The sequence below is a fragment of the Syngnathus leptorhynchus genome, chromosome 6, assembly GCF_054491065.1.
Source record: "Syngnathus leptorhynchus isolate UIUO chromosome 6, UIUO_Slep, whole genome shotgun sequence".
In the NCBI taxonomy this organism is placed as follows: Eukaryota; Metazoa; Chordata; class Actinopteri; order Syngnathiformes; family Syngnathidae; genus Syngnathus; species Syngnathus leptorhynchus.
The window spans coordinates 14,039,138-14,298,952 of NC_141200.1; the positions used below are offsets into that span (position 1 = coordinate 14,039,138).

The 259,815-nt window shown below is 43.2% G+C and overlaps 8 protein-coding genes and 1 long non-coding RNA gene across 20 annotated transcripts; 3 read left to right on the forward strand and 6 right to left on the reverse strand.

Annotated features, from left to right (window-relative positions):
* Window positions 1-311: 311 nt before the first annotated feature.
* LOC147056111 (BTB/POZ domain-containing protein 10-like) lies at window positions 312-26,200 on the reverse strand. 2 transcript variants are annotated; one of them, XM_085915503.1, is made up of 8 exons: window positions 21,109-21,885; window positions 16,409-16,650; window positions 13,908-14,229; window positions 11,694-11,796; window positions 9,735-9,855; window positions 7,036-7,233; window positions 6,331-6,441; window positions 312-3,437 (listed from the first exon to the last, which is right to left on the reverse strand). In XM_085915503.1, the coding sequence occupies exons 1-8, from the start codon at window positions 21,234-21,236 to the stop codon at window positions 2,998-3,000; spliced, it is 1,665 nt and encodes a 554-aa protein (XP_085771629.1). In that variant the 5' UTR covers window positions 21,237-21,885; the 3' UTR covers window positions 312-2,997. The 2 variants fall into 2 exon arrangements, with proteins under 2 accessions (XP_085771629.1, XP_085771631.1); XM_085915505.1 differs by lacking the exon at window positions 21,109-21,885 and adding an exon at window positions 26,049-26,200 and having other exon boundaries at window positions 313-3,437.
* A 151-nt stretch (window positions 26,201-26,351) lies between these two features.
* On the reverse strand, window positions 26,352-27,665 carry pth1a (parathyroid hormone 1a). Its single transcript, XM_085915506.1, has 3 exons — window positions 27,323-27,665; window positions 27,023-27,126; window positions 26,352-26,939 (listed from the first exon to the last, which is right to left on the reverse strand). Exons 2-3 carry the CDS (start codon window positions 27,103-27,105, stop codon window positions 26,669-26,671), a joined length of 354 nt encoding a protein of 117 aa, XP_085771632.1. The 5' UTR covers window positions 27,106-27,126; window positions 27,323-27,665; the 3' UTR covers window positions 26,352-26,668.
* Window positions 27,666-35,847: 8,182 nt separating this feature from the next.
* On the forward strand, window positions 35,848-39,852 carry LOC147056113 (uncharacterized). The gene is made up of 3 exons (XM_085915116.1): window positions 35,848-36,014; window positions 36,709-38,086; window positions 39,350-39,852. The coding sequence occupies exons 1-3, from the start codon at window positions 35,941-35,943 to the stop codon at window positions 39,494-39,496; spliced, it is 1,599 nt and encodes a 532-aa protein (XP_085771242.1). The 5' UTR covers window positions 35,848-35,940; the 3' UTR covers window positions 39,497-39,852.
* LOC147056114 (phosphatidylinositol N-acetylglucosaminyltransferase subunit Y-like) lies at window positions 39,434-40,094 on the reverse strand. The gene has a single exon (XM_085915118.1). It carries the CDS (start codon window positions 40,092-40,094, stop codon window positions 39,882-39,884), a length of 213 nt encoding a protein of 70 aa, XP_085771244.1. The 3' UTR covers window positions 39,434-39,881.
* Window positions 40,095-40,214: 120 nt separating this feature from the next.
* On the reverse strand, window positions 40,215-40,797 carry pyurf (PIGY upstream open reading frame). The gene is made up of 2 exons (XM_085915117.1): window positions 40,522-40,797; window positions 40,215-40,361 (listed from the first exon to the last, which is right to left on the reverse strand). Exons 1-2 carry the CDS (start codon window positions 40,722-40,724, stop codon window positions 40,226-40,228), a joined length of 339 nt encoding a protein of 112 aa, XP_085771243.1. The 5' UTR covers window positions 40,725-40,797; the 3' UTR covers window positions 40,215-40,225.
* Window positions 40,798-50,072: 9,275 nt separating this feature from the next.
* galnt18a (UDP-N-acetyl-alpha-D-galactosamine:polypeptide N-acetylgalactosaminyltransferase 18a) lies at window positions 50,073-181,883 on the reverse strand. 2 transcript variants are annotated; one of them, XM_085915049.1, is made up of 12 exons: window positions 181,699-181,883; window positions 181,300-181,589; window positions 108,546-108,747; window positions 108,286-108,452; window positions 102,835-103,021; window positions 99,233-99,430; window positions 98,748-98,862; window positions 90,216-90,401; window positions 77,402-77,539; window positions 73,092-73,187; window positions 61,885-62,049; window positions 50,073-51,759 (listed from the first exon to the last, which is right to left on the reverse strand). In XM_085915049.1, the coding sequence occupies exons 2-12, from the start codon at window positions 181,541-181,543 to the stop codon at window positions 51,613-51,615; spliced, it is 1,845 nt and encodes a 614-aa protein (XP_085771175.1). In that variant the 5' UTR covers window positions 181,544-181,589; window positions 181,699-181,883; the 3' UTR covers window positions 50,073-51,612. The 2 variants fall into 2 exon arrangements, with proteins under 2 accessions (XP_085771175.1, XP_085771176.1); XM_085915050.1 differs by lacking the exon at window positions 90,216-90,401.
* A 24,733-nt stretch (window positions 181,884-206,616) lies between these two features.
* Window positions 206,617-229,022, reverse strand: LOC147056117 (uncharacterized). 3 transcript variants are annotated; one of them, XR_015066483.1, is made up of 3 exons: window positions 228,901-229,022; window positions 228,238-228,319; window positions 206,617-206,776 (listed from the first exon to the last, which is right to left on the reverse strand). It is a non-coding gene; the product is annotated as an uncharacterized LOC147056117 (long non-coding RNA). The 3 variants fall into 3 exon arrangements; XR_015066484.1 differs by lacking the exon at window positions 228,901-229,022 and adding an exon at window positions 228,542-228,627; XR_015066482.1 differs by lacking the exon at window positions 228,901-229,022 and adding an exon at window positions 228,542-228,626 and having other exon boundaries at window positions 228,238-228,316.
* Window positions 229,023-230,126: 1,104 nt separating this feature from the next.
* Window positions 230,127-231,914, forward strand: LOC147056118 (uncharacterized). Its single transcript, XM_085914717.1, has 5 exons — window positions 230,127-230,221; window positions 230,278-230,331; window positions 230,433-230,561; window positions 230,652-230,738; window positions 230,984-231,914. The coding sequence occupies exons 1-5, from the start codon at window positions 230,127-230,129 to the stop codon at window positions 231,108-231,110; spliced, it is 492 nt and encodes a 163-aa protein (XP_085770843.1). The 3' UTR covers window positions 231,111-231,914.
* A 5,431-nt stretch (window positions 231,915-237,345) lies between these two features.
* slc12a3 (solute carrier family 12 member 3) lies at window positions 237,346-259,549 on the forward strand. 8 transcript variants are annotated; one of them, XM_085913429.1, is made up of 27 exons: window positions 237,346-237,880; window positions 238,322-238,719; window positions 238,847-238,975; window positions 240,983-241,058; window positions 241,564-241,659; window positions 242,738-242,877; window positions 243,156-243,266; window positions 245,482-245,593; window positions 245,683-245,813; window positions 245,890-245,974; window positions 246,577-246,737; window positions 247,130-247,237; window positions 247,333-247,456; window positions 247,915-248,016; window positions 248,318-248,473; window positions 248,562-248,661; window positions 248,888-248,999; window positions 249,593-249,718; window positions 250,265-250,371; window positions 250,470-250,552; window positions 250,641-250,715; window positions 253,035-253,139; window positions 253,220-253,331; window positions 256,056-256,142; window positions 257,915-258,053; window positions 258,672-258,739; window positions 258,811-259,549. In XM_085913429.1, exons 2-27 carry the CDS (start codon window positions 238,444-238,446, stop codon window positions 258,950-258,952), a joined length of 3,063 nt encoding a protein of 1,020 aa, XP_085769555.1. In that variant the 5' UTR covers window positions 237,346-237,880; window positions 238,322-238,443; the 3' UTR covers window positions 258,953-259,549. The 8 variants fall into 8 exon arrangements, with proteins under 8 accessions (XP_085769555.1, XP_085769563.1, XP_085769556.1 ...); XM_085913437.1 differs by having other exon boundaries at window positions 238,491-238,719; XM_085913430.1 differs by lacking the exon at window positions 237,346-237,880 and having other exon boundaries at window positions 238,188-238,719; window positions 253,038-253,139.
* The last annotated feature ends 266 nt before the right edge of the window (window positions 259,550-259,815 follow it).

Sequence of the window (259,815 nt, forward strand, 5' to 3'; positions counted from 1 at the left end):
TGTCTGTTGTAGTGTTTCTTTTCTGTTTTAAACGCTAGACACTACAATAAAGTATTCCCCATGTCGATTACCCATCCCCCACCGGACAATTATGTATCAAACTATAAATATTATGTTAAGAGTATACTTTATGCAAATATGAGTATGATGAGTGTATTGTATCAGCAGTGAAATATTTTTAAAATAAAACTATTGTTTCTGCCAGTTAGGCATTGTTTTTTTCTTTCTGAAAAGCCTTAAGCGCTGCAGTTGTTTTTATTCAACCCTCAGCCACTCAAACAGTTTCATTGAATTTTTGTCTCTATGAACAGGTCTTTCAAAAATGGAACTCGAGGTGCTGAGAGGTTGTGTGTGGGATGATATATGGTCAAAAAAAAGTTCCAATCACTGAACTTCCAGAGGATTTTTATGAGATGTTCTGCTTTATTTTCATCCGACCAAAGAGCAGAACATTTGATCATGCTAAGACTACATTTGTTGTAGAATCTGCTATCACGACACAGTGCTGTAATATCAGAGAAGTGGAAATAGATTCAATTGACTTCATAGTAATTTTAGTCAAATTCTTGTCCAACCCAATTTATTAGAAGAGCTGGATGACTAATAATTAGCACAGGCTTATCAAAATGTTCCAAACTTTCATTTAAAATGTATGGTTGCTTATGTCATAGTAAATGTACATTTTTTTTTAATTATTGTTATTAAATAAAAAAACATAGTGTTCAGTATATCAACATTGACATCATCGTGTGCTTGCAGCAGTTATCAATATGTGCAATATAGTCATGCCAGCCAGGGGAGACCGGTACGTTTAGCACTAATAGAACCTGCGATGAGAGTATTTGATTGATCACAACGGTAGAAAGACGGGTACCGGTGCAGTGTCATTGTCATTCACAACACATTACATGTAAAACCTGACAGTATGCGCCCAAATTTAAATACGACTTAATGTCAAACAATGCGTTTGAGTGTCTCCAAATTGTCCTAATGACTATAAAGAGGAACTACACTTTCCAGTACTAGCATACCATTAATAGCCACAGCATTACGATGATTGATACAATACGATGCCAAAAAAAAAAACATCCCAAATATTTGGTCTTTACAAAGGTATTATAATGCTTTACTTCAAGCATCTATTTGTGTTCATTATTGTTGTTGTAGTGGGGCTGAAATATTTTGCTTCATAATTGATATCTGTGTTATATATTTTGTCTCGGTATGTATAGATGTATACCACTGCAAACTAATGCAATATCTAGTGATGGAAAAATGAAGCTTAAAATCTGCTTCATGAATCACTTGTATACTTTGATTCTTCTCGATGGCACTCTGTTCAACATTGGGCTGAAAGCACACTGACTCACCATTTCTTAAACTTCTTCCTTTCTCTTTCTTTCTTTCTTTCTTTCTTTCTTTCTTTCTTTCTTTCTGAGTCAAAAAGTACAACAATTGGTTCATAAAGTAAATATAAAGATTAATTTTCCCATCACTAGCAACCTTTCAAGCTGTTAATGAAGAGATCATGATGATATTTAATATATAGCACATACTTTCTGATCCAGCTAAAAGGAGCCACATACTCATAAAGAAGTGTCTTTTCAGTATCTAGTCTTGTATTGACAAATCACTTGACTTTGGTCTTAACGTAACAAAAGGTGGGTGAGCCCAGTTTATGTGCTGTCTGTCTACGGGGGAAAGCCGCAGCCAAGATGCGACAAGGCAATATGATGTTTAGCCACAAGAGGGTAGAAGAGGTGCGCTGCTTCTTAAGGCCAGTGTGTGCTTTACTGTGGCACTGTGCTCCTAACATCTGATCAAAAGCATCAACGAGGTGATGTAACTTGGACTGCATTTCTACTGCAGGCCGGTCAGTGAGGGAATTTCTTATGCTATTGTATCAACTTGTTCGTTGTGTGATCTAGCGCATCTGGATGTCCATGTAGGAGTGTGCTTCTTCCTCACTACCAAGGCAGTTCAGTAAATAAGTCAAATGACTGCCTTCAATAAATAGTTGGCAAACTATAGTAGCTTAGTAGGCCCAAATGTTCACCAAAACTAAGACAGATTTTACTCCAAAAAACGATAGTAAATATTGTATGTTACTATAAAGTTCTCTATTTTGAACTTTGACACTGTGCCTGGAAAGAGGAAAGTTTACAGTAAATGATGAATTGATGGAACTGTGTTGCCTATAGGTTTAAAGAAAATAGGTCCTTAATATTTCAAAACATAGCGGCTCGGTGGAGCACTGGGTAGCACGTCCACCTCACAGTTAGATGGGTGCGGGTTCGACGCCACCTCCGGCCCTCCCTGTGTGGAGTTTGCATGTTCTCCCCGAGTTCACGTGGGTTTTCTCCAGGCACTCCGGTTTCCTCCCACATCCCCAAAACATGCTTGGTAGGCCGATTGGAGACTCTAAATTTTCCCTAGGTATGAGTGCGGGTGCGGATGATTGTTCGTCTCTGGGTGCCCTGCGATTGGCTGGCAACCGGGTGTCTCCCGCCTACTGCCCGATGACGGCTGGGATAGGCTCCAGCACGCCCGCGACCCCCGTGGGGACAAAGCGGTTCAGAAAATGGATGGACGGATGTTCTCGTGATTAATACAAACGTATGGAACTAGGTGGCGATTTCTCTGCATACCGCGAGAGGACATTAGACTAAGAATCACCATGTACTAAGCTGTTGTGTTTGTAAATCTTTTTAGGTGTTATGTCCTAGCTTGTGTCATGCTATATAAATAAAAAGTGGCCTTGCCTTGGCTAGTGAGGACAATGAGCACACTCGCAGTAGTAAGACATTCTAGATCAAACTGTGTGGTCTTACCAGTGAGAGGGCTAAGAGTTTATATGGGCCTTACTCAAGCTAAAAAAACAAAACAATTATACTGTATACTATCAAATAAACGTTGGTCACCTCCAAATTGAGAAGGCTCATGGTGCAAATCCTGCCTAAAAAGCCACCTGTACTAGCTGTGTAGTATGGGCGGGTGTCATGCGGAGGGCGAGGGCGGGTCTGGGTCGGCCTCGTAGCGGTAAGTTGCCTGAGTGTGTTGCAGGTTGCCAGGCGCCACAACGTGAGCAGCTGGGTTTTGGTTGTCCTGAACTCGCTGAAAGGCTGCGCCCTCCACGCCCAGAACCGACGGCAGCAGTTGGGAAGGCTCGTGTGCATTTGGCTGCGGGGGCACGTCCAACTCGTCCACCTGAGGACGCAGGGGGTGCATGACCACTAGCTGATCCTGAGGGATGTCTGCAGCAGCGGCGGCCAGGTTGGTGGTGGACTTGGACTTGACGCACTGGAAGTCCACGTGACGGCTCTTGCCTTCTTCCTTTTCCCATGACATGCGGATGAAAGGGCGCTGGACGTAGTTGTAGATGACCTCTGGACGACCCCCAGGGCGCCGCTTGACCTTTTCCTTGTAGGTCGGGTAGCCTGGAGCAGGAATATAACAGTTTGGATTTTTTCATGATAGTTTTTTATTTCATTTTGTTGTTTGTTTGGTAAGTTTGGTTTTTCAATTCAACTAGTTTTAATTTGTTTTTGGAGCAGATTAAGGTCACTATTGTGTAAATAAGGAAACAATAATTCCCCACACTTTTTTACGGCCATATATTAATTTGAAAATAGATACGTTCAAAACTAACCTTAAAAGCCATTGTATAGAAAAACAAATGATATTTTCATTTTACCCCTCCGTGAGTTGTCACCTTATCGTGGTGGAGGGGTTTGCGTGCCCCTATGATCCTAGGAGCCATGTTGTCTGGGGCTTCATGCCCCTGGTAGGGTCACCCATGGCAAAAGGGTCCTAGGTGAGGGGCCAGACAAAGCACGGCTCACCAAAGCCCCTTATGATGAGAAATAAAAATGGACTCAGTTTTCCCTCGCCCAGACGCGGGTCCCTCTCTGGAGCCAGGCCTGGAGGTGGGGCTCGAAGGCGAGCGCCTGGTGGCCGGGCCTTCGCCCATGGGTTCCGGCCGGGCATAGCCCGTAAAGAAAACGTGGGTCCCCCTTCCCATGGGCTCACAACCTGTAGGAGGGGCCAAAAGGGTCGGGTGCAAAGTGAGCTGGGCGACGGCCAAAGGCGAGGACCTTAGCGGTCCGATCCCCGGCTGCAGAGGCTGGCTCTAGGGACATGGAATGTCACCTCTCTGGCTGGAAAGGAGCCCGAGCTGGTGTGTGAGGCAGAAAAGTTCCGACTAGACATAGTGGGACTTGCCTCCACACATGCCCTCTCGAGAGGGGCTGGACTCTCTTCCACTCTGAAGTTGCCCACGGTGAGAGACGTCGAGCAGGTGTTGGCATACTTATTGCACCCCGGCTGGGCGCCTGCACATTGGCCTGCACTGTTGTTTGTGTCTATGCACCGAACGGCAGCTCAGAGTACCCACCCTTTTTGGAGTCCCTGGAGGAAGTGCGGTAGAGTGCTCCTTCTGGGGACTCCATCGTTCTACTGGGTGACTTCAATGCTCACGTGGGCAATGACAGTGAGACCTGGAAGGGCGTGATTGGGAGGAATGCCCCCCCCGATCTGAACCCGAGCGGTGTTTTACTATTGGACTTCTGTGCTCGACACGGATTTTCTATAATGAACACCATGTTCAAGCATAAGGGTGTCCATGTGTGCATTTGGCACCAGGACACCCTAGGCCGCAGTTCGTTGATCGACTTTGTCGTCGTGTCATCGGATTTGCGGCAGCATGTTTTGGACACTCGGGTGAAGAGAGGGGCGGAGCTGTTAACTGAAAACCACCTGGCGGTAGGTTGGCTCCGATGGTGGGGGAAGATGCCGATCCGACCTGGTAGACCCAAACGCTCTGTGAGGGTCTGCTGGGAACATCTGGCAGAATCCCCTGTCAGGAAGAGCTTCAACTCCCACCTCCGGCAGAGCTTTTCCCACGTCCCGGGGGAGGCGGGGGACATTGAGTCCGAGTGGACCATGTTCTGCGCCTCCATTGTTGAGGCAGCCGACCGGAGCTGTGGCCGTAAGGTTGTTGGTGCCAGTCGTGGCGGCAATCCCCGAACCCGCTGGTGGACACCGGCGGTAAGGGATGCCGTCAAGCTGAAGGAGTCCTATCGGGCCGTTTTGGCCTGCGGGACTCTGGAGGCAGCTGACAGGTACCGGATGGCCAAGCGGAACGTGGCTTTGGCGGTTGCTGAGGCAAAAACCCAGGCGTGGGAGGAGTTTGGTGAAGCCATGGAGAATGACATCCGGACGGCTTCGAGGGAATTCTGGTCCACCATCCGGCGTCTCAGGAGGGGGAAGCAGTGCACGGTCAACACTGTTTACAGTGGAGATGGTGTGCTGCTGACCTGGACTCGGGGCGTCGTGAGTCAGTGGGGGGAATACTTCGAAGACCTCCTCAATTCCACCGACACGCCTTCCATTGTGGAAGCAGGGCCTGAAGACTCTCAGGCGGACTCTCCAATCTCGGAGGTCGAAGTCACTGAGGTAGTTAAAAAACTCCTCGGTGGCAGGGCCCCGGGGGTGGATGAGATCCGCCCGGAGTTCTTAAAGGCTCTGGATGTTGTGGGGCTGTCATGGCTGACACGCCTCTACAGCATTGCGTGGACATCGGGGACGGTGCCTCCGGATTGGCAGACTGGGGTGGTGGTTCCCCTCTTTAAGAAGGGGGACCAGAGGGTGTGTTCCAATTACAGGGGAATCACACTCCTCAGCCTCCCTGGTAAGGTCTATTCAGGGGTACTGGAGAGGAGGATCCGTCGGGAGGTCGAGCCTTGGATTCAGGAGGAGCAGGGTGGCTTTCCTCCTGGCCGTGGAACAGTGGACCAGCTCTACACAGGATCCTCGAGGGTGCATGCGAGTTCGCCCAACCAGTCCACACGTGTTTTGTGGACTTGGAGAAGGCGTTCGACTGTGTCCCTTGGGAGGTTCTGTGGAGGGTGCTTCGGGAGTATGGGGTGCCGAGCCAACTTATAAGGGCAGTTCGGTCCCTGTATCACAGATGCCAGAGTTTGGTCTGGGAAACAATAACTGGATAATCTCAAAAAATGTTTTCAAAAAATCATTCTGACCGAGTATGCTGTGGTTATTAAAATTTGGCACTACACTTTCCAGGACTAGCAATATTTAACATTTTGTCACAAATAAAAAATTTGAAAGCAAAGAATAGGCCTCCTGTATTTCACTTCGCTTCAGATGATTTCTTTTTTCTGTCATGTCAACAAGCAAATCCAACTACAATGTCCTGGATTGTCCTTTTTTATGTTGTTTCTTTTTTTCTTTGCTCTATGACCATGATGTATGTAAATAAATGAGTGCAGTCTCATGCTTTGCATTGTATGTAAAACATCATTAGAAAAATACCTTCTATGCCCAATCGGATCTTCTTCAGTCCTCTGTCCTTCAACACCGACTTGGCCACGTCTCGGTTTTCAATGTATTTGAAGAAACGGTACAGTTTGGTGCTGTAGATAACTGTTAATTTACAAAGAGACATTTACGAGTAATTTTGGTTTAGCCTTCGTTTAATATAAAATCTAAAGACCAATAAGTAAATGTATTTGTTAAACACTAGAACAACAACTTAGTAATATCAATGATATCATAGAAAGTTTTCAAAGCAGGCCTACCATATAACTTGCTCACGTCATTACCATTATAAACCATTGTTTCTTTTTCTTTATTTACATATAGTGATAAATTGTAGCTTACTTTCTTCAGCCTATCACGTTACTTTTACCATTGCAAAATACCATGATAATATTGTTTCACAAAATACTTGCAATTTCCACTCCTTTCCGAACCAGACTGTAAAAATCAACATGTACATGCAAGCACTGAGTGCCACTCAAAAATGTGGACACACCTTTTCAATTCAATAGCATGAAAAAGTCTGTCCAAGCTTTCAAGTGGTTAAAGGTATTCAAAGGATGGTTCTAAAAAAAGACCAGGAAGCACAAGTACAGTACGGGCCTGGCCTGTCTTTATAACAATAACAACATTTTTGTTTGGTTGTTCTAAAATAAACATACCCTTGTTCAGTGAATTATTCAACAAATCAAGTCTTACTCTGAGAGTACTCCTCTCCCATTTGTGGAGGGTACTCTTCATCCCAGTCCACCACATCATCATCGGTCAGCACCACAACGTGGCACTCTCTCTCTCCGCTCTGTGCGCTGGCCACCATCAGCGGTAGCACCATCTCCTCCAGGTAAGACTCAAACTGACGCCTGGCCCCGTCGTTTGACAACTCATGCATCAGGGCACCTAAGGGGACAGGAAGGATCAAACAAATGAAACGTTTGTCAATAACACGTTTCAAAACTCTACACAGAGACAGACAACCAGTCTAGTTGCATTTATTTGGATAGTATCATGTTTTTGAGGCAGTAATGAACAGAAAATGGTTCAAGCATTCGAAAATTACCACCATATCTTTTATTAGTGCAAACACATCAAATTCAATTAAGAAAATGAGTCTATAGTATTCTGCACTCTTTTCTTCGTTTATTATTTATTACGGCTGTTAATTATATATAACCTAAATGTTGTCAGTCGACAGCAAAATTAAAAGCAATTGGCTCAGCTGATCCAACACTTTTGAAAGGGAGTTTACAGAGTCGAAATTAAAGTGTATTTTAAGTGAAATTCTTGTCGCTATTATAATAAATTATACAGTCACAGACATCGATTTGTTGTGAAAGAAATATATGAGAGCATTTTTCCATCAATATTTTAGAAGGAAATTTAGGAGGAAGACAATTGAGAACAGATTCTCACTTGGACTGCCAACCTGGCTACGGACTGTAAAATATAGCAAAATAAAATACATATACAAATAAAGCTTAAATATTTTACTAAATATTTTAAATTATTGATAATAATACATTTATAGTAACTCAAATTGTATGTAAGGCCACACGGTGAGGCACTGGTTAACGTCTCCTTCCACTGCTATGTGGATGACAGATCTATGTCTCGCTGAGCAAAAAGGATGCGTTCTGCTTAAGACCAATTATGTCCTGCCTCGAGGAAATCAAAGCCTGGATGTCACTGAATTATTTAAATTTCAATGAGAAAAAAAAATCGTGGTTTTAGGTCTCATACATCTCACCCTGTTGACCTTATCTGGAGCCATGAGTCTCAAATTGGGTTTTAAATTAGACACTGATCTTCAATAAATGAACATGGATCTTTAAATTTGAAGTAAGGATATATTTCTGTTGAGAATCTAAAATGCTTTTAACTTTCAAGAAAATAGAGTTGTGTTTCAAGGGTAAGTGAAATGTCAAGGTATTTGTATCAAACTGAATAGCAGAACCACTACAAGACCATGTTGCTGAGGTACTCAATATTTAGCTTTCTGTTCATGCTCATTTATTGTCTTCAGTGACAACTGTACACTGGGAAGAACATTTTGAATCCTAGTCTAAGTGTAAACAGGGCAGTGTGCTAGTAGTAGAGTGTCCGCCCTGAGACTGGAAGGTTGTAGGTTCAAACCCTGGCCGGGTCATACCAAAGACTACAAAAATGGGACCCATTGCCTCCCTGCTTAGCACTCAGCATTAAGGGTTGGAATTGGGGGGGTTAGACCACAAAAATGATTCCCGAGCGCGCCACCGCTGCTGCTCACTGCTCCTCTCTCCCCCAGGGGATGGATCAAAATCACACGGGGATGGGTTAAATGCAGAGGACAAATTTCACCACACCCAGATGTGTGTGTGACGATCATTGGGACTTTAACTTTATTTCATTATCATACGGCACATGCAATGTTGACATTTTCATGCAATATTTTTGCCTCCAGATTAAATAATTTCAATTCATTCTCCAGAGTGACAGAGGGGAATAAACAGAAGCATTTAAATTAGTCACTGACATACCTGAACCTATTCGAATAGTCATACAATTTGACAAAGATTAGTACTTCCCTGTTGCTTTCAGCTGTTTATTATTGAGCAGAGAAACAAAAAGAGTAAATGCTACATGATGTTGCACACAGAGGACAGTAAAGATGGATGATGTTGAGTAATCTCCTTTTTGAGAACATGTTGTAACTGTTGCCTGTTTGACTTCTCGCCAGTATAGATAGTACCAAATACTCACTGGGCCATTTCAATGAACTAAAGTCTGACACTTTGGGATCACTATTCAACAGTATTATTTATGACTCATCTCTGTATATAATTTTGTGTTGAATGGATTAACATTTCCATCAGATATCTAACCTGAGTTGATTGATGTTCGATTAACGCCGCTCAATGTAATACTAATGAGCAGAAACTTCATTCAAATAGAATGGTGCTTTGAGAATCGGACCTGCTCATGTGGGTTTCTGCTGTGCCCTATAATAAAACGCTGTAAATCTCCCAGCTAATCATGACCTAGTTAGACCACCAACACACACACACATCGACACACAGGAGAAGCCATGAGTAGAAGCTGTCCCTCCCACACACTGCCAAACAAGGACGCACAAAGTCTAAATGCAAACATGAGTGCATGTAAAACGGCAACAGAAACACCGTACTGTACTACGTATTAACTGGCTGTTAGGACAGCAGATTCAAGTAGTGATGTTCATTACAACATTCATGCAAACACGTTTGTAAAGTCAGGCACTGTAGTGTACTATTAAAGCCAAGATAAGTCAAATGCATTCATCTAAGATGGCAATGGCACTTACCAAAAGCGGCACATCACCAAAAGCAAGTTGTACATTAGCGTGCATGCAGTTCCACACAGTGTGAACAGTGCCTCGTACTCACTGAGGTCTCTGCACTTGATGGTGCTGTAGTCGAAGGAGATACACAGGTAGTCACATGCCTCCCTCAGCTCAGGAATGGAAATGCCGTCAGGGCAGCGGATTATCCCCGATTTGTAGTAATCCTGCCATTTTCAGCGCCATGCACACAAGTGAATAAGTGAGCAGAGAGGCGGGCGTTCACTCACAGACACACATGGAGGATGGGAAACAAGACGCCATTATTGATGCTGCTGCTTCACTCACAGAGGCAGTAGGGGAGGGAGCGAGAGAATGTGTGTGGGAAATAGATGAGGGCAGGGGGTGGAGTGCTGACCAACGTAAAAATCTGACAGCATCATCGGCAGTAAAGAGGGAGACTGAGGGTGGGAGGGGGATATAATGGGTGAAGAGGAGAAAGCTGCTGTTGTCACACTCCCTGCTCCACTTTCCCACCACTTCATGCCTGCCTGCAGCCTGTCTAACAATTCAGAGGAATTCCCATCGGCTGCGACGGAAACCATTTTGATGACATTCCTACTTGTCTCTTCATTATATGCATCAGAAGAACTGTTAGATCACCACTTTAATTAAAATCAGTTGACGTTCAGTCCTGTTGCTACATCAAGTTATGCTAGCCCGTTATTTTACCTCAATTACCCAAATGACCTCAGGCACTAATAGTCATAAACATGTTGACAGAGAATGGTAATTTACATTTTTCTAAAAAAAGAAAATAAAGAAACACACATTTTTTCTCCCTGTCCTCAATTAATACACATCTCTGGGAACTGGACATTTGCTTCTGTCCTTAAAGAGGACGAGTAATCAGTCTCAATCCCAGCAATACAGCAATAATATAGGTGGTTCTTCAAAGAGAATAAACAATATATGAATATATGAGTATACAATAATATACTATACATTAATGTGAGATGTCTAATTGTCTTTGTTTTTAAGCCAGGTCATAAAAATTTGGAGCAGGTTTTTGAGCGAAATGATATCCTTTTCCTTAATAAATAAATTATTAAATAAATAAATAAATAAATAAATAAATGTATATATGTGTAAATACAACACTAAAACGGAATAGCTACAACCTTTGAGAATAAAACAACATAAAACAAAATAGAACTCGGAACGATATGCCTATGGTTACAAAGTTAAGATAAATGCCAGCTTTCTATTTACAGTTACTAATAGTACTGATTGATTGGAAGTTCCACATGCCTTTTACCCCACTGTCCCAATTGTGTCCCAAAGAAGTTGCCATGTAGCTGTAGAAGAGTCCAATATAATCCATGTTTCTTACTATTTTTTTACTACAGCCAGTAAAATTTTGCTTATCAAAAGGGTGAACTGTTGAGAAAAAAACTTGACGTGCTCGAAAAACACCAACAGCTATTTTTGAACCAGTGTGCCAATTTTATTCTATCAGTTTAGAAATCTAATTGAACAGATTTTTTCCCCCAAACTTGTTTCTGGTATTATGCCTATCTGCTTAACAGCACCTCCCGACTCACCACTCAAACTCCAGTTCAGCATTGTACATTTTGACACCAAGGTGTAGCAGGACAACTCTCATTTATGTAAATTAACTGAGAGAGAACGGCACGTACATTCCATCATCTGCAACTAGCGTGTTGTCACACACAGTCTCGCAAATATCAAGCAACAGGCTTCCTTTCATCTGGTAAACCAGGTTGCGGTTCTTGACGCGCACATTGACAATAGTATTGAACAATTTGATACATGATGATATGCGTATAATTGCAACCCTATTGTTTATGTATTTTCATTTAGAATGTCATTAAAGCTCCTGTAGGTGTAACGCAACAGTGGACAGTCATTGAATTAAAGCAGGAGAGGGGAGGAAGACAAGTTTGACCGGGGAGGGATCATGGACATTGGAAAAGGGATGTAGCAAGTGAGAAAAGGACAAAAAGAAAATGCATTAATTGTAAAACTGTCAGGCAGTTCTTACCAAAATTGCTCTAAACACAGTGGAGCTGATACCATCAGCGACCTCAAATTCTCCTTTTTCATTGGGCCTAGTGAAATTGTTTTCTCGCCCTGATCCAAACATCCTGAAAAGAGAAGTGGAAGAAAAAACATAGCTTTTGAAATCAATACACACAGACAAAACTGTTGGTGCTTCTCTGTAAATGAAAGAAAACCCCAAATGAAATGGCCACTCCAATAACGGAATGAACAAATGGAAATCACACATTGTTTTTGTAATGTGTATATGGACCATCATGGACGCACTTTTTGATGGGTTGGTGCTTACATTACTATTAACAATTGCAGCACTGTCACTATTGAATATTTTTATCGATTAGTATATCGATCATTTCATCAATTAATCCAATAATCAGACATCATTTCATTAGTGTATAAAAAACATTTTCCCCTGATTAGTGATATTTGGTCGATTAGTGCTTATCGACCAAATATTCTTATTTATTTGGTATTGTTTAACAGTTAAGAATCAACTAAATAACAGTGAAGAAATATCACACAAAGATTGATGGTTATTTATTTTTTACAAAGCAAAAGCAGGTGTCTTATTTTGATTAAACACAAAAGATAAATCAGTCTACTCTCATGAAGGACTAGACTAGAGAAATCAGAAAATCACTACTTGTCAAAGCCTGAAATCGGAAGATTTAGACAATCATTAGTTAAAAAATGTATTTACTAAACGATTACTTGATTATTAAAATACAAGGCAATTAATGTGATAATCGGTTTGCTGTCAATTAATCGATTACGTTGTTAAACTCATGCAGTTTAACACCTCTAAACTACCCCGGTATTAACTGCACTATTCCACAAGGCTCACTCTCATTCACACACATGTACTCAGTCATGCTTCTACTGAATTCCATTTCCCTGCTCTACAGAGTATACCGCCATCTCTCAAGGCTTGACTCAACCTGCTCTCTACTCTCACTACAGATCACGATGTCATCTGCAAACATCATAGTCCATGGAGATTCCTGTCTGATCTCATCTGTCAACCTGTCCATCACCACTGCGAACAAGAAAGGATTCAGAGTTTCCCCTTGGTGTAATCCCTCCTCCACTTTGAATGGATCATTCATTTCTATCGCACATCTCAACGCTGTCACACTATCCTTGTACATGTCCTCCACTACCATCACATAATTCTCTGCAAGTCCAGAGTTCCTCATACAGTACCACAACTTCCTCTGGTACCCGGTCATAATAATAATAATAATACATTTTATTTGCAAGGCGCCTTTCAAGGTTTCTCTAACTCTACAAACACACAATGTTACTCCTTCTGCACTCTCTAAACCTCTCCATCAGTATTCTCAGAGCAAACAATGCCTCAGTAGTTCTCGGCATGAAACTATATTGGTGCTCACAGATCTTCACTTGTTTTCTAAGCCTCACTTTTATTACTCTTTCCCATAACTTCACGCTGTGGCTGATCAACTTTATGCTATTGTAGATACTGCAGTTCTTTCACATTCTTAAAAATAGGAATCCTGCACACTTCTTCTTCACTCTCAGGCATCCTGTCACTTTAGATTTTATTAAAGAATCTGGTAAGAAACTCCATTGCCATCTCTCCTAGACATTACTTCCCTTCCACTTGGTTCGTTGCACACACGATATGTCTGTCTTTCTCCTCTCCATCATGTCAGCCAGCTCTCTCCCTTTACCAATCTTGCTACCGACATTAAAAGTCCTAACTCTCACTTCCACCCTTCTGGTTTTAATCTTCTCCCTCTGTCTGTGAACACATTCTCCTCCTCTTCTTGGTATTCACCCAGCAGAATCCCAATTTCACCGACAGCCTGTTGGGCAATCGCATTGGTGGCGGACGTTGTTGACCCGGGCCACGACCGATCCGGTATGGAAAATTGATTTATTGTCTGCATGTTTTGCTTGGCTTGTTTTACGTTGGATGCCCTTCTTGACACAACCTTTCTCATTTATCCAGGCTTGGAACCAGCAATGGGCCAGAATGTACTTGCTGCACACCCTATGTGGTTGCATGAATAACACCTAAAACAAATCAATATTTGTCCATTTAACACATGCAATGTAGGTCTAGTCCAAGATCCTGAGAAAAAAAATTACCTACCGCAGATAGTTACTATTACATCATACTGTTGAATTCAAGTTTCTGATGTGAGAGAAACAGTAACATTTTAGTTTTTACCTGCCAAGCATAGTGTTGGGTTGAGCTGTGAAGATGGCCGGATCCACCACAAATCTCGTATTATCCACAATAAGAGTCACTCGCTCTCCGACTCGCAGACCGCCACGATGAACCTCTTTACTGCTGAGGTCATACACATAGATCATATCACATGATCCTTGGCTGAGGGTCTTGGGGTGGTGGTCACCGACAGCAGTACCAAAGGACCGAGGCATGTGCCCCGCAAACAGAGCGCCTGCAATGTTTGAACAGGGAAGAGAAACCCGTGGGGGACGTGGACTGGAGGATCTGGAGGATGAGCCGCCATCACCACGTTCTCGGTCTGAAGAAAAAAATAGCTCAACTTGTTTGGTTCATGAATAAATGTTGGACCTAGAAGTGAATTCGGACTGCTTATAATGAGCAATGTTTGCATTTAGAGAGGTTCACGGTCACTCACCGCCTTGGCCAGGTGAGACTCAAAACTATCAATTGTTTTGCAGCTGTCACTTTTGAAAGAGAGTTGGAATAACACTTTTCCCCATTAACCAAGATCACTTCCAATTTTTGACAAATCACGCAAAAGTTCTTGACAGAGCATGACACAAAAAAGTTGAGATGCACTGAGAAAAAAATGTGAGAACTCCCAAATCAAGACTGCAACAAAAATATCTAATTTTATGTGCTCACAGACATTTACATTTCATTTTTTCTTGCAATCACATGTAATGGTCTTCATTTTGAAGTTAATATTTGATGCAACAAGAGTGCTTTACTAGCATTTCCTTTGATATTATTATATGGGCTCACAGTCATAACTGGCCATCTGAGGGCAACCATAATTACAATATGACCCATGATGAAACATTTCTTGATCTTTCATTCTTGATCTAGAAGATTAACATAAGTGTTTTGTTTTTGAGTGTTTTGTGTATTTTCTTGTGAGTGTGCATGTGCGTGTGTGTGCCTGTGTGTATGTGTGATACAAAAGGATGGTACCAGCAAACACAACAATGTGATGCATACTGTAGTTATGTCAATGGGAAACCAGTACACATATTTCTGTCCTGGCTAATCAATTAAATTTGGTTAGCTGACGAGTACTGGAAAGTGGGCTACGTTTAGTCTTCAGCCATTTTATACTGCAAGATTTCTTTTTTGGGTCACTATATTATTTGAAGTAGCATGACGCGTAATGGTATAGATTAGAGTCATCCTACTATTGTGTGGGTGTGTAAAAGTGCACGTAGTTAGAATATTATCCCGCCTTTACTGAGTTTTGTGTAAATAGCATGTTCTGTTACAGCTACCTTGCTAGTAAGCGGTTCATTTATGTGGCACGACTCACCTCTGAATTTTCCTCTGCAGTACCCTCCTCATTATTCAAGTCATCAAAGTTAAGGGTATGAATACGCTTTAGTGTTATTTTCACTAACATCCTGCCTTAACACCTGACACTGTGGGGCAATATTTATTCATTGGTAGACTGTCTAGATAAATTCAGTGCTTAAAGTGCAATACATGCATTGCACACCAGTCCTGTGTAGAATATTGTGAAGTTGACATAGTGGGTGCTTAAAGAACACAAGTCAAAGTGTTTACTAAATAACGACTCTAATTGAAGTAGATAAATAAACTATCTTTTGTACTAATTCATGGTTCTTTTGCCTTTATTTGAACGTAAACCCAATCTATAAAACCAAAACATCAGTGTAATGAATCTAGGATTGTTGATTGTAATACAGATGAATTCACTTCTTGTGCTTGTTTAAAAATGCATGGTAAGAAGACCTTGGAAAAATAATTGCATGTTAATTCTCAATTGCAATATTGGGGGGAAAATAGCAATCATAATCAGATTATTTTTCTAAATCATCCAGCCATAAAGGGGAAGTCGACCGCCAGATTTTCTTTGTAGTAATTTTTCCTGTGCAGCCCAACTAGTCAAAACACAGTGTTCTGATTGATGTTGCATTTGCGGAATATGAATTAAATAGGGAAAATCCATGTTTTTATCCATCTCAGGGGGCGGCCATTTTGCCACGTGCTGTCAACTGAAAATGACATTACAGTTGTGATCACTAATTTCACAAAATTTCTGAAGCTGAGCCGTGAATGGTTGTGACTTGAGACCCAGCAACTGTGATGTCATTTTTAGTCAATAGCACGTGGCAAAATGGCCGCTCCTTGAGATGGCTACAAACATGTGAATTTTGTTGGGTAACTTGTATTACACAATGCTGTGTTTAGACTAGTGCGGGGAACATACAACATATTATTGTAAAGAAAATCTTTGGGTTGACTTCCATCCATCCATCTATTTTCAACACCACTTATCCTGTACAGGGCCACGGGTGTTACTGGAGCCTATTCCAGTTTACATCGAGTGAAAGACAGACTATTCCCTGAACTGGTCACCAGCCAGTCGCAGGGCACATACCCCTTTACAAATAGACAAGCAGAATAATTAGGGTGAACCATGATGAATTAAAATGGACTCCTTAATGAAAATGTGTCTTCACCATGCTGCCGAGTGGGCGATGTTACATTTCGGATACAGGGGGTGAGCTGATTCTCTCCTCTCTCGTGGGACGAATCACGTGAACGGTCACTGGAGCGCCGACGCTGCTCCCGGTAACATTCACTTGCTGCTCTCACCCCTCCGCACGCATCGCTGGTGGCACCAGCACCATTCAGACTCATGGTTCCGGCCCACCTCTGCTGTTGCGGCTGCTCGCAGTCCAGCACTGACACACCACACTGCCTGTTATTCGGAAAGCAACACATACAGAAACCAATAGAGTTGAATGAAAATGCATTGAAAGCATATTATGTTCTTCAATCAGACAATCTCACACTCAAAGTTTTGGGTGATGTTGTTTCATGAGTTCAAAGCGGGACAGAATTAAAAATAATTAAAAATGTATGCCCCAACAGAGAGTGGTATCGGAAAACAGGTCACAGAGTCTCTAAAGCACGGAACTGCGGCAAATCAAGAATATTAATAATATTTGGAATGCAGTAGAACACGGCAAGAACCCATAGATGTTTCATGTGAACTTTGCAGGAGCAGAACACAAACAAAAGCGACACCACTAACCTTAAGATGCAGTGATGAATATTGTCATGATACCAATATTGGTATTTCATTTCACTTGGATTGAGTACTTCAAAACCGGTAATGAAACAATAGTATGGCAAAATAATGTGCTTGATGCGACCACTCACCAAACTCGATTTGCTGGTAAAGCGATGAGTCAAGAATTCTAGGCTAGCAAAGCCAACTCGGTGCTGTTCGCTACAGGTCTGAATACAAACCACTGCTGAGCTGTACCAATTCCAGGATACATGTCACTTTTTCGGCTTAACAAGCTGCAGTATTCACCAAAACTGTTCCAAAATGTTGAAACATATCTTCGCAAACCTGCATTGACACTCAAAATTAGTATTTTGCAGCCAGAATAACGGCATAAATATGCCAAGCAAGACTGCAGCACGTAGAAAATTGATCTTTTTCTCCATTTCCAGGTTTCTTTTTCTGCGTAATGGGAGCAAACAGGCCAAATGACTTTTCTGGTGTGAATACACCCTGATGTAACTTGACCTTGGTGTTCACCTTTAATTTCTTTAGTGGTTGTTCTGGGCTCTTTTGTTACCATTCATCTTACCTGTCTCTTCCATTTGTCTCATCAATTTTCCTACCACAGCCACATACAGCGAGGTTAGCTACAGTCCCGTTGATCTCAAATTTCTGAATAATACATGCAACTGTAGTCACAGAAACATCAAGCTGCTGGGAGATCGTCTTGTAGTCTTTACCTTTTATGAGCATTTCTATTTTTTATTTTTTTTTCTAACCTTCTGAGACAATTCACTCCTTTGCATTTTGCGGTCCATTGTCAGTGTGGTACAAACCATGTCACTAAAACCCGACTACTTGTCAAGATTGTATTGAAGCCATGGTGACTCATAATACTGAAAAATAATAATCATTTAATAATCATTATCTGTACTTTAATTCAGATCAATGGAAAAATACTGTATAAATATAAAAAAAAACTATGTGCCTTGTTTCTGCTTGAGTTCTGTGTCAACACGTGTGAATGTTTGCAGCCATATTTCTGTTCCAGAAAAGGTTCTGTTGTGCACATATAAAAAAAAAAAAAAAATCAAGGCTGACATCAGGACTGTTAAGAATAAAAAATCTACCTATTCACAAACAAAATATTGTATAAGTGTCCACCATGCTTTTGTTAGGATTGCCTGATACACTTTGAGCAGCCAATGGTCTGGGGGTGATAATTCTGACTTCCATGCGTACACCTCAACTGGGGCATTCATTGAACTCTCCCTTATACCCATCAGCATTAACTACAATTAATTATATGATGTAAAATAAGAATGCGATGCGTGGATCATTCTATTTGTAAATGTGTGATCAATATCTTCAACATTAGGAATGCTGCTAATATTTGATTAACTTGTGAAATGCTGTTGATTGTGGGGAGCTGAGGCAAAATGTGCAATGGTACTTGACTACAAGCAACACATTTGCTGTTGATTCAATCTCTAGTGCAGTCTAAAGAAGTTCAACATGACATCAGATTTGGAACATTGAGGTACATCCACTCAGACATCCATCACGGTACAATTGCACAGTAATCCCTCGTTTATTGCGGATAATTGGTTCCAAGACCACCCGCGATAGGTGAAAATGCGTGTAGTAGTGTCACCCTCCCATTTTTAACATACATACATTTATTGTGTATCAATGAATGTATATCAAACCATATAAGTTCATATGTTATCATTAGAACATTAATTAATAGTTTCAAACATGTAAATACTATAATAGTATAAATAACATACAGAAAATAATGTATAAATAATATAAATAGGATACGTGTTAGGGTTGACAAATTAACTTGATTGTATGATTATGTTGGAATGTAGACTAGAATTATTAATTTTGTTGAAACCTTTCACCTTTCCTTGACTCTGGAAAGTTTAACCATTCAGTTGTTGAAACTTTCCAAATCGTGTGGAAACATTCTTGCTTAGTTAGTCATCTAAAATGCTCCACGAGTTTCTGTTTCCACGACCTTATAAAACAATGAGCTGGGACCCTCCGCACTGGTTAACCAGTTGCTGAGGTGACCACCAAACATGTCCACTGTCACCCCCACCCTGCTTGTTCTCAATAAATATGCTCTTGCAAGAGACCAAAGGCAGACTTCGTTCGAACATCGCTGTATGTACAGTGACGAACGATTTCTCCCCTTGCAAGTGCTCATAGGGCATACTGTCTCCCGTATGGTTCTTGCAAATAAGTTAGAGTGAGCATCACTCTAACAATACGTGTGTGTGTGTGTGTGTGTGTGTGTGTGTGTGTGTGTGTGTGTGTGTGTGTGTGTGTGTGTGTGTGTGTGTGTGTATGCGTGTGCATGCGTGTGCATGCGTGTGCATGCGTGTAACATATGTAGATGTAGCTAAAAGTATACATGTTTTTAGAACTCATTATTATAACAACTTTTTTACAACAAGGTACAAGTGTACATACTGTAAATATGTTTTTAGAACTCTTTTATTATTATAAGAATTTTTTAAAACAAGGTACAATACTGCAAATGTCTTTAGAACTCTTATTATAACAACAAAGTATAAGTGGTACTGCAATTGTGTGGGCACTCCCTGCCTTCTGCTGGCACGTGGGCAACCTTTGTGCCATAATTCCTCAATTTAGAATTTTTATTTCGAATTTGATTCTTTTTGAGGAGGGGGGAATCCGCAATGTACTGAAGCCGCGATAAATGAACCGCGATATATACCGAGGGATTACTGTATTATCAAATGAGCAACCTATAATAGTATATTGGCAAAAATCTAAATCTGGTTGAGTGTGCATTTAATGCTTTTCTTTGCAAGTTGTCAAGTATGTCTTTCCAGTATCTGGGAGATTAGAAATAAGTGCAGTACATGTGTCAAATTCTATGAGTCAGGGAGCAGGTGACTCATTAGCGCATCATATCACAAAAGGAGACCCAGACATTACATGGCATTCTATCTTGAGTTCAACTTGTGTCTTTTCTGCTACACAATATCCCGACAAGGTTGACTGGCTACTTATTAGTAATACACACACACACACACACACACACACACACACACACACACACACACACACACACACACACACACACACAGTGTATATAATGTATGACTATTAGTTTTGTGAAGTCATACACAATACAATAGGAGCGGGGAAATAACATTAAAATAAATACAATATTATACCATGATTAGCATTTTCTTAGGTCTTTGAATCACAGAAACGTCCTTGAAGAAAAGGGTCACAACAGCAGATTACGGCTCTGCAGGTAACATTTTGCAGATGAGACAACCTACTCAACCTACCCAACAACAGAAAATGCACTCGCTCTCTTGCTACCCTGCATATTGAAGGAAAATCTCAGAGGAGATTGAAATTGCTGGCCAAAATTGGATAATAAAAACAAAATCAACCAAGCTGGCAGACAGCCGAGCAGCCAGACCAATATGGTGATATGAACAAAGGAACTGAGGATGTGATATAAATACATCATATGTGAAAGCTACTTCTGTCATCTTTTGACTAAAAATGTGCATGTACAGCAGGAAAGGTTTCTCTTGGTGTTCAGTTGCTTTCAAAAAGCTTTCTGTTAGAAAGCAGAAGATACCTTTCTGTTTTTACAGTTATACCTCATCTTGCTGACTAGGTCAATGGCCTTGAGCCACGTGGGTGGGGGGATGTAAAGGGTTAGATTCTTCATATCAAAGACGACTTAACTATGACAATGATACAGGCTGCCGTGGCTATCTATTAAAAGCAAGAGGTAAAAGACTCGGGGGGGTGAGGGTCCCATCAATTATTTAGTGGCTGCTGACACAGACTGAGTAGCATCAGCAATAAAACTGTAAGGACATGTATAAAAAAAAAAAAAAAAAAAAAAACATCGCTGACCACAAAGAACAAACATGTGGAATCTTTCAAAAGATGATTTTGATGGATAACATTTGTATTCATTAAGATCCATAAACGGGTATATAAAAAAAAAGTCAAATGTGGCAATCAGTGCGAGTCTTGTCCCGCTGATTAACGATACAATACCCAAAAGCAAGGCAAAAGGAGACTGAGCAAAGTACCGGTGAAGTCAATGACAAAGCTAAAAGCAAGCAGACCTACCGGTCCCGATCAGCGGGCCAAGAGTAGACAAAGCAGCAAGGGATGAGACACGGGATGACAGCGGCACAAAAGCCTTGCGCTCCTCCGAACAAAACGGGCTTGCCGTCAGTTTCAGCATCCTTGCTCATTACTTTCCAACTTCATCGACATCATTTCACAAACTTGACTTGAAGCGCTCACGCAAAACGCACCCCCTCGTCACACACCTTCGAACCTCTCCTACATCAAGAAAAGAGATAGCGTGCATCGACGAGTGATTCGGAGCCTCAGAAGAGAGCTTAAACTGTGAATGGCCGCGTGCTTGACTGAATCACAGCAATGCTGCCTTCAGGTGCCGCTCGTAAACGCCCACTTCTCCCTGCCTCGTGCAAGCAACGGTGTTGTAAATGTTAATCAAATCTCAACACCGACGGAAATAGGTAAAATGACGACTTAAATAAATAAACAAATAAATGAAAGAACGTGAACGAACAAACGAACGAACAAACGAACAAACGAACAAATGAATGAACGAATGGATGAATGAATGAATGAATGAATGAATGAATGAATGAATGAATGAATGAATGAATGAATGAATGAATGAATGAATGAATGAATGAATGAATGAATGAATGAATGGTTGGGGTGAGGTGACAATTTAGCATGTGTGAAAACTTAACTCTGGTCCATTTCGAATTGACAAACATTGCTTTTGGCTTCCTTTCATTCGGAAGCTGGAGGCCTTTGTTAAAGAACAAGGCTTTTTTTTTAGGACAGTAATTCAAAGATGAGGGCATCTGTATTTTTCTACTGTTACCAAATTGAAACCCACTTGTTAAATTTAAGAACAACAAAGAAAAACATTATTCACAAATAGCCTACTTGTATTGGGTGGAATCGTCGCAGCCCCCAAACCTCAATTTTTCAGAAACTGCCTCCCACCCCCAAGAACCGCCCCCCCCCCCCCCCCCCCCAAAAAAAAAACATGTTGAACCAGTGATTTGTACAGCAAACCCCCTCAACATTGGGGAAAAAGGCATATAATTGACATTCCCCTCAAAAGTGTTTATAAATGCCTATAATTAATGGTTTAGACAAGAACTATAATACTAACTCTGATCTCATACAAATTTTAATATTGATTCGAGCAAAGTACGGCGCAGGGACCACTCCCAAGCCTCCAACAGTCTCTGACCAGCTCTGACAGTTACCATGAAGTCAAAGTAAAATCCATCCATCCATCCATTTTCTGAACCGCGGGCATGCTGGAGCCTATCCCAGCCGTCATCGGGCAGTAGGCAAGGGACACCCTGAACTGGTTGGCAGCCAATCGCAGGGCACACAGAGACCAACCATTTGCACTCGCACTCACACCTAGGGACAATTTGGAATGCTCAATCGGCCTACCAAGCATGTTTTTGGGATATGGGAGGAAACCGGAGGGCCCGGCCGGAGAAAACCCATGCGGATACGGGGAGAACATGCAAACTCCACACAGGGAGGGCCGGAGGTGGAATCGAATCCGCACCCTCTTAACTGTGAGGCGGACGTGCTACCCAGTGCACCACCGAGCCTCAAAGTAAAATGAAAAGTAAAATATATTGTGCTTTTTGTCACGGAAGGAATGGATCAGGGTGACCAAGTGCAGCTTGGACCAGGGTTTATTGGAGGAACTCAAAAGACAGATTCGGCAAACTGACATGACTTAACAAAACCATAACATGACTGACTAACGAAACAGACTTGAAAACAACGGGAACCAAAAACATGAAGCGTGACGACAACAACATTACGACATCAGGAACCAAAAAGACATCAAGACAACAATGATCCAACGGGGTATACAGGACTTACATACACGACGAGGCAGCTGAGAATAATCAAACCGTAATTTTCGGACTATAAGTCGCTCCGGAGTATAAGTCGCACCAGCCATAAAATGCACAATAAAGTGAAAAAAACCCATATATAAGTCGCACCGGAGTATAAGTCGCACTTTTGGAGCAAATTTATTTGTCCAAATCCAACACTAAGAACAGACATGAATCAGCAACAACAGGCTAAACGATATGGTATGCTAACCTGACATATACACAAACGAGGAGCTGAGAACGGGCCTGACGTAACATTCAGAGTTATTCAAATAAGTATTACATAAATAACACGTTTATCAAACCATCTGTGTCACTCCACTTCATTAAATCCATCGATCGTCCTTTATGTAAACAATGCTGCGTATATGCGCCTCGCCGCTGACGTCGGACTCGTAAGTTGCATTTCTAATTATTCCACAGACCCATATAACGAGATATAAAGTAGATTTCAAATAACTATCATATAACAACAAGATTATCAAACCATCTGTGTCACTCCTAATCATTAAATCCATCGATCAAATTCCTCGTCCTTTATGTCAACAACGCTGCGCGCGCGCCGCACAGATCTAGTATATAACTATATTGTAGCGTTAACAAAGTACAAGGAAAGACGTGGGTATGGTAAACGGCTCTTTATTTAACAAAACAAGAGTTCAACGAGCCAACAACTTCTGAACTTCCAGCCACGGAGGTGGAAGAGAGCTCCATAAAATAGGACCGGGCGTGCGTAAAAGCCATGTCCGAGCCCCATCCACCGTCCCCAGACAGCCACCCGGCCGAGCGCCGGCCCCCGACTTCCATCCACGTAGATGAAAGAAAGCTCCGTAGAGTATGACCGGGCGTGCGTAAAAGCCATGTCCGAGCCCCATCCACCGTCCCCAGACATCCACCCGACCGAGCGCCGGTCCCCGACTTCCATCCACGGAGGTGAAAGAGAACTCCCTTCAAGAAGGACCGGGCGCGCGTAAAAGCCATAATAGTTTTTCAAACCTTCTGTGTCACTCCAAATCATTAAATCCTTCAAACTCTTCGTCCTCCGTGTCACTTACAAACAAAGCCGCTAATGATGCCGGTAGTACGTGGGGCCCTTCGTCATCTTCGTCATCCCGTGATCGAATCCTTGGCCCTTTATGTAAACAACCACCGCACGGCACGAGTGACGTCACTTGCAATTCAAATGACAGTAATTCCTTGCTACATCGCGGTTCGTTTATCGCGGTTTCACTACATCGCAGATTTTTGAATTTTGAAAATATGTGAAAAAAATCACATATACGTCAAGTGCTTTATAAATAAAGTTGGGTTGCCTAAACGGTCCAGGGTATCTTTTTAAAATTATGTCAATAAAAGTGATAACTGCACATGGAGACAGACATGAATTTTGCAAAATTAATGCAAGTTCACTTTCGTAAAGGTTGGCATAGATGGCAAATTAGCTCACTGCATTTTAGCCGTAACTTTGAAGTGTCATGAACTGCTGTAAACTGAGCATCGCCTTTCATTTTACGACGTGTTTGGGCCCCCACCTTGTCCAGTTGACAATCGCTGCTCAAGACTCTAAAATTCTCAAAATCGGATAGGGGACCATAAAATCTGAGTACAGTAAATCAAGTAGGGCATTACGACGTAACGTGGTTAGTACGTTTGCCACACACTCAAAAGATTCTGGATAAGAATCACAACTCGTGCTTTTTTTGTGTGCTATTTGCATGGTGTCTCTGTTCCTGCTTTGGTTTTATACAGCCACATTCCAAAAGCATGTTTGCCCATGTGTCCTGCAAATGAGTGATGGCCAGTCTGGCTTCTTGCCAGACATCAAACAAAACCCCCATTGGGGTGGTTTTACGTGCAGCAAACTTGAATAGATGTACAGTAAATTTTTCAATCAACTTGTCTGCTTTGGTCATATGCACCGTTGAGTGTGGTGGTTTATAACACTGGATGTGTGGAAATTCAAGCAAGAAACCATTAGGACTACCTTTGAAATGCATTGCATTATTCATTGGAATAATCAAATTTTGTAATTTTAGTAGTTTAAATGACTAGTTTGACGTTTCACATTGAAACAAGAAAAAAAAAATAATAATTTGGAATTCTCAATCAACCAGAAATGACCGTGTAACCCTTACCCTAACCCTTACACAAGCAACAAGGCCTCCTTAAATAATGCCCTTGACAGTATTTATTGCAGTAAATTTGCCTTCCTCGTATGTGCAGGAAAGATAACCTGCAGGTTTAAAGAATTGTGCATTCACGTTTTATTTTATTTTACTTTTTTTCCTGTAAGGGCTTGCACATCTACTGGCAAAAGCAAGTTGTTGTGGGACTTCTGTTGTCAGCAAGAGATGCTGGATCATCTACTAACTTAAATGGTATTCATTTTGGTATTGGTTTATATTAAGACTAGATTGATTGTGTGTATAGTCACTTTGTACTTGAAGCATTAAGGATCGAGTTCACTTGCAAATGACAAAAAAGTCAGTCTGTTCATTCCCGATACGTAAGATCTGAGATGATTGCTTTATTTTGAGTGGAGAGAAACTGTTCCAATGACCATGAACGAAAATAATTATTAAAATAATAATCATCATCATGAATTTCTATGTTTACATGTGTCTTGTACACGAACTCATCTTGTAGATGCCATTGATTGAAGGAATGGATTAAATTTGCACGTACTGCCGAGACACCGCTTCCGGCAACACTCGTTGCACCACAAGTGACGTGTAACCCATCACTGTCACAAAATGTGCCCAAAAGGAGACCTCTTAAACGTATTCTTATTACTTTGAGCCACATAACTGAACATAGCTGTAACTTTAAACTCTTCAGTTGGACTAATGTTGATTATTTTCTCAGGATCGTGGCATCAGTAGGTTAGCTGCGGCTTTATTTTGCAGCTGAAAAAAAAAATGCCCACAAGCAGTCTAATAGCGGGAACAGCTGGTCTGACTGTTGAAACCTCTGAAGGCAAAACCGTTTCTACATATTTCCGCTTCATGATTTTCATATAAGCCTTACCTGCTCAGACATTTTAAATTGTTAACGTTAGGTTGGGTAAAAAGTTAATATTTTCTTTACCTTAACGTGTAAATTCCAGAAGCGAACTTTCATTCCGGGTAAGAAAACACCAATTTACCCTCTGGTCGATTTCGTTAGATTCATTTTTAAGCTTGGGTTATGGACTACATTTGCCTGTGGCTTCTTTGTTGTGGTTGCCGAGCTAAACTCTCGCGTGACATCACGGACGACTCATGACTTCTCGCGTTGGACATTCTGAAGCAGCCCCCCTCCACCGCCTTGACGCAGTAAAACACGACCAACTGCATTTTTAAAACAACAAATACATACACAACCACACATTTTGCTGAAACGCACATTTTGATTTATGTTGACAACAATCTCCAAGTGCCAGTAAGTGCAACGACAATACAGTACATGCATGTCACTGATAATATTACAACATTGTTGGTCCAACTCTTCGTTTTTCATTTTGCAAATAAATAGGTGGAAAAAAAATAATAAAGTGCCTACTCAAGTCTTTGCTCCTCAGTGAACAAATTAGTCAGTTCTTAAATACCAATTTAATAAATATAACTACGGAATAGCACGAAAACATACATTTAGAAAAATAACTTTTATCGAAAAGTATCCAATAGGGGGGGGAAAAAAGTGGAATTGTTGCAGTAAAGGTCCGACTGTCAAGTGAAATCCTCAGACTCAGGTTGTGTGGCGTTAAGGAGATTCTCAAATATTTTTATGGCTTCCTGGAGTTCCTCCGTTGTCAGGTCGGTCAATTCGGGCAGCTCGTCGGGAAGCAACCTCCTCCTCGGCCGGCCCGCCTCCAATCGGCTGAGGCGCGGGGCGGTATGGATGCCCCGGAGCCTCAACTGCAGCCAGTCGCGGCGCTCTTGCACCTCCCTGTGCTCCCCGAGGTTGTGCATGAGCTGAACCTCACTTACTGTCCTTTTCCTGGACAACATGTATGTTGTATTTTGAGTACGAATACATTTAGAAACGGGGCGGTTAAAGCTACTAACACGAGGGGGTCTTACCTGAGGGGGCGCCCTTCGGTGACAATGAAGAGGTGCATAACGCACAGTGAGATGAAGAGGGCTTGGCACTGAAAACCTCTCATGATAAACTATAACTTGGTGACCTGTTAGAAAGGAAGATGATGTTAAAAATCAACACACACCAACTCAAATGTACGTCACTGTAGTATGTATTATATATATATTATAAACAGTACATGTCAATGAAAATGACTGAATGATCGGGTCTAAAGTTTAAAAAAATGCTGACATTGGCCTACTGCAAATTCCCATTTATTAGATAGAATGAGTTCAACATACCTGATGTGGCCTATCCTGAGTCTTCAATGTATTAGGCGAGTACAATCATAGTTCAATTCTAGTTGGGTTGATGGTGGCTATCAGTTGATGAAATAAGCTCTGGACTGGAGTTGCTTTTATAGCCAGTTGGGCCAGCCATTGATGACTTGTCGTCATTAGCACTGATGATGTCACACCATTGGTTGTGGCTGGAGAGGAATGACAACACCTCCTTTTTGCTTTGGGCTTCTTTCACCTTCCTCATACCAAACCAAAATACCACTCCAGACACCAAAGACACAAACTCTTGAGGACCAAAATTCCAATCTTTTTGCAATGCATGCATTTATTTGAGAGGCAAACATCCAACGTAACTCAATGATACTTGTAAAGATACTTTGTGATGTTTTTTCATGTATTAATCATGCATTATATTTCGTCACACAAATTCTTAAACTTCTGCAATAATGTTAAAATGGTTTCTTTTTCTCCCACGTGGTCTTGCCATTTCAATTTGTTCACATCTGACCTTTTTATCTGACTCTTAACCTTCCGCACAACAGTAGTTGCCACAATTGGATAGATTTATGACTGCCGTTGACCATTAGCAAGTCTCCTTGGTTACATTGAGTCTTTACTCAAGAATTAGCATTGTTTAAAGAGTGTGCTTCCCAAAAAAGGAGCTTTTACACTGATCTGACGTCAGAGAATATGTTCTGAATGAAAGAGTATAGAGAGGTTTGCTAGTGGCGTCAGTCGGTAATCCTGTAGATCTTTATAAACGGTGATAAGTGTGTTCGTGTGTGTGTGTGCGTATATGCGTGTGTGTGTGCGTGTGTGTTTGTGTGCACGCGCGTGTGTTTGTGTGTATCGTGTAACGGATTCAGATAGTTTCATCTCTTGTTGAAAAGAGCTAACAGTTAAGTTATTTTCACATTTGAAATCCCACATCACATATTTTATTGGCAACACAAAACATATTCCACTATTATAATTTTCTTGCCAAACTAAAATCAAGTTTACTTTTTATAATCAATAACTAAAGTCAAACATGATACATCTCAACATAACCGTTATGATATTAATGCTAAATAGTTTTATGATAATGGTTTTAAATAACCTCACCGCCCAAAAATATTTGCACTCAAAATTTTGCCAGGTAATAAGAAGCTTCAGGCTTAACGTTATATCCTCTGTGTGTACAAATACATGGCAGTAAATTACCAGACCGATCAACGTTACAACGCAGAAACAATTCCACAACTGTTTTTCATAGGGTAGTTTCTGTTTGTTGTATGTTAAAGAAATTTAATGTTGGATGTGAAGATAACAGCACACATTAATGTGTAATACACTTTATTTAGGGTAATGAAAGATATAACAAATCACTGTAAATAGACTATTTTTTTATGCTTTTGGTATTCATAGATCTATTTTCTTTAATACCAGGAATATGTCCATTGGGCTTTTGTGCTCAGGTGTCACTGCCCTCGGTTTTCAGCAAGTATCTCAAGAATGACAGATGTGCATAGAAAGAGTGAGGGAAGCCCCCACAACTTACTTTGGTCATACAACCACCAGGGTATGAGTTTTCTAAAATTAGTTGAAACAGTGAGAGGCAATGTCATGACACAAAGGTTCTGTTAACACGTGGCCTGTATATCTGTTTCTTTTTTTAATGAATTAGAATAAATTGTATCTCACTATAAAATGAACTTCCAAGTGATTGGTGAATTAAAAAAAATCTCACATAGATCATCATTCTGGTAATCTGTTATTTGGAAAACTAGTAATTGAAGATAATTACCTAGGAGAGGATAGCTGGAGCACATAGAAACCTAACAAATATATTCAAGTTTATACTGTTTTCATAGATGAGTTAGTTACATTTAAAGTTGTTTTTCTAATGTAATTTGACCTATGTCTTGCTTAGAATAACAAAGATTCTCCTGGTGCTTTATTTGCCCTTCTTGATTTCACTGTAAAGTGAGTGGTCAATGATTAAAGTTGTTTACTTGGCAACCTTACAAGGTTCATGGTGATCCTGGGGCTCTTAAAAGAGTTTGACCTTCATTTGTTTTCCTGTGATATTATTACAGACCATATCCTCAGCCTGTTTAGATGACACTCGCTCAACATTATGACCCCTGGCCTGAGTTTTGGATTCAGAACTTTGTCGCTCTCATTACCTCATGCTGCCTCAATGAGTGGTATGCAGAAGCAACGAGGTGCGTGGGAATATAACATGGGTAGTCACAGTTGGGGGGGATATCCCACAGCGTCACTAAAAATGCAACTCGACAAGGAGGGACACATACAAGAGTGGGGCATGGTAAACATATTTATTTATTTATGTATTTATTTATTTATTTATTTATTTATTTAGCAAAGCCTTACAAACTAATTGCTAATATCTTGTGACATCACCATCAATATTGCATTTATAGCTATGCAAGTCAAGTGCATAATTTAGCCAGTATTGGAGTATAGCCGCTCCTGTGTATCATGCGCAGAGTAATATTTGAGTATGTATCTAAAATATAATAAGAATATTTGTAAGCCAATGTCATAATTTTAATGTGATTTCATTCAGGACTAATCAAAATAGCAGGAAGATATCGGCAATACACAGAAGCAGATGAAAATGTCAATGTATGACTAAAATGTTTAGACATTTGACTTAAAGGTGCTTAGCAACAAGTCTGTAAAGTATACAATAAAGTAGTATAATTTGGGTATGCAGCTACACAGGGAAGATAGTTGTACATAATTAAGGAAATTGCTATTTTAGGTCATGGCTTTGACTTTTTTAGCAGGTGACACAATGTTTGTGGAGGGGTGATGGAAGATAAATGACACGTGACAGATGCTGATCATCTCATGTACTAAGTCAAAAGATAGTGTAAAGAATGTGTAGTTACACTCAAGTTTCATTTTAGTCTGTGTAAAAGAACAATTGCACATGTTAACCAATATATAATATTATATTATGCAGTATACAGTTCTTCTACCAAATGGCAGCTCAGAGTATGCACCCTTCTTGGAGTCCCTGGAGGAAGTGCTGGAGAGCACTCCTTCTGGGGACTCCATCGTTCTACTGGGTGACTTCAATGCTCACGTGGGCAATGACAGCAAGACCTGGAAGGGCGTGATTGGGAGGAACGCACCCCCCGATCTGAACCCGAGTGATGTTCTATTGTTGGACTTCTCTGCTCGACACGGATTTTCTATCATGAACACCATCAAGCATAAGGGTGTCCATGTGTGCACTTGGCACCAGGACACCCTAGGCCGCGGTTCGATGATCGACTTTGTAGTTGTGTCATCGGATTTGCGGCCGCATGTTTTGGACACTCGAGTGAAGAGAGGGGCGGAGCTGTCAACTGATCACCACCTGGTGGTGGGTTGGCTCCGATGGGGGGGGGGTCCGACCTGGCAGACCCAAATGCTCTGTGAGGGTCTGCTGGAAACGTCTGGCAGAATCCCCTGTCAGGAAGAGCTTCAACTCCCACCTCCGGCAGAGCTTTTCCCACGTCCCGGGGGAGGCGGGGCACATTGACTGCCGTCAAGCTGAAGAAGGAGTCCTATCGGGCCGTTTTGGCCTGCGGGACTCCGGAGGCAGCTGACAGGTACCGGATGGCCAAGCGGAACGCGGCTTCAGCGGTTGCTGAGGCAAAAACCCGGGCGTGGGAGGAGTTTGGCGAGGCCATTGAAAATGACTTCCGGACAGCTTTGAGGAAATTCTGGTCCACCATCCGGCGTCTCAGGAGGGGGAAGCAGTGCACGGTCAACACTGTTTACAATGGGGATGGTGTGCTGCTGACCTTGACTTGGGACGTCGTGAGTCGGTGGGGAGAATACTTCGAAGACCTCCTCAATTCCACCGACACGCCTTCCATTGTGGAAGCAGGGCCTGGAGACTCTGAGACGGACTCTCCAATCTCTGGGGTCGAAGTCACTGAGGTAGTTAAAAAACTCCTCGGTGGCAGGGCCCTCGGGGTGGATGAGATCCGCCCAGAGTTCTTAAAGGCTCTGGATGTTCCCCTCTTTGTGAAGGGGGACCGGAGGGTGTGTTCCAATTACAGGGGAATCACACTCCTCAGCCTCCCTGGTAAGGTCTATTCAGGGGTGCTGGAGAGGAGGGTCCGTTGGGAGGTCAAACCTCGGATTCAGGAGGAGCAGTGTGGCTTTCGTCCTGGCCGTGGAACCGTGGACCAGCTCTACACCCTTGACAGAATCCTCGAGGGTGCATGGAAGTTGGCCCAACCAGTCCACATGTGTTTTGTGGACTTGGAGAAGGCGTTCGACCGTGTCCCTCGGGAGATTCTGTCGAGGTTGCTTCGGGAGTACGGGGTGCCGAGCCAACTGATAAGGGCGGTTCGGTCCCTGTATCGCCGATGCCAGAGTTTGGTCCGCATTTCCGGCAATAAGTCGGATTTGTTCCCTGTGAGGGTAGGACTCCGCCAAGACTGTCCTTTGTCACCGATTCTGCTCATAATTTTTATGGACAGAATTTGAGGGGGTCCGGTTTGGGGACCTCAGCATCGCGTCTCTGCTTTTTGCAGATGACGTTGTGCTGTTGGCTTCTTCAGGCCGTGATCTCCAGCGTTCACTGGAGCGGTTCGCAGCCGAGTGTGAAGCGGTCGGGATGAGGGTCAGCACCTCCAAGTCCGAGTCCATGGTGCTCGGTCGGAAAAGGGTGGAATGCCCTCTCCAGATAGGGAATGAGATCCTGCCCCAAGTGGAGGAATTCAAGTATCTTGGGGTCTTGTTCACGAGTGAGGGCAGGATGGAGCGCGAGATCGACAGGCGGATCGGTGCAGCGTCGGCAGTAATGCGGACTCTGTACCGGTCCATCGTGGTGAAGAGAGAGCTGAGCCAAAAGGCAAAGCTCTATTGCTTTGAGCGGCTTGTCTTGGCGCACGTCAGATCTGTTCTTCCCCCCACCGTTGACCCCTTCCAGTTTGCCTTCCGACCCAATTGGTCCTCTGAGGATGCCGTCTGCTCTGCCCTCCACTCTGCCCTCACCCACCTGGAGAACAGGGACTCGTATGTGAGATTGCTGTTTGTGGACTTCAGTTCTGCATTCAACACCATTGTTCCACAGCGTCTCATTTGCAAGCTCGACAAGCTGAGCCTCAGTACCTCCCTTTGCAACTGGCTACTGGACTTCCTCTGTCAGAGGCCTCAAGTAGTCCGTGTGGGCGACAATGTCTCCGGCAGCATCACGCTGAGCACGGGGGTCCCTCAAGGCTTCGTGCTCAGTCCGCTGCGCTTCACCCTGCTGACGCATGACTGCACTGAGACCCACAGCAGCAACCGCGTGCTGAAATATGCCGACGACACGACTGTGGTGGGTCTGATCACCGGTGGCGACGAGACTCACTACAGATCGGAGGTCGACCTTTTGGCCGCATGGTGCAGGGACAACCACCTTCTGCTGAACGTCAACAAGACCGAGGAGATTATCATTGACTTCCGGAAGGGTCACACCCACCACCTGCCGCTGACCGTCGACGGTGCTGTGGTGGAGAGAGTGAGCAGCACCAGATTCCTGGGGGTACACATCAGTGAGGATCTCTCCTGGACCACCAATGCTGCGTTGCTGGCGAAGAAAGCTCAGCGCCGCCTGTACTTTCTGCAGAAACTCAGGCGAGCGAGTGCTCCTCCCGCCATCGTGACCACATTCTACCGTGGCACCATTGAGAGCGTCCTTATCGCTGTGTGGGGTGGAGGCTGCTCTGAGTACAACATGAAGGCCCTGCAGCGCATAGTGAACACTGCAAGTAAAATCATCGGGGCTCCACTCCCTTCCCTGAAGGAAGTTTACGCCTCACCCGCAAAGCGGCCGCGATTGTGTGTGATGTGAGTCACCCTGCTCACTCTTTGTTTGTACTTCTGCGCTCTAGGAAGAGTTACAGATGCCTGCGCTCCCGCACCACCAGACTCAGAAACAGCTTCGTACTCCAAGCTGTCCGGATCCTGAATTCCCTGCCCCCTCCACCCTCGGCTGCATGACGTCCTGTTCTTTTGCGCTATGGTCTGGCTGTCTGCTATTAGCACACTTGCTCCATTTTGCTGCTCTTATTTGTGTATTTATTTATTGTTTATTTATTTGGGTTATTTGCTTATTACTTATTCGTTGCTCGTGTGTTCGTTTTTACTCTTTGTGCTATTTGATTGTGAGTGTTGTGTACTGGGGCGGCTCGGTGGAGCAGTGGGTAGCACGTCCGCCTCACAGTTGGGAGCATGCGGGTTCGATTCCACCTCCGCCCCTCCCTGCGTGGAGTTTGCTTGTTCTCCCCATGTCCGCGTGGGTTTTCTCCGGGCACTCCGGTTTCCTCCCACATCCCAAAAACATGCTTGATAGGCCGATTGAGCACTCCAAATTGTCCCTAAGTGTGAGTGCGAGTGCGAATGGTTGTTCGTCTCTGTGTGCCCTGCGATTGGTTGGCAACCAGTTCAGGGTGTCCCCCACCTACTGCCGGATGACGGCTAGGATAGGCTCCAGCACGCCCGCGACCCCCGTGGGGACTAAGCGGTTCAGAAAATGGATGGATGGATGTTGTGTACTGTGTCTAGTCACCGTGGGACGGTGGGAAACGTAATTTTGATCTCTTTGTGTGCCTTAACGTGAAGAAATTGACAATAAAGAGGACTTTGACTTTTACCGGTCGATCTATGGTCCTACCCTCACCTATGGTCACGAGCTATGGGTCATGACCGAAAGAACGAGATCCAGGATACAAGCGGCCGAAATGAGTTTCCTCCGCAGGGTGTCCGAGGGTGTATATCCCTTAGAGATAGGGTGAGGAGCTCGGTCATCCGGGAGAGACTCGGAGTAGAGCCGCTGCTTCTCCACGTTGAGAGGAGCCAGATGAGGTGGCTCGGGCAGCTGACTGGTAGAAATGTCCAGTTTTTCATTGTCTTTCTTCCTCCCCGTACTTAAGGGTTTACCCTAAGGTTCTCTCCTGGGACCTCTACTTTTCTCCATTTATACAAATGATCTTTGCAATAACCTATCAAGTGCTGCTTACCATTTATATGTATGCTAAATCCTAACTAATTGAAATATATGCTTTCTTCTCAACAGAAAATACTTCCAGCAGATCGAAAGGGTCACCTCATTCAAGTACCTTAGAATCACTGTCCAGGAAGACTTACGCAACATTCAAGTCAAATGTTGACCTGCTTTTTTTTCTTTTTATAACACCTATTCCAATGTAGTTGGGACTATGTATAAAAGAATACAAAACTTTGCAAATATTTATTACAGCGACAAAGTATTTACTTTTCAAACTGATGAAAATTGTTGCTAATATTATCATATTGTGAAGTTCATGTCTGCCCCCCCCCCCTCTTTCCTCAAATAAAATACAAATGGGACAAGGGCAACAAAAGACTGGGAAAGTTGAGGAACGCTAAAAGAACAACAACTATGACATAATTACGATTCTGGCCTGTGATAAAAAAAAAAAAGTTTGACACCCCTGGTCTAAGGTAATATTTCTCTTTCTTACTCCAAAACACTAGTAGAAATGCTTAAATAATACTAAATACATTGGTAAATGGCGTATACTGTAAGTCGATAATATTTTAACACAATCACGATTCATAAAAATGTACTACTATTCATCTCACCCAAGGTATAAAATGTGAGAATAAGTGAGCTGAGTGACTCTTGTCATTTGCAGGATTTACAATTTAAGTTGAAGGGTCATATTTAACGGTGAGTGAGCTCATGAACATTACAGGGGTTTAATTACTGCCGCTTTTCCTGGAACAGCACTGGCTTGCCCTTCTTTTAAAGGCAACCCCCTGTTGTTTCACTTGACACCAGACACCACATAAGAGTAAAATTCTCACCTCATAAGAAATAGACTGGAATTTTAATTTTAATTGTATTCCTTTGTTCTTAATTATTTTTTCTAACATACATTTAAAAACATGCAATCTATAATCCCATTTTAAGGGGAGAACATGTCACTGTTCAAATGCACAATTAATCAATTGAGAGAGAGAGAGAGAGAGAGAGAGAGAGAGAGAGAGAGAGAGAGAGAGAGAGAGAGAGAGAGAGAGAGAGAGAGAGAGAGAGAGAGAGAGAGAGAGAGAGAGAGAGAGAGAAAGATGTTCACTTGAGAGGGGCCTATTGCTATACCACCAGCCTTGGTATGTCATTGCTACATTCTTGGAGTGCACGAAATGTACAACCCAAACCACACCTAAACAAAGCACAACATTTTTCTGAACTCGGTACATACTGCAAAATTTAAACGATGAAAAATGTACAATACCTCTTCTCTCTTTAATCCCAATAGCATTTGATGGGCATTTTTCCTCAGGAATCTCGCAAAACATGGCCCTTATTTGCAAACCTTGACAATTCTTTTCAATTTAAAATTCTGTGGGATAACTTGATGACTTTGATAATGATTTACCTCTGTGAGAGATTTTACCATAAATGCACAGTATACATCACTGCCACTTACCCTGGCTGCTTGAAATTACAACTACTGGTGGAATAATTAATTCATCACACTTGTGTGCAGATTTCCACAAATTGCAAGACAAGACACATATTGTTGAAAATTGGATGAACCAAGCGGATTAAAAAAAAGTAAATTACCTTATGTTCATGAATGCAACACCAGATAGCGGCATCGGCGGTGCCTATTGATGTTGACTTCAAATTTACTTTCTGCGAAATATTCAGGTATAGTAGTCATTTTGACACCCTTAAACATCATAATATGGATAAAGAATGCTTGTAAAACGAATGCGTTACAGAACAGTAAAAGAAACATCTCGAAAACGTTTCACAACAAGGGAAATGTGACCGTCTTTTGCGTTGACTAACCTGCGTCGAGTTCTCGGTTTTTTGTTTTGTTTTAGGTTATACGTTTTCAAGTTAAACAGCACGCAGAATCATTCACGAAAGTTCGCTGCAGTTTACTTGTTTTATGCTTTTGTTTCCTTTTAAGTAGACTCGATATTTCTACCCGTGACGTGTTAACCTCTTCTTAATGCATTGATTGTACTGTTAAGCGATATTAAATGAGTGACTTCATCAGCTTTTACAAAAATAAGTAGGTTACACTACAGTACAGCACATTACAATGAAATGTTCACTAATTATTTTAATGGTTCGCTGAAAGATACCAATTTCCATAAAGCAAATTGGAGAGTAAATAAAGATAACATGATGCAAGATCCATCTTGTGGATGGACTTCTATGGGTTAAAAGCTGCTCCTCATTTTGTTTCAATCAAACAAACATGGTGCAACCTCACTTGTTGCTGTATCTTTCAGTGCTTCAACTAACTGATAGTAATATTCTTTAATGATTATGTTGTGGCCTCTGTCCTTGTTCAAATCAATGAACTTGGGTGTTCCTTTGTGTTTTATAGAGCCATGTCGAAAGAGATTGACTACTTTTGGGAGTGCCTGCTTTTACCTGGGAGAATTAAACGGGAAACAAAGAAGGACAAAACTGGGTCAGAAAGAAAAAACGACATACCCTTAAACTCAAATGGCATCATCGTGAAGAAAAAGCAATCAAAGAAAGAGAAGAAAAAAAGGAAGAAAAAGAAACTGGATTTAAACAGTATACTTGGCAGCAGCGATGCTACAGTGACAACAGAATCGAAATCTGTCATGTCTCACCTGAGAAGTGGCAGCACTATTTGGAAGGAGAAGTCTCATCACACAATTCAGGACACCAAGAAAAAAGGCCAAAGAAAACAGAAAGTGGCGTTCGATTTGTCACATGACTCCGCTTGTGTCAAACGTCCTAATTTTGCCTCTATAGATCCCAAGTTCCCAAAAGAGTGTAGAGAGTTGAAGAAAGCGGCTGAAACAGATTGTGAGCGGGCTACTCTTGTGAGCGAAAAGGCTCAGCATCAGTCTCAACTTCAAGATAACAACATTCAGTGGGACGAAAGCAACAGCCAGGACTTGTTTATCACCCAAAAGACATTCAGATCATCCTCCTCAGATACCATTGGGGAAGACAGCTGCAAAGCTACAACTACAACTTTGCCGCAACAAACCCAGATATTAGACAAATATTTGGACCTTGACAAGGATTCTTGTCAGCTTTCAAGAAAAAAGAAGCGACAAAAGACACCAAAAAAGACAAGGACTGCGGAGAAGGACAGATCGCACAATCGAAAAAAGAACTATTCATTCCAAACAAAATCAGCGAGCCCTATCGGGGCTGAGGAACCCTTATGCTCTCTTTATTCAAAGCCCAATGTAAAAAATCTCCACATGGACAAGATGGCCGTAGCAGATAGGTCACCACCAAAGGTTGCAAAGTCAAAGCGGTATCACCGCAAGGAAATTCAGCAGGCTTTTTCACACGCTCTCCACATACCCCTCAAACCCACGGCCTGCATCGCCACTCAGACAGAAAACTTCTTCACTGCCGAACTCTCCTCCTATTTTGCTTTCTCCACAAAGAGAAGACAGGCGGGCGGCTCTGATGTCGAGAATCCTTTGGATCTGAGCTTGCCTCACAGAGCTAGGAAAGACCTCTGTAGGTGGGCCTCAAGTGAAGTCAAAGAGAATGAGAAATGGGGTGAGAATAAACTGTCCCCCAGAGGGCTCAACGTGCCTTCATCCTGTTGCTCAGCCATGAAAGACCTGGAGGTGAAGGCAGGGGTTGTTGTTAATGAGAAGAGAGAAGAAGAGACCACACAGAGTCCTCTGACGGAGTCGGAGCCCAAGTCCGGCGACACGACGACCTCCAGCGACTGCAATGAGCTGCCAGGCCAAAGCAAAAAGGTTGACCTGAACCAGATGATTACAACCTACATTCTCATCCCTGACATTCAGGCTCATATTCTGTACATAGCATTTCCTCCATTTAAATACAACACCTTAGAATTATCAATCCTTGCAAAAACTACTTTTGTGATAAGTGCTAATAACTAAAACTGAAAAACGTTGAATAAGATAAAATTATAATTAAGTGAAGTTATGTTACAAAAATTAACAAAAAAATATAGTGAAAACGTTTTTGTCTGTAGCAACTTCATACATGAGCTTTTAGACTTTAGTTTATTTTTTTACTTTATCAAACCATCTGTGTCACTCCAATTTATTAAATCTATCGATCGTGCTTTATGTAAACAACGCCGCGTATGCGACGCATTTGCTGACGTCGGACCCGTTGTAACTTGCATTTCTAATTATTCCACAAACCCATATAACGATATATAAAGTATATTTCAAATAACTATCAGATTACAACAATATTATCAAACCATCTGTGTCACTCCAAATCATTACATCCATCGATCAAATTCCTCGTTCTTTATGTCAACAACGCTGCGTGTGCGCTGCAGAGATCTAGTATATAACTATATTGTAGCGGTAACAAAGTACCAGGAAAGACGTGGGTTTGGTAAACGGCTCTTTATTTAACAAAACAAGAGTTCAACAAGCCAACAACTACTGAACTTCCAGCCACGGCGGTGGAAGAGAGCTCCTTAGAATAGGAGCGGGCGTGCGTAAAAGCCATGTCCGAGCCCCATCCAGCGTCCCCAGACAGCCACCCGGCCGAGCGCCAGCCCCCGACTTCCATCCATGGAGGTGAAAGAGAGCTCCCATCGAGAAGGACCGGGCGTGCGTAAAAGCCATAATAGTTTTTCAAACCTTCTGTGTCACTCCAAATCATGAAATTCTTCAAACTCTTCGTCCTCCGTGTCACTTACAAACAAAGCCGCTAATGATGCCGGTAGTACGTGGGGCCCTTCGTCATCTTCGTCATCCCGTGAGCGCGGCACGGGTGACGTCGCTTGCAGTTCAAATGACAGTAATCCCTTGCTACATCGCGGTTCGTTTATCGCGGTTTTTCTACATCGCGGATTTTTGAATTTTGAAAATTTGTGGAAAAAAAAATCACATACAAGTCACTCCTGAGTATGTCGCCCCCCCACCTAAACTATGACAAAAACCGCGACTTATAGTCTGAAAATTACGGTATGCTAATGTATTCATTTCAAACGTACAAAATGTACATTAATGCCTTGTTTGCTTTGCCAGGTAAGGCCAGTGCAGATGAGGCTGAATGAGTCATTCTTCTTCAAGACCAAAGGAGACGGACATTCACCCAGACCCGAGTCACCTCTGATGAAATTTTCTCAGAGCAGACCAAGTGAGAAAGACATGAAAGGCAAGAAGACACGTTGAGGTTTATCAGAAATTCACATAAAATCAACTGCCATAATTTGTCTACTACACTTCACCTTTCAGATAACAGAATTTATTGTTTGAGTTGAATGGAAATTGTTTTTTCACTTCTGGAAATGATTCAATAACAGGGAAGTGTATCGGCTCGTTTGCAAGTCATCTTAAAGGAAAGTTTACTCATTGATTGTTGAAAGTTGAAATGTGATGTTATAGGTACAGTTTATTGCATTAAGAGAATCATCAGAAGTCATCTTTACTGTAAGTGACATTCTGACCTGAGTTTTCTACTAGTGATTTGCATTTCGAAAATACAAATAAAAGCAAGGGCAAACAAGGGGCAGTGTGTCACTAATTTATACAACATTGTTAAACACCACATACAAATTTAATTGTGCCTGAAGAGCTTAATTCCTATCCAGCTCCACAGGTGGAAGAAGACGTAGACAGGGATAGTGATGGGCAGCAGCAGACTGTAGAAGCAAAAATTGTTGCTACTCGTGCAGCCCTGAGGAAAGTTTTCATCCACTGCGGCAGAGTAGAACAAGCCAAAGAGGGACACGATGGGAACCAAGCCCACCATCATAGACAACGAAAACATGATTGCAGGTGTGTGAACCTCGACAAATAAATGATGTTATTCGATTAGCATCACCTCTTACTCCACTTCGATGAATATAGTAGATGAACTAGGGTGCCAAAAGTTTGGTTGAGGATGCAAAGTGAACAATTCTATTCTTGGGCAGATGGGTTTGAGTCTTTTTGTACAAGTCTGGCTTCCTGGGGGATCATGTTGGGGATTCCGTCGACGATAGGATATGCGATGCCGAGGTCGTCGTTGATGAGCTCGTTGGTCGTGACTTCAAACCTGCAGAGCAGACCAAAGTCACGGGACTCACAGTGAAACTGCCTTTGTGATGAGAATGCTTTAGTAACAGTCAATATCGCCCGTACTAAAACAGACATAACTTGCATTACGAGCCATAAACCGAATAACTAAAGTAGCAATTGCAAACTGACAATTTTACCTGAGTGGCTTCTTGGACAGTGGACACACTAAGAACTCTAACAGCGAGGTGTCAAACGCCTGCTTTGTTTCGTCCTTCACATCGGTAAAGCTCCTCACCGACGTAAAACCAGATACAGCTGCCTGAATGGATGCCTTGTATCTTACATTGGTATGAAGAAAGGGCGATTCGGTCAAAAATCTGCCCAAAACATTGCGCAACATGTCCTCGGTAGAGCTAAAGATAGTCCCCTAATGACTTCCGGAAAACCGTTTGAGTGCACCTCAAATAAAAGTCCCCCGCCTGTTGGGACTTAGCCTTTTCAGTTCCGTGCAATTATTTAAAAAAATTGTGTGATTGTAGTTCAAATAATACATTATTTTATATTTATTTGTTACATTTTTTAAAATGGTTTTGGCTTGATCATCATCGCATACATTTGATTCACAACTGATTATACTTAAAGAGCGTCCACATTTGTCCATGTAGTGGCAGCATTGTTCTGCAGTGCAGAGATGTGCTTTCCCCCACATTATAGCATGAGTCAAACTTGGCATCCAGTGTCACTACGGCACCCAAATTGATGACCTCGACTTCCCGATAATGTTTATTTACGATCACACAATCACCACCCTATGCAGCAGAAGATGACTAGACTGGCCAACGCATCATCCAAAACAGTGTTGACAGTAAGCCAACCAAGGTCATGTGCATCAACACTGTAATCAGTGATAAATTTGGGCTAGATGGAGACACTCTTGTTTTCAGTGGAGAATTCCACGCTTTTAAGGATCAAATACTATTGTCGTATGAATGATTTCTTTAGATAAACCACACACACTTCAAACATGTATTGTTTATTTATTGGGTTATTTGCTTATTACTTATTCATCGCTCTTGGCTATTCATTTTTACTCTTTGTGCTATTTGCTTGTATGTGTTGTGTAATGTGTCTAGTCACCGTGGAACGGTGGGAAACGTAATTTTGATCTCTTTGTGTGTCTTAACGTGAAGAAATTGACAATAAAGCAGACTTTGACTTTGAAAATAAACAATTCATTGTCTGAAGTGACACTTTATTTGAACACAAAGACAACAAAGAAATATTGGCTACTGTTAGGATACGGATTTTAGCTATTGCTCTGATTCCAAATTGCGATCAACACTTAACACAAGTTGCTATGTCCCAATCCACACACTGGTGCAACTAACAATTTTACGAGTTCGTTCTGTCAAAGAGAAGACCAGTAAGTAGATCAATCAGACCAAATTTACCAATTGTTTATTCCTAACAAAGCGCACTAATACAGGCCTGGGTCTCGGGTCCCTCACACTAAAACCCGTGTGTTTTTGTGACCACCAAAAGACGACACATTCTTCCGGGTTGCCCAGTTTTAAAGAAACACAATATGAATATTAAAACATGCAAAACATTGTGTGATGATTGGTCGATGGCCATCTCCTCCCCGTCGAGGTGTTACCGCGATGGTCAGGCGTTGGGTTTTTCCTTTCGAAGCCCAACCACCTGGACGTGAAGTTGTTCTTTGTTCTCGTCTCTCACCGACCTTGAGGTGTTATCGTCCGGTTCCACAACACTTCGAAGAAAACAAGTTCATGCAGTTTGCCTGCACATTCTTCATCACCCACCAATCCACACAAGCGCTCCAATACTAGATATTATATTGATATGATTATAAGTTTAACATAACCTTAAAAAATATGTTTGCGAACTGCTGAAAGTACATTTCCCTTTACTACCAATAAATATCTCTTCATTGAATATTGACAACTCTGTGTCAGAGTGAAAATACCCCCCCACCACCACACACACACACACACACACACACACCTACACGCACACACACACACACACACACACACACACACACACACACACACACACACACACACACACACACACACACACACACACACACACACACACACACACCTACATGCACACACAAACCTACACGCATACAAATACACACACCTACACGCACACAAACACATCACACAAATGTCATTTGCTTTGAGACTCGTACACAGTGCTTGCAACTAGTTTTTCTTTTTAGCTGCACAGCACAATAATAAATCTTACTCCCAGCAAAAGGTGATACAAGAAAGGTTATGTAGCATGCTGCAGTCACAGACAGTTCCTTGTGCAGGTTGTTTACTCGTGAGCTGTATCAATCAGCTGTATGGAGCGCTGGGCTGAAATTATTCTGACACAGAAGAAGGATGTGCACAAACACCACAAATGACTGAGTGGTTTAGGGTTGGCCCTTATTGATGTGTCACTGAAAACATGGTGCTTGTGGACCAACACACCAAACTTTTGCAGTATATGGACAGAACATAATGCTGTGATCGTTTGAGTTATATATTCATATCACCCATCAAGACTAAATAGTTAAGTTTATAAGACCAACATGATTTTACTGCAATACAATAAAGTGTTCTGCAGCGTTTACATTGTGGTTGAATGCAATTACTTAGGTTTCAAGTGAGGAATAGTCTACAATTGGACGGCGACACAAACGAGGAACCGTGCTGTAGAAAATAGATGGATAGAAACAAGATTGGAAACAAATTCTGATGAGAGTTCAATCAGAAACCTTCAAGAGCAACCTGGGAAATAAAAGTGGATTGCATTTGCTTCTATCAATAAAAATAGGCACATGAATGAATGACACCACCACACAGCTCACATTCACATGCATCTGACTGTGCAGCAGTGTTGCCAGAACTGCTTTAAACCACTTCTAGGCAGACAGAATCTCTCTGCCAATAGTAGAAATACTGTTGTTTCCTGCACCTCTCAAGAAATGTTGCCCATATTTCAAAGACTGTAGATTTTCATCACAGAAGAGACCCTCAGAGAGGGAAAGCATAGTTCAAACACAGCACCTCTTTTGACATTTGCTACAAGTGGAATCAACAGCAGCAGCAGTGAAGGCATCACCCATATGGCAGCAGCAGAAACGGAGGCAGACAGGAGGGGTCGTACGAGGTTTTGGCCGATGTTATGAGTCCACTCCACAGCAGTAATATTTGACAAAGATTTCATCAGTCCGACACATCTGTGACCTTTTCACGGTCATTCATGTGGACACAAGATATTTGCCGACTGACAGCTAGCCCTTAGGAGCTTTTCACCAGCATGACTTTTCTGACTACTTCAGGCTGTGTTTTTTTCCCCCTGCTTTGTTGACCTAGTTTGTATTGGGAAGATGTCTTCATGGGTCAAGAAGATGTGATTTCAACTTTCACAGCCCAGTGGAGATACAAGACTGCAATGCTCATTTTTTTATTTCACAGTTCCCTCAAAGCAAATGTCAGAGTGAACCAAAACATTCATGTGAATTTGTGACATTAAGTAGAAGTGTCGATCTAGTTACTTGTAATCCATGACATACTGCATTACGAGTTACTGCCATTGTGAAGTGACTAGCTCTGGTCTGTCCTTGGACTGTGATGCATTTTACATTACTTTTGAGCTACTGTCACAAAATGCGAAATCCCAAGCAAGCAAGGGGAGATGCAGATACCACACTGCAAGGCCAAAGCTGAGATCTAACTCCAGAACCTGCATCCTTGAGGCAGAAATGCTTGGGCAGCATTGGCAGTAACAGATAGAAGATTTCCAGAAGATTATTATTACTATAAGTTGAACCACTTCAACAGTGACAGCTAATCACTGTAGCCTAGTTAAACTATATTGGATTTTTTATATTGTAGCGCTAACAACGCTGTCACCGAGTACATATGCTTCATAAAAGCAAGATGTAATCTAGCTCCTTGAAGTGTTACAGCATTCATTAGAATTTCACTATTGTATGATCTATTATAACGTAATTATAATTCCATGTGCATCAGAAATTCCCTTTCTTGTTTTAGAAAAGATTCAAGAAAAATTTATCCGCCATGTTTGAGCGTGCCAAACAAGGAATTTGACTTCGTTACATCACAGTCTCTGTTCAACATTTCGGTGACTAACAACACTCAGGACATGTGAAACTGACAAATGACAATATTCTCAGCCATCCCCTGATCCAGCTGTTGTCCCCTTTACATTGTCACAATACTGAAAACAAAGGAGCTGTCTGAGGCCATCAGAAATGCACAAACACACACAAACAAAATGTCTATCTAAAGAAGTATAAAATTATCTCTAAAGACCTTGGTATCGCTTTTTTCACCAGTACATAATGAGAATAAGAAGTTAGACAAGCATGGAATTGTCAATAATTTCTCTTGACATGGAGGGAATAGAACTTTAATGACTGGAGTCTCCCACGTTTGGTGCGAATGTTTGAAAAAACATCCAAAGACCAACCATATAAAAAGGAATGACTAAACTTTGCCACGGAGTACCTGGACCAACCACAATACTTTGAGGATTTTTTTTTCTGTACTGATATTTGAATGTAAACATTCTGATGACACACTCAGATGTTTGAGGGTAAATAATAGAGGTACAGCTTTTAGTTTATGTAAATATGTTTAGTAAGGTCTCTAACACAGTCATATACTGTATCATAAACCTATTTATTAAAATATATATTTATTTTAATTTAATTTATTTTTTATTATTTATTATATCTTCTTTTATTTTTATTATTTTTATAATTATTTTATTTATTTATTAAAAATACTTTTCCAAATTTTACCATAAAAACTAGTTTTGTGTTTTTGAATAAGTACCTGGTTGCAAGGTGGGTGTTAAAAAACATTCTATTTAAAGACACAAGGACCTCTGATGGATTTTTTTTTTGTTGCATAACTTTGTGGCTCCAACAGGTTCAGTCGTGGGCCGTTTAATTGTTTTGATGAGGCTTTTATGACAATTCCCCAGAATACTACTATGGTATTGTATAAGCCTGGGATTGAATTTCAATACATCATACGTTAAAATAGGTGATTGCTGCTGTGACATTTGGATGGAGAACCTAACATCCTAACATCATTCCTCCTTAGTAAAGAGACATGCACTCATGCATGTGGGGTGTTGGGGTGACAGGAGAGACGTTAATGACAGAGGGAAATGGGTGACGAGTGCTGCTGGGGAAAAAAACGTCCAGCTACAATCTCAGTGGACCAATGAGACACTGTTTCTAGTTGGGAATAATTAGAGCACTCTCAGAGGCTGCAAGATTGTGAAGACATACATTTTCTTCTTTAACTATCCTACAAAGCACAAGCTACTCCACTGTGTATCTTTGCACTAAATGTCTTCTGAATGCATAGTTTTTTTTATAAATGGAAGAATGAAACACAAAGAGGCCTGGTTAGTGGGGGCCCCAGGTAGTTGCCTGGTCAGCCTAATGGTAAAGCACGGCTCTGACTATACTTTCACCCCTTACATTTGCTTTGATAAAATAATTTCTGTGATGCGTGCATAGTGCGTCTGCCTCATAGATCTGAAGTTTGGGGTTCGAATGTAGGTTCTGGCCTTCCTGTGTAGGGTTTGCAAATTCTCCTAAATTGTTCATTGCGGTGAATGTGAATGGTTTTTCCATGGGACCTGGGATTGGCTGGCAACCAGTCTCAATGTACCATGGCTTATATATCCTATCCTAAGTACCGTATTGGCCCGAATATAAGACGATTCCGATTATAAGACGGCCCCCTCTTTTTCAAGACTCAAGTTTGAAAAAATACTTTTAGAACACCAAATTTAATTTTTATACAGAAAATGATTAAATCTGAAACAAATGATTATAACAATATATTCGAGAGAAAAAGCATGTTATTTTGCCTCATTCAAATCATGCAAAAACTGTCTATCAAATCTTAATATCTGAACATTTAAATATGTAAACTAAAGTGCAATCACATTTGTAAATGAATGGCTTCTGTGATTTTGAAATGTAAAGAAACCAATCTACTGTGATAAAAAAACAAAATTGCAATAACTGCATTAACCATCAAAGTGAGGTCGAACTGTAACGTCTTGAAACAAATATGAATAAAGAAAAACATTGCAACAAAATAATGCAAACTGCTACTTCTATTGTTGGGGAGCCTGAGGATTGTATAGGGGGTTGGCTCGGATGGTTATGCTCTTTTCGCCCCCGGGTGTCGGCCAGAATACAGGAGGGAAGACGTGGTTCAGGTTTGATTGCTTTAGTGAATTATTGGCAAAAAAGTAACAGGCACTGTGGCTCATAGGGGCATACAGGCAAATTGGCAAAAGGGTATTGTGTGAAGCATGTGAAGGGTGTGTGTGGTTTGTGTGTGTGTGGTTCTGCAACAGACAGAAATACAACAGGTAACTCAATGCTCAACCTCTGACATCACACAACACTCAAAGACGGCACACATTACATAACTAACTGTGCGTAACAGTTCCGCGATACTAAATAACCATAAATGAAATACTCTTGGCAACACACCAAACAAAATAAATTTGCTGGCGACCGTGAGTCGCCGTGCTGCTGCGTAACGGCTATTCGTACGATGCGAGGCAAACTTAAAGGAGCGCGCTGAAGCTGTCAATCAAACGGCGCGCACACGAAGCAAACTGCGATTGGACAAACGGCACAACAGTGGACAGTAGTAACAATGAAATGTATTTACCCACTTTGTGTCAAAGACGCACACGATCACAGCAACCTACTCAGTCGACACCAGCAACCTTTAACTTACCGCTGCACACAAGTGAAAATGGGTATCATGTCTAGACCCCGAATGTAAGACGACCCCCACTTTTTCAGTCTTATTTCAATGCAAAAAACATCGTTTTATATTCGGGCCAATACGGTATGTTCTGAATAAAGTTAGAATATGATTGTATTTCAAAGGAATGAAGGCAGTAAACACCATCTCCCTGCATGCGTGAAAAAGCGTTTTGGAGACACCCAAATTGTTGAAACTGCTCAAATTGCTGTTACTGTGTTTTTTTTTATCTGTTTAAAAGTCACGTTTAACCAAGATGCAAACACTCAAGGAAAATGGCCCAGCTTATTATCGACCATGCAAGTCAAAATAAATTAAGCAAGAGGAGTACAAGACACGATCCCTCCAGCAGATTTAAAATAGTGGACGCATTGAGTTTTTGGTACAGTCTAGCTTTATTTTCACTTCTCATAAATATTATAATTTTCCTACGCTAATAAAATAGCTTGAACATTTTTATAGCACAACAGCCTCCCCCAAAATTACAAAAAATCAGGTTGTAAAACTAGAGTCACGAGGAGATTTAACACGTTTGATAATGGATGCTACACAGTAGCTGAGAAGTGCACTGCTGAAATTAAATTACTGGACTGAATAGGAATATAATATTTGAGAGTCAGTTTCAAACTGATGGTATATTTGATAATGCCTACTAGTAACCAGTAGTCATTTTGTCAAATCCACAAAAGCCAAAAATATAGATGAATAATGTATTTGTGCCTACCTATGAACATGTTAGATAGTACAAAAAATATGTAACAAAAACTTGTGCATCACATGTTTATTTTATGATTACACCATATAATGTACATGCACGATGACATAAACACATAATAATGGTGATCAAAAATAGCATTGAAAACAATCTGTTGTCCTAAGAAAAGAAAATCCACTGTACATGCTTTTAAATAAGTAAGCAAATAAATAAATAAATAAATAAATAAATAAATAAATAAATAAATAGATAAATAAATAAATAAATACATGAACAAGCGAATAAACAAACAAACAAACAAACAAACAAACAAACAAACAAATAAATAAACAAATAAATATATAATTAAACTGACAGCCGCATACAAAAATGAAGCACAAGTTTGAGTTTATCTTCTCCTTGATTGATACTGTTTGATGCCTTGGTCGTCACTCTCGCATTTGGTAGTCATTTTCATTGGCTAATTTATTTATTTTCATTTTAACGTATTTTTACACGTGTAACTCTTGCGAATATTTAAGAGTGAGTGCATTTGTAACTCTCCACATTCGCATTACAGTATGCCCATGTAATTTGTCTTTAAAATTAAGAATGACTGTTTTATCATTTTCACATTTCCATTACCAATGGTTATCTTGTGATTTTGGCAGTGTGAGGGATATAGCTAGTTTTAATTTTTTCCTAAGGGGAAAAAAGGTACTTTGAGAAAGTCAGGGACAAAATTGCTCACTGGCTTAGGGAGGGGAAAGGAGGCGCAGGTTCAAGCCCTGAGGTGGTGTGGTTTTTGACCTTAATGAAGGAGCCCAGAAGCAGAGCAGTATATTTTTCTACTTTTGTACGGTCACTATGGGCCCTATTTTCATTTCCAGCAAAGATCTTTTGCAAAGTGCAGTCAGTTTTTTTTATTTTGGTATTTTGCGAGACTGCACAGGTAGAACTTGGCATTTGTGCCTTTGTGTGCCTTGTGGAATGGAATTAAAGTAGTCTTTTCCCGGCCAACTCTAGCAGTGTCCCTCACTTGCAAGATCAGGGCGGTCTGAGAGCAGCACATCAGAATATGCAAACCTGACATTGTGCGGGTAAATTGCAAAATTTCCCCTTGCGGGATGACATCGTCGGCCATCCATGTGACATGGGCAATTGGAGACTGTTTTGCACCCCCAATTGTGTGTGCATCCGGGTGACACCCTCCCTCCACCCAATAGTGACATAGTTTTAAGATGATTATAATGGGTTCAGAGCGGCTCGGTGGCGCAGTGGGTAGCACGTCCGCCTCACAGTTAGGAGGGTGTGAGTTCAGTTCCACCTCCGGCCCTATTTTTGTTTGCATGTTCTCCCCGTGTCCGCGTGGGTTTTCTCCGGGCACTCCGGTTTCCTCCCACATCCCAAAAACATGCTTGATAGGCCGATTGAGCACTCCATATTGTCCCTAGGTGTGAGTGCAAGTGCGAATGGTTGTTCGTCTCTGTGTGACCTGCGATTGGTTGGCAACCAGTTCAGGGTGTCCCCCGCCTACTGCCCGATGACGGCTGGGATAGGCTCCAGCACGCCCGCGACCCCCTAAGCGGTTCAGAAAATGGATGGATGGATAATGAGTTCACTGTGTTAATTTCTACAAAGATTCAGAGGGATTTTCTCAGGCTGGTGTCTTAAATATGAATGAAATTTGATGACGTCCACAACACATGTTCAAAGAGCACCAAATTTGTCTGCCTGCGCCTCAATCAAATAAAAAATCACGTTGCATCACCTGTGCAAGAAGTTTTTTACCTGCTTATGCCAAGTCTAAAATCTAGTTTACTTTTTGTAATCTAAGCTTAGCGCGGTGTAGCACGTCTACCAAATTCACAAACACACCGAGTTAGACCATTGTCACGGTACGACAAAGGGCATGTTTTTACGCCGCGCTTTCGGTAACCTAATTGTCGGGGGTGAGCCAACTCCACGCACCAGAACTTCCACAGAGGCAAAAAACGGGTTCATCGGCTTTGCCTGTTACGATGATCTATCAAGAGAAAGTTTTCATATTATGTTGATGTCTAATTTAGCCTGACATGTAGTCGTCGTATGGAGGCTTTTTGGAGTGCTCTTTGTTGTTCCCTACAGTTGCTGTGGTGCTGCACCATCAGTGTATGAATGATTTTTTCGTTTCACTTAACCATAAATCATTGTGTGAGTGAGGTGACAGCGTAAAAGCACATAAGTATCTTGAAGGTACAAGTGCTCTCTCCCCAAGTAAAGCCAAATTATCACTGAGATGGGCACCTCGAATCTGTTCAAGCAGAGACGGTGCATGCTGTGCATTCACATGTAGATCTTTAATTTGTTTCAGCTGAGATTCCAATTGATACTCATTAATTTCTTAAAAAATCAACTTGTAATTCAATGGAATTATTATTATTATTGTTGTTTGACAATGGTCAAACATCTCTGTCATGTCAGTAATATTGATTTTCTTAATTTTAGAATAGTGCATTTGTTGTTATAGCTCTGTCACTGTCAGTTGTGTAACGCAATTCTCAAAAAAAGTACGACTGCACCTTTGCCCATTTTATGTTACTTTATATACATTTTTCTTTTCAAAAGTACTAAAGTAACTCCAATAACTGGAGATAATTTGTGTGTTTTTAATATACAGGACTACTTGGCCAGTGAAGATAATTCTGATTGTAATTCTTAGTCAAGCTGTAGAGAGTCAAAACAATGCTGTCTGTGTAGCTGCCTGTCCGGATTGAATGGAATTAAAATGATAGACAGCTCTGCCTCTGACTGAATTTATTCCACACTAAAGAAAGTGAAAGATAGTAGCCCTACTTAAATCTGTACTCCCTTTATGCCTTTACATTTTGAGATTCGCTTTAAACCATAAGAAAATCCAACATACATATTTGTCCTCTGCACTGAAACACAGACTAATGGTATATAATTCGGTGATCAATAAAACAACCAAGAATGAATAATAACTGATCTGTTAATAACGAGTAATTGCTTCATTTGTACCTTAAAATTGAAAATGTTTGGCAGATTGGTTGCTTAGCAGCAGCAGTTTGTAGTTAATGCAACAAAAAGAAATCTACTTTAATGAACCAACGTGCAACATGTTATGGGTACTTGAGAAGGTATATTATTGTAAAGTGGTCTAAACAGGTCTGCTGGGTCTGCTGTTATAATGGCATCCATCCATTTCATGGTTGCAACTTTGTTATGGAGCATATCGCGATTTGGCTTGGTACAAGGTCATGGAGCTCGTGAATATCATGTGCAAAATAGCAGATAACTCAATTGGATATTACCCATACTGTTCATGAGAATAGGTGGAATAAGATCACAAGAATATTGGAACCATCCAAACTGAATTTGGTTTAGTTACGTGATAGTCAGGGCGCAACTGCCGTCTGATATCCAAAATTTTATTTCGAGCGGAGTATCTGGAATAACCAGCTGGGGATTTTATGAGTCTGTTCCCTGGAATATGAAATTGTGTTTCTCCTTCATTCTACAGAATGGGAAGTTTAGTGAGCATGATTCATCTGTGATTGTCTCCCCTCACGAGACATTGCAGGAAAAAATTATGAGAGGAACTGACGGTAAATTTCAGATTGAATAATTTTCTTGCGCAGACAAAGCAAATTTTTGTTCATTGCAGCTTTTTGTTTTGTAGCAGCTGAAAACACGTCTGTCTTTGTCCATTACAATGAAGATGTCACAAAATGTCTTCATTGAGGTAGGACAGTCAGTATGTTAGTGATGGTCCACTTTTGTCCGCTGCAGTCCTGAATGGCAAGCTGGAAACTAAACTGGGACTGACTGCTTTCCACCATCTCCAGACAATGTTGAGACTCCGTGTTCTGGATGGAACCATCCTAGAGAGACAGACATTTACAGAAAAAGAGCAAATAAAAGATTACATATATGTGAAGGAAATATTACTTAAATTACAGCGATCAAACTCAAGGCCCGGGGGCCAGATACGGCCCGCCACATCATTTTATGTGGCCTGGGAAGACAAATTCTGCATTAAAATGTCTTCACTTTTAATATCTTTTTAAAAAAAATATTTGACCAGTTTTTACTCGTCTGATTTGAAAACGAGTTATTTGTCAGTTTGTTTTGTAGCGTTTAGTGTATATAATATGAGATGCTCATACATTTATTTGGGTTGACAGTCATAATGGTCCTCCGAAAGAAGCTATGACTACAATTCGGCCCGTAAAAAAAATGAGTTTGACACCCCTGACTTAAATTGATTGCCGATATTGGCGCAGACTAATCCGAACGCTCTTCTTTTTTGTCTACTAGAGAATTCTGCTGAAGGTTTTGAAGGTTTAGCTTTCCTTACAAGGAATAAATCAGTAATCACCCATAATGTTGATGATTAATTGTCACAAAGGGTTATCGGGAGTGAGGAACAAAGAAAGGGAAAGAGAACGACACACCGTTGCGTATTCAAAAGTAGAAACTGCCTCTTGTCTTTTTGCGCTACAATTTCATCAATATCGTCCATTTAAAATATGACGAAAGGAATTGTGGTGCATGTCCAAACCACGTTAGACAGAAAGTCGCGTAGAATTGAAGCTGAGATGTATTGTTGTAAAGCATCCCACCTTGAGAAGTTTTCAAATCTAAATCGAAAATCTGAAGGACTTTAAATTAAACTCCCTTGAACTTCTAGTAACTTAGACATATTTAGTATGCATAGAAAGAACACACACTTGGGACAAACATTTTCTTTTTTGTCTTTTTATGACATGCATTTTATGGACTACACGCTTGGCATCTCATGACGTACCATATGCGTATGAGCTTGCGGTTTGCCTTTATTCCAAGCTACCTGGAGGAAAAATAACTTTATTCTTTAAAATTGTGTTAAGGAATGTCTTAATCCAATGGAGCTGGTGCTTTTCAAAGTGGAAATGTCATCCGAAGTAGTGACCTTTTAAAGATGAAGAAATCAATCATCAACTTTGTGAGTGACGAAGCTGCAGTCTCTCACTCCGTCTCACCCCCTCAAGGTCACGGCTATAGCATTACGAAGCTTCATAATGAATTTTGGAAATGCATTTTCAATCATTTAAGGTGTATTTTCTTTCTGAACAAGAAAACAATGATTTTCTTTCATAAAATGACAAACAACAAAAAACACATTTTCTGATTAAACAAAACAAAACAAAACAAAACAACAACAACAAAAAACACCACCGTTTACAGCCTTTCAGTGAGCACATCATTCACCGGATTTTTGAAAACACATTTACATTGGCTTATTATAGCTACCTACCATTTACTGACAGAAAACACAGTTTTCTTTCCACAAAACAAATTTCTGTTTTTATCATTTGAGAAATAATTATTGTAATTGCATTGCTGGTGTTGTTTTCACATCAGACAAAAACCCCCACAATTCTATATTGTGTATTTCTTTAAAAAAAAAAAAAAAAGCAACTAAATTTTATCCCACTCTTTGCAAGAATGATTTGTTACCATGCAAGAAATATTGCTTTTATATTTTTGCTGTCTAACATGCACGAATCTAAAAGTAGACTGAGTCATAGCATGAATGCAAAAATATGTCTGTGTCCTAACATTGTTCTAACCAATGCCACTTTGAATAAGTTTGTTTGTTTGTTTGTTTGTTTGCTATATGACAGAGCCTTGAGCCTAGGTTCCTTTAGTGATATTGCAGGAACAGTAACATATTTTAATGAGTTTACGAGGTCCCAGGAGAGCAGACTCAAGCTATTACCATCAAGCTCACTGCGGTTTTCAGGAAGACAGCCTTGCTTTTAAAACCAAAATGTTCTGTACATTACAGGGCTGTACAATTTTTTTCCATCATGGGCTTCATCCACAAAAAGTGAAGGATAGAGGGCCACTTCAACATTTGTCTTCTTTTGGTTAACATTCCAATCAATCAATGTGGTCAAATAAACACAACTGAGCCATGAAAGTATGAGCTTCTGCACAATCTACTGCTTTATAATACCAGAGCTGCATGAAAAAGTCGGTCTTTAAAAAGTGTAATGACTTTTGCTGTTTTGTGTTATTAATTTAACACAATGTTTATTATTGTGACTGTAGTTTGCAGTGGCGTCAAACTGCGTTGCATCATTAAGAGAGCTGACCATCCTTTGGACTCATGTCATTAAAGGCAGCTGTATTAGGAACAGTTCTTGGAAACAGCATTCAGAATGATGCAAAACAATTATACTAAAATAGACTATAGGCTACACGGCCACAATGCTGTTGTACAACAATGCCTATTGAGTTCATACACGTTTTATCTCTTCTTCCACAGGTCTAGGTCTACAAATTTGGTATAGGCAATGCTCTGGATTAAACGAGAATAGAACTACTCAAGTACTAGTCAAGTCAAGTCAAGTTTATTTGTATAGCCCTGAATCACAAGCAGTCTCAAAGGGCTTGACATAGACAAACATTTGACAATTATTCTCAAAGCATCCACTGATCTTAAGCTCCCAAAAGGCCAAGGAAAAACAAAAAAAAAACCTTACCAGGGGAATAATGAGAAACCTTGAGAAGGGACCACATCACTGAGCAGCATATTCAGAAGCGAAGAAAAAACCAATGCAGAGGATTTAGACAATTTGCGACTGTATCTTTGTTCATCAGAATAATTCGAATCAAGACTTGGTCAGTGTTTTAATAAATATTGTAGTTCTAAAATTAACATAGCTCCATTTTTAATCAACATTGAGTAAAGAACACATACGTACTTCATTAACATGGCTACATTTTTAATCAACACTGAGTCAAGTCAAGTCAAGTCAAGTCAAGTTTATTTGTATAGCCCTAAATCACAAGCAGTCTCAAAGGGCTTCACATAGACAATCAATTGACAATAATTCTCAAAGCATCCCCTGATCTTGGGCTCCCAAAAGGGCAAGGAAAAACTCAAAAACCCCGACCAGGGGAAAAATGAGAAACCTTGAGAAGGGACCACAGATGGATGGATACCCCTTTCAGGATCACCAGGCTGCAATGGATGCAAAGAGGGCACATAAAATACATAATATGGAAAGCAAAAAGTGGATGTCCAGGCCAAAGCAAAGAGCTGTTGGAGGTGCCTTTGATTGTCCTGGCAGTGTCCTCTAGGAGGGTAATCCGCTGCAGTTCCCTCATGCTGAATTGGTCCACGAGAATCTAGATAGCCGCCGTCAGCTTGGGTGTCACCTAACCACCTCCCCAGCCGGGGAGGGGTGGGGGGAGTGGGGTCGGGGAGAGGGAGCAAAAACAAACTCCAGCCGCATCGGCTACTACAGGTTAATTAAAGGGCATATCATAGAAATACGTCTTTAAACGTGTCTTAAATGTTTCTACTGAGGTAGCAGTTCTAATATCCATTGGCAGGGCATTCCAGTGCTCTGGAGCCCGGATAAAAAATGCTCTAGCCCCTGCAGACATTTTCTTGGCCCTCTGTGTCACTAAAAGACAAGTGTTTTGCGAACGAAGGTTATGAGACGGAACATAAGGAACAACTAAGTCGACGAGATATGAAGGCGCTAAGCCATGCAATGATTTATAGGTTAATAGAAGAACCTTGAAGTCACATCTTAAGTAGACTGGGAGCCAGTGTAAATTGGCTAATATTGGGGTAATGTGATCAAATTTTCTTGTCCGTGAGAGCAGCCTTGCAGCAGCATTTTGTACAAACTGTAGACTTTTGATGCTGGACTTGGGAAGACCAGAGAATAATGCATTACAGTAGTCCAGGCGCGACGTGATAAATGCATGTATAATAATTTCCGCATCACCGGTCGAGAGGATTGGGCGAATCTTAGCAATATTATGAAGGTGAAAAAATGCTATTCTGGTTATATTCTTAATGTGCTTTTGAAAGGAGAGCGTTTGGTCAAATATTACCCCGAGATTAGTTACAGTATCACTCTGAGTGATAGTACGGTTATCTATAGTTATGGTGGTTTCCTTAAATAAATGTTGATAACGAGCTGGACCAATTATCAACATCTCAGTTTTATCTGGGTTCAGACGAAGGAAGTTGAGAGACATCCATTGCTTGATCTCCGCAAGGCATGCCTCAAGATTACAACAGTCCCGCGGATCTGTCATTGATAACGGCATATATAATTGGGTGTCATACGCGTAACATTGAAAACTAATATTATATTTACGTATTATGTCCCCAAGCATAGTCATATAAATATTAAATAGAATTGGTCCTAGTACCGATCCCTGTGGGACACCACACGTAACTTTATAGAGCTCAGAGGACGCATTGCCATGGACCACTCGGTGCGTCCTGTCTGATAGATACGAATGAAACCAGCCTAGTGCTGACCCCGAAATACCAACACAACCTTGAAGACGCTCTAATAAAATATCGAAGTCAACAGTGTCGAAGGCAGCACTAAGATCGAGTAGTAACAATACCGATGAAGTGTTTGAATCCATAGCTATGAGATCATTAGTCACTTTAGCAAGTGCTGTCTCAGTGGAATGATCAGCTCTAAAACCAGACTGAAAAGATTCATATCGATTATTAGCGACCATGTAATCAATAAGCTGCTGCGCTACTACTTTTTCAAGCAGTTTTGCTATGAATGGGAGATTTGAAACTGGCCTATAGTTACTGAGACAGTCCGGGTCAAGATTTGGTTGCTTAAGTAGCGGTTTAATGATAGCGGTTTTAAAGGCTGTTGGCACTATCCCAGAGGAGACAGACAGATGAATTATATTTAAAATGGACGGTCCTAAGATTTGAAATAATTCTTTAAATAATTTGGCTGGAAGCGGGTCAAGTAAACATGTTGTTTGTTTAGCCGCACTAACTAATTGTGTAAGCCTTTCGAGGGACACGCTTTTAAAATTTGAAAGGGTTATTGCATGATCGTCAGCACCGGTAATTGGCGGTCCCGACTGAGCGATTGGAATGGTCATCTTGATCTCATCCCTAATGGATTCAATCTTTCGAGCAAAGAATTTCATGAACTCGGCAGCCGAGTGAAAGGAGCTATCGGGGGTCGGCTGGCGTAGTGTTAGCTTTGCCACTGTATCAAATAGGTATTTAGGATTGTTCTTATTGAGATTCATGACCTGAGAAAAATAACGAGTTTTTGCTAAGATAAGCGCATCTTTATATTTCAGGAGGCTGTCGCACCGTTCCTGATGGAAAACCTCAAGTTTGGTTAAACGCCATTTGCGCTCATGCTTTCTACTTAATTGCTTAAGCGAACGTGTTTCATCTGTGAACCACGGAGTAGGCAATCTACGGCGAGTTTTCAGACATGGCATTTAACAATGTAGCATTGAATTCATTTGTAAGATTATCAATAGAGCCGGTATATGAGGGAAATACGGCAGTTGCTGGTGGCAGTAGCCCAGATAGCGCAGTCGCAGTCATGGAGTTAATATTACGGCTGCTATAATTCTGATTGCTCTCTTGTCTTTGACTAAGAACAAAAATTTCAAATTTTATTAAGTAGTGATCAGACAAAACAGTAGTGTATGGCAGTACTGTTATATTAGAGGTTGCCAGTCCTCGGGATAATACCAAATCTAAGGTATTACCATTTTTATGCGTTGCTACCTGTACGGCTTGCGTAAAACCAAACGTATCAATTAGAGTCTGAAACGCCGAAGTAAGTGGCTCTGACGGTAAATTCACGTGGACGTTAAAATCGCCCATGATTATTATGTTATCCGCATTTGTCACTAGATCAGCCACGAATTCTGAAAATTCATCCAGGAAGCCAGAGTAAGCCCCAGGTGGACGGTAAATAACAGCAAGATAAAATGACGGTAAAGAGGTGGATCGGACAGTGAGAACTTCAAATGTTTTAAATATGTTAATCGAACGAGGCGTAAATCTAAGATCGGAATTTGAGATGAGGGCAACACCCCCCACCCTTTTTCCGAAGACGCGGCACATGCGAGCTCACAAAATTTGGAGGCGAGGCCTCATTAAGCGGTAGCAGTTCATTAGGTTTTAACCAGGTCTCGCAAAGACCAAATATATTTAGATTATGTTCCGTGATGAGGTCATTAACGAGAACTGCTTTCGTATGAAGCAATCTAATATTCATAAAACCAAGTTTAAGCGTAATCGGTTGATCAGGGTTTGTATTTATCAAAGGATTTTTAAACGAAATGAAAGTAAGATTGTGTTCTCTAGGCCTGACATCACCTCTCAATTGTTTATTAGCGCGGTGGGAGGATACGACCGTAAGAATTTGATAGTAAATATTTGGTACACACGTAATATTATCTGAAACAGGCACCATATCATCAGCTATACTGGTCGGGGTGGAGCGATTGGATTTGTCTGCCACCTCAGTAGAAAGTGTGTTCATGTGTACTGTAGCACTATTCAAACTGTGACGCTCTAGTCTACACAAGGAGCTATGTGCATGCTGGAAGTCTAGCCTAGCGCTAGTTAACTTTAACTTAACTGACTCCAAACCCATCCTGATAGGTGGTCTAGTCACCTGTGCTCCGGCCTGCTCTAAGGTGACCTGTCATGAGTGGCTCAAACAGTAATCTATATTCCTAGAAAGAGTGAAGGCGCCTTCATGGTAAGGAACACATACCGTGATTTTCGGACTATAAGTCGCTCTGGAGTATAAGTCGCACCAGTCATAAAATGCACAATAAAGTGAAAAAAAACATATATAAGTCGCACCGGAGTATAAGTCGCACTTTTGGGGCAAATTTATTTGTCAAAATCCAACACCAAAAACAGACATGAACCAGAAACTACAGGGTAAACGATACGGTGTGCTAACATGACATATACACAAACGAGGAGATGAGAACGGGCCTGACGTAACATTCAGAGTTATTCAAGTAAGTATTACATAAATAACACGTTTATCAAACCACAGTACACAACACATACAAGCAAACATCACAAAGAGTAAAAGCGAATAGACAAGAGCAATGAATAAGTAATAAGGAAATAACCCAAATAAATAAAGAATAAATAAATAGACAAATAAGAGCAGTAAAATGGAGCAAGTGTGCATACAGCAGACAGCCAGACTATAGCGCAAAAGAACAGAACGTCATGCAGCCGAGGGGGGAGGGGGGAGAGAATTCAGGATCCTGACAGCTTGGAGTATGAAGCTGTTGGTGAGTCTGGTGGTGCGGGAGCGCAGGCATCTGTACCTCTTCCCAGAGGGCAGAAGATCAAACAAAGAGTGGGCGGGGTGACTCACATCACACACAATCGCGGTCCCCTTGCGGGTGAGACGGGAGGTGTAAATGTCCTTCAGGGAGGGGAGTGAAGCCCCAATGATCTTACTAGCAGTGTTCACTATGCGCTGCAGGGCCTTCATGTTGTATTCAGAGCAGCCACCACCCCACACAGCGATACAACTGGAGAGGACGCTCTCAATGGTGCCATGGTAGAATGGCAGAAGGAGCACTTGCTCGCCTGAGTTTCCACAGAAAGTACAGGCGGCGCTGAGCTTTCTTCGCCAGCGACGCAGCGTTGGTGGTCCAGGAGAGGTCCTCACTAATGTGCAGGGACCAGGAATCTGGTGCTGCTCACTCTCTCCACCACAGCACCGTCGATGGTCAGCGGCAGGTGTTGGGTGTGACCCTTCCGGAAGTCAACAACAATCTCCTTGGTCTTGTTGACGTTCAACAGAAGGTCGTTGTCCCTGCACCATGTTGCCAGAAGGTCGACCTCCGACCTGTATTGAGTCTCGTCGCCCCCGGTGATGAGACCCACCAGAGTCGTGTCGTCGGCATATTTCAGCACGCGGTTGCTGCTGTAGGTCGCAGTGCAGTCATGCGTCAGCAGGGTGAAGAGCAGCGGACTGAGCACGCAGCCTTGAGGGACCCCCGTGCTCAGCGTGATGCTGCCGGAGACATTGTCGCCAACACGCACTACCTGAGGCCTCTGACAGAGGAAGTCCAGTAGCCAGTTGCAAAGGCAGGTACTGAGGGCCAGCTTGTCAAGTTTGCAGATGAGACGCTGTGGAACAATAGTGGTGAATGCAGAACTGAAGTCCACAAAGAGCAATCTCACATATGAGTCTCTGTTCTCCAGGTGGGTGAGGGCAGAGTGAAGGGCAGAGCAGACGGCATCCTCAGAGGACCGATTGGCTCGGTACGCAAACTGGAAGGGGTCTATGGTGGGGGGAAGAACAGATCTGACGTGCGCCATGACAAGCCGCTCAAAGCACTTCATGACGATGGGTGTCAGTGCCACAGGGCGGTAGTCATTGAAGCAGGAAGGAGCAGGATTTTTTGGCACAGGTATGATGGTGGCAGCCTTGAAACATGATGGGACGACGGCCTGCTGCAGGGAAATGTTAAAGATGTCCGTGAAGACATCCATCAGCTCCTCAGCGCAGTCCTTCAACGCTCGTCCCGGGATGCTGTCCGGGCCCGCCGCCTTACGGGTGTTGATAGCGGCAAGCGTCCTCCTCACGCTAATGGCAGAGAGGCACAGGGGCTGCTCGTTCGGAGGGGTCTTCAGCGGGCAAGTGCTGTTCTGAGCATCGAAGCGAGCAAAGAAGCGGTTCAGTTCGTTAAGCAGAGGGACGTCGCCCCCACAGCTCTGCGGCGCGGGCTTGTAGTCCGTGATGGTCTGAATGCCTTGCCACAGGCTCCGAGCATCCCTGCTGTCTTTGAAGTGGGTGGTAATCTTGGAAGAGAATGCCTTTTTCGCTTCCTTGATGCCCCGAGACAGGTTCGCCCTAGCCGATCTCACACCCGCTTCATCCCCATCCCTGTAGGCTTTGTCTCTGGCCCTCAGCAGCCCGAGGACAGCCCCTGTCAGCCATGGCTTCCAGTTAGCCCGAGTGACGATGGATTTTGTGAGGGTCACATCATCAATGCACTTCGCGATGTAAGAGGTCACAGAGTCAGTATACTCCTCAAATAAGCTGTCTTATGTTGTTTATAATATCGCATCTGACAATACAAAAGCAAGAAGCTCACCTGAATGCCTACTTTACAGGCCTGAAATTTCTTAGGACAGACATTATTTGATTGTTGCATTTACAAATAAAAAATCCCCTAAACTCTGTTAGAGGCCATTGATGTTCTGATGCTTAACATGGCCCTGATGCATTGAGAGTGAATCGGTTTGGTGCTCTGTATGTTTCTTTCTGATACAACTCCACTTACATCTCATCCACCCCTCGGGGTGTATTGCGTTTTAGTGTTTTGTAGCTACTCGCATCCTCCTGTCGGAAAATGCCAAGCATGAGTTGCAAGAGCCTGCCACCCCAGTTTGAAGGCTCTCTCGGCTGTCTTTCCGGCTTTCTGCACCATAGTCATGGACATCATCCAGTCTATGCCTGGAAGTCAATGACTTGGCCATGGTGAAAGGTTTTCTTGCCACATCTTATCATGCATTCAGACATATCAGTAAAGTAGGCCTAACCTCTAATCATTGACTGTTTCGAATCTTATTCCCAGAACCGGGCAACATTACATGTTGACGTGGATATAATCTCACCTTGTTCTGTTAACTTTTTTTTGACGCACATATAAACATCATCTATACAGCTGGTAAAATTATATGATGGTAATATTTTGATACAAACACAGAACAATAAAAATCTCATTTCCCCTGGTGAAAAATTTAGTTGTCATTGGAAGTCCACAAGCTTTGACGAGCTTTGAAGTTCTACTAGAGTCCTGTTGCATTATAGAGGAACTACATCTGCTTTCATCTATTTGTACTAGAGATAAAGTATGATTGTTGTTTTTCCTTTTTCTGTTTTGTTGTCTTTGCTTTGTTATATTTGTTATATATATATAGTGACTTGTTAGTGAAGGAATCACAGTGTTAAAAATGATAGAAGACAATGTTCAATGCAGGAATAAGAAAGTTTTCTTTTACCATAGTTTGAAATGAATTCTTTCAATTCCAAAAAAATCTAGAAATCTCAAAATTAAATCAAAATTAAATCTTGAGTTTAATTTAATCAAACTGTATTGCTTTGTCAGATTTTTCTGGTTAGAAATGTGATACTGAAATTTAACTTCTTTACCGGAGTGAAAGTCCAGGTAAGCTTCATGTGCTTGATGGCTGCATAGCTGCATTCCAGCAATCTGGGTTTGCTGTTCACATCCACCAGACACTTGTTGTCATCATCATCAATGGTTGGACTCAGCACTCCAAGGTGAAGTTGCTGGGAACTAGTGTAATACACATTCTTCATGGAAACAGGAAACCATTTTATCACACAAGACTCTCCAAAAACAAAACAAAACAAAACAAAACAAAACAGAATAATGGGTTACATTACTGCCTCACTTATTTTCAGATTAGTAATTAGTATTTTCCTCATCAACTTCTATATTTTAGTTCAATATCACCATTTCTTTTTACCATTTTTCTTGAAATTTCCAGTGTTTTCATTCCTTTCCCTTTTTATCAGCAGAAAGATATTCCTTTCCCCCCATTTGGCATAAAAAGTGTGACTTGTATAATCATGTATATAAAGGCCTTAAACAATTCATTTTAATCAAAATAATTTGGTGACCTAATAACCAGGCCTTTTTGCGATTTACAGTGCATCATTGATCTAAATAGACAGAAGAAACAATGTGTAAAGACTTAAAACTGACATTTATTTCACATAAATTGTGCATTTATGCATACTAATTTGGAACAGAGTCACTGACTTAGGGTACTCGTACAATAGCGTATTTTATTCAGCAAAAAACTAAGATTGACCTTTGGCATGAATTTGAGCAGGAAAGGTTGATGTCTGGATCTGTCAGTCTTATTTTTAATGGTGAGCAGTCCAGAGTGCATCCCAACTCTCACCCTAAGGCCCATGCACACACTGAACTGTCACACAGTCTACAGGGGAGTGCATCTATTTTTCATGAGCGGTTCCGGCAACTAGTTTTGCAGTGATTCAAAATTTGACTCACAGGCAAACAATGTTGTAAACGTGCAAATGTAACAGTCAATCTTAAGTGTCATATTGTATCACATGAACCTTCACAACAAAAATTATGCATCCGGATAAAAAGCGTAATCCAACTGGCCTCTGTCAAGCACAATATGTTTATTGTGTTTTACAATTATACCTGACAAAATTAATAATTACCGTATTTTTCATACAATAAGTCGCAGTTTTTTTCATAGTTTGGGTGAGGGGGCGACCTATATGTGTAATTATTTAAAAATTTTTACTTGATCATTAACACATTACATACTTACTAGTATAGTTGATCACTTCACATGTTATTTTCACTTTAAACCACATGAGGGCGCACTGTGGAATAATTGGAGCCTCACTCACAATGAGTTCCATTCACTGACTTCCGTGGTCAGGTGATTGAATGATGTGGAGTGACACGGATGGTTCGATAAAATTGTTGTTTATATTATTGTTATTTGATATATAGTTTAAATCTAGTTATATGGGTCTGTGGAATTATTTGAACTGCACCTGACGACAAATCCGACGTCAGCGTCACAAAGGACAAATAATTCGATGGATTTAATAATTTGGACTGACACAGATGGTTTGATAAATGTATTCTATATGTTATAGTTTATAAACTTGTTATTTATGTAATAGTTATTTGAATCACTGTTAATGTTACGTCAGGCCCGTTCTCAGCTCCTCGTTTGTGTTTCTGTCACGTTAGCTTACCGTATCATTTAGCCTGTTGTTGCTGGTTCATGTCTGTTCTTGGTGTTGGATTTTGTCAAATGAATTTCCCCCAAAATGCGACTTATATATGTTTTTTTCCCCTTTATGGTGCATTTTATGGCTGATGCGACTTGTACTCCGGAGCGACTTCTAGTCCGAAAAATACGGTACCTACTGTAGGTATATAGTATGTAGCTAAAACATGGTAGTCTCTGTGGCCGAAATACACGACTGCATTTGGACTCCTTCCATTGACTGCAAAGTTTGGCTCAGTGGTAGAGTTGGGGGTTCAATCCCCAGCAAACCTCAAAGTGTCCTTGAGCAAGACACTGAGCCCATAGTATATTAATCCGCAAAACATTGTTCCCAATAAAACACCAGGGTAGTTTTTTCCTGTTTCAGTACATGTACATTAAATGTAAATGGTTTGTCATTATTTACTGTAGTTCGGCACTAAATCAGTGAGAATATATGAGAGCTCCCAGGTGATTGAACAGGATAAGCAACACAAGGGAACACGGGGGCTAAATCTGAGCCCAAGTGTGTCACTGACCTCTTTTAACAAGACGAGTCAGCATTCCCCCATTATATGTACAAGAACTTTAGTGATTTGGTTTCTATCAGTGGCTATCCAGCACCATTGCGAGTTGCTTAGTTAAAAATGTTTAGCCCATTTATGGTATAGCATATGCAGTTAGATAGCAGGTTTTGCCCACACCCCAAAAATGCAACTTTTCTTGAGGTTAAAATTTGCAAAACAGCTCAGTGTTTTTATTCAGATTCCCAAGGGTGATACTATATATTTGTGTTATTCGGGCTACTGTAAAAGTTCAAATGCAAAGCTTTGCGACTAAATAACGGTCATGGTGTGTGCCACCATGTTTATTAAAGAGCTGACTTTCTCTAAGTGTCTCCAATATGTGGACCTACCAAGCAAGGAGGTGACGGTGCAGTTGGGTGGCCTCAAGGAGCCTCCGGGAGCTTGTTAGCTCAAGGGTGTGGGAAGCCCCATGCCAACTCAGTGGGATGTATTTCATTCACTGGAAGCTTGAAGCGGATACATTTTCACCATCCACACATGTTGAGATGTGTAGGCATAAGAACAGTGCTAGACTCATCATATTTGATAGACGGTTGACAGTCGAGTGGGGCGTGGTTTTGGCACATTCAGTTCTGAGAACGATGAGAACACTGACTTTTCAGCAATTTGAAGCCTCATTTGACTCAACAAATGATGAATGGACTATGTTGAAATGAACAGAAAGTCAACATCTCAATCTCACTGTGAGAATGTAGCACAGATGGAACTGGGGATTCGGTAGCTTACTTTGCTATACTTCCTCATGGTCATGGGGGGCTGAAAATAACACAGCAACCTTTGGGCGGCCATGTCTCCAGTCGAGAGGTAAGCTGATATGCTTACGTCCTGCCTGACAACTATTAATGCACACTTTTGCCCTGAAAATAATGTTTGAGTTCTAAATTGGTGCTTTACAGTGAATGCTTCATACATTTCTATGGACTTCCTCAAATTCCAGAATCAATGTCCTTGTTTTATATCTTTGTTTTATGAGCATATTCATTGTCTTGCATCTGTATACTTGAGATTAATATGTGCATGCATGCATGAAGTGTATCCCGGAAGACTCCCTCCAGGAATGCATGCATTAGACTAAAAAAAATGACTTTTAAGGGCATATTTGTAGTTTGTAGCTCAAGTAAAGTAAATATTATGTGACACCTGTCAAAAAAAAAAAATATAGTTCCTCTACAAATGTCATGCCAATATTAATAACTGTAGATGTTTTTACTTAAAAAAAACTCACCAAGGTTACAATTGGTAAAATTTCAAAATTCTTAGAAAAACATGATTACAGTTAATTGGTCTAATGATGCAGGAAACCTGAGGAACACAATAAGAGTTTTTTTTTCAGAACCAGGGCATGAGTAAGAGATGAGAGGTCAGGGGGAAAAATGTACATACTGGCTGCAAACATTTGCATACCTGAAAAAAACACAGGGATGCACTAATGAATTCAGTGGTTGGCCTAGTTCTGAAGCCTTCTAGTGATGCAAATCAAATACAGTGCAGGTACTTCAAATCTTAAACCCAGACATAAATTTGCCTGAGCCTGACAGAAGACCAAAAAATCCTCTGGAACCTGACATGAGTATAATAAGAAGGATCAATGTTGACATCCAATGCTCACAGAAATCGAGATTAAATAGAAGCACGAGAGACAGTGAAGGTGCAGGCTTGTTCAGTGGAATAAGCACCGGTTGAGTGCACTGACCCTTTGTGTGTTTTCAGAGGAGAGAGTGTACATGTTTTTGAGGGAGCTGATAAGCTTCTTGCAGGAAAAGGACATGCCTAGAAGAAGCCATATGCATGGCGGAAAGAAGCCACACAACAGGCTTTTAAAACACTGACAAAGCATTTCAGACAGTGCATACCTTTGAATGTGTTGAGTATGTGATTTGTTTCTTTGACCATATTGACAAATAAGTGCAATAAGCACTGCATGTTTCAATGGACAGCTGCTTAAGTGCCCACAAATGGTTTTGTAATGCTATCTCATCTCCTGTCACACTGCCTTAAAAGCACTTCCAGGAGGAACAGGGATATGTTAAGCAGACACATGTATGCATTTACTGGCAAAGGAAGAGAAAAGCCTTCAAGACAGGTTGCGTTGGGTTATTTCGTTGCTATGACATATCCCTGCCTATCCCAGCCATCTTTGGGCGGTTGGCGGGGTCCACCCCAAACTGGTCGCCAGCCAGTCGCAGGGCACACATAGACAATTATTTTTCCTCAAACATCATCCCTATATTAGCGTCATTTATATATATAAAAACAACAACAACAACAACAAAAACAATACCGTTTGCTGTGAAGGTTTCTAGGTAACTAAAACGTCCGGACAAAATTGTTGTCGTGACAGGGCTACAAATAAATCAATTACATAAATACCGTACACTGACAAAAATGAAGGGCGTTTGAAAGTATTTTCCAAGTGTGCATCAAAAAACAGAGTGCCATTCCGTGCAGTAGGTGCTCTCACAGGGGTCACGATGCACTGGCTGTGTTCAGAAATGAATGGAATTGGTGATACTCTCAGAGTAGTGCACGGGTGTCTGAGTACTACATTTGCATACTACATTACACTTGCCCAAAATATCAGGAAGTCGGATCGGCTTGTATACAACCAGATTTTGAAAGTATGTATTCTGGGAAAATTCTGCAATGGCATTTTTCTGGTCCTGGATATTTATTTTACTTTGTTTTATTCAACTTTTATTTATTGTATTGTGTATTCTATCCTACATATGTATTTTATCAATAATTAGAAATCATATAACAGAATATTGCTAGTTATTTCATACAATTTTAAGGAAACATACTATATGAGGTTATATATCTTTAGCAGGATATAATTGCCTTTATCAGGATGTAAAGGTTTGTCCATAACGCACAAGTCTAGATGAATGGTTCGATCAATTATGACATTTTCTTCATAACTAAATATAGAAAAGACCTTTATGGATCATTGAGATCCTGTCACGTTTGTTTGGTGCATTGTGATTCTACTCTTTATTCACACAGACTGCAAAAGGAAAAAAAATGACGGAGGCCAGAGTAAAACATGCCTGTTGGCAGCAGCCATGAATAAAGAAGGTGGCTTAGTGGATTGGCCCTGTTCACAACAGAATGCAGGAAGGCTATGGGCTGCTGAAGTGCTTTGCTTTTTCTTTATTTTTATTTTGTTGAGTATCATATACCGTATTGGCCCGAATATAAGACGATGTTTTTTGCATTGAAACAAGACTGAAAAAGTGGGGGTCATCTTACATTCGGGGTCTAGACAATACAACCATTAACAACACTAGATGGCGCCAGATACGTTTAAAGCAAAGTCACCGCGCTTTATGTCTCGAATGAGTTACCTCAGCTTATCGCGTTTGTTGGAGCTTGTGCGCAGCAGTAAGTTAAAGGTTGCCGGTCTATCGACTGAGTATGTTGCTGTGATCGTGTGCATCTTGTGAGTATATGTGGAAAGTGAGGATATATTACATTTCATTGTTCTTACTGTCCACTGTTGTGCCGTTTGTCCGATCTCGGTTTGCTTCGTGTGCGCGCCGTTTGATTGACAGCGCCGGCATGCTCCTTTAAGTTTGACTCGGATCATACGAGTAGCCGTTACACAACGTCACGGCGACTAACGGTCGCCAGCAAATGTATTTTGTTTGGTGTGTTGCCGAGAGTATTTCATTTATGGTTATCTAGTATAGCGGAACTGTCACGCACAGTTAGGTATGTAATGTGTGCCGTCAACGAGTGTTGTATGACGTCAGAAGTTGAGCGTTGACGTGCTGTATTTCTGTCTGTTGCAGAACCACACACACAGACACCCCCCCCCCCCCCCCCCCCACAAACCACACACACCATTCACACCCTTCACACAATACCATTTTGCCAATTTGCCTGTATGCCCCTATGAGCCACAGTGCCTGTTACTTTTTTGCCAAATTCAGTAAAGCAAGAAAAACTGAAGCACGTCTTCTCTCCTGTGTTCTGACCGACACCCGGGGGCGAAAAGAGCATAACCATCCGAGACAACCCCCTATACAGTCCTCAGGCTCCCCAACAATAGCGGTACCAGTTTGCATCGTTTTATTGCAATGTTTTTCCTTATTGAGATTTGTTTCAAGACTACAGTTACAGTACGACTTCACTTTGATGGTTAATGCAGTTATTGCAATTTAGTTGTTTTATCATAGTAGATTGGTTTATTTACATTTCAAAAACTAGAAGCCATTCATTTACAAATGTGAGTGCACTTTAGTTTACATATTTAAATGTTCAGATATTCAGATTTGATAGACAGTTTTTGCATGATTTGAATAAGGCAAAATAACATGCTTTTTCTCTCAAATATATTGTTAGAATCATTTGTTTCATATGTACGCTAATTATTTTCTGTATAAAGATTTTATTTGGTGTTCAAAAAGTCTTTTTTCAAACTTGAGTCAAAAAGTCTTTTTACAAACTTGAGTCTTGAAAAAGAGGGGGTTGTCTTAAAATCACGGCCGTCTTATATTCGGGCCAATACGGTACAGTAATCCCTCACCGCATCATCTTTTGCGAATGTGTTACTTTGCGAGTTTATAAGTGACGGGAGAACGGCGTTTTAAATACACGCTGATAGCACGAGGCATACCTCTGAGCAATGTGTGTCACTGTGGACGTGACTGAGTTCAAGCGCGACGATAGAAGCACCAACCGGTGCAAAAGGAGTCAGAACGTGACAATATCACATGTTTTTTCTTTTATTTACTGTAAAGGTACAATAAGAACAGTGTGGGAATGGTTATTAAGGGAACGGGAAATGTTTATGTAGCGTAAAAGTATTGGGGAGGATTTACAAATCCTTAATATTGTGTATAGGACCACAATGCAGCAGAGGATTCATGTGCAGCTGCGATTCACTTTGGTTTTGCTATGCATGATGTCCCCCAGGTTAGAGTAGTGTGGTAATTATGAAGATGGACACATTGGACTGCTTGGCAAGGAAAAACCACTCTTCTAATTGACTTGCAATATATCCATGCCTTCTGGCGGCCAACAAGAAACACCACGTGTTGGAAATTTCTAAATAATACATATATCGATTTCCTCTTTTCGTGGGTGGTTCTGGAACGCATCTCCCGCAAAAAATGAGGGATCGCTGTACTGTATTTTTGCAGATTTTTAGAAACAAACATACTTTCTGTAGAAAATTGCATTTGATTCTTCTTTCACCTCATGATAATGATTATAATCTACTAACAATTTAGAGACACCCACTTGTTTGCGACCTAGATTTGAAAATGATTATAGTGAGGGGGCTCCAGTTAGCTTTTTATGAGAATGGGCGATGCCAGTAGAACGACTGATGTGGCATATCCCCAGCCATCTGCCCAGTCGTGAGGAGACAAAACAAGCACATACACACCAACTGTAAAATTTATTCCACATAATGACGAGGTTACTCGAGATGAGTGGATGACCACATGTGCCAGGGAGCGAGCGCGATGGCGTGTGGGACAATGTGAACTGCAGAATTTTTTTTTTATTCAAGATCCTAATCATTGAAATGGCAGTTTCTACTGCAATGCAAGATTGAACACATCATTGGCTTAAAGGCTTTCATTTCAAACTCTTACACTAGCTCAGTTTTACAAGACGCTCTCCTTTCATATGAAATTAACCTCATCCAAAAACAAAATAAAAACATTCTTTTCCAATGAAGGTTATGTAAGAAACGTATTGGGCATGGTGGCCAATTCTGGCTCCGGACGTTTTATGTGGAGTTTGAAATTCATTAATTTGCGACCTGCTCATGACGCGTCCGTCCCCTTCACTGGTTGTTGTGTGTCAACAGCGCTGTCAGGATGCCCCCCCCCCTCCAACTGACGGCTGATTGGTTTATATCAACAAGTCGTTGCAATGACACAAGCTAGTTGAAAAAAAGTCAAAACAAGACTATATGAAGCAAAAAATATCAATTCGGGCATTCAAAAAGAAGATAAAATCTTCAAGGATGAAGTAAAGACCAAAGAGATAGTGGTAATTTGTTTTATATCTGGTAAATGTTTTATATGTCACCATAAGAAAAGTTGTGCTGTCCCAGTATCACTAAAATCCATTACAATGTTGGCTGCACATGACTAGTCTTAAGGATTCCTAACGCTCTTAAAATCACCAATTATGTCAACGCAAAAAATGGTATTTTGCGATGCCATCCAAAATAGTACCACCAACGCACCCACGCACGATTTACCCTGGTGTGCAGAATATCACACGCTCAATGCAGTTTAAGGTCTGATAATGTGATACAAAAACAGGATTCATCATTTCTGGGGTAGGGGTATTTCTAGGAAAATAAACAAAATTTGGACTAAAGAGTGATTGCAGAAAAACAATGTAGCTCTTTATCTGCATCATACATTGCTGAAAACGTTTTAAAAAGTCGGATGTGAAATTATTTGAAAGGGTATTTAGCAGATACATTGCTGCTGTTTTGTCGTAATTACGGATTTATTTATTTTTTAGCTCCAAATATCTTACTTTAAGTAGAATCTCACATTGCATTGGGGCCAACAGTAGAATCTGTGTTGGTTATTATTACACACGTTTGTGTTGCAAAATAGTGATAAATAGTCCTAGCGGCAAACATTGGATGGGTTTGCTTGCATGATTCTTCTTCTTGGCAACTTGTAGCCGAGACCATAGAATCTATGCTGGTGTGCTTATTTTATCTCCAATACACCTAGTCAGCCAGAGGAAAAAAATCTTGCTAATGAGTCCAAATTGTTTTGTGATGAAACGGTTGTGGCCAAAAAGGCAGGTAAATCTGTTTTATGGATACGTTGCTGCATGTTATCAATGAAACAGAGAAGAAATTAAAGGAAATTTAAAATTTACTTTGCAAGTTGATTTAGTGTGGGCCTTTCAATGTTCAATTTTTTTGTTATGGGGCACTGTGCTTAAAGCAAAGAAGTTAGCCTACTATATACTATATACACACACACATACATACACACACACATGCGCACACACACATTAAAGCTCCAGAGTTCTTGTCTGTACACATGACACTGAAGGTGGGGCATGATTTTAACCTTTTACAATAAAAAGTGCGATTTCAATTGCATTGTGGCTATTTGCTGCTTTTTTTCCTCCCAATGAGAAGTACGTTTGATGTGGATGTTGCTTTTCTGTAAATCACTTTAAAAAGATGGTGTGTACACATGACACTGAAGGTGGGGCAGGATTTTAACCTTTTATAATAAAAAGTGTGATCTCAATTGCATTGTGTCTATTTGCTGCTTTTTTCCTCCCCATGAGAAGTAGCTGTTTGATGTGGATGTTGCTTTTCTGTAAATCACTTTAAAAAGATAAAGACAATGATGCTTGAAATTGCATTTTGATGACACAAGCAGCATAATTTATGACATTAAGAGCAAAGTTGGTGGATATATTGATTATATTCCCAAATTCTTTCATCCCTCTATAATAAAGGTTTGAAGATACCAGAAAAGGATAGAAAGATAATATTTTTCTGTGTCAACCTTGAGTCCGTAAACATAAACAATTCGAGTTACGCACAACAACAAACATTCAATATTGTCACCTTCGGCGGCTCGGTGGAGCACTGGGTAGCACGTCCGCCTCACAGTTAGGAGGGTGCGGGTTCAATTCCACCTCCGGCCCTCCCTGTGTGGAGTTTGCATGTTCTCCCCGAGTTCGCGTGGGTTTTCTCCGGGCACTCCGGTTTCTTCCCACATCCCCAAAACATGCTTGGTAGGCCGACTGAAGACTCTAAATTGTCCCTAGGTATGAGTGCGAGTGCGGATGATTGTTCGTCTCTGTGTGCCCTGCGATTATTGGCTGGCACCCGGTTCAGGGTGTCCCCCGCCTACTGCCTGATGATGGCTGGGATAGACTCCAGCACGTCCGTGACCCCCGTGGGGACAAAGCGGTTCAGAAAATGGATGGATGGATGGATGGATGGATGGATGGATATTGTCACGTTCCTGCGTCACCTGCCAGTCGGCCACGCTCCAATTAGATGAATCACCCACACCTGTCAGCTTCTCTATTTAAACCCTGTCATCCAGTCACACCTTTGTAAGTTCGTCTGCTTACCCTGCCTGTGACACCACTGCTCTTTGTGCCCTGATCGATCCCTGTTGCCAACCGTTTCTGTAAACTGACCGACGACGCTTCTGATCGCTGACTACTCGCTCGTCCTTGACCATGCTCCGATCGCTGCCTGCCCCAACTACTTGGTCACCACGACTACGCGCTGCGCTCTGCTGCTCAGCCACGCCAGCCAGATCACAAGTCCAGCGTCCCACTTCCCCTTTTCCCATTATTAAATAAATCTGTGTCACTCTACATTTGGCTGTTCTGCCCAATTCCTGACAAATATATTTTTTGCATTTAACCGTGTGTGTGTGTGTGTGTGAGTGAGAGAGTGTGTGTGTGTGTGTGTGTGTGTGTGTGTGTGTGTGTGTGTGTGTGTGTGTGTGTGTGTGTGTGTGTGTGAGAGTGTGAATGTTGGTTTGCTGTTTAGTGGTTTTTTTTTTTTAGCCAACCTTGAACGGGAATTTTTTTTTGCAAGCCCTTTGCACTGGAAAAAAATATTCAGTAGGAGGTTATTTTGTTGGGTGTGTCAAACCTTTTGTTGTTATAATTAAATATATTATGGACATTCAATATTGAGTTGACCATATTTAAAATAAAATTTCTGTAATTAATTATCATTTAAAGCTACTTTATTATTTAAAGCTGCTTTCTGTAAAATACTGTAGAAGATATTTGTAAATTCAGTAAGTTATGGATGTATACACAATAGGTCAAGTATGGAACAATCGTTACAGTGGGCACACTGGTATTGGCTCACCATGAAGATATGTTAATTACCCCCTCACCCCTCCACAGCCCTTTCAAAACTTTGCCACTGCCAAGGCCACTGGACTGACAGGATGAAGTGAACGGCAGAATGAAGGGAACCAAGATTAAATGACGGCTCACTAACCTGTGCTGTCATACCATGACAGAGATACATGATGGGTATGTTGTCAGTGTCGGGTCCTTGGTCCAAACACAGGTCATTTCTGAGACTATTCTTCAACTGTGTAATTCAAAGGGAGAGAAAAAAGGACAAAGATGTGATTTAAAAAATGTCTCTCGGAATGATTAAAGAAGTAGTTATAACATATCTGAATGAAAAAAGATAAGAATTTATAATTCTTCCAATGAATAGTTTCAGTCATAAATGCTGAATTTGCACACCTGTTCAACTACTTGGGCGAGAGCATCGTGCCAGAAAGTAGCCTAGCCTCACCTCACTTCAGATATTGCAATCCCTCACTAATTTGTTGAGGCGGCATGTGCCTGATTCTGTCTCTCCATATCAACGTAATGGGTTAAGTCACTGTTCATATGTTCTTACTTTCCATAGGCAGTCTAATGTGTTGTATATTTGTGTTAAATAAATACATTAGAACACAAGGCACAGTACTTTGCAACACAATTAGAAGTATGTTAAAGCGATTTGTCAAGGATAGTTTCAGCAGCATTTTCCAAACCTATATTGGGATTTTTTTTTTTTATTTGCAATATCTCATGATAACATAGTCACAAGAATTACAGTAATTGCATAAGGGCTGCAGGTATTGAACATTTTGGTATTCGGATATCCTTTGGAAAATTTTATCAAATAATCAATTATTTGGCAACGTCAGCCAAAGACTTCCGATGTGGATTCGTCCCTATTTACAGAAGATATATGGCATTCTATCTACACTATACATTGCTTAGAACATTTTAAAAAGCCAGATAGTAATTTATTTGAAAACGAGAAATATGTAGCTAGCCCCCTCATTACATGCAAATGCAGTAAAGCAGAACAGTAGAGCAGGAGGGTAATATATACAATATATTATATAAGCAACTCATGTTTGAACTGAAAAAGAAGGTTCGTGAACCAGCAATGATTACAAAAAGAAATGTGCAAACACTATAAGATAGATAGATAAAATTTGATTTTCTGTACTTCTGAGTTTTTTTTTTCTACTTTATTTTACGGAGTTATTCAGTTTAATTTTTACAAACTACACATTTATGGTATACACAAACATTAAAAGGTCTACATTTTAAATAGGGTAAAAAGGTTAATGATGCCGTTCAGAGTTTAGAAGAGGATTTTGAAAACGTTTGAATCATCAGTTTGAATAAAAGACTTAGATTAAAAAAATAAACCGTGAATATAAACCGTACCATCTTAAATTAGAGAAAAATCCAGTTTTGTTTAGATTCATATAAGCCGCAAAATGTTTCCATGTTTAATTACATTCATAATATATGGAAAAGAAGCAAGAAATGGTTCTTTGGGGACGCCTTTCATTCAAGATTTTTACAAACAAGTCAACTGTCCATATTTGCATAATTTATAAGTACCGGTAATTGGAAGTAGGTACAGAATACGTACTGTGTTGTGTAAATTATTACCACGTGTATAATAATAACCTACAGGATCCTAGAAAATATAATCAAACTACCTTTTGAGCAAAGGTGAAGCTTTATCACAATATCGGGAAAATCATGAAAAACATAGATACTCTGCACCGCACTATAAGCTGCAGCAACCAAAACGTGTGCAAAAGTAGCAACTTATAGACCGGAAATTACAGTAATTTTTGTGTTTTAAATAAGATAAACCATCACACCTGACTTCTGTTTGAGAAAAAGTGTATTTATTTTAAAATATACAAATCCTCTTTTTTTCAGGCATATATGCCTTTTCATGTTTTAACACTGCCATAGTCTGAAATTGGACATTGCCATGGTACATACAACAATTTCTAAATTCGTATTGTTCTTTGTAAATATTGTAATGGACCAGACAGGATAACTAAGTGCGGCATGAATCTTATTTAATGAAAGAAGGGAAAATGAGAGGAGGAATGCTGGAGCTTTAACGGGTTTGGTGTAGCAGGGAGGCAATGCCGACAGGGAGATGGCTGGCACTCGAGCGTTGCCGGTGGCTGGGTAGGGAATGAATGCGCTGACAGGCAGGTGTGCGAAGGAACGAGCAAGCGCCGACACGACGGACATGGACGTCAGATCGGGTCAAGGCGAAGACGTGATTAGAAGCAAGCAGGAGTCGAGCTAACAGACAAGCAGGACGTAAGACAGAATCGTTGTCAAAGACAGGCAATAGATCAGAGCAGGCGGCGTTCAGGAGTGGTTAGTCATTCGGGCAGGAAAGCAAGAGCGGCAACAGGAATCAACAAGTAACGAGGGCAAGAACAGGGAGCAACACGGGATGAACTGACGAGGAGTGATGGGAGTCCAGGATTTAAGTAGATCGGTTAACGAGCTGGGAGCAAGTAACGGTGATGAGTGCTGTGTGGGGCGTGGCTGTGGGCAGAGTGCGTGACTGCGGACGTGAGTGACGAAATGGGTGTGCGGGCAAAGAAAGCGCTGACCAGGGTCCTGAAGGAGCGGGCACGTGACAAATATAAGACTTTCACAGAGAAAATACCTAGTTATAACAGTTCCACTTGTTATTGCAGACCTCATTTAAAATTTATCAACATGAGTAGAAATGCAATACAGTATATTTGGTTCTCAGCCATCAGAAAGAAAAACAATATTGAAATCCAACACTTAAGAGCATACTACACGTACAGAATGGTTATGCAAAATAATAGTTGCACGGGAGTGGTCTTGTTTTTGAAGAAGATAAAACAAAATAAAGTAAGTTTTAACTTGAACCAAAATCTGAATTAAAAAAGTAATATATCATTGACAATTGTTGAATTTGAGCATTAACTAACATTGTATGTGTACATCAGTGTGACAGTTTAGAATGTTAGGGTAGGTACACACAAAGACAACTGGGTTGTTTTTGTCCAGAGTTTACCCAAGTCTCAGGTGTGTCAAGAGTGGATTTGGCCCGATAATACGATCCAAAACGAGGCAGACACTATTAAATATTAATCGTGTTCAATATTTAAAACCCAAAAGTCCTCATGTGTGGATAAAGCTGGCTACTCATGAGTCATTTGACTCAGTTGTCTGTGATGTGAACGGAATATAGCGCTCTGACTGAACAAGAAGGAAGCGATGCTATTATACATTTGTTGTTACTAGAACATTAGTTCTCTAGACAGCAGGAAATCAAGAATCAAGAATTAGCTTGACAGTATTAGCCAAGTTTGTACATGCCAAACAAGGAATATGACTCTGGTTGATCTCAGCCTCTGTACAACATTTAAGTGACTAACAACATTCAGGTGACTAACAACATTTAAGTGGCAAGAACAGGATATTATTGCCCAGTGATGTCTCTGAGACATCTGTGAGTTCATCAGAGCCACAGCCTGGGGAAAGAAGCTGTCTGTGTCTGCTGGTTTTAGAATATTTCCAAAGCAAATCCTTTCTTGCTGACATCACCAGCTTATAATGCTCCCGTCTCTGGTCTTCTTTGAAACCAGTTGACAATAATCAGTGCATACCCTGAAGTGACTGTTCATCTTTGCGGTTGTGAGATCAAATGTGATTATACGAGAGGCTATGCCTCAGACGACTGAACTCTAGACTGTTAGTGGAGCAGCAAAATCTTTGTGTGGTGTTCTTTGTTGAGCTTATTGAACAAGCTCATACAATATGACCACAACCTTTAAACCCCTGATTTCCTGTCTTGGACTCCGTCAAAGACTAAAAAAAAAAAAAAATCCAAAAAATCTCATTCATTCATTCATTCATTCATTCGTTCGTTCGTTTGTTTGTTCATGCATCGTCCGCACTGCTGTCCCCATGGGGGTTGCAGGCGTGCTGGAGCCTATCCCCGCAGTCTCTGGGCAGTAGGCGAGGGACACCCAGAACTGGTCGCCAGCCAATCGCAGGGCACACTTGGGCAAACAACCAATCATCCTCACAATTACACCTACAGACAAGTTGGAGTGATCAATTGGCCTACCTTTTAAGATTTGAAAAGTTCTTGTGTGTACTAGGCCTTAAAGGGTTAAGACATCCATCCCATTGGTTGTGCAATAAATGGACACTGACTGATGGGTAGAAAAGGATAAAGTGTTTTACAACTTTATCCTTACAACTAAATTTGATGATAAGACAATTTGTTTGCAAACGCATATCGTATTTAATTGTCCCACAGTAATGTTTCGGACATAATGGAATTAAAAAATTCAGATAAACTGTTCTGGAAGTGTATTTCTATAGACTAGCAGCTCTGTTTATGCTTCATTGTGTACTATTTGAATGAAACATAATGTTCCAGATGAATTAAATGCATGACTGAAGACATAAAATTAATCTTACCACTCCATATGCAACTGTGTTACCGTAGGATCGGAGCTCAGGGTAGATATTCGCAAGGAACCAGCTGAATGGTTGGCACTTGAGTTTGGATCGCAGGGCCCGTCGCTCCGAAATGTCCCCAATATTTATTCCTGAATTCTATTGAAATAAGCAAACAGAACACCTCAAATTACACAGTGCATTCCCATTTACAACAATAAAAATCCAATAAAACAGTTGCCAGTGCCCCAATCCACACATTCACTGTTAGCCTCTAGCCTGGATAAAAACACGAGTCATTCAAGGTAAAAACTGTATCAATCACATTATGCCAGCATGTCACCTCGGGGACCACTGATGTGGCAAGTTGAAAGCTGCAACAATTGTGATTGAAAAAATTTCTGTGATTTCTTTTTTTTGGGGGAAATATGATATGCACAATGAATTGGACTGCCAGTAGTTTACATGTTGTCATGGTCAGACTTTTTGTAATGTGCTTTTGAATTGAATCGAGCTGTGCTTTTGTGCTTTTGAATTGAATCTAATTTCATTTTTGTCAAGGTTTTCCTTTGAAAACCTAAGCCTTGTGGTAGAGAAGCTGATCATATTTAATTTAATTCAATTTAAAATAAAATTAGAATAGGCAACGGGCTGAAGGGTACGGTGTGCTAACGTTACATAAACACATAAACAAGGAACTAAGAACGTGCCTATTATGAATTATTCAAATAACTATAGCATAAATAACATGCTAACAAGTTTATCAAACCATCCGGGTCACGCCAAATCATTAAATCCAACGAAATCTTCATCCTCTGTGTTACTTATAAACAACTACGCTAACCCCGGATGTAGAAGATGTGGCGCTTCCTCTTCTACGTTGCTCATGTCAGATTCATCGTCAGTTGCAGTTCTAATTATTCCACAGGCCTAGAGCGCCCTCTTGCAGTTTAGTGTGAACACAACATGTGAAATGATATAATGATGTGTTAATAATTTCACACATATTTCGCTCCTGAGTATAAGTCACACCCCTGGCCAAACTATGAAAAAAAGTGAGTTATAGTCCATAAAATATGGAACGTCTTCTGTTTTTGAAAGTGATTTTCTTGGATTACAGCAGTGGCCATTAATAAGACTGCAATGGAAACTCAATTTCCAATCAAATGAGCGTGAAATATGTACTGCTCTGTACATTTTATTGATAAATATGTGCTAGAATAACTTCTTTTGGTAATAATCAGCTACTTAACACACAACTTCCTTGTGTCATGTCATTCATCTCCGCAGTGCGATAGTGCGTTTACATCGTTAGATGCTCAGTGTCTGCTTTGTACATTGGGTTATTCCACTGCACAAAACTGCATGGTCATTGGGTAAATGCAGGAATTTATCCCACCCATTGGACCGCAGCATCTCTGGAAGTATGTAGAGCAGTGCGTTGGCCTGGACGCTCAGATTCTGGCTGATGATTGGATGATCTGTCTGAGGCAGAATCCCTGTGATTGACAGTAAAATTAGCGATCTTGAAGTATAACTCTACACCAAGTTTATCATTTTACTATTTTGTACTGATCCAGAGACTTTACCAATCTCCAGTGCCTTTTTGTAAAAGTGCTTTTTCGAGGTGTTGACTTTGGCCACTTATCTTGAAAAAGTATGCACGGTAGAATTAACACCTAAATCAAAACATTTACCATGATGTAGGCTAGAAAAATATGAGCTTCCCCTCCTTGAATGACCAGCAGCCTCCAATGGATTACACAAAACAAGATGTTCCCCATTTGCTCATCCTATCAAGACCACCAGAGAAAGCTTTTTGGCATTCATGAGTGCTATGCTCAGTGTTTCTCAAAAAAATTATATTGCTGTATTGTGTCTATTTGTGCATACAACCAATCTCCTGAATTGAAGGAAATAAATCCCATGGAAGAATGTGGACATGTGAGAAGATACTCAGGCAACAAGGAATACTTGCTATCTCAATACATTTGTAATGACAACAGGAGGGAAGTAGGCTGCCTGGGTGAGGTTTGTGCTCCCCAAGGGTGTAGTGGAATTGATGAAAAAGATCTGAAATGATTAAAAGTCTGGACTCTACTTCTCACTGTAGAGGAAATGTGACAAAGTACATATGTGTTTTTGTCCTTACTGAAAAGAACATCATTATAGCTGAAAGTCAGAGTTACTATTTAACAATTATATCTCATGTGACACTCAGGACCCTATTTTGTGCCCAAAGCATGTCTGGTGCAAAGCGCACGAGTGGAGTTTCTTTCTTTAGACCTCGCAGGTAGAAGGGGGCGTTTGGGATGGAGCACGGCTCCACTCGTTGCCTTTAAATTCAGCGCAGAGAGAGCCATGCGGGCTACACGGCATGGAGGTGCCATGTGAGGTCGGTGGGTGCAAGGTACGCTAGAAGATCTTTTGTGGATTATGAAAAGTTGGCCGCTGTGGATGGGCACTTGTTGATCCTCTTTCACCCCTGATTGTGTGTTGTATCATGTGGTCAGAGGACACTATTAACCTATCTTTAAGATGATAAGACTTCATTCAATGAAATGATTATTGCAATGATTTAAATGAAAACTAAGCTGATGTCATATTTATGACTAAAATAGAATTACATCCACCATATCCATCTGCAGACCAAAGAACCTGTTTGCCTGCGCCTTGATCAAATCCACTAAAATCGCATCATAATACCTGAGCCACACCACCTGCGCTACACCTTAGCCCTGGCTTTAGGTTGTCTAAAATGTTGTGTACTTTTGGTCACCAGTGTCAACAGGTACACCAGTAGTATAATGCCTGTGGAGACCAAGCACGGTCTACGAAATTCACATGCTAAACTAGACTGTCACCAGCACAAAAAGGAACATGTGCCTGTTTTTACACCGATTGCGGTCTACTTTTTGTCACCAAATTGTCAGGCACGCAGAAGGCGCTTCGCTCCAGTCTGCCAAATTCCCAAACACACAGACTTGCCCTGTCATAAATTGGGCTTTTAGTTTGAAAGAAGCAGTCAAACATGAGTGGCTCTATTTTATTAGACAGCGCATGTGCAATTGGGAGTAAAAACTGGCACATCTTGATCGTTTTGCAGATACAAGCCTCCTTTAGTGAGTTGGGGAATTTGGTAGACCATGCTGTGCCATGCTGGGCAGTAAAGGTTGAAGGTAGGCCATAGGTGGTATACAGTAATCCCTCCTACTTCGCGGGGGTTACGTTCCAGACCCACCCGCGAAATGGGAATTTCCGCGAAATAGAAACTAGATTTTTTTGAAGTATGAGCCATAATTTAGCCATAAGATATTCTATTTTTATCGCTGACATCAACCAGCTCGCTGCTAGGGGACTTTCATATCAATGGACTGTGCGCTCCGCATTCATGCCTTAGCGACGAGACTAACAGTGTATTGCTATGTCCAGATGAAGGCCACCGCCGGTGGAGAGAACGCCCTGAAGTCACATGTGACGATAAAGTATACTGAACTGACTCTTAAATTTATTCATTTCAAAACAAGAAAACGACTTTTAAACATAAGCTATCATTATTAAAGGAAAATGAAGAAACTCAAGTGGCCGCGAAACCTCGTGAAATGATGAAATTTCTGCGATAAAATCATTAATTTATTTTTGAAAACCCGCGATACAGCGAAGCCGCGATAGTTGAAGCCGCGAAGTAGGAGGGATTACTGTACAGCAATTTCGGTTAATTGAATTGAATCTAGGTGCAGGCAGACAGATGCCATGCGTGGTGGATGTCAAGGCATAATTACTATAATCATCTTAAAACATTTCTAAAATTACTCCCCCAGCCGCAGCACAACTATTGGGGGTGTCACACAGACACAAACATTCCGGGTGGAAGGCAGTTTCCAAGTGCCCACTTCACACCGGTGATCTGCAATCACCCTGGGCAACTTCACATCTGCAAGTGGAGCTCTTCTTGCAGTTCATTATAAATGTAATTTGCACGTGTCAATCTTCACCAAAGACTCCAGTCATGTAACCGTCCGCCTCTTCTGCACGGAATCTAAAGGCAATGAGTGAAGCTGAGGAAGCAAGTTCATGCCCACAAGGGTACATCCATGAAAAATACCAAAAGAAAGTTTCATCCATGAGCACTACACTAGCATGAGGCACAAAAATAGGGCTTAATGGTTGAACAGTAATTGTACTGTAATGGCAAAAAAGAGGAGTTCAAGTCAACAAATTGGTGACATCATTCATCATATTTTTTTTTGCAACATTGACTGATTTCACATGGACTGACATGGAAACAAATGATCCAAAATTCAGCTAACCAATGTAGTTGTAACTAATGGGAGCCGTTTACATGTAACTTTAATCAACAAGCTGGCTGGTCTTATTTTGTGTTAGCAACGTGTCTTGTAAAAGATTGGGCATCGTAATCAAGCTCCAAGCTACGGGAAGATAACCCATGCTAGCGGTTTCAGTTTTGACAACAAAGAAGGAGCTTCTCTGAGCCTCTGACCATGTTCGTCACAACCAATCACATGGTCGCACTTATGATTATATGATGATGAGCGTCAATCAACACGGCCAAAGCAGGCAAGGCAGATCGCTATGTTCTCCCATAACGATCTTATTTTTTCAGTCTTTGATCCGTGCAGACAAATTAAGACTGTGGCTGTATACTACACTGCTACACAGAGAATTATAATCCAGCAGCATTGACATCTTTCATTCATCGAGGTCTCTGTTAGCGCCGAGGTAGCAACACGCAACGCATAACCTTCACCTCTCAACCTTGGCTTGGCCCGGTTAAAATGAACCGTGCAATATATTGTTTTTTTCTTTGCAGTGACATATTCTTTGTGGGTGATGCATTGTGATGAACAAGTTCAATTGATGGTACTGTACTTCTTTCATGGACCCTTTGACACTTGCTTCAGTCACATCGGCTTTCTCTTGTAGAAAAATTCATTCATTCATTCATTTTCTGAACCGCTTTGTCCCCACGGGGGTCGCGGGCGTGCTGGAGCCTATCCCAGCCGTCATCGGGCAGCAGGCAGGGGACACCCTGAATTGGTTGCCAGCCAATCACAAGGCACACAGAGACGAACAACCATCCGCACTCGCACTCACACCTAGGGGCAATTTGGAGTGCTCAATCGGCCTACCAAGCATGTCTTTGGGATGTGTGAGGAAACCGGAGTGCACGGAGAAAACCCACGCGGGCTCGGGGAGAACATGCAAACTCCACACAGGGAGTGGAATCGAACCCGCACCCTTCTAACTGTGAGGCGGACGTGCTACCCAGTGCTCCACCGAGCCGCCTGTAGAAATATTAAGATCTTTAATTAGCTTTTATTTATCCACTGCCATTTGAGACCTACTATAAAAATAAGCGGAACAGTAAATGCTGTTTTATAAAGAGTGGACAATGATTTGGTTCCCCCCACAAATCAGATACAAATAATACAACAAACAACAGGGGTTCTCATGTTAACAAAAGGGCCAAGAAGATTTGACCTGATTATACATAGTACACAAATCTACAGATTCAAATACTGTACTTATTGGGTTTATAACAAACTAGAAATGTTTTACATCACTATGTTATACTTCCTACTTAATTATATATTTGTGAGTCTCGACTAAAGCTGGCTAATATGAGTTGGTAGTTAATATAATAATTCATTAATATAATATTGTTTAAAATGTGTATTTCCCAGGTCACAATAATACATAGTAGTATATATACTCAGTAAATTTTTTTCTAAATACAAACATGTTGGCTTGGGCTTCGGCAGACATTCCAGCTTCTCATATGGCCCCTTCGCAAAATTAATTGGCCACCACTGGCTTACAGTAACGTTCCTAGGACCTCCTGTACTTTGTCACCAATGAGCTACTATCATCATATTCATACACGAGAATGATGATACAGAATCCACTCGTATTAATTGTCTGTTGCCTGCCCAAAAGAGGAAGGCAACAAAGAGAACGGCAGCAGTGGTACTCCTCTGAAAAAAGCAGAACCGATTGCAAAGAAGAAGCTTGGGTAACGGAAAACGTGTCGAGAAACTGCCGGAAAATGTCTATCAAGTGCACTGCATTGTCTGCTGACACATTTTCTCCACAGGCAAGCGGAGAATTGCTATTATCCATCGATTCCTACCATAATAATAGGGATTGTGAAATTGTCTAATAAGATTGACGAGCCCGCTGCACTGAACAACCTGCGGATTTATAGGGACATGAGCTAGCACATCTTTACGGAGACATGGCTGAACCACGTCGTGGTGGATGCTAACCTGGACCTGGTGGGATTCACTAGAGTGAGCTGACAGATGGAAAAGCTAGACCGTCTTCCAAATTACAATGCAAAATGTGTTTAGGAGTGGCGGCACGGTGGAGCACTGGTTTGCACGTCTGCCTCACATTGCGGAGGGTGTGGGTTCAATTCCACCTCTGGCCCTCCCTGTGTGGAGTTTGCATGTTCTCCCCGTGCCTACGTGGGTTTTCTCTGGGTCCTCCGATTTCCTTCCATATCCCAAAAACATTCTTGGTAGGCTAATTGAGCACTCAAAATTGCCCATAAGTGTGTGTGTGAATGCGGATTGTTTTTTGTCTCTGTGTTCCCTGCGATTGGCTGGCAAAAAGTTCAGGGTGTTCCCTGCCTACTGCCCGATGACAGTTGGGATAGGCCCCAACACGCCTGCTAGCCCCTTGGGGACAAGCGGTACAGATAATCAATGGATGATGTTAAGGAGTGCTAAGGTAATATTTTTGTTTGTCAGTTCAACGCGTAGATGGTGTTGTGTTTTCGGGGCTTTTTATAACACTGAAACCAATTGCAGACACCTAATTAGTTTAGCAGGTTAAGTCCAATGAAAGGGAAAACTACTACAATGAAAGGTTGTCCCACATTATTAAGGGGCCTACCATTGTCAACAAAAATGGGCACGATAAAGGATCTGTCAGCTGCTGAAAAGCAACAAATTGTTGAGTGTTTGGGTCAAGGCATGACAACAATCAACATTTCCAAGAGACTTAATCGCGATCATTGCACAATCAAAAAGTATGTAGCTGATTCAGAGTACACACGTGTGCATGTTGATAAGGGAAAATCAAGGACTCTTTCCAACAGGCAATTACATTGGATTAAAAGAACAGCTGCAAAAATGCTTTGTCGTTGTAGCAGACATGTTTTTGAAGCTGCTGGTGCCTCTAACATGCTTCGAACAAATAGATGCAGTTTTTGAAGAGAGATGTGTTTTTGAAGAGAGATATGTTTTTGAAGAAAGATGCGTTTTTTTAAGCTGCGGGTGCTTCTAACGTGCCCCAAACAAAAAGATGCAGGGTCCTCCAGAGGTTTGCAGCTGTGTGTAAGCCATCCTTTCGACCTCCCCTATCCATTGCACACAAGCAGATACGGCTCAATGACATGAAGACTGACTTCAGTTTTGTTCACTGATGAATGCTGTGCAACCCTCGACGGTCCAGATGGATGGGGTGGTAGATGGTTGGTTTATTGTCCCCTCCATGCAAACAAGGCTATGGCGGCAATAAGGAGGTGATGGAGTGATGTTTTGGGCTTGAATCATGGGGAGAGATTGTCAGCCCCTTTAGAATCCCTGACGGTGTAAAAATGACATCTGTAATGTATGTGTATGTCTATACGTATGTATATGATTTCAGTTGGGCGCCTCGGTGGCACACTGGGTAGCACGTCCGCCTCACAGTTAGTCATAGTCTGCTTTATTGTCAATTTCTTCACGTTAAGACACACAAAGAGATCGAAATTACGTTTCCCACCATCCCACGGTGACTAGACACATTACGCAATACATACAAGCCAATAGCACAAAGAGTAAAAACGAATAGATGAGAGCGATGAATAAGTAATAAGCAAATAACCTAAATAGATAAATAATAAATAAATAAATAAATAAATAGCTTAATAAGAGGAGCAAAATGGAGCAAGCGTGCATATAGCAGACAGCCAGAATATAGCGCAAAAGTACAAGACGTTATGCAGCCGAGGCTGGAGGGTGGAGAGAGTTCAGGATCCTGACAGCCTGGAGTATGAAGCTGTTGGTGAGTCAGGTGGTGCGGGAGCGCAGGCTTCTGTACCTCTTCCCAGAGGGCAGAAGGTCAAACGAAACGTGAGTGGGGTGACTAACATCATACACAATCGCGGTCGCCTTGCGGGTGCGATAGGAGGTGTAACTGTCCTTCAGGGAGGGGAGTGAAGCCCCAATGATCTTACTAGCTATGTTCACTATGCGCTGCAGGGCCTTCCTGTTGTATTCAGTGCAGGTACCACCCCACACAGTGATACAACTGGAGAGGACGCTCTCAATGGGGCCACGGTAGAATGTGGTGATGATGGCAGGAGGAGCACTTGCTCGCCTGAGTTTCCGCAGAAAGTACAGGTGGCGCTCAGCTTTCTTCGCCAGCGACGCAGTGTTGATGGTCCAGGAGAGGTCCTCACTGATGTGCACCCCCAGGAATCTGGTGCTGCTCACTCTCTCCACCACAGCACTGTCGATGGTCAGTGGCAGGTGTTGGGTGTGACCCTTCCGGAAGTCAATAACAATCTCCTTCGTCTCGCTGACGTTCAGCAGGAGGTTGTTGTCCCTGCACCACGTGGCCAGAAGGTTGACCTCCGACCTGTATAGTCTCGTCGCCCCCGGTGATGAGACCCACCAGAGTCGTGTCGTCGGCATATTTCAGCACGCGGTTGCTGCTGTAGGTTGCAGTGCAAGGAGGAGGGTGCGGGTTCGATTTCACCTCCGGCCCTCCCTGTGTGGAGTTTTCATGTTCTCCCCGTGTCCGTGTAGGTTTTCTTCGGGGCACTCTGGTTTCCTCCCACATCCGAAAAACATGCTTGGTAGGCCGATTGGGCACTCCAAATTGTCCCTAGGTGTGAATGAGAGTGCGGATGGTTGTTCGTCTCCATGTGCCCTGCGACTGGCTGGCAACCAGTTCAGGGTGCCTCGCCTACTGTCCGATGACGGCTGGGATAGGCTCCAGCACACCCGGATGGATGATTTCAGTTACCTTTCAATTTGTAATAACCTGCAAATGCTTATAATTTCACAAATGACCATTCTTTGTTTTTTATAAGAATAAAGTGTTTGGAAAATTTGTTGCGGATAATAATTTGGAATGTGCATTTTGAGTGCATGTTGAGTGTTTTATTTTGTAAAATCATACTGTTATTTATTATATAATTGGGTGGTTTGTTCAAAAACCAAAGCCCCTTATGATGACAAACGAAAATGGACTTAGTGACTCGCCCAGATGCGGGTCACCGGGGCCCCCTCTGGAGCCAGGCCTGGAGGTGGGGCTCGAAGGCGAGCGCCTGGTGCACGGGCCTTCGCCCATGGGGCCCGGCTGGGCATAGGCCAAAAAGAAAACGTGGGTCCCCCTTCCCATGGGCTCACCACCTGTAGGAGGGGCCAAAGGGGTCGGGTGCAAAGTGAGCTGGGCGGCGGTCAAAGGCGGGGACCTTGGCGGTCCAATCCCTGGCTGTAGAGGCTGGCTCTAGGGACATGGAATATCACCTCTCTGGCTGGAAAGGAGCTGGTGTGTGAGACAGAAAGGTTCCGAGTAGACATAGTCGGACTTGCCTCCACACATAGTTTGGGCTTTGGTACAAGCCCTCTCGAGAGGGGCTGGACTCTCTTCCACTCTGGAGTTGCCCACGGTGAGAGGCGTCGAGCAGGTGTTGGCATACTTATTGCCCCCTGGCTGGGCACCTGGACATTGGGGTTCACCCCGGTGAGCGAGAAGGTAGCCTCCCTCTGCCTTCGGGTGGGGGGACGGGTCCTGACTGTTGTTTGTGTCTATGCACCGAACGGCAGCTCAGAGTACCCACCCTTCTTGGAGTCCCTGGAGGAAGTGCTGGAGAGCACTCCTTCTGGGGACTCGATCGTTCTATTGGGTGACTTCAATGCTCACGTGGGCAATGACGTGAGACCTGGAAGGGCGTGATTGGGAGGAATGGCCCCCCCGATCTGAACCCGAGCGGTGTTCTATTGTTGGACTTCTGTGCTCGACACGGATTTTCTATAATGAACACCATGTTCAAGCATAAGAGTGTCCATGTGTGCACTTGGCACAAGGACACCCAGGCCGCAGTTCGATGATCGACTTTGTAGTCGTGTCATCGGATTTGCGGCCACATGTTTTGGCCGCTCGGGTGAAGAGAGGGGCGGAGCTGTCAACTGATCACCACCTGGTGGTGGGTTGGCTCAGATGGTGGGGGAAAATTCCGGTCCGACCTGGCAGGCCCAAACGCTCTGTGAGGGTCTGCTGGGAATGTCTAGCAGAATCCCCTGTCAGGAAGAGCTTCAACTCCCACCTCCGGCAGAGCTTTTCCCACGTCCCGAGGGAGGCGGGGGACATTGAGTCCGAGTGGACCTTGTTCCGCGCCTCCATTGTTGAGGAAGCCGACCGGAGCTGTGGCCGTAGGGTTGTTGGTGCCTGTCATGGCGGCAATCCCCGAACCCGCTGGTGGACACCGGCGGTAAGGGATGCCGTCAAACTGAAGAAGGAGTCCTATCGGGCCGTTTTGGCCTGCGGGACTCCGGAGGCAGCTGACAGGTACCGGATGGCCAAGCGGAACGCGACTTAGGCAGTTGCTGAGGCAAAAACCCGGGCGAGGCCATGGAGAATGACTTCCGGACGGCTTCGAGGAAATTCTGGTTCACCATCCGGCGTCTCAGGAGGGGGAAGCAGTGCACACCGGCATTCCTTCTATTGTGGAAGCAGGGCCTGGAGACTCTGAGGCGGACTCACTTTCATAATTTTTATGGACAAAATTTCTAGGCGCAGCCGAGGCGTTGAAGGGGTCCGGTTTGGGGACCTCAGCATCGCATCACTGCTTTTTGCAGATGACGTGGTGCTGTAGGCTTCTTCAGGCCGTGATCTCCAGCTCTCACTGGAGCGATTAGCAGCCGAGTGTGAAGCGGTCGGGATGAGGGTCAGCACCTCCAAATCCGAGTCCATGGTCCTCGGTCGGAAAAGGGTGGAATGCCCTCTCCGGATCGGGGATGGGATCCTGCCCCAAGTGGAGGAGTTCAAGTATCTTGATGTCTTGTTCATGAGTGAGGGCAGGAGGGAGCGCGAGATCGACAAGCGGATCGGTGCAGCGTCGGCAGTGGTGAAGAGAGAGCTGAGCCAAATGGCAAAGCTCTCGATTTACCGTTCGATCTACGCTACTACCTTCACCTATGGTCACGAGCTATGGGTCGTGACCGAAAGAACGAGATCCAGGATACAAGCGGCCGAAATGAGTTTCCTCCGCAGGGTGTCCGGGCTCTCCCTTAGAGATAGGGTGAGAAGTTCGGTCATCCGGGAGAGACTCGGAGTAGAGCCGCTGCTCCTCCACGTTGACAGGAGCCAGATGAGGTGGCTCGGGCATCTCATCAGGATTTCTCCTGGCCGCCTCCCTGGGGAGGTGTTCCGGGCATGTCCCACCGGTAGGAGACCCCGTGGACGACCCAGGATGCGCTGGAGAGACTATGTCTCTCGGCTGGCCTGGGAACGCCTTGGGATCCCCCGGGATGAGCTGGATGAAGTGGCTGGGGAGAGGAAAGTCTGGGAGTCCCTCCTATAGCCGCTGCCCCCGTGACCCAACCCCGGATAAGCGGAAGAAGATGGATGGATGGATGGATGGATGGATGGATGGATGGATGGATGGATGGATGGCTGGCTGGCTGGCTGGCTGGCTGGCTGGCTGGCTGGCTAGATGGATAGATGGATGGATGGCTGGGGAAAGGGAAGTCTGGGAGTCCCTCCTAAAGCTGCTGCCCCCGCGACCCGACCCCGGATAAGCGGAAGATGGATGGATGGATGGATGGATGGATGGATGGTTTGTTCAAAAACGTTTCAATTGTACTCTAATAGTTGATGACTGGGAAATTATAATGACTGCAATTCATGTAAGTAATTTGGGAAAATCTGAGAAAAATATGTTTTGCTTAATAATTTGGAATGTGGTGTAGTGGGAAGTGGTAAGGTGGAGGCCTGATCATGTTTGTGAACCAGCGCTGGTGTAACCCCGGACACGTCTCAGCAAAATATGTGTTGTCGAGACCTCGAGCTGTTAGCCATTAGCTTGCGGCCATATTATCTGCCGAAGGAGTTCAGTCACGTAATTACCGTCTGTGTTTACATTCCTCCTTGTACGGACGCAGCCACAGCTTGTAAGACTGTACAATGTCACAGCCAGGCTTCAGACCGGGCACCCTGATGCATTTATAATAATCTCTGGGGACTTTAACCATGCTGCCTTGGACGCTACTTTGTCTGTTTTTCATTAGGCCGCTGACTGTCCTACGAGAAACAACAAGACTGTCAACCTCCTGTATGCTAATGTGAGGGATGCATACAGTACCACACTCCTCCCAATGGGGAAGTTGGACCACAACCTGGTTCACCCGCAGCCGAAGTACACTGATCTGAATGTAGCTGGTAACAACCCCCAAATTTCTGGATTCGAATGTTTTTCATGTGTTCATGTCATTCAAAAATCTTATTAAAATCTGCATCTTATTCAACTTAGTTTTAATAATAAGGTTGACTGTCTCTGCCGATGAGGTGTCCATGAATTATTTCTGAGGGAGTTGGCAACCCTTGTAGCAGACACCAGTCAAAGATCTTCAGTAATATTGTCCGAAAATGGCAAAAAAAACCTATGATTAGTGATTAGTTGACTTCAAGCTTTTTTCACTAATGCTGGAAAAAGGACTCGTCCTCTATTTATCAAACAGAACAGAATATTATATGTATGTCAAATAAACTTCAGTGTCTCAGGTTAACTGCTTTCCAACATGTTCCAATACTGCACCTGAAATGGAACATTCCAGGCCATGTAAACATGACTCTTATAGTTGTCCATCCAGACCTCAGCCACTCTTAAAGCATTGCGACGCACGAGGGCTGTCAGATTTTCTGTATAGGGCTTGTGGGCTCTCTCGATGTGTGCAATCCTGGAGCAAGGAAGGACTTCTACGCTTCCACCACACTGCCATACCTAAGAGTAACAATGAGAGTGAGTGAGTGTGTGAGAGAGAGAGAGAGAGAGAGAGAGAGAGAGAGAGAGAGAGAGAGAGAGATTACAAATGTTTCAATTTTTTTTCAAAAATATATTATTTTATTTATTATTAATCAAAAATTACATTGTACTTTTTTAATCAGCTTTATGTGCTGCTCCGTTATATTTTTCATACATGCATCATAAATAATAATTTAGATAAACACATCTTCAAACTGCAATTACCGTATTTTTTGGACTATAAACCGTGTTGTTTTTCATAGTTTGGGTGGGGGGGCGACTCAAGAGCGACTTATATGTGAATTTTTTCACAAATTTTCAAAATTCAAAAATCCGCGATTAAGTGAAACCGCGATAAACGAACCGCGATGTAGCAAGAGATTACTGTAATTTGCTCTGTAAGTGACGTCAGCGGCGCGGCACAGCGGTTGTTTACATAAAGGACAAAGGATTCGATCATGGGACGACGAAGATGATGAAGGGTCCCACGTTTGAAGGATTTGGAGTGACACAAGGTTTGAAAAACGTGTTATTTATGTTATAGTTATTTGATATAATTTAATTTGTGTAGCAACTTGTATATGTTTTTATTGTTACAGTTCAGTAGTTGTTGGCTCGTTGAACTCTTGTTTTGTTAAATAAAGAGCCGTTTACCAAACCCACGTCTTTCCTGGTACTTTGTTAACGCTACAATTAAGTGATATACTAGATCTGTGCGGCGCACGTGCGGCGTTGTTGACATAAAGGACGAGGAATTTGATCAATGGATTTAATGATTTGGAGTGACACAGACGGTTTGATAATATTGTTATATGATAGTTATTTGCTCTATACTTTATATATCGTTATATGTGTCTGTGGAATAATTAGAAATGCAACTCACGATGAGTACAACGTCAGCGGTGCGGCGCATACTTGGCAAGCGCATATACGGCGCATACGCGGCGCATCATTTACATAAAGGATGATCGATGGATTTAATGAATTGGAGTGACACAGATGGTTTGATAAACATGTTATTTATCTAATAGTTATTTGAATAACTCAGAATGTTACGTCAGCTCCTCGTTTGTGTATATGTCACGTTAGCATCCCGTATTGTTTAGCCTGTTGTTGCTGGTTCATGTACTCCGGAACGAAATTTAGTCCGAAAAATACTGTAGTCTGCAAATTGTAACACAATTTAAACCGAAAACCTGCCGAAATGTTTTTTTTTCTTTATTAACAAGGAGGCTGGATTTGAGCATGTTAAAACATACAGTGACAGGTTCAATAAAAAAGCCATCCTTCTTTCAATGAAAATACACTGCCCTCTTGGCTTGCCACAGAAAAATAAAATACAAGGCGCCATCTTTTTGTGGATGTGTATTTACAACCCAGGATAAAAATATGCGTCCTCACAATTGGTAAAATCAACCCCTAAAACAAAAAGCAAAGGTAAAAGACACAGACACTCATAAAAACAAGAAATGATAGGCTCAGCTCACAGTACTGCAGGTCTTGATGCTCAATCTGGATTTTTGTGTGAAATGCAATTCTTGGTGCCCATCGCAAGTATAGTGTAAATTGCAGTGTATTGCAGTGGGATTTTTTTGGGTTATTTTTTCACATTCGAGCAGGTATAAGGGGGCGTTAGCGTTGGTGTGCGTTGTCGTGGGAGGAAATGCAGCCGACTTTTTTGCCATCTATTTGAAACGGCTCCCCTCATTCCCTTTAAATTTAGCACAGAGAAGAAGTGTAGCGCGCTGTCTGCATGGCATGTAGATCGCTGTGCGAAAAGTGAAAAATATTACAAGATCTCACAGATGTTAGGTTGGCCACTGTGGAGTGACACCGCCATCTACCATTGATAATGCGGCCATGTGGGACAATTCCCCAACCCCATAATTTTGTGGCGGACATAAAACATTATTCAGATTATGATTACAATTCATTCAATGAATTGAATTTCTATGGATTGAGAGGCACTGTCCCACGCTGGTGTCATATCTCTGTTCGAAATTCGATCACGTTACATCACACACTTCCTCCGTGTGCCTAATCTGTCTGTCTGCACCTTGATTATACACCAAAATCGTGTTAAAACACCTGCGCTAAGAAATAGATCTTCTGTTAAAAAGTCTACAATTTAGTCTCCCTTTGGGTATTAAATTGCTTCTATATGATAGTCTACAATGTTTATATCGTGGTCAGCCAAAATCACAAAAAACGCTGAACTTGACTTGCTCTGCCAGAAAAATTACGATGCATCCCTATTCATGCAGAGTGCAGGGTACTCTACATCGGAGGAGTGGTATCTCACACAAAATAAACCACTCTTGACCCTGCACAAAAATGAAATTGCCACCATTGCACCTGTCTACCAATACAGCCCCTTAAATCAGGTCGCACTGTCGGGACAGAGATTACGAAGTGCCCGGTCGTAGACCCATTTTTTTCCTGTTCATTGTTTATACCATAAATCTGTAAAGAGTCTTTCTTGACACATAAATTGCTGCGACCTGCCTGCATTCTCCCCCCCTGGTGTGATGAAGATGGCAGGAAATAGATCATCATCTGTCACAGTTTGAATAAAAGGGTTTAAAAGCAGCTTGCCATGTCTTGTGAATTTTCTTTTCCATGAAGTAGTGTTTCTTGTGGAGGTGAGTCCCAGCAGAGCAGTTTATGAGTGGCTTTAAGAATTTCAATGTTCTTATTTGTAAGGTTGTTGCAGTATTTATATTGGTATTTGAAATACTATTGAAATTTCTACATTTAGAATTTAAACGTATTATAATGATAATAATAATAATAATGAACACTGGTTAGCACGTCTGCCTCACGGGTGCGGGTTCGATTCCACCTCCAGAGTTTGCATGTTCTCCCCGTGCGTGCGTAGGTTTTCTCCAGGCATTCCGGTTTCCTCCTACATCCCAAAAACATGCATGGTAGGCTGATTGAACACACCAAATTGCCCATGGGCGTAAGTGCGGATGGTTGTTCGTCACTGTGTGCCCTGCGATTGGCTGGCAACTGGTTGAGAGTGTCCCCCGCCTACTGCCCAATGACTGCTGGGAGAGGTTCTAGCTTGCTTGCGAACCCCGTGGGGAAAGGCGGTATGGAAAATGGATGGATAATAATAATATTTAAAACAGTGCAACATAATATACTTAGAATCAATAATTTCAAGGTTGATTCACTCATTTGTTCTTGGGAAAAATAACATTGGTTCCATATTGATCTTGAAACTAACTGCTTGTTGCCGGAGGTAGCACTTGTTTGCCAATCTTGGCTTCTTCTATACTAAAAAACAAAAAAAACTAGCTTCTTTGTGCAGTGTTCTTGCTTTACACCAAACAAAATATGACAGACCAGGGTACGGTTTAAATTTGATCAGAACTGTAATACCAAGAATTGCATCACTTTTATTGTGGGTCTATTTTGTTATTCCCCCCCTCAAAATAAACCTGAGGTGAATTGGTGGGAAATGCCATTTTCCAGTTTATGTGTGTGCAATAATTTCCTGTGACCTGCCTGCATTCTTCCCCCTCTTTTCAAGACATAGACCATCTGCTGAACAATACAGCAGCATTTAGCCCAGTACCCACAGTACCAACCAAATATGGAGTAAGGTGCTTCCCCTCAAAATATATCTCAGCATTCTCAATATGCCGTTTTGCCCCGGATATAAGACAATGTTTTTTGCATGGAAATAAGACTGAAAAAGTGGGGGTTGTCTTATATTCGGGGTCTAGACATAATACCCATTTTCACTTGTGCGTAGCGGTATGTTAAAAGTTGCTGGTATCGACAAAGTATGTCGCTGTGATCATGTGGGTCTTTGACACAAAGTGAGTGCAGTGGAACCCCGGGTTTCGAATGTCACAGTTCTCGAACAAATCGGTATTCGAACAAAAAATTCTAGATTCTTTTGTTTCAGTTGTCGGACGAAATTTGGTTGTCGAACCTCGCGAGATGACCCGAGAGGATCCGCATGCCAATTGACTCCGTTCGTTATTACATTCTCGTTACTCTGAGGATTGCATCACCTCTAATCATGGCTCCAAAGGAAGCAAGTAGGAGCAGTGAAGCCATTCTAAAATACAAAGACGCTCCTAAAGGAATGCGACAGTGAGCGCCCGGCGCGCTGCGGTTGTGCGATTGGACCAAATTAAGCTCCATGCGCACTGAGGTCCACTTAAATTTTGGAAAGTACATCAGGACTTAAAAAATATTTTCTGAATTTTAGCGACCGCTCTGTCACAATAATGCGACCAGCGCGATGCAGTTGCGCGGTCGGCGGCACGCTACGGTTGCGCGTTCGGCGGTGCGCTGTGGTTGTGCGATCGGACAAAATTAAGATCCTTGCGCACTGAGGTCCACTTAAATCTTGGAAAGTACATCAGGACTTCAAAAATATTTTCAAAATTTCAGTGACAGCTCTCACAATAATGCGAGCAGCGCGGTGCAATTGCGCGGTCGGCGACGCGCTACGATTGCGTGTTCGGCGGTGCGCTGGAGTTGCGCGATTGGACAAAAATGTGCAAATGAAAAAATGCTTAAAGAAAACAAGGTACAACACGAAATATGTTTTTAAAACTCTTATTATTATAACAATTGTTTATAAAAAGGTACAAGTGTATGCACTGCAATTGTGTGGGCACTCCTTGCCTTCTGCTGGCGTGTGAGCAAGTTTCGTGTCATAATTCCTCAATTTAGAAGTTTTATTTTGACTTTAATTTTTTTTTAAATTTGGTAAAAAAAATCCACGATGTATTGAAACAGCGATAAACGAACCACGATGTAGCGAGGGATTACTGTATACGAAAATGAAACTTTCTCCACTTGCCTCTGCACTCTTATTTTATCCCTAAATCACATTGAAATAATATATATACAATCTTTCTCATGAAGGTTTATTACTCTTAACTGCTCATAAGAAAACTTTTCTAAGCCAAAGCCCACTTATGAATCATTGTTATTTGTCTTATTTAGTTGACCTTGAAGTAAATATACTGTAGGCATGGAAACTCCAGCATACAAATCTTGTATTTTAAATACAATCTTTGTCTGTAATTTATACATTTTTACATTTTGCACGTTTCTTGTATTCTTGCACTCTTGTACGCTGCTGTGACAAGAACATTTCCCCATTGTGGGATAAATAAAGTTCTATCAAGTCAAGTCAAATCAAGTTTATTTGTATAGCCCTAAATCACAAGCAGTCTCAAAGGGCTTCACATAGACAATCAATTGACAATTATTCTCAAAGCATCCCCTGATCTTGAGCTCCCAAAAGGGCAAGGAAAAACTCAAAAAACCCTACCAGGGGAAAAATGAGAAACCTTGAGAAGGGACCACAGATGGAAGGATCCCCCTTTCAGGATCACCAGGCTGCAATGGATGCAAAGAGGGCACATAAAATACATAATATGGAAATCAAAAAGTAGATGTCCAGGCCAAAGCGAAGAGCTGTCGGAGGTGCCTTCGATTGTCCTGGCAGTGTCCTCTAGGAGGGTAATCCGCTGCAGTTCCCTCATGCTGAATTGGTCCACGAGAATCTAGATAGCCGTCGTCAGCTTGGGTGTCACCTAACCACCTCCCCAGCCGGGGAGGGGTGGGGGGAGTGGGGTCGGGGAGAGGGAGCAAAAACAAACTCCAGCCGAATCGGCTACTACAGGTTAATTAAAGGCCATATCATAGAAATACGTCTTTAAACGTGTCTTAAATGTTTCTACTGAGGTAGCAGTTCTAATATCCATTGGTAGGGCATTCCAGAGCTCTGGAGCCCGAATAGAAAATGCTCTAGTCCCTGCAGACATTTTCTTGGCCCTCGGTGTCACTAAAAGACTAGCGTTTTGCGAACGAAGGTTACGAGACGGAACATAAGGAACGACTAAGTCTACGAGATATGAAGGCGCTAAGCCATGCAATGATTTATAGGTTAATAGAAGAACCTTGAAGTCACATCTTAAATGGACCGGGAGCCAGTGTAAATTGGCTAATATTGGGGTAATGTGATCAAATTTTCTTGTCCGTGAGAGCAGCCTTGCAGCAGCATTTTGTACTAACTGTAGACATTTGATACTGGACTTGGGAAGACCAGAGAATAATGCATTACAGTAGTCCAGGCGCGACGTGATAAATGCATGTATAATAATTTCTGCATTACCGGTCGAGAGGATTGGCCGAAGCTTAGCAATATTACGAAGGTGAAAAAATGCTATTCTGGTTATATTCTTAATGTGCTTTTGAAAGGAGAATGTTCTATCTAATCTAATCTAATCTAATCTAATTTAATTTAATTTTTCCCTCACCCAGACGCGGGTCACAAGAGGATCCCCCTCACTGAGCCAGCCTGGAGTTGGGACTAGATGGCTAGCAAAGTCTGAAAAGATAAGTCATCATTCTGATGGGCTCAGCACCTGTTAGAGGGCCAAAGGTGTCGTGCAATGGAAACTGGGCAGTAGGTGAAGGTGGGGAATTTTGCAATCTAATTCCAGGCTAGTTTACAGTACATAGGGGCTTGGGATGTCATGAGAATGGAGCTGGTGTGCGAGGATGAGAAGTTCTTACTAGATTTAGTCGGGCTCGCTTTTCCCACACAACTTGGGTTTAGGTGTCAGTCCCCTTGGGAAGAGCTGGACTTTCTTCCACTCATAAATTGTCAAAAATTAAAGGCACCAAGTGAGTTTGGGCATACCTATTATCCGCTGCCTGGCGTAAACTGGGGTTTACCCTGAGGGATGAGGGGTTATCCACACTAGTCACGAATAAAATAACCACTGTTTCATCCACTTTACGCTGTTAACATGTTAAATCTTCAGTGAATTTCATGCTTGCTCTGTTACAAAATTAGACATGCAACTACGTATGATACAAGTCACTTGTGTCAATTTGCGTAGTATGTGTCACTTCTACATGGTAGCCACTTACAGTTAAGGTTCTGTCTGTCTGTCTATCAATCAATCTAGCGATAAACGTAATGTAAAAATGTCAGAAATTGCTGCGGTTGGCGTTTGAATTAACAACCGAAAAAAAGACCAAATTGCAGCAGTTGAATTGTTTGGGAGGTGACAAATGGAATTCAGTCATTAGCTGTACGACTAGCAATGGGGAGTCACATTAGTAGAACATTATCGCAATCCTCGTAGTAACCAGAAAATTCATCGGCCATTATTAGGTTTTAAAAGGACAATTAACTGGACGGAACATTGACTTAACTTAGGTCTACATGTAAAAAATATGTCAACACTAAACCTTATGCCACTAAAATAATCTGTAGTGATTTAAGGGTTTATGGGGGATGAGATTTATGTCAAACTGCTCCACCCAACTTTGCAACTCCCTACCTATTTTTTTTCTTCATCTCAGCCTGTCTACGTCACCAAAGGCAGGCATTCTAATGCATATTTTTTCATGGCTAGATCACATTCTGTTGTCACCTAGTGTCTGAAATGGTGGTTCATCTGTACCAAAATTCATGAGCACAAGTGACTCCGATCAAGAAATGAAGGGAAGGGGACGGGTTGTGGCCATACTCTTTATTAAAAGTGAGCGTTTCTGAAGACATTAGGTATCTAAATATTCCTAAAAGATTAATGGATCAAATAGAAAATGGAAACTGTTTTCATTTTCCTGATAAAACCAAATACATAGAGTGAGCTAATGTTAATGAAAACATTGACTATTATGACCTTAGTGCCCCTTTAAATAGTTAAAGTAATATTAAGTTGAAAACACCAACTACGCATTTTCAGTCAAGCGAAGGTGGAATTTAGGTGAACCAGGCGTCTTAATTACGGATTAGAAAATAACCCAAATAACTCAAATTTCACAAGAAATTAGATCACCATTGTTCCAACGGTGATATATAATCATATATAATCCTATAATTAACTATAACGCTTAAAATAGCATGATAAAGTTCTTTTAATAAGTCACTTGAGTTAACATGGCTGTTATGGTTACGACACAGCTGTGGAACAAGTCTGTGAAATAAATGATTGAATTTTCCCACATATTGCCTGCATATCGTCTGGTTGGGAAACACTGGCGTCCAACTATATTTGTCAGCTTAATGTTGTGCTTTTGTTGCCACATGAAGCAGGTTGCTTGAGTTGGACTAAATGAAAAAAAAGGTCATTCTTTCAAAGAAAGGTCATTCTCTTTAATCTGCATTCTGAAAATGTTTTCTTTCAGCATACCTGGGTATGCTGACGACTGCATATGCTTCTGAACTAAAGTTTATTTTCCGGATGTGAAGTATGTGCAATAGTTACTAAAAGCAAATTGTTACGTGGTGGCTGACCGTGTTTGGATGCAGGTTTATGCGCACAAACTCACCCTGATGCCAAGCTCCACATTCTCCCCTCCGTAAACTTCCATCCCCTCATCGAGTAGGCCAATTTCCTCAAAGTACTTCCTGTCAACCACAAAGCATCCGATAAGAGCGGGACTCCTAAAAAGAGACAAGGGTAAACTCAGACTGGATGCAAAATTGGTTAAATGCGTAACTTCATGACAAATAGTACAACTGATCACACATTACTTTTCTATTTTGTGTTACTTTCCTATTAAATATGTTGTGGTGTGATGCCGGGGTTGGTTGGGGGGTATATGCTTTTCTGTCGTACTAGAATAAAGAAGCGTAATTATGCATCCACTAGAGTCGGTGAGTGACCAGTCTAAAAATGACAGAGGCCCCAGTGCCGTGTAAGAAAATAAAAAAATCGAGTATAGAATCAAAAACTGATCAAACATCAAATCAAATTGAGGATTTGGAGAATCGTGACCACGCACTCAGAACTCATGCTTACTCTTCATTTTACCTGATTGGAGCTGTGTGGTTGCGCAATGACCACCAGGACTTTGGTGGGTTGAGGTATCGACACCAGAGCTCCCAATCAAAGCCCTGAGCAGATAATGGGTATTCTTCCATCTCAAATGTATCATATTTGATGTTGTCAAAAGAGGGAGACACCACCCGAGTGCGGTCCTCCTTTATTCGCTGAAGAACCGGCTCTGCCCTGTGGGATGTCAAACAACAAGAGAATATAGAAACTGCTACTTGGCAAAGAACTGTATCTAATTTGATTTAGTGAAAATAATTAAATCCATGATTCAGTAAACTACAAAAGATGCTACTGAAATAACCAGGATAAAACTGAACACACTTTATATGGTCATAAATTTAGGTCCAATTCTGCAATGTTCTATCATTGGCCAATTAAATCTTTGCTGATGTGATTATGAATCATAAAAGTAAATGGACAATGCAACAAGCTCAGAACACAAAATATTATCCAGGTAGTAGCAGAACAATTGAAACAGTGAACACTCATTTGTACATGGGAACACATTTGTCTATTTTGAGCTGTTTATAGAAGAGAGTGCTCTATTTAAGTTCCTTTTATTTGTTTTGTTTGCCACACTGTGTTGCCAAGGCAAAATATTCATGCTGTATAACTTCCTGTGACACTTTTCTTGTGCGTCATTTTGATAATTAAGGGTCTTCAAGTCATTGGTCCTAGATAAGTGCAATGTGTCATTAGCTTTGGGTTTTGAGAACTGCACTAAACATACTACAGATCATATAATGTCATGAGTTTACTGTGTTTTTGCCAGTTTGCTTGCACAGCCGACTCTGAGGTTGGAATTGATATAAGTTATTATTATTTTGGTCAGGTCATAATTGGCTGGAAACCGACTCAGGGTTTTCAGCCAATCATACTCCTACTTTCCTACTGTTTCCTACTGCCTGATGACCTCTGGGATAGGCTCCAGCACGCCCGCCACCCCCGTGGGGACAAAGCGGTACAGAAAACGGATGGATGGATGGTCAGGTTATGTTTAATAACAGATGATTACTGTAATGACATTGGATTCAAACCTTAATGTAAATATTGATATTTTTACAGATGCACCTAGAGCATCTGCAAAATAAGTTCTTCTGAGAATCTCTTGTATGAGAGAAAACTGGTGCTGCAATAAATTCTTAACCGTATAAAAAAAAATCCAAATTAATTGTATCACTTTGAGGACACATACAGTATTTTCACACACTTGAGAGACTAAAGACATTTGATTCAGCTTTTTTTATTTTTTTTTTACAGCTGTAGCTGTTCTGAAATATGCTATATGAATAAAGTTATAATGTATTGTGTATATAAACGCATAGTAGTGGAAGGAAATACACATTTTTGTTAAGATGGAACCCAAAGGCAGCCAATACAATGAAAACAGCAGAGTGGGATACCAAAGGACTGTGGGGCAGTACGGGACTCAGAGCAATCAAAAATAACACTAAACATTCTGTCAGACAAATAGGAGCTACCATATTTTCCGGACTATAAGTCTCTCTGGAGTACAAGTCCCACCAGCCACAAAAGGCATAATAAAGAAGAAAAAGGCATATATGTCGCATTGTTGGGGAAAATGTATATGATAAAATCCAACACCAAGAACACACGTCATCTCGAAAGGCAATTTAAAATAGAAATAGAATAGAGGCAACAACAGGATGTATGGTAGTCTAACTTTAAATGACACATAAACAACAAACTGAGAACGTGCCTGATGTAACATTCATTCATTCATTTTCCGAACCGCTTAGTCCCCACAGGGGTCGCGGGCGTGCTGGAGCCTATCCCAGCCGTCATCGGGTAGTAGGCGGGGGACACCCTGAACTGGTTGCCAACCAATCGCAGGGCACACAGAGACGAACAACCATTCGCACTTGCACTCACACCTAGGGACAATTTGGAGTGCTCAATCGGCCTATCAAGCATGTTTTTGGGATGTGGGAGGAAACTCCAAATCACAAAATCCAATGAAATCCTCGGTGTCACGTTTAAACAACTCCGCTAACTCCGGAGGTAGAAGATGCAGCACTTCCTCTTCTACGTGGCTTATGTCAGTTGCAGTTCTAAATCTTCCACAGGCCTAGAGCGCCCTCATGCAGTTTAGTGAGAAAATAACATGTGAAATGATATGATGTGTTAATAATTTCACACATAAATCGCTCTTGAGTATAAGTCGCACCCCTGGCCAAACTATGAAAAAAACTGCAATTTATAGACTGGGAAATATGGTAAATGACTTAAGGGTGCTGCCACTAATGCCCATGTGGTCTTGACAAGCAGCCAACAGAATGCTGTGATAAATGGGTCATTGATTGAGATGAGATGGGAGTTTAAATGATATTTAAGAGTTTGTGTATCATAGTTTGGAGTATATTAATGGATTAAACTTCGCATGACCTGGTGCTTGAGGTAAATATTTACTCATTGTTTTATTACGCCATCCTTCTGTGCTGACTTAATTTAGGATTGTTATGTTTCCTTCCTAAACTAAAACCCAAGCACAGAATTAAATACCGTAATTTTCGGACTATAAGTCGCACCAGCCATAAGCTGCACAATAACGTGAAAAAAAACATATGTCACTCCGGAGTATAGGTCGCATTTTGGGGGAAATGTATTCGCCAAAATCCAACACCAAGAACAGACATGAACCAGCAACAACAGGCTAAACGATACGGTATGCTAACGTGACATATACACAAACGAGGAGCTGAGAACGGGCCTGACGTAACATTCAGAGTTATTCAAATAAGTATTACATAAATAACACATTTATCAAACCATCTGTGTCACTCCAATTTATTAAATCCATCGATCGTCCTTTATGTAAACAATGCCGCGTATGCGCCGCATATGCTGGCGTCGGACCCGTTGTAAGTTGCATTTCTAATTATTCCACAGGCCCATATAACGATATATAAAGTATATTTCAAATAACTATCACATAACAACAATATTATCAAACCATCTGTGCCACTCCTAATCATTAAATCCATCAATCAAATTCCTCATCCTTTATGTCAACAACGCCGCGCGTGCGCCACACAGATCTAGTATATAACTATATTGTAGCGTTAACAAAGTACCAGGAAAGACGTGGGTTTGGTAAAAGGCTCTTTATTTAACAAAACGAGTTCAACGAGCCAACTACTGAACTGTAACGATAAAAACATATACAAGTTGCAACACGAAATAAAATATATAAAATAACTATAACATAAATAAGTTTTTCAAACCTTGTGTCACTCCAAATCATTATATCCTTCAAACGTGGGGCCCTTCGTCATCTTCGTCATCCCGTGATCGAATCCTTTGTCCTTATGTAAACAACCGCCACGCTGCTGACGTCACTTGCAGTTCAAATGACAGTAATCCCTCGCTACATCGCGGTTCGTTTTTCGCGGTTTCACTACATCGTGGATTTTTGAATTTGGAAAAAAATCACATATAAGTCGCTCCTGAGTATAAGTCACTCCCCCACCCAAACTTTGAAAAAAAACGTGACTGATAGTCCGAAAATTACGGTATGTACTTTTTTGCACATTAAAAGTGTTTTCACTCAAACTCACCAACCAGTGTTGAATTCCACATGTGCATCAAATAGAGCGACCACAGGTGCTGAAGCAACTCTCCACCCACTGACTCTGGACCTGATCAGTCCTTCTTGTTTGTCATGATGGATGACTTTGATGAACTCAAATCCATGCTGAGCATTCATCTCATCTACACAATTCTGAAGGTTCTCTTTCAATTCCGCTGGAGAGAAAGAACACGTTTTGTATTGCAAACAGTCAAGTGAGTGAACAAGCAATATTGTGAAAAATTCACTTTCCATTGTAAAATCCAATTTATTTATTTTTAACTGCAAAAAAAGGGAACAAAAATTTGCAAAAAACTCAAAAATTATTTATTACATATGACAATTTGAAAGTTCAGACATCATTTTCGTTTTGGGCCATGTAAAAAGATGTGGTGGCCCGGATCTGGCAGACGGGCCTTTTGTTTGACACCTGTGAAATAGGAGAATGTGAGAACATGCACAAAAATATACAAAATGTCATGGCAATTCGATATAGGAGACCCTGCCTGCAGACACACTTCAAGAAAACTGCAACAGAAAAACAGAAAAAGAACCAGCAAAGTGAAGCTTCAAAAAAGGATTGTGACAAAAATGGAACAATCAACATGTGCAAGGCAAGTTTTTTACCACAAGATTCACTGTCTCATTCAGTGGTACATATGAAATTGTAAATTTGGCTATATACCGTAATTTTCGGACTATAAGTCGCTCCGGAGTATAAATCGCACCAGCCATAAAATGCACAATAAAGTAAAAAAACCCATATATAAGTCGCACCGGAGTACGTCACACTTTTGGGGCAAATTTATTTGTCAAAATGCAACACCAAAAATAGACATGAACCAGCAACAACAGGCTAAACGATACGGTATGCTACTGTGACATATACACAAACGAGGAGCTGAGAACGGGCCTGACGTAACATTCAGAGTTATTCAAGTAAGTATTACATAATTACGTTTATCAAACCATCTGTGTCACTCCAATTCATTAAATCCATCGATCGTGCTTTATGTAAACAATGCCGCTTATGCGCCGCATATGCTCACGTCGGACCCGTTGTAAATTGCATTTCTAATTATTCCACAGACCCATATAACGATATATAAAGTATCGTAATTTTCTGACTATACGTCGCGGGGGGGGGGGAATTATACTCAGGAGCAACTTATATGTGATTTTTTTCACACATTTTCAAAATTAAAAAATCCGCGATGTAGTGAAACCGTGAGAAACGAACCGCTATGTAGCAAGGGATTACTGTCATTTGAACTGCAAGTGACGTCACCCGTGCCGCGCGGCGGTTGTTTACATAAAAGACAAAGGATTCGATCACGGGATGACGAAGATGACGAAGGGCCCCACGTACTACCGGCATCATTAGCGGCTTTGTTTGTAAGTGACACGGAGGACGAAGAGTTTGAAGGATTTTATGATTTGGAGTGACACAGAAGGTTTGAAAAACTATTATGGCTTTTACGCACACCCGATCCTTCTCGACGGGAGCTCTCTTTCACCTCCGTGGATGGAAGTCGGGGGCCGGCGCTCGGCCGGGTGGCTGTCCAGGGACCGTGGATGGGGCTCGGACATGGCTTTTACACACGCCCGCTCCTATTCTATAGAGCTCTCTTCCACCTCCGTGGATGGAAGTCGGGGGCTGGCGCTCGGCCGGGTGGATGTCCCGGGACGGTGGATGGGGCTCGGACATGGGTTTTACGCACGCCCGGTCCTATTTATGGAGCTCTCTTCCACCTCCATGGCTGGAAGTTCAGTAGTTGTTGGCTTGTTGAACTCTTGCTATGTTAAATAAAGAGCCGTTTACCAAACCCACGTCTTTCCTGGTACTTATTTAACGCTATAATATCGTTATATACTAGAGCTCTGCAGCGCACGCGCGGCGTTGTTGACATAAAGAACGAGGAATTTGATCGATGGATTTAATTATTTGGAGTGTGGAATAGTTGAGTATGACATATTTTGTTTGATTGTCACTTGGGCACCCCATAACCCCTCTCAGCCCTGCTCATTTGTTCTGTCCGGGGGAAAATAACGAAATTAGTGCCAAGATCGCCTTCCACTCTATATGTTAGAGCTGTGCGATACCTGAGAATTTGCTATGATGTTATTTTCAATTACTTTTAATTATTCCTATTAAATAACATGTTTTGTGCAAGCTTAACGTTATTGAGTTCTTAACCATGCCGTACTATCGTCAATGAAAAAATACCTGGATTATTGTCTTGAATTGCAATTCACAAAGTAGTAGTAATATGGATATTCTTAGTCTCTGCCTCTCTTAAATTCCTTTATTCCAGGCATCTCCTAGCTTGTTTTGAATTGATTCGTTAAATAAGCTAATCGGTGCAACCTTATGTACCATTGTTTTGATCTCCTTTCCGCTGGCCTTGTACTGCCAATCAGAGAGAACACAAGAGGAAACAATGCGCACACTGCTTGCAGGTAGTTTACTTGAAGTTAATTTCAAGTTATCCTCAGACAGTATATCTTCATAAGAAGCTAGCTGGTAGATTGAAAAGCTCAAACAAAGCAATAATAATTATTTGAAAATGACCGAAAACAAGGAAATAAATGTAACTGACCAATACTAGGCATTTGGATCGATCTGCACAGCACTACTATATGTACAAAAAAAATTCACGATAAAATTCAGATTATTCCGGGCAGATGAAAAGAAATGTACACGGGTAATCCAGCATGCTTGTAATGTCACATTGGGTGTGTCACACAGGCTGGGCTATAATATGCCGCCTGTCGAGCGACTAGGCAAGACTCTGTTTAAATACGCCACTGGTCTCAATTAAACCACATCTTAAGTTTACATGACAATTAAAATGTTTCATTTTAGAGCAGTGATTCTCAACCAGTGTGCCATGGCACATTAGTGTGCCGTGACATGAGGGAAATCAGGTGTGCGTGGAAAATTATTTAATGTTAATTACTTTCTAATATAAGAGTAGTATAAATAATTTTGGTCTTAACTCTATCTAGTCTATTTGCAACAGTGATTGGCCAACAGTTATTCCTTACAAGGTCATTATTCCCGATACGAACAGATTTGTTGTATGTTTTGCCATCTAATGGGTGTGTGTGTATATATATATATATATATATATATATATATATATATATATATATATATATATATATATATATATATATATATATATATATATATGGTTTGTCTCATTCTTTCTATTCAAATAATGTTTTTAGTCTGCATACCAAATACCAAAAACCACGCAAGCATCTCATTCTTTCTCTTCAAATAATGTTTTTAGTCTGCATACCAAATACCAAAAACATGTTTTGTTTTTTTGGTATTTGGTATGCAGACTAAAAACATTATTTGAATTGAAAGAATGAGACAAACCACTTCAGACAGAGGCTGTTCGCTCAAATTCTAAATTACCCATTGGAGTTATCCCTGTTATAATCCTGCCTGTAGGCTACAGCTGCTGCCTTCTCCACCTTATTACTACCAACCTAAATTCTCCTGCCCGTTTCTCCTTAACGAGCCACATTTTGATGAGCACAAGATGAGCATAATTCACCACATTTTGGAGTATTTGAAAATAATTATGTGGTGTGTGGTTCAGGGCATAAAATTGGATACATCCAAGTATTAAATATCAACTCATCAAATCACACTTTAAGTTAAATCTACACAAGTCAATTCTTTGACAGTCAGATTTTGTGGCGGGCCCACGGTTAGCACATTTGCCTCTTAGTGCAGAGGTCAAGGATTCAAATCTGGACTGTGGCCTTTTGTGGAGTTTGGATGTCTCCTCATGCCTGTGTGGATTTTCTTTGGGTACTATGATTTCCTTCCACTCTCAATTCCCATTTTTCACTCATATTCCAGTGAATATTTTCATTTCATTTTGACTAGAAATAACACATTTTGACTGGATATAAGAGAAGCACTTTTAGCCAGATAAAGGTCACAGTTTAACCTGTTCATTAAATTGGTTTACCATAAGCACTTAGCACAGTGAATCTTAACATGGGTTCGATGGAACCCTCGGGGTTTGGTGAGTCGGTCTCAGGGGTTCGGCAGAGCCTCCTCTGCGGAGATCTGAACATACCTGATTTATCGTGTATATTCGTGATGACGCATATCTAAACCTGTCTCACAAAGGCAACAGCAGAAGTCACACTTATTTGCACTTTTGTACGTAATTTGTGGTGAGTTCATGCATTGTGTTAGTCTTGTTCTTTGAGCAAGGTGATTTTTATGCACGGCTCATTTTGTGCACCAGTAAAAAACATCTATGTATTGAACTTGAAAAACCTAATTTTATTTTTCACAAAAGAGGGGTTTGGTGAATGCACATATGAAACTGGTGGGGTTGGGTAGCTCCAACAAGGTTAAGAACCACTGACTTAGCAGCAGTTTATATTCTTCTGCTTCAGGGTCAGGAAATTAACGTGAAATCGGTTTAGAGAAAGACTAAGGACCCTATCCCACTGAGCGGTAAATATTCACAAGTTTTTGTGGAGGTAGTGAATATTGAATCTGATCCTTTTTCATGGATTGAAATTGCACCAAATTATCATCCTATAATGATAGTGATGCAGACGCCTCTAAACTTACTGAGGAAAAAGCAGGAGCAGGAGTATCAAAAAAATCCTCGGTCACAAATGTGAAAGTGAGAGGTGATGAAAGACAACTTTAAGGGGGACAGGTTACAAGAACACAACAGAACTGGAGAGACAGCCAAAGACCACGGGGCACCCTGCACACCCTTTCTCCTTTTAACTTACAATATCAATACCGATGTGCTTGCTAATATCATTTTTCATTCAAATACAACTTCACTAACTATGAGAATTAACGAGCCTACGAGATTAACGATACTTGAATATGATATGAAATGTTTGCCTCCAAATTTAGGATATAGCCATCTACCAGAGGATTTACGGTTGAGCGCTACAGGTCTGATCGGTTTTACCATATCTGCTGTATTTTATTACCTCATCAAATCCAATAACATTTAATGAGATGCGTGGGTATATCCAAAGTCTTATTATTTTTCTACTGCTCAAAAATGGGCATGTACACAGTTTACTTTATCACAGAATCAGAATTAGCGTGGAATACTAACAGCTCCTGGAGTATGAGTGAACATTGGCCCATGGGACCTGAGGATGAGGAGACAGGATGTTTTGCCAGGACACAGAATGAGCAAATATGACATGATATCAAGCTATCCTCACGTCTTTTATCAGGGAGAACGCAGGGGTATCTAAGTTAAAAGTATCGAAGAAATATCGAATCCTGACACTAACGTATCAAATCAAATCGAACTGTGATTTTTGTGCATCTTTGCATCCCTAATATTTACATAATGTGGCAATCAGTCTTAACCGTCTGTTTTAAAACATCATAAAAAGATTGAGGACAGTTGGTAACCCTTACTGTTAGTGCTGTGGTCATCAACTAGTATAATCTCCTTGAGTAAATGGGATGGAGTCCTCTGGATGGCTGTGTGCACGGAGCGCAGCAGCACTGACAAGGCCTCATTGACAAAGATGAAGATGATACTCAACTGAGGAAGGTCGGACGAATACCACATGTTTTTACATCTGAGGGATAAAGCAGAGGAATTACATTACTCCACACCACCACTTTTATACATTCAGTTGTCACCAACACACCCAAGTAACTATACAACTGACCCGTCCGGACGAAAATCTGGGATTGGTCGGGTGATGGAAAGCCGATCACTGAGGTAGCTGTTGTAACCATAATAGCGGAACTTTTTGATGGCAATTCTTTGACTTTGTGGGCCCAGGTCACGACCCCAGTGATCAAATAGTGAGAATCTTGGGTCTGAGGCTGATGAGGATGAAGCATCTTTATCTTCCTTCTGGGGTCTATCTGTGGGGAAAAAATGTTAATGCATTTTGTTCCAACTTTTCTAATTTGAAGGCTTTTCCGGCAGGACGCTTCAGAACCCGTCACTGATACGTTACAGTTATCACAAATTAAGCTCTCATTGTTAGATGAAGATCTCATGAAGATCAGAGCCCCGTTGTTCAAGGGTAATCTGAGCAGATCACAGCCAGAACAGATGGGTACCGTAGATACAGATCACGGGTATCGTAGATACAGAACAGGCACCGCAGCGACGGGAACCAGGCACCGCAGCGACGTAGCCACGCCGAACTGGACCGACTTTATCAGCTTTTCTGCTTCGAGGAAGCCGACAAAATGTCATCTCATTTGAACTCGACTGTTTAAGGCTGGAAGTCTGGATTCAACCTCACACGTGTTTACTCAAGGAGGGACTCGCAACCAGCAGAGTGACTGAACATCAGGTAGTAGGAGGCTAGCAGCTGTCAGCCACCACCAGGCCCTAGGAGGACAGCTACCCCCCCAAGAGCCCAGCCAACACCGGGTACCAGGAGGCCAGCTACCACCAGGCCCAGTAGGCTAACACCATCAGCCCCAGGAGGACAGCCACCACCAGTCCTAGTAGGCTAGCACCACCAGCCCCAGGAGGAGAGCTACCATCAGGCCCAGTGTGCTAGCACTACCAGCCCCTGGAAGAGAGCTACCATCAGGCCCAGTAGGCTAGCACCACCAGCCCCAGGAGGACAGCCACCACCAGTAGGCTACCATCACCAGGCCCAGGAGACAGCCATCACCAGGCCCAGGAGGAGAGTTGTCACCAGGCTGAGTGGGCTAGCACCACTAACCCCAGGAGGAGAGCTATCATCAGGCTGAGTGGGCTAGCACCACCAGCCCCAGGAGGAGAGCTGTCTCCAGGCCCAGTGGGCTAGCATCACCAGCCCCAGGAGGAGAGCTACCATCACGCCAAGTAAAATAGCACCCGGGTTAATCTGCGGTGTGACTTGTCTTTAGTCTAGATTGGCAGAGTCGGGATGGCCATGAAAGTGCTTCAGAAGGACATGGAGGAGCTGAAGTTATCAGTGGAAGTGATGTCTTCAAATGTGGATACCATAATGAAGCAACAGACAATTATTACAGAGCTGATGGGGGAGGTGAAGCAGCTCAAACAAACATTGAACAAGATAAGAAAATTGTTAGCCTGGAAAATAGATCAGACAGTTTGGAGCGGTATTCAAGAATGAACGATCTCATCATCACAGGTTTAAAGATCAAACCACGGAGCTATCAGCAGGCTGTGAAAGGCCTTGCTTCTGAGGACAATCCTGAACATGAGGAGACAACCGAGGAGCAGGTAAAAACTTTCCTCCAGAGTAAAGACATTGTCATTGACATTGACAATATTGAGGCATGCCACACTCTGCCAACCAAGAGTCTAAATGACAAGACTGTCATACCATCTATAATTGTCCGATTTACAAACAGGAAAAATAAGATAAATCTGCTCAAACAAGAGAAAACTAAAAGGCACAAATGTATACATAAATGAACACCTCACCAAGAAAAATGGTGAAATAGCTAAGAAAGCAGGAGCTCTTGAGAAAAATGGTAAAATACAGTCCACCTGGACTGCTGGTTGTGAGGTGTTCATCAAACCTGTTGGGGCAGCAGAAAGTTCTCATGGTCTCTGCATCAGTGCCATAGAGCAACTTAAGAGGTACGAAGTAATCTGTACATCATTCTATTGAACCTAAGGTTGTGGTACTCTCATATCATGAAAGGTAAAAACTTGGTGAAATTATCAACCCATCATGAACAGTATTGATAAATGCCTTTCTTCTCCAACTGGTGTGTTTAAAAAACAAGCACTGATAACTGAATATGAAGAACTTGGTTTGAAAACATTTGATTTCACTGAACATAAGGGATATGACATAGAGAATAATATTGATCCTGTGAATAACTTCCTTCTTAACTACACTCAAAGGAATTGTAAATACTATACTGTAGAGCAATTTAACAAGAATGTAACAACAAATAGAGCAATATCAATGATACATTCTAATAGTAGAAGCTTGAAAGCAAACATCTCTAAGATCAAACAATGTTTAAAAGATATGAATAACCCCTTTACTGTAATTGACATCTGAAACCTGGTTAAATGATGATCAGTCTGAAAAGATTGACATATAGAGATATGAGAGTTATACATTAAATAGGAAGGTAAAAAGATGTGGAGGAGTTGCTCTATTCATAGACAAAAACTACAAGTGAAAGATAGTGCGAAGTATGTCTCAAGCAATAGATAATGGCATGGAATGTATTGCTGTTGAAATAGAAATGGAATCATCTAAAAACGTACTGGTAAGCTGGGTATACAGATGTCTAGGTTCATGTATTGATACATTTAGTGAACTCCTATCAGGAATGTATGAAAGAAAAAATAATACAAAAATGGTTTATGTCCGTGGCGATTTTAATATAGATTTATTGAACCCACTAGAGCTGACTCCAATAACAGAATTCATACATTTAATGTACAGTATGAGTCTCTACCCCGCAATAACCCGTCTGACTAAAATCACATCTTACAGTGCCAGAATAATTGATAATATATTTACAAATGTAATTGAAAAGAAAGTAAAAACTGGATTGATAATAAACGATTCAAGCTACCACCTGCCAGTGTTTGTAGTGATCCAGAACTACAAAGAAAAAAAAGGATGCTATAACTTTTAAAATGTGTAGAATGAACTCTGTTAATTAAATTAACTCGTTTAAAAATGATATTTTAAAACAAGACTGGAAAAAGGTAGATGTGGGTGATGTAAATGAAGCTTATAACACATTCGTGGCGACTGTATCCAAACTTTATGATAAAAACTGTCCTCTTGTAAAGAAAGTAGTTAAACAAAATTCAGTGGAAAAACCATGGTTGACAAAGGGAGTCTTAAATGCTTGCAAGAAGAAAAACCTATTATACAAAGATTCTCAAAGATAAGAACAAAGGAAGCTGAATTAAAATATAAGACCTACAAAAATAAATTAAAATAATGAGAAACATAAAAGGAACTATTATAGCAAAATACTGGAGGATAACAAGAATAACATAATAAATACATGGAAAGTTAAATGAGATGATTAAAAACAGAACTGGAAAGCCAGGATATCCTTCTTATTTTCTAAACAGTAATAACATAACTATAAATGATCTTACTATGATTGCAGAGGAATCTAATGACTACTTTGTTGGTATTGGGCCTACTTTGTAAGAGGAAATAGCAAAAAAGGTAGTACAAGTGAGCCAATTAAGGATGTACCCATAGCCGAAAGTATGGTTCGAAGGGGAACTAATGAGAAGGAAATAATAGAAATTGTTAAAGAATTTAAAGGTAAAAAGTCAACTGACTGTAACGAGATAGATGTCAGTTGTTAAAAATATTATTTAATCTGTGGTGGAACCCCTTGCACATGTCTGCAACCAATCTTCGACAACTGGTGTTTTTCCGAGTGAAATGAAAACTGCTAAAATTATTCCGATATATAAAGCTCGGAACAAACATATATTCTCAAATTACAGGCCAATATCTCTACTCCCACAATTCTCCAAAATGTTGGAAAAAACATTTTATAAAAGGCTTGATGATTTTATTACAAAACAAAATATTCTGTGTGACCAACAGTATGGGTTTCGAAAAAATCGGACCACCACACTAGCTTGAACAGATTTCGTAGATGAAATAACGACAGCTATTGAAAATAAGTGTATAATATGTAGGTGTTTTTTTGGAAGTTAAGAATGCTTTTGATACTGTAAATTATGAAATATTGTGAACAAAACTTGAAAGATATGGGATACGAGGTATGTCACTCACTTGGTTAACCAGTTATTTATCCAACAGGAATCAATATGTGCAACTTATGGACTGTAAATCAAAACTAAACCAGGTAAAGTGTGGGATCCCTCAAGGCTCAATATTAGGCCCTTTGTTGTTTATTTTGTATGTCAATGATATGTGCAAGGTTTCCAGGTTACTCAAGGCCGTAGTTTTTGCAAATGACACAAACCTGCTTTGCTGTGGGGATGACCTGGATCAACTACTGGATACTGAGGGTATTGAAATGAAAAAGTCACAGAGTATGTTTGACACAAATAAACTTACACTAAATTTAAGTACCGTATTTTCTGGACTATAAGGCGCACCGGACTATAAGGCGCACCTTCAATGAATGGCCAATTTTAAAACTTTGTCCCGATTTAGGCCCACCGGACTATAAGGAGCACAATTAATGCATCATGTCAGATTTTTAATCCAAATCAAATCATTCTCTATTTTATCTTTTTTATTTCAACTTCAGACGCAACAAATTACTTTATAATCACAAAATAATGATTCATAGTCTTTTTGATTCATGATTCATAGTCTTCAGCGGGCCACTTATGATTGATTTCATGACGCAATGCTTAAATTTAGGAATTTGGTTCATATATATGGCGCACCGGACTATAAGGCACACTATCGGCTTTTGAGAAAATTTTTGTTTTTTTTAGGTGCGCCTTATAGCCCGGAAAATACCGGAAATAAATAAATAAATAAATAAACAAACAAAAAACAAACAAAACAAAAAAAAAATCCCAAAAAAAAAAAAAAAAAAAAAAAATATATATATATATATATATATATATATATATATATATATATATATATATATATATATATATATATTTATAAATCCATCCATTTTCTGAACCGCTTAGATTTTCTGAACCGCTTAGTCCCCACGGGGGTCGCGGGCGTGCTGGAGCCTATCCCAGCCGTCATCGGGCAGTAGGCGGGGGACACCCTGAACTGGTTGCCAACCAATCGCAGGGCACACAGAGACGAACAACCATTCGCACTCGCACTCACACCTAGGGACAATTTGGAGTGCTCAATCGGCCTATCAAGCATGTTTTGGGGATGTGGCAGGAAACCGGAGTGCCCGGAGAAAACCCACGCGGACATGGGGAGAACATGCAAACTCCACACAGGGAGGGCCGGAGGTGGAATCGAACCCGCACCCTCCTAACTGTGAGGCGGACGTGCTACCCAGTGCCCCACCAAGCCGCCACACTCAGCCAATGACTAATTTATAAATGTATACCCTTACTTATGATACGATATATTTTCTATGTGGTAAAATGTGAGATCATAGTTTTCTTGTGTAAATACTTACATGCTAGGGTACAAAAAGGAAAAATACCAGCGATTGTAAGTGCAACTACTGGTCAGAGACTCTACAAGGAATATTTGTATTTTTGAACTACAAAAACAATAAACAATAATCACCCACATATCTTAAAAATCATTGAAAGTATTCACACAGGGTTTGATTTTCATTCTCTGGCCGGTGACTGTCATACATAAAAACTATCTGCTATGAGGTGCCTCTAAGCCTTGCCTCTATGGCGGCAAAGACATGTTAATGAGATTTGATGTACTGTATCGCCTCCTATGCTTATTACAAACTGGATGCTCTCGTAGGTGAAATGTCATGTCCCCCTAAGTTTTCTCAAAGACACATAATGAACAACCTTGGAGCACCGTTAATGGGTTTCCTGTCATGGGTGGAATGGAGCAGGGCGACCAAGTGCAGCTTGGACCAGGGTTTATTGACGGAACTCAAAAGATAGACTCGCCAAACTGACATGACTTGCCAAACTGACATGACTTAACAAACTAACATGACTTCCTAACCAAAACCAGACTTGAAAACGACAGGAACCAAAAAGACATGAAGACAACACGACAACAAGACAACACGACAACAATGATCCGACCGGGAGTGAGGGGCAGACAGGACTTAAATGCAAAAAGGCAACAAGAGGCAGGTGATTGTGGTTACATTGATTGAGGTGACACAGGAGGAGAGGGGTGACGCGAAAGAGAAACCATGGCAACCTAGACACATAGCAAAACTGGGGACGAGGCGTGATAGTAGGCAGGTGACTGTGGGTACATTGATTGAGGTGACAAAGGAGGGGAGGGGTGACGTGAACAGAAACCATGGCAACCTAGACACATAGCAAAACTGGGGACGAGACGTGATATTTCCATTACTTAACATGGCATGCATGCAACAACTGTTAAGACACAATGTCTGAAATTATGTCACTGTTTGGGATTGAATGTTACAGAAAAATCAAAAGGCATTTGAAAACGGCATTAATATTTTCTGAGGATTTTGGTTAATCCTGGCAACATTGAAGAGATGGATGTTGTTTGTCAAAGGTTTTCTAATCGTCCAATGAGTCACTGTGCTATATTCATGGGTGCAGAGAGATTGTTTTTGGCGTCGTTCACAAATGAGCACTTAAGATTGTTGCTAGGTCTTGACCTCCCAAAAGGGCAAGGAAAAACTCAAAAAAATCCTACCAGGGGAAAAATGAGAAACCTTGAGAAGGGACCACAGATGAAAGGATCCCCCTTTCAGGATCACCAGGCTGCAATGGATGCAAAGAGGGCACATAAAATACATAATATGGAAATCAAAAAGTAGATGTCCAGGCCAAAGTGAAGAGCTGTCAGAGGAGCCCTCGATCGTCCTGGCAGTGTCTTCGAGGAGGGTAATCCACTGCAATTCCCTCATCCTGAATTGGTCCACGATAATCTAGATAGCTGCTGTCATCTTGGGTGTCACCTAACCACCTCCCCAGCCAGGGAGGGGTGGGGGGAGTGGGGTCGGGGAGAAGGGGCAAAAACAAACTCCAGCCGAATCGGCCACTACAGGTTAATTAAAGGCCATATCATAGAAATATGTCTTTAAACGTGTCTTAAATGTTTCTACTGAGGTAGCAGTTCTAATATCCATTGTAAGGGCATTCCAGAGCTATTGAGCCCGAATAGAAAATGCTCTACCCCCTGCAGACATTTTCTTGGCCCTCAGTGTCACTAAAAGACTAGCGTTTTGCGAACGAAGATTACGAGACGGAACATAAGGAACAACTAGGTCGACGAGATATGAAGGCGCTAAGCCATGCAATGATTTATAGGTTAACAGAAGAACTTTGAAGTCACATCTTAAATGGACCGGGAGCCAGTGTAAGTTGGCTAATATTGGGGTAATGTGATCAAATTTTCTTGTCCGGTAGCACGGTAAAAATACAACAGTCCAACAGAATCCACTTTTAAAATCACAAATTTAATTGAAACTGCTTAAACCGTATAGTAAACTTTATACATTAAAAAAGAGTAGCACTGGCATGGAGACTTCAAGTCACACATCTATGAAAACAAGCAAGACTAATAATAAAAAACAATATTCAACTATATACATTGAAATAGAGCAGCAGTGGCATGGAGCCTCTCAAGCCTCAGACCTCTCAAGTATTTTATGCACGTTGTCTTGTTCGAATCTATAATTGTTCCGCTTTAGAGTGACCAGATGTCCTCTTTATCCCGGGCATGTCCTACTTTTTCAGGAATTTCAAAATTGTCCGGGATTTTGTTTTTTCGACTGCCACCGTTCACTCCAGCGCTCTCACCAAGCGCTATATAAATAAATAAACTTGACTTGACGACCATGCATGTTTTGGGGATGTGGGAGGAAACCCACACAGGCATGGGGAGAACATGCAAACTCCACAAACTGTATATGTATATATATATATATATATATATATATATATATATATATATACACACACACACACAGTTTTTTGTACCAGTTTTAAACATCCATCCATTTTCTGAACCGCTTTGTCCCCACGGGGGTCGCGGGCGTGCTGGAGCCTATCCCAGCCGTCATCGGGCAGTAGGCGGGGGACACTCTGAACTGGTTGCCAGCCAATCGCAGGGCACACAGAGACGAACTATCCGCACTCGCACTCACACCTAGGGGCAATTTAGAGTGCTCAATCGGCCTACCAAGCATGTTTTTGGGATGCAGGAGGAAACTGGACTGTCCGGGGAGAACACGCAAACTCCACACAGGGATTGATCGATGGATTTAATGATTTGGAGTGACACAGATGGTTTGATAATATTATTGCTTATACAATAGTTATTTGATATGTAATTTATATATCGTTATATGGGCCTGTGGAATATTGTGAAGTGCAAGCGCCATAGTCAGCGGCGCGCACCCGGCCGGCATTGTTGACATAAAGGACGATCGATGGATTCAATGATTTGGAGTGACACAGATTGTTTGATAATATTATTGCTGATATAATAGTTATTTGATATGTAATTTATATCTCGTTATTTGGACCTGTGGAATATTTTGAAGTGCAACCGCCGTCAGCAGCGCGCACTCGGCCAACATGGTTGACATAAAGGACGATCGATGGATTTAATGATTTGGAGTGACACAGATGGTTTTATAAACGTGTTATTTATGTAATAGTTATTTGAATAACTCTGAATGTTACGTCAGGCCCGTTCTCAGCTCTTCGTTTGTGTTTCTGTTACGTTAGCATACCGTATCGTTTAGCCTGTTGTTGCTCGTTCATGTCTGTTCTTGGTGTTGGATTTTGTCGAATAAATTTCCCCCAAAGCGCGACTTATACTCCGGTGCGACTTGTGTTTTTTTTTTCACTTTATAGTGCATTTTATGGCCGATGCGACGTATATTCCGGAGTGACTTTTAGTCCAAAAAAGACGGTAATTTATTTACTTCACTTTTTCATCATCATAAAAACACACTTTATTGAACTTGCTTTGTGAGCTTGGAATAATCTTACTCTGTGCCTGCCAACAATAAGATCAATCCAAAGAAATGTCAACCTCACACAAATGTCAAGGCATTGCATAACATCTGCCAGCCTTCACTAACAATATATATCAGTGTCAGTTGCTGTTTGGATGCTTACCATAGCTGGGCCTCAGTACCTCCCTTTGCAACTGGCTACTGGACTTCCTCTGTCAGAGGCCTCAAGTAGTACGTGTGGGCGACAATGTCTCCGGCAGCATCATGCTAAGCACGGGGGCCCCTCAAGGCTGCGTGCTCAGTCCGCTGCTCTTCACCCTGCTGACGCATGAGTGCACTGCGACCTACAGCAGCAACCGCGTGCTTAAATATGCCGACGACACCACTGTGGTGGGTCTCATCACCGGTGGCGATGAGACTCAATACATATCGGAGGTCGACCTTTTGGCCGCGTGGTGCAGGGACAACAACCTTCTGCTGAACGTCAACAAGACCAAGGAGATTGTCATTGACTTCCGGAAGGGTCACACCCACCACCTGCCGCTGACCGTCGACGGTGCTGGAGAGAGTAAGCAGCACCAGATTCCTGGGGTGCACATCAGTGGGGACCTCTCCTGGACCACCAACGCTGTGTCGCTGGCGAAGAAAGCTCAGCGCCGCCTGTACTTTCTGCGGAAACTCAGGCGAGCAAGTGCTCCTCCTGCCATCATGACCACATTCTACTGTGGCACCGTTGAGAGCGTCCTCTCCAGTTGTATCGCTGTGTGGGATGGTGGCTGCTCTGAGTACAACATGAAGGCCCTGCAGCGCATAGTGAACACTGCTAGTAAGATTATCAGGGCTCCACTCCCCTCCCTGAAGGACATTTACACCTCCCGTCTCACCCGCAAGGCGGCCGCGATTGTGTGTGATTTGAGTCACCCCGCTCACTTTGTTTGAACTTCTGCCCTCTGGGAAGAGGTACAGATGTCTGTGCTCCCGCACCACCAGACTCAAAAACAGCTTCATACTCCAAGCTGTCAGGATCCTGAATTCCCTCCCCCCTCGGCTGCATAACGTCAACATAATGGTCTGGCAGTCTGCTATTAGCATGCTTGCTCCATTTTGCCGCTCTTATTTGTCTATTTATTTATTTATTTATTTATTTACTTACTTACTTATTTATTTATTTATTTATTTATTGTTTATTTATTTGGGTTATTAAGAGTGTTGTGTACTGTGTCTAGTCACCGTGGAACGGTGGGAAACGTAATTTCAATCTCTTTGTGTGTCTTAACGTGAAGGAAGTGACAATAAAGCGGACTTTGACTTTGATATCTAAAAAGTAAAGGAGAATGGCTTTTCCTTATCTGAACAAGCAGAATGAGCTTGACGTTTGAGGGACTAAATTGGAACAACAGAAGAGGATGCATGTTCTTTCAAGGAGAGAGCCTGAAAACGAAGTAAGGCAAAACATGTTCATGCTGTTTTAGGACACTGAAGAGCACAACCAATGGAAACCAATGGAAACCTGAGCAGGGGAGAGGGGGAGAAGAAAGGAGATCAATGACTACATTTAGCGGACGACAGGAAAGATACATTTGTTTAAATGAATCCCACAAGGCAAAGCAGACATATTTTGTCTTGCCTGCTGAATTGTCATCCCCCACCAGCTGAGGTTCATAGTTTAAGGAGGTTAGCGCTGTTACATAAACTCGGTGGACAGCGTCACAGGCAGAAAGCATCAAGGACAGCAGGAAACCAAGAGATTTAGGACACTATCTAAAAGGTGCAGAAATGCTCTGAAAAGCTGAGCCCACTGAGACCGCAAAGCCACCTTACAATTCACAAGTCAATCACTATAACAATTGTTATTTTTGTGTGATTGAAACTTAGTACTTACTTGTAAGAATGCAAGTGCTCAAATAATACAGAATAGCCAACCATCTTTCAAATATTATTTTAACACAGGGGTTTTCAACCCTATTTCCTCGAGAGGTGGTGTCGTGCATGTTTCACATGTCTCCCTGCTGCAACACACCTGATTCAAATTATCCAATAATCAGCAAGGTCTATAGAAGCTGGATGACAATCCTGATCCATCCAGTGGGGTGATGTGAGGAATACCACTTCAGCCTTCCCTCCCTTAACTTTATATCACACTTTCACAGCAGCTGCGACAAAGCACAGACCACATGATAAATCAAACAACTAGCAAAATAACAAAACTTAGAATAATTGCATGATTATGGACAGATGGATTGAAGTGTATAAATTGCATAAATACCAGGATTTTCATATACATTTTTGCATTTACTTATTTTTTGTATGCCTTTGTGTTAATGTACTGCAGGACTAGGAAAGAGGAAGCCTTCACTTGCCTCAGCAGGTCTTAAAAAGAGCAAAGGGTCACCACTTCACCAGTGACACAGTGGACGGTGGCATTCCAAAGACCTGTGACATCACCCGGTATGATGCCCCACTTGCCAACCAGAAGACAAAAGACCAAGACCTTGATCCCAGCACCCCATTCATGCTCTTAGTCCTGGTTCAGACGGGTCCACAAAATTCCAAATGAGGCCTTGCTGAGGTGAAAGTCTGTTCAAAGATCTCTCGTGTAGAAACAGTTCTATGTTGGGACAAGCTAGGTTTATTCTGCAATATGGATGTACTGGCTATTTTTGGCGGAAATATAAAACAAATACAAATTAATGTGTATTTTGTGTTTGTTTATTTTTTCTTGCATCATTATTGCAAAATAATTTTAAGAAATTCAGCCCCCAGTTCTAGCCCCCTCCGACCCTTAAATTATTTTTAATCCATCTCAGATACTATTTCAGATTATTGTGCCTCAATCATCCCTCACAATGAATACAAACGAGCGCAAGCCATAAAAACAATGATTGCTCCAGACCAGTCTTGTGCGAATGAGAGACAATGTCTGGGACTCCAGGGGTGAAAGAGGGAACATCTGTGGAATCCTGTATGGTTGCCTGAATCTTGGGGTGGGAAACAGTGGGTGAGGTTGATGGCTATTGTTTTACTTCTGGAATTCTATGATTTAGAATTTATATAAATTATTTCAAGGGATCCTGAAAGATATTTACAGAAAAATTGTATAAACAAATCAGAAGACGTCTTCACATCTACCAAGTGTAACAATAGTTGTCATTAAACTCTCTCTAAATTTGTATAGTTCATCTGAGGAGTACTTCCCCTGTGTGATTTGTTCCATCAAGAGCAATGAGTGGTAAAATATTACTTTTCAAAAATGCCTGCACAGTTTTAAGATTTTTTGAGGACAATATTTGTATATATATTGGGGGCTAAGACATAAGAGACAATAAAGTCTATTAGTTGCGATGGGAATTCAGCTTCGAAGGGAATTCAGACTCAAATGTTTCATTCTTGTTACAGCTACATTCAAGGGTGTAATTCTGAGTTTTGAGGGGACATTGTTTTCATCATTGTGTCCTCTGAATGGTCCCTGAAAGCGCAGCTTTTGAGCAAAAGGTAATACACAATGTCAAGGTGACTGCTAGCTACTCATTGCCATTCTTTACTTCTTGAACTTCAAGAGAAACATGTTTTCCCTTTTTTTATGCTGTATCTGATACAAGTCAAAAATGGTTTCTTCATGGGTTTGTGAGCGACTATATGATATACTAAAGTATAATACCCAGAACAAACACAGTTTTGCTCACGCTGAACACCGAGAATTCTTGTCACTTGTCCTTGTCCTTTTTCATTCTCTTTCACATGCTGCATGAGTGACAGCAGGGCATTTCTGAAAACTGGGGGTCAGGGTCCTCTAATTCGCTCTGATTGTGTGTGTGATGATGACAGTGAGTGTGTCAGAGAAGGAAGAGACACATTGACATGGAGGGGGGAGGCAACTGTGAGTAGACTGGTGAAGGGATCATTCCTCAAGGCAGATAAATGTCCTTGGCTGATACAACCAGAGACAAACCTACTGCCTTTATGTACAAAATGTGAGACATTTAAAGGTGTGTATGTCTCAAATTTTGTACATAAAGGCAGTATGTAATTATCCACCCCATCATAAGCCTCACAATGGCTGTTTAAATCAAATACAAACAAATCTGACCTGGGAATAATATATATTACCTAAATAATATTACACACAAGTGACGATATAAACTAATACACACTTTGCTATTTAGTGGAGGAGAGGAGAGATTTAAAGAAAATCCCCAACAGGTTTACTGTAAAGTTGAACAAGTTTCAAACCTTTTGCTCCTGTTATAATAGATGTAAGCAATGCACATTAACCAAAGAAAATATGTTCGATTTGAATAAAAAAGTATTTAAAAGTATTTTAAAGTATTTTCTAAATTTCAGCAGCCGCTCTGTCACAATAATATGACCAGCGCGGTGCAGTTAGGCGGTCGGCGACATGCTACGGTTGCGCGTTCGGCGGTGCGCTGCAGTTGCGCGATCGGAAAAAATTTACCTTCCTGCGCACTGAGGTCCACTTAAATTTTGGAAAGTACATCAGCTCGTCGCATTATTGTGACAGAGCGGCCGCTGAAATATAGAAAATATTCCTGATGTACTTTCCAAAATTTAAGTGGACCTCAGTGCGCAGGAAGTTTAATTTTGTCCGAAATCTCGGTGTGCTGCAGATTTGTAACTATCCTACTTCATAGACCCAGTTCTGTCTTTTCATATTTTAAAGTAATTCTGAATTATACAAATCCTGAATTAATAGCTTAAAAATAACGAGCCAGTGATTGATTTGAAGTATTTTAGTACTTTGTTAAGACATCAACGAAAAACTCAATTAAGTATTCTGTGAGAGGGCAAGAGTGCTTCGTCTCCCTGCTCTACTGCACAATGACAGAGAGGGTCGGGGCAGCTGCAGTGATTTTAAATCATTTAGATAATGTGTTGACCTGAGGGAGCACACACACAGATGACTAGCAATGATAGCAGGAAGAGAGAATGTGACTGGACAGTGAATAAACACTGCTCATTAACAACATGCACACAAATACACTCGAGTGGCTCCTCCAAGGTAGACTGATGCAATAGGCGACCTCCAAACACCTCGAGAGGGTTACATATTTGATCTCTTCCTGATGCTGGGACAAGATTACTGTTCTCTCTATTCCCGATGCTGGGACGAGATTACTGTTCTCTCTCAGAGGGGATTCGGCTCCAGTTGGTATAGTTTGCTTTATTTAAAGGTCACACAGGCTTGTCATGATTTTGCTGTTTCCTGAATGTTTCATTTACCGGCACTTCATCTCTGAGCATTTCAAAAGCTTTGTTTATTGTGTATTCTTAATTAATGACTGTCATTTCCAAGTGCTGTACTGTTGTTATATATTAAAAAATGTATTGCCATTACCAATGTAATACTTATGTTGTTACGGGCCTAAATTACTAGGAGCAATGGTAAACACACTAAACTTTTTTTAGGGGTCTGGAATGCTTTACTGATCCATTTCCCTAATTAATTAAGTGTGATTCAGCAGTTTGGTGATGAAGTGCTGTATCCACGCTTTGTCCCTCAAAGCCAGTGCCCATAGTGACTGCAGCTTTTATCACCAAGCCACACAATTACACTGGTAAAAATAACTTCTTGAAAAGGTAGTAGCGTAGCAGCTTATTGATTACATGGTCGCTAATAATCGTTATGAATCTTTTCAGTCTGGTTTTAGAGCTAATCATTCCACTGAGACAGCACTTGCTAAAGTGACTAATGATCTCCTCATAGCTATGGATTCAAACACTTCATCGGTATTGTTACTACTCGATCTTAGTGCTGCCTTCAACACTGTAGACTTCGATATTTTATTAGAGCGTCTTAAAGGTTGTGTTGGTATTTCGGGGTCAGCACTAGGCTGGTTTCATTCGTATCTATCAGACAGGACGCACCGAGTGGTCCATGGCAATGCGTCCTCTGAGCTCTATAAAGTTACGTGTGGTGTCCCACAGGGATTGGTACTAGGACCAATTCTATTTAATATTTATATGATTCCGCTTGGGGGACACGTAAATCTAATATTAGTTTTCAATGTTACACGGATGACACCCAATTATATATGCCGTTATCAATGACAGATTCGCGGGACTGTTATCTTGAGACATGCCTTTCGAAGATCAAGCAATGGATGTCTCTCAACTTCCTTCGTCTGAACCCACATAAAACTGAGATGTTGATAATTGGTCCAGCTCGTTATCAACATTTATTTAAGGAAACCACCATAACTATAGATAACCGTACTATCACTCAGAGTGATACTGTAACTAATCTCGGGGTAATATTTGACCAAACGCTCTCCTTTCAAAAGCACATTAAGAATATAACCAGAATAGCATTTTTTCACCTTCGTAATATTGCTAAGATTCGCCCAATCCTCTCGACTGGTGATGCGGAAATTATTATACATGCATTTATCACGTCGCGCCTGGACTACTGTAATGCATTATTCGCTGGTCTTCCCAAGTCCATTATCAAAACTCTACAGTTAGTACAAAATGCTGCTGCAAGGCTGCTCTCACGGACAAGAAAATTTGATCACATTACCCCAATATTAGCCAATTTACACTGGCTCCCGGTCCATTTAAGATGTGACTTCAAGGTTCTTCTATTAACCTATAAATCATTGCATGGCTTAGCGCCTTCATATCTCGTAGACTTAGTCGTTCCTTATGTTCCGTCTCGTAACCTTCGTTCGCAAAACGCTAGTCTTTTAGTGACACCGAGGGCCAAGAAAATGTCTGCAGGGGCTAGAGCATTTTCTATTCGGGCTCCAGAGCTCTGGAATGCCCTACCAATGGATATTAGAACTGCTACCTCAGTAGAAACATTTAAGACACGTTTAAAGACATATTTCTATGATATGGCCTTTAATTAACCTGTAGTGGCCGATTCGGCTGGAGTTTGTTTTTGTTCTCTCTCCCCGACCCCACTCCCCCCACCCCTCCCCGGCTGAGAAAGGGGGTTAGGTGACACCCAAGCTGACGGCGGCTATCTAGATTCTCGTGGACCAATTCAGCATGAGGGAACTGCAGCGGATTACCCTCCTAGAGGACACTGCCAGGAGAATCGAAGGCACCTCCGACAGCTCTTCGCTTTGGCCTGGACATCCACTTTGATTTGCATATTATGTATTTTATGTGCCCTCTTTGCATCCATTGCAGCCTGGTGATCCTGAAAGGGGGATCCTTCCATCTGTGGTCCCTTCTCAAGGTTTCTGGGGTTTTTGAGTTTTTCCTTGCCCTTTTGGCAGCCCAAGATGAGGGGATGCTTTGAGAATAATTGTCAATTGTCTATGTGAAGCCCTTTGAGACTGCTTGTGATTTAGGGCTATACAAATAAACTTGACTTGACTTGACTAAAATAATGTAGTTTTGCAGTGCATGCATGATATACTGCACACTCCACATCCACAATTTGAATAAACTGTACAATCATTAGCAGTGCTATCTTAAATGGCACCCTGTGAGCGACCAGTCGATGGACCCCGCCCCCCCCTCCCCATCATTATCCTCTTTATCGTCATTGCTAATGGCAGTGTGGGCAACCACAATCACATTCCTCACACTTTTGACATAAATTAGAATATTATTAACATAAATATTTCCTCACAGGACTTTAAAATTAGTATATACGTAGAAGTGCAGGTATCCAAGGCTCAAAATTAATAGTTGGTTCACGTCGCAGGTTCTGAGTTTTGGATACATAAAAATTAAAAAGTCAAATCATTGCTCAAACGAGTTGAAAGCAAGCAAAAATTGGTGGATAATTTCACTGCTGATGCAGAAAGGACATCAGCTTACGTTAATAAGCCGACATACTGTAAGGGATCGCGAAAATTACTTTATGAAAACAACGTTGCCATATGGAAAAGCAACTTGCCAATCCTTATGGGACAACAGAGAGGGAGGAAGATGTTACAAAGTGACCCGTTGTTCATATTTCTTTAAACAGCTTTTGGACGAAAAGGGGTCTATAGTCAATGTGCACAAACATTAATTGTGCAAATATCAATGGAATCTGATTCTCTGGAAAGGTTCAGGCCAATTACGTATCAAAATCATGACATACCTTGCACTATCTTGAGCATTGTTGAACAGTTTACATCATCATTGTAACATATTACATGCTGTAAAAAGGACTTGATTCCTCATCTATTTTTGCTATAAAATGCCAAATGTAGTCAAGTACTACTTTGTTTTTAGATGTCTTTAGTTCTTCTTTGTAAATGCTTTTCAATCTACTAGTAATTATGTCAAGCACATTGAATTACCTTGCGGATGACATTTACGATGCAGATAAAGCTGTATAACCTTGCCTTGTCTTGATGCATTTGGCCTTGCCTCCAAGATTTGGATGTAAATAAACAGGGCCACCATTTCTGAAACTTTAAGATGTTAACTACAATGTCTCACTTGTTGTTTTGTCTTCTGGTTTTATTTTAGGTAGTTTCGGGTTTAGTAGCAAGGCTTTTCCCTTTCTTAAAGTGCTTTTAGGAGTGCATGTGAAAATACTGCACTGCGTGAACAGGCAGTGATGGGAAGAAGACTACGACTGGAGTTGGACTGAATTATGACTGCCTGACTGAGCAGCTTTCTCGAGGTGACAGGCCGGTGAATCGGCGGCAGAGATGGGGACGCGAGTCACTGTGACTTGGACTCGAGTCGACTCAAGTCGCTGTTTTGATAACTTGTGACTTGACTTGACAAAAAAAAAAAAAAAATTGAGACTCGAATTGGACTTGGAAGTTAAAGACTCGGGACTTGACTTGAGACACGATGACTTGAATGACTTCAGTGTTATTTAGTTTATGTTTTCAGTTTGAATATGAAATCAATCATTTTCAAAAATAATATCGATAACACGGTAGGAGCGCAGGCTGAGAATGGCGTTGTCATGATTGGATCATGTGATCATGATTGGATAATGTGTCCTCGCAATAGCAATAGAATTGCTATTGCGAGGACACATTATCAGTAGGGTAAAACTAACCTGTCTCACGACGGTCTAAACCCAGCTCATGTTCCCTATTAGTGGGTGAACAATCCAACGCTTGCCCCTCAGTCGTGCCCCTGGATCACTACCCCATCAATCAATCAGTCGTGCCCTCTCTATGTACCTAACGTGTTTATTTGAGAATCATGCCCCTTTATATCGGACATGCACAAACATGTCAGCGGGAGCGGGAGTGGTACCGCGAGTCATCACCTTCGGCTATCGTAATTACCTTTATGACGGCAAAAGACGGACAGCACAGTGCAAGATATGCAACAGAAACATTTCAGACAGCCAGACGACAACTTCAAACTTTGTCCGTCATTTGAAGAGCCATTCTGCCCAGTAAGTGCTTTTCATTTCTCTAAATAGGTGTGATAGCATTAATGCAATGAATATGATGATGAAACTGAATTAAGTAAATATGATTTAATATGGAGCCAGTTAATAAATAAAAACTACAGTTAAGCCTCAAAGAACCTTTTTTTTTTTTTTTTTACCATATACTATGTTGCATGTTGCATGACTGTCAGACCATAAAGTACATCCCATTCTTATTTTTGCTTTTGTTTCACAGGTATGCAGAATACGAAAAGATGAGAAACACCTGCACTGCTGCAGCAAATCCTAATTATTGTCATATTTTTTAAACAGGTGAGACACATTGGACAATGATGGTTACTTAAAGTTACTTATATCTTGACTTTCCACGTTACTAAGATCAGATTCTGCGGGTAAAATTGCAATAATAAGGTGACTAGACTTGGGCGGAGATAATGCAGCACAAAGAGCTGGGCCATTCATTTATAATTTTTTTCACATTAAAATTCAAAATCAAATATTGACATTTTTAAATCATTCAAACATTTTAAAACAAAGGTGATGTAAAAATTACACTGGACATGAGATCAGAATCATGCACATGTACAGTAGTACTGGCCAACATTCAAGACATTTAAATAATCAGTAAGTGCAACAGCGAGTTTGACCAGTTTTTGTGAAAAATGTACAAAATTCAAGCAATTATTGGCCTTCATCATTATATGTGTGTATATATATATATATATATATATATATATATATATATATATATTGGTATATACAATATATATATATATATATAGCTCCTGAAGTATGCAGACGACACGACTCTCATCGGACTGATCCGGGACGGTGATGAGAATGCGTACAGACAGGAGGTGGAGCGGCTGGTCCACTGGTGCAGCCAAAATCACCTGGAGCTGAACCCGCTCAAGACCGTGGAGACCCCTCACTATCCGCAGTAATACTATACTCTCCTCATATACCTTCAAGTTCCCGGGTACCAAAATCTCACGGGACCTGAAATGGACCGGCCACACAGACTCTGTCCCAGCAGAGGCTGTACTTCCTGAGACTGCTCAAGAAGTTCAACCTGCCTGCTGAAGACCTCCTACACTGCCATCATCCAGTCTGTCCTCTGCACCTCCATCACTGTCTGGTTTGGATCGGCCTCCAAACAAGACAAGCACAGACTGCAATGGACAATCAGGACTGCAGAAAAGATCATTGGAATCAACCTCCCATCTATCCAAGACTTGTACCTGTCCAGGACCAGGAAATGTGCAAGCAACATCTCTACAGACCCTTCTCACCCAGGTTACAGTCTGTTTGAACTACTACCCTCCAGACGGCGTTATAGAGCTCTGTACGCCAAAACCAGCAGACACAGAGACAGCTTCTTCCCCCAGGCTGTTGCTCTGATGAACTCACACCACTCTTAGAGTCTCAGAGTCATTGCTGTGCAATAACATCCTGCTCTCCACACCTTTTTGGATTGTCTACACTGTTTGTACTATGTGTCTTCTCTGCATCCATTGCAGCCTGGTCATCCTGGAAGAGGGACCCTCCCATCTGTGGTCTCTTCTCAAGGTTTCTCATTTCCCCTAGTCGGAGATTTGAGTTTTTCCTTGCCCTCATGGGAGTTTAAGATCAGGGGATGGCTGAGAATATTGTCATTTTCACATCCTGAGTGTTGTTAGTCACATAAATGTTGAACAGAGACTGTGATGTAACGAAGTCAAATTCCTTGTTTGGCACGCTTAAACATGGCGAATAAATTCTTCTTGATTCTTGATTGATGTAACATTGGTACCCATCATCCAACATGAAACAGTTAATGCTGCATGGAACTTTGTTTTCTCCTTTGGCTTTTAGTAGGACTTTTGACAGAGATATCAAGTGTTTTGATGACAGGGATATTGGTGGCTAATGGGTTCAATTTGGTAGGTTATGGCTTCCTGATTTGCCATTTGGTTATTGTAGATGGGACTCTGCCAGCACCAAACAACTTTTTCTTGACAAATAATTGACTTGGCTCATCTATGAGTTGTGTCAAGCATTTGAGTGACATCTGTTTGTAATGTCCGACAGGAAGGTGTACGGAGTGAAGATGTAAATTGCTGTTTTAGTTCCTGGTGCCATTTTTCTGTCATCCAAGATCAGCCTTTGTTATCCTGCATGTGTGTGGTGATTTACTACCTTTAACCTGAGTGGTTGATTTTATCTTTGATACATTTATTAGCTCTTTTCCTTCAAGCTTAGGGAAATTCATGAATATTAAATGCTAATTACTGTCAGGTCTAAATATGATCAGACATGAAATCACCCGCTAGAACAAAGAGGAGAAGACAACCAGGATAAGTTTACTCGCGAGGAGAATGATAGAGAAAGGAAGCTCAGTTACAATCTCCATCAATTCTGAGTCCCAACTCCGCGTGCTCCTCTTTTTAATGTTTTGGTTGCCCTGGTTACAGAGGCGTTGCTACACTAAAGGGAGGGGAGATAGTGGCTGTAGCAACGCTGATTAGCTAAGGAATGTAGTGTGGTGTGATTTAGCACTTAATTGTCGGCCAATGACCCCCGCACCGGACTTGCTGAGTCTGTTCTCTTCCCTCAACCAGCTGTCTTCTCCATGGGTGGCCGACTCCTCCTCGACTGTGATCAGATAACTTGAAGCACGTTGAATGCCGCTTTCCTATAGAACAATGCAACTAAACCTTTGCTAAGTTTATCTTCTTAATAAACCAGCACAACACATAATAATAATGAGTAAGTAATGAGTAGTCCTACCTAAACATTTCAACACATATTAAGTAAATGTGAGGTAACTGACATACAGTTCCTTAAACAAACATTGAGTAAATATGGGATAATTTATGTGCGACTACTTCAAACTGTATATAACATTTAACAAATAAAAACAGTTCCTATCAACAACAATCTATGAATCAAAGCTACAGTTAACTAAAAGGAATGAAGTCCCTTTGAACTAAACAAAGAACATCTCGCCTATGCAAAGAAGCTCTGCTCATTGTTAGTGAAGACCTCTTACAGAAACAAAACACAAAGATAACATAAGGACAAGAAGGAAATATAAGGCTGACGGAGATCAAAAGACATCCCTTGGACTGAAAAGGAAGAACTAACACAAAGGTGTCAACTCGTAAAAGATGAGGCCTCCTGGTCTGGCAGGCCAAGGCTTCCCCGAGATTATTCCAACAATTACAACATTGTCTTGACAGTTAATTAATGAATTTAAGATGGTAACTGTTTGGACTTTGGAATAATTTATTTGTTCCAAATACAATTTAGCTCAATGGGAAATTTTGTGTTGATAGTCAACCTAATCAAAATTGGACCGACATTACAGAAAAGACTGTGCTTGAACTTTGTATAATAGGCTGCACGATATTGGAAAAACATGCGATATGCAATATGCGATATGGTTGTTGAATATAGCGATATCAATATTATCGCTGTTTTGTAGCTAGAAAAGTAACATTTTTATTCTCTAACAAAAGAATGACGGCAATATAAGCAATTTCAATGTATTCTTAGCTCAACTATTGGATGGCAATGGACAATTAAGTTCACATTCAACTGGTCCAATTCAGATAAAAGCAAACAAGAAACGTATGGCGTGCTTTTGTTATATGCATATTTCATGGGCCAATTACATCAGTAATTTTTTAGATATATTGTGCAGCCCTATAACACTGTTCCAAAAGCAAAACTTAGATCAGGGATGGGCAAATGCCGACAGCCCACTGACCACAACTGGCTCCTTGATAAATACCACCCTCTACTTCTCCCATGCACCCCACCCCAAAATATTTAATATGTTTTTTTTCAAAACTTGCTTTTTTTTTCCCACAAAAAACGTGGAGAAATGCCAATAAAAATCCCAGAGAAAAATCGTTAAAATCATGATATGTATCGTATTTTTCGCACCAAAAGGCGCACTGGATTGAATTTTTTTATTTTAGAAATTATTTCACAGATAGGACGCACCGGAGTAAAAGGCGCATAAAATAGAAGCTATACTGCAACAAAATGAGATTGACTAGGGTTGAGGTATGCATCCACTAGCCAATAACCAACAAATTGAGATTGACTAGGGTTGAGGTATGCATCCACTAGCCAATAACCAATGAGCCCTCTGTAAACAATCGCGTTTCTCAAACTATCTCCTATAAAATGATCAGAACTGACTAAAGTTCCATCTAACGCATTGGTACTGCATCCCTGTTTCCCTTCCATATCGATTCGTAAATTTACTCGAAACATTAACAGAGCAGCTATTTTGACATAAAATAGCCTCGTGCGTATAGCAGCTATCACTATAGCATTAGCCACCCGCAAACTCCCATGAGCCTCAGCTCGCAGACTCCCATGAGCCTCAGCAAAGTGTAAACAATCGCGTTTCTCAGACGAGGGCTTAAAAAAATGATCAGAACTGACTAAAGTTCGATCTAACACCTTGGTACTGCTTACCTATGTTTCCCTTCCATATCGATCTGTAAATTTAATCGAAACATTAACGGAGCAGCCTATTTTGAAATGAAATAGCTTCACGGGTACAAGCTATTCAGTGACGCCCCCTGACTACGGTTGCCGTAATGCTGGGAAGCGATGTGACCTTGTAATTTACTAGTCGTACTAAAACGTACTGAAACATTTTGGCAGAGCACTGTGTACAACCAGTATGGATCAACAAATTCATCAATTGATCCATATATAAGGCGCACCGGACTATAAGGCGCACTGTAGGTTTTTAGGTGGACCTTATAGTCCGTAAAATACGGTATATCAACCCAAAAAATAATAAAAAGACAAAAATAAACCTACATAAAAGAGCTGCGAAGATACGGGGGTCAAACGTAATAGTTTTAAGTTATATAATATTCCTATTTACCACTAAATGGCAAGAATGCCTCCTGGACGCCTCCCTGGGAGGTGTTCCGGGCATGTCCTACCGGTAGGAGACCCCGTGGACGACCCAGGACGCGCTGGAGAGACTATTTCTCTCGGCTGGCCTGCGAACGCCTTGGGATCCCCCAGGATGAGCGGGATGAAGTGGCTGGGGAAAGGGAAGTCTGGGAGTCCCTCCTAAAGCTGCTGCCCCCACGACCCGATCCTGGATAAGCGGAAGACAATAGATGGATGGCAAGAATGTCCTAGTTGCCCTTACACTAGCTCAGAGGTGGGAAATCCACAAAGTAAGAACAGTAGTCCTTTCAAATATGTATATCTCAGTTTGTAACTGTTTTTAAATGTTGTACTTTTGATTACAGTATGTGAGGCATATTGTGAATGAAATGCACAATAAATGAGGCATTCTATGTTTTTACAACAGCTAGTTATTGCTTAATGTCTCCTGGGTAATGTACCAGTTGATTTGGGATTTTGTTTTTGTTTTTTATGGGGAGAGGGGTTAGGTTACTTCATGGGATTTGACAATGCATTGAAGAGAAAAAAGAAAATGCTCTTCTGAGGATGAGGATGTTAAAATAAATCTAGTAAGTGAGGACAGAGGAAGTAAGTGAGGACAAAACCTCAAAATGGCATGACAATTGTGTTTCTGTGTGCTCTGCCTATGGTACAAAGGTTAAAATAACTACAGTTTTGATAATGCAATGGCCCCATCCTGTTTAATTCTGGCCCATGTCTTACAGTCTCAACCCTCACCATCCAGCCACCTGTCAGCCGTGACCTACTGCTGACATGAACATGGCAGCACGCCAGTGACTGCGAGAGGGAGGAGGTTTGAGCACAATGGGGCTGATGACAGAAGACCAGAGAAAGGCGGCAAACTGATGATATAACATAATTAGGGATAAAAGCCTGATAATGGAAATGTATAGCGAGAAAGATACAACATTAAGAGAATGGTATCAATGGAGGTAATCCTTTTGCCCTAGAAAGATCAAATTTAATTCCTCTTGGCTTAAGCTTGATGAATCTTGAAGCTGAAAAACGAGGTTATAGAAAAGGTTGACAATTTGATATCAAGAAAGGGGATGTTTGAGAATAATTGTCAATTTCTGCACATGTCCTGAATGTTGTAAGTCACCTAAATGTTGAACAGAGGCTGAGATCTACCGGAGTCAAATTCCTTGTTTGGCATGCCCAAACAGGTCCAATAAACTTCTTGAATCTTGAATGAAGCGATCATTTGAAGTCAAAGCCAGTACATGATACATTTGATTCAACAGATTTATTTTATTCGAAATATTGTGTTTGCTGCCTCTGCCAAGCTATTTGTCTTGCTATGTAATATTATATATGTGTAGTGGTTATCCTCAGAGACACCCATCTTTTTCGCACTAAATTTCATTAGAAGTACGTACCTCAACGTTCGGCCACTGTTGAAAAGAAACTACTCAATGAACACATCTATGCGAGTTGTAGTCTGTAGCGTGTGCATGGATGGAAGGTTAAGCAACTAACTAGGCTTCTTAATGTTCAGAACCATGGGTAAGGGACAGTTGCGCTTACATTTGTATGACTGATTAATCCTGGAGAGATCTTTTTGAAACAGTAGTGTATGTCTAATCTTGTAACCACAACAAAGGGACACTTCATTGAGCCGGAAAATCAACACCAGCTGTTTTCTTGTTTACCTGCTGTGATTACTGCAGGGGCAAGGAAAAGAAAATGTCTCACCCAAATCGTTATATAATCATGACACGCAGCCTTAACTGCTTGTTCCTTGGAAGAAAAAGAACAATTTGACTACTATCCCAGGTTATTGCCACAGTGTGAATGCCAATAATTTTCTTTATTTGTCTACATGTGCCTTGGGATTGGCTGGTGGTATCTTTCGCCACAGTCATCTTAAATAGGCTCCAGCACACTTTCAACCTTAATAATACGGGGATATGGGCTGTGGAAAATGTAGGACTTTCATTGACTCACTCTTGTAACATTGGAACAATAAATAAATAAATAAATAAATTAAATAAATGAATGAATGAATGAATAAATAAATAAATAAATAAATAAATAAATAAATAAATAAATAAATAAATAAATAAATAAATAGAATAGAATAGGCGGGTTGGTGGCGCACTGGTTAGCACGTCCGCCTCACAGTTAGGAGGGTGCGGCTTCGATTCCACCTCCGGCCCTCCCTGTGTGAAGTTTGCATGTTCTCCCTGAGCCCGCGTGGGTTTCCTCCGGGCACTCCGGTTTCCTCCCACGTCCCAAAAACATGCTTGGTAGGCCGATTGAAGACTCTAAATTGTCCCTAGGTATGAGTGCGAGTGCGGATGGTTGTTCGTCTCTGTGTGCCCTGCGATTGGCTGGCAACCGGTTCAGGGTGACCGCCGCCTACTGCCCGATGACTGCTGGGATGGGCTCCAGCACGCCTGCGACCCCCGTGGGGACAAATCGGTTCAGAAAATGGATCGATAGATGTTTAAAACTGGTAACTGCTATAAGAGTGCATTTGAATGTGTTGCTTTTCACCCAAGAACAAAGTATCATGTCTTTTGGAATTTAGCTTAGGTATATGGACATATCCTTCTTATGACTCATCTTTGAGCCAGTTTGTCTCTACAAATCCAAGAGAAGTTTAGTCAAGCTCAAGACAGAAGATTGTAGATGTGTTGTTGGAGGGAAAACTCAAAAAAACAAATATCCACTCGTACTTTTGAAACTTAAAATCTAAAGAAGAAAAAAAATGTATACAAAAGTATCGTATTTTCCAGACGATAAGTCGCTCCAGAGTACAAATCGCATCAGCCATAAAATGCATAATAAAGAAGAAAAAGACATATATAAGTCATAGAGGAGAAAAAGTCGCATTTTGGGGGGAAATTGAAATGATAAAATCCAACACCAAGAACAGACATGTCATCTTAAAATGCTATTTAAAATTAAAATAGAATAGAGGCAACAACAGGCTGAATAATTGTACAGTATGCTAACGTTACGTTACACAAACAACGAACTGAGAACGTGCCTTACATAACATATTAAGCGTTATTCCGATAACTATAGCATAAATAACATGCTAACAAGTTTACCAAACCATCCATATCACTCAAAATCACTAAAATCTTCATCCTCTTTGTCACTTTTAAACAACTCTGAAGATGCGGCCTTATGTCGCTTACATCAGACTCATTGTCAGTTGCAGTTCCAATTATTCCACAGACCTAGAGCGCACTCTTGTGGTTTAGTGTGAAAATAACGTGAAATTATATCATAATGTATGAATAATTTCACACATAAGTCGCTCCTGAGTATAAATTGGACCCACAGCCAAACTATGAAAAAAACGGAAAATGCGGTAATCCAAGTAGTAATTCCATCCATCCATCTATCTTGTATACCGCTTGTCCCCGCGGGGTTTCATGGGCGAACTGGGGCCTATCCCAGCAGTCATCGGGCAGTAGGCGGGGGACACACTGAACTGGTTGCCAGCCAATCGCAATGCACACAGAGACGAACAACCATTTGCACTCGCACTCGCACTCACACCGAGGGAGTGCTCAATGGTCCGACCAAACATGTTTTTGGGATGTGGGAGGAAACTGGAGTGTCCGGAGAAAACCCACACGGGCCCGGGGAGAGCATGTAAACTCCACACAGGGAGGGCCGGAGGTGGAATCGAACCCGTACCCTCCTAACTGTGAGAGGGTCGTGCTATTAAAAAATTAATCCGTTCCAAGCAAAAAAAAAAAAAAACTGTCATTTTTTCATTTGCATTTTTGTCTGATCGCTCAACTGCAGCGCACCGAACGCGCAACCTAGTGCGTCCCCGACTGTGCAACTGCACCGCGCTGGTCGCACTGTGACAGAGCGGCCTCTGAAATTTAGAACATATTTTTAAAAGCCTGATGTACTTTCTAAAATTTAAATGGACCTCAGTGCGCAGGAAGTTTAATTTTGTCCGATCGCGCAACTGCAGCGCACCGCTGAACGCGCAACCGTAGCACGTCACCGACCGCGCAACTGCACCGCGCTGGTCGCATTATTGTGACAGAGCGGTCGTTAAAATTTAGAAAATAGTTTTAAATTAAAAGCCTGATGTACTTTCCAAAATGTAAGTGGACCTCAGTGCACAGACAGCTTAATTTGGTCCAATTGCACAACCGCAGCGAGCAGGCTGGGCGCTCACTGTCGCATTTCTTTGGGAGACAGAGCCGTCGCTGAAATTTAGAAAATATTTTTAATGTCCTGATGTACTTTCCAAAATTTAAGTGGACCTCAGTGCGCAGGGAGCTTAATTTTGTCCGATCGCGCAACCGCAGCGCGCCTGGCGCTCACTATCACATTGCTATGAGAGCGTCTTTGTGTTTTAGGATGGCTTTACTGCTCCCACTTGCTTCATTCGGAGGCATGATTAGAGTTGATGCAATCCTCAGAGTAACGAGAATGTAATAACGAACAGTCAGTTGGCATGCGGGTCCTCTCGGCTCATCTCGCAAGATTCGACAACCGAATTTCGTCCGACATCCGAAGCAAAAAAATCTCAAATTTTTTGTTTGAATAACGAATTGTCCGAGAACCGGGACGTTCGAAAACCGGGACGTTCGAAAACCGAGGCTCCACTGTATTGATTGATTGATTGATTGATTGATTGATTGATTGATTGATTGATTGATTGATTGATTGATTGATTGCAGCGAGGAAATTCACTTGTCACACATATGAGTGCAAGAATAATACGAGTGCAAGAATAGAACAAGTGCCAAAATTCCCAAAAAATGGTAAATAACAGACAAGGAAAAACACAAGAGCCGCTAGTAGAGACGAAACACATTAATTTTATCAGGTGCAACGCATGTTGTAAAGTCTGACAGCAGAGGGAATGAAGGACCTGCGGAACCGTTCCTTCCTACACAGAGAGTGCAAAAGTCTGCCTTGAAGTTTGCCTCGCATTGTATGAGTAGCCATTACGCAGCAGCACGGCGACAGTCGCCAGCAAATGTATTTTGTTGTCTCGATGACTTATGTTTGGTGTGTTGCTGAAATTATTTCATGCTTGATAGGCCGATTGAGCACTCCAAATTGTCCCTAGGTGTGAGTGCGAGTGCGAATGGTTGTTCGTCTCTGTGTGCCCTGCGATTGGTTGGCAACCAGTTCAGGGTGTCCCCCGCCTACTGCCCGATGACGGCTGGGATAGGCTCCAGCACGCCCGCGACCCCCGTGGGGACTAAGCGGTTCAGAAAATGAATGAATGAATGAATGAATGAATGGTTATTTAGTATAGCGGGACCTTTACGCGCAGTTAGTTATGTAATGTGTTCCGTCTACGAGTGTTTTGTGATGTCAGAGGTTGAGCGTTGACTTACGTGTTGTATTTCTTTTGCAGACTGTTGTTTTATCACAGCAGATTGGTTGATTTACATTTCAAAAAACAGAAGCCATTCATTTAGAAATGTGATTGCACTTTAGTTTAGATAATTAAATATTCAGATATTAAGATGTGATATAAAGTTTTTGCATAATTTGAATGAGTCAAAATAACATGCTTTTTCTCTCGACTATATTATTATCATCATTTGCTTCAGATCTAATCATTTTCTATATAAAAATAAAATTTGGTCTTCAAAAAAGCTATTTTCAAACTTGAGTCTTGAAAAAGAGGGAGTCATCATATAATCGGGGTCGTCTTATATTCAGGCACCATAAAGGGGAAAAAAAAACAGATATAAGTCGCACCGGAGTTTAAGTCACATTTTAACTTAACTTTAACACCGGTCGATCTATGCTCCTACCCTCACCAATGGTCACGAGCTATGGGTCGTGACCGGAAGAACGAGATCCAGGATACAAGCGGCCGAAATGTGTTTCCTCCACAGGATGCCCGGGCTCTCCCTTAGTGATAGGGTGAGAAGCTCGGTCATCCGGGAGAGACTCGGAGTAGAGCCGCTGCTCCTCCACGTTGAGAGTAACCAGATGAGGTGGCTTGGGTATCTCATCAGGATGCCTCCCTGAGGAGGTGTTCCGGGCATGTCCCACAAGTAGGAGACCCCGGGGACGACCCAGGACGTGCTGGAGAGACTATGTCTCTCAGCTGGCCTGGGAACGCCTTGGGATCCCCCGGGATGAGCTGGATGAAGTGGCTGGGGAGAGGGAAGTCTGGGAGTCCCTCCTAGAAGCTGCTGCCCCCGCGACCCAAGCCCGGATAAGTAGAAGAAGATGGATGGATGGGTTATTGTTAATTGATATATAGTTTATATATTGTTATATGGGCCTGTGGAATAATCTGAACAGCAACTGACGACGAGTCCGATGTCAGCGGCGCACCGCACACGCGGCGTTGTTTACAGAAACAACGATGAATTCGATCGATGGATTTAATGATTTGGAGTGACACAAATGGTTTGATAAACGTGTTATTTATGTAATACTTACTTGAATAACTGTTAATGTTACATCAGGCCCGTTCTCAGCTCCTCGTTTGTGTATATGTCATGTTAGTATACCGTATCGTTTAGCCTGTTGTTGCTGGTTCATGTCTGTTTTTGGTGTTGGATTTTGACAAATACATTTGCCCCAAAAGTGCGACTTATACTCCGGAGCGACTTAAATATGTTTTCTTTTCACGTTATTGTGCATTTTATGGGTGGTGCGACTTATACTCCAAAAATTGCGGTATATCCTGACACATTTATCACTGAACAGGGAAAATAAAAACTGTATCTGATTTTGAGACTGATGATATATTCATCAGTATGTCCAATTTCTCTTTGTTGTGTGAAATTAGTTGGACGTGTGTCGAACAGCAAAACCTTTACAGAAGCACAGTCCCTGCAGATGCAAGACCCCCTTTTTTTTATTATGTTTTTAAGATTAAACAGCCCACTATAAAGACACAGTGCTGTTGCATATCTGATATTAGAACTGTCTGAGACTCTGGTATCAGGTCAGGAGTATTATGTAAATTATAATTTGAAGATTTGAGGACACTGCTGCATCCAGCCATCATGACATTTTGATGTGTGTTCCAAAACTATCCATCACCTCCCACTCTCCTCTCACTTCACTCATCATTTGTCTCGCTTGCATTTTCATGCATATCAATTCAGGAAGCAGCTTGTCTGAGGGTTCACGACCTACATTTTCTGTCAGAAGTCAACTTCTTTTGAGTTTTATGCTATACGACCCTTGAGAGGTGATATATGATGAATATGTTAGACAAAACACGAACCCAACATGAAGAAACTGAATTTGTCCATTGATGGGTCCTAATTACAATCAATTCAAAGACATGCAGTCACTTAAGCCAGTGTGCGCGTACGTTCATATTAGACATACATCACCCATACATGTTAGGGTTGAATAGACTAGGTTGATCATATTATGTTGGAATGTAATCAGTGGTGATTGACCTAGATTAGGTTGATCATAATATGTTGGAATGTAATCAGTGGTGATTGACCTAAGCTTGTCCTGTCTTAACAAAGGAGTAGAACAAAGTGCTAAGATCCTTTGCACTGATTGACCAATTGTAGAAGACGCAATCAAAGTTGTTTTGTCTACTCAACATCGTAAAACATCCCCCGCTATGATGTGATCAGAGGCCAGGTGTTTCAACCCCCACCTTGGCCACCACACATGTAAATTGTCACCCCCACCCTTCTTTTCTCAATAAATACTCTCTTGCATGGGTGCAGCGGCAGACTTTGTTCGGACAGTGCTGTGTCAACAGCAACGAACAAGTTCTCCACTTGCAGAATTTGTTCGGACATTGTTGTATCTACAATGACGAACAAATTCTCCACGTGCAAGTGTTCAAAGGGCATACTGTCTCCTGTGTTGTTCTTGCACAGTAAGTTAGAGTCGGAACATCTCTAACATTTTGGTGCCGTGACCCGGATCCAACATACCCACTGCTGATCGACGGAGGACGACGTGCTGCATTGTCGACAAGCCAGCGTCCATTAGGAGGACCTGGTAAAGAAAAGACCTGGCAAGTAAATTCTTCGCTGGGCCAGCATCTAAGGTCTGCCTTCGTCGAACAACAGTGGATTGACGGAATCCGGCAGTGCAACGAACCAGGGGACAAGTAAGTTAAAGCCCTAAAAATTGTGTGATTGTGTTGTTGTGAAAGGGGTTGAAAGAAAAAAAAAGAAAAAAAAAAAAAAAAAAAAGATACGGCTTTGGTTTGTCCGAGCTATGAGATACGGCTTTGGTTTGTCCGAGCTATGAGATACGGCTCTGGTTTGTCCGAGCTATGAGATACGGCTTTGGTTTGTCCGAGCTATGAGATACGGCTTTGGTTTGTCCGAGCTATGAGATACGGCTTTGGTTTGTCCGAGCTATGAGATACGGCTTTGGTTTGTCCGAGCTATGAGATACGGCTCTGGTTTGTCCGAGCTATGAGATACGGCTTTGGTTTGTCCGAGCTATGAGATACGGCTTTGGTTTGTCCGAGCTATGAAGTTTACGGTTTGGTTTATCCGAGCTATGAGATACGGCTTTGGTTTGTCCGAGCTAAGAAACAGCTGGGGTTCTTGCCCCAGGGGAAGGAACAGGCTAAGAAAAAGAAAAAACAGAGCTTTTTCTTAATTGAAGAAGGGCATAGATTCTTTTTTTGGTCTGTTTTTCCGAGCTGTTTGCATGAAAGTTGTGTGATTGAGAGTGTGAATGGTAGTATAAATTAAAAAAAAAAAAAAAAAAAAAAGGTCAATTCACTACCTTTGGTTCAGATGCTTACTTAATTTTTTTTTGTAAAGCATGTCCTGTTTGTGTAAAACATAATCCACAAGGAAACATGAGACCTAAGAGAGGCTCATTTCCAAAACCATCTTACCCATTCCAAATCATGCACATGGATTTTATTGGACTCACAGAAAAGAACCTGTGATCAAACTCTTTTGGATTAATGTCAACGCAACTGTTAAAGGACGAACGTTGCCGCAAGTGGCCTACACAGAGAGACCAGCTGAAGTGAACTATACATGTTACATCCAAGGAAACAAGACCCACAAATGCATCAACGACGACTGCTCTCCAGGAGGACACTGGATGGGAGCTTTGGATGTCACTGCTAAGTGTCAGGATGGGAGAGCCATTTCAAGTGGTTGTCCGATGCTGCCCGCCAACTGGACAAGTGTCTGCACCAGTGTGGGTGACAGACCACACCTACAGGATACAACATCATCAGCTGACGACAGCACGCAACTCTTCTGCACGTCCAACTCTTCTGCACGTCGACGCAGGACCGTTGTGACCTTTGACTCTCATGATCCTGTCTGGGGATGGTTCTGGACTTGATGACTGCAACACGACGGTTCCAGCAAGGAAGCATATCCACCATCACCAGCGTCCCCGCCCCCAATTCAAATAGAGGCAGAATAATCCTCTTCCCCCTTGGTGGCCAGGTAGTCTACCCTGGCCACTGAAGACGACAACCACACGGCAGACACTTCCAGGTTCTCCCCCGACGAAGCAGTGCTGCAGAGGGGGTGAGAATTGTGCTCACCCTCCAACAGTGGGCGTGCCAAGCCCCCGACGGCTGAACAATCACGAGCAATTTTTTGTCTTGACTGTTGTTATTGGTAACATTCTGGTCGCCTAAGGCAGAGGGACCGTGTGAGACTTTTCCTGCATTATAACATCTTGCCGCAGGTTTTTCACTCACACACTAAAATTGATCTACGTAGATTGCAATGATACGCTGTTTCTGTGTGTTTGTTGTTTGTTCCGACTCTAACTTACTGTGCAAGAACAACACAGGAGACAGTATGCCCTTTGAACACTTGCACGTGGAGAATTTGTTCGTCATTGTAGATACAACAATGTCCGAACAAATTCTGCAAGTGGAGAACTTGTTCGTTGCTGTTGACACAGCACTGTCCGAACAAAGTCTGCCGCTGCACCCATGCAAGAGAGTATTTATTGAGAAAAGAAGGGTGGGGGTGACAATTTACATGTGTGGTGGCCAAGGTGGGGGTTGAAACACCTGGCCTCTGATCACATCATAGCGGGGGATGTTTTACGATGTTGAGTAGACAAAACAACTTTGATTGCGTCTTCTACAATTGGTCAATCAGTGCAAAGGATCTTAGCACTTTGTTCTACTCCTTTGTTAAAACAGGACAAGCTTAGGTCAATCACCACTGATTACATTCCAACATATTATGATCAACCTAATCTAGGTCAATCACCACTGATTACATTCCAACATAATATGATCAACCTAGTCTATTCAACCCTAACAATACATCTAACACAATTAGCAAACACAATGGACCAGTAGAACACCGGAAGGATGGTTGCTGGAAATGGGCCTTTATACTCCTATGTAGATATTGGATTAAAAAACAGACCTTTGCAGCTAGAATAGTCATTTGCCACATTAACAATTTATGGCGTGTGCAGTAATCCCTCGCCACTTCGTGCTTCACCTATTGCGGCTTCGGTGCATCCCGGGTTTTTATGAAAACAAATATTGCAGATATATTCGTTGCATCGCGGCTTTTTGCGGCGTCACTTGGAGCTTTGTCTCAGCCTCCCGCAGTCGCACTACGTATCCAGTCTTCCACTTCATTCGCGTCAGCAGAATCAGCAGCATCTTTGAGTTGCGCTTCATTTTGTCACATACAAGGCAGGACAAACAAATGCAATACGGGCTCACACGAAGTTTAAAGGGGACTAGGAGAGCTGGAATGCCGGCGGAGCAGGACGACAATGAGGCTGATGAGCCAGTCAGTGAGCGCGCATCTTGCGTCATCGAAGCAGATGGGCATAGCAAGCTCATGGTCGGGGAAAGGCAGAAAGTCGAGCAGATAATAAAAAAAGCCTTTTGCGAAACATTGAATCAGGAAACAGCCATCGCTCTACACAGTGGATCAGGCAAACCAGCAGGCAGGCATAAGTGTATCGAAGCAGACAAACCACGGCAGATTGAAAGGCTTGCGGGGTTTAAATACATGCCCTAATCAGCTATTTTCACCTATCGCGGGAGGTTTTGGAACCAATTATGAGCAATGAACAAAGAAAGGATCACTGTACAATCACGAATGTCTCGGTTCGAGTGCTGTCAAGCGATTAAAATAATTCCTCATTCGCTGTCAAATAATTCCTTGTTTTGTTTTGTTGACTCGTAGATAATTGCATTTTATGCATTGTAAAAAAAATTCATAGATTTATTTTTCTGTCATTATTTTAGTTGATTTTGATACCCTTGGTGCCTGCAAGATTGTGACCACAAATCTCTTGAAATTGATTAACTTGTTACTGTTATATTCAAAACTGTCAAAATTTGTTAAAACTATGAATTTGTCATTGCTGCATTCAAATCAGCCTTTTATCAAATTTTATTCTGGTCTATTATTTTGTTTCTTTGTTTTGAAGAGAGAGCAACAGCAATGTGTACATGTTCAATTAGGGTGGTCAATCTCTGTACAATATGATGCTCATATATGTACAATTCTTTTATTATTTTATGCAACCATAACTGCCCAATCAGAACACAAATACAACACACATAACTGTATGAACACACACACATTGGCAAACACACACACGCACACAGGGTATACGAATGCAAAGACCGAGGTCCAGATCACTCCAACGTCCTGGCTGAAGGTCCCGAGAAGGAGGGTGACGGAGCCTGCGTTGACTAGAACCTATAAGAACGGACGCTGTTTTCCGGGACCTGCGTCGACCCTTCCGGTTGCAGATTTGGAGGGCGGTAAGCGCTCTCACACACATCTCCAACCTATTGTCCAGTTCTTTGGTTCCAGGTTTGCAGAGCAGACGAGAGTGGACCCGGAAGGGACGGCCGAGATCCAAATAACTCCATCGGTCTGGCTGAAGGTCCTGAGACGGAAGTGGACGGAGGGGGACGGGTCCTTACAAAGTGGTGGAGCACACCTCACATGCTGTCCGGCTGGCCGGCAAAGGAGAAACGTGGTATCATCTGTCCCAGTGCGCCCCAGTCAAGGGTTCCTGGAAGGAACCAGAGCCGCCATCGACAGCGTCCCCACCCCCAGTTCAAACAGAGGCAGAATAATCCTCTTCCCCCTTGGTGGCCAGGTAGTCGACCCTGGCCCACGGAAGACAACGACCGCGCGGCAGACATTTCCAAGTTCTCCCCGGACGGCGCAGAGCTGCAAAGGGGGGTGAGAATTGTGCTCACCCTCCACCAGTGGGCGTGCCAAGCCCCCAACGGCTGAACAATCACGAGGAATTTTTTGTCTTGAACTGTTGGTATTGATATCGCTCCGGTCGCCTAAGGCAGAGGGACCGTGTGAGACTTTTCCTGCATTATAACATCTTGCCGCAGATTTTTCACTCACACACTAAAATTGAACTGGAATATTGAGGCAAAACCTCCTCTTCACTGAGAATTATTGCAGTCATTGTTTGCTGTTTTTTATCATGTATCACCCTTCACGATCCCCTACATGTCATTGCACAAAGAACCCCTCAAGATACCATTCTAAGAATTCAAAAATTTGGACTCGACCTATAGTGCAAAAAAAAAAAAAAAGTAAAGTTTGTTTTGAATTTAGCAGCAAGATTACGGTCTTGATTCACCATATTTACCCAGTTTCTAATTTCTCAAGAAAGAATGAACAGATCACTCACTGTGATGCTTTTTTTTCTAAAAATGAAGTCTCTGTTCAACAAGCTCAGACTCGTGTCACCAGTGTGGGGTGTTTGATGTTTATTTCTGGTCTCGCAAGATCCGGTGAGGTGTTGGAGGTTTTCTGCGGCAACAGTATGTAAAAAAACCATGCAAATTTTATTTTTATTTTAATTAAATAATTAAGAACAAAGGGGGTTGAAATAATTGTGTTAATATTCCATTCAACTGAAACCAGAAAAAATACAATAATAAAATAAATATTGCCTGGTTTTTAATGGATTTGCATGATGTTTATGATTACAATGTCATTAGTTGGGGGTTAGAGTTTTGCCAACAAACCAGAGTGCATAACATTTTTATTTCCAAATTTTGGTCTCTCCTCTTTACTTACAAAGATGAACATATGGAGAGACATTCAACTGTTAGTCTGCCCAGTGACCTTTGAATAGCCTTTAGTATCTCTCACATACTTTAACTGTCTGTTCTGCTTCTCTGTATCTCCGCTATCCATGACTTCTTCCTCTATGAGAATAATAATAGAAAATGAAATTATAACTGAAAGCCAGAGCCTTTATTAAAAAGCGTAAGAATGCCTGTACTGAGACTCAACTTATGCACACTGCTCTTTACCTGACACACAAACGTGAATGATGCAAGCAATATCTTGACGTAACTCGGGCAAGATCAACCCTTTAGTGCACCTCAGTGGAAGCTGAATGATAAACTATCACATACTTTTTTATTATCTTTCAAAGTTTTTAGGGTTCTTCCATTGACAGACATTTTCTGACCCTACCACATTAAAAAAAAAGGACACTCCAGCCTTAGCCGAATGTTGGCAGTAGTGTGGTACATGCAGTGTTTGACGTCTCGTGTCTATAAATGAATGTCCAGAAGTTCTAATTGTTTTCACAGAGCAAAGAGACGATATAACCCACAATCCAGAACTTTAATCATTCTACTGTGAACGAAATTATGGACATAATTGAATGCTTAAAATATTCAGCTGCAGGTCATGATGAAGACAGGGCCTTTTTTATGAAAACACTTGATACAGAAACAATACCAAATTATTTTAAAATTGCAAAAGTAGTTCCTATTTGCAAATTTAGAGATTGGAATTTATTCAGCAATTACATCAACACTGTTCATAAGAATAGCTTACTTCAAAAGCTGTTAAAACAATTCTGGAACTACTCATACATGCTTTACAAATTATAGCCACAATAGTTAGTAAATTACAATGTATAGATAAATTGGACTAGTATATAATCCATAGATTGTATGATGTAATATGGGAAGGGACATGCCTGTCTCACCTTCATAAGCTTTTTATCCAGCAAAAAAAAAGATGTTGCAGAATTGCTAGTACTGTAATTTTCGGACTATAAGTCACGTTTTTTGTCATACTTTGGGGGTGGGGGGGGCGACTTATACTCAGGAACGACTTATATGTGATTTTTTTCACAAATTTTCAAAATGCCAAAATCAGCGATGTAGTGAAACCGCGATAAACAAATCGCGATGTAGCAAGGGATTACTGTCATTTGAACTGCAAGTGACGTCCCCCGTGCCGCGCAGCGGTTGTTTACATAAAGGGCGAAGGATTCGATCACGGGATGACGAAGGGCCCCACGTACTACCGGCATCATTAGCGTCTTTGTTTGTAAGTGACACGGAGGACGAAGAGTTTGAAGGATTTAATGATTTGGAGTGACACAGAAGGTTTGAAAAACTATTATGGCTTTTACGCATGCCCGATCCTTCTCGACGGGAGCTCTCTTTCACCTCTGTGGATGGAAGTCGGGGGCCGGCGCTCGGCCGGGTGGCTGTCCGGGGACAGTGGATGTGGCTCCGACATGGCTTTTACGCACGCACGCTTGCACCATGCACCAACACGCTTACACATACGTGCACACACACACAGATGCGCACACACACGCGCGCACACACACGCACACGAACATAAACTTCTTTCTTTTAACCATTGGCCTTAAGAAAACCAATGCTGAGAAGGTGAAATAAGATGAAATAAAACCGAGGCCGAGATTGTTTCTGGACCATAAAAGTTGTTTCAATAATTTCTAAGCTGTGGACCTATGACAAGATGACAAGCTGGAGAAGCTACTGAAAACTGAAAGTGAAGTGTGATGAAAAAGTCAAAAACAGTGAACAAGCATGCTGAAGTGCTAAAAATATGGAACAATTAAAGAAATTTTTTTTTTCAAATTCACTGATATTATGCGTATGTTTTAGTTTATATATATATATATATATATATATATATATATATATATATATATATATATATATATTCATTCATTCATTCATTCATTTTCTGAACCGCTTAGTCCCCACAGGGGTCGCGGGCGTGCTGGAGCCTATCCCAGCCGTCATCGGGCAGTAGGCGGGGGACACCCTGAACTGGTTGCCAACCAATCGCAGGGCACACAGAGACGAACAACCATTCGCACTCGCACTCACACCTAGGGACAATTTAGAGTGCTCAATCGGCCTATCAAGCATGTTTTTGGGATGTCGGAGGAAACCGGAGTGCCCGGAGAAAACCCACGCGGACATGGGGAGAACATGCAAACTCCACACAGGGAGGGCCGGAGGTGGAATCAAACCCGCACCCTCCTAACTGTGAGTCGGACGTGCAACCCGGTGTGCCACCAAGCCGCCACACTCAGCCAATGACTAATTTATAAATGTATACCCTTACTTATGATATGATATATTTTCTATGTGGTAAAATGTGAGATCATAGTTTTCTTGTGTAAATACTTACATGCTAGGGTACAAAAAGGAAAAATACCAGCGATTGTAAGTGCAACTACTGGTCAGAGACTCTACAAGGAATATTTGTATTTTTGAACTACAAAAACAATAAACAATAATCACCCACATATCTTAAAAATCATTGAAAGTATTCACACAGGGTTTGATTTTCATTCTCTTGCCGGTGACTGTCATACATAAAAACTATCTGCTATGAGGTGCCTCTAAGCCTTGCCTCTATGGCGGCAAAGACATGTTAATGAGATTTGATGTACTGTATCGCCTCCTATGCTTATTACAAACTGGATGCTCTCGTAGGTGAAATGTCATGTCCCCCTAAGTTTTCTCAAAGACACATAATGAACAACCTTGGAGCACCGTTAATGGGTTACCTGTCATGGGTGGAATGGAGCAGGGCGACCAAGTGCAGCTTGGACCAGGGTTTATTGACGGAACTCAAAAGATAGACTCGCCAAACTGACATGACTTGCCAAACTGACATGACTTAACAAACTAACATGACTTCCTAACCAAAACCAGACTTGAAAACGACAGGAACCAAAAAGACATGAAAACAACAAGACAACACGACAACAATGATCCGGACGTGCTACCCACTGCGCCAACGAGCCGCCCTATATATATATATATATATATATATATATATATATATATATATATATATATATATATATATATATATATATATACTATTATACGACACCATTTTTCTTGTTGAAGATACCAGTGCAACAGTTTTTGATTTATTTTGTAGGGCTGGAACGGATTTTAGTGGCTAGCACTCAGTAAATCAAGGTGCCACTTTATGTGAAATTGACTTTTTAAGTACTTGTATTAAAGCAGTGCGACTAATTTACATAATGCCACACTCACACTGGGTTTACCTACCCTTGACTTGGTATCTAAGTTTGGCAAGGATACACTATTTCTGTTGGAATAATCTCAGGGAAGCCCTGGCCTGCCAGACCTGGAGGCCTCATCTTTTACGAGTTGACACCTTTGTGTTAACTAAGTATTTTCAATTGAGCTCCAGGGATGGCTTTTGATCCCCATCAGTTTTATGTATCCTGCCTGTCCTTATCTTATCTTTGTGTATTGTTCCTGTAAGAGGCCTTCACTAACAAGGAGCAGAGCTTCTTTGCATAGCCGCAAAGGAACTTCATTCCTTTTCGTTATCTGTAGCTTTGATTCCTAGATTGTTGTTGATCGAAACTTTTTGTCTTTGTAAAATGCTATATACAGTTTGAAGTAATCACACATAAGTTATCCCATATTTACTCAATGTTTGTTTAAGGAACTGTATACCAGTTACCTCACATTTACTTAATTATGTGTTGAAATGTTTAGGTAAGACTAGTCACTTATTATTATTGTCTGTTGTGTTAGTTTACCAAGGAGATAAACTTAGCAAAGGTTGAGTTGCATTGTTCCACAGGTAAGCGGCATTCAACGTGCTTCAAGTTATCTGATCACAGTCGAGGATGAGTCGGCCCATGGAGAAGACAACTGGTTGAGGGAAGAGAATAGACTCTGCAATCACAGTGCGGGGGTAATTCCACCATTTCATGATGTTGAGTAAAGTCACAATTGATTCTGTGCTACACAGATGGTTCTAACACAATCACTTTTAAAGTTAGATGCCCAACAAGTTTGCCAACTCAAACCATGGGCATTGTGCATGTGGACTGACTAGACCATTTTAAAATGTTTTGATTGCGCGCGTGGGAGTGTGTGCGTGTGTGTGTGTGTGTGGGGGGGGGGGGGGTCATGCGTGCGTGCGTACGTGCGTGCGTGCGTGTGTGTGTGTATGTACAGGAATTTGAAGTAGAAACAGGAGAATTCAGATAGTCAAATGTAATGTGTTTGTACAGGAATTTGAAGTAGAACCAGGAGAATTCAGATAGTCAAATGTATTATGTGCCTTCAGCGAGAAAACAATCCCACAACTACTACACTTGCATATACACACACACACAAAACACACACACATTCACACGTTATCTTTGTGTATGATGATTCATATGGACTAAAGCACGAAATACTGTGTCTGTGTTTCTGTGTGGGGGTGTGAGAAACAGAGGGAGAAAGAGAAAAGTGGAATGGTGAGGGGGCTCTTTTTGTTTTGTAATCTGGTCCAAAACTCCTCTGGGAAGTGAAATAAACACCTGATTATCTCAGAGTCAGAGCATCAACAAGAAACATGAACAAGACATTGATTCTCAAGAGAGCTTCCAACTCACTACTCCTACTACTCTTGCTTCATTCTTCATCACTCAGACATACTTCTCGATTTTAGTTTATGATCCTGATACCACATTCCAATGTTCAGCCTCCCATATTTAATCTCAGCAGGTCCTTTGACTTCATCATTATCATCATCCTCCTCAGATTGTATAATGTCAAGACAACTGTGTACCTATTTTGTAAGTTTCTTAACTTTTTTCATCAATTTTGTGAATAGGAGCTGTGTGTGTACAGCAATAATCCATTATAGATAAGTGAGCCCACATTGGACTATACTAATTAGAGGGGTTTGGTCTCATTCACACAGTACCAAAGTATCAACCTTTAGCAGAGAAGAATTCACTGAGAAGCTACAGCATATGACGGTTTGGATACTTTTTTGTGTACTTTTTACAATTTCACTATATGAATGTATGTCTCATCCAAAGTCCGTACAGTCTAACTTGTATAAACATACAGCTGTATAAAAATAAAACAATTCTTCAGAAAAAGACTTCCCCTTATTAAGGTGTTCTGAGTCGACCAAATGTGTCATCTACAAATGTGACGCTGAAGTTTGTACACGAGCACATTTCAGGGTGTACGTGGAAAGATTTCATGATCTATTTGACGAACCAAAATCAGAATAGCCGCTTGTCAAGTCCAGTTCTTTTCAACTTAAATGTATTTATTTATTAATGTATTTATTCATTTATGCATATAGATTACAAATGATTACATATGTATTTATAATCATTTACATACATATTTGCAGTACAGTAATGTGTGTTTGTACATGTATTTATTTATTTGTTTATTTATTGTTGCATGTAGTATAATAAACAGTAGTGTGTGTACATGTATTTATTTATTTGTTTATTTATTGTTGCATGTAGTATAATAAACAGTTACATATTTATTTACAATTGTTATTTACATACATATTTGCCATACAGTATATTGTACAGGCACAGTATATTGCCAAAAAACAACACTTGTTTTTTCCACTGCAGCACTTCGCAATTGCTTAGTGAGTTACTCGCCTATGATTTTATAGCTCTTGTCTATTGTTTTGTGCACTGGTGTGTTGAATTTACGCATTATTATTTTGTCGATTGGCTGCACACAAAATCATCTGGATTTACATCTATTTTTTTAATTTACCTTTAGCCTACTTGAAAAAAGGTATCTGAATCCAGATGATCTTATTTCAAAAGTCATCTGGATTCATTTCTTTTAAAGTAGATCAGTGTTTAACCTAAGTGAGTCGGTCTCAGGGGTTCAGCAGAGCCTCCACTGCGGAGATCCGAACACATCTGATTTATTGTGTAAATTCGTTACAACTCATATCTGAACTGGTCTCGCAAAGGACACAGCAGAAGACACACTCATTTGCAGGTATGTAGCTTCAAAGTACTGGTATGTGGAGAACTAGTTTCATAACCCATAGGTGTGAATTTAGAGTCTGTCTCTTTGTGTCAATGCTGTGATTGATGAGTAATTAGCCAAGAGTGTTACTCACTGACTCATGTATTCAGAAGAGTGTTACTCACTGACTTATATATTCAGAAATCACTAGGCATAAAAAGTAGTTGGAAGGAAGGACTTATTTTCTCCCACTGCTGAATCGTAAGGACAGACACTAGTAATATATTATTCTCTTGCTTTCAGTTGCAATGACAGAAGGTACTTCAATCACCATCTAACAGTCTGCAATTCACAAAATATGCCTTTAATTATATTGGTTTGTTTACATCTTGCACTTCTGGGTAATACAGGAACAAAGACTGTCATTCCAAAAACATTGAGTCAAAAATATACATTATATTTTTTTGCCATTGTAAATGCTATCTTCCCGATGTGGAGCAAATTTGAGAAACCTGAAATGCATTGCCTTCGGCATGTTTGACATTCTCACCCACGCTTGTTTTCCCATCAACCTTTTTGCAACTGTGCTGCCAATGATATTTGCCTCACATTGTGTTTGCACACATTTTATAATGACATAATACTTTCCATCAATCTAGCATTCTCGAAATAAAATTGTCTAAGATGTGCTTTAGTCGGTGTGCAATTAAAATCCAGACTGTCAATGAGGTTAATGACTACAGCTCTGAATACAGTCTTTCCACAAATTCGACATGGTTATGAGAATACTGTCTCCTGCTCAAGTAAAAACTGTTTTTTTTCAGTCTGATCATATGAACTAATTACGAAGAGTGACTTTTACGTGTAATCTCCAGTGTTGTTTAAGTGATTTTATATGAATGTGCAGGCATCCTGTACTCTACTCCACAAACTGCAGTCAAATCCACTAAAAGGATATGTGACATACATAAATAGATTGTGGAGTGGGATTTCGAGCGAGCCTTTGAAAATCTGGAGTCCTAAAAGGTGAAGAGGATATGCAGTGAGGGAGGTCGGTTTGCATGAGCAACAGTGGGTGGCAGATTCAAACATCTTAGATAATCTTCCCACTGCATAGACAGATATCACCAAACAAAATAAACAAAGAAAAAGTGTGCTGCAGAGCTCTACATTTCTGAGGTCTTTTAAAATTCATTCTGAACGTTCACACACTGTTCTCAAACAAAGATTTTTCTTGCTCTTAAATCATCAGTGATTATATACAAAATGACAATAAACAAACACTGTTTTACATTATATAAATATTGTTATGTATTATGTTATATAAATTATATAAATATATACACCGTAATTTCTGGACTATAAGCCTCACCTGATTATAAGCCTCACGAGCAAAAATTAGGGGAAATATTTGTATTTTTTCATAAATAAGACGCACCGTACTAAAAGTTGCAAGTGCACGCGAGTTATTTACAAAGAAAGACGGTACACAGAAAGCCTTTTTAAAGTTTTAATAGCATCCATGCATCCATCTTCTTCCGCTTATTTGGTTTCGGGTCGCAGGGGCAGCAGCTTCAGGAGGGACTCCCAGACCTCCCTCTCCCCAGCCACTTCATCCAGCTCATCCCGGGGGATCCCAAGGCGTTCGCAGGCCAGCCGAGAGACAAAGTCTCTCCAGCGCGTCCTGGGTCGTCCCCGGGGTCTCCTACCGGTGGGACATGCCCGGAACACACCCCCAGGAGGCGTCCAGGAGGCATCCTGATGAGATGCCCGAGCCACCTCATCTGGCTCCTCTCAACGTGGAGGAGCAGCGGCTCTACTCCGAGTCTCTCCCGGATGACCGAGCTTCTCACCCTATCTCTAAGGGAGAGCCCGGACACCCTGCGGAGGAAACTCATTTCAGCCGCTTGTATCCTGGATCTCGTTCTTCCGGTCACGACCCATAGCTCGTGACCATAGGTGAGGGTAGGAGCGTAGATCGACCGGTAAATCGAGAGCTTTGCCGTTTCGCTCAGCTCTCTCTTCACCACGACGGACCGGTACAGAGTCCGCATTACTGCCGACACTGCACCGATCCGCCTGTCGATCTCGCGCTCCATCCTACCCTCACTCGTGAACAAGACCCCAAGATACTTGAACTCCTCCACTTGGGGCAGGATCTCATCCCCGATCCGGAGAGGGCATTCCACCCTTTTCCGACCGATGACCATGGACTCGGATTTGGAGGTGCTGACCCCCATCCCGACCGCTTCACACTCGGCTGCGAACCGCTCCAGTGAGAGCTGGAGATCACGGCCGGAAGAAGCCAACAGCCCCACGTCATCTGCAAAAAGCAGTGACGCGATGCTGAGGTCCCCAAACCAGAACCTTTCAACGCCTCGCCAAACCGGACCCCCTCAACGCCTCGGCTGCGCCTAGAAATTCTGTCCATAAAAATTATGAACAGAATCGGTGACAGAGGGCAGCCTTGGCGGGGTCCAACCCTCACTGGGAATGAATCCGACTTACTGCCGGAAATGCGGACCAAAAAAACTGAACCGCCCTTATCAGTTGGCTCGGCACCCCGTACTCCCGAAGCACCTTCCACAGAACCTCCCGAGGGACACGGTCGAACGCCCTCTCCAAGTCCACAAAACACTTGTGGACTGGTTGGGCGAACGCCCATGCACCCTCGAGGATCCTGTCGAGGGTGTAGGGCTGGTCCACTGTTCCACGGCCAGGACGAAAGCCACACTGCTCCTCCTGAATCCGAGGCTCGACCTCCCGACGGATCCTCCTCTCCAGCACCCCTGAATAGACTTTACCAGGGAGGCTGAGGAGTGTGATTCCCCTGTAATTGGAACACACCCTCCGGTCCCCTTTCTTAAAGAGGGGAACCACCACCCCAGTCTGCCAATCCAGAGGCACCGTCCCCGATGTCCACGCAATGCTGTAGAGGCGTCTCAGCCATGACAGCCCCACAACATCCAGAGCCTTTAAGAACTCCGGGCGGACCTCATCCACCCCCGGGGCCTTGCCACCGAGGAGTTTTTTAACTACCTCAGTGACTTCGACCTCCGAGATTGGAGAGTCCGCCTCAGAGTCTTCAGGCTCTGCTTCCACAATGGAAGGCGTGTCGGTGGAATTGAGGAGGTCTTCAAAGTATTCCCTCCACCGACTCACGACATCCCGAGTCGAGGTCAGCATTACACCATCTCCACTGTAAACAGTGTTGCCTGTGCACTGCTTCCCCCTCTCGAGACGCCGGATGGTGGACCAGAATTTCCTCGCAGCCGTCCGGAAGTCATTCTCCATGGCCTCGCCAAACTCCTCCCACGCCCGGGTTTTTGCCTCAGCAACCGCCGAAGCCCCATTCCGCTTGGCCATCCGGTACCTGTCAGCTGCCTCCGGAGTCCCGCAGGCCAAAATGGCCCTATAGGACTCCTTCAGCTTGACGACATCCCTTACCGCCGGTGTCCACCAGTGGGTTCGGGGATTGCCGCCACGACAGGCACCAACAACCTTACGGCCACAGCTCCGGTTGGCTGCCTCAACAATGGAGGCGCGGAACATGGTCCACTCTGACTCAATGTCCCCGCCTTCCCCCGAGACATGGGAAAAGCTCTGCCGGAGATGGGAGTTGAAGCTCTTCCTGACAGGGGATTCTGCCAGACGTTCCCAGCAGACCCTCACAGAGCGTTTGGGTCTGCCAGGTCGGACCGGCATCTTCCCCCACCATTGGAGCCAACTCACCACCAGGTGGTGATCAGTTGACAGCTCCGCCCCTCTCTTCACCCGAGTGTCCAAAACATGCGGCCGCAAATCCGATGACACGACTACAAAGTCGATCAACGAACTGCGGCCTAGGGTGTCCTGGTGCCAAGTGCACACATGGACACCCTTATGCTTGAACATGGTGTTCATTATAGAAAATCCGTGTCGAGCACAGAAGTCCAATAATTGAACACCGCTCGGGTTCAGATCGGGGGGGCCGTTCCTCCCAGGTCTCACTGTCATTGCCCACGTGAGCATTGAAGTCACCCAGTAGAACGATGAAGTCCCCAGAAGGAGCGCTCTCCAGCACTTCCTCCAGGGACTCTAAGAAGGGTGGGTACTCTGAGCTGCCGTTCGGTGCATAGACACAAACAACAGTCAGGACCCGTCCCCCCACCCGAAGGCGGAGGGAGGCTACCCTCTCGCTCACCGGGGTGAACCCCAATGTGCAGGTGCCCAGCCGGGGGGCAATAAGTATGCCAACACTTGCTCGACGCCTCTCACCTTGAGAGTGGAAGAGTATGTCTAGTCGGAACCTTTCTGCCTCACACACCAGCTCGGGCTCCTTTCCAGCCAGAGAGGTGACATTCCATGTCCCCAGAGCCAGCCTCTGCAGCCGGGGATCGGACCCGCTTTTATGCATTTCTTCTAGCATTTTCCATGATAAGGGTCTGTTCATGCTAATTTTATTCATGCACAAAGCGCCAAGTTACATTCAACTTGTGAGCCACACATATACAGTAGTTCCAGAGTAGGCGTGACCGGGAAATAAGGAAAGAAAAGGGAGACGCAACAATATGTCATCAACAATAGCCCAGTGAACCCTAGTGACCGGAAGAAACAGCTACAGTGCATGAAAGAGCAGCTATAGTTCCTACATCAAGAGTCAAATCGACTGCCTTTAACTTAAAAGCGGCATCATATGTATTTCTTTTGTCCCCCCACAATGAGGATTTGTGTATAAAACCTTGCTTTCTTCAGTAATGTCTGTCTTGATCTCGTTCTGTCTCTTCTTTGTGTCAATTATACGCCATTATTTGCCTGCCGGATGGACATGCGATCAACACACCACTCTTCTCTCCAGTGACCGTGTCACATATCCCTCCGCCCAGCAAAGCGGTGCCGCACAACAGCGGTCCACAGCCTTTTTACAAGTGTATCAAGTCATCACAAAAATCACAAAAAATCCATAGATACGCCCCATCGGACAACAAACCGCAGGGTTCAAAAACTTGAGCAAAAGGTAGCGGCTTATAGTCCAGAAATTACGGTGTGTGTGTGTGTATAATATATATATATATATATATATATATATATATTCAAATGTCAACCATGTGATTAAATAACGAATGATCCCCTCAAAAAAGCAGTTTTTTTTTTTTTAAATGGAGGAGAGACACTGCTGTCAAATTACAAATTATGTTTTGAGATTTTTGTTTTGTCTTTTCAATCATGAATTACTTAAACTATTATCCATCCAATTTTTATACTGGCTCTGAACTGGTTTCCAGTCACTCACAGGTTAAAAAGCAGGAATTAACTCAATCCCAGCTGCATGAATGTCAACTGTTTGAACGTCAACTGCATTTCTACTAAAGTATTGTTAAGATCGTCCACCAAACACTGCCAGTTTAACCTCTATAGTTTGTATAGTTTGACTAACATGTAGATTTTGACTAAAATGTATTCGTAAAATTATATGCCTTCAAACAATTCAGGACACTGCTATGTTAGCTTGTTAGCTGCTAAATTATTTGCCATATCCTTACTTGTAAAGTAAAGGTAGTACTATATTGTGTTTATATAAAGTGGTACCTCTACCTACGAACGTCTATATTTATACAAAAAGTAATGAGTACGTGAGCACATTGCAAGGAGTAAGTGGAAGGACACAATAATGTATTAGCCTGACTTTTTCTGTCTTCTCAGGGGTATTTTTACCAATTGCAGAAAATTAGAACCTCCCTAAACCAATTTAGGAGGTCAAGAATAAAGTGACATTTATTTTTTGTTATAATGGTTTGTAAAAGCACATATAAAACTGTTCTTTTGGTTTTCTGTATGTTTTACATGGGAAATTGGGGCAAAAGGTGTGACTTTGGGACATGCATTATTTGCTTTTACATTGATTCCTACAGGAAACGTTGCTTCTACTTCCAAACGTTTTCGACTTGTAAACCAATTAAGTTCGTAAGTAGAGGCACCACAGTATTATGTTTTAAGGTTTTTCATTACATATGTGATTGAGCTCTACTAACACATTTAAACGGCTTTTGTTTTCTCATTACAGTGACCCCTCGCTATTTTGCGGTGCGTCTTTCGCGGCCTCCGTGCATCACAGGTTTTTAAGAATATTAAATACTGCGGATATTTTGGTGCATCGCGGCTTTTTACGGCGTCACTTGGAGCACAAGGCTTTGCCTGCCCATATGACTTTACAGCACGCTATTGGCCAGTAGAGGAGACGAGACCGATGGAAACATGTTGATCTGTATCCTTGCCGTTGAGTAGCTAAGAGCTGTAAGAACAGCTCTAACCACGCTTTATCTCAGCCTCCCACTACGTATACACTCTTCCACTTCCTTTGCGTCAGCAGAATCAGCAGCATCTCTGATTAGCACTTAGTTTTGTCATGAACGAAGCAGGACAACTAAATGCAAGACGGACTCACACAAAGTTTAAACGAGACAACGAGGGCTGGAATGCCGGCAGAGCGGGACAACGAAGCAAGCTGATAAGCCGGTCAACGAGTGCAGGTCGTGCATCATCGAAGAAGATGGGCATAGTAAGCTCGTGGTCGGGGACAGGCAGAAGGTCGAGCCAAAGAGAGTCCCGAGCAGATCATAAAAACAGGTTTTCGCAAAATAGCAAGTCAGGAAACAGGCATCGCGCTACACAGCGGATCAGGCAAATGGGAATCAGGTGGCATAGCAGAACCAGTCGCAGGCATACGTGTATCAAGGCAGCCGAACCACCGCAGATTGACGGGATTGCGGGGTTTGAATACATACCCTAATCAGCTATTGGAACCAATTATCAGCAATAAACAAAGGATCACTGTACCATCACGAATTTCCCACCATGTCTCACACCTGAGTTTCTTCGATTACGAGAATTGTTAGTTACTTACACAAATTATAATTACAAGTTGGACTATAACTTGTGTTTTATTAATATTCAAGTTTTACCTTAACTAAAAGCAATGTAAAGGATGGCTTTCTGCATTGAGTCAGCATCATGGTTGCTTAATTGTACTGATGCCAGACAACCACACACTTTTTGGTCACACATTATGGATGAACTAATATACAGCAGGGATAGACAGTAAGGCATCATAGCCAACATTTGTCACCTTCTCAGAAATGAATTTCCCAACAAACTAAATCTTGCAGTAAGCATAGCATCCAACAGACTACTGGATATATACTTTGGAGACATACAGTGCTGGCCAAAAGTATTGGCACCCCAGCAATTCTGTCAGGTAATAGTCAGTTTCTCTTTTGTGTAAAATGACAATTGATTGGACTCTTTTTCCATTCTATTTTGTGTTTTTTTATTGCAATCAAAACAAAGGAAGATAATACCAAACCATTTTTAATTGCAATCATTTTCTGGAAGAAATTGAGCATTATCTGTCATTGGCAGGGGTGCCAATACCTTTGGCCAGCACTGTAAAGAAGATAAATGGCTCTGGATGGCTGAATAATCTAATGAAGCTCTTAGTCACTACTACTGAAGTTGCTCTTTGAATTTAACGTCAGTGGTCATGTTCGCTGGGCATGTTGTTTTCTTATATTTACTTTTAGATTACAAAAGAGTGATATATTTAAGTGACAAGTTGTGTAGATTTAATAAATGCCATGGTTGAGCACTATTTAGTCTTTTTTTAAGACTCTCACTGAAATCCTGTGTAGAACATTGCATGAAACCCCTGTGTTAAGGGTCTGGCCGTCGGCCAGAAGTTTTTGCTCAATGGTGATTTGGCAGTTTGGAGAGCCACACGTAAAATTTTAATGATCTTATCTGAATGAGAAGTTTCTCTCCCTTAACAGATGGTAGCCTAGAGAATACAAAAGTACATAAAATAGAGTAACAGCACAAGTTTGGACATGACAACTATAATCTTTTCATCCATTATTTCAATGAATGACATGACGCAGGGCCTGGTTAGTGAACAGTTTACTTCATTTTCCATCCACTCTCCATCCGTCCATGTTTTTTTGCAAAGTTCCGCAACTTTACTGTTTAAAATTGCTCACAAAAAATGATAAACCAAGTAAACCTAAAAGGCTATTACGGACGAGGTAGGGCAACCAAGTCCAACACGAAAAGGTGAAACTGGAACACTAGCAGGGCAGGTGAACGAGGCAGGATGACGAGGCATCATGTGTCGTTGAGGTAAACAAGAGCAAGGCAAGTTCGTAATTGGGGACAGTCAAGTGGTCAAATCTTGCAGAGCACAAAGGAGAGCAGGCAAACTAGGAGGAAGCAAGTAAGTATCTTGCTGCACAGCGAAAAAGGCAAACAGAAATCAGGGCAGGAATAGGTGGCAAGCATGCATGTGTCTAAGCAGACATTTAGGTCAGGATTGCCGGGAGTGCAGGGTTTATATAGGAGTCAACGAGCCGGGAGCAGGTGTGGTGATGAACAGCAGGTGCGGGCAATCAGTGATGATCGCTGTATAACAGGATGGGAGGGGCAGGAAGGAACAGAGAAACCGAACTGTTCAAGGTGCTGAGCGCAGATACGTGACAAAGGCAGTTTTAAAGGATCATTGTTTTCAGTATGAAAAAAGAAAAGTGGAGACGTGGTCAGCACAGACAATAGGTCAGTCCGGACAGAGTTCAGAGCAGATCGATCAGACAGGCAGGCAGAGACGTGGTCAGGAACAGGCAGTGGGTCAGGCCGGGTGGAGTTAATGAACAGCTCAATCAGATGGGCAGGGAGGCAAGCTCAGCAATGGGAGTCTGTTTGAACAGTAGCTAGTGAGCATAAATGGGTAGCAAAACAGAGGTAAGCAAGCCAGACAGACCAACAAAGTGTGCTTCGAGAGCTGCGCTTAAGTAGGCTCCTTGACAGAAGTGGCAGGCAGCGAGCTACTGCGGAGCGTGGCTGTGAACGACGTGCGTCACGGAGGAGTACTGGCAGTGAAAGGAATGTGCGGGTTAGAAAGGAGCTGTCCATGGTTCTGATGTGACAGGGAGATGAGCATGTGAAAGAAAGACGCTGACCAGAGTGCTGATGGCGCGGACACATGACAAAAATGATGTAAAAAAGTCGCAACGACATTACATAATCCAACATTTTTCAAGAACAGAGACGAAATAAATTAACTTACATTTATGACTCTGAAAAAGGTTACAAAGGCCTTCGCAAAGCTTTTTGGACTCAAACTACGACCGGCGGTGAGAGCAATTAGCCACAAAGGGAGAAAACATGCAGTCGTGAAAAAAATGAGAATTTGAAACGAGGGCAAATACTGACAGTTCTAGTTCTGTAGTCCCTGGAAGACAACTTCAAGTTTGTCTCTGAAACGTCACTGGAGAAATACTGTATAATGTAACAGAGCAGCATTGTGGTCTGTGGAAACTATGCAAAGATTAGATTCTGTCAAATGAATTTCCTGTGAAATGTCAACTGGCTCCTTCAAATGAAGAGAGATGCAACCGGGCAAACACAATACAAGATTCTAAGTGTGTCTCCAACAAATTGCCTTCAAAGGGCACACAGCTCCTTACACACTTGCTGCTTATAGGATGAGACAAGCGTATGCACGAATGGTTGATTTATTGGCTTGCACTTTCATGTGTTTGGGATTTGGAAGACGTGCGTGTGTGTCTGCATGAATGAATTGTTTGCATTCCAGTGGGTACATGGCACTATACGTTAGGTAGAAACCACAAACCACTGCATGGTGTCTCCGTGATGAGTTTCAAAAATGGGTGATGCAAGCCCCCTCTTTGTTAAATCTTGTTCTCAGTTCTCACAGCACTGTCTGAAAAAGCAGAAGTTTGCTTTGCACATGTCATCAAATAACTAAGTTCTTAAAAGTATTGTTTTTAAAATGTGCAAATTGGTGAAAGTAAACTTAACTCTCACTTTGTGCACCCATAATCAATTACTATTTGTACTTTATCTACAGGTGGTGCACTAGTTTGCGTGTCCGCCTCATAGTTAGGAAGATGCGGGTTCTATTCCACCTCCGGCCCTCCCTGTGTGGCGTTTGCATGTTCTCCCCGTGCCCGCATGGGCTTTCTCCGGGCACTCCAGTTTCCTCCCACATCCCCAAAACATGCTTGGTAGGCTGATTGAGCACTCCAAATTGCCCCTAGGTGTGAGTGCGAGTGCAGATGGTTGTTCGTCTCTGTGTGCCCTGTGATTGGTTGGCAATCAGGGTGTCCCCCGCCTGCTGCCCGATGACGGCTGGGATAGGCTTCAGCACGCCCGCGACCCCCGTGGGGACAAAGCGGTTCATATATATATATATATATATATATATATATATATATATATATATATATATATATATATATATATATATATATATATATATACACAAATGCCAAAGTCAAAGTCCGCTTTATTGTCAATTTCTTCACATGTCAAGGCACACAAAGAGATCAAAATTACGTTTCCCACGTCCCACGGTGACTAGACACAGTACACAACACTCACAATCAAATAGCACAAAGAGTAAAAACGAACAGCTGATGATTTGTTTTTTAATGAAATCTAATGGTAAACAGGGGGAATGTTGGGTTTAATGTTATATATTCTCATTAGATTATATGTTCCTAATGGAAGATGTTCGCTGTATGGCAGTTTGACGTTGTGCCCAGGGAATTTCCAACCGATATAGAATGTTAAGAGAACAATGGTGTTTTTCATGGTACAGGATGCTTATGGCTGGAACCATGAGTCGCTTTAAGCAAGAACAATGACATCGTTGAGAATTCCACTGTGAACATGAGAAGCTGTACATTTGTCTAAACTCCACCCATTGCAATTATTCAATAAAAAGAAGCCAGCCTGTGGCTGGAGCGCGGTTCGGGACACACACACTGTGTCCCGGGCGCCCTCCTGCAGCAGCCGTTGGGTGATGAAGACACGTCACTGTCTTTGTGAAATTCTTGGTAAATGTTGAATACCCAACATGTACTTTACCTACAACTGTTCATTTATGCTACAGTTGTCAAACTCAAGGCCTGGGGGCCAGATACGGCCCGCCACAACATTTTATGTGGCTCGCGAAGACAAATTGTGCATCAAATTTGTGTGTCATTACTAGGATTGCAAATTGTCTTCACTTGTAATAATAAAAAAAAAAATTACCGTAATTTTTGGACTATAAATCGCGTTTTTTTTCATAGTTTGGGTGGGGGGGCGACTTATACTCAGGAGCGACTTATATGTGTTTTTTTCCCAAAAAAATTACTTGATCATTAACACATTACTTACTAGTACAGTTGATCACCTCACATATTATTTGTAATACACTGAAAAAACGAATAAAGCAATTCACACTTTAAAGCACAATATTCAAGTTCATGAAACAAATAAACAAAACAAAAAAAACAACTGAAAAAGAAATAGTTATTTTCAAACTAAACTGAACGAGGGTGATTTAAATTTCACCATTGGCCGTGACGCAACAACTGGGAGGGGAAAGCGCTGTTTTTTTGAGTTTTTAAAAAGCACAGGTCTGGTGAAGAGAATTTAGTGTGGTGATGTAAAAAAAAAAAAAAAAAAAAAACAGCAGGGGCAGCAATGCAATTTAGGATGCAAGCTCTGCTTGTGATGGACAGCATGCGAGCACACATCACGCCAGATGTGCAAATCACGAGTCTGACGGCGCGCGTACGTGGCATTGTTTACACGATCGATGATAGATGTATTTTATGATTTGGAGTGACAGATGGTTTGGTAATATTGTTGCTATATGATAGTTATTTGAAATATACTTTATATATCGTTATATGGGTCTGTGGAATAATTAGACATGCAAATCACGAGTCCGACGGCGCGCGTACGCGGCATTGTTTACACGATCAATGATCGATGTATTTTATGATTTGGAGTGACACAGACGGTTTGATAAACGTGTTATTTATATAATAATCATTTGAATAACTCTGAATATTACGTTAGGCCCGTTCTCAGCCTCTCGTTTGTGTATGTCACGTTAGCATACCGTATCGTTTAGCCTGTTGTTGCTGGTTTGTGTCTGTTTTTGGTGTTGGATTTTGACAAATAAATTTGCCCCAAAAGTGCGACTTATACTCCGGAGCGACTTATATATGTTTTTTTTCACGTTATTGTGCTTTTTTTGGGTGGTGCGACTTATACTACGGAGCGACTAATAGTCCGAAAATTACGGTACTTTAATATTTGACCAGTTTTTACTCGTCTGATTTGAAAACGAGTTATTTGTCAGTTTGTTTTGTAGCTTTTACTGTATATAATATGAGGTGCTCATACATTTATTTGGGTTGACCTTCATAATGGCCCTCCGAAAGAAGCTATGACCACAATGCGGCCCGCGAAAAGAATGATTTTGACACCCCTGATTTATGCTAAGTAGTCTTATGTATAGAGGCTTGGATCTGCTAATGTGGAGTAAATAAAATTTGACGGTAAATACATTCAAACATACTTTCAAATACAATCAAAAGTACTCATAAAGATGTTCAAATGTACTCGGAAATGCATTTGAATGTACTTGCAAATACGTTCAAATGTACTCTCAAATACGTTTAAACCGGCTTGGAGCTAAATCATCTCCTGGACCCACAGGAAAAAAATGGGAAACATTTTTTATTCCTACCTATATCACAAACCATGCACTGGATTTTGCCTTGCTGTGTAGTTCAGGAGCTGCCTTGTATTGTCTGTGCACTTGACCCATTTGGTGCAATTCACTCCTTACTTTATAACTCTTAATTTGTAAAACATTGTTTCATCCACATTAAAAAAGCAAAAAAAACATCTACCCATGGAAGTGAAGGAGGCCAATGAAGTGTCCCTTATTTATTTTTCAGGGAGTTGGCAAGCTTAGCGCTGTGTGACTGATCCAGTGGCGAAAGGGGACTTTGAATTGCTCCTCTTTCATCAATAATAACTTGAAACAACAAGGCATATGTAGAGATAGATAGTTGTTCCGATTATATTATTGCCAACGTTCTAGGTGGTGCTCTGTTGTATTGTTTTTTTTATGTCATATGCTCTATAAAGCATTTTGTTTCAGCAACAGCTGTTGTGACAGTTCTATATTAAAATGTATTATTTTGGGAGTTTTGTTGTGTGTTTGTTAGTGAACTGCTGTAAACCAAATTGCCCTACAAGGGACAATTCAAAAACGTGACATGAAGTAACGACCTTGTAGAAATTCTATACTTCATTCGTTACACCTAAAAATAATGCCCAAAGAATTATACTTTGTTTTCCATTTCCTAATATATGAGTACATGCACCACAAGGTCTTCCATTCCCTTTACTTAAATGACACCGGTCTTACTGAACTTTTGCCCTAAACTTTAAGCCGGGCTCCCATAAAGGTAGTGAACAAGTGTGTATTGACTCACCGATGGTCAAATATCCATCCATTTTCTGAACCGCTTTGTCCCCACGGGGGTCGCGGATGTGCTGGAGCCTATCAGCCGTCATCGGGCACTAGGCGGGGGACACCCTGAACCGGTTGCCAGCCAATCGCAGAGCACACAGACAAACAACCATCCACACTCGCACTCATACCTAGGGACAATTTAGAGTCTTCAATCGGCCTATCAAGCATGTTTTTGGGATGTGGGAGGAAACCGGGGTGCCCAGAGAAAACCCACGCGGACACGGGGAGAACATGCAAACTCCACACAGGGAGGGCCGGAGGTGGACTCGAACCCGCACCCTCCTAACTGTGAGGCAGACGTGCTACTCAGTGCGCCACCGAGCCGCCTCGGTGGTCAAATATTATATTAATAATCAAGTAGTCAGAAAATTTATTGGACTTTTGGATTCATGTCAGATTTTATTTTTATATTTTATACCAAAGCTTTGGTGCCAAGGTTCAGTTTCTTTTGAATGCTAAATGATGACATGAGTCCTCGTAATGGATTTAAATCACTAAGGTGACTTAGAATGAATTGTGATACTGTACTTGGGTCATGTGCAACACCACAAGATACATACATAATTCATGATGAATGGTAGAAATGAGTTTTCACTGCATCATTTCTGCTTCCTTCTTTAAAAATTTAGGTGACGGCTGGTGTTCTCAGAGTATATCTGCTTTATCTGGTGCGGCATGCTTTCAGTCTGAAACAGCTGTAACAGTTTGCTAACTGCCAGTTGGCCAAAGTACCCAATGACAGATGCACAAGTTTCATCGTGATTTACAGAAATAGATTGACTGCAGGGATTACCTCAAAAATGCAACAAAATACCAACTATTTTGTCCAGGCCAGCCTCATTGAAAATAAAATTAAAATAATAATAATCATTAATAAAAAAAAGATAAAAAGCAGTTGATTAGTTCATCTTCAGTAAAGTCAAGGTGTTTAAGTGTTCATTTTGTATTTTGCCTTTTTACTTTCTGTCAAGAATTTTGTCCATCTGTGTATTACTGATCCCTCCTGGACAGTGGAGAGCTGGGGGTGATTGGTTTTCATGACCAGCAATGAAAGGCATTGATGTATTTTTCCATGAAAACCAGCCGATCGATCGTAGCACCATTAGTGGCGAGGGATATAGAAGTTAGCAAATTAAATTTTTAACTGTCAGCTCCTTGCCGCGTACACATGGAAGAGAATGGATGGCTAGACAGATATAAAATATTGTTGCCCAGCTGCATATGCTTTGAACAAAAACTATTTGGAGCACTCTTGATAAAAATCATAATTACCCACAAAATCTGTCAAGGACAACAACTTAATAGAGGCGAGTGGAAACTCATTTTTTTGGAACAAAAAATTACTAATGTGTGACCGGTGATTATAATGGTGGATTTGTTTGATAAAAATGTTATCAATGTGAACTAGCAAATGGACGCAAGGGAGCGCATGCACCACTTAGGGTTCTCCTACATCAATATTTATTTTCTTTTTCTATTTTCTTCTAATTCTTAGAGTGGAGTGATGTCACACTGAGTACTCATATAAATAATGTAAGTAGGATTTATGATGGGCAATCCTAACCAAATCAAATATTCAATCATTGCCATGCACTTTTGAGGACACCATGTAACCATGTTACACAACAAAAGACAAGCATGATAATTCACCCTCCATCCTAAACGCTGCTTCTTTTCAACTGACTGTCAACCTGGATTAACTCACACTGACTCATAAAGTAACTGCTAAAAATAAGATGACATTATAAGACAAAGGGAATTGTAGAAGCTGTTTACAAGAAGGAGAAGACGAACCACTGTAACCCAATACCCTCTTCTAATTGTCTGTCACATCTCGGCAAAGCTCAAACTGAGAATTAAGGCCTGCATGGAGCCCTGCAGCATTAGCCAGTCCAATTACATACACTAAACAAAACTGAGCTATTCTAAGTAAATACCCGAATTTGACCGTGTTCCACTTGACAGGCCAACATATCAAGACTTTTTGGAAACAAAAATCCTCTTGCAGGAATGAGAATCAATTGAGCATCAGAATCAGCTGCCCAACATCTCAAAGTCAAAATCAAAAGTCAAAATAGATTAATTCGCAAGTGAAGCTAAAGCAAGAGTGGAGGGCTCATTTGACCTACAAGTAAATCATCCATCCATCCATTTTCTGAACCGCTTTGTCCCCACGGGGGTCGCGGACGTGCTGGAGCCTATCCCAGCCGTCATCAGGCAGCAGGCGGGGGACACCCTGAACTGGTTGCCAGCCAATCGCAGACAAGTAAATAATTTATGGGTAAATAATCCTAAAATACAGTGGAACCTTTCGTTAATACATTTAATCAATTCCCCGACACGTTGTTGAAATGTTGACAAACAGAGGAATAATTCCCATTGAAATGAGTAAAAATGCAGTGAATTCGTTCCAGCCCCAAAACTAATTCCTACTAACCTTTTATGATTACTGTGTGGTCAGAAATACACTGCAATGTAGAAATAAAAGCAAAAACATAAATATGAAGAAATGAAACACAAAATAAAACATAATGTTAATTAATTGGAGAAAAAACAGGAGGACGACAGTTCCTTCATTGAAGGAGAGTCTTTCATTAGAACACAGGGAAATTCATATACCGTAATTTTCCGACTATAAGTCGCTCCGAAGTATAAGTCACACCAGCCATAAAATGCACAATAAAGTGAAAAAATATATATATAAGTCGCACCGGAGTATAAGTCGCACTTTTGGGGCAAATTTATTTGTCAAAATCCAACACCAAAAACAGACATGAACCAGCAACAACAGGCTAAACGATACGGTATGCTAATGTGACATATACACAAACGAGGAGCTGAGAACGGGCCTGACGTAACATTCAGAGTTATTCAAGTAAGTATTACATAAATAACACGTTTGTCAAACCATCTGTGTCCATCGATCTTGCTTTATGTAAACAATGCCGCGTATGCACCGCATATGCTGACGTCGGACCCGTTGTAAGTTACATTTCTAATTATTCCACAGGCCCATATAACGATGTATAAAGTATATTTCAAATAACTATCATATTACAACAATATCAAACCATCTGTGTCACTCAAAATCATTAAATCCATCGATCAAATTCTTCGTCGTTTATTATAATAATAATAATAATAATAATAATAATAATACATTTTATTTGTATGGCGCCTTTCATGGCACTCAAGGTCGCATAAAATAGACACAATTAAAAGAAAAGAAGTCTAAAAGCAAAGAAACATCTGCAGCGGAGTGATAAAATTAGACAAATGCCTGCCTAAACAGGTGGGTTTTGAGGTGAGATTTGAACAGTTCGATGGAGTCAATGTTTCTGGTGTCCGGGGGGAGGGAATTCCAGAGGCGAGAGGCAGAGTAACTGAAGGCTCTGGCCCCCATAGTTGACAGATGAAATGAGGGGACAGTGAGGGTGATACTGGAGGCAGACCTGACAGACCGGGTAGGAATGTGTACATGAAGGAGGTCTGACAGGTATGGAGGAGCAAGGTTATGGATAGCCTTGAATGTGTGGAGGAGAATTTTATAATCAATGCGCTGTTTTATGGGGAGTTGGTGTAGAATGGGAGTGATATGATGGTAGACAGGGGTTCCAGTGACAATGCGAGCAGTAGCATTCTGGACCAGTTGCAATTTATGGAGGAGTTTTTGAGGGAGACCAAAAAGGATGGAGTTGGAATAATCTAAGCGAGAGGTGACAAGAGAGTGGACTAGGATAGCACCACTGGATGGGGTGAGTGATGAACGGAGGTGATTAATGTTACAGAGGTGAAAATAAGCAGAACGGATAGTGCAATCAAGGACAACACCCAGACTCTTTGCCTGAGGGGAAGGGGAAACCGAGGAGGTGTCAATGGTGAGAGTAAAACAGGGTTGTTTGTTGAGAGAAGCTTTGAAACCTATGAGGACTACCTCAGTTTTGTCGCTGTTTAGTTTAAGGAAGTTTGAGGTGAACCAGGATTTTATTTCTTGAAGGCACGCACTGAGGGAGGAGGGTGTGAGGCTGGAAGGGGGTTTTGAAGCGACGTAGAGCTGGGTGTGGTCCGCGTAACAGTGAAAATTAATGTTATGTTTACGGAAAATCTGACCAAGTGGGAGGAGATAAATGATAAATAGGAGGGGACCAAGGACAGAACCCTGGGGAACACCAGAGGACACGGGGGAGGGGTGAGATGTGAATGATTTTAAAGTTAAAGTCCCAATGATCATCGTCACACACACATCTGGGTGTGGTGAAATTTGTCCTCTGCATTTAACTGATTTTGATCCATCTCCTGGGGGAGAGGGGAGCAGTGAGCAGCAGCGGTGCCGCGCTCGGGACCATTTGGTGATCTAACCCCCCAATTCCAACCCTTAATGCTGAGTGCCAAGCGTAGAGTAGAAGTGTGGGGGGAGGGAGTCACGGGGGCGGGTTGAATTATTAATTATGGAAAACAGGACTCTGGTGTTTCCTGCACCAGCTGCAATTTTCTCCGCAAAATAGTGTGATTTTGCGGAGGAAATTGCAGCCTTATATTGCATTATGTGAGTATGGTACAACAGTTTATGAATCGTGAGTCCAGTTTTGCGAGAAAGCCGCTCCAGCTGTCGTCCTTTGCCTTTCAGTTGACGTAGATGAGGGGAGAGCCAGGGAGCAGAGTGGGGGAAAGAAACAGTTCGGGTTTTGAGGGGGGCAAAGGAGTTTAGCAGAGTTTGTAGTCCAGTGTCGTAAGCAGAAACAAGCTGATCCGGGGTATGTCAACAACGCTGCGCGTGCGCCGCACAGATCTAGTATCTAACTATATTGTAGCGTTAACGAAGTACCAGGAAAGACATGGGTTTATATAACAACAATATTATCATACCATCTGTGTCACTCCTAATCATTAAATCCATCGATCAAATTCCTCGTCCTTTATGTCAACAATGCCGCGCGCGCGCCGCACAGATCTAGTATATAACTATATTGTAGCGTTAACAAAGTACCAGGAAAGACGTGGGTTTGGTAAACGGCTCTTTATTTAACAAAACAAGTGTTCAACGACCCAACAACTACTGAACTGTAACGATAAAAACATATACAAGTTGCTACACGAAATAAAATATATCAAATAAGTATAACATAAATACGTTTTTCAAACCTTGTGTCACTCCAAATCATTAAATCCTTCAAACGTGGGGCCCTTCGTCATCTTTCTCATCCCGTGATCGAATCCTTTGTCCTTATGTAAACAACCGCCGCGCCACTGACGTGACTTGCATTTCAAATGACAGTAATCCCTTGCTACATCACGGTTCGTTTATCGCGGTTTCACTACATCGCGGATTTTTGAATTTTGAAAATTTGTGAAAAAATTCACAGATAAGTCGCTCCTGAGTATAAGTCGCCCCCCCCACCCAAACTATGAAAAAAAACGCGATTTATAGTCCAAAAAAATTACGATACATTCATAACATGAAGGCGGCTCGGTGGGGCAGTGGGTAGCACGTCCGCCTCACAGTTAGGAGGGTGCGGGTTCGATTCCACCTCCGGCCCTCCCTGTGTGGAGTTTGCGTGTTCTCCCCGTGTCCGCGTGGGTTTTCTCCGGGCACTCCGGTTTCCTCCCACATCCCAAAGACATGCTTGATAGGCTGATTGAGCATTCAAATTGTCCCTAGGTGTGAGTGCGAGTGCGAATGGTTGTTCGTCTCTGTGTGCCCTGCGATTGGTTGGCAACCAGTTCAGGGTGTCCCCCGCCTACTGCCCGATGACGACTGGGATAGGCTCCAGCACGCCCGCGACCCCCGTGGGGACTAAGCGGTTCAGAAAATGGATGGATGGATGGATCATAACATGAACACGATTTGACAAAGGGCTACTTTTCAGCCATCTAACATGGTTGAATTTCCCACCTTTCATAGTTAACCTTTCATGTTATGTATTTGTTGATGTTTTGGTTGCTATTGTATGTTGGAAGTATGTATGTCGTATGTGTGAAGTGTCTGTCGATGTGTATGGAGTGGTAAAACACTGGATTGTTATTTATTGATATACGTATATGTGAAGCTCAGTGATAAAAGCCTGCAGTTTATGTTTATATACTCTATCACGTTTCATTAAACAAAGTGATATTTAGGAAGTGGGTAAACCTACTGATTTGTTTGCATTATTGTTGTAATCTGCACTTTAATAATTATGCTTAAATCACACTTGGGTGACAGAATTATATTGTCACGGTGAATGTTTAACAAACTGCACCTCATAATATTAAGAAAGTCGAAATTGTCGTAAAAAGTACATAAACTATCTTTCACATCAATTAATGCTTTGCTTACCTTTGCCTTAGTATTCTGTTATGCATAACAGACTTGATATTGTGTGTTGTAATAAAGGTTAATTGTTTAGTAATACATGAGGAAGGGACCTTGAAATAAAAAAAATTTAATTTTACAATTTTTTGGGGAAAAATTTTAATTTTTCCATAATCATTCAGCCCTATTATACAAACAATCCAACACATTTGTTAGTGAATGAGGCTCAATGTCTTCTTTTTATTTTTTATATAAATTAATGAATACTGAATTGTTTTAATAAGTTACCAATTGTATAGTATGGTATAATTGAGAAATAACATTGTAATAAAAACTGGTGAACATCAAGTATACATTTCTGACACGTCCACAGGAAGCTCGACTGGCTCATGCCTCTCGTGCACAACGTTTCAGTGGGGTGAGAAGGCTCACCTCTGATAGTAAAATTCTCATCAGACTGATATATGGAATTTATTCCTAATTGGAAATGAGATCACAGAGGTAAAAGGTGCAAAATAACGTTCATAAAGCCTAAGTAAACTGTAAATAAATTTGAGCATTTCAAGACCACTTCAAGAGTGGAACTTATCAATACGCCCGTCTATAATAATTCCGGCCCGGGGCCAGTTTAGTACCGGGTTTCTGTACGCATCCCTAATAGGTATGTTACAATCAGTATGTGCAATTTGGTGCTGAGTAAGACTAGTTTGATTTGAACAAAGCTTTTTGTCATAAAATGTAGGAACCACATGAGAATAAAATGGCAGACATGGTTAAAAAAAAACATCAGACTGTTAATGCATGCTGTTTACTCTGATAATGACCAGCCTTTCAACAGCCCAACAACAAAAATGCGTGACTACAAGTTTGTGGGCTCCTGATGTGTTCTTACTAGAGAAGGTGAAGTGAACGTGGTTGTTTCAAACAGAGCATCCCCAGTATGAAATGTAAGTAAGCTGTTACTTATCATTTAGCTCTTCACTGCAAAAAAAAACAATATAAATTTTCTCATAGTCAGTTTTAAATGTAGTAAAATAATGTTCATTAGCCATCATTGTTATGACATACAGAGTTTTTTTTTTTAACAGCAAGCAAGTGCTTACAGTTGATAATGGTTGACTATTTAAACCACACGAAAAAAAGATTACCGTATTTTCCGGACTATAAGGCGCACCGGACTATAAGGATCTTCAATGAATGGCCTATTTTAAAACTTTGTCCTTGTATAAGGCGCATCGGACTATTAGGCGCACCATTATTGCATCATGTCAGATTTTTAATCCAAATCAAATCATTCTCCATTTTATCTTTTATATTTCAACTTCAGATGCAACAATTTACTTTATAATCACAAAATAATGATCCATAGTCTTTTTGATTCATGATTTATAGTCTTCAGCGGGCCACTTATGATTGATTTCATGACACAATGCTTCGGGCCAGTTTAAATTTAGGAATTTGGTCCATATATAAGGCGCACCAGACTATAAGACACACTATCGGCTTTTGAGAAAATTTTTGGTTTTTAGGTGCGCCTTATAGTCCGGAAAATATGGTATATCAGTTAAGCTACCGTTTTGCAAAACTTGCATTGTCTTTATATTATTAAAAACAAAAGGCAAGTCTTAGATCACGGTTTGAGAGAATTTATCATTTATACTACCAAGATGCATGTTGATGCGTTCTATTGATAAACATAAATTGAACACGAATGAACAAGGCTGTGATAAAGGTCAAATAAGATTAATACCTACAAATACAGTATTTACATTCCAAAATTATCCATCTTATTATAACAAAAAGAAAAACGACTATTTCTAGCACCACAAACACATACTCCATGAATTTGTTACGTAAACTCATACTCAGTCTGGCAGAAGAGCTCTTATCAAAGGGCACATTTGCGTGAGTAGATGCGGGAAGACTGCATGAAACCTAAAGGCTAATTGTTAATTGAATACTACATAATAAGTAATAGTTGTATCTAAACTACTGTAAATTTGACGCCCACTTCTTAACTAAGGTTGGCTCACACATGTTCATTGCAGAAGAGGAGGATTAAAACATGAAATAAAAAAGGAGTGGTGACTAGAACTCCTGGAATTAAATTTCTAAGTGACAAAAACCATTACTGGCAAAGGCACTTTCTTGGAAGGGTGTGCAAATATTGTCAAAACATTTGGCACATCCAGCTTTAAACATTGAAGAATTGTTTGTAAACCACTCGGGATTTATAGCTGTACTTTTAAGAGTCAGACAAAAAGAAATCACGCAAATGGGTCACTTATGCTTTTACAAATAGCCCATTCAAATGAGTCATGAATACCATCTTGTCTTCACTTAGGACAGAAAAAAATGGTGAAACAGGCATATGACAACATTCAGAAACACATTGCCCTGTATTGGAAAATGTTCTTGGTAACGTTAAGAAGATTAATGAATCTGCTGGTTATCCCCATTGATCTTGCTATTGATCGTTTTTAATACTTGCCATTTCTGATGTAATCAAAACAAGCGAGGGAATAGATCAGACATCCATCTATTAAGTCTTATTCATGAAAAGAATTATAGGGGGCACCATTGATTCTAATGAAGCTACACATCCACAACCAACTGCTTCAGTATGAGACTTCAGACTAATAAATATGTGTGTAAAATTACTTTTTTGGTTCTTTTATCACAAACAGGGTATTCTGGTTGTCTTACCTGACATGTTTCGGCATGAACTTCCGCCTTCATCAGAGTGTCACTGTTGTAATCGTGACGCTGTTATCAGCTGATCGAAGAATGAAGGCGTGACTCACCTGTCAGATTTGACAGGTGAGTCACGCCCTCTGCTGTTCCTTCACCTCTCCAAAATGCTGCTCCAGGTGGTAGAGAGCATGTAGGCTCCCTCGTCTCTGTTGATGGTCCTCGGGCCTCGTTTACGGATCTCAATGGCCTCCCTGATCCAACGCTGATGTTTATTTTCTTCGGTGCGGATGACTCTGGCCTTTTCCCAGTCCATGATGTGGTTTTCTCTTTTACAGTGGTCGGTGATGGCTGACTTGTAGTGTTCCTGTTCTGCTTGCTGTTTTATTGCTCTTGTTTGTCTTATTGCTGTCTCCTTCTCACACTCCTTTTTGTGTTCCATTTTCCTGGTGATGAAATTTCTCCCTGTCTCCCCGATGTATGATTTATTACATGATTTGCATGGTATCTCGTATATGGAGTTGCATTTATTTTCCGGGTTGATTCTGTCTTTTGGGTGAACCAGTATCTGACGGAGTGTTGTGTGTGGTTTGATAGGTGTGTTTATGTTATATTTTTTCATGGCCCTTTTGATGCGTTCCGTAATGCCTTTGACATACGGCAACGTCACCATACCGCTGGGTTCTTGTCTCTGTGTTTTCTTTTTTCTTTCCCCCTGTGTTGTGTGTTTTTTGTTCTTAACCTGTTCTGCACCTTTAGTTATTGCCCATTGTGGATACTGACATTTCTTGAGTGCGTTTTGTATGTGCTTTTCTTCCTGTGTTCTGTCCTCCGGGTCCGTGATTATTGTTGTTCGTTCGTATAGTGTTCTGACTACTGACAGTTTATGTATGGTGGGATGTTCCGATGTCCAGAGGAGGTATTGGTCGGTGTGTGTGGGTTTTCTGTGTACTTTTATTTTTATGTCTCCGTTGTCTGTGTGGCGGAAGTTCATGCCGAAACATGTCAGGTAAGACAACCAGAATACCCTGTTTGTGATAAAAGAACCAAAAAAGTGATTGAAAAAAGGAAACAGAATGAACTTAGTACAACTATGTGTAAAATTGTATCTACCGTGTGAGGAAACAGGTGACTTGCTAATGACGAATAACAACACAGATAACAAGCGGCAGCTTGCGCATACTCTAGTGGCCACCAATTTGTAAGAAGACTTTGTGGTACCTTGCTCTGTATGCTGGGCATAACAATAATAACCACCTGATCTCCTCACTAGAAAGGTCTGTTGAACCAGCTTCATGTAAAGATGTAAACACAACAATCTCTCAAATAAGCCGCATCTGATGGAGGCCAATACAATAAAGGTGATTTATATTTATGTCAGTTCGTCCATTTAATCTAGCCGAAATGGACAGAGAGACAGACAGACAGTCAATTTTGAACATATCATACTGTAGACTTCCCATGTTATAGTTATTTTAGTCAAACAGTCAACACTACTCAAAATTTACTGCAGTGAGCACTTCATTCGACTATTCACAATACATCACTCGCCACTAATCTATTTTCAAAGATGAAACCAGTTTTGTGCAACACAGATAAAAATGCTTTGATTGGCAATATTATATCTCACTAGATAAGCTCGTCACACAAGCTAATGAAATCTAATACAACACTCCGACTAAATTTTGGGATTTTTATCATGTTCCTTTGTGTGGGATCATTTCCTGCTCAGTGGTGGTGTGCATGTGGGTGTGCTGTATTTTTGTCGCGATATGTGCCGTGCAACTGGCTCGCGACCAGTTCAGGGTGTAGTCTGCCTTTTGCTGGGAGAGGCTCCAGCACCGCCTGTGACCCTGAACTGGATAAATGGTGTCGAAAATGGATGAATGGATTTGTCCTCTAAATCGTGTACCTCAAAGTAACATCTTGTTTGCAATTTAGTTTCAGCTTGCGTGACAATCTTGTCAGGTACTCAGCTTGTAAATACAGGGGCAAAACCTGGGCTCTCTTCCATAAAGTGGAACTTCTCTGAGCAATACAATCCCAGTCCCAGGTGTCAGATTAACAGTAGTAAAGGTAATAGGGTTGTCACGATACCAGGATTTCAGTAGTCAGTACCAATACCTATGATTTTCCACGATTCTCGATAGATACTAATTCGGTACCACGGTGAATAACAGAAACAGAATCCACTTACCGTAATTTTCGCACTATAAATCGCTCCGGAGTATAAATCGCACCAGCCATAAAATGCACAATAAAGTGAAAAAAAAACATATATAAGTCGCACCGAAGTATAAGTTGCACTTTTGGGGCAAATTTATTTGTCAAAATCCAACACCAAAAACAGACATGAACCAGTAACAACAGGCTAAACGATACGGTATGCTAACGTGACATATACACAAACGAGGAGCTGAGAACGGGCCTGACGTAACATTCAGAGTTATTCAAGCAAGTATTACATAAATAACACGTTTATCAAAACATCTGTGTCACTCCAATTCATTAAATCCATCGATCATGCTTTATGTAAACTATGCCGCATATGCTGACGTCGGACCCGTTGTAAATTGCAGTTCTAATTATTCCACAGACCCATCCATCCATTTTCTGAACCGCTTAGTCCCCACGGGGGTCGCGGGCGTGCTGGAGCCTATCCCAGCCGTCATCGGGCAGTAGGCGGGGGACACCCTGAACTGGTTGCCAACCAATCGCAGGGCACACAGAGACGAACAACCATTCGCACTCGCACTCACACCTAGGGACAATTTGGAGTGCTCAATCGGCCTATTAAGCATGTTTTTGGGATGTGGGAGGAAACCAGAGTGCCCGGAGAAAACCCACGCGGACACGGGGAGAACATGAAAACTCCACACAGGGAGGGCCGGAGGTGGAATCGTACCCGCACCCTCCTAACTGTGAGGCGGACGTGCTACCCACTGCCCCACCGAGCCGTCCCTCCACAGACCCATATAACGATATATAAAGTATATTTCAAATAACTATCATATTACAACAATCTTATCAAACCATCTGTGTCACTCCAAATCATTAAATCCATTGATCAAATTCATCGTTCTTTATGTCAACAAAGAGATCTAGTATATAACTATATTGTAGCGTTAACAAAGTACAAGCAAAGACGTGGGTTTGGTAAACGGCTCTTTATTTAACAAAACAAGTGAAAAAAATCACATATAAGTCGCTCCTGAGTAAAAGTCGCCCCACCACCCAAACTATGACAAAAACCGCGATTTATAGTCCGAAAATTACGGTACTTTCAAAATCACTAATCCATCTGCTATAGCCAAGAAAGCTTGCGCATACACCCTCAATATGTGCCCAAACGTAATTTTGCATATTTGAGCCTTTGTCTGCGCACTTTTTTCTATGTATTTGACATTAAATACATCTGGTAACCTTATCGCCCCAGCTAACCCATACCGAAATGATGGCGCGTAGGCATATTCGGGTTTACGTATTTAGAACGTAACGTGGCACAACAGTGAGTAAATGGACAAATCCATAATTGCTTCGCTTGCATCCGCCTTGAATGCAAAATATTTCCACACACGACTCTTTGAGCAACCTGCCTTCTCAACAAGCCGGCGTGTTGGATTTACACTCCCACTCGTTGAAGCCATTGTTATGAAAGACAGCGCTTCTTTTTCAGCGCCGTTGACTGCCCCCTTCAGTTCTGGCAAGAATCGACACAGCTTGCCATGAGAAAAGTTAAATATTCGGTTCTGACGGTACCACAAAAAGCAAGTATTGACATATTTTTTGCGTGTTTGTACCAAATTAGTACCGGAAGTATCCGTTCTTGTGACTACCCTAAAATGTAACATTGATTATTTGACTCGTTTTTTGCCAATTGGCTGGCAACCAGTCTGATGAGTATACCCAAAATCTGCTGGGATAGACTGCAGCTCACCTGTTATCCTAGTGAAGATAAGTAGCATTGAAAATGGATAGATGAATCATTTCTCATCTGCTATAAAGGTTCAACCTTAGAATAGGTTATTTTTCTCATTGATCTGAACATTTGTTTGCAATCATTTTAGAGCCAAGGATGAGCTGGTACCCATCCCTGCCGATTTGAGCCAGAGGTGGGGTACACCGTGGACTGTTAACCAGTCAATCAATCACAGGGTGCATCCTGTACAGACAAATAACCATTCATGCACACATTCACAGTCTTGGGCTATTTACCGTCTTCAGTTAACCTTAGATGCATGTTTTTGGAATGTAGGGTTACACGTTTATTTCACCTTCATTGTCCTTTGTATCCATATTGGTGCAGAACCCACTTTCATTTCAAATTTTAGATAAAAATAATCTACATTACTGCAAACAACATTTTCCACCCTTTTCCGACTGAGGACCATGGACTCGGATTTGGAGGTGCTGACCCTCATCCCGACCGCTTCACACTCGGCTGCGAACGACTCCAGTGAGAGTTGGAGATCATGGCTTGAAGAAGCCAACAGCACCACATCATCTTCAAAAAGCAGAGATGCGATGCTCAGGTCACCAAACTAAACACCGTCAATGCCTCAGTGGCGCCTAGAAATTATGTCCATAAAAGTTAAGAACAGAATAGAAGACAAAGGGCAACCTTGGCGAAGTCCAACCCCGACTAGGAACAAATCTGCCATTAATGCGGACCAAACTCTAGCATTGATGATACAGAGACCGAACCGCGCTTATTAGTGGGTTTGATACCCCGTACTCCCGAAGCACCCCCACAGAACTTCCCAATAGACACGGTCAAACACCTTCTCCAGGTCTACAAAACACATGAACAAACTCCAATGCACCCTCGAGGATCCTGACAAGGGTATAGCGCCGGTCCACTGTTCCATGGCCAGGAAGAAAACCACACTGCTTTTCCTGAATCAAAGATTCTACCTCCCGACGGACCCTCCTCTCCAGCACCCCTGAATAGACCTTACCAGGGAGGCTGAGGAGTGTGTTTCCTCTGTAGTTAGCACACCCTCCGGTCCCCCTTCTTAAAGAAGGGAACCACCACCCCCAGTCGGCCAATCCAGAGGCACCGTCCCCCATGTCCACGCAATGTTGCAGAGGCGTGTCAGCCAGGACAGCCCCACAACATCCAGAGCCTTTAAGAACTCCAGGCGGACCTCAGCTTTTTAACAACCTCAGTGGCTTCGACCCCAGAGATGGGAGAGCCCACCTTAGAGTCCACAGGTCCTGCTTCGACAATGGAAGGCGATGTCGGAGGAATTGAGGAGGTCTTCAAAGTATTCCCCCTATGGACTCACAACGTCCCAAGTCAATTTCCGTCCATTTCTCATTTATTCTTGTTTTGTGGGGGAGTGGAGGGTAACTCAGGAGCAATACACAACAACCATTATTCACTATGCATACAAGAGCTATTAGATTTGTGAACATTGAAAACATCAATGATCTGTTTCTAAAAACAGTGATATTAAAATTTCCGAAGTTAAAATGGTGCAAATAAAGCAAGACATAAATTATCACTGTCTCGCATCCCAAAAAGATTTTTAATGACAGACATGGGCGCAATGAGGGGCATTGAATTTTAAAATGTACAATAAAAGTAAAATGTAAAATGTAAAAGCATGTGCATATTGGTCCTGAGAGTGAGGTTGTGGAATGGTCTACCTGACCAATTAAAAGAAAGTGAAACAGCTGTGTAATTTCAAGGAGCATTCAAACCTAATATGCAAGAGAAATACAAGTGCAAGATTAATATTTTATAGAGTGAAATGGTTGATTTGATAGCAACATATTGCATGGGGTTATTAGAGATTTATTTTTGTTCTGCTAGTTTTTGGTTTTAATTGTTTTTAAAAAAAATTGTCTTTGATAAAGATTGATCATTGGATATTCGGTTATACGGACATGATCTTTGTGCTGAAAAGAATAAACAGACACTATTTTTCATAATGCCCACTCGTGACATCAGCATATGCCTAACAATTTAATTCGTCATTTCCATGAGGGGCTGTCTTTTCAGGAAAATAAATAAAAATTGCCCTAGTACTTGCAGATGATGTATATGGCACTTTATTGTCACCATACAATGCTCAAAACCTTTTAGAAAGCCAGATAGTATTTAATTTGAAAATACAGTGGAGTCTCGGTTTTCGACCACAATCCGTTCCAGAAGGCTGTCCGAGAAGTGAATCGTTTGAATTCCGAATCATGTGTTCCCATTACAAATAATGGAAAAAAAATTAAACCGTTCCAGGCAAGAAAAAACGTCTTTTATAAGCATTTTTTTCATTTGCACATTTTTGTCCGATCGCGCAACTGCAGCGCACTGTCGAACGCGCAACCGTAGCGCGTCGCCGACCGCGCAACTGCACCCCGCTGGTCGCATTATTGTGAAAGAGCCGTCGCTGAAATTTAGAAAATATTTTTAAAGTCCTGATGACCTTTCCAAAATTTAAGTGGACCTCAGCGCGCAGGGAGCTTAATTTGGTCCGATCGCGCAACCGCAGCGCGACGGGCGCTCACTGTCGCATTGCTTTAGGAGCATCTTTGTGTTTTAGGGTGGCTTTACTGCTCCCACTTGCTTCCTTTGGAGGCATGATTAGAGTTGATGCAATCCTCAGATTAACGAGTGTAATAATGAACGGAGGCAGTTGGCATGCGGGTCCTCTTGGCTCATCTCGCAAGGTTCGACAGCTAAATTTCGTCCGACATCCGAAGCAAAAGAAATCTTGAATTTTTTGTTCGAATACTGATTAGTTCGAGAACTGGGACGTTCGAAAAGTGAGGCTCCACTGTATATTAAGCAGACACATTGCAGCTGTTTTATTTCAATGATGTTTTTCCCCCAGATTGTTTACCTAAACTATCCATCCGTCCGTCCATTTTCTATACTGCTTGAAATTGCAATGTCTCGATTCTTGGTTAGTTATTGCACACTTTAGTGTTGCAAAAAAGTAATAAATAGTCCTCGCAAAAAAACTGGATGGGTTAGTTTTCTACGTAGAAGCGCGTTGCTGAGATCATGCACACACAACAGCTAGTATTTGAATTTGTCTCATTTGTTCATTATACGTAACTGAATTCTTGAATTCTTGAGCAATTTTGATGTGGGATGGGTTAAAACAAACATCAGACATGCAGCTATGATACAAGCCACAAGTGTCATTTCAGAATCAAGGCTTTCGCAGTTGCAGGACTCGTATGTCAAGATTATAGCTGGCAGCCCACGGGCCAAATCCAGTCTGCTGAACCCTCCAATCCGGCCCACAAATGGATTCTGTGATCATGAGCATAAAAAAATATATATCATGTGTTCCATACCAAAACAACGGAAAACAGCAAGGTGATAGGAGCCTGACTCATAAAAACTAAAAATGCCTTCCTTTTTGTTATGAAATGGAAAAAATACATTAACAATGAACATCAAATAATATGTCATAATATAATTGTTATTTATTTTTTAATTTGTGTGTCTGACACCCCATGAACACGGCCGTGTAAAATGCTAGCCCTTTGACAAATATAGTTAGTGACCCCTGCCGTATATATTGATTTCTTTGTCGGGAGCTGGCAGTCGCATGCCTTCAACGTACATGTTGTGTTTTCTTTTCATAAAAAGTCGCTATTTTGAGTTTATGTCATCATCAAGAAGAGTCTTGTCAAATTGTGGCACAACAGTAGATCCCCAATTTTTACCGTTATATTCATAAACAATGTACATTGTTGTTTTAATGACATGACTATATGTATATGTACTATATGCATATATATATATATATATATATATATATATATATATATATATATATATATATATATATATATATATATATATATATATATATATACGTATAATGTATGTGTGTGTGTGTTTTTCTTTTCTATATTTCACTTAACTTGTTTGTATATAGTTGGATATATAGATAGCCCGAAGTCAGCGGGGATACGCTCCAGCACGCCTGCGAGCCTCTTGAGAAGCAGTTCGGAAGGTGAATGAAATTGTAACAACTGTGACAACTGTGACAATGGTTTTGAGTGTTAAAGAACATTTTTTAAAAACCTTTACAACCAATGGAAACTGTTTTGGATATAGCATTCGCTGAAATGTGACTAATCCTTTCCATAAACGTCATTGCCAATCTACCCATGGGGGTGTTTAGTTCGTGCTGTTCTAAGTATATATCATGTTTCATTAAGCCTAAATGTGTGAGGCTGCTGGGGGCACTCTCATTCTGCTCGATAATGAACTCAAACTGTGAGCACAACATCCCCGAGCTGTATGTGCTGACCTTTGATGTGTTCATTGACGACGCTCTCCAGTTTGTCCAGCCTCTCTATTATCCTCAGGGTCTCTCCTTTGCTGTCCTCTTCTAACTTTCTCTCCGCCTCGCCGCTCATCTCCGCAACTTTAGGACCGCTGTTCGCCACATGGTTGGTAATCCAGCCGACGTAAAGTAGACATAAAATGTTGGTCATGCCACTCAGAACCACGCATGTTGACACCAAAGTTTTAGTCCTTCTGGTGCACAGCATCGCGACATCCCTCCTTCGGTGGGCTCCTTTAGTTCCTCTTTCTCCTCTGTCCGAGGCACGCAGACGAAAGACCCAGAGATGAAGAGTCAGAAGTCCTACTCTGCTTTCGCGACTCTCGCACCAGACATGTTTCAATTTTGGCTTGCCCGACCTACCTTAATTTCACAGTCGAAATACCAGGAAATCCTATTTGATTTGATTGCTACTCAAGAGAGTGCTCATCGGTGGCTGAGCAGCCAGCAAGTCAAGCTATGCGAGACGATGCAAAGCCGTCTGACGAACCCTCGCTAATCCTCCAGTCCAATAGCAAGGGAGGAGGCGTGCACAGCTGGAATACAAGGTAAAGAGAGGCGGGGGAGTGGACAAGAGGATGCTCAAATCCGATGGAGGACCGAAAGTGCCAACATAAATAAATAAATAAATAAATAAATAAATAAATAAATAAATAAATAAATTAATACGCCATGAAGCATTTGAAATGTCACAAACTAATTAAATGTTTCGTTTATTAAATGAATATGCAATTAAATGTCATTCTGTTTTCAAATGTGTCACCCGAGCCGCTAATCCTTACTGAACCGATCGCAAGCCAATTGCAGGGCACACAAACAACCAACCATTAATACTCACACCTACAGACAATTTGGAGTGATCAATTGGCCTACCATCCATTTCTTTGGAAAGTGGAAGTAAATCAAGGTACCCGGAGGAGTACCCAGTCAGGAATGGGGGAGAACATTCAAAATCCACAAAGGAAAGCCAGAGTCAAAATCGAATCCCTGCACCTTTGACCTGTGAGGCCAATGTGCTAACCAGTGCCCCCACCGTGCCGCTTAATCAAGAACATGTAAAATTTTGAAGAATTGTATTGTGTTTCTTTTGTATTACTGAGAGAATACAGCAAACAAAAATACAGTATGTATTAAATGAAGCTCCGTCAATTGTTGCTTTTAATTTTCCTGGTTGTATTACGAGTGTGTTGAGAATGAAAGATACCGCATTTTATTTGATGAAACCCTAAGTGTTAAAGGTATGATAAACAATTACCTCTCTACCATGTACACTATACGGAGAAGATAACCTCAAAGTTTCTCAACTCTAAGTTAAAGGGAAATGTGCTTTCAGAAGTTTGCAAACATATTTTTTGAGGTTGTGTTAAACTCATAATCATATCAATATAATATCTAGTATTGGAGTGCTTGTGTGGATTGGTGGGGTGAGGAATGTGCAGGCACACTGCATGAACTTGTCTTCTTCAAAGTGTTGTGGAACAGGCCCAGGAAGGGAGTACCAGACGAAGGGAGTACGGGACGGTACGGGACGAAGGGAGTACCGGACGATAACACTTCAAGGTCGGTGAGGAACGAGAACAAAGAACAACACCACGTCCAGGTGGTTGGGGTTCGAGAGGAAAAAAAACCAACCCCCTGACCAGAGTGATGACACCTCGACGGGGAGGAGATGGCCATCGACCAATCATCACACAATGTTTTGCATGTTTTAATATTCATATTGTGTTTCTTTAAAACTGGGCAACCCGGAAGAATGTGTCGTCTTTTGGTGGTCACAAAAGTGCACGAGTTTTAGTGTGAGGGACCCGAGACCCAGGCCTGTATTAGTGCGCTTTGTTAGGAATAAACAATTGGTAAATTTGGTCTGATTGATCTACTGGTCTTCTCTTTGACAGAACGAACTCGCAAAATTGTTAGGTGCGCCAGTGTGTGGATTGGGACATAGCAACTTGTGTTAAGTGTTGATCGCGATTTGGAGTCAGATCAATAGCTAAAAATCCGTATCCTCACAAAGTTTACAAGTGTGTCTAAGTACCTATGTCCCATCATATGATCACTCCTCAGTAAGTGTTTGTGTCACCCTGCCCATCCCACTGAAATGGTTCTGGCAACAACAAAAAATAGTTAATTTCAGTAATAACATTACATAACAGATAGAAAGAGGCCTCCAGTCCAGCCTTGGGGCAGAATCCAATTCTATCCAGCAATTCTGGTTTTTCCTAGCATCATGCGTCAATCCCCGCTCATGCTATTGACTGGGTGACTTGGCGAGGTGACTTCCATCACGGAGCCAGTCAGGTTACTTCTCTCAGGCAATCACCATGAGACGATTCAGTTTTTTGTCCTGTCTCTCCCAGAGCCAGTGGCTCATCTTGGGGCTTTCCTGGCTGCGGCTGCACAACCCGGTGCTCGACCGGGGGGTTGGAGGCGTTTGGCAGTGAAGCAAGTGATGCCATCGCTTATGCCTAAGAGGAGCTCCCGACCCGCTCAAAAGGCCCATTCCCTGCCCTAACCTGGACATTTCCAACGTCCTGACACAGTACCTTGAACTCAAGGACGTTTTCAGCAAAGCCAAGGCGACTTCTCTTCCCCCACACCGGTCGTACGATTGCGCAATCGACCTGCTACCTGGCACCTCACCTCCCAAGGGTCGCGTGCACTCCCTGTCTGGCCCTGAGCGTAAAGCCATGGAGGAGTACATCCAGGACTCTCTGGCTGCCGGTATCATTTGGCCATCCTCATCACCCACAGGAGCAGGATTTTTCTTTGTGGGGAAGAAGGATGGGATGCTCCGCCCGTGCATTGATTACCGGGGAATAAACGAGATCCCCGTGAAAAAACCCTATCCCTCTCCTCTCCTCTCCTCTCCTCTCCTCCGCCTTCGAAAGCCTGCAAGGTGCCACCATAGTCATAAAGCTGTATCTTCACCTGGTACGCATCCGGGAGGGATACGAATGGAAGACGGCCCTCAACACTCCTAGAGGGCACTATGAATACCTGGCGGTTCCATTTGGGCTCACCAATGCCCCAGCAGTCTTCCAAGCCCTGATCAACGATGTTCTGCGAGACATGTTAAATAAGTTCGTGTTCGTTTACCTGGATGACATTCTCATCTTCTCCTCCTCCCTCTCTGAACACATCAAACATGTCTGGGCGGTGCTACGCCGTCTCCTTGAGAATTCCCTGTACGTTAAGGCGGAGAAGTGCAAATTCCACACGTCTTCTGTCAAGTTTCTCGGCTACGTGGTGTGAGAGGGATCCGTTGAGATGGACCCCGAAAAGGTGAGGGCAGTCGCGTCTTGGCCAGTTCCGGAAACGCGCAAGCGGGTACAACAATTCTTGGGATTTGCGAACTTCTACCGCTACTTAATCCGCAACTACAGCACCGTGGCGGCACCCCTCACCGCTCTTACCAGCCCCGCCTCCCCGTACAAATGGACAGACTAGGGCCATGAGGATGATCGCCTCCACCCATGCGCTTTCTTTTCCCGCCGCCTGTCGTCCGCAGAACGAAATTATGACATCGGCAATCGGGAACTCCTGGCAGTCAAGCTGGCTCTGGAGGAGTGGAGGCACTGGTTGGAGGGTGTCACCACGCCGTTCATCGTCTGGACGGACCACCGGAACCTGGAATACTTGACATCATCCAAGAGACTGAACGCCAGGCAAGCTCAGTGGGCCTTTTTTTTTTTTAACCGGTTTGAGTTCTCGCTCTCATACAGACCGGCCTCCCGCAACGCGAAGGCGGACGCCTTGTCGCACAGGTTCCCTGGCGGGGAGGAGGTGGAGGATCCGATTCCCACTATCTTTCCGAGCTCTGTTCAGGTGGCGGCCCTGTCGTGAGAGATTGAGCGTCAGGTGGAGGGTGCGGCGCGCGATCAACCTAGTCCCAGCAACTGCCCAGAGGGCCACCTGTTTGTCCCCGAGGACCAACGGTCATCTGTCCTTCAATAGGCACACGACTCCCGCCTTGCCTGGCATCCCGGGACTGCCCGTCCAAGGTTCATGGTGGCTCAGCAGTTCTGGTGGTCCAAATGGAGGGAGGACACGCGCGATTATGTCTGGGCCTGCCCTACCTGTAATTGCTGTAAGTCATCTAATCAGCCACCGGCCGGGTTGCTCCAGCCTCTGCCCGTTCCCCGGTGACCCTGGTCTCATCTGTCGGTCGACTTCATCACGGGGCTTCCGTCCTTGGAGGGAACACTGTGGTCCTCACAGTCGTGGACCAGTTCAGCAAAATGGCCCATTTTATTCCCCTGCCCAAACTCCTGTCGGCAAAGCAAACAGTGTCTATTCTGCTGCAGGAGATTGTTCGGCACCACGGCATCCCTCAGGACATTGTGTTGGACCGTGGCCCGCAATTCTCTCCCGCCTGAACCAGGAGCTGGGCAAGGCTCTCCGGTGCATGGCTGCTGGAGATCAGCGCAGGTGGGCCAAACAGCTTCCCTAGGTGAAGTATGCCCACAATGCCCTTCCCAGCTCAGCCTCAGGTTTGTCACCCTTTCATTGTGTATTTGGTTATCAACCGCCCTTGTTCACCCACCAGAAGCAGAGCGCGATGTGTCCGTCGGCCCTCAGTTGTGTCCTCCCCTGTCATCGGGCCTGGGCGAGGTTTCGGGTCTCTCTCCTCCACTCTGTCTCCAGCTATGCTCGCCAGGCCAACAAGCGTCGGACGCCAGCTCCGTCATACGGCGTGGAACAGAGAGTGTGGCTCTCGTCGCGGGATCTGCCGCTGCGCACGGAATCTTCCCACGTTCTACGTCTCTCGGGTGAGACCCGTGTTTGAGAGCCCTTTGGCTGCGGCGTCTGCTCCTCCGCCGCCCCGGCTCGTCGAGGGAGAGCCGGCTTACACCGTCCGCTCCTTGCTCCGGTTGCGGCGTCGTGGCCGCAAGCTCCAGTACCTCGTCGATTGGGAGGGGTATGATGATTCACACCGTTCCTGGGTGCCGAGCCGCTGGATTTTCGACCTCTCACTCGTCGCGGAGTTCCACCAGCCGAGCCTCCGGCAAGGCGTCCGTGCCGGAGGGGGGTGGCCTGTGGGGAAGGTCCGTCGCTGCACCGCGCCCCGGCCTCGCCGCCTCTTGCGCCCGCATCTACCGCTTCGACGTCGGCTGCCAATTCGGATGCATTGAGGGTGTATTGATTCCTTCGCCCGCCCGTTCGGTGTTGGGGTGGGCTGTTCCTGGTAGCCGTCCCTTGTGTGTGTGTGTGTGTGGGGGGGGGGGGGTTCTGTCACATGCCGGTGTCATCCAGCCACATCCCCTAATCACCAGGATCACTGTCACCTGTCCCGGGCTCATTGGGAGCGCTATATTAGCACGGCCAGCGCGACAATACTTGTCAGCTTGTCTCGTGATGTCTCTGTGCACACCGGTCCTTGTAAGCTCGACTCCCCGTTTCTTTATGATTCGGTTCTGTTCCTGTCTGTGCAAGTGCTACTTTGTCAGTCCGCTGTTGCTCTCCTTAGAGATCACCCGTCCGCCACGTCGAGTCCTCACCAGTGCGAAGTCCGGCCACCAGCTCCTTCCCCTGGCTTGCCATCCGGCTATCCACACCCGACAAGCGCAGCCTTGCCCGTTCGCCGCTTCAGCCCTCCTCACAAAAAAGCATTGATTGCTTCTTTAATACAGGTTCAAAGTTGAAATGCATCTTGGCTTTCATAGGCAGCAAAATAACAGAGCTTCCTTTTATTCCTACACAAGACAAAAGTATCCATTTAGTGGATCTCAACAGTCCAAAAATGTTGGGTATTAGAACAGTTATACGGTAACGGTATAGCTGATGATATGGTGCCTGTTTCAGATAATATTACGTGTGTACCAAATATTTACTATCAAATTCCTACGGTCGTATTGTCCCACCGCGCTAATAAACAATTGAGAGGTGATGTCAAGCCTAGAGAACACAATCTTACTTTCATTTAGTTTAAAAATCCTTTGATAAATACAAACCCTGATCAACCGATTACACTTAAACTTGGTTTTATGAATATTAGATCGCTTCATACGAAAGCAGTTCTCGTTAATGACCTCATCACAGAACATAATCTAAATATATTTGGTCTTTGCGAGACCTGGTTAAAACCTAATGAACTGCTACCGCTTAATGAGGCCTCGCCTCCAAATTTTGTGAGCTCGCATGTGGCGCGTCCTCGAGAAAAGGGTGGGGTTGTTGCCCTCATCTCAAATTCCGATCTTAGATTTACGCCTCGTTCGATTAATGTATTTAAAATATTTGAAGTTCTGTCCGATCCACCGCTTTACCGTCATTTTATCTTGCTGTTATTTACCGTCCACCTGGGGCTTACTCTGGCTTCCTGGATGAATTTTCAGAATTCGTGGCTGATCTAGTGACAAATGCGGATAATGTAATAATCATGGGCGATTTTAACATCCACATGAATTTACCGTCAGAGCCACTTACTTCGGCGTTTCAGACTCTAATTGATAATTTTGGTTTTACGCAAGCCGTACAGGTAGCAACGCATAAGAATGGTAATACCTTAGATTTGGTATTATCCCAAGGACTGGCAACCTCTAATATAACAGTACTGCCATACACTACTGTTTTGTCTGATCACTACTTAATGAAATTTGAAATTTTAGTTCTTAGTCAAAGACAAGAGAGCAATCAGAATTATAGCAGCCGTACTATTAACTCCATGACTGCAACTGCGCTATCTGAGCTACTGCCACCAGCAACTGCTGTATTTCCCCCATATACCGGCTTTATTGATAATCTTACAAATGAATTCAATGCTACATTGTTAAATGCCATCGACTCTGTGGCGCCGCTACGTCTGAAAACTCGCCGTAGATTGCCTACTCCGTGGTTCACAGAAACACGTTCGCTTAAGCCAGGGATGTCAAACTCATTTTTTTTGCGGGCCGCATTGTAGTCATAGCTTCTTTCAGAGGGCCATTATGACTGTTAACCCAAATAAATGTATATATATTATATACATTATATACAGTAAAAGCTACAAAACAAACTGACAAATAACTCGTTTTCAAATCAGACTAGTAGAAACTGGTCAAATATATATAAAAAAAAGATATTAAAAGTGAAGACAATTTGCAATCCAAGTAATGACACACGAATTTGATGCACAATTTGTCTTTGCGGGCCACATAAAATGATGTGGCGGGCCGTATCTGGCCCCCGAGCCTTGAGTTTGACACCAGTGGCTTAAGCAATTAAGTAGAAAGCATGAGCGCAAATGGCGTTTAACCAAACTTGAGGTTTTCCATCAGGCATGGCGCGACAGCCTCCTGAAATATAAAGATGCGCTTATCTTAGCAAAAACTTGTTATTTTTCGCAAGTCATTAATCTCAATAAAACCAATCCTAAATACCTATTTGATACAGTGGCAAAGCTAACACTACGCCAGCTGACCCCCGACAGCTCCTTTCACTCGGCTGCCGAGTTCATGAAATTCTTTGCTCGAAAGATTGAATCCATTAGGGATGAGATCAAGATGACCATTCCGATCGCTCAGTCGGGACCGCCGATCATGGAATAACCCTCTAAAATTTTAAAAGCGTGTCCCTCGAAAGGCTTACACAATTAGTTAGTGCGGCTAAACAAACAACAGGTCTACTCGATCTTAGTGCTGCCTTTGACACTGTAGACTTCGATATTTTATTAGAGCGTCTTAAAGGTTGTGTTGGTATTTCGGGGTCAGCACTAGGCTGGTTTCATTCGTATCTATCAGACAGGACGCACCGAGTGGTCCATGGCAATGCGTCCTCTGAGCTCTATAAAGTTACGTGTGGTGTCCCACAGGGATCGGTACTAGGACCAATTCTATTTAATATTTATATGATTCCGCTTGGGGACACGTAAATATAATATTAGTTTTCAATGTTACGCGGATGACACCCAATTATATATGCCGTTATCAATGACAGATCCGCGGGACTGTTGTAATCTTGAGGCATGCCTTGCGGAGATCAAGCAATGGATGTCTCTCAACTTCCTTCGTCTGAACCCAGATAAAACTGAGATGTTGATAATTGGTCCAGCTCGTTATCAACTTTTATTTAAGGAAACCACCATAACTATAGATAACCGTACTATCACTCACAGTGATACTGAAACTAATCTCAGGGTAATATTTGACCAAACGCTCTCCTTTCAAAAGCACATTAAGAATATAACCAGAAAAGCATTTTTTCACCTTCGTAACCTTGCTAAAATTTGCCCAATCCTCTCGACCGGTGATGCGGAAATTATTATACATGCATTTATCACGTCGCGCCTGGACTACTGTAATGCATTATTCGCTGGTCTTCCCAAGTCCATTATCAAAAGTCTACAGTTAGTACAAAATGCTGCTGCAAGGCTGCTCTCACGGACAAAGAAAATTTGATCACATTACCCCAATATTAGCCAACTTACACTGGCTCCCGGTCCATTTAAGATGTGACTTCAAGGTTCTTCTATTAACCTATAAATCATTGCATGGCTTAGCGCCTTCATATCTCGTCGACTTAGTTGTTGTTTACGTTCCGTCTCGTAACCTTCGTTCGCAAAACGCTAGTCTTTTAGTGACACCGAGGGCCAAGAAAATGTCTGCAGGGGCTAGAACATTTTCTATTTGGGCTCCAGAGCTCTGGAATGCCCTGCCAATGGATATTAGAACTGCTACCTCAGTAGAAACATTTAAGACACATTTAAAGACATATCTCTATGATATGGCCTTTAATTAACCTGTAGTGGTCGATTCGGCTGGAGTTTGTTTTTGCTCCCTCTCCCCGACCCCACTTCCCCCACCCCTCCCCAGCTGGGGAGGTGGTTAGGTGACACCCAAGCTGATCCTGAAAGGGGGATCCTTCCATCTGTGGTCCCTTCTCAAGGTTTCTCATTTTTCCCCTGGTAGGGTTTTTTTGAGTTTTTCAAGGCCTTCGCAGCCTTGCTAGACAATCGGAAACTACTGAAGTCTAACAACATAGACGTTTCTACTCTAAATAAACTATATGTCAAATAACTATAACATATATAACAAGTGGGGCGGCTCGGTGGCGCGCTGGGTAGCACATCTGCCTCACAGTTAGGAGGGTGCGGGTTTGATTCTACCTCCTGTGTGGAGTTTGCATGTTCTCCCCGTGTCCGCGTGGGTTTTCTCCGGGTACACCGGTTTCCTCCCACATCCCAAAAAACATGCTTGGTAGGCCGATTGAGCACTCCATATTGCCCCAATGGTGTGAGTGCGAGTGCCGATGGTTGTTGATCTCTGTGTGCCCTGCGATTGGCTGGCAACCAGTTCACGGTGTCCCCCGCCTGCTGCCCGATGACAGCTGAGATAGGCTCCAGCACGCCCGCGACCCCCGTGGGGACAAAGCGGTACAGAAAATGGATGGATGAATACATAACAAGTTTATCGAACCATCTGTGTCCCTCCAAATCATAAAATCTCCTGACTCCAGAAGTCAGTGAATGGAACATTGTCAGTGAGGCTCCAATTATTCCACAGCCATAGTGCGCCCTCATGCGGTTTAAAGTGAAAATAACATGTGAAGTGATCAACTATAGTCAGTAATGTGTTAATGATCAAGTAAAAATGTGTGAATATTTTCACATATAAGTCGCTCCTGAGTATAAGTCGCCCCCCCACCCAAACTATGAAAAAAACGCGACTTATAGTCCAAAAAATACAGTAATCGATCTGATTGCATTTGATGTCATCCATTGCACCATTAACGTCAAGAAAATATCTTTATTCGGTTGCTAATGACCCAATGTAATGTTTTTTGATTGTTTCTGTGTTGTAGAGGGTGCATGTGTCTTGGCCTTTTAGTCCACTCCCAGAATTTGACAGGGCATGAATGCATGAATTCCCCAACAAATTCTACAAATTGGAGACAAAATAAATTCAAACTCTACTTATTTTTTATGGGAGTGTAGTGTTACAATTGCACCTCAACATGTTGCTCTTTGAACAGGATGCCGGTCAGTGAGGTGCTTGCTCATATGAATACTTTATGACAGAGTTGCCAAGGTGTCTTTGTTTTTCTCTGTTTAGTAAATAAAAATTAATGTTATCGAGCTGTTTTTGACACCAAATTATTAAGGTACAGTACTTGATGGTCCTGTGGTTAGGACGCAGCGCTTTCACCGCCCGCGGCCTGGGTTCGATTCCCAGTCAGGGAACTATATGCAGCCATAGGGAGGCACATATCAGTGTCTCCCCTGTGCCGATCCCAAGCCCAGGCAAATGCAGAGGGTTGGGTCAGGAAGAGCATCCGGCATAAAAACTGTACCAAACACTTCTCATGCGAATCATCTGGACAAAAACGGGTGTGCCGCTGTGGCGACCCCTTGAGGGAAAAGCCAAAAGGAGCCTCCACCGGTATTGGTATCCTGTGTAACACAAGTTTACATGCAGTTAGTACCCTTTTCAAAAACCTGAATATTGCGCAAGGCCATGTGAACACCCACAAAAACCCAAGCATGCTCAAATTCACAAGCGGACCTTCCGTCAAACTTAGGGAAAGTCCGTCAGTTCGTCACTGGCGGATTCCCAGTTGTTGACAATTGACGTCATATTTTAAAAAAAATTATGGAATACTCTGTCACTGAATCAAACACGCCCGACTGTCCCGTGCGTTTGTTATTGGAAAGAACCTGGAGCATGAGCCAAAATGGTGGACAGTGTGCTAGTGTAGCTGGCAATGCTCCTGCTGCTTTTGCTTTTTTTTTTTTCCCAATTCACAGTGCTTGTTGCTATTCTTAATGAGTATCTGCTGGTTTACGTACATGGATAATTTATTTAACCAGCTCAGAGGCTGTAAAACAGGATGAATGAGTGGTGACACCTCAATAAATCATTTTATGATTTTATGACGCTGATGATCTGGCTATTTTCTATTCGAGTAGTGCTGGATTTTAACAGCTGTTGACTATATGCTGACGTTCTACACATTCTACCTGCCAGAGAAAATAATTTCTTCCGCCTGTTAAAGTGTCTGGGACATATCATGACTGATCAAATTATTGATGATGAAGATATGTACAGACAATACTGCATGTTATATACGCTATATGCATTATATGTTGGTTAGAAAATCTTATGGGTGTTTGAAGGATATGAAGATAAAGTTTATTGCATATTTATTGTACTCCCCTGTAAACTGCTCCATTATGGACAAAGATTAAAAAGTCTAGCATTCAAAACCTTAAGGTTGCCTATAATGATAGTTTGCAGATATTGCTTAGCAGGCCAAGGTGGTTCAACCGATCTGCCTGTCGATCTCACGCACCACACAATCCTCAATCTCGAACAAGACCCCAAGGTACTTGAACTCCTCCACTTGGGGCAGGATCTCATCCCCGACCTGGAAACGCCACTCCATGCTTTCCCAACTGAGAACCATGGTCTCGGATTTGGAGGTGTTGGTTTTCATGCCAACTGTTTTACACAGCTACGAACTACCAGTGAAAGCTGGAAATTACGGCTTGAAGAAGCCATGTGTTACACCAGCCGCAAAAAGAAAGATTCAATACTGAGGCCATCAAACTGGACCCCTCAAAGCATCTGTTGCGCCTAAAATTCTGTCCATTAAGGTTATGAACAGACAAAGGGCAGCTTTGGCAGAGTACAACCCTCATTGGAAGGAATTTGATTTACAATGTGGACCAAACCATCAATGGTACAGGCACCGAATTGGTCTTATAAAAGGGTTCGGTAGGATATTTAGCTTTTATTTTGGTATAAATACTTGCTTTAATAAAGTTTTGAATAGTTTTAGTGTTTTTTTTCCAAATAAATAGAGAATTTGTCAATTGTCAAAAGTACTCAGAATCAAATTTAAACTACAATTCTCAAACGACTGTCCTTTCTTATTCAGTACAGGTGAACAGAAATACTGAAATAAACACATCAACCCTGAAAGCTCATGTATGATATTAGTTGACAGACCAAGACGAAGGACTTTTTTATTTTTTTTGCTAGGACTAGTTTTCAACTGACTTTGGTCTGTTTTGTTGACAAAAGTGTTTTTTAAATTTTGCTTTTATTTTGTTAGTTTTTTTGCAAGCTAGAATGACCTTGTGTCATGCGCACAGCTAATGAAAATAGAATTGGTGCGAGAGTGTGTGGGCAAGTGATGGAGAAACATGATGGAACATTCCTAACAGGGCTTGTGACAGGAAAAAGATGCACGCTGAGCATGCCGTAAAACTACATTGTAGATGAGTGTTTGATAAGTAGTTTGCATAATAAATATTTAGAAATATTTATTTAGTTCATAAAATGTTAAAATGATATAGTGGGGAAAACCATGGTATTGCAGTGAGACAGAACAGAGGCAGATTTTATGTCAACTGTTTAAAATGAAAATGAGATTCAACTCCAGTTCTGTTTGAAAGACTGGCATAACATTGACATACTCACATAAGGGCCATTTATACTATACAATAACTTCAACATGTATGCTGCTACCCATTCATCTATTGTCGACATTGCTTGTCCTTAGAGTTGTGCATGAACTGGAGTCTATCCCTGCTAATTCTGGACATGAGGCATAGGACACCCTGGATTTGTTGCCAGCCAAATAGCAGTTATAGTAAATATAGCATATGCAGTGTCTTGTCTTTACTTTAGTGAACCAGGTATGACAAAACATGACAGGATTTGAGATTGATTTGTTATGGACCATCTGGAGTTGGAGGGAAGTAGAGCTGTAAAATACACATATCAGCAATTCTAGGGTTTCTCTATCATACCAGCTACTTGACCTCACGTTCTTCCCAGTCCACATGGGATCGAGTTCTTGGATTCACTAGAATCTTGAGAATAAACTTCCTAAGAAACCACACAAACATCAGAAGAGGTTATTGCAGACTAGGAAAATTATGGTTACATTTAACATTCTTAGAACCCGAATATCAAACATTAAATACACTAGTTTCCTTGAGCCCAGCAGGCAACGTGTTATTATGTCTGTCACACTTTGAGGATGTGCTTAAAGTGATGTGTGTGTCTGAAGGAAGGAGGCAGGAAAATATAGATTTCTCTGCAGCCACGTGTGTCATCCTATATGCTTTTCCTCTGAATATACACTGCTTGTTGCTGTTTGCTTCAATATGCGAGTAGTTGGACAAATGTAATTTGTGTCCGTGTCCTGATTGTTTCAGCTTTACATTTCCAAAGAAGGATGATGAGAGAGGCAAATGGGTGAGTGGTTAAGTAAACTAATTTTCCATTTATTAATTAGCCTGGGGTAAGAGATTGATGTGAAGATATCAGTCTACAGGAGTGTTGGACATAAAACCCAGAACAGACATTTATATATATATATATATATATATATATATATATATATATATATATATATATATATATATATATATATATATATATATATCATATACTGTTTATAAATTTTGGGGAGTTCACAACTATGACTGCGTCCAAGCAGTCATAGTATAAGATTTGGACATTGTCTGTGAAGACATTTATACTAGTAACAGGTACAGCCAACATGAAATCCAGTGAGCAGTACATGGGCAAAAATAGGTAACAATTGTGAATCTGTAAGAACATAGAAAACCTATCACAGCCATTGCATCTCAAATGGTCATAGCCAGTAAACATGAGAGGCGTAAAGAGGGACCCTATAACCACTGACGTCAACAACCGCCTGTTGTCAAAAATCATTGATGTGTACAAAAGTACAGAGGCTACAGCAAAAAGATGCAAAAAATTATTTGCAATGCAAGGCCAAATTGAAATTTCCTGAAAAGCATAAGTCTGTGGTTGGTGATCAGGGAGGGCCCAGAGAAGTATTCAATCCTGGTGCCACACAATCTTATGGGCTCCAGTCACAGTCCACATAAATTCTCTGCAATTTACTAACTTCATTATCTAGTGCAGTGTTCTGATGGGAGCCTTGTTCATCAGAGAACTGTGTATATGCAGTTATATGGCGACCCTAAGAAAACCCATTCATAGGGCCCTTCACATCTGTGTACTGCACCGACAAATGTTTTACTTCACCTTCCTTCATTGTACTTTATTGCACTTTCACTATGCTGTACACATACTGTTGCACACCACTCTGAAAACATCACATATGTACATGTCCAAAAAATGAAAGCACAGGGGAAATAAAGGATGTGTTTTATTAACCTAGATGAAAAAATAGAAAGTAGACTACTGCAGTGCACACAGTAGCTTCAACATGTCCTTATTGGAGACATGAATGTGAAACGTGGTACGAGGAGATTTTTCATGTACACAACATTCAAACTGCTTGGAGAATATTTACCGCATTGGATCAAATATAAGACGGTGTTTTTTTGCATTGAGATAAGACTGAAAAAGTGGGGGTCGTTTTACAATACATACTAGACATTATACCCATTCACAACGCGAGATGGCTTAACTTAACTTAACTTAACTTAACTTTTTCTCTCGAATATATTGTTTTAATAGTTTGTTTCAGATGTACTGTAATTATTTTCTGTATAAAAATTAAATTTGATGTTCAAAAAGTATTTTTTCAAGCTTGTCTTGAAAAAGAGGGGGTTGTCTTATAATCAGGCTCGTCTTATATTTGGGCCGATACGGTATATTATTTTTCTTATAGTTTTTAAGTTTAAATCAAATTGCACAGTTATTTGTGTACTTTATGAATTTAATTTCAATGGGACATATTTATTCATTAATATTTTGCCATTTCCTGTTATTTGCAAACTCTTCTTCCATCATGCTTGTTGAGCTTCCGTAGCAACCTACTTCTTGCCACACAATGCGATGTCGACCACTGTCTTGTACTGTAGGAAGGATCTACTACTTTGTTGCATTAATTTCTTGAATAATTGAGACATTTATATTAATGCTGTTTGTAAATAGTGTTGTATAGTGACGTGACATTAAGGTCTTTTGTGTCGTTATTTTCAGCAAGTTTTGTGCTGTTGCCGGAAGGGAATTTGTGTAGACCACTGGTGTCAAACTCAAGGCCCCGGGGCCAGATCCGACCCGTCGCATCATTTTATGTGGCCCACAAAAGCAAAATCATGTGTGTTAGAGATGTTCCGACTCTAACTTATTGTGCAAGAACCACACGGGAGACAGTATGCCCTTTTGAACACTTGCACGTGGAGAATTTCTTCGTCATTGTAGATACAGCAATGTCCGAACAAATTCTGCAAGTGGAGAATTTGTTCGTTGCTGTAGACACAGCAATGTCCGAACAAAGTCTGCCGTTGCATTCATGCAAGACAGTATTTATTGAGAGAAGAAGGGTGGGGGTGACAATTTACATGTGTGGTGGTCAAGGTGGGGTTGACAATTTACATGTGTGGTGGCCAAGGTGGGGGTGACAATTTACATGTGTGGTGGCCAAGGTGGGGGTGACAATTTACACGTGTGGTGGTCACCTCAGCAAATGGTTAAAATAAAGTTCATCATTCTAGTCTACATCCCAACATAATCATACGATCAAGATAGTTCATAAACCCTAACATATCCCTCCTGTTTATCATATGATTATGTCCACCCCGATCAATCAAACATAAGTAAGAAAATATAATGAAGAAAGAAAAACAAAAACAAAAATCAAAACACAGAAACAGTACATCATTGTACCCATCACTTGCGAAGCATTTTCGATGGCCAAATCATTAAGTTTCTGTAAAACATGCTCGGCTAAACATCATCTACGCAATCTACGTAGATCAATTTTAGTGTGTGAGTGAAAAACCTGCGGCAAGATGTTATAATGCAGGAAAAGTCTCACACGGTCCCTCTGCCTTAGGCGACCATAATGTTATCAATAACAACAGTCAAGACAAAAACTGCTCGTGATTGTTCAGCCGTCGGGGGCTTGGCACGCCCACTGTTGGAGGGTGAGCACAATTCTCACCCCCTCTGCAGCACTGCTTCGTCGGGGGAGAACCTAGAAGTGTCTGCCGCGCGGTTGTCGTCTTCAGTCTTCAGTGGCCAGGGTAGACTACCTGGCCACCAAGGGGGAAGAGGATTATTCTGCCTCTATTTGAATTGGGGGCGGGGACGCTGTCGATGGTGGATCTGCTTCCTTGCTGGAACCGTCGTGTTGCAGTCATCAAGTCCAGAACCATCCCCAGACAGGATCATGAGAGTCAAAGGTCACAACAGCCCTGCGTCGACGTCCAGAAGAGTTGCGTGCTGTCGTCAGCTGATGATGTTGTATCCTGTAGGTGTGGTCTGTCACCCACACTGGTGCACACACTTGTCCAGTTGGCGGGCAGCATCGGACAACCACTTGAAATGGCTCTCTCATCCTGACACTTAGCAGTGACATCCAAAGCTCCCATCCAGTGTCCTCCTGGAGAGCAGTCGTCGTTGATGCATTTGTGGGTCTTGTTTCCTTGGATGTAACATGTATAGTTCACTTCAGCTGGTCTCTCTGTGTAGGCCACTTGCGGCAACGTTCGTCCTTTAACAGTTGCGTTGACATTAATCCAAAAGAGTTCGATCACAGGTTCTTTTCTGTGAGTCCAATAAAATCCATGTGCATGATTTGGAATGGGTAAGATGGTTTTGGAAATGAGCCTCTCTTAGGTCTCATGTTTCCTTGTGGATTATGTTTTACACAAACAGGACATGCTTTACAAAAAAATTTTAAGTAAGCATCTAAACCAAAGGTAGTGAATTGACCATTTTTTAAGTAAGCATCTAAACCAAAGGTAGTGAATTGACTATGAATTGACCTCATCCCTCCTGTCGACACATGGCAAGGCCCATGTGTCGCAATTGCTGCTGCCTTAAAAAGTGTTTAGAAGCGTGTGTGGGTCAAGCACATTAGGTGCAGATTCGCCAATCAATTTTATTGGTCCTTTTGGACCGGAAAAACAGGAGTCTTGCAAGGAGAATTAATCAGATTTTTTTTTTTTTTTAAATTTATCCTACCATTCACACTCTCAACCACACAACTTTCATGCAAACAGCTCGGAAAAACAGACCAAAAAAAAAAATTTACGCCCTTCTTCAATTAAGAAAAAGAAGCTCTGTTTTTTCTTAGCCTGTTCCTTCCCCTGGGGCGAGAACCCCAGCTGTTTCTTAGCTCGGACAAACCAAACCGTAAACTTCATAGCTCGGATAAACCAAAGCCGTATCTCATAGCTCGGACAAACCAAAGCCGTATATCTCATAGCCCGGACAAACCAAAGCCGTATATCTTGTGCACCTTTCTTGTGCACCTTTAACTTTTTACGCGTTTCACAACAACACAATCAAACAATTTTAGGGCTTTAACTTACTTGTCCCCTGGTTCGTTGCACTGCCGGATCCCGTCAATCCACTGTTGTCCGACGAAGGCAGACCTAAGATGCTGGCCCAGCGAAGAATTTACTTGCCAGGTCTTTTCTTTACCAGGTCCTCCTAATGGACGCTGGCTTGTTGACAATGCAGCACGTCGTCCTCCGTCGATCAGCAGTGGGTATGTTGGATCCCGGGTTTCGGCACCAAAATGTTAGAGATGTTCTGACTCTAACTTATTGTGCAAGAACCACACGGGAGACAGTATGCCCTTTTGAACACTTGCACATGGAGAATTTGTTCGTCATTGTAGATACAGCAATGTCCGAACAAATTCTGCAAGTGGAGAATTTGTTCGTTGCTGTAGACACAGCAATGTCCGAACAAAGTCTGCCGTTGCATTCATGCAAGACAGTATTTATTGAGAGAAGAAGCGTGGGGGTGACAATTTACATGTGTGGTGGTCAAGGTGGGGTTGACAATTTACATGTGTGGTGGCCAAGGTGGGGGTGACAATTTACATGTGTGGTGGCCAAGGTGGGGGTGACAATTTACATGTGTGGTGGTCACCTCAGCAAATGGTTAAAACAAAGTTCATCATTCTAGTCTACATCCCAACATAATCATACGATCAAGATAGTTCATAAACCCTAACAATGTGAGTCAATTCAATGTTTCTTATTAAAATACCAATAACGAGATATTGCAACATTTTTTGTGATAATCCTAATTAAAAAAAATAAATTAGAAAAATGTTGAACTTGTCTGTTGCGTGTTGCGATAATATCCCCCCCATCTATTTCTATTTAAGTCTTTAATGGCCCCACGAGGGAAATCACAACTCCGATGTGGCCCGCAACAAAAATGAGTTTGACACCCTTGGTGTAGACAATGCAATGTCGATTGCTGAGGAGAGCAGAGGTGCACATTTACATCAGAAGACAAACTGTGTCCTATATTGTCTTTTGCAGCAAATAAATCCAGCCAATGAAGTGTCTTCTGCAGCAAACAAATCCAGCCAATGAAGTGTCTTCATTAAACCTGACACACACACCCTTTACTCTGGCAAATATCTCATTGTTGCCATTGGATATTTAATATTTTTCATGGTCATTCTGTTTTAATCTAGTTTGGTTATTTAGTCTAAGACAGTGGTTCTTAACCTTGTTGGAGGTACCAAACCCCACCAGTTTCATATGCGCATTCACCGAACCCCTCTTTAGCGAAAAAGTCCCCCAAAAAATTCAAATTCAACACATAGATGTTTTTTAATGGTGCACAAAATGAGCCGTGCATGATCATCACCTTGTTCAAAGAACAAAACCAGCACAATGCATGAACTCAACAAATTACATACCTGCAAATCAGTGTGCCTCTGCGAGACCAGTTCAGATATGCGTTATCACGAATTTACACAATACATCAGGTGTCCTCAGGTGTCGCGTGAGACCGACTCACCGAACCCCTAGGGTTCGATCGAACACAGGTTAAGAACCACTGGTCTAAGAGGATAGATAATGTTTGTTAATCAAAGATGGCTTACTCCTAAACAATTTTCCCACCACTCTTCTGAAAACATGGCTGTGCCTTTGCTTGATGTTCAATTAGATGCACTGTATATAAGGTGGCGTAATTTGCCACAGGGAAGTAACTGTTGGCAGAGTCACCTCCATAAAGCTTCAGTCACATTTACAGTAAGTAGTAGATTCATTCTCTTGATCATCCCAAAACATGTTTACAAAATCCTGAATCTGGAACATATTTTATGTGAAGTGGAATGTCACCAGGGAGAACAAAGAACCACAACAGACCCATCTGGAATGTCAAATAACATCTCCCAGGAAGTATTTAAAATGTATGAAGCCAAAAGCCCCAAACTGCATTTAGTGTAATGGATCTCACTGGAATGTGTCACAACAGATTGTGCTCAGTGTCCACTGGCTTTCCATTTCTTTCTCTTGTAAATTGCAAAGTGTCTCATCCTAACCCCAACATCCTTTTTCATTTGCAGATCTTATGGTATTTGGTACTCATAAAGGAGCATTGCCATCACATGCTGAGTGAAAATTAGCTTTACAGTGCGAACAATTTACAGTATTTGTCAGAACTGCTCCTACTAATGACAAACTCAGACTCTTTATTTAGGGTTTAGATGTGAATTTACAAAGGATGGCCTGGATGCAATTATTCATGAACAAATTATCAATTATTCTGAGCCTGTTTGTTTAGAATTTGCAAGTTTTCCTATTAAAGGGAAATGTGCTTTCAGCAGTTTGCAAACATATTTTTTAAGGTTGTGTTAAACTTATCATCATATCAATATAATATCTAGTATTGGAGTGCTTGTGTGGATTGGTGGGGGTGAAGAATGTGCAGGCACACTGCATGACCTTGCTTTCTTCAAAGAGTTGTGGAACAGGGAGGCCCAGGAAGGGAGTACCAGACGAAGAGAGTACGGGACGGTACGGGACGAAGGGAGTACCGGACGATAACACCTCAAGGTCGGTGAGGAATGAGAACAAAGAACAACACCACATCCAGGTGGTTGGGCTTCGAGAGGAAAAAAACCAACCGCCTGATAACACCTCGATGGGGAGGCCATCGACCAATCATCACACAATGTTTTGCATGTTTTAATATTCATATTCATTCATTTTCTGAACCGCTTAGTCCCCACGGGGGTCGCGGGCGTGCTGGAGCCTATCCCAGCCGTCATCGGGCAGTAGGCGGGGGATACCCTGAACTGGTTGCCAACCAATCGCAGGGCACACAGAGACGAACAACCATTCGCACTCGCACTCACACCTAGGGACAATTTGGAGTGCTCAATCGGCCTATTAAGCATGTTTTTGGGATGTGGGAGGAAACCAGAGTGCCCGGAGAAAACCCACGCGGACACGGGGAGAACATGAAAACTCCACACAGGGAGGGCCGGAGGTGGAATCGTACCCGCACCCTCCTAACTGTGAGGCGGACGTGCTACCCACTGCCCCACCGATCCGTATCCTAACACTATGCTTGTGGTTCTCAGTGGGTTTCAGGGTTTTTTGTTTGTTTGTTTTTTTAATATAAGCCACATCCGGACTATAAGATGCCCGTGCGCACAAGTTATTCACAAAGAAAGACTATACACAGAAAGCATTTTTAAAGTTTTAATCACACTAACATTTTGTTTTAAACAAGTAAAATTTAATACCAGCTGGGCGAAGGTTTTAATAACATTAAGATCTTGTACACACGGAATTAACAGCGCTAACTCGGCGGGTAAAAAAGAACTTACCAGTTCCCAGTCAACAAAGTCACTGAGAGCCGTCTTCCTCCTGTCCACTGAAACCAGCAAAATCTTCCTTCTGTCCACTGAAACCAGCAAAATCTTCCTCCTCGGTGTCCGAATGGAATAGTGCCAGATGTATGTCAGAACACTCTTTCTCATTCTCTCTCATCGTCGCTTTCATCGTCACTCTCGTCCTGAGACACATTCACTCATGAGCTTGTGCTGTCCTCTCCGTCATGCAGCAGACCGGTTTTTCGAAACCCGTTGGTAATGGTGGATTTTTTTCACACTGCTCTACGCTGTCATGGTCCACTGGCAGACTTGTGTGAAAGTTGCTCTTCGCATGCGTCCAGTTTTTGTAAAGGATTTCTCGCCGCTGGTCATCCGAGCGAACTCATCAAATTGCCAACACCATGACGCTCCTCCTTTGAAGTCTTGATATTTCTTCTCAGTGGTGATTGCCTTTGCTTTCAGTCTGATCTGCACGGTGGAAACACCTCACCCATCCGCTCTCTGTGTGTTCACCCAGTCTTCAAGAATGTTTTCCAGTCCAGACAACCGGCTTTTAAGACCTCGGAAAGTTTTCCTCGTCTTTTTACATTGTTGCAGTGCTTCCCGATGCCGTTTCTACCGTCTCATCATCGATTCAATAATGCCAAGTTGATGTGCAACCGCTCTGTTCCCTTCTTTATCAGCCAGCTCAATGGCTTTTAACTTGAAAAGCTGCGTCATACGCATGCCTTACGTTGTTTTCCATCTCCGGGCTTGGTTTACACCAACTTTCCTAATGCACAACGTGCCACTACTGTCTTCCTCAACGCATATATTCCACCTCTCTCACTCTTACCTTTTCTGCTCAAGCCCCCCCAGATGGCCGTTAGAAAATGCTGCATGATCACGTAAGGTTTTTCATGTTTAATTACCATTTGTAAGAGAATATACACAAAAATGATTGTCAGGAAAGAGATGATTATTTAGGGACGCATAACTTTTATTACATCATATAACACAACAGCACAACAGCATTTTTATGAGTGTATAAGTGTATTAGTCATTAGAAAAATCACGGAAAAAAAATCTATGTAAGCTGCCCCAGACTATAAGCCGCAGGGTTCAAAATTTGAGAAAAAAGTAGCGGCTTATAGTCCGAAATTTACGGTAACTCTTAAATTGTGTGCACATAGGACGCATTGCTCACTTTTTAGTAAGTACAGTGAAACCTCTATTTACGGTTATACTTACGAACCTTATGAAATACAAACCAGAGCCTCAATACTTATTTTCCTGCATTTACGTACCAAAATCGACATCCGAACCCGTGAGCGACTATCAGAGCATGTCATGTGACGTTGTGACGTGTGTGTGTATGTGTGTGTCTATGCTTCGCTCAGCCACTTCCTGTGTTAATGTAGGCGTGCATTAGCATATTGTTCTTCGCGGGCGCTCTCAATGGTGCCACGGTAGAATGTGGTCATGATGGCGGGAGGAGCACTTGCTCGCCTGAGTTTCCGCAGAAAGTACAGGCGGCGCTGAGCCTTCTTCGCCAGCGACGCAGTGTTGGTGGTCCAGGAGAGGTCCTCACTGATGTGCACCCCCAGGAATCTGGTGCTACTTACTCTCTCCACCACAGCTCCGTCGACGGTCAGCGGCAGGTGGTGGGCGTGACTCTTCCGAAAGTCAATGATAATCTCCTTGGTCTTGTTGACGTTCAGCAGAAGGTTGTTGTCCCTGCACCAAGCGGCCAAAAGGTCGACCTCCGATCTGTAGTGAGTCTCGTCGCCACCGGTGATCAGACCCACCACAGTCGTGTCGTCGGCATATTTCAGCACGCGGTTGCTGCTGTAGGTCGCAGTGCAGTCATGCGTCAGAAGGGTGAAGAGCAGCGGACTGAGCACGCAGCCTTGAGGGGCCCCCGTGCTCAACGTGATGCTGCCGGAGACACTGTCGCCCACACGCACTACTTGAGGCCTCTGACAGAGGAAGTCCAGTAGCCAGTTGCAAAGGGAGGTACTGAGGCCCAGCTTGTCAAGTTTGCAAATGAGACGCTGTGGAACAATGGTGTTGAATGCACAACTGAAGTCCACAAACAGCAATCTCACATACGAGTCCCTGTTCTCCAGGTGGGTGAGGGCAGAGTGGAGGGCAGAGCAGATGGCATCCTCAGAGGACCGATTGGGTCGGAAGGCAAACTGGAAGGGGTCCACGGTGGGGGGAAGAACAGATCTGACGTGCGCCAAGAAAAGCCTCTCAAAGCACTTCATGACGATGGGGGTCAGTGCCACAGGGCGGTAGTCATTGAAGCAGGAGGGAGCAGGAATTTTCGGCACAGGTATGATGGTGGCAGCCTTGAAGCAAGACGGGACGACGGCCTGCCGCAGGGAAATGTTAAAGATGTCAGCGAAGACATCCGTCAGCTCCTCAGCGCAGTCCTTCAGCGCCCGTCCCGGGATGTTGTCCGGGCCCGCCGCCTTACGGGTGTTGATAGCAGCAAGCGTCCTCCTCACGCTAACGGCAGAGAGGCACAGAGGCTGCTTGTCCGGATGGGGAGGGGTCTTCAGCGGGCAAGTGTCGTTCTGTGCGTCGAAGCGAGCAAAGAAGCGGTTCAGTTCGTTGAGCAGAGGGACGTCGCCCTCACATCTCTGCGGCGCGGGCTTGTAGTCCGTGATGGTCTGAATGCCTCGCCACAGGCCCAGAGCATCCCCGCTGTCCTTGAAGTGGGCATTAATCTTGGAAGAGAACGCCTTTTTCGCATCTTTGATGCCCCGGGACAGATTTGCCCTAGCTGATCTCACGCCCGCTTCATCTCCAGCCCTGTAGGCTTTGTCCCTGGCCCTCGGCAGCCCGAGGACAGCCCCTGTCAGCCATGGCTTCCAGTTAGCCCGAGTGACGACGTACTTCGTGAGGGTCACATCATCAATGCACTTAGCGATGTAAGAGGTCACAGAGTCAGCATACTCCTCAATGTCCGTCCGATTGTCGCAAGTGGCTGCCTGCTTAAACCTTTCCCAGTCTGTAGTGCCAAAGCAGTCTCGAAGAGCATCAGAGGCCCCCTCAGGCCACACCCTAACACGTTTGCGAACCGGCCTGGAAGTTCTCACTCTCTGTCTGTACGCGGGGGTAAGCAGAATGGTGACATGGTCAGAAAGTCCGATGTTGGGGAGGGGGGTGGCCTTGAAAGCTCCTTTATGTGCAGTGTAGACCAAGTCCAGGAAGCTGCCACCACGCGTTGGAAAAGTAACATGCTGGTGAAGCTTTGGAAAGACAGACTTCAGGTCAGCATGATTAAAATCACCAGCGAAGATGATGAGACCGTCAGGGTGCGCCGTCTGCTGATCACTGACAGCCCGATACAGTTCATTAAGGGCCGTGATCCTGTCACTTCCAACGTTGGAAGGCGGGATGTAGACCGCGACAAGCAGAATCGCAGTAAACTCCCTTGGTAGGTAAAAAGGACGGCACTTAACAATCACAAAGTCCGCCAGTGGCGAGTAGTGCCTGCATACCACTACAGAGTCCCGGCACCATTCGTCGCGGATGTAGACACATATACCTCCTCCACGCAATTTCCCTCTTTGTTCAATCGCACGCTAGCCGCTCCAGTTGCACAGCAGAGTCCGGAATGTTGACATTCAGCCAAGTTTCAGTGAACACGAGCACGCAGCAGTTGATCGGTTGGGACGGAGAGAGGCCGCTGCGTGTGCACGCGCCGCCATCTCTGTGTCTCTCTGTCTGTCTGTCTGTTTCTGTGTGTGTGTGTGTGTCTGTCTTCATATTGAAGTTCATTGTTTTAAACTTAATCATATCACCTAAGAAGCTAGTTCAGATAGTCGCGAGCGTAGTCAGAAAAGGGTGTAGCGAATGTAGAAATTGGCCAAACGGTACATGGATTATCCTCCCTCCCACTCGCCATCTCCGACTGCCCTCCGTCTTTCAAGCGCATAGTCAAGTCGTCACGTCTTTCAAACTAAAGCACTTACACATTAATTTTACATTTTGGCATTCATTCTTATGGGAAAAATTGCTTCCACTTTTGAACTTTTCTACTTACGAACCCGATTACGGAACAAATTAAGTTCAAATGTAGAGGTTTGGCATTTTGGCATTCATTCTTATGGGAAAAATTGCTTCCACTTTTGAACTTTTCTACTTACGAACCTGATTATGGAACAAATTAAGTTCAAATGTAGAGGTTTCACTGCACACTGCTCAATTTTTACAATAGAAATAGACTAGAAACAGACAGAGACAGACAGACAGAGACAAACAGATAGACAGAGACAGACAAAGACAGACAGACAGAGTCGAGGTAGACAAGGCACGTTTGTAGTCGGGGACAGGCAGGTCAGATCTAATGAAGCAGAGCAAGCAAACAAACAGGAAGCAAGCCTCGTTAAACAGTGGATGGGCAAACAGGAATCAGGGGGGACAGAGGGGGGACAGAGGGGGGACAGGTGGCAGACATGCGTGTGTCAAAGCAGATGAACCGGCCAGGAGTGATCGGAGCACGGAGTCAAAATACGTGTCCTAATCAGCAGGTAACAAGGGACCGGTAGTGGCAATCAGCGCTGATTAGCACGCGCAGTTTCTTATTGGTCATCACGCTCCCGAGGACTGGCAGTGCGTGCCGTGCGTGTCACCCGGCCAGCTGGCAGGTCAAGAGCGGAACAGAGACGAGCCAAGGTAACTGACTGGCAAGACATTGTGCAGGAATTCTTTAATGTTTTCCTTACAGAGAAGAAAAGATCATTTGCATTTGAACTCAGTTTGTGTTATATATTGGCTTCCTGAATTCCTTTTACTGGCATGTGGTTTGATGAAAAAGGTGAGCAGAAACGATGAGAGGGGGCGTTATCCTTGCTTGCATGGCTCCCAAGTGAAGTGTGAAGCCTGGTGAGGTAATCCCAGTTGTGATAATTGCAGCCTTCTGTGAAGTGTAGAAAATCTGGATGACTGCCACTCTCTGTTTGGTCTTCCCCACAAACCACTTGAACAACTACAGCTTCAAGATTAAAGATTCAAGAGTTTTTTATTCGCCATGTTTGAGTGTGGCAAAACAAGGAATTTGACTTTGGTACATCACAGCCTCTGTTAAACATTTAGGTGACTAACAACACTCGGGACATGTGAACAATGACAAATATTCTCAAACATCCCCTGATCTTAAACTCCCATGAGGGCAAGGAAAAACTCAAAACTCCAACTAGGGGAAATGAGAAACCTTGAGGAGACCACAGATGGGAGGGTCCCTCTTCCAGGATGACCAGGCTGCAATGGTTGCAGAGAGGACACATAGTACAAACAGCATGCAGAAAATATTCGCCAAGTTGGTGGGGACTTCCAGGCGAAGACCGACATTTTTCGTCATCCAGGTTCGACCCGGGAACCGGCGTTGGGCAGACGCCGTAGCAACGCAGAGCCGGTGGCACTTAGAAAATATTCGCCAAGTTGGCTGTGAGCTCCAGGCGGAGACCGACATTTTTCGTCATTCGGGTTCGACCGTAGCCACGCAGAGCCGGTGGCACTTAGAAAATATTCTTTTGTCATGACCTCCGGGCGGAGACCGGCATTTTTCGTCATTTGAGGCCGACGGGGGAACCAGCGCGGAGCGGACACTTTTCCTCAGAAGAGCCGGTGGCACTTAGAAAAAATTCCGTGTCTCGTGAGCTCCAGGGGGGAACAGGCTGGTTTTATTCATCCGTAGCCGACATGGGAACCAGCGCGGAGCGGATTGGTGTTGCGCTGGCATATACCTAAAGGGTCCCCCCATACTCGTTCTAATGGTGTTTTGGAAAACGGGGGTAAAGTGGATGAGTACACTGACTAGTGGGACCAAATCAGGGGGACCAGGGGGAGAGGCTGATTTTGCGTCATTTGAGGCCGGCTGCAGAACCGGCGAGGGGCGGACGCACAAGCCCGGCAGAGCCGTGGGCACTTAGAAAATTTTCGCCAAGTTGGCGTTGACCTCCAGGGGGAGAGGCTGGTTTTGCGTCATTTGAGGCCGGCTGCAGAACCGGCGCGGGTCGGACGCACAAGCCCGGCAGAGCCGTGGGGACTTAGAAAATATTCGCCAAGTTGGTGGGGACTTCCAGGCGAAGACCGACATTTTTCATCATCCGGGTTCGACCCGGGAACCGGCGTTGGACGGACGCCGTAGCCACGCAGAGCCGATGGCACTTAGAAACTTTTCGCCAAGTTGGCTGTGAGCTCCAGGCGGAGACAGTTCGTTTTCGTCATTCGAGGCCGGCTGCAGAACCGGCGCGGGTCGGACGCACAAGCCCGGCAGAGCCGTGGGCACTTAGAAAATATTCGCCAAGTTGGCTGTGAGCTCCAGGCGGAGACCGACATTTTTCGTCATCCGGGTTCGACCCGGGAACCGGCGTTGGGCAGACGCCGTAGCCACACAGAGCCGGTGGCTTTTAGAAAATATTCGCCAAGTCGTGGGGACTTCCAGCCAAAGACCGACATTTTTCATCATCCGGGTCCGACCCGGGAACCGGCGTTGGACGGACGCCGTAGCCACGCAGAGCCGGTGGCACTTAGAAACTTTTCGCCAAGTTGGCTGTGAGCTCCAGGCGGAGACCGACATTTTTCGTCATCCGGGTTCGACCCGGGAACCGGCGTTGGGCAGACGCCGTAGCCACACAGAGCCGGTGGCACTTAGAAAATATTCGCCAAGTCGTGGGGACTTCCAGGCAAAGACCGACATTTTTCATCATCCGGGTCCGACCCGGGTACCGGTGTTGGACGGACGCCGTAGCCACGCAGAGCCGGTGGCACTTAGAAACTTTTCGCCAAGTTGGCTGTGAGCTCCAGGCGGAGACTGTTTGTTTTCGTCATTCGAGGCCGGCTGCAGAACCAGCGCGGGTCGGACGCACAAGCCCGGCAGAGCCGTGGGCACTTAGAAAATATTCGCCAAGTTGGTGGGGACTTCCAGGCGAAGACCGACATTTTTCATCCTCCGGGTTCGACCCGGGAACCGGCGTTGGACGGACGCCGTAGCCACGCAGAGTCAGTGGCACTTAGAAACTTTTCGCCAAGTTGGCTGTGAGCTCCAGGCGGAGACCGTTCGTTTACGTCATTCAAGGCCGGCTGCAGAACCGGCGCGGGTCGGACGCACAAGCCCGGCAGAGCCGTGGGCACTTAGAAAATATTCGTCAAGTTGGCTGTGAGCTCCAGGCGGAGACCGACATTTTTCGTCATCCGGGTTCGACCCGGGAACCGGCGTTGGACGGACGCCGTAGCCACGCAGAGCCGGTGGCACTTAGAAACTTTTCGCCAAGTTGGCTGTGAGCTCCAGGCGGAGACCGTTATTTTTCGTCATTCGAGGCCGGCTGCAGAACCGGCGCGGGTCGGACGCACAAGCCCGGCAGAGCCGTGGGCACTTAGAAAATATTCACCAAGTTGGCTGTGAGCTCCAGGCGGAGACCGACATTTTTCGTCATCCGGGTTCGACCCGGGAACCGGCGTTGGGCAGACGCTGTAGCCACGCAGAGCCGGTGGCACTTAGAAACTTTTCGCCAAGTTGGCTGTGAGCTCCAGGCGGAGACCGTTATTTTTCGTCATTCGAGGCCGGCTGCAGAACCGGCGCGGGTCGGACGCACAAGCCCGGCAGAGCCGTGGGCACTTAGAACATTTTCGCCAAGTTGGCGTTGACCTCCAGGGGACGAGGCTGGTTTTGCGTCATTTGAGGCCGGCTGCAGAACCGGCGCGGGTCGGACGCACAAGCCCGGCAGAGCCGTGGGCACTTAGAACATTTTCGCCAAGTTGGTGGGGACTTCCAGGCGAAGACCATTATTTTTCGTCATTTGAGGCCGGCTGCAGAACCGGCGCGGGTCGGACGCACAAGCCCAGCAGGGCCGTGGGCACTTAGAAAATTTTCACCAAGTTGGTGGGGACTTCCAGGCGAGGACCGTTATTTTTCGTCATTTGAGGCCGGCTGCAGAACCGGCGCGGGTCGGACGCACGAGCCCGGCAGAGCCGTGGGCACTTAGAAATTTTTCGCCAAGTTGGCTGTGAGCACTTTGTCATTTTTTCGGAGTGGCGACACTTTGCCATTTTTCCGAGGTGACACTTTGTCATTTTTTCGAGATGTGGCACTTTGTCATTTTTTCGAGATGTGGCACTTAGTCGTTTTTTCCAAAGGTGACACTTAGTCGTTTTTTCGAAAGTTGACACAGTCACTTTTTCGCCACAGTGACAGTTTGCCACTTTTTTGCCGCAGTGACACTTTGCCACTTTTTCGAAGTGCCCACCTCCAGCGCGTGCCACGGCGCTTTCCAGGTCCGCTATCCGACCTGGGGCTGTCGAGGACGGGGTTTTCACCGCCGTGGGGAGACCAGCCCTATCTCCTCCATACTCGTTCTGGAGGTGTTTTGGAAAACGGAGGGAAATTCGATGAGTACACTGACTAGTGGGACCATTTCATTGTACTCTGGCGCAGCTGAAGACCAAAAAAGGTACTGTATCTTAGCCCGGGTACCCCACCCCCTGGTACCTCGAGTAGGACTTAGAAAAATTTCGCCAAATTGGCGGTGAGCTCCAGGGAGAGAGGCTGATTTTGCGCTATTTGAGGCCGACCGCCGAACCGGCGCGGGGCGGACGCACAAGCCCCGCAGAGCCGTAGGCACTTAGAAAATTTTCGCCTTTGGCTGTGACCTCCAGGGGGAGAGGCTGGTTTTGCGTTATTTGAAGCCGGCTGGAAAACCGGCGCTGGGCGGACGCCAAAGCTCGGATGGGCCGTAGGCACTTAGAGAAATTTCGCCAAGTGAGCTCCAGGGGGAGAGGCTGATTTTGCGTCATTTGAAGCCGGCTTCAGAACCGGCGCGGGTCGGACGCACAAGCCCGGGAGAGCCGTGGGCACTTAGAAAATATTCGCCAAGTTGGTGGGGACTTCCAGGCGAAGACCGACATTTTTCGTCATCCGGGTTCGACCCGGGAACCGGCGCTGGTCGGACGCCTTAGCCACTCAGAGCCGGTGGCACTTAGAAAATATTCGCCAAGTTGGTGGGGACTTCCAGGCGAAGACCGACATTTTTCATCATCCGGGTTCGACCCGTGAACCGGCGTTGGACGGACGCCGTAGCCACGCAGAGCCGGTGGCACTTAGAAACTTTTCGCCAAGTTGGCTGTGAGCTCCAGGCGGAGACCGGCATTTTTCGTCATCCGGGGCCGACCCGGGAACCGGCGTTGGACGAACGCCGTAGCCACGCAGAGCCGGTGGCACTTAGAAAATATTCGCCAAGTTGGTGGGGACTTCCAGGCGAATACCGACATTTTTCATCATTCGGGTTCGACCCGGGAACGGGCGTTGGACGGACGCCGTAGCTACACAGAGCCGGTGGCACTTAGAAACTTTTCGCCAAGTTGGCTGTGAGCTCCAGGCGGAGACCGACATTTTTCGTCATCCGGGTTCGACCCGGGAACCGGCGTTGGGCAGACGCCGTAGCCACGCAGAGCCGGTGGCACTTAGAAAATATTCGTTTGTCATGACCTCCGGGCGGAGACCGACATTTTTCGTCATTCGAGGCCGACGGGGGAACCAGCGCGGAGCGGACACTTTTGCTCGGAAGAGCCGGTGGCACTTAGATAATATTCGTTTGTCATGACCTCCGGGCGGAGACCGGCATTCGAGGCATTCGAGGCCGACGGGGGAACCAGCGCGGAGCGGACACTTTAATTCGGAAGAGCCAGTGGCACTTAGAAAAAATTCCTTGTCTCGTGAGCTCCAGGGGGGAAAGGCTGGTTTTTTTCATCCGTAGCCGACATGGGAACCAGCGCGGAGCGATATGGTGTTGCGCTGGCATATACCTAAGGGGACCCCCATACTCGTTCTGACGGTGTTTTGGAAAACGGGGGGAAAGTGGATGAGTACACTGACTAGTGGGACCAAATCAGGTGGACCAGGGGGAGAGGCTGATTTTGCGTCATTTGAGGCCGGCTGCAGAACCGGCGAGGAGCGGACGCACAAGCCCGGCAGAGCCGTGGACACTTAGAAATTTTTCGCCAAGTTGGCGTTGACCTCCAGGGGGAGAGGCTGGATTTGCGTCATTTGAGGCCGGCTGCAGAACCGGCGCGGGTCGGACGCACAAGCCCAGCAGAGCTGTGGGCACTTAGAAAATATTCGCCAAGTTGGCTGTGAGCTCCAGGCGGAGACCGACATTTATCGTCATCCGGGTTCGACCCGGGAACCGGCGTTGGGCAGACGCCGTAGCCACGCAGAGCCGGTGGCACTTAGAAACTTTTCGCCAAGTTGGCTGTGAGCTCCAGGCGGAGACCGTTCGTTTTCGTCATTCGAGGCCGGCTGCAGAACCGGCGCGGGTCAGACGCACAAGCCCGGCAGAGCCGTGGGCACTTAGAAAATATTCGTCAAGTTGGCTGTGAACTCCAGGCGGAGACCGACATTTTTCGTTGTCCGGGTTCGACCCGGGAACCGGCGTTAGACGGACGCCGTAGCCACGCAGAGCCGGTGGCACTTAGAAAATTTTCGCCAAGTTGGCTTTGAGCTCCAGGCGGAGGCCGTTATTTTTCGTCATTCGAGGCCGGCTGCAGAACCGGCGCGGGTCGGACGCACAAGCCCGGCAGAGCCGTGGGCACTTAGAAAATATTCGTCAAGTTGGCTGTGAGCTCCAGGCTGAGACCGACATTTTTCGTCATCCGGGTTTGACCCCGGAACCGGCGTTGGACGGACGCCATAGCCACGCAGAGCCGGTGGCACTTAGAAACTTTTTGCCAAGTTGGCTGTGAGCTCCAGGCGGAGACCGTTATTTTTCGTCATTCGAGGCCGGCTGCAGAACCGGCGCGGGTCGGACGCACAAGCCCGGCAGAGCCGTGGGCACTTAGAAAATTTTCGCCAAGTTGGCGTTGACCTCCAGGGGGAGAGGCTGGTTTTGCGTCATTTGAGGCCGGCTGCAGAACCGGCGCGGGTCGGACGCACAAGCCCGGCAGAGCCGTGGGCACTTAGAAAATTTTCGCCAAGTTGGTGGGGACTTCCAGGCGAAGACCGTTATTTTTCGTCATTTGAGGCCGGCTGCAGAACCGGCGCGGGTCGGACGCACGAGCCCGGCAGAGCCGTGGGCACTTAGAAATTTTTCGCCAAGTTGGCTGTGAGCACTTTGTCATTTTTTCGGAGTGGCGACACTTTGCCATTTTTTCCGAGAGGTGACACTTTGTCATTTTTTCGAGATGTGGCACTTTGTCATTTTTTCGAGATGTGGCACTTAGTCGTTTTTTCCAAAGGTGACACTTAGTCGTTTTTTCGAAAGTTGACACTTTTTCGCCACAGTGACACTTTGCCACTTTTTTGCCACAGTCACACCTGGCCACTTTTTCGAAGTGCCCACCTCCAGCGCGTGCCACGGCGCTTTCCATGTCCGCTATCCGACCTGGGGCTGTCGAGGACGGGGTTTTCACCGCCGTGGGGAGACCAGCCCTATCTCCTCCATACTCGTTCTGGAGGTGTTTTGGAAAACGGGGGGAAAGTCGATGAGTACACTGACTAGTGGGACCATTTCATTGTACTCTGGCGCACCTGAAGACCAAAAAAGGTACTGCATCTTAGCCCGGGTACCCCACCCCCTGGTACCTCGAGTAGAACTTAGAAAATTTTCACCAAATTGGCGGTGAGCTCCAGGGAGAGAGGCTGATTTTGCGCTATTTGAGGCCGACCGCCGAACCTGGGCGGACGCACAAGCCCCGCAGAGCCGTAGGCACTTAGAAAATTTTCGCCTTTGGCTGTGACCTCCAGGGGGAGAGGCTGGTTTTGCGTTATTTGAGGCCGGCTGGAAAACCGGCGCTGGGCGGACGCCAAAGCTCGGATGGGCCGTAGGCACTTAGAAAAATTTCGCCAAGTGAGCTCCAGGGGGAGAGGCTGGATTTGCGTCATTCGAGGCCGACTGCGGAACCGGCGCTGGGCGAACCCCAGAGCTCTGCAGAGCCGTGGGCACTTAGAAAATATTCGCCAAGTTGGCGTTGACCTCCAGGGGGAGAGGCTGATTTTGCGTCATTTGAGGCCGGCTGCAGAACCTGCGCGGGTCGGACGCACAAGCCCGGCAGAGCTGTGGGCACTTGGAAAATTTTCGCCAAGTTGGCGTTGACCTCCAGGGGGAGAGAATGATTTTGCGTCATTTGAAGGCGGCTGCAGAACCGGCGCGGGTCGGACGCACAAGCCCGGCAGAGCCGTGGGCACTTAGAAAATATTCGCCAAGTTGGTGGGGACTTCCAGGCGAAGACCGACATTTTTCATCCTCCGGGTTCGACCCGGGAACCGGCGTCGGACGGACGCCGTAGCCACGCAGAGTCAGTGGCACTTAGAAACTTTTCGCCAAGTTGGCTGTGAGCTCCAGGCGGAGACCGTTCGTTTACGTCATTCAAGGCCGGCTGCAGAACCGGCGCGGGTCGGACGCACAAGCCCGGCAGAGCCGTGGGCACTTAGAAAATATTCGTCAAGTTGGCTGTGAGCTCCAGGCGGAGACCGACATTTTTCGTCATCCGGGTTCGACCCGGGAACCGGCGTTGGACGGACGCCGTAGCCACGCAGAGCCGGTGGCACTTAGAAACTTTTCGCCAAGTTGGCTGTGAGCTCCAGGCGGAGACCGTTATTTTTCGTCATTCGAGGCCGGCTGCAGAACCGGCGCGGGTCGGACGCACAAGCCCGGCAGAGCCGTGGGCACTTAGAAAATATTCGTCAAGTTGGCTGTGAGCTCCAGGCTGAGACCGACATTCTTCGTCATCTGGGTTCGACCCGTGAACCGGCGTTGGACGGACGCCGTAGCCACGCAGAGCCGGTGGCACTTAGAAACTTTTCGCCAAGTTGGCTGTGAGCTCCAGGCGGAGACCGGCATTTTTCGTCATTCGAGGCCGGCTGCAGAACCGGCGCGGGTCGGACGCACAAGCCCGGCAGAGCCGTGGGCACTTAGAACATTTTCGCCAAGTTGGCGTTGACCTCCAGGGGACGAGGCTGGTTTTGCGTCATTTGAGGCCGGCTGCAGAACCGGCGCGGGTCGGACGCACAAGCCCGGCAGAGCCGTGGGCACTTAGAACATTTTCGCCAAGTTGGTGGGGACTTCCAGGCGAAGACCATTATTTTTCGTCATTTGAGGCCGGCTGCAGAACCGGCGCGGGTCGGACGCACAAGCCCAGCAGGGCCGTGGGCACTTAGAAAATTTTCACCAAGTTGGTGGGGACTTCCAGGCGAGGACCGTTATTTTTCGTCATTTGAGGCCGGCTGCAGAACCGGCGCGGGTCGGACGCACGAGCCCGGCAGAGCCGTGGGCACTTAGAAATTTTTCGCCAAGTTGGCTGTGAGCACTTTGTCATTTTTTCGGAGTGGCGACACTTTGCCATTTTTCCGAGGTGACACTTTGTCATTTTTTCGAGATGTGGCACTTTGTCATTTTTTCGAGATGTGGCACTTAGTCGTTTTTTCCAAAGGTGACACTTAGTCGTTTTTTCGAAAGTTGACACAGTCACTTTTTTGCCACAGTGACAGTTTGCCACTTTTTTGCCGCAGTGACACTTTGCCACTTTTTCGAAGTGCCCACCTCCAGCGCGTGCCACGGCGCTTTCCAGGTCCGCTATCCGACCTGGGGCTGTCGAGGACGGGGTTTTCACCGCCGTGGGGAGACCAGCCCTATCTCCTCCATACTCGTTCTGGAGGTGTTTTGGAAAACGGAGGGAAATTCGATGAGTACACTGACTAGTGGGACCATTTCATTGTACTCTGGCGCAGCTGAAGACCAAAAAAGGTACTGTATCTTAGCCCGGGTACCCCACCCCCTGGTACCTCGAGTAGGACTTAGAAAAATTTCGCCAAATTGGCGGTGAGCTCCAGGGAGAGAGGCTGATTTTGCGCTATTTGAGGCCGACCGCCGAACCGGCGCGGGGCGGACGCACAAGCCCCGCAGAGCCGTAGGCACTTAGAAAATTTTCGCCTTTGGCTGTGACCTCCAGGGGGAGAGGCTGGTTTTGCGTTATTTGAAGCCGGCTGGAAAACCGGCGCTGGGCGGACGCCAAAGCTCGGATGGGCCGTAGGCACTTAGAGAAATTTCGCCAAGTGAGCTCCAGGGGGAGAGGCTGATTTTGCGTCATTTGAAGCCGGCTTCAGAACCGGCGCGGGTCGGACGCACAAGCCCGGGAGAGCCGTGGGCACTTAGAAAATATTCGCCAAGTTGGTGGGGACTTCCAGGCGAAGACCGACATTTTTCGTCATCCGGGTTCGACCCGGGAACCGGCGCTGGTCGGACGCCTTAGCCACTCAGAGCCGGTGGCACTTAGAAAATATTCGCCAAGTTGGTGGGGACTTCCAGGCGAAGACCGACATTTTTCATCATCCGGTTTCGACCCGTGAACCGGCGTTGGACGGACGCCGTAGCCACGCAGAGCCGGTGGCACTTAGAAACTTTTCGCCAAGTTGGCTGTGAGCTCCAGGCGGAGACCGGCATTTTTCGTCATCCGGGGCCGACCCGGGAACCGGCGTTGGACGAACGCCGTAGCCACGCAGAGCCGGTGGCACTTAGAAAATATTCGCCAAGTTGGTGGGGACTTCCAGGCGAATACCGACATTTTTCATCATTCGGGTTCGACCCGGGAACGGGCGTTGGACGGACGCCGTAGCTACACAGAGCCGGTGGCACTTAGAAACTTTTCGCCAAGTTGGCTGTGAGCTCCAGGCGGAGACCGACATTTTTCGTCATCCGGGTTCGACCCGGGAACCGGCGTTGGGCAGACGCCGTAGCCACGCAGAGCCGGTGGCACTTAGAAAATATTCGTTTGTCATGACCTCCGGGCGGAGACCGACATTTTTCGTCATTCGAGGCCGACGGGGGAACCAGCGCGGAGCGGACACTTTTGCTCGGAAGAGCCGGTGGCACTTAGATAATATTCGTTTGTCATGACCTCCGGGCGGAGACCGGCATTTTTCGGCATTCGAGGCCGACGGGGGAACCAGCGCGGAGCGGACACTTTAGCTCGGAAGAGCCAGTGGCACTTAGAAAAAATTCCGTGTCTCGTGAGCTCCAGGGGGGAAAGGCTGGTTTTTTTCATCCGTAGCCGACATGGGAACCAGCGCGGAGCGAATTGGTGTTGCGCTGGCATATACCTAAGGGGACCCCCATACTCGTTCTGATGGTGTTTTGGAAAACGGGGGGAAAGTGGATGAGTACACTGACTAGTGGGACCAAATCAGGTGGACCAGGGGGAGAGGCTGATTTTGCGTCATTTGAGGCCGGCTGCAGAACCGGAGAGGGGCGGACGCACAAGCCCGGCAGAGCCGTGGGCACTTAGAAAATTTTCGCCAAGTTGGCGTTGACCTCCAGGGGGAGAGGCTGGATTTGCGTCATTTGAGGCCGGCTGCAGAACCGGCGCGGGTCGGACGCACAAGCCCAGCAGAGCTGTGGGCACTTAGAAAATATTCGCCAAGTTGGCTGTGAGCTCCAGGCGGAGACCGACATTTATCGTCATCCGGGTTCGACCCGGGAACCGGCGTTGGGCAGACGCCGTAGCCACGCAGAGCCGGTGGCACTTAGAAACTTTTCGGCAAGTTGGCTGTGAGCTCCAGGCGGAGACCGTTCGTTTTCGTCATTCGAGGCCGGCTGCAGAACCGGCGCGGGTCAGACGCACAAGCCGGGCAGAGCCGTGGGCACTTAGAAAATATTCGTCAAGTTGGCTGTGAACTCCAGGCGGAGACCGACATTTTTCGTTGTCCGGGTTCGACCCGGGAACCGGCGTTAGACGGACGCCGTAGCCACGCAGAGCCGGTGGCACTTAGAAACTTTTCGCCAAGTTGGCTTTGAGCTCCAGGCGGAGGCCGTTATTTTTCGTCATTCGAGGCCGGCTGCAGAACCGGCGCGGGTCGGACGCACAAGCCCGGCAGAGCCGTGGGCACTTAGAAAATATTCGTCAAGTTGGCTGTGAGCTCCAGGCTGAGACCGACATTTTACGTCATCCGGGTTTGACCCGGGAACCGGCGTTGGACGGACGCCATAGCCACGCAGAGCCGGTGGCACTTAGAAACTTTTTGCCAAGTTGGCTGTGAGCTCCAGGCGGAGACCGTTATTTTTCGTCATTCGAGGCCGGCTGCAGAACCGGCGCGGGTCGGACGCACAAGCCCGGCAGAGCCGTGGGCACTTAGAAAATTTTCGCCAAGTTGGCGTTGACCTCCAGGGGGAGAGGCTGGTTTTGCGTCATTTGAGGCCGGCTGCAGAACCGGCGCGGGTCGGACGCACAAGCCCGGCAGAGCCGTGGGCACTTAGAAAATTTTCGCCAAGTTGGTGGGGACTTCCAGGCGAAGACCGTTATTTTTCGTCATTTGAGGCCGGCTGCAGAACCGGCGCGGGTCGGACGCACGAGCCCGGCAGAGCCGTGGGCACTTAGAAATTTTTCGCCAAGTTGGCTGTGAGCACTTTGTCATTTTTTCGGAGTGGCGACACTTTGCCATTTTTTCCGAGAGGTGACACTTTGTCATTTTTTCGAGATGTGGCACTTTGTCATTTTTTCGAGATGTGGCACTTAGTCGTTTTTTCCAAAGGTGACACTTAGTCGTTTTTTCGAAAGTTGACACTTTTTCGCCACAGTGACACTTTGCCACTTTTTTGCCACAGTCACACCCGGCCACTTTTTCGAAGTGCCCACCTCCAGCGCGTGCCACAGCGCTTTCCATGTCCGCTATCCGACCTGGGGCTGTCGAGGACGGGGTTTTCACCGCCGTGGGGAGACCAGCCCTATCTCCTCCATACTCGTTCTGGAGGTGTTTTGGAAAACGGGGGGAAAGTCGATGAGTACACTGACTAGTGGGACCATTTCATTGTACTCTGGCGCACCTGAAGACCAAAAAAGGTACTGCATCTTAGCCCGGGTACCCCACCCCCTGGTACCTCGAGTAGAACTTAGAAAATTTTCACCAAATTGGCGGTGAGCTCCAGGGAGAGAGGCTGATTTTGCGCTATTTGAGGCCGACCGCCGAACCGGGGCGGACGCACAAGCCCCGCAGAGCCGTAGGCACTTAGAAATTTTTCGCCTTTGGCTGTGACCTCCAGGGGGAGAGGCTAGTTTTGCGTTATTTGAGGCCGGCTGGAAAACCGGCGCTGGGCGGACGCCAAAGCTCGGATGGGCCGTAGGCACTTAGAAAAATTTCGCCAAGTGAGCTCCAGGGGGAGAGGCTGGATTTGCGTCATTCGAGGCCGACTGCGGAACCGGCGCTGGGCGAACCCCAGAGCTCTGCAGAGCCGTGGGCACTTAGAAAATATTCGCCAAGTTGGCGTTGACCTCCAGGGGGAGAGGCTGATTTTGCGTCATTTGAGGCCGGCTGCAGAACCTGCGCGGGTCGGACGCACAAGCCCGGCAGAGCTGTGGGCACTTGGAAAATTTTCGCCAAGTTGGCGTTGACCTCCAGGGGGAGAGAATGATTTTGCGTCATTTGAGGGCGGCTGCAGAACCGGCGCGGGTCGGACGCACAAGCCCGGCAGAGCCGTGGGCACTTAGAAAATATTCGCCAAGTTGGTGGGGACTTCCAGGCGAAGACCGACATTTTTCATCCTCCGGGTTCGACCCGGGAACCGGCGTCGGACGGACGCCGTAGCCACGCAGAGTCAGTGGCACTTAGAAACTTTTCGCCAAGTTGGCTGTGAGCTCCAGGCGGAGACCGTTCGTTTACGTCATTCAAGGCCGGCTGCAGAACCGGCGCGGGTCGGACGCACAAGCCCGGCAGAGCCGTGGGCACTTAGAAAATATTCGTCAAGTTGGCTGTGAGCTCCAGGCGGAGACCGACATTTTTCGTCATCCGGGTTCGACCCGGGAACCGGCGTTGGACGGACGCCGTAGCCACGCAGAGCCGGTGGCACTTAGAAACTTTTCGCCAAGTTGGCTGTGAGCTCCAGGCGGAGACCGTTATTTTTCGTCATCCGGGTTCGACCCGGGAACCGGCGTTGGGCAGACGCCGTAGCCACGCAGAGCCGGTGGCACTTAGAAACATTTCGCCAAGTTGGCTGTGAGCTCCAGGCGGAGACCGTCATTTTCGTCATTTGAGGCCGGCTGCAGAACCGGCGCGGGTTGGACGCACAAGCCCGGCAGAGCCGTGGGCACTTAGAAAATATTCGCCAAGTTGGCTGTGAGCTCCAGGCGGAGACCGACATTTTTCGTCATCCGGGTTCGACCCGGGAACCGGCGTTGGGCAGACGCTGTAGCCACGCAGAGCCGGTGGCACTTAGAAAATATTCGTTTGTCATGACCTCCGGGCGGAGACCGGCATTTTTTGTCATTCGAGGCCGACGGGGGAACCAGCGCGGAGCGGACACTTTTCCTCAGAAGAGCCGGTGGCACTTAGAAAAAATTCCGTGTCTCGTGAGCTACAGGGGGGACAGGCTGGTTTTATTCATCCGTAGCCGACATGGGAACCAGCGCGGAGCGGATTGGTGTTGCGCTGGCATATACCTAAGGGGTCCCCCCATACTCGTTCTAATGGTGTTTTGGAAAACGGGGGTAAAGTGGATGAGTACACTGACTAGTGGGACCAAATCAGGGGGACCAGGGGGAGAGGCTGATTTTGCGTCATTTGAGGCCGGCTGCAGAACCGGCGAGGGACGGACGCACAAGCCCGGCAGAGCCGTGGGCACTTAGAAAATTTTCGCCAAGTTGGCGTTGACCTCCAGGGGGAGAGGCTGGTTTTGCGTCATTTGAGGCCGGCTGCAGAACCGGCGCGGGTCGGACGCACAAGCCCGGCAGAGCCGTGGGCACTTAGAAAATATTCGCCAAGTTGGTGGGGACTTCCAGGCGAAGACCGACATTTTTCATCATCCGGGTTTGACCCGGGAACCGGCGTTGGACGGACGCCGTAGCCACGCAGAGCCGGTGGCACTTAGAAACTTTTCGCCAAGTTGGCTGTGAGCTCCAGGCGGAGACCGTTCGTTTTCGTCATTCGAGGCCGGCTGCAGAACCGGCGCGGGTCGGACGCACAAGCCCGGCAGAGCCGTGGGCACTTAGAAAATATTCGCCAAGTTGGCTGTGAGCTCCAGGCGGAGACCGACATTTTTCGTCATCCGGGTTCGACCCGGGAACCGGCGTTGGGCAGACGCCGTAACCACACAGAGCCGGTGGCACTTAGAAAATATTCGCCAAGTCGTGGGGACTTCCAGGCAAAGACCGACATTTTTCATCATCCGGGTCCGACCCGGGTACCGGTGTTGGACGGACGCCGTAGCCACGCAGAGCCGGTGGCACTTAGAAACTTTTCGCCAAGTTGGCTGTGAGCTCCAGGTGGAGACTGTTTGTTTTCGTCATTCGAGGCCGGCTGCAGAACCGGCGCGGGTCGGACGCACAAGCCCGGCAGAGCCGTGGGCACTTAGAAAATATTCGCCAAGTTGGTGGGGACTTCCAGGCGAATACCGACATTTTTCATCCTCCGGGTTCGACCCGGGAACGGGCGTTGGACGGACGCCGTAGCTACACAGAGCCGGTGGCACTTAGAAACTTTTCGCCAAGTTGGCTGTGAGCTCCAGGCGGAGACCGACATTTTTCGTCATCCGGGTTCGACCCGGGAACCGGCGTTGGGCAGACGCCGTAGCCACGCAGAGCCGGTGGCACTTAGAAAATATTCGTTTGTCATGACCTCCGGGCGGAGACCGACATTTTTCGTCATTCGAGGCCGACGGGGGAACCAGCGCGGAGCGGACACTTTTGCTCGGAAGAGCCGGTGGCACTTAGATAATATTCGTTTGTCATGACCTCCGGGCGGAGACCGGCATTTTTCGGCATTCGAGGCCGACGGGGGAACCAGCGCGGAGCGGACACTTTAGCTCGGAAGAGCCAGTGGCACTTAGAAAAAATTCCGTGTCTCGTGAGCTCCAGGGGGGAAAGGCTGGTTTTTTTCATCCGTAGCCGACATGGGAACCAGCGCGGAGCGAATTGGTGTTGCGCTGGCATATACCTAAGGGGACCCCCATACTCGTTCTGATGGTGTTTTGGAAAACGGGGGGAAAGTGGATGAGTACACTGACTAGTGGGACCAAATCAGGTGGACCAGGGGGAGAGGCTGATTTTGCGTCATTTGAGGCCGGCTGCAGAACCGGCGAGGGGCGGACGCACAAGCCCGGCAGAGCCGTGGGCACTTAGAAAATTTTCGCCAAGTTGGCGTTGACCTCCAGGGGGAGAGGCTGGATTTGCGTCATTTGAGGCCGGCTGCAGAACCGGCGCGGGTCGGACGCACAAGCCCAGCAGAGCTGTGGGCACTTAGAAGATATTCGCCAAGTTGGCTGTGAGCTCCAGGCGGAGACCGACATTTATCGTCATCCGGGTTCGACCCGGGAACCGGCGTTGGGCAGACGCCGTAGCCACGCAGAGCCGGTGGCACTTAGAAACTTTTCGCCAAGTTGGCTGTGAGCTCCAGGCGGAGACCGTTCGTTTTCGTCATTCGAGGCCGGCTGCAGAACCGGCGCGGGTCAAACGCACAAGCCCGGCAGAGCCGTGGGCACTTAGAAAATATTCGTCAAGTTGGCTGTGAACTCCAGGCGGAGACCGACATTTTTCGTTGTCCGGGTTCGACCCGGGAACCGGCGTTAGACGGACGCCGTAGCCACGCAGAGCCGGTGGCACTTAGAAACTTTTCGCCAAGTTGGCTTTGAGCTCCAGGCGGAGGCCGTTATTTTTCGTCATTCGAGGCCGGCTGCAGAACCGGCGCGGGTCGGACGCACAAGCCCGGCAGAGCCGTGGGCACTTAGAAAATATTCGTCAAGTTGGCTGTGAGCTCCAGGCTGAGACCGACATTTTACGTCATCCGGGTTTGACCCGGGAACCGGCGTTGGACGGACGCCATAGCCACGCAGAGCCGGTGGCACTTAGAAACTTTTTGCCAAGTTGGCTGTGAGCTCCAGGCGGAGACCGTTATTTTTCGTCATTCGAGGCCGGCTGCAGAACCGGCGCGGGTCGGACGCACAAGCCCGGCAGAGCCGTGGGCACTTAGAAAATTTTCGCCAAGTTGGCGTTGACCTCCAGGGGGAGAGGCTGGTTTTGCGTCATTTGAGGCCGGCTGCAGAACCGGCGCGGGTCGGACGCACAAGCCCGGCAGAGCCGTGGGCACTTAGAAAATTTTCGCCAAGTTGGTGGGGACTTCCAGGCGAAGACCGTTATTTTTCGTCATTTGAGGCCGGCTGCAGAACCAGCGCGGGTCGGACGCACGAGCCCGGCAGAGCCGTGGGCACTTAGAAATTTTTCGCCAAGTTGGCTGTGAGCACTTTGTCATTTTTTCGGAGTGGCGACACTTTGCCATTTTTTCCGAGAGGTGACACTTTGTCATTTTTTCGAGATGTGGCACTTTGTCATTTTTTCGAGATGTGGCACTTAGTCGTTTTTTCCAAAGGTGACACTTAGTCGTTTTTTCGAAAGTTGACACTTTTTCGCCACAGTGACACTTTGCCACTTTTTTGCCACAGTCACACCCGGCCACTTTTTCGAAGTGCCCACCTCCAGCGCGTGCCACGGCGCTTTCCATGTCCGCTATCCGACCTGGGGCTGTCGAGGACGGGGTTTTCACCGCCGTGGGGAGACCAGCCCTATCTCCTCCATACTCGTTCTGGAGGTGTTTTGGAAAACGGGGGGAAAGTCGATGAGTACACTGACTAGTGGGACCATTTCATTGTACTCTGGCGCACCTGAAGACCAAAAAAGGTACTGCATCTTAGCCCGGGTACCCCACCCCCTGGTACCTCGAGTAGAACTTAGAACATTTTCACCAAATTGGCGGTGAGCTCCAGGGAGAGAGGCTGATTTTGCGCTATTTGAGGCCGACCGCCGAACCGGGGCGGACGCACAAGCCCCGCAGAGCCGTAGGCACTTGGAAAATTTTCGCCAAGTTGGCGTTGACCTCCAGGGGGAGAGAATGATTTTGCGTCATTTGAGGGCGGCTGCAGAACCGGCGCGGGTCGGACGCACAAGCCCGGCAGAGCCGTGGGCACTTAGAAAATATTCGCCAAGTTGGTGGGGACTTCCAGGCGAAGACCGGCATTTTTCGTCATCCGGGTTCGACCCGGGAACCGGCGCTGGTCGGACGCCTTAGCCACTCAGAGCCGGTGGCACTTAGAAAATATTCGCCAAGTTGGTGGGGACTTCCAGGCGAAGACCGACATTTTTTATCATCCGGGTTCGACCCGTGAACCGGCGTTGGACGGACGCCGTAGCCACGCAGAGCCGGTGGCACTTAGAATCTTTTCGCCAAGTTGGCTGTGAGCTCCAGGCGGAGACCGTTCGTTTTCATCATTCGAGGCCGGCTGCAGAACCGGCGCGGGTCGGACGCACAAGCCCGGCAGAGCCGTGGGCACTTAGAAAATATTCGCCAAGTTGATGAGGACTTCCAGGCGAAGACCGACATTTTTCATCATCGGGTTCGACCCGGGAACCGGCGTTGGACGGACGCCGTAGCCACGCAGAGCCGGTGGCACTTAGAAACTTTTCGCCAAGTTGGCTGTGAGCTCCAGGCGGAGACCGTTCGTTTTCGTCATTCGAGGCCGGCTGCAGAACCGGCGCGGGTCGGACGCACAAGCCCGGCAGAGCCGTGGGCACTTAGAAAATATTCGCCAAGTTGGCTGTGAGCTCCAGGCGGAGACCGACATTTTTCGTCATCCGGGTTCGACCCGGGAACCGGCGTTGGGCAGACGCCGAAGCCACGCAGAGCCGGTGGCACTTAGAAACTTTTTACCAAGTTGGCTGTGAGCTCCAGGCCCGTGTTTAAGGAGGCGGCCGTCCTCCACTTGGTCTGTGTTTACGGCGAAACTTGGTCTGTGTTTAAGGAGCCGGCCCTCACGCTCCTTCCTTGGATGGACAAAGTTTGCAGTTGACACTCGGTCATTTTTCGGCCCGTGTTTAAGGAGGCGGCCGTTACGCTCCTTCCTTGGATGGACAAAGTTCGCAGTTGACACTTGGTCATTTTTTGGCCTGTGTTTAAGGAGGCGGACGTCCTCCACTTGGTTGCATGCACCACATTCGCAAACTATACTTTCGTTTCTTCGCCGCGGCACCTGAGTGTGACCCGCAGTGGGTAGGAACCGTCCACCCGACGTCGGCAAGTCGAGGCCGATGGGGGCTTTACCAAGATGGGTCATGAGTGCCAGTCGGTCAGTTGGGTGAGGGGGTACTCTGAGGCCCGCCAGGAGCAGACGGACGACCGGGGATGGGGGGCGTACGCGGGCGGGCGCCGGGAGAAGACGGCTCGTCCGGGGCGAAACTCGGCCTGTGTTTAAGGAGCCGGCCCTCACGCTCCTTCCTTGGATGGACAACATTCGCAGTTGACACTTGGTCATTTTTCGGCCCGTGTTTAAGGAGGCGGCCGTCACGCTCCATCCTTGGATGTACAACATTTGCAATTGACACTTGGTCATTTTTCGGCCCGTGTTTAAGGAGGCGGCCGTCACGCTCCATCCTTGGATGCACCCCATTTGCAGTTGACACTTGGTCATTTTTCGGCCCGTGTTTAAGGAGGCGGCCGTCACGCTCCTTCCTTGGATGTACAACATTCGCAGATGACACTTTGGCATTTTTCGGCCCGTGTTTAAGGAGGCGGCCGTCACGCTCCATCCTTGGATGCACCCCATTCACAGTTGACACTTGGTCATTTTTCGGCCCGTGTTTAAGGAGGCGGTCGTCACGCTCCATCCTTGGATGTATAACATTCGCAGTTGACACTTTGTCATTTTTCGGCCTGTGTTTAAGGAGGCGGCCGTCCTCCACGGAGCTTTCCTTGGATGCGGAGCGTTCGCTCTCGGCCTGTGTTTAAGGAGGCGGCCGTCCTCCACGGAGCTTTCCTTGGATGCGGAGCATTCGCTCTCGGCCTGTGTTTAAGGAGGCGGCCGTCCTCCACTTCCTTGGAGGCACCACATTCGCAGGTGACACTTTGTCATTTTTTCGAGAGGTGACACTGTCATTTTTTCGAGATGTGGCACTTTGTCATTTTTTCGAAAGGTGACAGTGGTTTTTTCGAGAGGTGACAGTCATTTTTTCGAGAGGTGGCACTTAGTCACTTTTTCGCCAAAGTGACACTTTGCCACTTTTTCGAAGTGCCCACCTCAAGCGCGTGCCACGGCGCTTTCCAGGTCGCTATCAAACCTTCAGGCTGTCGAGGACGGGGTTTTCACCGCCGTAGAGGAGACCAGCCCCATCTCCTCCATACTCGTTCTGGTGGTGTTTTGGAAAACGGGGGGAAAGTCGATGAGTACACTGACTAGTGGGACCATTTCCTTGTACTCTGGCGCACCTGAAGACCAAAAAAGGTACTGCACCTTAGCCCGGGTACCCCATCCCCTGGTATCTCGAGTAGAACTTAGAAAAATTTCGCCAAATTGGCGGTGAGCTCCAGGGAGAGAGGCTGATTTTGCGCTATTTGAGGCCGACCGCCGAACCGGCGTTGGGCGGACGCCATAGCCACGCAGAGCCGGTGGCACTTAGAAAATATTCGCCAAAAGTTTGTCATGACCTCCAGACGGAGACCGGCAGTTTTCGTCTTTCGGGGCCGACAGGAAGAGCCAGTGGCACTTAGAAAATATTATGTGTCTCGTGAGCTCCAGGGGCAGACCGACGTGTTTCGTCATGCGTGGCCGACAGGGGAACCAGCGCGGAAAGGACTTTTGTGGCGCTAGCATGGCTGTGAGGGGTCCGCCCCCATACTCGTTCCGATTGTGTTTTGGAAAACAGGGGTAAAGTTAATGAGTACACTAACTAGGGGGACCAACACATTGTACTCTGGTGCACCTAAAGACCAAAGTTGGTACTGCACCCGTGACTGGTGGCACTTAGAAAATATTCGCCGAGTTGGCGGGGACCTCCAGGCGGAGACCGTTATTTTTCGTCATTCGAGGCCGGCTGCAGAACCGGCACTGGGCGGACGCCAGATTTTTGCAGGGCCGGTGGCACTTAGAAAATATTCGCCAAGTTGGCGTTGATCTCCAGGCGGAGACCGTTATTTTTCATCATTCGAGGCTGGCTGCGGAACCGGCGCTGGTCGGATGCTGAAGCTCGGCAGGGCTGGTGGCACTTAGAAAATATTCGCCAAGTTGGCGTTGACCTCCAGGCGGAGACCGTTATTTTTCGTCATTCGAGGCCTGCAGCAGAACCGGCGCTGGTCGGACGCCGAAGCTCGGCAGGGCCGGTGGCACTTAGAGACCTATTCTGAATTACACCTAACACAACTTTAGATCTATTGAATGAATAAATGAATGAAGTCGTTTAAATAATGATTTTGGTTAAATACTAGGTATATACAGAAATCCTACAGCACAAAATGGGCAGAGTTTACTTATGTGAAAAGGAGTGGGAAGAGGATTTATTGAATTTATTTAATCTATTTTAATTCCCAGGAAAATTTGGATTTGCTCTAAATCCTGATTTAACCAAAGGATGGTGCCAAATTTTCACATACGTCTTAATAGAACATATTAAACACTTAGTTAAGTTGATAGAAGTTGTTAATAAGAGCGAGTGGAGTAACATGAGACCTTGTTTGAAAAGGAGTGGGAAGAAGACCTATTTAATTTATTTAATGGGAAAAAGTAAGACTTATTTAATCTTTTTTTATTCCCAGGCAAAATTGGATGTGCTGCAATTCAAAATTTCACCACATGATGGTGCCAAATCTTGACTATAGTTCTGATAGGACGTACTAAACGCTTAGTTAAATTGATAGAAGTTGGTCATATGAGCGAGTGGAGTAACGAGATCTATTCTGAATTACACATAGCGCACACAACTTTGGATCTTTTGAATGAGACTTGAGGACGTATTAAACGCTTAGTTAAATTGATAGAAGTTGATAAGAGCGAGTAGAGTAACACGAGATATGTTCTGAATTACACATAGGTACACACAACTTTGGATCTTTTGAATGGATGAATATTTGATAATGATAATTTAAATTATGACGTATAAATACTGGGTATAAACAGAAAATCTACTACACAAAATAGGCAGAGTTTACTTGTTTGAAAAGGAGTGGGAAAAATACTTATTTAATTTATTTTGACATGAGACTTGTTGTGAATTACACAACACAACTTTGGATCGTTTGAATAAATAAATGAATGAGTAAAGTGATTTAAATTTTGATTTTGTATAAATACTAGGTATAGACGCAAAAACTACTACACAAAATGGGCAGGCTTTACTTGTTTGAAAAGGAATGGGAAGACGACCTACTTAATTTATTTAATGGGAACAAGTAAGACTTATTTAATTTATTACATCTATTTTTGTTCTCAGGCAAATTTGGATTTGCTACCATTCCATATTAATGAGAAGGACACTAGGAGTTAATTGCAAGTTGCAATACTGTTGGTGGATCAAACACGGCTGTCTGCAGCCAGTGGAAGTTTTAATAGGAGGTGTTTAACATAAATAGAGGAAGAAAGGGGTACTCACTTGAGAAGTCTACGCCAACGTCCAACCATTGTGGTTCCTGGTGAATGATGCGAGCCTCCAACTGATTTGTATTTTTATTCTTCTTACAGTGGAAAACACAGCCAACAAACACCGTGGAATGTAAAGGAATAAAATTGAAGATTAGCATTTAGCCTCAACAAACATTCACAGATACAACTACGTTTCAGCTAGGGTTAGCTACACAGCTACACATTGCTATTGCTATGTGAACGCTAGCTACATCGACAACTTTAGTCAAACTACACAAAAGTAAATCTCTTTAAACACAATGAGTCGTATTTACCGTGTACGCTCTAGACGTTCCAGTTATAAGCAGAAAATAAAGATATTTCGGGCATTAGTGGCAGGCAGCAGACGCCGAATTCGACGTAAACCACACACACACACACACACACACACACACACACACACACACACACACACACACACACACACACACACACACACACACACACACACACACACACACACACACACACACACACACACACACACACACACACACACACACACACACACACACACACACACACACACACACACACACACACACACACACACACACACACACTGGCGCACTCACTCGCTCGCTTTTCAGGGCTACAAAAGTACTTCTTTTTAAAAACAATGAGTTGTATTTACCGTGTACGCTCTAGACGGTCCAGTTGCAAGCAGAAAATAGAAACATTTCTCTCATTAATCGTCATGTTAATAACCGCTCTGTGTCGCTTGCCCATTGAAGTCTCGCTCTTTCCAACAGGGAGTTAAAAGCCGCGCCCACGGATTTGAATCTTGGCGGAAGTTCCGCCTAGTGACGTCATTTCCGCGGCACGTGACTGTGACGTAATATTATCTAAAAGGGTAAATTAGAGTTAAATAAAGTTCTTTTTTAAACAACGCAATCATTTACAGCCGTTGACCAGGAAAATTTTTCAAAATTCGGGCATTTGTGGCTGGCAGCAGACGCCGATTTCGATTCAATTTCGTTTGTGCTGCTCTGGTTTCAGACATTTATTTTTATCGCGATGACGTCACCCAGCCCCCCCATTTTTCTCCAAATGGACCCAAAATGGTACCGTTCGTTTGTGCTTCGTTTGTGCTGGTTTGTGCAGCAAAAAGTTTCGTTTGTGCTGCTCCGGTTTCGTAGATATTAGACATTTATTTTATAGCGATGACGTCACCCAGCCCCCTCTTTTCCTCCAAACGGACCCAAAATGGTACCGTTCGTTTGTGCTTCGTTTGTGCTGGTTTGTGCAGCAAAAATTTTCGTTTGTGCTGCTCTGGTTTCGTAGATATTAGACATTTATTTTTATCGCTTTGTTTGTGCTGGTTTGTGCAGCAAAATTTTTCGTTTGTGCTGCTTGTTTTTTTTAGTTATTACACATTTAATTTATAGCGATGACGTCACCGTATGTCGTCGCGAATGTCAATCTCTTTGAATGCTCCCGATGCAAGACGAATACAAGGTAAATATGTTCTTAGCCTTTTTGGTTTTCTTTTTAGTTTACAGAAAACTTTCACTGCGGGAAAAGGCTTTTGGTGCTTTTAGTGTTATCATGCTCATTGATTAATTTCCTTGTTATCAATAAGCCTATATGATAATTTATTTCAATTACAACTGACGTGAAAAAGGTTCACCGCAACCTAAATTACCTGGTGAGTCTATGTCTGTTCCAAAACATTAATTAATGCAACAATTAATACATGTATGTGAAGTTGATGACAGCGAGAAAAAGAAACTTGAAAACGTGAAAAAATAACTATTTTTCAAAGGGAACCTTATCAACACTTTTTTTTTTCAACAAATCAAACAATGCATCACTGCACTGTGTAGAACACAGCATGTGGGAAGATCTTAGTATTTACTGATGCTGCTTTCACTCCACTTCCCAGGTCATTATAGATCTCCCAGGCATATGCTGTCCTCCTGCAGTATGCCACATAATGCCCAAGAGAATCCTGGGTCGGTCCTGGTTCAAAGCCAATGACTGCTCTCAAAGTAAAAGTCTTTTCTTTTAGCTCCAGACTGGAGGGAAATTCAAGTAAGGTAACTTCCTTGCAACTGCTACCAAGGTCAGTGTCAAACCACACAGACTCTCCCAGTTTGTAGCTGTGAGTAACATTACCTGAACACACATCCTTGCCTGTACTGTTGTCCTGTGTTTTGAATGAAGACGGACACTGGGAAGGATTTTCAATTGGCCTGAGGCAGAGAGAGTCCGAAAGGCTGAGTTCCTTTTCAGCAGCAGTCTGAAGATGAGCCATGCCGCAGGTCTGCAGGACAGCAATGTTTACACAAACAAGTGAAACTTGCCTTATTACTTGTTGGCCTAAATTGCATTGTCTTATCAAATAAACACTTGGGATATTCCTCATTGCGCTCTCAATTACAGTGGAGATGTGGCATTGTGCATCAATTTGGAGAGCACCAGAGGTCAGGAGGACAGGTTTGAATATTTCTCCCAGCAGTTCTGCCCTCAGTGAGTATACCTGTGGGTTCACACCCTGTGTTGTGATGGTTTTCACCAGGTGGAGGAATTGGTTCCCACGTTCATAGTTCAGAAGAGTCTTTTCAAATGAAGAACTTTCACAGAAAGAACAGCATAAGCATTGACAGACAGCATCAAATGCACAAGTATTGAGCACAGACACTTTTGATGTGCGAAGTTTAACAGGCTGTTGATGGTTCCCGTTTTTCAACAATGGTACCTTGACTTTTTTCCAGCCCACTTGTGTATCAATATGCAGCCATTCAGGACAAGGAGAGAGATATGAAGTTGTCTTTCTTTTTTTCGGTGGGACCGCTAAACCTCTCCAATTTGCGCTCTCAAGTATTTCTTGGACTTTTCTGATGGGATAGGGGCTCCAGAATTGTCATTACCCTCTGTCTCACTCAGTGCCACAATGGTGATAGTACGAAGAAGTTCTTTTGCATGTTGCAAACATTGTGACTTAAGAAGCTGTGCTATTGACCTGACAAAGAAATCCTTAACACGAGGTATTTTGTTTTTCAGGCAGTCCCATCGGCAGATCATCTTAATACTTAATACTTAATACTATTAACTGTGGTGGCCGTTTGTCTACCGTCGATCATCGGACACGTAAGTATGGCTGCGGAACAAGAGGTTTGTACTGCTTTGTGCACCAACTGCACCCTTCTGTTAGAGAGGTTGTCCCTGCTAGAGGGACGTGTCCGCCAGTTAGAGCAGAATAGTGCGATAACAGTAGATGTGGCGGACACAGTCGCGGACTGTAGTCAGCCCGCTAGCCCCGTTAGCATTATCGTTTGTGCTGCTCCGGTTTCGTACATATTAAACATTTATTTTATCGCGATTACGTCACCCAGCCCCCCATGCTATGTTTTTTTTTTTTATTACACATTTAATTTATAGCGATGACGTCACCGTATTTCGTCGCGAATGTCAACAATGTCAAGCTCTGGAATGCTCCTGATGCAAGACGAATGGACCCAGATTGTTACAGATTGTTTGTGCCGCAAACATTTTTGTTTGCGCTCAGTGAATAATTCAATTTGCCATTTATTTAATATGAATTTATTTTCGAGAGATGTCAAATCCTTGCTCCATAGATCGTTGATTAACCATTTGTTTGTGCCATTGCGATTTTTCATTATTAAAATCATGCATCTTCGTTAACCCCCTGTCATGTATTTTATTCTAACAATTTTTCTAACCATTTTTCACATCCTGATAATTCCTCAATTCTTATACATGTATTATCCAACTAATTACCATGCAAAGTTATCTCTGCAGGCCGGCTCTGTACACCTTTGTAAAATCAAACAGACACAATATCTGGTCAGCTCTGGGATTCAGTCATGATGAACCTAATCCTGAAACTAGCAGTGAAGCAAGCTCGGAATCAGGTCCTAAACTGTAATTTGAGCTTCATATTCCTTTTGACAAGTGGATGGAATTTATTCTGAAAAAGGCTGAATACAAAGATAAGAACCGTCAAACCCAAAAAAGAGAATATACCATTTTGAAGCCTGGCATCTGGACCCACATCATAAATGAACACATCTGGAAAACAGTCAAAATTCCTTGCACATTTGTTTTTAAAAGAGCCAAGGTCTATCCATCGGTCTCAAATAATTATATTGAAATCGGGATACTGCAAGGAGTGTCATGGCCTTCTCAACATTAATTGTGGCGGAGAGACAGAAATTAACAGCCCAATAATCTTGAACTGTTTCAAGATTTCAAGAACATTAAGAACAGTGATGACTCCCTTCACACTGGTAGCTCAAAGCGGTTTCTATCTGGACAGTTGCGGGAGCAGGTAGCCAAGGAACTTTGTGAGGGCAGGATGGAACCACAGGTATGGCGAGCATCACAGGCAAATAAACTGATGGACTTCGGAGACTCTGAGCCAAGCCAGGACCGACCCAGGATTCTCTTGGGTATTATGTGGCATACTGCAGGAGGACTGCATATGCCTGGGAGATCTATAATGACCTGGGAAGTGGAGTGAAAGCAGCATCAGTAAATACTAAGATCTTCCCACATGCTGTGTTCTAAACAGTGTGGTGATGCATTGTTTGATTTGTTGAAAAAAAAAAGTGTTGATAAGGTTCCCTTTGAAAAATAGTTATTTTTTCACGTTTTCAAGTTTCTTTTTCTCGCTGTCATCAACTTCATATACATGTATTAATTGTTGCATTAATTAATGTTTTGGAACAGACATAGACTCACCAGGTAATTTAGGTTGCGGCGAACCTTTTTCACGTCAGATGTAATTGAAATAAATTATCATATAGGCTTATTGATAACAAGGAAATTAATCAAGGAGCACGATAAAAACAATTAAAGAAATATCCTCGCACTAAAAGCCATTTCCCGCAGTGAAAGTTTTCTGTAAGCTAGAAGAGAAAAAAAAAGGCTAAGAACATATTTACCTTGTATTGTCTTGCATCAGGAGCATTCCAAGAGATTGACATTCGCGACGAAATACGGTGACGTCATCGCGATACAAATAAATGTCTAATATCTACGAAACCGGAACAGCACAAACGAAACTTTTTGCTGCACAAACCAGCACAAACGAACGGTACCATTTTGAGTCCATTTGGAGAAAAAGGGGGGGCTGGGTGAACTCTGGATGACCTATAAAATAATCTTTTATAACTCGAAAATCGTTGCTGCACAAACGAAAATTGTTGCTGCACAAACCAGCACAAACGAAGCACAAACGAAACAGACTATTTTTCTTAAATTTTGCGTGGGTGGGGGGGCCAGCTTCACGCAGGTATGGTGAGTTCATGACTGATTCATTCATTAAAATATCAGAGTGCCTATTTTCGGACTTCAAATACTTTCTTTACATTATTTTAATGGTAGGCATACAACTTATGTATTGACAGTCTATCTTGCATTATAAAAGGCTTTTAGACTTTTGCTGCTCCAGACAGGTATGTTTTTGTTTTGTTTTTTTGGGCCAATATGGCTCTTTGAACATTTTGGGTTGCCGAACCCTGCCCCATACAGTCCTCAGGCTCCCCAACAATAGCGGTAGCAGTTTGCATTATTTTATTGCAATATTTTCCTTATTCAGATTTGTTTCAAGACTACAGTTAGACTTCACTTTGATGGTTAATTCAGTTATTGCAATTTTGTTGTTTTATCACAGTAGATTAGTGCATTTACATTTCAAAAACTAGAAGCCATTCATTTGCAAATGTGATTGCAATTTAGTTTACACATTTAAATGTTCAAATATTAAGATGTGATAGACAGTTTTTGCACAATTTGAATGAGGCAAAATAACATGCTTTTTCTCTCGAATATATTGTTATAATCATTAGTTTCAATTGCAATTATTTTCTGTATAAAAATTAAATTTGGTGTTCAAAAAGTCTTATTCGGGCCAATACGGTAGATCCAATCAATATAGTACTGAAATTACTGTGTTAAATTGTATAATATAGTATAAATACTAAATTGGACTCTCATTTGTTGAAGACGTTTCGTCCGTAGTTTCAATGAATACTTGCAAAGAAACTCGGTTGTAGTGTTACTAGGTTTATTGTTGTAATTGCGAACCAGCATATGACGACGGTATGCTGGATGAACTATTCTGAAGATCAAAGCACGTTGGAAAAGTTGCAACAGCAGTTCAGTGTTAATTTAATACATGTCCCATTTACAAAACCTGTGACTGGCTGGCGTCCACTTTAGCAGAGTGTGTCTATTTCTCATCCAATGACAGCTGCTGGTGCAATCTCCAGCAAGCCACCAACCCAAGTAAAGATAAGCGGTTGAATGAACATTTAGCCAGCAATCTCTTGATCCTCCCTCCAAGTACGTATTTATGTAATAGGGCCTTTCCGTCTCGTAACCTTCGTTCCCAAAACGCTAGTCTTTTAGTGACACCGAGGGCCAAGAAAATGTCTGCAGGGGCTAGAGCATTTTCTATTCGGGCTCCAGAGCTCTGGAATGCCCTACCAATGGATATTAGAACTGCTACCTCAGTAGAAACATTTAAGACACGTTTAAAGACGTATTTCTATGATATGGGCTTTAATTAACCTGTAGTAGCCGATTCGGCTGGAGTTTGTTTTTGCTCCCTCTCCCCGACCCCACTCCCCCACCCCTCCCCGGCTGGGGAGGTGGTTAGGTGACACCCAAGCTGATGGCGGCTATCTAGATTCTCGTGGACCAATTCAGCATGAGGGAACTGCAGCGGATTACCCTCCCAGAGGACACTGCCAGGACAATCAAAGGCACCTCCGACAGCTCTTCGCTTTGGCCTGGACATCCACTTTTTGATTTCCATATTATGTATTTTATGTGCCCTCTTTGCATCCATTGCAGCCTGGTGATCCTGAAACGGGGATCCTTCCATCTGTGGTCCCTTCTCAAGGTTTCTCATTTTTCCCCTGGTAGGGGTTTTTGAGTTTTTCCTTGCCCTTTTGGGAGCCCACGATCAGGGGATGCTTTAGGAATAATTGTCAATTGATTGTCTATGTGAAGCCCTTTAAGACTGCTTGTGATTTAGGGCTATACAAATAAACTTGACTTGACTTTATGTGTAAAAGCATTATTAATTTCTTCACTCAGGCTCAATGTTTGTCTTTCTCGCTTTCGTGCTGTCCTTGAGTCTAATGAGTAATTACCATTGAAGTGTAATTAACTGACTGACTGTTGAGGTGAGAGGCAGCATCACCCCAAATCCATCTAGATCTGGAATTGATACAAAGGCTTTACTTGTTGTGAAATACAGCAGATGCGTGCCATCCACTCAAGTTGAATAGTGTGTTAAATTGCCAATGTGTTAAAAGAAACGGTAGATATATTTTTTTCAACTATCAAGATAAAGAAATGTTTTATAGACTATTAATCTCAGAAAGGAAATTCTCATTTTACACACTATGCCGCAGTTATTGGATGAACCAAATGAACTAGTGCCATGATTTCTGAGCACAGGGTCAAATGTTAGGCGTTATCTAATCTGATTGTATATAAGACGTGTCCACTTTATCCAACTAATATAGTGCACCCCCTTGGTGTACTGTCATGTATGTACCAAGGATACTAACCATGCCTGGAATAATTACCAGAGTTTAAAAACTCATTATGAATGCTGGAGATGTTTTTGGCAGTGAGACGCAAGAGATCAGTCAGAAAATGGCTCTTCATTGGACATCTTCGTCATACCACATGACAGCAGCAGCGAGGCTTTCTGATACAAGATGAAAATTCAAGTTGCCTTTGGTTTGACCTTTATTGTATTTACTGAACTTGACTTTCTATTAAGAGTAGTGCTTTCTCGTCACTAACCTTTGAAAATGCTGTCTTGTGTGAGTGTTTTTGTAAGCTTGCATTTGGTTGTACTTGTAAGTTACTAATTAGCCCAAGTGTTCAGGCAATTAGGCAGCTTCTATTGCTTTAAGCAAAAAGAACAAGCCATTAGGTTTTGTCAGAACATGAAAGGGTTTTTATACTCCAGTGGTCTTTGTATAAAATATGCAGAAATGGATCACAAGAGTCACTCACTTGAGAAAGGCATGATGGTAGACTGTGAATGTTAGAGATTAAAATTAAAGTGCACGAGAAAATAACCAAGTCATGCTAATAAATGGTCGTGAAACATTTGGTTGAAGTTAGTAGACATAAAAACAAAGACTCTCTGGGCACTCATTTCGGAGATCATGTCACATTGTTAAATTGTCATTCTTGCTGGGGTTTGTTTCATGCTGGTCAAACAGGGAATAGAATTACAGAATTTTGCCGTATATGCAGGTATAACTCCAACTTTGAACAATGTTTTGACTCAATGTTTTTAGGCAATTTAGGCAAAGTAATTAGGTAATCTTTATAGAGTGCATTTCATACACAAAGTAATGTCACATGTGGAGCAGGATTTGGACCCAGAAGCAGACATGACACAAAAGTTGAAAAGTAAGACATGTGCTGCAGGGCATGCATAGTCAGTGCTTGGCACTGCTGAGAACCCGGGATGGGGACCTGCACCTGCCGAGATGTTGGGACGGGAGCAGGGCGCAACCGGTCTCAATGTAGGGGAGCGCAGGGAATGCAACTGGAAAAGGTGAACGAGCAAAATCAGAAACGAATGGGACAAGGTAGAGAGTGTACAAGGTGATGAAAAAGCAGGGACTTAAGTGGCTCGAGGACATGTTTGGAATGACGACACTTGGGGAACCTTTCTTTTGGCGGTTTAGTTGCCTACTCGGGGAGGTCCCAGATAAATGGCCAACTGGTAAGGGTCTGAATGGAATGGTTCTGGGGTGGACTCTAAGGGATCATCAAAAGAAAAATGTGACAAAAAATTGACAAGGGCCTGAATAACCAAGGAAGGGACTGGGAAAACCAATATTGTTAAGATTCGAATCAGAATCAGAAAAGACATCACCCAAATAGGGGCCATCTTTACAATTAGACTCTAAAATTTAAAGACTCATGAGTCAGAAAATTACAAAGGGAGATTGACAAACTAAGTCGATGGCACATGTGAAAGAGGGGTGGAAAAAAAACAGAACTTACACCAAGGGCGTGGGGGTGATAGCGGGTATATTGGGGCTTGTGACGGCCTGAGCTACCCTTCGAGGAGGAACAACAAAAGGGATTCCTGGTAAAAAGACAAAGCAGAGTAGCTGGTGAGATATCACTCTCTCATTGGAGGTGAAGGAATTGTTTCGAATAAAAGGTGGGTGACGTCTCTGACCCAATGGAACATGTCTAAATCTGCTGGGTCCGTGATTGGTCAGTGCCTACTGTCACGTATGGAGCAGGATTTAGACCCAGAAGCACACATGAAACAACAGTTGAAAAGTAAAAGTCTTGATAGCAGGGTTGCCCGCAGGAGACGGAAGAAAACTAGACATTCGAGCTGGAAGAAAGCTCGACACAATGACAACTTGAGTCACCTGAGCTTTTATACTGTGAAACATCAGGCTTATATGACAGAATAAAGCTGACATAATAGAAGGACACAGCACATAAAGGGAAAAGCAGCATCAGCAACAAACTGATACCTCAAGGAATCAGGCCTATAAGACAGAATGAACATATCATAAAAGGACACAGCATAAAGGACCCAAAACTCAACGACTCATACATCAAGGAACGACGAGTCAGAACAGGTAACTCTCAGTCTGATTCACATAATTTACAGAACATCTAAAACCATTTACCAACAAAAGAGTTAGACATTTAAAAGCAAAGTAAAGAAACTTTAAATAGTAGCATACTAAAATTATTACAAGAGCATTAGTGCAGGAATAAGATTGGAGAAAAATGTTTTTAAATGTTTAAAAAAAAAAAGTCTAACTCTGATACTCGTAGTGACTAGACATTACCGTTTCTTACTTTAGAAAAGGTTTTAGAAATGCTGACTGCAGTGTTCATTGATACAATTTATATTCTATCAAAAAAAGGCCCACTAGATGTTGAAGACTGATATGCACAAACTGGATTGTCCTTCATTTCCATAGGGACATTACTGGTTGAACCTGCATTGTGGTGTGCTTTCATAATCCTGTAATGAATTCTGTAACTGTTCATTAACATGGCCTCTTACATAGCCTGAAGCTCTTCCTGGTCTGTCTCAAGTGGAATATAAAACTGACTGACACAATGAAGCATACGGCCTTGACAAGCCAATGTCTTTATCCCCTTGACTGGCCTGTTTAAAACTGCTTTCTGAATGGAGCTTCAAGTTATCAGCGATGGCGTTCATCTGTCCGCATACAGACCCAGAATTGCACAATTAGTGACCGATGGCAAGACAACATCAGCAGAGTGTGATTATTACAATTTCTACGGGGACAGCAGTCCTATTGTGTCTTGTGGATCCGATGTCCAAAGTCACTATGAGACCCTGGATGCCCCACCAAACTCGGACTTCTACGCCAACACCGAAGTTTGTGGACGACGGAAGCGCTTCAGGCCTTCTCTCTACCAGCTGTATGCCAACCGTGAGGTGAGGAAGCATTATGAATTCAAATGTGACATCTATTCAATTTTGATTGCATGTAGTTCTCATTTAATTTGAAGCACATTTGTAATTGTTCATCTATTTTCTGCTACATTTTCATTGCCTTTACTAGGATGATGCACAACCTCCCATGTACGAGGAGACAACACCTGCAGGCATGGAAGGAGACAGCTCAGAGGAAGAAGAGCAAAATGAGCCAGTGCCTGAACCGATGCGATTTGGCTGGTTTCATGGAGTCATGGTTAGTCATGAAGAGTGCATCATGTAAATCAATGCCTGTGAGTTGTGGCCAGAGACATGATTACATTTCATGACCAGTGCTTGGCTCAGGAAAGATAGTGATGTTAAGTTCTTACAAATGACCTAACTTTGTGAAAATGTACCATCGTGAATCTTCAGTTTCATTCACTTTTCTATTTCAGCATATTTGAAGGTTGTTCATATTTATGTGTCTTAAATACCAGAAAAACAGAAGGAAAAGTTCAAGTTGAACAAAAATTTGCTATTTACAACAACATAGAAACAATGAATTTCACAAACATGAATCCTGGAGCAGCAAGACTCGTGAATTTGACTTTGTTTTTATACTGTAATGTGTAAAAGCAAATATGAATTCCCTCTTGACAAGAATCTAATGAGTTAATGTGAATTCTTTCATCAAAACAACCCATGAACAAAAAATTTTTACTTCTACATAAGAACCTATTATATTTAAAATTTAGCATAAAAGCATTTCCACACAGTACGTTATATCAGGGGTGTCCAAACTTTTTGCAAGGAGGGCCAGATTTGACAAAGTGAAGGGGCCCTGGAGCCAATAGTTTTTTCGGACATTTTTTAACTACTAAAGTTTCATGCAAATACACATTGTTGTCACAATTGTCTTTATTTTTCAAACGACAAAAAAACATAACAAATATAAGCCACTCGGGCAGATGTGAAGAATTCTAAAAACACAAATTCTACCTTTCATTCGTATCTGAAGCGTCAGATAACATTGAACAAACTGTGTGAAATGCCTTAAATTTACATGAGTTTAGAATTATGTGTACCTCATGAACATTTTAAACAGGAATTGAAAGTAATGCAAAGTTGTCTATTATTAAAACAAGTGAATTTTGCTCTTGTCATTTACAATATCTTTCATAAAGTAATAGTTTGTGTCACGTCTACGGGTTCATAACATCAACTGTAGTAACATGGCCACTTCGTAATATTTAATATTAAGTAATATTTACTTTCGACTTAATTTTCACTCACAGCCCCGCGTGAAGAATCGCTGTTGTGATGCCAGTTCAGCTTGGAGCTGCTTCACTCTATCAACGCGGTCACACCCTGTTAGCTTGTCGTATGTGTGACCGCGTGTTTAGTCTGGCAGTGTCTCTTTAGGTTGAAATCCTTAAACAAGGCAACCGTCTCTTTACAAATTAGACAAACACAATTGTCTTGATTTTCATTGAAGAAGTATTGTTCCCATTTCTCTTGAAAGCGACGGCCCTTAAAGTCGACTTTCCTCGTTTTACTTGCAGTGGCCATGGCAGAAATGAGCGGAGGGTGGTGGAGCTGCCACCTTTCGGTAATAGGAGAAATTAAAGTTTCACGTTTCATGATTATTTTTATTTTTTATTCAGTTTGACAGTGCAGGCGGGCCATAAATAATACATTATAAGACCGAAGCTGCGGGGCTCTATGAAATCTGACCGGGGGCCGGACTTTGGACATGCCTGGTTTAAGTAATATAATAAATTGCAGTAAGGCAATTTTGGAGATCTCAGTCAGGCACATTCAAGAAATAAATAAAAAAATGAAGGCAGGACTGACTTTGACAGAAGTTTATTATTATTATTATTATTATTATTAATATTTTTATTTTGAAAGAGATTATTCTTCAAACACATCAGGCACATCTTCAAATGAATTCATGTTGTCCAGCCCTGAAAAAAAGTTGTGTTGTCTTTTTAGCACTCATGCTAATCTCTTTTGGGACCTCTCATGTTAACATGTCTTTAACTGGCACAGAAAAAGTCAAAGCCTCTGATTTTATGTACTCAAAGGACACTGATTGTTTGTTTATCTTATTTCAGGTATTACATTGGACACCTTTGAAGTACAACAAGGTTAATTAGAAGTTAATTAATTTACTTATCACTCTGTTTTTCGATAATGTTTGTGGTTAATAGCCTTTCAGACTGAATAACATGTACTACCAGTATATTTGACAATATTCGGTCCGTTCATGTCTTTCTAGATCCGTTGCATGTTAAATATTTGGGGTGTGATCTTGTACCTGAGGCTCCCTTGGATTACTGCCCAAGCTGGCATAGGCAAGTAAAATAAATCTTTCCTGTCCTGATGATATGCTGTTTTAAATCGTTATCTACCGAAGAAAAAAACTGAGCATAAATAAAATCCTGTTATTATTTTTACATGGCGGCTCGGTGGGGCAGTGGGTAGCACGTCCGCCTCACAGTTAGGAGGGTGCTGGTCCGATTCCACCTCCGGCCCTCCCTGTGTGGAGTTTGCATGTTCTCCCCGTGTCCGCGTGGGTTTTCTCCGGGCACTCCGGTTTCCTCCCACATCCCAAAAACATGCTTGATAGGCCGATTGAGCACTCCAAATTGTCCCTAAGTGCGAGTGCGAATGGTTGTTCGTCTCTGTGTGCCCTGCGATTGGTTGGCAACCAGTTCAGGGTGTCCCCCGCCTACTGCCCGATGACGGCTGGGATAGGCTCCAGCACGCCCGCCACCCCTGTGGGGACTAAGCGGTTCAGAAAATGTATGGATGGATTATTTTTACATTTTCTTCCTTTTCTGTTCTGTATTTCTCCAGGTCTGACCTGGGTGATCATCCTGCTGTCCTCGTGTATAACTGGCATCACTGGGCTCTCTACATCTGCTATCGCTACCAACGGCAAAGTCAAAGGAGGTTGGTTCCATCTGTGAATAATTATTGACTAATACAAGCAACATGACACATTGGCCACTTGAAAGAAAACACAGTGGTGCCATGAGCTATGTGTCCCGACATTTTTTGAGCCGTTGGCCAGTTTTGGGGTTTTTTTTGCTTTGACTTACGAACGCAAACTTGAGATACGAGCACTGACATGCTAGTGTCAGACAGTAATAGTAGATAATCTTCCGATAAAGAGGCTTCAAATTAACATTTTATTGCAACTCTCAGTTTGAAGTGTACTTCCGAAGATCCCACATTGAGGTCTTGATGGCGAAAGGGAGCAATACTGTAAATACTGCTTCACTTTATCAGCGTGGTCACTCCCTGTTAGCTTGTTGTATGTGTTAGCACATTTAGTCTGATGGTGTCTCTTTAGGTTGAAATCCTTAAACAAGGCAACCGTCTCTTTACAAATTAGACAAACACAATTGCCTTGATTTTCAGTAAAGAAGTAATTGTAATTCCCACTTCTCTTGAAAGCGACGGCCCTCAATGTCAACTTTCCTCGTTTCCGTTGCAGTCGCTATGGCAGAAATGAGCGGAGAGGGGTGGTGCTGCCAAGCTTTGGTAATAGGAGGAAATACAGTTTCAAGTGTCATGATTTATTTTATTCAGTTTGACATTGCAGGCGGGCCATAAATAATACATTATAAGACCGAAGCTGCGGGCCGTATGAAATCTGACCGGGGGCCGGATTTGGCCTGCTTTAATGCATGGCGCCATGTTGGAACAGGTGACATCATGACATTGACAGAGTCCTTTTCATCAACCACCTGCTATTGCGTGATTGCCTATGGATGGAAATGTTTTTATAATCACTTTAATCACTATGACATTCATAAGCCACCATAAGAGGAAAAAAAACCTCACTGCGCTAGGCAGACCCCCAAACAAGCTCGTCGCCGCTGCTTGCCGCCGGAACCTGCTTCCTCTTTCGGCTTGATATGCTTCCTCATTCGGGTTGAGATTTCCCCAAAATCCACATGGCCACGGACGGACAGATGTTACACCAATGTTTGACCAAAATAAATGGCTTCGCCCTTTTCCTCAGGTGGAACCTACTTTTTAATCAGTCGTAGCCTTGGTCCGGAACTGGGTGGGTCCATTGGCCTGATTTTTGCCTTTGCCAATGCTGTGGCTGTGGCCATGCACACCGTGGGCTTTGCTGAGACTGTTGTAGACCTCATGCATGTAAGTGCCATACCAAGTGGACATTTCTTAAACTTTTTACTCATTAATTTGCAATTATTGTGAGTTTCATTCAGCCAAGGACAGTTTATTTTGTGTGTAGAGTTGGTAAAAAAATGTTTGGAAATAGAAGAAAGTCCCTCATTGACCGATGCAATTGACAACTTATAATTTAACATACTCACTCCAACTAATTTTGTTTTTCATGATTGTGTCATTTATTTGGCGTTCAATGTTCTTTATCCCCAGTTTCAAACTCAGCGATTTACTTTGTCTCTCAGGAAAATGGCGCCGTGATGGTGAACCGAATCAATGACATCCGCATCATTGGTGTCATCACAGTCACATGTCTTCTAGGAATATCAATGGCTGGAATGGCATGGGAGTCGAAGGTAAGCTCAACTAAACATAAGGCCATACTTAAGTAGTCAAATCTTTAGAATATTTGTTCAACAGATGTGAATTCAAAACATTTAATGTATAGTTAATCATTACTCAACTTTTACTGGAGCAATGGAATGTTGATTTTCATTCCAAATGATTCAAACCTGACTGAACGGTTCCTGTAAGAATTGGAGATTGCAAAAAGAAAAGATTCAATAATAAGGCCATCTAATTGGGTCTGCTTTATGCCTTGGCTACTCCAATTGGCCTAGATATTCTGTCCATAATGGTCATGAACAGAATCTGTGACAGCACTTTGTCACAGATTCTATTCATGGCGGAGTCCAACCCTCATTGGAACTGAATCTGACTTACTGCCAGTAATACGGGCCAAACTCTGACAACAGTCACACAGAGAACAAACAGCTCGAAGGATTCCTATACTCAGGAATCACCCTCCGCAGTCTTCACCATGGGACATGGTCAAACACCTCCAATCCACAAAACACATGTAGACTATGTGGGTGAACTCCCATGCAAAGGAGCCTGCCAATGGTTGTAGAGCTTTTCCATGGTCAAGATGGAAACCAAACTGCAATGCAGCTGAGTTTGGACATCCAAACCCACCCACTTGTGCAGCATCTTCTAAATAGATTTTCCCAGGGAAGCTGAGGAGTGCTATACCACTGTAGTTGCAACACACCTTCGGGTCCCCCTTCTTAAAAAGAGGAAGTACCCCTCCGACAGTAGTTCCCTACAGCCTCACTGAACATTTCTACAGCTAAGTTTTTGCCTCATCAATGACAGAAGTTCTGTTCTGAGCAACCAGTAGCCTAGTAGCCTAGTGGTAGAGTGTCCACCCTGAGACTGGAAGGTTGTGGGTTCAAACCCAAGCCGGGTCATACCAAAGACTATAAAAATGGGACCCATTGCCTCCCTGCTTGGCAAGGGAATTGCCAAGGGTTGGAATTGGGGAGTTAGATCACCAAAATGATTCCCGGGCGCGGTTCCGCTGCTGCCCACTGCTCCCCTCTCCCCCAGGGGATGGATCAAAATCACACGGGGATGGGTTAAATGCAGAGGACAAATTTCACCACACCCAAATGTGTGTGTGACGATGATCATTGTATCCATCAGCTACCTTCGAAGTCACACAAGCTAAATAGATTAGGTCGGACCCCTTCAGTTTGGTGGCATCCCACACCACTGGTGTCAATCAATAGGTTTGGGAATTGCCGCAATAACAGGCACCGCCACATCTCCAAACGGCCGCCTTAACACCCTGAACTGGAGGTGAGGAACATCTCCACTTGGACTCAATGACGCCGCCTTCTCCTACGTGATGTAGGCGGAGTTCTGCTGAAGGTGGCAGTTGTTACTCCATCTGACTGGGAACTCTGGCTCTGCTCCTCACAGTAAGGTGGGGTCTGCCAGGTCCGACTGCCATCTATCACCACCAGGCGATGAACGGTTGACAGCTCGGCGTTTTCTTAACCCAAGTGTCCATGGCAGGCAGCCACAAGTCAGATGAACTGCCTACAAAGCTGATCATTGAACTGTGGCCTAAGGTGTCTTGGTGTCTCTGCACAAATGGAGACCGTCATGCCTGAACATGGTATTCGTTATGGACAATCCATGATCAATTAGTAACAGAACAATGCTCGAGTTCTGATCGGAAATAGGGGGAGGGGGGCTGTCCCCCCCCCCCATCATGCCCTTCAAGGTCTTACTCTCTTGCCCATGGAGCATTTAAGTTGCTCAGCAGAACCATGGAGTCCCCAGCAGGAGCGGGAGCCAGCACCCACTCGATAGCCTCCTAAAATGATAGATACTCTGAACTGCTGTTTGGTGCATAGACACAGACGGTCCCTCCTACCCAAAAATGGAGGGAGGCTACCATCTCCCTGGCATACAGGCACAGAGCCAGGGGCAGTAAGTATACCCACACCAGCCTCGGTGCTTCTCACTGCTGACAGTTCCATATAGGACACCTCCCTCAAGAGGAATGACACCCAAGCTATGTGTGAAGGGGAGCCTGTTTGTATCTAGTCAGAAATTTTCTGCCTCACATCTCAAATTATTTTAATTAACGTTTGCTTGTAAACATTACATTGGGCTTAGTCATTACTGAGATAAGGCTGCGAACTAGTGGTGCATTTAAAAAGCAGTGGCATATTTGAAGAAACTTTATTTCTATGTGAATGTGTTTTTTGTCTTCCAAAGGCCCAGGTTTTGTTTTTTCTGGTCATCTTGGTGTCATTTTCCAGTTACATTGTTGGAACCATAATCCCTGCATCACCGCAGAAACAGGCCAAAGGTTTTTTCAGCTATAAAGGTGATTTGTTCTATTGTTGCATTTGCCCATACAAAATCTTGAGCCTGTGACTTACTGTTTAAATAACAGACAAAATTCCCTCCCAATAGCGGACATTTTTGCAAACAATTTTGTGCCTGATTGGCGGGGACCGGAGGGCAGCTTCTTTGGCATGTTCTCGATTTTCTTTCCTTCTGCAACTGGCATTCTGGCAGGAGCTAACATCTCTGGAGATCTGAAGGTTTGTCGCATTTTCCTCTCCTCCCTCGTCTCCTCTTGTATTCTCTTGTTTGAAATATTGCTTCTCCCATTGTCAGGATCCAACAGTGGCTATCCCCAGAGGAACGCTAATGGCTATATTTTGGACCACTTTGTCATACCTCATAATCTCTGCAACCATTGGTATTGTATTGTCAGAAACAAAGTCGTGTGAAAGGATGTTGTTTCAGATTGAGATCATATTTTTGTGCTGCTACATAATTGTATAACAGCAGGGTCCTACTTTAGGCATTTTCGGGTGATGGCCCTGCCAGAACAGACACTGACTGGCCCTGTGTATTCACGATGTGATAGGTTTCAATGGTTGTTTCATATTTAGTGACTTTACATTTTATGATTTTAAGAAGGTATTGCTTCTGTGTAGTTACTTTTTTACATGTTTGTTTTTGGTGTGGACTGTATAATTTTTTTTTTTAATTTGAGGTATTCTAGGCTTGAGCTCTTGTTTAAACCATTTCTTATGGAAGGATTTAACCTATTCGAGTGCATCCGGAAAGCCTGTAAAGTACTGTAGATAATAAGTTTGTGTCTAAACCATGTATCGTGTGTGTGTGTGTGTGTGTGTGTGTGTGTGTGTGTGTGTGTGTGTGTGTGTGTGTGTGTGTGTGTGTGTGTGTGTGTGTGTGTGTGTGTGTGTGTGTGTGTGTGTGTGTGTGTGTGTGTGTGTGTGTGTGTGTGTGTGTGCGTGTGTGTGCATGCGTGGTTTGTGTTAACATTACTTTCAGGTTCCTGTGTGGTTAGGGATGCATCTGGACTGTTAAATGACACCTTGTCCTTCTCCTCATCCAGCAACCATTGTGTTGGTTTAGCTTGTCACTATGGCTGGGACTTCACTGAGTGCATCAAGAACAAAACATGTATCTTTGGCATTAGCAATTATTATCAGGTCAACACAAAAACACACACACCATCAAAATGAAGGATATGTTACATGTTTTTCTTGTCTTTCTATTTGTACATCTGTTGGGGGATTTAAGTTTTTTTGTATACAGACTAACATCAAATGGGTTTGTTTCAAATATTTCAAATACCTAAACAGAACAGTGTGTGGAAATTGAAATTTGTGAATAGAGGTGTGTCAACTTAGCTACTGCTGAAGTGTGTCTATTCTGAATCCAAAGCATCAGAGTTTTCTCTCTGTACTCTTATATCTTCTAGTTGGCCTGAATGAGTTATTCTTCTTAGATGCAATATCTTTGTGAACAGTAATTTCTTCACTTCCGGTAGAAAGAAAAGTGAGCAACAAGTAGTAAACACAATCTTTGTCATTGTTTACAGTCAATGAGCATGGTGTCAGCCTTTGCGCCACTCATCACTGCTGGTATATTTGGTGCGACACTCTCTTCTGCTTTGGCTTGCCTCGTGTCTGCACCCAAAGTGTTCCAGGTACTATACAGTTTTAGACACCTGTTGGTAGGAAGTGTGCGCATATGTTGCGTGTGTTGACAATGTGTATCTTATTCTGTCTCTGCTCTCTGTAGTGTCTATGCAAGGACAATCTCTACCCTCTGATTGGCTTCTTTGGCAAAGGTTATGGCAAAAATGATGAAGCCCTGCGAAGCTACCTTTTGGCATTCATAATTGCGGTCTGTTTCATTCTCATTGGTGAGGACTGGAACTTAGAATGTTCTATTTTGGGTCATCCTATTTTCTTAAAGTAATTAATTATTTGCTGTTTTGGGTCACCCTATTTTCTTAAAGTAATCCGATTTTTTTCCCCAAAAATGTAGTTCAGATAAACTGCATTTTAGAGGTTGTTACAAATTAAAACCAAACTGTTTCAAAATCAAAGATGTTTGTAACCGCTAAGCTATATTTGACCTGTCTCTTGACCAGTGTACAAATCAGAAATTGAACACAATGACTGGTCTTTTATTAGATTTTTTTTAGATGTACAAAAATATTGCAAAATGAAAAGCAGGACAAAATATTTCAGATAAACCAGTTTATAATTGGGACACAAAGGCTTTGAAGGTACATAGCACAATAAGGTAAAAGATTTATATTGTTAAGACACTGACAGATTCTTTCTGTTCTTGTCCTTTTCTTTTTTGTAAACGCAGCCGAGTTGAACACGATAGCTCCGATCATTTCCAACTTCTTTCTCTGCTCCTACTGTTTGATCAACTTCAGCTGCTTCCATGCCTCAATCACCAACTCTCCTGGTGAGATGGGACACTTTAGATACACAGTATTGTACCCACAAAGCTATAAATTTTTCTGAGTAGATTCATTATGCAAATTTTTATGTTTTCATATTGTATCAAGTCATGAATGTGTGGATTTAGATCAAACAGCAAATACCTGTAAGTTATACTGTGGACATGAATAAGTATGTGAGGAATATTTTGTTAAGATTTCATGGCGCTGATAACAAGCACTTTACTAACTTAATTTCGGGAAGTAACAAAATACATGTATTGAGTAGAAACACAATCTATCCTGAGATTGTATGTTGTGTTACAGGTTGGCGTCCATCCTTCAGGTTCTACAATAAGTGGCTGTCTCTGCTGTGTGCTGTGTGTTGTCTGGTTATCATGTTCTTATTGACTTGGTGGGCAGCTCTCATTGCCTTTGGTGTTGTCTTGCTCCTATTAGGATACACACTCTACAAGAAGCCTGGTAAGCATACTGCACACTTAAAGTTTAAAGACTAAAAGTTAACTTAAAGTTTAACTCACGTGCTATCTTTTCTTTACTTTGGGCCTAGCTGTGAACTGGGGCTCGTCGGTGCAGGCCAGCTCCTACAACATTGCACTGAATCAATGTATGGGACTTAACCAGGTGGAAGACCATGTGAAGAACTACAGGTCAATGACTGAATATTATCCCTACTGTCTTGTCGCCAGAATCATTCACTGCGATGGAAAATCTTTTTTTTTTTTTTTTTTAATTAAAAAATATAAATATAATTTAGAAAAAAAATCAAGCAAGTCGAGTATTTAGTTCAAGCAAGTTGTACGTTATACGTGTTCTCCAACTGCTCTTAGCAGTTCAATACGTTGGCAAATAAGTGTAAGTGTGTCTTTATTCCAGACCACAGTGTTTGGTGCTGACGGGGCCTCCCAGCAGTCGGCCAGATCTTGTGGATCTTGTCAGCTGTTTCACAAAGAATCTCAGTCTCATGATTTGTGGCCATGTGGTCACTGTGAGTACAACACAAAGCATTATATGCAGATGTATGTTTGTTTATATTTAAGTGGTCATCTGCCTAACAGCTCTGAGGTTGTGCATTCAAATCAGGGGCGCTGCTCGGCATTAAGGCCTTCTGCAGAGTCTGGGGTCAAATACGGCCCGCCACATCATCTTATGTGGCCCGCAAGGACAAATTGTGGCTCGACTTTATGTCAATACTAAAATTACAAATTGTCTTCACTTTTAAAAAATAGATTTGCTCGCAATTTTCATGACCATTCTTCTTCTTCTGAACAGCTTTTACTATTCTCTGATTTCCGAACTAGTTATTCATCAATTTGTTGTGTAGTTTATAGTGTATATAGTATAAGGCGGTGACAGTCATAATGACCCTCCGAAAGAAATTATGACTACAATTTGGCCCGCGACAAAAACAAGTTCGACACCACTGCGATGTGCCCAGCCAAATCAATTGGGATAGGCTCCACCTCACCCAAGACCATAATTAGGAAAGGTGCTATGATGGACAGATGAATGGAATTGTAACATATACTTTTATGTTTGATACAGTTTGTTCCTGACATTTACTTTGTCACACTCTTTCAGACTGATAACTCTGCACTTGTGCAAAGTGAAAATCACATTTCCTGGTTGACCCAAAGAAAGGTGAAGTCATTTTACAAAAATGTGGTGGCTGCAGATCTACGGTCGGGCGTGAACATGCTGCTACAGGTCAAAAGACATTGAGTACACTTTGTCCGTCTGTCTGCCTGTTTGCCAAGTACGATGCTTTCTAACGATGCTTCACAGAACTGTTTATTTAGAATTCATAGAAAGTGATGCATCATTTTAATGACTGAAATCTGTATCTTTTCTTCAGCTCACCATGGGTTAGTTTTTCTAGAAAATATCAATCCTTCCTACTTTGTTCTCAGATGATATGACATCTCCCTTATTTACTTTAAATTTACATGGCCCTGTTATTTGAAAAATGTGGTATTTGTGGATTATACAATATAAGGGAATTAAAGAATGTGGATAGATGCATGGACATGATATCTCAGTTTACCAAAATGCTTTACTACTTGATTATAATTTAACTCAACTATATGTAAGAGCAGTGACAATATGGCCAAATACTGTGCTCCTCATTGTTTTCGAAGGTAAAACATACGGAGCAAAATAAAACTTACTTGCTCACAAGAACTTCTGATATGTGACAGAAACTAAATCAAGTTTTTCCTCTTTCTACTTGTAATGTTTTCATGTGAACACCAGGGAGCAGGTTTGGGTAGGATGCGTCCCAATGTCCTTGTGATGGGTTTCAAGACAGACTGGCACAGTGACTCGCCACAGGCCACGCACAGTTACGTAGGAATATTGCAGTGAGTGGTATTTGTATGCATAGTCATATAGAATATTTGGCATCAAGACTACACAATGTGATGTTGTGAACTTGGTGCCTGTACATATTTTTGTCCAGGGATGCGTTTGACCTTCAGTATGGTGTGTGCGTCTTAAGAACAAGAGAGAAACTGGATGTTTCTCACATATACCAGTCATATGGTGAGAATCTCAGATAAATTACATATATTTTAATTAAAACATAAAATTTAGAACTTCTAAACCCCCCAATTTTTTTTTTTTTTAACAGCAAACCCAGGCTTTGATGGAGAACTGAAAGGCATGAACACTTTATATGCCACTTCTGGAGTTAACATAATTTCATGTATGTTGCTAATATTATAGAGGTCATGAATTTAGTTATGAAAGTCTAATTTTGTATTTGAAAATACAAAATTAGACTTTCATAACTAATTGAAAGTTAGTAATTGTATTTGAAAATACAAAATTATTCATTCGCACTGCTCGTGTATAAAAGATGCTGTATGTATATCATACGTACTGCATACCTACCCACCCACCCACTCTATATATTCATTCGCACCGGTCGTGTATAAGAAATACCGTATTTTTTCAGACTATAAATCACGTTTTTTTTCATAGTTTGGGTGAGTGGGCAAATTATACTCAGCAGCGACTTATATGTGAAATTATTCACAAATTTTACAAATTCAAAAACCCGCAATGTAGTGAAACCGCGATAAACGAACTGCGATGTAGCAAGGGATTATTATAATCTGAACTCCGGCGCGGCGCTAATGCGGCGGTGTTTTACGTAACGGACAAAGGATTCGATCACGGGATTTAATGACTTGGAGTGACACAGATGGTTTGACAAAATAGTTATTTATAATTATATGGGCCTGTGGAAAATTTTGAAATGCAACCGCCGTCAACGGCGCGCACCCGGCATTGTTGACATAAAGGACCATCGATGGATTTAATGATTTGGAGTAACACAGATGGTTTGATAATATTATTGCTTATATAATAGTTCTTTGATATATAATTTATATATTGTTATATGGGCCTGTGGAATAATTTTAAGTGCAACCGCCGTCAGCGGCGCAGCGCGCATGCGGCATTCTTGACATAAAAGACGATCGATGGATTTAATGATTTGGAGCGACACAGATGGTTTGATAATATTATTGCTTATATAATAGTTATTTGATATATAATTTATATATCGTTATATGGGCCTGTGGAATAATTTTAAGTGCAACCACCGTCCACGGCGCGCACCCGGCATTGTTGACATAAAGGACGATCGATGGATTTAATGATTTGGAGTAACACAGATGGTTTGATAAAGGTGTTATTTATGTTATAGTTATTTGGATAACTGTCAATGTTACGTCAGGCCCGTTCTCAGCTCTTCGTTTGTGTTTATGACACGTTAGCATACCTATCGTTTAGCCTGTTGTTGCTCGTTCATGTCTGTTCTTGGTGTTGGATTTTGTCGAATAAATTTCCCCCAAAATGTGACTTATACTCCGGAGCGATTTATAAATGTTTTTTTTTTCACTTTATTGTGCATTTTATGGCTAATGCGGCGCATATTCCAGAGCGACTTTTAGTCCGAAAAATACGGTACTGTATGTATATCATACGTACTGCATACCTACCCAAAACCCACCTACCTACCTGCATACATTGCATACATACATACATTGCATGCATCCATACATCCATTAAAGTCCCAATGATTGTCACACACACACACACACACACACACCCACACACACACATCTGGGTGTGGTGAAATTTGTCCTCTGCATTTGACCCATCCCCGTGTGATTTTGACACATCCCCTTGGGGAGAGGGGAGCAGTGAGCAGCAGCGGTGCCACGCTGGTAATCATTTTGGTAAACTAACCGCTCAATTTCAACCCTTACTGCTGAGTGCCAAGCAGGGAGGCAAAGGATCCCGCTTTTATAGTCTTTGGTATGACCCAGCCGGGGTTTGAACCCACAACCTTCCAGTCTCAGGGCGGACAGTCTACCACTAGGCCACTGAGCTGGCATACATACATAAATACACACATAAATACACACATAAATACGCACGTAAATACGCACGTAAATACGCACGTACGTACGTACGTACGTACGTACGTACGTACATACATACATACATACATACATACATACATACATACATACATACATACATACATACATACATACGTACATATGGGCCTGTGGAATATTTTGAAGTACATACACTACCATTCAAAAGTTTCAGACAATTGAGTGTTTTCCATGAAAATGAACATAAATGTGCAAGGGTTTTCAAGAGTTTTCAAGGGGTTTTCTAATCACTCATTACCTTTCTAACACAATTAGCAAACACAATGGCCCATTAGAACACTAGAGGGATGGTTGCTGAAAATAGACGTTTATACACCTGGTTTATTTTGTATGGTTTGTACATGCATACAAAATGTACATTTCAACTGCTTTGATAAACTTTTTATATTTCTTCTCTGACTATCAATGGAGCATTATCATCTTTGTGAATACCAAATTATGACTGAGCCCTCATGTTGGGTCATATTTGAGATCTGGTTTAGCTATCATGGTAGCCAATGAGTGTGCAACTGCACACGCACGGATGACTTACACTCACACTTTATTTGCAGCAGCTTCATCCATTGACACGGAGACTCAACCGAGTAGGCCTACAATGTTTCAGGAAAAACAAGGAAAGAGGACAATTGATGTCTACTGGCTGTCTGATGATGGAGGTCTGATTATGAACATGTGCAAGTCTCTGTAGTTCATTCCTGTAACATATAATTTCTCATGTTGTGATGTTTCTTACTAGGTCTTACCTTGCTGCTCCCTTACCTCCTAACTCGTAGGAAGCGCTGGGCCAAATGTAAAGTTCGAGTGTTTGTGGGAGGAGACAATTCCAACAAGGATGCGAGGAAAGAAGAGTGAGAACTTATTTAATTCTTAAAGTATTGATTGTTGCTCAAATGGATGCAACTATACCTCTGGAAAGAAAAAACACAAATCAGAATGGTCAATGCAAAAAGAAATAATATCTCAAAATTATGGAGATTTAAACAAATTGGGCACTTTAGTCAACCAAAATTAGTGGGGTGCATTTAAAACTACATCCTCAGAAAATTTAGCCAATATTACAAACTAGACCAGTGATTCTCGACTGGTGGTTCGGGTTCTAGAGGTTGCTCCATGTAGCCCTAGATTCATTATTCGGGCTTATTAGTCCATCCATCCATCCACCTTCTTCCACTTATCCAGGGTCGATCGGGGGGGCAGCAGCTCTACCCAGCCACTTTGTCCAGCCTATCCCGGGGGATCCCAAGGCGTTCCCAGACCAGCCGAGAGACAGTCTCTCTAGCGTGTCCTGGATCGAATCCGGGGTGTCCTGCCGGTGGGGCATGCCCGTAATACCTCACCAGGGAGGTGTCCAGGAGGCATCCTGATCAGATGCCCAAGCCACCTCATCTGGCTCCTCTCAACGTGGAGGAGCAGAGACTCGACTCCGAGTCCCTACCAAATGACCGAGCTTCTCACCCTATCTCTGCGGGTGAGCCCGGACACCCTGCAGAGGAAACTCATTTCGGCCGCTTGTATCCGGGATCTTGTCCTTTTGTTCATGACCATATCTCCCGACGGACCTCTCCAGCACCCCTGAATAGACCTTACCAGGGAGGCTGAGGAGTGTCATTGCTTTGTAGTTGGAGCACACACTACCGTCCCCCTTCTTAAAAAGGGGGACCACCACCCCAGTCTGCCATTCCAAAGGCACTGTCCCCGATGTCCACGCAATGCTGTAGAGGCGTAACAGCCAGGACAGCCCCACAACATCCAGAGCCTTTAAGAACTCCGAGTGCATCTCATCCACCCCTGGGGCCTTTTTAACTACCTCAGCAACTTCGACCCCGGAGATTGGAAAGGCCACTACAGATTTTCCAGGCCCTGCTTTTGCAATGGAAGGCATGTCGGTGGAATTGAGGTGGGCTTCGAAGTGTTCTCCCCACCGACTCACAACGTCCCGAGCCGAGGTTAGCAGACACCGTCTCCATTGTAACTGCACTGCTTCCCCCTTCTGAGGCGCCGGATGGTGGACCAGAATTTCCTTGAAGCCATCCGGAAGTCATTCTCCTTGGCCTTGCCGAACTCCTCCCACGCCCGGGTTTTAACTTCAGCAGCCGCCGAGGCCGCATTCTGTTTGGCCACCCGGTACCTATCGGTGCTAGGGTGCAGATCGGAAGGGCGGGGGGGGGGGGTTGTTCCTTCCAGGTCTCCCTCTCATTCACCGGGGTGAACCCTATGTGCAGGCGCCCAGCCTGGGGGCAATAAGTGTGCCCACACCTGATCGACGCCTCTCACCGTGGGCAACTCCAGAGTGGAAGAGAGTCCATCCCCTCTCAAGAGGACTTGTTCCAGAACCTAAACTGTGTGGAGGCAAGCCCGACTATGTTTAGTCTGAACTTTTCTGCCTAGCACACCAGCTCGGGCTCCTTTCCTGCCAGAGAGGTGACATTCCATGTTCCTAGAGTCAGCTTCTGCAGCCGAGAATCAGACCGCCAACGTCTCCACCTTTGACCGCTGTCCAACTCTTTGTACCCAACCCCTTTGGCCCATGGGAATGGGGACCCACATTGCCTTTTCGGGCTGTGGCCGACTGGGCCCCATGGGTGAAGGCTCGACCACCAGACGCTTGCTGTCGATTCCCAACTCCAGGCCTGGCTCCAAAGGGGGGCCCCGGTGACCCCCGTCTGGGCAAGGGAAAACGAGATCCATTTATATTATTCATCATTGGGGTTTAGTGAGCCGTGCTTTGTCTGGCCCCTCACCTAGGACCTTTTTGCCATGGGTGACCCTGCCAGCGGCATAAAGCACCAGACAACATGGCTTCTAGGATCATTAGGACACGCAAACCCCTCCACCACGATAAGGTCACAACTCATGGAGGGGCTTAGTTACCGGCTTACTAGTTTACTCCGTAAACAAATACAGTGCCGTTCACTTTGGCTTGGAGGGCATCATGGCGAGTAAAATGCTTTTGGCAGTAAATCAAACTCATTTGAAACTGAGTTTGAAAATATAATCTACTACAGTATATGCGTTTTCAGAGGCTTTTTTTTTTTTTAAGTTCTTTATCCTTAACATTGACAGAAGTGAGTCGGGACTTTGTAACGATACAAAAATATGGGTCCCCGGGTGAAAACAGTTGAGAACCACTGGATTACATTATTTTGCAAGTTTATGTTCTACAAATTGTAAAGAATTCTTCAAACGTGGTCACTGTAAATTCATTTTAAAAAATCTGGACAAATGTTTAACTTCTCCCATCTTACATAACTCTGGGTAGTCCATGTGCAGTTTGCAGGTGTGGACATGAGATAAACTTACTGAGTTGCCAGACTTGATAAAATGCTTTTTATTAAAATGTAAACTTTTATATGCTAGATAAACTAAATATGTAATGTCATTAATGCATGCATGCAAATAGGGCAAAAGCAATAGGCTTTATTGTGATCACCAGACTTGTTTATTAGTACTTATTTTGAGCTTACAATACTGTAATTGGCTGTTGACAATGCCTCTTGGCACACTTGAAGGAAGAGGTGATAGAGAAAACGGATGGATGGAGTTTACAGTATAGTTTTATTATCTCTCTCCAGGATGATAAAACTCATCAAGAAGTTCCGTCTTGGATTCCATGATGTAGAAGTGCTTCCTGACATCTATCAAAAACCTCAACCTGGAAAGTAAGCTTGTTGTGATGTTTACTACAATTCAGATGGATAATGATTAATGAAGCCTTGTTTTGCTGAAGAAAGAAACGTAAATTCCTGGTTGAGTCTTCGTCTGCATGTGGGAACAATGCTTACGATGGAGGTGTGAAGATCCTTCGACAAGGAGTATTCAAACCCGGTCCTCAATAGCCCTGCATGTTTTAGATGTCTCCCTCCTCCAGCACACCTGATCAGGATCGTAATCAGGCTTGTTCAGAGTTTGCCAATGAACTGATTATTTAAATCATGTGTTGGAGGACGGAGACGCGTAAAACATGCAGGACAGCGCCCCTCAAGGACCAGAGTTGGACACCCTTGCTTTAGATGCTTGCAGATGTGTTGGACAGTCAAGCCGCGGTCTTGTCGCTTTTGGAAGACAGTAATGGGGGCAGAACATGATGATGTTGTTCCTCTGCCCCACACAGACAGCCGTTTTTGCACAGTTAAGCGTAAAAGGTAAAATACCATCTCAAAGGCGTTTTAGCCTAATGTAGACATGATTGCCGTTCTGACAGTGACATCTGAAATCTTAAAACATACAGCTCCAGTCTTTATGCTGGCAGTTGAGGTCACCAGCCCACAGACAGCGATGTGGGAACCTTGGAGTGGGTGTTGGTGTAAATCACAAGGTTGGTGGTTTGTAGACATGGATGGTCTCATACCCATTCAATTGCTGATCCATCAGGGGGAATGGTCATTGAGGGCCAAGCTTGTTGAAAAAAATAGAAGGCCATGCTTCCTGTTGAGAAGATAGAACCAGCCATTGTGAAATTTGGCATCATTAGCCAGATGTTTGGAAGTAGTGGCTGTCTAGAACTGGGTCTGGTCTCGAACTGGTGGCTTTCCAGACCACTAAAACCATCTCTTGCTTGAGGGCTAACCATTTACCACCCAGGAAGGACTGCCTTTTGGTCATCATTTGCTAATTTCAGCATGGCCCAGGATTCGCTATAGGAGGCAGATGACGGAATCACCACCAGGTTTAGTAAATTCATCCATCCAATTTCTGTACCGCTTTGTCCCCATGGGGGTCGCGGGCATGCTGGAGCCTATCCCAACGGTCATCAGGCAGTAGCCGGGGGACACCCTGAACCGGTTGCCAGCCAGGGCACACAGAGACAAACAACCATTCGCACTCCCACTCACACCTAGGGGCAGTTTGGAGTGCTCAATCGGCCTACCCAGCTTGTTTTTGGGATGTGGGAGGAAACCGGAGTGCCCGGAGAAAACCCATGCGGGCTCGGGGAGAACATGCAAACTCCACACAGGGAGGGTCGGAGGTGGAATCGAACCGGTACCCTCCTAACTGTGAGGCGGACATGCTACCCACTGCTCCACCGAGCCGCCATGTAAAAATAATAACAGGATTTTATTTATGCTCAGTTTTTTTCTTCGGTAGATAACGATTTAAAACAGCATATCATCAGGACAGGAAATATTTATTTTACTTGCCTATGCCAGCTTGGGCAGTAATCCAAAGGAGCCTCAGGCTCGGTGCCGCCAGGTTTAGTAAATTGACCTGTCAAATTAGACCTTCCACAGCATCAGCAAGATCCTATTGTAGAATGAAAGTCTTTCAAGGCAATGCTGTAGGTATACATAAAGAGTGAAGATGGGCATGGAAATGTCACAATGGGGGTATTTTATTTTCCTCTGTGTACTGTTGTTCTCCCACATTCCAAAAATAAGGATATGCGGTTTGGATGGACACTTGAACATGTGGTTCCTTTTTCTCATTGTAACAGCATTCATCAGTTTGAGGATATGGTGAGTTCATTCAAGTTGGACACACACCCAAAAGGTGAACCTGATTCCGGGCCATCAAGAGTACAGGAGGAGCCCTGGTGGATCACGGAACAGGACTTGGAGAGGAACAGAACCAAGGTGAGTCCGATGAGGAACACCAGCTTTTGGAAGTTTGGAATGGCCAGGGTGGTCCACATCGGCCTGAGGATATTGCTGGCAGTGGACAGCATCGTGTCTATTTCAGCAGAGCTATGGAGAGGGTGTTCTTGATGGAACTACCCACAGCTTCTGTGCTCCTTGAGGAAGAGGGCCCACGAGAGAGGGGTTCTCGCTGAGGCTTCCATAGCTCGTGATAGACAAGCATTCTTCATATAATCAGCTGACAGAACGAAGTGCGGTCACGCTGAAATTTCTGTAGGGTGGACGGCACTAACGCACTAATGGCTGCTGCAAAGCATTATTTGGCCAGTTAGTGATGGTCCGGATGATGGAGAAGAATCTGTTTAAGAACTTGGTGTGGCTGTTCTCAGCTAAACAAGAAGTTGTAATGCATAGTGATTTGGAGTTGGGAAAAATGGCCACAATTCACAGATGTTTCTCTAATTTGGACAGAGATCATTCCACATCCTTGTCCGGAATAATAGTATATCTTTCTGAAAATGCAGATAAGGGCACGCTTACATTGCTACAGTTATTTTTGCCAGAAATAATTAAAATATCTTATACTCAACATGTTTACTTTTCTGTGTAAACCAGTCTTTTCGTCAGATTTGTCTCAATGAGATTCTGCAGGATTGCTCTCGGGAAGCCGCACTGATTGTAATGTGAGTAATAGCATTTGTGCATACTGTACTCTATTCAATGTCATTCATCTGGCCATATACTATGCACCCAGCACCATGCCAGTGGGAAGGAGAGGAGTATGCCCCAGTGTCCTGTACCTAGCATGGCTCGAATTCCTGTCACGTGACTTAAGCGCCCCTGTCTTGCTGGTCAGAGGGAACCAAGAAAACGTCCTCACCTTCTACTGCCAATGAATAGTCCTCTTTTTGTGCATATAAAATGAACAGCAATTTATCATTTCTGACAAATCTACATTTTAATGAAACAGTTCATCTGTGTCACTATGACTAATAATCACAACCATAACCATGTGTCATTTGCTAACATGTTAAATCACGGATTACACTGTGCAGAATTATTAGGCAAGTGCACATTTTGACCGTATGATCATTTTTATGCATATTTTACAACTCGATGCTGTATAAACTTGAATACTTACTCAATGCAAGCATATCAAGTGATGTGTATTTGTGTTATGAGGAACATAACTGATAAAAAGCTGATTGACTGATAACACATCCCAAAAACTTGCATGTGACTGATAACACATCTCAAAAACGTACATGGTAGGTCGATTGAGCACTCCAAATTGTCCCGAGGTGTGAGCGCGAGTGCAGATGGTTGTTCGTCTTTGTGTCCCTGCGATTGGCTGGCAACCGATTCAGGATGTTTCCCGCCTCCTGCCCGATGACCTCTGGGATAGGCTCCAGCACGCCTGAGGACAAGCGGTATAGAGGATGGATGAATGGGATGGGATGGGATGGAATGGGGGGGGGCCTCAGCAGATTAACACCCTGTCACTTTAGAGTTGTTTATTACTCTCACTTTAACAAATGAAAATAAACAAGATGAAAATTTTCAAATGTTTGACTTTAGTTGCATAATAATTCTGCACACGAATACTAATTGCCAAAAAATTATGCACACAGAAGTTTTCCCAAGAAATCCAGAATCTCACGTTGACTCTTTAATATTCAAGTTTAAGGTTTATTAACATTTTGGTTGACCAAGACCACTGTAGTTGTTCAAAAACAAAATTAATCCTCAAAAATACAAT

Coding starts and splice junctions, on each gene's coding strand:
- LOC147056111 (XM_085915503.1), bottom strand. CDS start 21,236: ATGAGCAAGGATGCTGAAACTGACGGCAAGCCCGTTTTGTTCGGAGGA. Junction 14,230..16,408: donor ATCGCCCACTCGGCAGCATG/GTGAAGACACAT, acceptor TTTTTTCTTCAG/ACCGAGAACGTGGTGATGGC. Junction 6,442..7,035: donor GGGAGAGGAGTACTCTCAGA/GTAAGACTTGAT, acceptor GTAAATTAACAG/TTATCTACAGCACCAAACTG.
- pth1a (XM_085915506.1), bottom strand. CDS start 27,105: ATGAGAGGTTTTCAGTGCCAAGCCCTCTTCATCTCACTGTGCGTTATG. Junction 26,940..27,022: donor ACCGAAGGGCGCCCCCTCAG/GTAAGACCCCCT, acceptor CATGTTGTCCAG/GAAAAGGACAGTAAGTGAGG.
- LOC147056113 (XM_085915116.1), top strand. CDS start 35,941: ATGCAACACCAGATAGCGGCATCGGCGGTGCCTATTGATGTTGACTTC. Junction 36,015..36,708: donor ACTTTCTGCGAAATATTCAG/GTATAGTAGTCA, acceptor TGTGTTTTATAG/AGCCATGTCGAAAGAGATTG. Junction 38,087..39,349: donor TGCCAGGCCAAAGCAAAAAG/GTTGACCTGAAC, acceptor TTGCTTTGCCAG/GTAAGGCCAGTGCAGATGAG.
- LOC147056114 (XM_085915118.1), bottom strand. CDS start 40,094: ATGTTTTCGTTGTCTATGATGGTGGGCTTGGTTCCCATCGTGTCCCTC.
- pyurf (XM_085915117.1), bottom strand. CDS start 40,724: ATGTTGCGCAATGTTTTGGGCAGATTTTTGACCGAATCGCCCTTTCTT. Junction 40,362..40,521: donor CTGTCCAAGAAGCCACTCAG/GTAAAATTGTCA, acceptor TCTGCTCTGCAG/GTTTGAAGTCACGACCAACG.
- galnt18a (XM_085915049.1), bottom strand. CDS start 181,543: ATGCTGTGCACCAGAAGGACTAAAACTTTGGTGTCAACATGCGTGGTT. Junction 98,863..99,232: donor AACCACACAGCTCCAATCAG/GTAAAATGAAGA, acceptor GTCTCTTTTTAG/GAGTCCCGCTCTTATCGGAT. Junction 90,402..98,747: donor ATGTGGAGCTTGGCATCAGG/GTGAGTTTGTGC, acceptor TGTTACTCTTAG/GTATGGCAGTGTGGTGGAAG.
- LOC147056118 (XM_085914717.1), top strand. CDS start 230,127: ATGCTGCTTTCACTCCACTTCCCAGGTCATTATAGATCTCCCAGGCAT. Junction 230,222..230,277: donor AATGCCCAAGAGAATCCTGG/GTCGGTCCTGGT, acceptor CTTTTCTTTTAG/CTCCAGACTGGAGGGAAATT. Junction 230,332..230,432: donor TCCTTGCAACTGCTACCAAG/GTCAGTGTCAAA, acceptor TTTTGAATGAAG/ACGGACACTGGGAAGGATTT.
- slc12a3 (XM_085913429.1), top strand. CDS start 238,444: ATGGAGCTTCAAGTTATCAGCGATGGCGTTCATCTGTCCGCATACAGA. Junction 245,594..245,682: donor AGGTTTTTTCAGCTATAAAG/GTGATTTGTTCT, acceptor CCCTCCCAATAG/CGGACATTTTTGCAAACAAT. Junction 246,738..247,129: donor GCATTAGCAATTATTATCAG/GTCAACACAAAA, acceptor CATTGTTTACAG/TCAATGAGCATGGTGTCAGC.